At 38.0% G+C, this 288358-nt stretch overlaps 7 protein-coding genes across 22 annotated transcripts in view; 1 reads left to right on the plus strand and 6 right to left on the minus strand.

Annotated features, from left to right (window-relative positions):
• Nucleotides 1-993: 993 nt before the first annotated feature.
• Nucleotides 994-10391, minus strand: LOC311080105 (E3 ubiquitin/ISG15 ligase TRIM25-like). The gene is made up of 6 exons (XM_084109871.1): nt 9800-10391; nt 7218-7313; nt 6668-6898; nt 5608-5761; nt 5093-5152; nt 994-4942 (listed from the first exon to the last, which is right to left on the minus strand). Exons 1-6 carry the CDS (start codon nt 10382-10384, stop codon nt 4410-4412), a joined length of 1659 nt encoding a protein of 552 aa, XP_083965997.1. The 5' UTR covers nt 10385-10391; the 3' UTR covers nt 994-4409.
• A 6187-nt stretch (nt 10392-16578) lies between these two features.
• gramd2aa (GRAM domain containing 2Aa) lies at nt 16579-49995 on the minus strand. 2 transcript variants are annotated; one of them, XM_084109872.1, is made up of 12 exons: nt 49786-49995; nt 41787-41888; nt 35265-35322; nt 31148-31220; nt 29801-29904; nt 27985-28083; nt 23665-23736; nt 23511-23573; nt 22247-22424; nt 19889-19982; nt 17320-17427; nt 16579-17224 (listed from the first exon to the last, which is right to left on the minus strand). In XM_084109872.1, the coding sequence occupies exons 1-12, from the start codon at nt 49893-49895 to the stop codon at nt 17221-17223; spliced, it is 1065 nt and encodes a 354-aa protein (XP_083965998.1). In that variant the 5' UTR covers nt 49896-49995; the 3' UTR covers nt 16579-17220. The 2 variants fall into 2 exon arrangements, with proteins under 2 accessions (XP_083965998.1, XP_083965999.1); XM_084109873.1 differs by lacking the exon at nt 49786-49995 and adding an exon at nt 48950-49210.
• A 1241-nt stretch (nt 49996-51236) lies between these two features.
• znf609b (zinc finger protein 609b) lies at nt 51237-108890 on the minus strand. 3 transcript variants are annotated; one of them, XM_084107596.1, is made up of 9 exons: nt 108444-108890; nt 98917-99785; nt 69747-69972; nt 61923-62010; nt 59022-61332; nt 56894-57218; nt 55989-56363; nt 54117-54195; nt 51237-53616 (listed from the first exon to the last, which is right to left on the minus strand). In XM_084107596.1, the coding sequence occupies exons 2-8, from the start codon at nt 99658-99660 to the stop codon at nt 54122-54124; spliced, it is 4143 nt and encodes a 1380-aa protein (XP_083963722.1). In that variant the 5' UTR covers nt 99661-99785; nt 108444-108890; the 3' UTR covers nt 51237-53616; nt 54117-54121. The 3 variants fall into 3 exon arrangements, with proteins under 3 accessions (XP_083963722.1, XP_083963723.1, XP_083963721.1); XM_084107595.1 differs by having other exon boundaries at nt 53473-53616; nt 54126-54195; XM_084107597.1 differs by lacking the exon at nt 54117-54195 and having other exon boundaries at nt 53195-53616.
• Nucleotides 108891-113770: 4880 nt separating this feature from the next.
• Nucleotides 113771-204274, minus strand: trip4 (thyroid hormone receptor interactor 4). The gene is made up of 13 exons (XM_084107599.1): nt 204110-204274; nt 203319-203494; nt 199467-199594; nt 199161-199379; nt 195933-196011; nt 195733-195838; nt 192698-192913; nt 190962-191088; nt 189573-189757; nt 185572-185696; nt 184532-184623; nt 148827-148929; nt 113771-113997 (listed from the first exon to the last, which is right to left on the minus strand). The coding sequence occupies exons 1-13, from the start codon at nt 204187-204189 to the stop codon at nt 113939-113941; spliced, it is 1695 nt and encodes a 564-aa protein (XP_083963725.1). The 5' UTR covers nt 204190-204274; the 3' UTR covers nt 113771-113938.
• A 587-nt stretch (nt 204275-204861) lies between these two features.
• On the minus strand, nt 204862-212233 carry LOC311079109 (NLR family CARD domain-containing protein 3-like). Its single transcript, XM_084108305.1, has 6 exons — nt 211504-212233; nt 208071-210149; nt 207156-207329; nt 206756-206929; nt 206291-206337; nt 204862-206118 (listed from the first exon to the last, which is right to left on the minus strand). The coding sequence occupies exons 1-6, from the start codon at nt 211650-211652 to the stop codon at nt 205571-205573; spliced, it is 3171 nt and encodes a 1056-aa protein (XP_083964431.1). The 5' UTR covers nt 211653-212233; the 3' UTR covers nt 204862-205570.
• A 10511-nt stretch (nt 212234-222744) lies between these two features.
• senp8 (SUMO peptidase family member, NEDD8 specific) lies at nt 222745-226724 on the minus strand. Its single transcript, XM_084108635.1, has 2 exons — nt 226600-226724; nt 222745-224662 (listed from the first exon to the last, which is right to left on the minus strand). Exon 2 carries the CDS (start codon nt 224640-224642, stop codon nt 224010-224012), a length of 633 nt encoding a protein of 210 aa, XP_083964761.1. The 5' UTR covers nt 224643-224662; nt 226600-226724; the 3' UTR covers nt 222745-224009.
• Nucleotides 226725-226853: 129 nt separating this feature from the next.
• Nucleotides 226854-288358, plus strand: part of myo9aa (myosin IXAa) — a 174418-nt gene continuing 112913 nt past the window's right edge. For all 13 annotated transcript variants that reach the window (XM_084108435.1, XM_084108437.1, XM_084108430.1 and 10 more), the window contains exons 1-2: nt 226854-227210; nt 266302-267219. In XM_084108435.1, the coding sequence (XP_083964561.1) occupies nt 266377-267219 (843 nt within the window). In that variant the 5' untranslated portion in view covers nt 226854-227210; nt 266302-266376. The remainder of the gene's footprint in view (nt 227211-266301; nt 267220-288358) is intronic.

Below are 288358 nucleotides of genomic sequence, written 5' to 3' on the forward strand. Positions count from 1 at the left end.
CTCTCAGGATCATTGTGAAGCTATCAAGCTACGCCCTAGCAACCATTTAGAGCACCATAGCAACACAATATATGATATTTGTGAATCATTTCAGGCAAAAAGGCTTTGGCAATAGATGCCTGTTGACATAGCGCTGTTTGTCAATTATGTAACATATAAGAATAAAGTGACTAGGCTAATTTCTAAACATCCTATTGTGACATAGGCCACTTAAAAACGGAATAAAACTTCTCTTTAATAACATAGTGCAAACTGAAAACTGAAATCAGTGTTAGCTAAATTAAACAAATAACAGTCAGGCCCAAGTAAAACAATGATGAGGCATGCCCATCTGCTCACTTCTCAAGATTATCCCCAGTGAGAATGTAGGTCTAGGTGGTCTGGATCTGGCACAACTTAACCCAGGCCCTTTGGCACAAATCACCCCGGACCCACAAGTTTGAAAAACTAGCATGATCCAGCAGTTAAGAGCTAACATCATGCTAACTGTATAGACTCATTGTGTAGCCTACTAAAGCACTAAAACATGTGTGAAATGTTTTCAAACTTGTCTATAATTGTTCAGACACTACAATCAAAAAACCTTAATCATAGAAATTTTACTTTGAAAGGGAAAAAACAGTTTTTTGCACTAAAATATGCTTAACTCTCATGCCATGTGTCTCTCTTCTTTGGAGGACGAGTAAAAGTGATTGCTTTTCAAAATGATGTGGTCACATGACCAATTTCTTCTATGGTTTTCCAGAAACAAGGGTGGAACTACTTCCCCCCCCCCTTGCACAAATCACCCCACTCTCCCCTATAGCGAACATTCACATATATCACAAGTCATATCGACATCGCAATATTAAACAATGTTATCGCACATCGCAGCTTTTCCTCATATCGTGCAGCCCTAGTTACTGCCCAAAGGTCTCACTCTCAACTGCTGCCAGAAATCGTCGACATGCTTATATTCTTGAAAAAGAACATGACCATAATATTAGTCTGTTCTGTGTAGTTAATTTATCTCTTTTTCATGCTTGAAGAAATTTTTTTTTTCTGTTTGAACTTGTAGTTTTGAGAGAGCAGTAGGCTACTTTGATTATGGATACACACTTACTGTTTGCATTTAAAGTGTTATTTCAGTTATTTATATTAATTTTATTTATACTGTCTTATTTTTTTTTATGTTCGATTTGTGGAAAGGAGTTAGATTTCTCATGTGAAATCGTACAGGGGAGAAGCCAGACGGTAGAGTTTATAGCAAAACATTTTGCAGTGTTTGCATGTCCTTTACTGCATAGAATTCATTCAAATAGAAGTAAAATAACATTCATTACAAGTTGATTTCAAAATGCACCTAAATTGTTTTGCATTTTGTGATTTTCAGTTGAATAAAAGACTATTTTCCATTCATACATTTCATCATTGAGGATTTCTTAAAAATTGTGTAAAAATCTCGTCTTGTCTCGTTCTCGTGAACCCAATCTCGTGTCTCGTCTCGTCTCGTGGAGTAAGCGTCTCGTCACACCCATAGTAAATTCCATTACAAGTCATTTACAATTGATTAGTAAATGATTAACTAATTATTTACAAAACATGACTATGCATTTCATAAATGATTAATAAGTGATATGTTCATTATTTTATGTATGTTTTGTAGATTCGGTTATAAGTCATTTACAATTGATTAGTTAATGATTAACTAATCATTTACAAAACATGACTATGCGTTTCATAAATGTTTAATACTTTTTTTTTAATGTTTTGCTCACTTCAGGTGCACAGTGGTTAGACTCCATGTGTTTCAGAGAAGACAGCTGTCTATACCCTCACCAGTCAGCACTTACACTGCAGTACACACTACACACTACACTACACTACACTACACTACACACTACAGTGTTCAACACCTGATATAGATGTGTAAACGCATGAATAAATCATTTACAACACTTTCTGCATCCCCTAATCTAACGTGTAAACTATTCTTCACTTGTAAATGTGTTACACATCATTTGTAGATACGATTCGTTGATCTTAAGTGGTAATCTATGAATGATGTGTAACACATTTACAAGTGATGAATAGTTTACACTTTAGATTAGGGGATGCAGAAAGTGTTGTAAATGATTTATTCATGCATTTACACATCATTGTGTTGAACACAAATTATCTGTACGTGTATAGAAGGCATTTACAACACTTTCTGCACCCTCTAATTGCTACATACATACAAAAAAAAACATAATTTATTAAACATTTATGAACTGCATATTCATGTTTTGTAAATGATATGTTAATCATTAACTAATCAATTGTAAATGACTTACAACTGAATATACAAAACATACATACAATAATGAACATAACACTTATTAATCATTTATGAATGTATAGTCATGTTTCGTAAATAATTAGTTCATCATTTACTAACCACTTATAAATGACTTACAACTGAACGTTATTATAAAGTGTTACCGAGGTTCTTATTGAGAATTAACAAAGATTTTAATGTGGATGTTTTATTGAAAATAGTACACTGTAAAAAGTGAACATGTGCAGTTGTTGTTTTAACCATAGATATCATATATAAAGGCTAGATGTCTTGTGCGCGCTGCTGGCCAATGGAGGTCGACGTCCGCACGTGGCGGCCATCTTGCCACAGTGTGCTCGCTCACTCGTAACATGGTGCATGTACTTTTAAATAACCATAACTTGCTAAATTTTCTACTGATTTTCAAACGGTTTGGATTGTTATAAACGTCAGAGATGTAGTTATGACACTGCATACATACACTGCATACATATGAATAATTATAACATACATGTTCAAGCATTCGGAATAATAGCCACGTTAATAACGTTTGTAAGAAACCAAACCGTTTGTAAATCCGTCAAGATTTCAGCGAGATAAGAGGATTTGTGTGCGTGCTGATCATTCACCTTAATTCACAGCTTCACTGTGACAAGATGGCCGAACGGTGATGCCGGAAGTGACTGCGCCATAAGACATCTAGCGTTTATATATGATATCTATGGTTTTAACACTCTACCGCATGGTGTGGCCATATGGCAATATTTTCTGCACAATTTTTGACAGACTGCCGTCTCTTGTCGGTAGTTGCTGAAAGCAAACTAAAACGTCAGTAACAAACAAGCACCAGCCCATATCACATACACAAAAAAAATGGAAACATCACCTCAAAAACCATATAAATGTTAATCCTGCAAGAAAAGGAAATCCACTCAACCACTGACTAAAACTGAGTTGGCCCAACATAAAAAATATTGAAATTGTTGTATATATTCACACATCACAATTAAAATAAAAAATAAAAAAATCACACATCACAACCCTAAATTTAAACAAAAGGAGTAATGATTATAGTTTAGTTTTGAACTCAAAAGAATTTAGAATTCTTATATTAGAATTCTTATGATTAGGACAGTAACTTTAACACAGCCGTTCAAATCACTGTTGAAAATATTCGAAAAGTGAATATAAAGTGACTAACGGATATTTAATAGGCTTTTAAGTTTACTTAAAACTGCAGTCCGCAGCTTTTTCTCTTTGTCGCCATCTCTGTTCGAAATCTGCAATTGCAGTTATTCGCGGAATTATCAACGTTACGTGCGTTGTGCCTCGGCATGGCAAAGCGCGGATGAATCCAATGTTTTGAAGAGAATGTGCGGCTGTCAGTCGCCGCCGGTGTGGATACTGTCAAGTAACATCCACTTTTGTTCTGACAAACTAAGGGGAAAAAAGCATTGCAGTAAATCGCGCTGATTAAATCTAACAATCGCTTATCATATCACGTCAAACCGTGCAAATTATACTTTGTTCTCAAATTGTTAATGCTAACAACATCAGCATTGCGTGACTACATTTAATGCCCTTCCAATATTTTTCCTTGTTTTCGCATGGGCCGGTTGCAGTCTCTTTTTTTCTCTGAAGTCCGAAGTTTTACAACGGGTGAATCTCCAGTTGTCACTGGTGACTGTCGTTTGAAGCTTTCTGGATCCGCCATCAAATTGATAAGTTTAATTATATCAAGTGCTGTGAGAAAAGGCTATAAATCTCCACCTCCAACATCCTCACACTCATAGCCGACTAGCCGAGACTCTTCTTTATGTGGACAGATGTGACGTAATGACGCAAAGACATGCTCGAATTATCCACCAGTACCACTGGAATTAAAAACATTATTACAAGCCTACCGTTTTGAATCGAGCTAAGGCAAGCAGAGAGTTTTGAACACTGGCTGGTTATGTACTTGCTCAAAAATTTATTTTGGATAATTTTTAACCCCTGCAGTTTTAAATGTAGATAGGCCTACATTTTTCTACAATCTTTTGGTTAGATGCTTTGTCTTTTGAGTAAAACGAAGTACCTGTGCTTTAACCCAACGACGATATCTCCATATCTACACCCCTGATATTTGTAGATCACACAGTTTCACTGATCCATTAATAACCCTGAACCCAGGATAGAGAGGCTCAGTGAATGTGGTCTGTTCTCTGTGAATGAGGGTCATTTGGTCAGAGACATTGTAGAAGGACAGAGTTCCTGCACTGTGATCCACATACACTCCTATACAGGAGCTGGACACCCGAGGCAGTTTGGTCTCTCTGTTATTGTGCAAGAATGAACACCTCCAGGGAGTAAAGGACAGTGTCCAGGACTGACCATTACATCCAAGCAAACAATCATCAGCTTTTCCTTTTCTGCTAATGCTCTTATATGCCACTGATACAACCACACTCCTGCTCCACTCAACCTCCCAGTAACAGCGTCCACACACACTCTCTCTACACAAAACCTGCTCACAATGATCAAATCTGTCTGGATGATCAGGATACTGATTGGATATCTTAGTGTAAGTAGCCATTCTGTTCCCCTCAGACAGGCAGAGTTTTTTGTTCACTGTGTTTGGATCCAGAGTCAAGTGACTGCGATCTAATAAAGGTAGAAAAATAGGATGCTTTAGGGAAAAGATTGACCATTCTGTCTCACCGATATTGATGATATCAGAATGAATGTGTGTTTGTTATTTGCCACAGTTGCTATTAGTTCTTTCTGTGTTTGTATATTTTCATATTGACTTACACTGGAGGAACTCTTCCCTGGTCTTGGGTTCAGGACCGGGGATGATCTGGATGCAATTCACTAAGAAAAACAGTAAACAGTAGACATTAGTGTGAAGAAAAAAAAATCGAAATGAATTTTATATCAATTGCATTGTGTTTTTACATATTGATTATATTTTATAGTTTCTGTCACAACAATCACAATCTTATGACTAATTATCCTTAATAAACAGACATCAAGCAATACCTTGTAAACCTATGGAACATATGAATGTTCTGGCGGCTTATTCATTATACACATATCTCATTAGATTTTGATAATAAAACTAAAGAGAAAATCCAACAAATTCAGCATTTCATGCAGCCAATTTTCTTGTGATATCAGTTTTTTTAAATAATAATTTTGCCTGCATTTTCCAAAGGAATTGTAAGTCCAAGTAGATCAATACACTTATACAATACACTTTGTAATTTCGCCTTTGTATTTGCACATTGACCAATTTCTGAGAGTGAATACATCATCCAGTACTTTACCTCTACCAGATATCAGTGTTATCTCCTCTTGGCAGAAATCCTCAAGTTTCTTTCTCAGATGAGAGACAGATTTTTGTACATTATCAAAGGAAAAGGAAGAACTATGAACGATGTTGGGTGAGTCCATAAGCAGGACAGAGAGAGACTGGAAACTCTACAGACACACAAACAACAGAACGTTTTCACATGGAACAAATCTTAAAATGTTAAGACAACAAAACAAGTCAAGATTAAGTACAACGCATTTAGATGTCATTGCGTTTGGTCATGCAGGTGTTATTCTGGTTGATGCTGTGTCGTGGAGATTATAGGTAAGGGAGAATGAGTTGCATCTGACATTTCCTCATTTTCATGTTTTGATTTATGAACTCTCTCTTTGAGATAATTACAAAGTGATATCACAACACCCCTCACAACACGATCACAACAGAACTATTATATAACTATTATAACACAACATACAATATTATAGTTTCTGTAAAGCTTCTTTAAAGGGATACTTAACCGATTAGCATTTAGCTTTGTATCAGTAGAAACCCGGTAGTATTTTGGAATGACCGTGCTTCCCTCCCTCATGTCCCCCTGAGATGAGAGATTTCTGTATTGTGTGTCTGGAAAAAAAAACTCTTTTTTGGGCTTTTCTGCCCAGAGGCGAGAGACTCCAGCCAGTAGGAGGAGCTCGTCCCGCATGTCTTCAACCCGCCCATAGGGAGATCTCACCATAAAATGCCGTCTTTTCAGTTTCGAGTCGACTAGTAGCCTAGTTGTATCATTTCTCCCGATAATGCCCTCTGTAACCGGTAGGCGGGGCTTGGGAGTGTCCTCGTAGGGCAGCGAAGCAAGTGCATTCTGGGAGTTGTTGTCTTTCATCCACATGAGCCAAAAATACATTTTCTGTTTTTTCTCAGTCTAGAAAGCTCCAAATTCTAAAATAATTTCACATTTCTACTGCATAAATGACCTAATTTAAATACACATTCATCTTTCCAGCGGTGAAATATGCCTTTAATCATAAAACATGAATTACATTGTTACCCCTGATTTTCGGAGCTCTTGTTACCTGGATGAACTGGATGTCCTCTGCATGTGAAATCTCCTGCAGCTCGGCTTCTCTCCTCCTCAGATCAGTGATTTCCTTCTCCACTTGCTTCAAGAATTCTTCAGCTCGACTCACGGCAGCCTTTTCCTGATCTTTTATCAGCTGTGTCACTTCAGAGCGGCTTCTCTCAATCGAGCGGATCAGCTCAGTAAAGATCCTCTCACTTTCCTCCACTGCGGTCTGAGCAGAGCACTGTTAGAAGACACGTCACAATCAGTTCATTATACCTCAGCTCTTACTGGGTTAAACTGGTTTTCAGTGGTCCTGAAAGTGGTCCAGGCTCTTCACTGACTGATTAGAGGACAGTTCGAACTGGGTCTGAACATATAGCAAACGTATAATAATTTTCAACCAGTAAATAGAAAAAAATAGAGAAATAAAAAAATAAAATAAGAGTTATAAATATCATCCTAACTATATTTACATATGTTTACATACTAACTGTAATTAGTCATTGTTGCACATGAAACGGCTCTTCCATCTGCCAGCAGTTGTTCTTCTCAAAACTTGCCTTATAAGACTCCACAGCATTTCTCAACTCATGAAGATTTTTCTCCTTCTCCTGGATTCTCTGCTGGCATTTTCTCAGTGTCTCTTTAAAGTGTTTCTGCAGGACAAAAGAAAGAAGGAAAGCCAAAAATTTACCATCACTCACTATGTACCACAGTCAAACCAAAAATTATTTAATTATTATTTTTTTACTAGTGGGTGCAGGACACTACAGTTCATTTATGTAAGTGTGGATAGCAAAATAAAGTAAACTGTGACATATTATACCCAAATATTCTTCATACAGTGACGACCAGTAAAAATTGATAAACATCTGGGACCAAAAATCATTCAGACACTTTGACCTGACCATGTTTTGCTGAAGTGTTTTTTTTTAAATTGCTAATGCAACCTTTTTACACCACAGACTGAACAAAATGAAGCATTGCTTGGTAATTTGCTGACCTAAAATGGTATTATCTAATTGTGTAGTTAAATTTAACAGCTGAAAGATCCATCCATCCATCTTCTTCCGCTTATCCTGGGCCGGGTCGCGGGGGCAGCAGTCTAAGCAGGGATGCCCAGGCCTCCCTCTGCCTGGACACTTCCTCCAGCTCTTCCAGGGGGACACTGAGGCGTTCCAAGGCCAGCCGGGAGACATAGTCCCTCCAGCGTTTCCTAGGTCTTCCCCGGGGTCTCCTCCCGGTGGGACATGCCCGGAACACCTTCCCGGGAAGGCGACCAGGAGGCATCCGGAAAAGATGCCCGAGCCACCTCAGCTGGCCCCTCTCGATGTGGAGGAGCAGCGGCTCTACTCTGAGCTCCTCCCGAGTGACCGAGCTTCTCACCCTATCTCTAAGGGATCGCCCAGCCACCCTGCAGAGAAAGCTCATTTTGGCCGCCTGTATCCAGGATCTTGTCCTTTCTGTCATGACCCACAGCTCATGACCATAGGTGAGATTAGGAACGTAGATTGACCAGTAAATCGAGAGCTTCGCCTTGCGGCTCAGCTCTTTCTTCACCACGACAGACCGGTACATCGACCGCATTACTGCAGAAGCTGCACCGATCCGTCTGTCAATCTCCCGTTCCATCCTTCCCTCACTCGTGAACAAGACCCCAAGATACCTGAACTCCTCCACTTGAGGCAGGAACTCTCCACCAACCTGAAGTGGGCAAGCCACCCTTTTCCGACTGAGAACCATGGCCTCGGATTTGGAGGCGCTGATTCTCATCCCAGCCGCTTCACACTCGGCTGCAAACCGTCCCAGTGCATGCTGAAGGTCCTGGTCTGATGGAGCCAGCATGACAACATCATCCGCAAAGAGCAGAGATGAGATCATGTGTTCCCCAAACCTGACACCCTCCGGCCCCTGGCTGCACCTAGAATTTCTGTCCATAAAAATTATGAACAGAACCGGCGACGAAGGGAAGCCCTGCCGGAGTCCAACATGCACCGGGAACAAGTCTGACTTACTGCCAGCAATGCGAACCAGGCTCCTGCTCCGGTCGTACAGAGAGGGGTGCCCTTAGCAAAGGGCCCCGGACCCCATACTCCCAGAGCACCCTCCACAGGGTGCCGCGAGGGACACAGTCGAATGCCTTCTCCAAATCCACAAAGCACATGTGACAAGCACAAACTCCCATGAACCCTCCAGCACCCTGGAGAGGGTATAGAGCTGGTCCAGTGTTCCACGAACAGGACGAAAACCGCACTGTTCCTCCTGGATCCGAGGTTCTACTATCGGCTGTGTTCTCCTCTCCAGTACCCTGGCATAGACTTTCCCAGGGAGGCTGAGAAGTGTGATCCCCCTATAGTTGGAACACACCCTCCGGTCCCCCTTCTTGAAAAGAGGGACCACCACCCTGGTCTGCCATCCCAGAGGCACTGTCCCCGACCGCCACGCGATACTGCAGAGGCGTGTCAGCCAAGACAGCCCCACAACATCCAGAGACTTGAGGTACTCAGGGCGGATCTCATCCACCCCCGGTGCCTTGCCACCGAGGAGTTTCTTGACTCGGTGACTTCAGCTCGGGTGATGGACGAGTCCACCTCTGAGCCCTCAGCCTCTGCTTCCTCAATGGAAGACGTGACGGTGGGATTGACGAGATCCTCGAAATATTCCTTCCACCGTCCGATGACATCCCCAGTCGAGGTCAACAGCTGCCCACCTCCACTGAAAACAGCGTTGGTAGGGCACTGCTTCCCCCTCCTGAGGCGCCGGACAATTTTCCAGAATCTCTTAGAGGCCAGCCAATAGTCCTTCTCCATGGCCCTGCCGGAGGTGGAAGTTAAAGATCTCTCTGACTGAAGATCAGTGAAAGATATTCAACATAATTCACGTGAGAGACAGTCTAACAGAAGGATGGACAAAACCTGTGAAATATCAACTGATTTGATAACTCTGAGCTCTTGTCATATTTTATTACCATTTTCTAAACTATAGTGAATAAACTGTGATAATAAATTTTGTTTTGACTGTATATCAGCATTTAGTTGTTCTATTAGTTGTGATTGTGAATCCCTTTATAATAATCTTTGAAGATTAAGAATTAAGAATAAGTATCAGAATGAATACACCAATTCACAAAGTCATTTCATACCTCATTCTCTGTCCTCTGTGCTGCAACCGATACAGTGTTGTGATTTTTATGTTTATCCACCATACATAGCACACATATACACTGCTGATCTGTTTTACAATAAATCTCTAAAATCCTATCATGCTCATGACAGATCATCTCCTGGAGTTGTCCTGTGGCATCAGTTATTTTGTGTTGCTTTCCTGAACGAAATTCCTCATGACGTTCAAAATGACTTTGACAGTAAGACTCCAAACACACAAGACAGGACTTGACAGCTTTGCACTTTCTTCCGGTACAGACATCACACTCAATGTCTCCAGGTCCAGCATAACACTGAGCAGGAACCACAGTTTGAAGTTTTAGCTTAACTAGTTGATCTAACATTTCGGCAAGCACCACATTTTTTCCCAACACCGGTCTCGGAGTGAATGTCTGTTTGCACTGAGGGCAGCTGTAAACGTTCTTCTGTTCTTCCTGATCAAAGCAGCCTGTAATGCAGCTCATACAGTAACTGTGTCCACAGGAAAGAGTCACTGGATCCTTCAGGAGGTCCAGGCAGATTGAACAGTTGAACTGGTCATGAGAAAAAGTAGTATCCGCCATTTCTCTGCAAGTACACTCAGATGAAGAGCAACAAACAAAAGTTCAATAACACTTAAGTTTCGTTTTCTCTCAACTGATCACCTGATATATTATACGGCTTCTGTGTTGGAGAGACGTGTTGAAACCGTTGAAGCGGTTTGGAAATCAATCTGGTCACTTTCACTCTGTATGGAAGGATCTTCGGAAAGAAGATTTGACTAAAACAGGAAGGAAAGTTACTAAAACACACAAAAAAAGCTGCGTATGTAACAGTTACAGAAAGTGTACTGTTAAAACATATGTATTGGTTATTATAATTCAATGGTTTATTTTCATATATCTGGTCTACCTGCCTGAGTAATGAGCATTTTTCCCCTTTAATTGCTGTGATGTCATCATGAGCCTACATAATTTCTTGTTTTGTGTCCTCCTCTTCCTCTTGGCATTGTTAATGCACTGAAGAGGTGAGTTATTCTTGGCTCCTGTTAATCCTTATTAATCTTTATTTTAATTGTTGCTTTTATGCCTATATCTTCACTGCAATTTATGTGTATTGTTATTTTACTTACCTCTGTGGTTATTTTTGTTATTTTACCCTATTTAAGTTATATTTTTGTCTTTGGCCTATATATGTGATGAAAAGATGAAAGCACATGGTGATTAACTGTACATCACATTTGTTTTATAGAGCAATATAAGGGCGATTCACTCAGAGGCTGCTTTTATTTGTTTTGTATATCAGATAAAAAGATCCTGCAAAACTGCTGCCTGTTGTTCCGTGTCTGTCTTCTACAACGCTACACAACGCAGACAAGTGTTTTTATAACTAGTGTCGCGAGCCACCGGTTACACATACATGTAAAGGAAAAATTGCTCTCTCTGCGGGAACATGACTATGGCTGTGTTAAGGGAGGTGCAGTCCCCTCGCCTAACTATTCTGGTTCGTCCCCAGAATAAGTCCTCAGAATGGACGGCTATGCTCTCCCGGGCCGCCAAAAAGGCCGGGCTTGTGTGGAACCCTCCACTGTGTCCCGAACCTTCTAGGTTGGATGATTGGTGCCTTTCTTCCCGGAAGTGCACAAGGAGCTTACTAGGACGTAAACGGCACCTTATTCTGCCAGAGGCTGTTCTAGTGGCTCCTCCCTCCTCACCACACTCAATGGCGGGGCAGCTAAGGAGTATGTGGATATCCCGCTCATGGAATGGGCTGTCCACCATGGTGGTCCAGGAGCGCCGCCTTTGACTCAACCTGGCAGACATGAGGGAGGCCGATAAATATAGGTTCCTGTACTCCCTCATCTCCCAGGTTGGGTTATTTGGCGATGCAGTCAAGAGCTTCACAAGGCAAGTTTATTTATATAGCACATTTCATACACTATGGCAATTCAAAGTGCTTTACATAGAGAGGAATAAAAATAATCTCAAAATAAAAACAAGGAAAATTCAAACAGTTATTCAAAAGCTTTACATAGAAAGGAATTACATAATCACACTATAGCAATTCATAGAGCTTTGCATAGAAAATAGACACAAAATAAAAGCAGGGGAAATTAAAACACTTTTAAGGAATTAAAATAGATAAATTATGCAGTAATAAAAATTATTAGAGTAAAATGAATTAAAATAGTAAAAAGATGATACATAGAATAAACTTCTCATCTGGCAAAACACCAGTGTATCTTATTTTGACTGATTTCCCCATGACGGTCAGTATTCTTCTGTGGATTTTCATATACCGTGGATTATCTGAGCCCACCAAATTAGTAATCTGTACCAATCCAGACCGGTAATCTGTACTAGTCATCACAGTGTTCTCTTGATAATCCGTACCAGACTAGTAATGAGTCATGAGTCAATCCCTCTCAAACTCCACCACAGAAAGGTGAGCACTTGCTCACAAATTTGGTCATCAGGACCATCGGGGGTTTCCCCCACTACTACTAGTTCTGGGAACAGTTAGTCTAGTTCACCCAACAGTTCTCGGCTGCCCAGAAGCAGACGGAGGCCATCCGGCACATCCTGCCCATCTGCACCCTGACCCTCTGTCTGCTCGTCATCGAGGCTGTCCTCCTGTGGCGTCCTCCGCTCCCGCTAAGCCACAGCAGCAGCCTACACCCAGGCCTCAGCGACATGCAGATGCTCCTGGGAGAGTGGAGACTCCATCTCCAGGTGGTCCAGCTGATTTGGAGGCGCTTCGGGACCACACAGGTAGATCTGTTTGCTGCCCCGGACATGTCTCACTGCCAGTTGTTTTATTCCCTGACCAAGGGGACCCTCTGCACAGATGCACTGGCACACAACTGGCCCCGGGGCCTACGCAAGTGTGCGTTTCCCCCATTGGGCCTTCTCGCACAGACTCTGTGCAAAGTCAGGGAGGACGAGGAGCAGGTCTTGCTAGTTGTGCCTTACTGGCCCAACCGGACCTGGTTCCCAGAACTAGTGCTCCTCACGACAGCCCCTCCCTGGCCCATTCCCCTAAGGGACCTGCTTTTTCAGAGATGGGGCACCCTATGGCACCCACGTGCAGACCTCTGGAAACTCCATGTATGGTCCCTGGACGGGATGCAGAGGTTCTAGGTAACCTACCCCAAGCGGTGGTAGACACCATCACTTCCGTAGAGCCCCATCTACAAGGTGCCTCTATGCATTGAAGTGGAACCTGTTCTTTGAGTGGTGTTCTTCTCACCAGGAGAACCCCCGAACTGACTTGCTCGATCAGGGCAGTACTTTCCTTCCTGCAAGCTTGGTTGGAGCGAAGGCTGTCTCCCTCCACCCTTAAAGTGTATGTTGCTGCTATTGCCGCACATCATGATGCAGTCGAGGGTAAGTCACTGGGAAAGCACAACCTGATTGTCAGGTTCCTGAGAGAGGCAAGGAGACTGAATCCTCCTCGGCCTCACTCGATATCCTCTTGGGACTTGTCTCTGGTGCTTACCGCACTGCAGAGACCACCCTTTGCTCATCAGCAGAGTTAAAAATTCTGTCTTGGAAGACAGTTCTCCTGGTTGCATTGGCCTCTATCAAGAGGGTAGGGGACCTGCATGCATTTTCGGTAGACGGATCGTGCCTAGAATTCAGCCTGGCCAACTCTCATGTTATCCTGAGAGCCCGGTGCCCAAGGTTCCTAACCACTCCCTTCCAAGACCAGTTGGTGAACCTGCAAGCGCTTCCCCTGGAGGAGGCAGACCCAGCCCTGGCTTTTCTCTGTCCCATCCACGCTCTGCGCCTATACGTCGACGAGGGGTGGGGAAAAAAAATCTATTCTTAGATGCATCGCGATGCAGATTCACGAATAAATTTTCTAAATGTTTTTTTTTCTAATAAGGTAATACTAACGGAAACTCAAAAGGCGGAACTCTGAAGCGCAGCGCCCGGACAGTCTGTGGCGTGCGCATAACAGAGACGCAGGATGGCTGAGTGCGAAATCCGAACGGCACCCTCTTCGTTAAAAGCTAACGTATGGAAAATTGCCAATTTCATTGTGACCTATTTATTTTTATTTTTTTAGACCTGCTTTTCGGAATTGTTTAGTTTTCACATCAGTATGCTGTAAACAGATCTGTTATACGGACGCTATATGTAGGTTTACTACTGCCCTCCACAGTCACAGTGATGCCAGTCACCAAAAGTTACATTTTGACTGTGTTTTCTGCAGATGTTCATTTACTTTTGAACAATTTACTTTTATTGTGGTATACTGCAAAAATTTCAAGTCATAACTCTTCATGATTTAGTTTTGATTATGATTTTGTTACTAATTATTCAAAATACGCATAAGTCTACAAGCATTATTTTTGTATGAGAGCTGCTGGTACATAATTCTATATTTTTTAATTCAAAGCCGTTTGTGATTTTGCTGCAGCAAAATGTTTTTTTGTTTTTCTGTCTGAAGGATTATATTGCTCATTGCACATAACAGGAGGATGTTGTTTAGAAGTCTATTATTAAATGTTAGAGATTCAGAATATGCTGTTTGTTTGTATTCATTTACTACAAGTATGCTAGTACAGGCACATGTTTCTTTTCCTGTTGGTTCTTTACAAATGTGGGGAAATATGCTGGTGATTGCGGATTGTCTTGATACTCCAGATAATACCTGATGATGTTGAGGGTGGAGTCATCTTGAAGAGCAAGGTTGAAGTTCTGTCGGTCACACGACTTGGTGATGTTGAGCATAGCCTCATGAGTGAGCTGGACACCCGCCTCCTCAACAAAAAGCTCCAGCAGCAACCACTCCAGTGCTTCACAGATGGTCTTGAGGGCCTTGGAGCACAATCTTCAGGCAGCCACTTGTTACCAGCTGAGCCTCAAGATCACTTATGGTTAGTGATCATGCCGAGGTAGTTCAAAGGAGCCCTGGGAGGACTAGGTGCTTGTACTTCTCCCTGAACTTTTAGAACTTCATGCACACGCCCAGATTGAAGGTGTTGATATTTACATATGCATTTGGCAGATGCTTTTATCCAAAGCGAGGTTTGGATAACAAGCCATTTCAAGGTACACATTTTACATTCTTATCAGTTCTCAGTTCTTGCTTTCTCTGGGAAGTCTTTCTCTTTCTCACCCATGACCTTGGCGTTGCAAGGACCAACACTCTACTGTTTGAGCTACAGGAAAGCATAGGGTATACTTCTGACCGACCTAGCATTAGTCAAAGGAGCCAACCACCACGTCTCTACGATGTTCTAATGCAGAGATATAGGTCTTGCTAAATGGTTGCTAGGGTACTGTTTGGTTGCTAGAGAGTGGCTTGATAGCTGCCAATGATGATACTCCAAAGGTTGCTTGTCAGTATGAATGATATAAACCAACTGCAATCCTGACATTCGGATTTGAAGATATCCCCCTTTGGGTTTGTTTTGCTAGAGTGTTTGACAATGGTTGCTATGGCATGGGTAGGAAGTGTTGAAGATGATTCATGATTTGCTGTTTACTGCCCCGAGTCAAATGAGCCCACATTCATGTTTCTATGACACTTCTATCCAAAGATATCCCTTTGACCTCTTTCAATGGAAGTCTATGGAACTTGTTGCTAGGGTGTTCTAAATGGTTGCTAGGGCGTGGCTTGATTAGCTTCATGTTGATTCTGAGAGACCACCCGCTTTTTGACACTGTGATCCAGAGTTATGTTCAATCCAAAAGTCCTATGCAAATTACATGGTAGGATAAACACGTATGCGCAATCCTGTTTCATGGGCCGTCCCTTCACCATAGTGTGTCTATGGAGCAACTTTGCGGGATAATGCAAAAGTTTTACGAGGGAACACAAGGTTTCACAGGGGAGCGCAAAAGTTTTGAAAAATATATTTTTCTCCCATCCCATATTTCTTCCACCACCACGTCCCATTAGGGTTCCCGTATTGGTGCTGCAATGTGAGCAAGTGCAATTGTCTCACATGTTGACCACTAAATGACTGTTCAGTGTTCAGCATTTGTTTTGTGTCTGCCTCATTAATAGCTATTTGTAATCGTAAGGCAGTTTCCCACCGTGACCTTTTATCTGTAAATAAAATAATAAAACTACATCAGGTATCACAACAACCATGCTGGATCTTTGCTGGATCATGCTGCACGTGTTTGACCAGCAGATGTCCTCAGTGGGCATGTTCTGCACACTGGATTTGTTTTTACATTTGGTGTAATATAATAATGAATAATTTGTAGCAGATCTGAACACATAGACTCAAGTAAAAAAACATATAACAGGGCAGAATATGACAATGTGGGTGACGTAATATAACACTACTAAAGGTTGAAATTCACATCATAATATCGTAAATTAATCATATTAGTAATCCGGAAAATATGTGGTGTAAGAGCTGTTAGTTTGAGTTAAAATGAAAAAATATACTGTATATATTTTCTCTTTGTCAGCTGATATTTCTATTTTATGAAAGTAGTACAATCCATCACAATTTCATCATAGTTTTTGACAATATAAATATCAACAATCAACAATTCATATTTTTGTTTTTCTCCTCCTTGAGTGCCAGCCTGATAAAAACCTGATTTTTCAAAAATGATACTCAAAAAAAAAAAAGCACATTTTTGGTAACTTTTTTTAATATATATTTTGTCTAAAGTTCTAATAAACTGTTCCATTTCAAAAAATTAGATTTTTCGGACTATTATTTCATATGTCAGGCTTTACATGGTTAAGTATATAAAATCTGCACAATATGCTTTAGGAAACAACAACAACAACAGCACAATGATAACCTTAAGACAGTACATGAAACTATACATGCACTATTTTATTGTCCATGAATTCAACAGCTTCAAGATTTACTTGAGTAAACATTCATTATGCCATAAACATTCCGCCCAGGCGTGAACACGGTAAACCTTATTACACAACCTGATCAAACTGTACATGATAGAGATTTTCAGGTCAACTAAAATCCTATTGGAAGAGCTAGAACATGGCAAGTGGCTTGCATATCAATAAATAAAATAATCTTATCCAAATATACTGCATTCAAACCTGAGCTATACATATATTCACGAGATTTACAACCTATTGAAAGTCATGGTTCGATGTAAAGCGACTGATACATTAGGTGACGAGTGACCACAAACAGGGGAAGCAGAGCCCTTCATCATGTTAATAATGCACAAGTAGCGTAGGCTGGTCGGGTCCTTTCTTCTCGAGTTCAGTAACACACAAGGACTATTTGAGAACACTCGCAGTCTTCAGGCTCATTGTCAACGCAATCCGAGAAAGACTTTGCATAAATACGTGAGTTTGTTTGCATAGTTGCAAGGTGGCCACAGAGAGAGAGAGAGAGAGAGAGAGAGAGAGAGCGCCAGCGCCGGAAGACTTTCCTGTGGACATCTGCAGTGGAGACCGTCAGTAGTTACCTGTGTGTGGACAGACAGACGGACACACAGCGCTGGTGAACACAGTCTCTGGTAAGACTGGCGTGAATGACGTAAGAGAGTGTGGGATCACATACCTCTCTCTGAGAGTCAGTGCAGGGTTGTTGCTGAGGAAAGAGAGCTGCTGCTCCAGGCTACACACACGGAAGGCCAGGTAACACGACGACAGGATGAGCAGGATAATGCTGCGGGACAGAAGGCACATTTCAAAGGGAAACCCAAGACCAGAAGAACTACAGCTCGCTGTGAGCGATGAGAGCGACGAGTTAACGGAGAGCCGTATGAATGTTGAAAGGACACTAGATGGCAGCGTTGGTCACTCACATCTAATGGAAACACAACTATTGATATCTTGGTTGCTCAAATAAATTAAATAAAAACACTTCATTTAATTTTATATTCATAAATATTATTTCTAAAAAAAAGTAAGCTATACCTAAATATTATAATGCCAAAGAGATTGAGATTTGGAATTCTCAAATTAAAATGATTTTAATATATTATAATTTAATTGTATTGTTTTATTATTATTATTTTATAATATTTAATATATTATTATTGTTAGTTTAAGTAATAGTTTCAATTAGTTTTAATAATAATAATTTATTAAATATTATTAATTCTAAACTGAAGAGCATCAAAATGTTTTTGATTATTTTATCATATTATTATTTTTATTTTATAATAATGATAATTTATTAATTTATTATTATTCATTTATTAATATTATTTTAATATATTATTATTGTTATTTAATTTTATAAGTTTTTTATATTATTTTATATTATTTTATATATTATTATTAGTAGTAGTAGTAGTATTAATAATAATAAATTATATTATTCGCTTTTATTATTGATTTTTGTATTATATTTTTATTTATTTATTATTAGTATTTTTATATTGAATATGAGTTTTCATATATTTTCTTTAATTTTGTCGTTTATATAGTATAGGCATTAAAGGATAATTCTGGTATTTAGCACTTTGAGTCTCTTTTCTGGTTTGTTTTGGATGAACTAGAGTGGTGGACACAGAAATGTTGACGGTGTCTCGACTTTTTGACTCGTTTAGAATAGCCTTTGACTGCTTCAGAGAGGCTGGCTACCGGCATGCACGAACATGTCCTTAAAACAACCCTTAACATTCGTTTTCAAAACGAATATGAGTTTTCATATATTTTCTTTAATTTTGTCGTTTATATAGTATAGGCATTAAGCACAGAGGTAAATAGCTGAAATCTAATGTATTGTTTGAATAATAAAAGTTGTTCTGAAAACTTTTTTCAACTCCTAATGTATTTGTTGGGTGAATTTGTTGATTCACTCTAATTTGCGGTTCCTGAGATCCTTCATCTTATTCTGTTAAGTGTGTTGTTTCCACTCCTGGCGTGCGCATGTGGAGCCAGTTTCCACACGTGAGGTATTCCGGCCGCTCCACATTAATCAGGCTGGAGCCGACGGGGACGGATTACTGGAACAGGTGGACTGGCAAACACACACAAGTTTGAGTGACAAAGTAATGAGAAAATCTCCCCTGCCTCTTGATTTGATCTATTTATAAAGCCTAGAAGAAAAGTTGACTTAAAACGTATGATAATATGCATATATAGTTTTCCAAGTATGTGTCGATCTAGATAGTTTGATTTAATTAAATACGTTTGACACGATATTAAAACTGAAAAATGCTAAAGGTGTGTGTGTGTGTGTGTGTGTGTGTGAGAGAGAAAGTGTGTATGGGGTGTATGTCTGTGTGAGTGTGTGCATGTGTGTGTATGTCTGAGTGAGTGTGTGTGCGTGTGTGTGTGTGCTTGAGTGTGTGTGCATGTGTGTGTATGTCTGAGTGAGTGTGTGCGTGCGTGCGCGTGAGTATGTGTGTGTGTGAGTGCTAGTGTGTAAGAGTGTGTGTGTGTGTGTGTGTGTGTGCATGGGTGTGTATGTCTGAGTGAGTGTGTGCGTGTGCTTGAGTGTGTGTATGTCTGAGTGAGTGTGTGCATGTCTGAGTGAGTGTGCGTGTGTGCTTGAGTGTGTGTGTGCATGTTTGTGAGTTCTAGTGTATAAGAGTGTGTGTGTGTGTGTGCATGGGTGTGCATGTCTGAGTGAGTGTGCGCGTGTGCTTGAGTGTGTGTGTGCATGTTTGTGAGTGCTAGTGTATAAGAGTGTGTGTGTGTGTGCATGTCTGAGTGAGTGTGCGCGTGTGCTTGAGTGTGTGTGTGTGCTTGAGTGTGTGTGCATGTGTGTATGTCTGAGTGAGTGTGCGCATGCGTGTGAGTATGTGTGTGTGCATGTATGTGAGTGCTAGTGTGTAAGAGTGTGTGTGTGTGTGTGTGTGTGTGTGCATGGGTGTGTATGTCTGAGTGAGCGTGTGCGTGTGCGCTTGAGTGTGTGTGTATGTCTGAGTGAGTGTGTGTGTGCATGTGTGTGAGTGCTAGTGTGTAAGAGTGCTAGTGTGTGTGTGTGTGTGAAAATGATGATACAAGTGAATTAGGTGTCCTGAAACAATACACCGGTCTCTGTGATACCACACAAGCAAATTATTCGTTTAGCCAATCATTCGGTTTTTATATGGCCAATCATATAGTATTTCTAAAGCTAAGAGTAAGAATAAACGAATGGACACACAGCGAGGATGACCAGACAAACTCACAGCAGGATGAAGAACTTCAGGAGCTGGTACTCCATCTGACCCAGTTCTGGAATCGTCTCTGTCAGGAGGAACGTCTTGGTTTCCAGACCTTGATCTGAAGCGGATCACAGAATCACAGGATGAGGAACGTTCTGACTTACTCCAGTCTTTTCTTTCTTTAATAAATGAACACAGGTCTCATATTAAGGCCCTGATATACTCACAGCGAAGCTTTTTCATTCTTCGCTTAGAGGTAAAAAAGTTCAAAATACGTGAGCAGCGATATACTGTTAGCAAACATCCCGACGCCGTCCATACTGATGAGAGCAACGTTTAGATGTAAATGTAAATATGTGCTGCACACGCTCCTCTCAATAACAAAATAACCAACAGCGGTGAGAAAACAGCCATTCAGAAAGCATCTGATCGTAGCGATGTGGATGTTTAAACCAGCGCTTCAATCATGTCATGTTTATTTATATACAGTAGCTCTTTATACAATAATAGATTGATTTAAAGTAGCTTTCAGTACTAAAAATGTATTAAAAAGTCACTTTCAATTAGAATTACAATTTCAGTTTCTACTATAAAGAGACGATCCAGTGTGTTCATGTTTCACAGAAGATTTCCTTGTTGAAAAAGGCGGAGCCTCAGAGCCACACCCACCTATTACATCATCACCACGGACCAATGATAGTTCAAAGGCGTTTAGCAACCAGAGCAAAACGAACTTTGTTTTGGTCTGATTTTGTTTGAAATGACCGTTCACACCAGTTCGCTCTTCGATTTGGCTTGAAGTACTGTATACTGGGGCCTTTAGTTGAGAGACTGTATGTTGAAATAAAATACCCAAAGAACATGTGAACCATCCATAACGGCCAAACACAGCTTTTAACATTATCCAAACAAGCATTTAAAAGTATTACATCAATTAGTCTTAAGCAGAGGCTGATATTTTAATGTTTTATCTCCACATTTTTTAATCTCCTTCTGGGATTAATCCCGTATTGCATAATGGACCCGACTCCTGCCAGTCAACCAGCCACTCACAGCACAGGCAGAGATGTGACGTCAAAGTCAAGTGATCAGCTTGTTCCCGAATGAAACAAAATCATTTAATGGACATTTTTTCATTCCATCCCAGAAACATTAGATCAAATGGGGACATTAATTTCCAGTCTGGTCTGAGAAATTAATCCGCTCATAATGCGTTTCCAACGGCAGAGTTTTACCTGGCTTTACCCTCCTCAGAAGTTCAGCACAAAAACTGACAGATTCTCTCATCAGTCGGCAGTAATTTCATTACGTCACATGTTTATTTCAGAAAGGACCATCCAAATATTTATCTTGGAAATAAATATACTTATTAATACTTATATTGTTAAATTGCCATAATAAGTCAAGAAAGACATCAAGGTTGATATTGCTCGTCGCATTTCCAAGTTATAGTTAAAGTTTCACATTTTGTTAAATCCAATAGATCATGTAGGTATTTCAAGCATACTGTGCACAGTGTATACACATTACACATTCGTAAGTGTTAGTTATTTTAATTTATATTTTGTTTTAAAAGGTTATATTTATAGTACCAAAGAATTACTTTTCTTTGACCTTTCCGGATGTTCATGATTACTAGAGATTTTCTTTTAAATCACTTTATAGAGATTTCTGCAATCTTCTGAATGAATGGATTTAATGCACAATACAGGTCATCTGACATACATCATGCGGCTTTTGCTTGAACGTTCACAAAGAGCATTATCTATCTGAAATATTCTAGAGCAGATTTGTCTATTCAACTATTGACTTTTCAATGACTTCCAAAGATTGTACTTGTGTCCTTTTCCTGCACACTGTTAAAGTCCCTGTATGGTGTAAATTTAACAAGGAGTTACTTCGAAAATAATCTGATTACAGAACACACACAACACTGATAACGTGATATACGTAAAACATCCTTTGATCAATACTATTTAACTAAAGACCCACAACAAAATACAAAATCTTACAAAATTTGAATTTTACATGAAATCAATTAAAAAAATTAAATACAGAAATGTCAGCCCTCTGAAAAGTATAATCATGCATATGTATATAGTTATATATACTTAATATATTAGTTTCACCTTTTAATTTGAATTACTGAAATATACGAACTTTTGCACGATATTCAAATTTTTTGAGTTTCACCTGTACATCTGAAATATGCAATACTGACAATTTTTATAACTTCTAACCCATCGTTACCCCTTTCAAAAAAAGTTGTCAGATTCATACATACATGACATATACATGCTACTCCCAGGTACTTTACAGAATAGCACATACCATTGTCCATAGTATCAAATATGTAAGTAAGTTTTTTGGCGGGTCACTCACCCTCCAGAGGCTTGTCTGTCTGGAAAGGGGCGTCTACGGCACTCAGGCTGCTAGTGGAGTTTCCCAGTAAATCAGGAAGAGAAGAAGACACGGACACGACTGATGGCTTCCTCCTCCACTTCAGCACCGGAGGAAACTCGTCTGGGACAGGGAAAACTTCAGGGACGGGGAACTCATCCTACACCACCAAATGGAAGTACAGGACACACTAAGAATGAACTGCGCCCACTGAAAACGCATACATTTACAGTCTGCATTCGTCGGGCAGTAGTATTGCGAATGCCATTCTGTAATGAGACTAATTTGAGACTAAAGGCCCAGAGTTTGCAGCTAATTTACGTGCAAAGAGGCGTAAAACATTCATGTAATACTTCTAATAAACTGATATGTTCTCCTTTTCCTTCCCTGTTTCTACCTCGGGATGGAGTAACTACAGATCCCGTCATCTCCAGTTTGCATCCAATGTTTTCAGGCGACGCAGACAATTGTGAAGATTTCAGATGACGGGAACTCTGGAATCGGCATGCAAAGCTTTCAAATATCATCCTAATATTGTAATATTATCCTTATATTGTAATCAATACGAGCACAAGTTGTAATTGCACAAGTTTTTTGTCGGCTTGACTGAATACATATCTAGTTCAGTCATGAAACTCTAGGGGGCGCAGGCTGATCGGCCCTTTACATGCAATCTGCAAGCAATCACCAGCTGATTGGCCTCTTCTGATCCTGCAGCCAATGATATTGCTTGCTCAACACTTAAACATTTAAATAGTCTGTTTCAGTGTTTGCTGTAGGCTAGTCCTTTCAAAGCTCCTCTGAGACCCTCCACCTCCCCAGCTCCACCTGCCTAGATCTGTTACGGGATTTATTAGCAGTATTAGCACCCATACTTGCTCTGCAACATCTAGTTCACCAAGACCAAATACATTAACATTACCTTATTCAATAACATGCTAAAACTACTTTGAGAGTTTTCATGATTAAAATGACGTTAACCAACCACATAACATGTATTATTTTATAGCAGTATATGCACATTCCTTTGATACACTCATCTCTGGCTGATAACAGAATACTTGTAACATTGAAACAAGCATTTTTGTAAAGCTATTTTGAAACAATATGTATTGCATTGGTGTTTAAAGCCAATACAGTGCCATACAAATAAAATCACTATAATTAGCATGCGGATACTATGCACGAAAATGTAACATGCAAGATGTTCACCAGAAGCCAGATCAATCTAGACTCTGAAACGTACCAGAGATAAAGAGTTAGGCTCCTCCATGTACTGCTTGAGGCTGAGGATCTTCTTCCCATTGACCTGTACGACAGATAGCAATACAACACACTTGTTATTAGGCTAATGCTGTTTATATAACGATCCAGCCCATGGGTATAGAGTAAACTCTCACCTGTAGATGTGTGCAGATGCGTCTCAACACATCATAGACGCTGTCTCTGGACAGTAGAGACACAAACACGTACTGTGCATGGAGAGGACACAAACATATCAAAACATTACAATACATGGTGGATGTGGCATATCAACCAACATTCCTGCTGGAAAACCCAGTTAAAACCAGCTATTGGTTTTGAAACATGTTAGTTGGTTTCAAACTGGTCCACGCTGGTTAACAGTGGGGAAAACAATAGGGTCCAGTGCTGGTTGAAGGTCTTGAACCTTCAAAAAATAGCTACCGTTCTCCAAAACATGAAAGCTGGTGAACCATCTGGTTAACCATCTAAACCAGCTTGAAACACACTCTCTTATAAATAATGTTTTTACAGTGATGCCATGAACCATTTTTTTAGCTCCCCAAAGAACATTTCAGGGATCAGTTCTTAAAATAACCAATATTTTATTGGTGTGAAGAATATTAATAATCTAAAGAAACCTTTTCTACTTTAAAAAAGAACATTTAGTGCAATGGAAAGGTTCCATTGGTGTTAAAGGTTCTTAAAGGAACACTTCGACTTTTTGGGACTTTAGCTTATTCACCGTATCCCCAGAGTTAGATAAGTCCATAAATACCTTTTTCATCTCTGTGCGTGCCGTAACTGTCTGACGCACCCACCGCTAGCCTAGCTTAGCACAAAGACTGGATGTAAATGGCTACAGCTAGCATACTAATCCCAATAAGTGACAAAATAACGCCAACATTTTCCTATTTACATGTTGTGATTTGTATAGTCACAGTGTGTACAAATAACAAGGTCATATGAGACACAGCCATCTTTTAAACATTTAAATACTGGGAACTATTTTCTCAGAAGGCGAAGCACTGCTACTTGGGCGGAGTGATTAGCGCAGCACCCGAGAAGCGCTGTGGTGAGGAGCAGAGAGTTCGCTCAGAGTTGGAGTAATAGAGTCAGCAATTACTAGATAGTAAATGCAAAGTTTACAATCATGGGTGTTTGCTGTATTGTAAAGAGCTGCGACAATAAACAGGGAAGACCAGGTAATACCATGATGTTTCATAGAATTCCAACCAAAAACACTGACCTGAAGAACCAATGGCTACTTGTTCTGGATATAGATATTAGCTAGATGTAATGTAACCTTAGTGACACTATTACATGAATAGGATGCTCACTACTATTACAGTTGTTCCCGGGCTCCATGTATCCCCTGTAATGTTAGTATTGTGTTGTCAAAAACGCGCTCTATCGCCCCAGTAACAAATAAGAGGCGCTAAAGGTAACTTTCAGGACTGTAGCCTTCAACTTGCTAATGAATTGGATGGGCAGTTTTCATTTTTGAGAAACAGTGACCTTGTTTGTGAAATAGTAGGCTACACCCGTTCTGATTCTCCCCCCTGTTCGGCATCTTGTCTATCAGCTTCCAAAGTTTGTAACTCCTCGTCTGTGTATTCTGGCTCAAAATGATATGGTTCTGGATCTTGGTTTGATACCAAATAAAAATCCTCTGACAATTCCTCAAAGTCAGCCATGATCACGAATCACGTTCGCTACTAGCTAGTTAGTCACGTTGGTTTTGTTGACGGAAAGGCGCTTCTCGGGTGCTGCGCTAATCACTCCGCCCAAGTAGCAGTGCTTCGCCTTCTGAGAAAATAGTTCCCAGTATTTAAACGTTTAAAAAATGCCTGTGTCTCATGTGACCTTGTTATTTGTACACACTGTGACTATACAAATCACAACATGTAAATAGGAAAATGTTGGCGTTATTTTGTCACTTATTGGGAGCAGTATGCTAGCTGTAGCCATTTACATCCAGTCTTTGTGCTAAGCTAGGCTAGCGGTGGGTGCGTCAAACAGACTTACAGCACGCACGGAGATGAAAAAGGTATGTATGGACTTATCTAACTCTGGGGGATACGGTGAATAAGCTAAAGTCCCAAAAAGTCAAAGTGTTCCTTTAATGGAACCATATATGCCAATAAAGAACCTCTATTTTTCCATGTTCCAAGACACATTTACCACCTTAAACTGATTTTAGCTGGATTTTTTAGCAGAGATTAGAGATTGAGATTAAGACAAACCACTCTGGTTTAATTTCAAAAGGTAGCGACCATAATCTCACTACCAGGAAAAGGATCACTAAGAGTGTGTGAAAGCCGATCCCATGGATTAATTCAAAACAAATGCAACCTTCAAGTGGAGTGGGAAAAATATTGAAATTATGTGCACATGAATGACCAAATAAATTCTCAATGATACCCGACTTCAGAAGGTGCAAGTTAACCTGAAAAAATATCTGAAAATATGTTTGCAAACGACAGTGGATAAAAGTGGAAGTTATATTTCAATATGCTTCATGCAAATTAAAGTCACCATGAAATCAAAATTGACCTTTTTTTTTTATGGAATATTGCAGTATTTATTATTTTAAATGATTTATCCGTGCAAATCGTTAATTACAATAACTTCCCCTCCCTCTTGCAGTGACATGATGAGGGCGGGGCAACCTGTCACTCACATGAGATCGACCAATAGCAAATCACAACCATCAAATAAATTCCCTGCGGACAAAATCAAGTCCAGCCCTACATTTTGTTTGAGAAGCCGTTTAACTCGGATATACGTCACAATTTATTATTTGCGAGATGCCATCTATAAAAAAGAATATAGGTTGTGTAAAAGAGATGAAAGTGTATTCATATAGTGTATCTGTAAAACAGAAAAAAGAGAATTTGCCACCATTGAATTTTATGATTCAGTTGCTTCTGAATTTTGATTCCAACTTTAATTCATTGTAGATGCAATACCAACTGCCCATCTAAGATTTTACCAGGTGCAATTCAAGGCAGCAATACTCATTTTTCACAATGTCGTTTTGTTCTGCTTTTACTGAACAGGAAGTAAATTACTGCTTTTGAGAACTATAGAATTACAGACATTAATCGTCATAGCAATCTCCAATAAAACTGCTCTTAACACTCTTCAACACGAATACCGTGCTCATATCCGCTCTGACAAGTTCTACAGTAATATGAGCTGACTGAAGTTTTAACTGAAAAGAATCTGATGCCAAGTCCACTGAGCCTCCCAATGGAAAGAAAAATCACATGAGATGTCTGAGAATTTCCTCTAGAGTTGAATGAGTGTGTGAGTGTGTGCAAAAGACAGAAATCTTAATGACATATTTTTCATTAAATTCTTTCAAGACTAAATGACAGCTGTGTTTATAGCTGTATAATCTTGCTAGAGTATGTCAACAATTGTCTCTATTTGTATGTATTGATATGGAATTTTAGGAGAAACTTCTGAGACAATAAAAATCCAATCTCCTGAGCAATGATTATCCTCTGGTATCTGTATGTTTTCAACTTTTTATCGATAGCAATGGGATGGAAATTAGAGCAAATGTGACTTTTGCTTCTCCTGAGAAATAGACCCTACACTGTAAAAAGGATTTTTTACAATTAATGTGCAACATGCAAACAATAAAGTGTTACTTGTTTCCGTCACTGACTAAAAAATAAAAAAGGTAATTGCGACTTTTTAACTTGCAATTCTGACCTTTTTTCTCAGAATTGCGTAATATTAACTTTAATGAATTAAAAAAAGTCAGTCTTTTTACCTCAGAACTATACTTTATAACTCACATTTGGTGTTTATATCTCAAAATTCAGAGAAAAGTAGTCAGAATTGCGAGATATACTCGCAATTGCGGGGAAAAAACAACACAATTATATTTAAATTGTCTTTAAAAAAAATGTTTTAAATTGTTTTATTCCATGGCGGAAACAAGCTTCGATAGTTACTTGCCATTTCTTTGGAATTAATTATTTTGTGAAAATTGTTTCAAAGCCAATTTTTTCAGTGCAATAATCTCTCGTTTCTCCTCTAGAGATTCAAAAGAGCTATAAAATAATCATATTTGCCAAGATACCAAAGTCTGCAATCAAACCTCAGATATTTCAATAGGAACTCTGAGAAAGTTTCCCATGAAGACAAAATGATCTGAGCTACGATTTAACCTCTGATATACCATCTGATCATCCGTTCTTTGCACTGCTGAATAATAGGTTTACTTTCTAAACCAGTGTTACCTACTGTACATAACAAGAATTAAACAGTTCACTAAACAAAAAGGTATACAATGTGTGAGAAATGCTGACTAAATCCAAGTCAAGGATTCATACGGTGACCTGGAGTCTCAGTGTTGCATCCATTTGCATTTCCAGTGTTTTGCAACAGCGCAACATGTGCTGACTAAGCTTTGTATTTCAATCTGCCGGTCGGTGACCTGGAACCCAGTGGAAACGCACCTTCTGACTGCTGTCTGTGGTGATAGCCAAGCCATTGGGAACCAGACCTGCTGTCTTATGTTTCTTCACCATCCGCACAGACGCAACAGGAATGGCCACCTGAGAGGCAAGAGAAAGTTACGTGTTTCAAAGTGCATCTACGTTTACCAAAACATTTTCCCTCTCAAGGATGGAAACTGGACCAGTTTCATCTAATTACTAAATAACGCAGGTCACAAAGGAACGATATAACATTACGCTTAATTCAGCATAACAAACTGCAACATGGCAGCTGAAAGTGAACAAAACACCATTGATCTATATGATTATTTACAATCATCATCTACACAATATTTGAATTACTAATATCATACTTTTCACAGGTTTTATAATATTTGTCAATTATACAGTAACAGGATTTAGTACAAAGTACACTGGAATTGATACTACCAAAACATTCCCAGCTATTTACTGAATTTTATGAAATTAAGCTAATAAAAATGTAACTTGAGGGTTAAGGCTTGTTTACACCAAGAACTATAACTATAACGATAACTATAGCGATAACTATATTAGTGTCCACACCAGCGGATGATATCATTCTGTTTATTCCAAGCATCTGTTGCTTTAAATGCTCATGCACTTTAATGCAGGGTGGATTCTGATTGGCTGTCAGTGTTTTTATCGTTCATCAGCTGGAAAAAAAAAATGTATAAAGTGATTCCAATGGTATGGTTTCTCTGGTACTGTATCATTCTCATGGTATCATTATAACTATAATGATAACAGTAAAGATAAAGTTCTAAAAATCATTCTAAATATAAAAGAATAGTAGAGTTCACACCACAATAATAACGATAATGGCACAGAGAAACAATATCAATGAAATCACTTTCACAGTCATTTTTTTTTTCAGCTGATGCCCGATAAAAACAATGACAGCCAATCAGAATCCACCAGACTTTAAAGAGCTCAAGGTTTTAACGCTAGCCTGACTACGTCAGACTTCGTACTTCCACTCAATTTCAGTTCGCTTCTGTACTCAGTCTGAGATAGTGACCGTTTTCTCCGTTTTCCTCCGGCCTCAAAACAGCCGGCCAATCAACGAACAGAGGGCGGGCTGAGAGCCGTGACGTAGACGCTGATTGTACCGTGGATGCGTAGATTTACTTCACATAATCTGCAAAAGTCGTTCACAGCCATGTTCACTCCGATATTTCGCTCGATGGTTTTGTTTTCGCATCATACATGTGTTTACAATGGAAGTTAGATGTGGCTGAGCATGCGCGTAACACACGCCATAACCAAACGTTATATGATTGGCTTACGGGTAACCAATGATTTTAAACTTCAGACAAGCACCCCCCGCGAGAAAGAAAACGCTTTTCAATTATGCCATGCCAGACTCTGTCTACGAAGCAAAGCGAAGTAGCAGAGTTTGGTACTGTATTACCAGGCTATTTTAACGCGGCAGGCGACAAAACTTTAGTGCGGTTAGAATAAACAGAGCGATATCGTCCACTGGTGTGGGTGCTACTATAGTTATCGTCAATTTATCTTTATACAGTTATCAATCTTGGTGTGAACAGGTCTTAACTATAAAGAAAGTTAACCCAGGGTTTAGGAACGTACAGTGTGAAACGCTTACCCCGGGGTTTACAATGACCCATGGTTAATTAGTTTAAGCCCTATATTGTGGTAATAGGCTTTAGTTCTTTGGGTGCAGTGGGAAAATACAGCTTCATATAACGTTCAGTTTTCAAACATATGCCACCGTTTCCAGGGAATGAACCTTCTAGTCGTGTCCATAATCATAAGCTGAGGACGTGACGCTCACCTTGATGTCTTTACCAAAGAGGTTGGCGTAGAAGCACAGCCAGTTTCGAGAGATGTAGAGTCGGCCTTGCAGGAGTATGTCCCGCAGCAGGGCACAGGAGTACACTAAAGAAGAGGTCACAAGTGCACTTACTCAAGAGAACTGAAGTATGCTGATCAGATTCTGACGTCGTTTCACTTGAATGACGGCTCAAAGCGGTTAAAATACTGATAACAACATTATCAAACATCAAGATGAACAAGCAATACACTGGGGTCCAAACACTAAAAATCTGGGATTCCAAATATAATTTAATCCTTGAAGTAAAGTTTTAGGATTATAAAATATTTGGAATACAAAAAAGTTATGACTTGATGAAGATTTTGCATATTACTGGATAATATGATCATCAGGTTTTACATAAACTTGCGTTCGTGCAGCTCTAGGGACACACTAAGTTAATCAATTAAATTAATGTACGTTTATGTACATAAACTTCTCACGGCATGTTATGATGATTGTGAATTGTAAATAATATTATAAAATATGTAATATAACAATATGCACTACCGTTCAAAAGTTTTAGATTGGTAAGTTTTTTTATGTTTTTGACAGAAGTCGCTTCTGGTCACCAAGGTTGCGTTTATCAAAAACAGTAGCCTATAGTGTGTAATGTTAGACAAGCTTTATATTTCAGATAAATGCTGAGCATTTGAACTTTCTATTCATCAAAGAACCCTGACAAAAAATATATATATATCAACTGTTTTCATCATTGATAATAATCAGAAACGTTTCTTGAGTATCAAATCAGCATATTATTATGATTTCTGATGGATCATGTGACACTGAAGACTGGAATAATGAAGCTGGAAATTAAGCTTTGGATCACAGGAATAAATTACACTTTACAATATATTCACATAGAAAACAGTTATTTTAAATTGTAAAAACATTTCATAATATTACTGTTTTTACTGTAGCCTATTTTTGATCAAATAAACGCAGTTGGTGAGCAGAAGAGACTTCTCTTACCAATCTAAAACTTTTGAACAGTAGTGAATATTGTTTGGACTAAATATTTTCTTAAAAATAATAATGCATGTAAATTAAACTGAAACCTCAACTGTTTATTAAACTATAAAAATGCAATCATTTGGAAGCATTTTCACAAGTGGTTTCTGATCTTTGCCCCTTTCTGTATTTAATGGACAATTTTATTAACAATGCGCAAATTTCACATAAACCAAAACAAGCAATGCTATTGAGCTGCACTATTAAGAGAGTAATTTCACAAGGTCACTAGACAAGGAGATGCTAGATGCAGTAAAGTGAAACAGTATAGAAGGAGAATGACACGGAACGTACCCTTCATGAGAAGCTCGTCTTTGGGAACGCTCTGGAAAAGCTTGTGGAACTGCGCATTATACTTGCTGACGGTCTGTGAGGAAGCAGAGGACAGAGAAATCAGCTGTTTCGCACAGCTCTTCTGCAGCCTGGCTCTCTCTCGTAAGGGATGCGAGCTCTGCACCAAACTGAGCATGCTGACACGACACACACACTCCACACGAGCCGAGAGACAGCGTGTGTGCTGCAGTTACACTGTCCCGGGACCCGAGAGCCAGCTCAGCTTCAGCTCCGTCCTATTCCTGTGAGTGAAGTAAACAGCGTCTCTTCTTCCTTCACAAGCGTCTCTCTCTCTCTCTCTCTCTCTCTCTCTCTCTCCGCAGAAGCAACACCCACTGCACCTCGACGGAAAAACTTGTGGGCTTGTTTCTAGCGCATTTGTCTTCACTGGTGTGTGTGTGTGTGTGTGTCTCACTCTTGCTTCCTGCAGCTCAGAGCGTCTCACTGATGCATTTGGATGATGTTCATTAAGTAGATGGGCTGATCCAATCAGGAGTGCACCGTGAATGTCTAACCCTGAGTGCAGTGTTCATTATAAATGATTTATCAGTGCACATTATCTTTTTTATTTATTTTTTTATTCATGTGCCCTCGTAATCTTTAAAGGGATAGTTCACCCAAAAATGATCCCATGATTTACTCACCCTCAAGCCATCCTAGGTGTTTATGACTTTCTTCTTTCAGACGAATACAATGACGAGTTATATTCAGGCTCTTCCAAGCTTTATAATGGGAGATAATCCCATAAAAAAATAATCAATACCACTCAATGGGGTTAATAAATGCCTTCTAGAAAAATATCTTTATTAGCTATAATAACTAGCTTCCAGCAGAAGGCTGACTCCGGTTATCTCTGTATGTAACCTATATTTTTGTTTTATTTATCAGCAATAAAACAAAATATGTTATAAAACATCACTCTGCATCTTTTCATTTTCATTTAAAAAATCTTAAACATATTAATAGCCATACAAATGTGGTTCAGGCAACAAGTAGCCTACATTGATTATCTTCACTGCATGAATATTTATAACAAAACGATTTAAAACACAACCCTGCCTCTTTTAGTTTACATTTAAAAAATATTAAACATATTAATATGTGGTTCAGGCAATATGTGCATATGTATTCTGATTAGTTTCACAGTAATTGAATGAAATACTGTATGACGTAAAACACAACCCTGTCTCTTTTTGTTAAATGTCATTAATGATCAATTATAAAAGTATACGTAAAAGCTATACAATAAGAAATAAAGCAAACAATTCAGTCAAACGTGCAAAGTCAGCGCTCTAGTAGGCTACAACAGTAAAGTTAAATAAAAAAAAGATTTGCCAGGGGACAAATTATAGATTCATGAGACCAAAGGTTGCCTGTTAAATATACACAAGTCAAATTATATCTCTCGTTTAACGACTACAGAGACATCAGAGCCAGCGGCAAACGTCAGGAGGACTAGCCGAGGAAAACGCTGGTCCAGGCGGGGTTAATAAGCGCCCCGTGAATCTAGGCCTGTCACGATTATGAAATTTGGCTGACGATTAATTGTCTAAAAAATAATTGCGGTTATGCCGATTAATTGTCAGTTTTAGGGCTTTGACGATTAATTGTCTGTGTTAGGGCTTTGTGCTTCATTCATTAAATAATTGTGATGAATTTAATCCTTTGTAAGTTATCATTTTGCAGTGTAAGATTACAGTTAACACCTTTAAATATTAAATAAATATATTCAATATGACAATTTGTTTATTAAACTTAGTGAGTGTATAAATCAGCAGCAAAAAGTAATTTTTGAAAACATCTGCACAGTAATTTAATTAAATCTAAACATGTTAATAAAAACAAATGTGCACAAACCATGATAATATGATACGCTTCAAAACAGAGCGGAACAAAGCGCGTATGCGCATCGCGGGTGCAGAATGATGTGCTTAATGCAACATGGAGTCACAGTGCGCAGCGCTGCACAAGTGCGCATTTAAAAGTTCACAGCACAAAGCGAAGAAATGTCGAGGGAACAAATCCTAGTGTATATCAGTCCAACAGTTTATTGATCATTTGTTTCTTCACAGTTTTAAACTCCAGTTATTGTGCGTCTGATGCCAATTCATAGTCCTTGTGCTGTGTAGGCACACGGTAGCGAGCGAGTCATTTAGAAACAGCAAAAAACTCCAGCAAAATAAAGTCATTTTATGCAAATCCACAGCCCTTTATCTACAGATCAAGCATTATAACGTCAGTGTCACATTGGAGAAAGTTTTACCGTGTATCCTGTGGTAACCGGACGACGCACGCTGTTTGAATGCTGAACGGAATGATTGACAGCTGCAGAGTTTGAATGCTGAATGGAATGATTGACAGCTGCAGACGAGTTTGTGAACTTTAATTTAACAATGTAAATATACTACTGTCCCTCACATTAAGCTATGGAATGGCTTCAGATGACTTTGAATATATTGCTGGAAAACGTAATTAGTGCTTGTCTATTTATTTTGGTCCATAACTCCCCTTGTGCCGTAGGCCTATAAAAGAGCGCAATAATCGCGGTTGTCTGAAACAATCGCGGTTAGATCAAATAATCGCGATCAGACGGTTATTTAATTATCGCGACAGGCCTACGTGAATCACTGGATCACACAACTACAAAAACATTAATTTTCAAATAGGAGCAATCTTCGGTTACACTTTATTTTAAGGTGTCATTGTTACAGTGTAATTATGTAACAATTACATACTTACTATAGGTATATTAGTTACGGTAGGATTAGGATTTGGTGGAGGGTTAATTGCATGTAATTATGCATCATTTACTGTTATTACTATGATAAGTACATATGTAACAAGGACACAAAGTTACTATGGTAAGAACATATGGAACAAAGACACAACGTTACTATGGTAAGAACATATATGTAACAAAGACACTGTATAATAAAGTGTTACCCAATCTTGATAAATAAAGCACAGATTTGAGCTTTAAACCACTACATTCTCGCCTGAGAAACTCTTAAAACTACATTTCATGACACAATAACAGTAGTATTTTAAAATTACACGGCTTTTCTCCTCCACCATTGACGCTTGCTGATTGATGTGAGATGCATTCTGGGATACATGGCTGTCTCAAGTCAAGTAACAAGTCCCCTCTTGATGCAAGAACACGTCCAAGATTTTAACTGATCTTGAACTTTGAATCGGAACAGAACGTGCAGCGAATGATGATGTTTCACAAGAACACAAGAACAGACAAGAACGCGTATTGAGAAACGGCACTTGACTCAAACTTCCTGAGTAGCAAAGCTGTGGTCACAGAATCTACTCTGAAATCTAACAAATTAGCAAGGCGCCAAAATCATTTTTACAATCAGTGAGCCTTGGACACTTGAGACACAAGTAAAAGATAATAAGATATCAAAACAAATAGCATTTATTTTTTAGGAAATATAGCAGTCATTTTCTTGTGTCAGATGTCGGTGGAATGTGTTCATAATTATTATGGTTATGATTATTCTCCTGAGAGCACTTCATACATACACTATAGATCACTACGACACCCGATGGCTAAAATGATTTCAAAAATGCCGAGTCATTCCTTGAATGTGGTGCTTTTTCCACCTCATGATTTGTTGAACTAAATATCAGATTTTTGGAGGAGGATATTTTTATTGTTCAGAAGGATTTATTTATTTATCATATCTTATTCAAGAGACTTAAAATTGTATTGCCCTATTAGTCCCTGCTGTAACTAAAACACATCTTCCTCCATTGACAGCCATTCAAAAGTATCTGTGTATTCTGACAAACTTAGATTAATGTAAATGTCAATGGAAAGCTTTACAGATCTCCTTTCTTGGTTTATGACAGAATAATGTCGTTTATTATACAAACAGAATCTGGGGACATCGAAAAAACGTCTCATCTGATAGAAAATGCTTAGAAACACTGTATATATGTTCAAATATACTTTCATATTTTGACATTTTAAAATATGAAAAAGTGTCAAAATATTTTTCAGATCACTGTTATACAGGTTAGACATTACATAATGAAACTGAATTGTATGGCATCTGGTACTTACAGATCCACGGTAGCATTTCTTGAGGTCCTCAAATGACAGATCATCTATTAGATGCAACCTGTAATATATAGAGAAAAATATATAAGAGGTTCAACCCGGATAACCAACATGATTTCGTTTAAATTAGTAGCATAGACTCATGATAAAAGCACATATAAAGTGAACTTATTCATTTCCCCCTGTGATATGGAGTTCGGCATTTATTCTGTTAAGCTCTACAACAAAACTGAGCAAACATAGTCTTCTTAATCTCAGGGCGAACTCATGACAATTCATGATGACCCTCAGCCCTCTAAATGTGCTCATGCTCAGGCCCGAGGCAGAGAGCCGTCCCATTACATGAAGCTTATGACTGTTGCATATTCCAGACAAGAGCTTGAGGCATTCACGTGACATACGAAATAGATTTTATTTTGATGGTCCCTTTAGATATTCTGGTTATACCTACATGTCTAATAACTAGGTTAGGGGTAGTAGAATAAGTTGGCATGTACTTGTAAAGTTACAGTCAGCAGAATGTCTGTTGGGGAGCATAGCAGATATTTAGCAGACGGTCTACTAATACTGTAATGGATTAGTTGACATGTAGGTACAAGGTTATAAATAGTCAACAGAATGTCTAAAGGGGAGCATCAGAATATTACAGATTTTTTCACAGTTTGGTTTTTGTTAAGACATCAGGTGTTATGCAAACTTCTGTTATTATGGTAAGCAGGGTTTGAAATTAAAGATTTTTTTTCTATTGTTGTCAATGGAGGAGAGGCTTATGCGCTGAATTCAGTATGCTGAATAAAAAAATAAATAAAAAAATGTAGTAGCCAAATTGGCTGGTGAGTGAAAAGTTCATTTTAAACCCTGGGTACAAGTATTTGCGATGGTATAAGGCTCACTAACTAAAGTACTACAATGGGCATTCCTCAAGGGTCAGTTCTGGGACCGTTTTTTGTTTGTTTGCTTTTTTACATTTTACATGAATATTCCTGAATATTGTATAAATACTGCAGATAATACTGTTATTTATGCATCAGCAAATACTCCACAACAAATCAAATTATTCCATTGTCTCGTTGATGCAAAATAAATTGTCCGACACTATATGAAAAATGTTTCAACGTGTTCTCTATTAAAAATCAACAATTGCTGATTTTATAATTATGATCGATCAAAATCAAACAGAGAAAGTTTAGGTATAACATTGGAGTCTCAATTACAGTTTGATCAACATCTAAAAAAATGTGCAAAACTATTTTAACAAATTTGAATTTGATCTTATATACCTATTAAAGGCAGCAGCCAAGTTGTACAAATATGCAATTCATTTTTCACATCTTTTGTGTGACTACTTTGAGTCAGACTCTTTAATCCGTTACTATCCCAATAGCATCACTTATACCATTATACTATACCAATTTATCACCAGTATATAACCAGGCTTTTAAAAGAAGGCTTTGGATCAGAAATCAATTAATTCGATTTTTTTTTTTATTATTATTTTTTTTTTTTATATATATATATATAATTTAGTTCCTAAGGTTTTTGGTCAATTAATAATAAAACAAGAAGAAAAGGGAATTACTCATAGGGGTGCAAGAGGTCAAAATTGGGTAACACTTTTTTTCATCAGACTAACTGTAACTCTGCAACTACAAATGACATCAGAAATGAGATTATGACACCAACTCTCTTTATTCTACAGGCTCAAAGATAAAGAGCTGAGTTGGGAACACAGGCACATGGAGTCCTCTGGCACAATGGCACATGTTCCCCTGTCTCACTGTATACGGCTGCTGACAGGACAAATGCATCTGTTATGCTTTTATCATCATTCAACATAACAGGGAACCCCGCTACACCCACACTCGTGAACACAAACATGTTTCTTTTCACACATCATTGTTCCCGTGAAGATACAATTATGTCCCCTTAGGCCGCTATTGTTTCCACTGCACTATGCTGTTGAATCCAATAAAAATGAGCATCCATTATAGATGATTCTACTGTATATTCCTTTTGTTGCCACTTGAACACAGACACAATGCCTCAAGTAGTGCTGACTGAGTCACAAACATTGGCGTGCTTTAATGTAATAAAAACAAATAGAGAGTAGTGTGTGAGGCACAAGTGTGTGTTTTTCAGAGCAACATGTGATGTGGCTTCCTGTGTGGTGAGTGAGTCGAGAATGGCACTAAATGTCAACGAAATGTGGTATGCAAAGTGTACAGAAAATATGAATTATACATGGAAGACATAGGCAACTACATTTGTCTTTGACTTGGACTAAAAATATATATTTTGTTTGCAGGGCTGCATACTCATTTTTGTCCAGTAAAATGAGGATTTTCCTTCTCTTAATGCTACATAGAAAAACACAGGCTATGGTTGGATTTCCCATCATCCTCTGCACAAGAATGACAAAATAGATGAAACATCATTTACATTTACTCTTCATTATTGCATTCAAAATCAAATTGAGCTACGGTTGAACCATTGCATTTTGCTTTTTGGATTAATGTTAAATATGATTATTTTAATAAATGTTTTAATGCATTCTCTGTCTTTTGAACAAACTTATATGTCAATTAATGAAAGATTCAGCTGAGGTCATGTCTGTCCGCAAATCTGCATATTGTGTTCGGGATCAGTGGCCATTGGCTCTCGCACCTGAATATTTAAATAAGTGGGCCTTGCAAAGAAAGGAGGCTTTGGGGGACTTTTAAGTTATTGTAAAAAAATGTATAGGGGTCATAGTTGTATTAACAGTTCTCTTTAGTATTACATCTGTTTTGGGTTATATTGTATAGTGTATATGGTCACCATCATGGGGATTAGTGTTCCTTCTAACCAAGTCAAACTTGTTCACTAACATTATTTTTATGTGTTAAAAAATGTTCAATATAGCTTTATCAATGCTGGAGCAAAGAAATCTCAATTTTAAAAAATAAAAAATAAATAAAGTTTTGACAGTTTTCCAAACCAAAACTGTTTACTTGTAAGCTTGGTTGGATTTGCTCACTTAATTGAGGTCAAATATTAAATGCAACATCAAAACAGGGATGCACTGATATATTGGCAGATAAAAACTATTGACCATCGCTTTGTTAATAAACAAAGTCTCATCTTTCAAATTCTGTCCATTTTATCATGAAATTCAAACAATAAATGGCATTTTGACGCTCTTACATGTATCGCAACATAGCACCTCAGTTCAAGCAGCAGCACAAGTCTTTTCTTCCACTTTACTATAAGTTATAGCGCTATAAAACATGCATGAATATCAAAAGCTATGCTGAAAGATACAGTACAACTCACCGAAATGTATCACGTCTCACGTCTCATGTACTCATGTACTTTAAGTTATACTTCTTTCCACTCCCTTTCGAGCAACTAGTATTAGTGTAAATAATGTATGTGGATATGTGTATCAAAATTGTAATGTGTGTGTGTGTGTGTGTACAGGTACACGTGTATATGTATATGTGTGTATATATATGTGTATGTGTATAGTTATTATTTGTAATGTATATGTGTGTATGTGTATATATGTATATGTATGTATGTGTATATGTGTGCATATATATATATATATATATATATATATATGCATATGTATGTATATGGGAGATAAACTGTGCTATGTTTTTTTTATATTGTGTTAATATATATATAATGGACAATATTAATATGATAAATTAATATGATATGATTAATTAAATATGTTAATATGATAAAATGGACAGAATATATATATATATATATATATATATATATATATATATATATATATATATTCTTTTCTTTTTTATTGCTCGAAATAAACTTCAATCAATCAATCAAAATACTTGCCCAGTCAGTGTTTCAACCAATAAAACATCTTGTTAACAATGACACTTAACGTTGGGAAAAGTTATTAAATTTTCACAGTTCGTTAGCTAGCTATAAAAACACTAAAGAGGAGCTTATTTACTGTTCATCATATATGTATGCTTGAATACATTTGTAATGAAGACAAGTGCTAATGAAAACTACCTTATGTGTAACTGAGCTGTATGCAAACATTTCAGGTTTTTTGTGTAATTATTATATCGGAAAATAAATAGTAGTTGAATATAATAGCTAATTGTTAATTTTAACCTCTAATATTATAGTAAAGAGTAATGAGTTTCCCTTAAGAAAATGGAACTACCGGTATCGACAGATATCATTCTGAATAATTGTTCAACCCGCTTTAAATAGGTTTGGCTCTGGTATCTGGTATCATGGCATACACAGACTGAATTATGGACATCCATGTGACATGTCTCGCATTAATAACCATTCATTTCAGCTGCCACAAACTACTTTAAATAGATTAACTCGTTCCTCTATGATCTGTAAGCAACAAAAATGATCAGAAATCATCATCCGCTCGCAGATACCTTTAAAACGACAGTAAGATATAAACACAAATGCTGCTGTGTCTCCTGTGCAATGCAGACATGAGTCACGAGCTCTTATTCTGCTCACGGTGAGTTTCAGACTGGCAGCGCGTGTGTGTGTGTGTGTGTGTGTGTGTTTGCCCTTGGCTGAGCTTCTGCATAGACAGGCGGATTAACAGCCAGAACACATCTCGAGCCAGAAACAGAATATGTTCCTGTGTATGGTCAATAATTCATCTAGAAGCAAGTAAAAGGGGACAATTTTCAAACTTGGATTTTTACAGAGGAAACACAAAAGATGCGGAGCCGTTCAGTCATTCAGCGGATGATAGCGCTCAACTAAACCCCGTCTGGAAGCACATTACACTTACAAGAAGTGCACAAGTAACAGAATCTGCCACCATGTGAATTAGTTTAATTCATTCCTAACATTCCCAACATTTCCCAAGAGAAATGCACTTAATTGTCTTGAATGTGCACTTGTAGTGTACTTCAAATGTTAAAAGTATATTTAAAAAAAATAATATTATTCAAATAAAAAGGCTGTTTCACTGTACTTACTTACATGACTATGCACATTTAAGTACACTTTTAAAAACTGCACTTTATAATAATGTCAAAATAAAAGTTTTACTTCAAAATAAGAGTACTTCTTTAAAGCTGGAATATTTTAAAGTGTTGACTAACATACTAAAGCTCATGTAAAGTACTTGATTATAATTTTAACATTAGTGTGTTATTCAATTTTACAATTAAAGTTAATATTTTAGATGCAACTTCACTACAAAAGTCTAATTACAAATATATTTAAATAAATGACATGCATATTTCAATAAATATAATGGTAACACTTTAGTTTAGGGTCCAATTCTCACTATAACTGCTTATTATCATGCATCATGCATATTAGGCTGTTTATTAGTATTTATAATGCCTTATTCTGCATGACCATATTCTACATCTCTTAATCCTAAACTTAACAACTATACTAACTATTAATAAGCAGTAATTAGGAGTTTATTGAGGCAAAAGTCGCAGTTAATAGTGAGAATTAGACCCTAAAATAAAGTGTGACCGAAATTATATTAAAGTACATTTTGGTTTACCATAAATGCTTGTCAGCACATTAAGCAGGGCAACTGAAGTACTTTTGAAGTTTAACATGCAGTTCAGTTTCTGAAAAAGAAATTCATTTCACACTTAAGTATATTATTTTAATATATAGTATTTCTGTAATAATGCTGTATTTGAAAGTATGCCAGAGTGTTCTTCTTTTTCATAAGGGAAGTTCTTGAATATAAGAAGCTTAAGGGTCACATAAGGGGTATAGATTTCATAATAAAACATTTTAATACGTTTTTTATATTGCTAATTTTATTTGATTAATGATTTTGATCAGTGCATTTGTGTCAAGTTTGATGACTTTACCATTACTAATATAGTAATAGAGTAGTAAGGAGTGTGTTTAATTTTTTTATTGGTGCCACTATTGATTATTGATGCTCAGCTGTAACTGGGTAATCAGCTGAAAGACTCGAGTGTACTGTCATTTTTCATCACAGAGATTGTAATCAATTATTTGTGAGATAAAAATCATTATTCATCATGAGATGGTATTATAGAAGAGACCGTGTGATTGTACTAAACTAATATTTTACCTGAATATTGTGTTTGCAGTCTGAATTGTATGTGAATGGGATAAGAAAGACTGTTTAACAAAACATAATATGCAAATATTAAACGTCTTTCTGTTAAACCTGTTTTGTTTATTGAGGAAGGAAGCCAGAAAGTGAGAGTATGTCACTTCCTGATGAATATCTATTATGACTGCCTCATCTTAGCTAATATATTTTCCAGATCATGTCGGGTCACAGCTGGAGCCTCTCCCAGCGTCTCCTCCCACAGGAAAATCCCACAATAACACGAGGAGAACACGCAAACTCCACTCAGAAAGCTCAGCGGGACTCAAACCCTGGACCTTCTTGCTTCAACCACTCAAATACATTCAACTTATGACATGAAGCCATGGTGATATAAATATATTATTACTGTATGATAAACCCAGATGATATAAAGGCGACCGAAGCGGAGTCAAGTCCTAACTTGCCTGAAATGCATGTCCTCGTCCTTCGAGGGCTCCGACTGATCGTGAGGTGTTAGGAGCCCGATCTCTTCAGCCGGATCCTGATGATCACTCATGGTCCTAGGCCTGCAAAACACACACAACAATACGTCATACACACTTCTAATGAACATTTAGCCTTTTCCCATAGCAAAAGAGCACATGCTATTTCTGGGCTACAATTAGAGAGCTGTGATAAATGGACCAGTGCTGAGAACGCTGCTCTACTGCATGGCCTATTCTTCCCTTGTTATCTTTAATTGGGAAGCTTCATTAGGCATGAGTTTGAGTCATCTCTGTGTGCACTGACAGACCGGTTCCTGTTTTTGAAGGTCACATCATTTGATCCGCTGTTTAATGCACCCCAGAGACTGAACACACGCTGCTATGCGCCACACACACACACAGCTGGTGCACTGCTCCTCTAAAACGCTTAACTAGCAGTTCTCCTGCTGATGCCCCTCACAGGACAGCAATGAGAGGAGGGCAAAGAGCAACATATGCAGCCTACCGCGTTTAAAAGTACAAAGAGAAATACATAGACAAGGGGATTAAACAGCCAGCGCATGATTATAGTAATTAGATGATAGTTACTGAAGTTTTTATAAAGGGTCATGTCATACATATTTAATCATTAATATTTTTTCCAGCATAAATTACTTTTTTTTCACTCTCTCTCTCTCTGACCCTTAGAATGAAGAAGGGCATTTTGTGTTGCTGTGCCTTTAAGAAACGCGCCCTTCACATGGGAAGAAAAGCTCTTTGCTCCGCCTTCACACAAGCTCCTGCAGGTTTGATGTTATATATATATATATATATATATATATATATATATATATATATATATATACATACACATATACATATATACATACACATACATACATACTATATATATATATATATATATATACACACACACACTATATATATATATATATATATATATATATATATATATATACACACACACACAGTAACACACACATATATATATACCGTGTGTGTGTGTGTATATATATATATATATATATATATATGTGTGTATATACACACACACTTTAACACACACACACACACACACACATATACACACACTGTATATATGTGTGTGTGTGTGTATACTGTGTGTATATATACTGCAGCAAATGATATTCAATTACAATGTAACATCAAATAACACAAGATATTATCAAGTACTTTACAAGTAGTTTATACACTACTTCAAAATAAGTGTATTTTTTAAAGCACGACAAAAGATTATTAAAACATAACAATTTAAAATGCACTTTAAAGCAAAACATGTAATTTGACACAATTACAAAATGTACATTATTAAAAGTGTACTTAAGTGTGTTAAGAAACATAGTAATGAAAGCATACTCTTTAATTACACTTAAGTGGCCTTTATTTACACTTTATTTATTTAAGATTATATTACCTGCAAGTACAGTTTTTTATTTTTTTAAAGATTTAAAAAAATATATATTTTTTATTTATAATTAAGCACACTTCTTGGATGGCTTAAAATTATTTAAAGTAAGACAAAATTAGCAAATCAAGATGTGTAAAGATATTTCTTTCTTTTTACATTTGTTTACTCAAGAACTGTCATTTTTATGTAAGAAGGAGTGAACCTGGATATATGAGAGAATTCCTAAACTTGGAAAGGTCATGGGAATGAATAAAGTCATGAACATTTCTAAAATGAATATAAATGTTTCTAATTTTGTCAAGCTCAACAAATTTTTTTTTTTTTAAATCATCAGATAGAAATTGCAGAAATTTGCCATTTCTCAGTAAAAAATAATAATATTATCAAAAAAAAAAAAAAAAAAAACTGTATCCTGTGAAAAAAACACTGATGAACATCTCGCAGCAACATTTGTGAAGAACTTTTATGGGAAGCCGGGCTTTATGTGTCGTCACTGCTGGGTCGGGTCGTTGAGGTGTAAATGTGGACGATCGTGTGTCGATGTTCATCTCAGCAGCTCTTATGCATCCAGATTCTGAAAGTGTATAGTACTATGAACTGTTTATATCATGATATGACGCCTAGAGCTGTCCTAAATGTTAGAGGTTACTTAGTGCCCTCTTTGTTTCTCTCTATATTAATACGTATTTACGAGGCAGGATAACTGCTAATCCATTTAGCCAAATCAACATTAGCCTGCAGGCACAGAAGCCTCTCTTAAAGACACACCACCATTTTCTTTCTGGCACTGCTGACAAAATTGGCACATGCTGCAAGAGAACAGTTTCAGTGAACAGTGAACTTAAAATAACCCTTTTTTCTTAATGTGAAGAAAATTTTAACTATCTAAAGAACCTTTTCCACTATAAAGAACCTTTTATGCGATGGAAAAGTTCTTTATGGAAGCATGTTTGCTCTGAATACACATGATTTACAAGACCTTAAACAAACAACCTGTCAGCTTGTGGACGTACAGAAAAGCATGTCTACCAAATCAACTTAGGTAAATGAAAGTCTGTGTCTAAATGCGTCTAAACAACAGGCAGCATTTCAGTGATGTCCACAAAATCACCTCAGTTAACTAATAGCACCATTCAAACTTAAATAAATGTCTAAAACGAATGCATTCTGGAATAATCATTAGCCATATAACTGATATGACTAATATAGTAGTGTGCATATTTTACAACTATTCAAGTAAATATGCCGTAAGATACCGCAGTAGTAACTACAATATTAGAAGTAGTACTCTAATTTGTTAATGTTACTGGTTTAGAGCGGGCGACGATAGGAGGTTTCGCTGTATGAAGGGCCTTCAGGGCTTCACAGTAACAACAGCTGTACAACAGGGCTGTTCTCATGTACGTCTGCAGGCGGTCGACACACACACTGACGGACACTTAGTAAGCCATTCACACTGCATTATCCAAACTGTATTGTGAGGACATGCTAGTGAGCTTATTATGTTGGAAAACACCTGTGTGGTTTATGTCAGTCAGAGGCAGGTTTAAATGAGGACAACAACTGTTTCATTTTGACATTACTGGAACACTTCCTCTCCTAACTTTAGGGATGGGCGATATGACCAAAATCCAGATATGACCAGCTATGACTAATTTTATTTCACGATATGCATCACAATAGTTATTTTTGCTTTGAATAAGGTTATGATCTCAGAATGTTTGATACCATTGAAATTTCATAATTCTTCTCACCATTTTCAATGCCACAAAAAATTAAACAGAATAAGTAAAACACTGAACAAAAAACTAGGCTAGGAAAACAAACTAAAATAGAACAAAGACACAAATTAAATAGACCTAGAAAACTTCAAACACTAAAAAATAAGAAACGCTACATACATTTTATAAAGTAATCAAATGTATATTAAATATACATTTATTCTTATTAAAGTAACAAAAGTGATTCAGTCCAGAGCAGTTAATGATTTTCTCTTTATCTTTTGTTGTTTGATCAACACAGCAGGAATATTAGGCTGCTGTCACTTTAAGACCTAATGCACAGATCCAATACACTGATTCACATTTTTCTTTTGATTACTTTGATTACTGTGTTTCTAACACCGTGTCCAAACCAGACGCGATGCGATAAGATTCCAGCGGCAAATAATTTGTCTGTCCACACCAGAAGCGACGCGACTATGGGACGCGATAAAAATCACAGCCAATCAGAAGAGCGTATGGGCGGGCTCCCTCGGGAGGCTCGCTGCACTCGCAACGAATTGGATAAGTACATCAAATTCATGAATATTACACCATTTTAACATTATTAAAAATGCATAGGCAACTGAGTTACTGAAACAATTGTCATAGAATACACTTGTATGTTAACAATGAGTTGACAGTTTGAACGTTTTTGTTCACTTTTATTTATTTTGAAGATCTGAGGTGAATTGTTGTTTGTACGGCTACAAAAGACACACACAATGATATTCAAACTCACACAGACGATTTTAACATTAAAGCTGCAGTCCATAGTTTTTCCTCTTTGTCGCCATCTCTGTTCGAAATCTGCAATTGCAGTTATTCGTGGAATTATCAACTTTACGTGCGTTGTTCCTCGGCACGGCACAGCGCGGATGAATCCGATGTTTAGAGCAGAATGTGAGGCTGTCAATCACCGCGCCGGTGTGGATACTGGCATTCGCAATCACACATTATACTTTTTGGAAGTATGACCAACATAAGAATTTTCACCGGGAAATGTAATCTGAACAAGTAACATCCACTTTTGTTCTGACCAACTGAGGGGAAAAAAGCATTGCAGTAAATCGCGCTGATTAAATCTAACAATCGCTTATCATATCACGGCAAACCGTGCAAATTATACTTTGTCCTCAAATTGTTAATGTTAACAACATCAGCATTGCGTGACTACATTTAATGCCCTTCCGATATTTATCCTTGTTTTCACATGGGCCGGTTACAGACTCTTTTTTTCTCTGAAGTCTTTCGCGTTTTACAACGGGTGAATCTCCAGTTGTCACTGGTGATTGTCGTTTGAACCTTTCTGGATCCGCCATCAAATTGATAAGTTTAATTATATCAAGTGCTGTGAGAAAAGGCTATAAATCTCCACCTCCAACATCCTCACACTCATAGCCGACTAGCCGAGACTCTTCTTTATGTGGACAGATGTGACGTAATGACGCAAAGACATGCTCGAATTTCCCGTGGAAATCCACCAGTACCACTGGAATTAAAAACATTATTACAAGCTTACCGTTTTGAATAGAGCTAAGGCAAGCAGAGAGTGTTGAACACTGGCTGGTTATGTACTTGTTCAAAAATTTATTTTGGATAATTTTTAACCCAAAAAAGCTACGGACTGCAGCTTTAATTAAAGCACAGAAAAAGTACCTGAGATTATCATACTTTCTGATGTTGTTCCAGCCGCGACGTCGCAGAGATAGAAACCGTTTCTAAACTATTCAAGGGTTACTATTCAAACTGTTACTATTCAAGGGACAGTTATTGAGACTGTGGAGGAGTATAAGTATCTGGGCACTATTATTGATCACAAACTTACCTGGTCTGCTAACACATTAGCAAGATACTCGAAAGCACAGCAACGGTTTTATTTTTTAAGGAAACTGCGTAGTTTCAATGCAAACACAACAACTCTGGGGGGGGGGGGGGTTGTTGTTTGTTTTGTTTTACTTTTTTACTGTATCCTTTATGTTATCTGTGTTAATGTTAAATGTGGCTCCCTTGAGTGCAAAACAAATTCCCCTCGGGGCAATAAAGGTTTTCAATTCAATTAAATTTTTTTTCAATTCAAAATAGAATGATCGCGAGTCGCTGTCGTGGCTGGTTAGGACAAAAACTCTGATTAACATGGAAAAGATACCTTTATCGCATGTCGCGGCGTGTTTGGTTAGGACATGGTGTGAGGATACTTGCAAAGATGGGCATTTTGACACATAAGTGTATTGAACAGTTCAAGCCCAATTAGGCAGCAATAAGAACCATTTTTTTTCCATTGCGATTTATGAGCAGCGGCTGTGTGCTCTTAGACAGCGCGCGCATAGAGCAAAATGAGTTGTCTTTTGCTGCTATTAAAATCACTCGTTTTAAAACCGCAATGCTTAAAAAGACGGGCATATAATACGCTTTCTTGATCGCTCAGCACAGCAACGTCACATCAGCGTAACCACGATAGAGTCCTCGAGACTCCAAAATCTCTACCAGTTGATACATTTCTAGTTGGTTAATGGTGTCTACTGGTATACTGCCTACTAATGGTAATCATAATTTCTGCCAAAACACTCTAGTTTCTGCATTTATTGTTACTACTGTAAAACCATAATAAATTCATGAGAGGTGTTACCTTATTTTTGGAATAATGATTTGGAATTTTGGTAAAAACTATGGTTGTCGTGGTAAATTCTGGAAATGCTGAACTCTCATATACATCACATTGTTAAGAGTTAAGTGGACTCGCTGTAAGTGACCTATATAAACGTCTTAACTCAGTCTTAACTCCTCTTGGCCTGCTCCACTGCCCTCTCCATTTATAAACACACAGCAGTTTATATACAGTTTGTAGTGGATGCTGACTAGTTCAAATGTTTTGTATGATAAAAATATCCGGCACAATCTAAAGGAACAATTTGTGGTATTTAAGTGTGTATTAAACCTACTACAGTGACTATAGACTTTAATCAGGGTAGCTCCATCATTTTAGAGAGGAATGAAAACGAGGCTGTGAAGATACAGTGCGTTCAATGTTAACAACAATCCAATTGTTCAGCTGATAAAACATCTTTCCTAGAAAAACTTTCAATATAGCCTACAAAAACTCCATAAAACAGTTTTGAAAGTTGTGAATTGTGAAAAGTATGTGAACGGTTTGCGGTTTCCAAGCAATGTAGCAACTTTGCACAATAATTAAGTACAGCAGCCTATGGCAATTTATTTTACTGTATTCCCAGCTGATAAAAATACATTCCAAGGACGTTTTGTTACTGTTCCCACTCTGTTATAAAAAATGTTATTTCTGCATGTTGAAATTATTTAAAAACGTTTTTTCTTGGTTATACAAATGTTAAGGGAACATTCCATATTTTTTTTGTAAACATTATGGGAACATTAGGCTACTTTAGAATTTTCTCAATGTTCCGAAACAAGAAGTAACAAAAATCTTTAGACGAACATCCAACTAAAATTAAATCTGATCTATATTCTCAGAGTTAACAACAATTTAAACCTTTGCATGCACATTAGATATGTGAATTAAACAGTATGTCACTATGTTCGTGGGTTTCTCAGAAGCGCACGTCGTCATAGTTGGGTAAACTTATATAGCTGTGAATGGGGGACTAAATTATTTTTTTGTGCTCCCATTTGCTGAAATAGCAAAAGAATAGTGTTTTCACAACTTTTAAAAAGAGGGAAAAAATAGACAGAGACTGAAAATGGAAATCAGAAGAGAGAAAGATGTCAATTTGATCATCACTTCCACAGCTGAAACACCCTCACAGCGGTAGTTGTTTTGTAATTTGATGCAAATGTAATATAATACAAAGAATAGCGTTATAAATTTACATACATAAAAAATTAATTATAAAAAAACATTGCAGGATTTACGATGCTGATGACCGTAAAAACGCGTCATCACAGTCAGTGATAAAGATCCGTTGACAGACACTTACCTGAGGAAATATCCAAACCCTCGCTCGACGTGTCCCATAGAGGTGAGTCAGTGTTAAGACAACGACATCTTTACCGGCGTAACAATAGTCCGTGTTTATGAATGTAAAGTGTCATAAGTGTGATCGTGAGCGTTATGTAGTCAGTGTGAGGTCTTAAGAGAGCTGTGGCGTCAGCAGCATTAGCGACTCGCGGTGTTATTAGGAAGCTCCTGGAACTCCCGCTGGATTTACTCCAGCGCACACACACACATTACACACAATGACTGACACGCTGCAGAATCGGAATAACTACCCATTTGCTCGTTAAATCAATTATTTGTTTAGTCCAGACAGTTTTGATAACGACTGACAAAGTAAATGTCCATAGACGTCTATAAAAACGAATCTGTTGTCTTTGAAATGCTGCTTAGGCTACTATCATTAAGAAACCATTTCAAAATAATTTTGTTATTATTATTGTTAGCCTATTATTATTTTACTTCATGGCAGAAGCATTTTATATAGTAGGCTAGGCTACTTTACAACAGTTGTTGGTAATATTATATTTCTACCTTGATCTTAATTTGAAAACAAGATAACAAATAGTAGGCCTAAAGATTGTGCAAATTAAGTTAAACCAGATGTATACAAGAAAGCATATGAATGAAATCCAAAGTGAAAATGTAAAAGTAGGCCTATAGCCTAAAGCACACATAAACAGCCTGAAATTACTGGGGACATTCACATTTTGGCAATAAATCTCTGACAGTTGAGGTTTTTAACAGCTTAAAGTTCAGCATTAATAAAAGACACAGGTCAACAGTCAGTCCACACGCTATAATGCATCTGAGCCTCACCGGTCCCGGGTACGACAGGTCCTGTTGCTGTGACCATGGGGGCGTTTCTGTGCCTCAGGCCCCTCCGCTGAAGGAGCCTCAGATCTGGCTGCGTATATAGTGCATCCCATGAAATCCCAGATGTCCAATGCAGACTTGCTTAGCAGCAAGAGGAAAAGTGTACTTCCATGCCCTTGCAGGACATCAAAGGAAAAGTCATTGCCGCCGCATCTCCCTGTCTCCCTCCCTCCCTCCCCCCAGCGATAATCAGATTTTACATTCACAATCCACAAAATCATCCCGCATAATCTCCACTGCTGCATCACGTTGCACATTAAAAGCCCCTTTTGTCACAGACAAAGCACTTTACACAAGCTGAAAGGGCTTTATTGTGCAAATACTCAAATGATTCAAAACAATGACCCTTTCAGACATTTTATTGTTGTCATATGACTGTCTAACAGCATTAGTGCAATAAGGCAAGTGAATTAAAATGCTAGGGATTTGGAATTTCATGTATCCAAGGTTTTTAACGGTGAAGGATTTGAAATATTTCCAGCAATTTATTGAGCCTGTCAGTCTTATAAACATAACTAGTGCGCATGCGTGGTGAAAATGAACGATGCGCAGCAGAAAACGTGGAGGGAGGCGCTGTTGAGCATCAACATATTTGGCATTTTTGTGGACAGGGACACGTTTACTGACTGGAGAAGGATTTTTCTCCATCTAAAATATTATTTTATTTTATATGATAAGTGTGTTCATTCATTATTAGGGGTTGATCCGTACGGACCAGGCCCCACGGTTCAGCACACGTTATTCGTGGATTAACTGCTAAGTTTAACCAACATAGAGTGAAAGTTTATCATTTGGATGTGATTTGTCTTGCCAATTTACACATTCAAATGATTTTAAACATAGAAGGAGAGGTGAAAATCTGTCGTTTCTGCTCTGACAACCGCGAGATCACGCCGAACGCTGTGAGTGTGTGTTAGAAATCAGGAATGGTGAGAGGACATTGTGCTTGGTACGTTTTTCATCTTTAAACCAAACTTGGGTCTTCAGATGACAGTTTAAATCCCGTCTGGATAGCGCGCTTCCCATAATGTTCACGTATTAGATCAGTAGATGGAGAGAAGACGGTGTTTTGCGGCTGTTTGAACACATTCGACAACATGAATGTGTTTTCAACTCCCTCTGGAAGAGGTCGAAAGTAGACAAGCTCAAAACACCTTAGACTCCATTTACACCTGTATTCAGTGTCATCCACTTGTGACCCGATCGACCAAAACGCATCTTAATACCAGGTGTAAACAGGGCCTAAGATAACTTACCTGAAAACTATCTTCTGATTGAAGGATAAGAACATCCACCTTTATTGTAAAAGTACAAATGTAAAAGAAAATGTAAAAAAAAAAAAATTCTTTCAATGACTGTAAAACAGAACAGAGAGAGCCACACAAGGACAGATGTGATTGTCTCATAAAAAGATTTATTTTTTTTGCCTAAATGTACAAAGGCAAGTTACAGTATTGTATAAAAAAGAAACGTGGTAATGTACACTTTACATAAGAGAACAGTCCAAGAAAGAACAGGAGGAATTGGGTGATACAGCCAAAAAAAAAAAAAAAAATCAAAACAAAGCCATTAAAAAAAAAAAAAAAAAAAATGTAAACATTCTTTAAGTACCGGGGCCTGATACTTGGTGATAAGTTGTCTTTTGAGAAACACTTGGGATGAAGCGCAACAGGAAAAAGAGGTGTTAGTCCATCGTGGAAATGACGTAAAGCATGCAATAGTGCACTGCGTCCTCTTTCCAACAAATCACAGCGTGTCAACAGCACCATTTGAAATGAAATGCACGTGACAATTTTCATGTACTGAGAATCTTTCTTAACTGACAAAAAACACAAAGGTCAAAAATAATTGTTCAGGTTTGAAAGTCGTTGTTCTGTGCAGCACAAACATCCCAATGTACCTAATATCAAATTACATATTTGGATGTGTAACAGCCCATTTCTCTTAGTATTCTGTGTACCATGGTGCTTTACTGCTTTTTTTTCCATTGTGACTTTACACATGGGAGAGAGGGAATGAGTCAACGTAATCCTCCGAACACCTGTCAGTCGTCTCGTTCCAACAGAGCCTGTTAAAATCGACCTGCTCGTTTGAACATGTGACCCCAAAATCAGCATTTTCAGCAGAAAATGACCAGGAAACCGCCTGAGATCCACCATGAGCTATGACTGGTCCAGATTTTAGATTAAGAGACTCCCAAGACTTATTTGAGGGTTTCGAGGATCTACTGAACGTTTGGAAAAAAAAAACCCAGCAAGCCAAAACAAAGCCATGGCAGATAAAGCAGAGAGGACAGTACCGAACAGGAAAAGAAAAGCACACCCAAGAGACAGATTTAAAAACAAAACATCAAAGTAATCAGATGGTCGCTTGATTGCATTTTAAAACAGTCCCTCTGTACATCATATACAGACATCACATAGTGTGCGCAACCAAGAGAGTCGACAGCGTTTGGTGCGAAACCAAAGTTTGCTTTGCCTGAGGAGACACCGTTTAAAGTCACATTTCTAGTGCTATAGTACACCATGCTGGACGACACATGAAATACACAGAGCATGATGGGCTATGAAAGCATGTTCGGGTCAAACGCTCACTTGGTTTCATAAAACACGCTGGAGTTATCACAACACTTCCACAATAAGTGTTCAGGGATAGAGCGGCCCCATGCAAGAACGAAACTACTGGGCCTCTGGTGTCACGCACCCCATAATGCTGTAGCAGAACGGCCACCACGTAAGCGTCTCTCTAGAAGAACTTGCTATACCTCGTCACATTAACAAACATCCATTTTAAAAACCACAGCGATAAATCGGAAATTCTGTCCGCGATGAGGTAAGGTAGCCAAGGAGGATATTCGGATTCAAGTTGAAGGATAACCAAGTGAATTCCCTGGAGTAAACGGACCTCAGCCGCTGATGTTCTTCTGAAAGACTGTGGCGGAACAGTGCTCACTTAAATTATATTACGTGAATGAATCTGGAAGTGAAGTATCTCGGACGGACAGTCATGCTTTTTAAAAGTGGACGCTTACCACGAGAGGCTGGATGGTAGTGCTGAACACGTCCCAATAAAACAGCGTGACTGTCTCCTACACAGTTTAAGCAGAGTGCTAGAACTTACTGGTTGTTGGAGCTGAAGTTTTTTGTTACACGGAACCATGCTGATGATAGAGAAGCCAGGCATGGGAAAAAGAAAAAAAAATAAGAGCAGTCTTGAGGCATGTGGCGATGAGAACCGTTTAGGAACCAAGGGCAGAAAGACAGAGTTATGAGACAATGCTAGATATTATCCGCAGCGGTATCTAGAGAGCAATTCAAAAACCGTGGGTCAAACCGATTTTTTTTTTTTTTTTCAGTGAGGATGCCAACTAAAATAAAAAAGGAAACAACTTTAGTTATCTCAGTGTGATAAAACTATTTTCAGTCTTTGTGTTCTTATGTCCCCTCGAGTCCTCGCCTCAGTCTGGCCACAGCCCGCGTCGGGCGAGTACAATGACAGTCCTTGCTTTCTCAATCATTCCTCGCCAGTTCACAGGCAAGAGTTCAGTGGCCAGCTGGGCTTTGAGCAGGGCGGGATGGCTTTAAACCTGGTCTCAGTCTGTAGTGGAGTACGAGGTACGGATACTAGGAAAACATCAATCTGCCACACATTCCGGCAGAAAAACTAAAAATATAGAAACACCATTCAACTGATGTCTAAATGAACTCCATATACTTCCCCATGTGATCCAGTCACATGATTAATTGTAAAGAAGGGCGAGACAATCAGGTTTCCCTAAAGAAAGAAAGAAAGAAAACACAAGAAGCAACTGGTCAGAATACAACATATTTTTAATCTATGATTTGGCTTTCAAATGAAATCTATAAACAATGAATTAATTATCAATGTAAATTTAGCCTTTTTTAGATTTATTATTAAACGTGCCTAATACAATGGACTGACTGATGTTATTACATGTCTTTCCACCAGAGGTCAGCATAGGCTTCGTTTGTCGAAACGGTACAGGAGTGTTAGCAATGCTGCTATGCTAAAAACACTAGCCTCAATCTAGGAGTCTTTAAATAATCATGCTGCCATGAAACAGATGGGAGGTCTACAGAACCTTTAGTGTAAGCTTGGATATCAAAAACAAGCTTTTACATTACGCATGACATGAAAGCGGAAATGGGGAGACACGTGTTGCTGTCAAAACTGACTGATTTATGCGATTTACTCTCTGTTTGGACACAATCCATCACTTCTGCTGACTTTCCTTGATCTTTGTTTCCTCTTACCATTCTCACCTCCGTCCTGGTGGGTACAGGGAAGGGGCTGAGGCTTGCTGACTGGCAACAATTGCTGACGATGAAAGGCCTGCAATTAAGGAACATCCAGTAAAGATGTTGTTTACGCTCAGTTTCCTTGTGGAATTGGCACAGTTTTATGAGCAGCAATATTTTGTTGTTTTTCCCCCCTAAACACATCAGATGAGCCATTTGAAATCTCATTAAGAAATGCCTGGTTCATATTATATCCCCCTTCCCCCCATATCTTTAAAAAATTCTGAATAGTGTGGTACAGAAAGTAATTTATAACAATGTCATAATTAAACATAAGGTCACAATGCACAGTATAGTATAAATCAGTGGTGTATGGTGGTGCTCTCAAATAAAGCGGTTTATATATATATATATATATATATATATATATATATATATATATATATATATATATATATATATATATATAGTGCAATGCATAAGTGAATACACCCATGCTAAAGTTGACTAAAAAGAGGAATAAAAAATCATATTTTGGAAATTGAACTTAATGCCTTAATTTAAAAAATTAGGAAAAATCCAACCTTTAAGGACACCAATTTTCTTTGTGAATGAATAATGTATCGTAAATAAATAAATGTTCTTCCTTAAAATACATGGTGCATAACTGAGTACACCCCTATGTTAAATTCCCATAGAGGCAGGCAGATTTTTATTTTTAAGTATTTTTTTTAATTTTTTTTTAGGATACTATGCATCCTGATAAAGTTCCCTTGGCCTTTGGAATTAAAATAGCCCCACATCATCACATAGCCTTCACCATACCTAGAGATTGGCATGATTTTATTTCAGTTAGCCTAAAAGCTAGTTTGATTTGCATTGAGAGATGATCTTATGGAAAGTACCCCATGCCAATCTCTAGGTATGGTGAAGGCTATGTGATGATGTGGGGCTATTTTAATTCCAAAGGCCAAGGGAACTTTATCAGGATGCATAGTATCCTAAAAATTTTTTTTTTTAAATACTTAAAAATAAAAATCTGCCTGCCTCTATGGGAATTTAACATAGGGGTGTACTCACTTATGCACCATGTATTTTAAGGAAGAACATTTATTTATTTACGATACATTATTCATTCACAAAGAAAATTGGTGTCCTTAAAGGTTGGATTTTTCCTAATTTTTTTAATTAAGGCATTAAGTTCAATTTCCAAAATATGATTTTTTATTCCTCTTTTTAGTCAACTTTAGCATGGGTGTATTCACTTATGCATTGCACTGTATATATATATATATATATATATATATATATATATATATATACATACACACACACATACACACACAAGCTCGATAAACACTTCCCACAGTCTTCATGTTTTCAGTCTATTTCAAGTTTGATTTTGACGTGACAAAAGTGGTGGTATCTAAATGGCTTGTTTACTTACTTTTTAATTAGTCTTCCCATTAACACCATAATTTTGTTCATTCAGACCGTTTCGCGAACAAGCACGAAAACAAGAGGCGGGATTTATCGCACAAACCAATCATACACAATCATAGTGCAATGGAGGCATTCCTTCCTCTCACGTGACTTTTCCCCATTCATTATCAATTACCCCCCACTAAACCCACATTTTTGTAATATTTGCGTTGTTTTATTTTTCTAATATGGATTATTTTCTCATCCAATTTGTTGAAGAGGCACTGCCTCCCTTGCCTCCTCGGACGAAACTATATATATATATATTGTATTTTCAGTCAGATTTTGGAGTTCATTATGTTCTGGAGTCTGGACAGACTGTGTGAGCTTCATCCACAACCATCTCAAAATAATCAGAATATTCATATTTTATTTTACAAGTTAATGTAAAAAAGTATTGCTAACCTGTGGCGTAAGACAGATCGTACTGCCCAGCTACAAGGGGATAGCCTAGATGATGGTGGTGGTGGTGGGGTGGCATTAGGCGTTGGGAGGGAGATGATCGAGGCCTATCCATTTCTCTCTCCCTCTCTCGATCCCTCTCTCTTTCCCGCTCTCGGTCGCTTGCTCCTCGCTCCCTTTCATGGGAGGGCTTGTCGGCAACGGTGGGCGATTTGCTCTTGTACTGGTTGGCATGTTGGTGTAGTATGTCCAAGGCTTTGGACTCTGAAGCTGACTTGTTGCTGACTGTGGGGCTGGAGCGAGATTTCTCTGCTTCCTCTCCACCTCCCATTTTGCTGCCGTAAGGGGAGAAAGGGTATCCCGCTGGCAGATACGACCCTAAAGATTAGGAATCCATACTGAGTTTCTACTTCATGGAAGTGCATTTACGCACTTTTAACGCAGATAAAGACCCAAAACATACTTTATGCAAGTATATGAATGCCAATTATTCACCATGCCAAAGTTGATTTCACATGTCATTGTGCTATAAAATGTCAAAACCAATTTATAAAGCAGCTCAAGTATGTGTTGCATTCTCAACATTGTCACAAGGAGCACTATAGTGTGGATCAGGTCATCTACGAGAGGAGATTCTTGTTGAACCAGTTAAACTGTTGTCATGTCTAAAGCTAGCTACTTAAATGATAACGCATCTGATTTAAAAGCAGTGGTATTTGAAAGTAACTCAGTGGCCACCTTGAGTACTGAGGTTTGTTAAGGACATAATAAATGCAACGCAAGAAGACTGCACTCTCAAAATGTGTCTTCAAAGCAATCCTTTGCACCATTCTGTACTTGCATAGAGTATGATGTTGGCCAAACCAAACAAATCAATCGTTAAACTCAGATGTTATTATTCATCTTACCTGGGTAGTTCTGCATCATGACGGAGGACATGCCTCTGTATCCAGGATGGTTGGGATCGTAGCTTTGTCCAAAAGGATATCCATGCATGTAATGCAGGTAGGGTTGGTGCTGTGTCAAGGGGGAGCTGAAAGGTATGTGGGCATTGGGCCGGGGATCTTTCCCTCCGCTTCGATGGTCCTCAGTGTTGGGAGGACATGAACCATCAGTTCCATCTTTACTATCTTCTTTGGAGCTGCTGTCTTTCGGCCTGGTCCTCTCATCTTTGCCTTTTCTGTCTCGCTCCCTGTCTCGCTCCTCATCTGGCGGTCTCTGACTGTCAGGGTACTGGAAACAGAAAGAAGTTACAGTTAGGTTTTTTTGAAAGGTAATGAAATTAGTTCACCCAAATTAAAACTGTGATTTTATTATTTTGATTTCAATTCTCACAATAATACTCAAAAGGCCAGATCTTGCGTTTTGCATTAGAAGACTTTAATTGGGCTTGTTTTTGTCATTTTAAGACTCCCTGGTCTGAAATATATATAACCTAAATAACATGAAGGTGAGTAAAAGATGACTGATTTTTCATTTGTGGGTAAATTATCCCTCTAGGCCTAAAAAAAAAAAACGGTTTCGTTCCGGTTGGTTGTCAGTTGAGGTCATGGGTCGGTAGGGATTTTTTTTTTTTTTTTTTTTTTCAGTGGCAGCAAGAGATAGGTAGGAAATTATTATAATATTTTTTTATTTTACTTTACAGTACCGATGGATACTCTATTTTTTCATAACATAGCCTACCTATACTACATGTAGGCTACATGTACCTATACCACCTTGTGTGTCCCAGCATGTTACACACACACACACGCTGATTTTAAATGTGTGTACTTTTTTTCTACTCCAAAAAAACAGACATCTCAAGCAATGTTTCATCTAATACCTTTAATAGTATTAACCTCAATACAAACGGGGGAAACATGGGTCTAAACACGGGTTTAAAACAATCACATGCAAACGTAAAAATAAATGCATATTTTTAGGAACACATCTACAAAAATATGCCTGTATTTCAAGTTGATAAAATAATTTAAAATCCACATCAGTTTATTTGTGCCCACGCGCCACGCCCTCCCAGGACCTACAACGTTATCTAGGCTACTTTCACTTTTAAAAATTCATCATAACCGTGCGCGCGATCTGCTTGCAGTCGTCGAGATGGATGCTGAGGAGCTGAAGAAAAGAATAGCTAGTGGAGATTGTAAAGTTGTCGACAATACGTCATCAAAAATCAAGTCCAGTGTGTGGGAGAAATTTGGAGTTATCTGAAGAAAATATTGTGAACGGCTTATTTGCTGCATGCATTTTCGTGTTGGATAGCCGCAAATGTGGAACTTCATCGCCGAGGAAGCACGCAGATAACTGTTACTGTGGTAACAAACCAAGCAGTTCTGTCGAGCAGTATTTTTCAAATGTAACACTGTTAAGTATGTGTGGTGTGCAGGGCGTGTTTGAACCCAATATTGTCAGATGTAGGCTAGACGAAATTGCGTGGCAGATATAGTGTTGTAGCCACGTCTGTTCGATTGGTAAAATGTTACAAGGCTACTCAGTTTTGTGGTAATGTTAGCCATGTTCTTCATGTACCGGCCTTTTTACAGCTTCGGCTGAAGTTGTCCTTGTATTAATTGTCGTGTAATAACTTCTGTATGACCTGGCAATAAACATTTTTGTGTCTATAATGTGATTGGCTAAACTGATTTTATTTCGGGTGTCGGTTCTATTTTAAGCGGGTCGGGTGCGGATTTTAATTAGTGCTGCTGTCGGAAAACGGGTCGGATGCGGTTTTAAGCACTGCGGGTACGGGCGGGTGAGGATTTACAAAATCGGACCCGTGCAGGACTCTGTCTTGCATCGCAAGAGTGCTATACAAAAACGGTGCTGTACAAAAACGTAAATTATAGTTCGCCTCAAAGTTTTTTTATTTGTGTATTTATTTAATTTGTATTATTTTTTCCCCAAGCTCATAAAATAAATTTGGGTCGCACATAAATTGACAGGGTCGGTCGGAAACCGGAACCAAACAATTTTTTTTTTTAGGCCCTAGCTTGTAAACAGTGCTGTCGTTCAGTTCAAGAATCACGTTTGCCTCACCTGTCTGTACCACATGGCTTGCTCCATACCCAGCCTGGCAGACTCTACACTTGCCTTTGAGTCATCCTTTCCATGATGGCCAGCTTCACTAAGCTTCATTTTAAGCCCCTCAGCCTGCTGTGGCTGTAGCTTGACCTCCTCCCCTTTAGGGATGATGACTGACTTGACAGGTTCGGAGGAAGTGTCTCTCTGCTTGCCAGTGGCCTGTGGCTTTCCCAGGTCTGAAAGGCTGGGGGCTTTTGTTAAGCCTGGAGGAACAGGACCCTTCTGTTTCCAGTCCTCCTTCAGTGAGGTTTCCCTGTCCTTTACACCGAAATCAGGCTTTTTCTCAGCAGACCTGTGCTGCTCGGCCATAAGTCTCTGCCTCTCCTCATACTGCTGCCTGTAGGTTGGATTATTGTTCATGAGGTGGTTGTGATAAACCTGGTCTGGGTATCCATATGGTGGGACATAGTATTGGTTGTAGTAGAGTGGCTGCATGTACATATTGGAGCGCTGCTGAATGACCGAGGCTTGCTGCTGTTGGTGTGGGTGACTTGAAGCAACCTCAGCTTTGCGCTCATCCTGCACATCCACCTTCGCCTTCTCCTCTGGCAATTCTTGTTCATCTTCCTTCTTTAGTTTCACAGGTTGCCCGTCTGGTACAGGCCCACTAGCAGTGGAGCTACCGGGGCTAGGGTGGGTGTAACTTGGAGAATAGTAGTTGTCATAGCTAGCATAATATGAAGATTCCTTAGAGGATGCCTGAGAGGGAAAGAGAGCCTTTTTCGCACTATCCCTGCCTGACTGATCTTCCGCCTTGACTTTGACCCCTTCCGCTTTGCCTTCCCCATCCTCTCCGGCATCAGATATGTCAGAGTATGCAGGACTATTCGTCTTAACCGAGGAACTATCAGCCCCATTCTGGGTGACAACGTGAAGAGGAGTGAGAGGCTGTCCGCTGCTATCCACACGACTGGCCACCCCGATGGATGGACTGGGGGCATTATCAGTGAAGCTGTATATCTTATCTGCCTCAGCCTTCATGCTAGCAAGGCGGCTTTGATGAGGGTCCGACGAGCCATTGAGATGACCCTCACTTCTACTTCCTGGGTCAGAGGATTCAGAGTATGGACTTTTCCCCTCTTCAGTTTTCCCACTTTTTGCTGGGAGCTTGGGACTGTCTGCATCCTTAGCCAAATCTTTCTTTTTCTTGTCCTTTTTCTTTTTGTCCTTGGAGCTGCTTAAGGCTGGATTAATTGGCGACGAGTCCCCGGCTACACCTAACTTAGACTGCATGCCTTTCAGCTGGGGACTCTTGGGGATACCCTGCAACATGTTGGCCAACCCAGGGGGATGGTTGGGGCTCCCGCCACTGAATGGTGTTGGCTGCAGAGCGTACATCTGCTGAGAAGGGATGGATGGAGCCATGGACCTGGAAGATTTCATGTTCTTCTGGGACAGCTTGTCAGACTTGACAGTGCTGTTGGGTTTTTTGGACTTCCTGTCCTCTATGCCATCATTGCTAGCCTCGTCAGCAGTGACGCAAGGCCCATCCTCACAACCCTCCATTGGTGTGCCACAAACGTCTGCTTCAACATCACAATTTTTTTTCTTTGTCTTAGAGCCAAACTTTCCAGGAGAGGGAGATGGACTCTGAGCATCAAAGCCTCTTCCTTTAGGCGTGACAGACCGTGCTGGGGAGAGAGAGCCTTTCTGTGTAATTGAAGCTCCGTTGCAACTTCCTGGCTCCGGGTGGAGAGAGGATTCTTCTCCATACTCGCTGTCCCCATCCATATCTAACTTAATATCATCGTCATTATGTGCACGAGCCTGATGGTACTTCAAGCCATTGATGTGCTTGTACTTCTTGTTGCAGTTGGGATGTGGGCAGTCAATCAGTACAGGTGAGGGGCAGGTTCGGTCTAGTGGAGGAGGAAGGGACTCAGTTTTGATGATAGGAATTGGGAGTGCAGAAGAGGTCATTCCACCGTTTGAATTTGTGCGCATACGCTTATTGCCTTTAGAGTCCTCAGAGCTGGAGTTGGGCTCCATGTCTGATGTAGGCTTGCTCTTGCGCTTACTGGCTGAGGAGGGACTGGCTTTTATGTCCTCTGTGTTGCTGTTGGGCGGAGTCCTGCGCTCAGAGGAGTTTTGGCTTCCACGCCTACCCTTGCTGTTGGAACTTGCTCTTGTCTTGCTGTTGTTGCTGCCCTTATTATCAGACGAGTTGCTGTTCTCATTGACTGGGGTGTTGCTATTGGGTCGCATTCTTTTACCACGGCCACGCCCATTTCTCATTTCTAGGTCACTTGTGGGAGACTCGCAGAACCTTAAAGAAAAATGACATTATTTATTAGACCTTCACAATTAACTTAATAATAATTAGCCGTCATGACAATCACTAAATTAAATGCTGTCAATGGGTAAATTAGACCAAAATTGTAAAAAAAATATATATTGAATTTGGCCAAAAAAAACAAAAAAAAAACATTTAGACCTCTAAAACATGCTAGCAGTTAAAATACAAAATAGTATGACATTTAGAATTGTACTTTAAACATTTAATACAGCATGCACTTTACCGGTTAACACATTTAAATACTACTAAAAAGCTTTTCATAACAAAATCAACAAAAAAATAAAAAATGGATATTCAAAAAATAAAACTGATTTTTAAAAAAGCACACATTTAGATTCTTTCATTAAGCCAGAGGTTGGATAGTATTCTTATCAATTGATAAGCTTGGAGATGTGTGTGTTTTTAATAGTGTGCCTCACCCCTAAGGGTTATGGATGTGATACACCTGGCTTACTGCTAGCCTGGAGGGAGTAGGGCAAGTGAAGTGGGAGGAAGGGAGGGGGGCTCCTGGAGAACAACACTTGATTTCCTGATTTGAAAAGTTAAAACATTTCACGTACCTTGGAGGGGCCCAGTCATGACGTGTACAATCCAAAAGTGTTCCGACATATGTTTTGTTCCTCCAGGTAACGTTAACCACCAGCATACCTGTAAAAAATAAAGACGACCCTTAATATAATGTGAGAATATCTCTTATCTTAGAGGTTCAATGAGACAGTAATAGCATGGAGTTATAATTCTAATGCTCCTCCACCTCATTCACAATATTTCACGCGCAGTACTGGCAGAAGCCACAATTTAAATAGTTCAAATGGTATTTTGGAGACTCTCAAAGCAGCATGGTATTTTTTACTGTGTACTTCATGATTACACCAGCTAAAAGCTGTAAGGAGCAGAGTGTGTCATTTCTGGGAAGAAAATTGTTTGATGGTGTCCTCCATCTGACTTTGCAGTACTGTGAGCCGCCTCTGCAAATGGTTTAGCAATTGTATGAAAAGAGCTGAAGTAAATGAAAATGTTTGGGGCTGGCAGTGATTCAGAGGCTTTGCTACAGAAGCTTGGAAAGGTAAGTGCTGGATATTTCTGTGATTTTACACTACCATAAAAGCAGGCAAAATCAATATTAGATCCAATTAAATGCCCTTATTAGCTCATGAGAGGCAGTATAATGTTGTGTAACCTTGATATGGCTTCAGTCAGACTAATACAGATAAGCCTCTAGGATGTTCTGCATGCTATTACTCAAGGAGGAGTATCTTTTTACTCAAAACCTTGTCTTGTTTTCCTCCATCCCAAACATTATAGTATGGGCATCAGAATGTGAGAGCTGAATTCATGACCGTTCCTTTGAAAAATGTCAATGGAGGTCAGTCGAAGAGCACATTAGCGGGGCCCCTTCCTCTTTCACTTGCAGTCATTAGTGGTTCTCTGGAAACCTGTCTGAACCCAGACTAAATGAGGCTAAATGGCCGGCATTTCACCTCTGATGCTCTTCAGAAGCCAGAGTGGTACAAACAAAGTCTGGCATGTGCACTGCTGCACTCTTACACTTCATTAAAAACATCTCTGTCAAGATTTACTAGCGGGGATTTAAATCCATACATTGTGCACATGTAATATTTAACATGCAAAACACTGACTTTTAAAATAAAACAATACATAAAGAATTAAACAAAACAAAAGCTCTCACAAAAATAACACAAACAACAATAACAAAAATCTGGCTTAAAACAAAACAGCTTATTTAACTGGAACAGTTCTTATTTGTTCCCGCATCCTGGTCAAGCTGGTTTAGAAGGAAACCAGCTATGACCAGCAAACCATCTTAGGCTGGAATTAGTTTTTTTAAGTCATGATAAAACAATTGCAGAAATAACATGAGACATGATGAAAATATCTTTTTTTTAATCGTTCATTGTTACTTATTAAGCCTAGTGATATTTTAAAAATGGGGGAGTAGTCATCCAATATGTCCACCCAAACGTTTCATTTCACTAAGAAATACATGAGCACAGGAAAACAATTATTGATATTTAAGATGCATGCGCTTCATTGACCTCATGATGAAATCCAAGAAGTGACAAATATGCAAATGAAAACAGAAAAGGTAATGACACAATCAGCTATGTTTTGTTTAAACCAACAGTCAATTCTGGCAATAAAATAGCAATGGCTTATTGAGGTGGCCCTGGAAAGAGGGTTGAATCAGGATACTGGCACATGAGCCTTGCTGTTTGGCACAGTTGTGTTTGCTGGCACTGAGCCCTTCATAGTCTGTGGGTGAGGGCTTTCTGGGCTCTACTTCAAGAGCAATAAACTTTCAGAAGATTTAGGGCTGACATTTGGAGGCATCAGCATGCATGGCTTGTGAGAGTGGATGCCACACCAACACGACCCTGGTCTGCTTCCAACGTCCTGCAGCGGGGATTTGTGTCAGAGTGATGCCTAGAAATATTGCACCAATCTGCCTCTGACTGTTTCATCATGAACTGAGAGCTGTCTGCCCTTAACCTCCTGCCATTCTGGGATTCACGCACTGGGCTGAAACATGAGCAAGTCAATATGTCTGTCCACAAATAAAAGGTTGCAGTGCACTAGATAAGATTTCCACACTGGGCTTTGGCTGAAATAAAGCACGGCACTGTTGATTCGAGGAAGTCAAGAGAGGACACTGCGACTCAGCAACAACTTGATCTGCAATAAGTCATGGAAGATAGATGCTCTATTACAAAGCTCAGCGTGCTACCTAGGCAACATTTGTTGTTTTCCTAGTTACGTTCCTGACACAAATGCCAGTCTAAATTATGTTCCCCTACAAGATACCTTGTTTTTTGCTGAAATCTAAGGTAGCACTGCATGCATCCATAGTGTAACTAAGGGAGATCCAGCAAAAGTAGTGGACTGACAACCACTGTAAAGATGCCAATGAAGTCAGTTAAAAAGTATGTTTTATATAGTATAAATATGGGTAGTATGAATGAAATTCAACTGTACTTCATCAGCCACGTTGTTACTGTCACGTGACCAACGAGCGTCAGTTGCGTCACTTCTATTCATAAATCCCATCCAGTGGCCTCATGGGATGGTAAAGTGTCCATTGAATGCGATTCCATTGAATGGATTTTTCGTCTACTGTTTTTCGAATATTCGGACATACTACTCTTTTGGCGTACTGTTATTTTCAGACTATATATTAGGGAAGTATTCGATTTTGGATATAGCACAGGTCTTATGGCAGGGCTGGGCAAATCTGGGATGCATCCAAAATTGCCCCCTATTCCCTTAAATAGGGCACTATTTGAGGGGACAGCCATTTGTAGTGGTGTCCAAAACCGTAGTTTTCAAGTGCACCCATTCAATCCCACAATGCACCGCAATAACGAGTGTACAACCGATGTACGCTCAGCGGCTAGAGAATACCCATAATGCAATGAATTCCTGTGTTTCACCAGAAGATGGCGCCCGCAACGGAATCATCCATCCATCTTCCAAACCGCTGGTCCAATGTGGCTACAGCGTAATATCATACAGGTATAAATTCCTTTTAAACTGATTGTTAAATTGTTTAATTAATGTTTATACATAGTTTCCATGATAGAGTAGACCATGATAAATATTTTCATTAATACTGGAGCTGCCAGTTTGCTAAGTTTCAAATAGTTATTGCACAAACTAGGCAAAAGCGGCAGCCCTTCTGACGCACTCAGTGTCCGAATTCACTCACTTGCTTTCATTCACTCCCTCAAGTGAACTATATTAGTGGATTAATGTATGGAATAGTGAATGAGGGTATTGGGGGTGATTTCGGACACAGTCCTGACACCTTCAAGATCCACTTTCCTGCAGTTTAGCGCCAACCCTGATCAAACTCACCTGCCTGTAGCTTTCTAGTAATCCCGAAGACCTTGATTAGCTTGTTCAGGTGTGTTTGATTAGGGTTGGAGCTAAACTCAGCAGGAAAGTGGATCCTGAGTGCCAGAGTCATCACCAGAGGTATCTCATGCTGCGTTCAAGTAATGTCGGAAAGATCATATTTGAATGCACAAGAAAGTCACCACAAAGCCTTCATCACCAGGTGTGTTTAATCTAAACTCTGCGGCAAGGCACATCACTCCTGCATTAAAGATTCGAAACCAACATAAACGTATCACACTGTCAGTGTTACGACTTAGGAAGTTATCCTTATGAGAAGTGTGGGTGGACTGTCTGCAACGTCTTTAAGAGAGTGCAGCACAGCGGAAAGACATCTCAAAGTGTGTGAGAGATGTGTTCCCTGCCACGGGATCTTGCTGCTCTACTTTCCACCCACACAAAGTGTCACCACGATACAGATCTGCCCAACACCCTGAAGAGAAAAATAACACATCAAAAGAAGAGATGCACACCAGTGGAACCAGCTCTCGCATCCCAAAGAGAAAGAGAGAAAGTGTATAACACCAGCACAACAAAGAATGCCTCTCTAAAGTGAAAGAGCAGATGATTGGGACGCGTCCTGCAAAAACAGATCCGAGCTGATGTTGTGGAAGTGTGGCACTGGTTGGGAAGGGCTGTCAATGGACACACAAACGGACTTGTTTTTCTCTCCCTCTTGACCCTTCAACTGCGTTCTCTCTCCATGTCAAAGACACACACACACAAGAGTGGCCACAGAGGAGCAGGGTGAATCAGACACACTGTGCCCATTGCAAGAGGAATAGAAAACACTTAGACAGCCAATGCGCTGTGAATGTTGATGAAGCAGGCCTTTATGTGGCGGCACAGGGAGGATGGCAGAGTGTGGGCGGCACGTATTCCACTGCCTACCCATAGCCTAGATATGCTCTCATTTAGGGATTTGAAGGAAATTTTTCCTTTTCATTCTCAGCAATCAAGACTGAGGTTGGTGGAGAGCAGAACAAACTGACGTTTCTGCAGTGGGCTATGAATAGAAGGGATAAAAAAAAAAAAAAAATCAAACCTACAGAATCTGGACAAATCCAGTTAGAATAAATTAAATTGCAAGCGTCAGGTACTGTCCACTGCTCTGCCTAAAGAGCTAGTCAAAGAACGAAGGTCTGAAATCACTACGAGGCAGGTGTTTTCAAATAAGATATATATAGATGTACATTTATGCATTTGGCAGGCGCTTTTATCCAAAGCGACTTACATTGCATTTCAAGGTACACATTTACATTCTTATATCAGTTCTTGCTTTCCCTGGGAATCGAACCCATGACCTTGGTGTTGCAAGCACCAACGCTCTACTGTTTGAGTTACAGGAAAGCATGTACTTTATTGATCCCTGAGGAGAAATTCAGGAAGAGACTAATATGTAAATTAGGACAGGAGCAAATTATTATTTTGGTATGTGTGCACTGTAAGGAGTACTCTTATAATTACTCTAGAAATCTAACAGATCGAGCAACTTTTACAAGCTTATTTATTTAAGTAAAATTACAATAATAGATTTTTCATTTAAAAATGTAACAATTAATACTAATAACGACAGAATAAGACATATGCTTTTCTACACCTATATTTTCAAAAGGCATTTCAGCTCTTGTTTACATTTGAAGCATAAATGTTTGGGGAAAAACTCACGCTGTTCTGAGATACACCAGAAAGCATACGCACAAAGCCGGCTGTCACACAGTGCAAGCACTGAACTAAGTTCTCTTATTGAGCTTTAGCTGTCAAACACATACAAGGTTTATATAAACACAGTCGGTTATATCTTAAGTGAATGTAAACAGTTCGGATGTGTGTCAGTATATTTGATCCGTGCATGAGGTAAATTAATATTAATCAAACAACACAAGACAGAGAAAATCACTCACTGAATACCTTCAGTAACATTAATGTCTATTAAAAGAAGTCAATGCAGTTTTATTTGAATATTCAAAACAGACCTTGCTGAAAAAAATAAAGCACTGTTTATTTAATTTGTACCTTGTATTGAATTTATTCTATTATTTGCAATTTGCATCATTGCTCTTATTTTTAATAACGATAAAATAATGAAATAAAGTGAAAGAAGATTTTGTCCCACACCTACTTTGACCTGTCATTCGTTTATCTTTGTTACTTTGTAAAGCTAATTTTAAACAGGGAAATTAGTTTGGCTGTACTGCTCAGTGACATGCAAAATAGCCTTAAAAATCCAACATGAAAAAGTACTGTGATAAGATCGTGGATCATGACCCTGCCTGAAAAAAATCGTGATATGATATTTTTGCCATATCGCCCACCCCTAAATCAAAACATTATATTCCAAACACAGTGAATTGCTCTCTAGATTCTAAATTGTTTTTGTATCCCCCATGACTTAAAACTGGACCGTTTTTTATTAATCTCATACTGTTGTTCTGAAGTACCATTGTAACTCACTGCCAGTTTTTTGTCTTTTATCAGTAACAGTTGCTGGAGGCTGACAATAATATTTAAGCATCTACTTCTGTGAAAAGTATCTTGGCTCAGGATTCAACCAAGATTCACTTTTTTTATGTACTCTTAATTGGTTTCTTCTCTGCTTTCTTTTTTTTTTTAACAAATTGTTTTTATTAAATTAAGTTCACCAAGTTTATATGCATATAATCCAATGACCAATTAAAACTACACAGAAAATGAATGAATGAACCATTTATATAGCACATTAAATACTACTGTACAATCAAAGGCTCTGTTTACTCCTGGTATTAAGATGCATTTGGTCGATCAGATCACAAGTAGATGAGAGACACATTCCTGTTTACACCTGGTGTTTTAATCCGTCTCTTTTGTCCACCTTCAACCACTTCTGTCCTGATTTCTTCGAGGGTCTATGGGTGTGTAAATGTATGATTTTTTTTTTCAGATCTTTTGATCTAATGGACAAAATAAGCTCGCGCAATTTACGTATGAATACGACGGAAAAACACACAGAGAGCATCAGCTTTCATTTCTGCTCTGACAGCCGCAAGACCAGCCGAACACTGTGAGTGTGTGTTAGAAATCAGGAATGGAGAGAGAAATTGTGCTTGGTACGTTTTTCATCTTCAAACCAAACTTCGACCATCACACATTCGACCCCATGAGCGTCTACACTATGACAGCAATCCGGTCTAATGTGCTTTCCACTGCCTCTGGAAGTGGTTGAAAGTGGACGAGCTCAAAACGTTTTAGCCCCCGTTTACACCTGTATTTAGTGTCGTCCACTTGTGATCCGATCAACTAAAAACATCCTTAATACCAGGTGTAAACAGGGCCAAAGTGATTTAGAATGGGATCAGGGAAATCTTCTCAACCACCACCAGTTTTGTATGCATACAAAATATCATGATTGGCTTGTTTTTATCGTTCCACTTGGAAACAGAGATACTGCATTGATACAATGAGCTCTGAGGAACAACTAATCACTGGATTTCCCAAGTTAGCAACCAGAATCTTGTTGGAGTAAACTAGATACGCATGAGTAGCAGAACAGTATTTTGAGTTATCTCTCTGAAATAATCAGAAGCACAATCTACACAAATTTCCAAATTTTCTTTACAACCAATCACAGACACTATTTAAATAATCTTTTCCCCCTGTTGTTCAAATGATATAATCTATTTCAGATATTCTTGCCTTTAAGCTGCGTTCACACTGTCAGTCCAAATCCGATTATTTGTGTATCCGAATGGAATCTGATCTAAAATATTGATGTCCACACTGTGTATCGCAACTGTTCAGATCCGATTTGTGTGTCCATGCAACTCTTTCGTTTTCCAGAATATCTACATTGCTTTCTATGGCAGCGACGTAGGCCAAAAACAACAACAACAACATGGAGGGTTTGCAATTGTCTTATTTACATTTGACAACATGACAATGTATAGCCGCCGACTAGCCGGACTATATCTTCTGAGGCAGAACCGTATGATGCTGGTATGAGCGGCTTTTTTCCACACTGTCGCCTCCGCCGGTTTCAAAACACGTCTCCGTTATATTGTCATTTTCTTCTCGTCAGGCACTTTGGAAAAACGCAGCCTTGTTTTAGGCAGCGACTTTCAGCATGTTTCCTATTACAAACGTCTGACGTTTTCTACATTTTACATGGCGTGAGAAAGTCTCATAAACCACGTGAAATCCGATCCGAGCGGTCAGACTGAAACGGATTTCCAGAAATGCGATTTGAATAGGATTTCAAACCACATATGGATGTAGCTTGAAACAGAATTGTAAAAATCACATTTAATGTGATTTTTTTGCTGTTCACATTAGCTCATTCTTCAGATTAGCGGATTTCAATCGGATATGCACAAAAATCGGATTTGGACTTCTGAACGTAGCCTTTGTCACAAGTTCAACCAAAAAAGTCTGGCTCATCAAAACTTGCAACCTCATCTTATAATCACACATGGCCTTGCTACAGTGCGTTTTCTTACCGTCCTCGGTTTCTTGCCACACGATGCCCTCCAGGTTGACGCTGGTGCCCGGCTCACAGGGTCCCAGGCACTCCGGCTCTGTGGACAGGGACACATCTGACGTATTGACGGCCACCGAGCGCGTACGCACCATAAGCTGCTCACAAGGTGAGGCGATATCACTGTTTCCCATAGAGGAGAGGAGGTGAAGCGGTGGAGGAGCCGGGGTGGAGACCGGAGACTCCATCTGAAGAGAGAGAGAGAGAGACAAAACAAGGAAGATAAGTGCTGGTGGATCTCAGACAAGGAATTTCAAGGTGCTGTATGTAACTTTTTCACTCTACTAAAGCATAAAAGTACCATAATATGTTTGCATATATTGAGGTTACATGCAAAGTTCACATACTCGTTTCTGCAGGAGAAACAACGATCTCCGATATTTTGAATTTGGACTGCAGTACCTATTTCGACCACTCCCTAAAATAGGAATAAATCTAGCTTACACATTTACCCAAATTATTATACGCCTGTTTAACTGAAGCTAATTTGGGTGTGTTTCTCCATCCCCATACAATGTCACTTCTCTGTGTTTTACGGCCCTGACGAGAACGTCGGTCTCCTCGGCTGTGAACCACGCCTGGCAAATCCGCCGTTATAATAGCAATCCGCCATGGAACAAGCGTGCCTGCTTTTAAAGGGAATGTGTGATGTCGCTCTGATTGGTTTATTTCATGTTACGCCCAAACCACACCTATGAATAATGAAGCTACTTCAGACCAACACATTTTAGATTTGCGTCGGGCACAAGAGTCATTTATCCCGCCGGTATAATAGCAACAGCGCGAGATCCGCCCACAAAGTTACTTGCGTTTCGTGCTTGATACTTGCGTTTCAGATCGTTAAAATAGGGACCATGGAGAGTATCCGCACATGCCCTTCAGGTAGACAATTACATGAAGGCTGTTAACTTCAACTTATTTATTTCTATAGCACATTTAATAGCAACGTTGTTGCCTTCAACAGTGATTCACAGTTATAATTAAACCATACATATTTTATCCTCTGTTACAGAGAGGACCTGACCTGCACCCTGCTGGACAGTGGATCTCATTAACAGCCAGAGATGCTTTGAGTTTCTTACTCCTCACTCCAGGGGAACAGGCACACACAGCATGATCACTGACACCACATCATCTCACGGAGAGAGCACAGGCTCGTTTGTTCAATTAAGGAACAGTGGCTGTGTGTTCAGGCACTATAATTGACCCTACCTGCATTCAGGGCCATGATGGACACCAGCCAGGTGAACGGACAGAAATAGACCAGTATGAATACGGCATGCTGCTTCACAGTATTTTTCTGTGAGTGATCCATCTCCTGCGTCTACAGTCTCTGAGCTCATGCATTATTACAGGGTTCGTACAGACACTGTAAAAATGAAATTCCAGGACTTTTCAAGCACTACTTTTTGGTTTTCAAGGACTACAATCAGAGATCTCACTTATCAAACAATATCTTTATTATCTTTCAAATTCAAAAAAACTAATAAAACAAAATGGCAATGACTGTGGTAACTTTAACCATTAAACGGATACAATGATAAAGATAAAGATATCGATTTCCTTGTTCAAACTGATTTTTTCTCCCATGAATATATGATTGACCTGAAGAATGAAAGATGTATCATATTAAGCTGGTTCTGATCATACTTATCTGACCGCTACCATTTTGTCTATTTAAATGGAGAAAAATCGATCATAACTTCAGTAAACTATGGAGTGCCGCAGGGATCTGTGTTGGGCCCTCTATTATTCTCAATATATATGATGCCACTTGGAAATATTATAAGGAAACATGGAATTAGTTTCCATTGTTATGCTGATGACACTCAAATATATATTTCATCACGGCCAGATGAAAACGCTAAATTATCCAAATTGACAGAGTGTATTAAAGATATAAAAGATTGGATGACGCGTAATTTTCTTTTATTAAATCCAGACAAGACAGAGGTACTAATCATCGGTTCAAAAAAACGCCCACAAAACCTCTCACACTACAACTTTAACATAGTAGGATGTCCTGTTACTTTATCCTCTACAGTAAAAGACCTGGGTGTTATATTAGATTGCAACCTGTCTTTTGAAAATCCTATTTCATATGTTACAAGAACAGCCTTTTTCCACCTTAGAAACATTGCTAAGCTACGTAATATGCTATCAGTTTCTGATGCAGAAAAGTTAGTTCATGCATTCATGACCTCGAGACTAGATTACTGTAATGCTTTATTAGCCGGTTGTCCTGCATCCTCAATAAACAAGCTACAGTTAGTCCAAAATGCAGCCGCTAGAGTTCTTACTAGATCAAGAAAATATGATCATATAACACCGATTTTATCATCACTACATTGGCTACCTATAAAGTTCTGTATTAATTACAAGGTATTGCTACTGACTTATAAAGCCCTAAACGGCTTAGCTCCAGTCTATTTAACGGATCTTCTATCGCCCTATAATCCATTGCGCTCTTTAAGATCAATAAATTCAAGGCTTTTGGTCATACCTAGGATATCCAGATCCACCAAAGGAGGGAGAGCATTTTCACATTTAGCTCCAAAACTCTGGAATAGTCTTCCTGATACTGTTCGTTGCTCAGACTCGCTCGCCCAGTTTAAAACTAGATTAAAGACGCATCTTTTCGGCCAGGCATTCATATAATATTCTTAATCTTACAGTTCAAACTACAATCCGGCCTCTAGTTCATAAACGCCAGAGGAGAACTGGCCCCCGACTGAGCCTGGGTTCTCCCAAGGTTTTTTTTTTTCTCCATTAGGTCACCTGATGGAGTTTTTTCGGTTCCTTGCCACTGTTGCCTTTGGCTTGCTCAGTTGGGGATATTTTGGGAATATTTAATTTAATTTTATCAATCAATAAATTTCACTAGAAACAAACCTTGTTGTATTATTTTAATTTAATACTGTGAAGCTGCTTTGATACAATCTGTATTGTGAAAAGCGCTATACAAATATACTTGACTTGACTTGACTCATCTCATATACTTGGATATATGAGCATTATAAAGTAGTGAATATCAAAATGGCTCCACATCTATATCAGACAGGTTGCAGCGTTGATTTTGTGTGAAAAGACTGTTTTATCAAAAAAAAAATTAACACTAATTTTAAACATATTGTCTTTCAATAATTCAAGCATTTTGAGTGCCTTTTCATAAATAGGGCTGTTTTCAAGGGTTTTCCAGGACTTAAATTTCAAGCGTCAAATTCAAGTACTTCAAGCACTTTAAGCACCTTGTACGAACCCTGATATGTTTGGGAACAATCATTACTTTTGCAATTCTACTTGGTGCCACTAATGCCACTAAAATACCTTTAAAAGGAAGACAGAAAGGTCTTCCAATAATATTCAAGCTTTGATTTTATTATGCTTTTCCACTTTTTCAACTTTAGTTAGTGTATAATGTTGCTGTTTGAGCATAAAAAAAAGCTCTGCAAGGTTACAAAGCTCAAAGTCCACTCCAAAGGGAGAGATTTTATCTCCTTTTCAAGAACTACAACGAACGGCTCATTTGGACTACAATGCAATTTGTACAGATCTTATGAAGTTATAATGTATAAGAAAATTACAAACACATCACTCTGAAACGTCCTGTGAAATCCTTGCTAGCAAAGTCTATGCATGAAATCCGCTCAGCACAATCCTCTTGTTCGTTAACATTGTCAGGGTCTGAATCAGGCTCGAACTGGTTTGAAATTGAAACCATGCTTATTCATATTTACACTACAGAAGAACTCGTAGTTATTGATGGTCGGGACATTTCCCTAACTAAGCACTGCCAAACACAACACACTAGGCCAGCTAAACAATCACAGCACATATCGTATTTCGAAAGGAGGGGCTTCATCAAAATCAGCGTGTTTTAGCCAGACTGAGGAGAGAGGTTCAGTAATAAATGTAAAATATGTGAAAAATAATGCATTTCTGAACAATCAAGCATCAAAACATAGTCCACCCTAAAATCAAAATCAAGAATAAGTTATGACGAATCCAGCAACTGTAAACACTTACTTTCTGAACTCTTAATTGACGAGATTCAATACCCAATCATGACCAAAACAAAGGGGAAAATTAGAAATGTATTTTTTTTAACATGCCATACAGTTTAATTAGTCCTAAAAGCTATATTTTATAATATATTTCCTCCTAAAAAAAAATTCACTTTGGTGTGAAAAAAAAAAAAAAGGCAAAAGGCAAAAGGCAAAAGGAGAAAGAAAATATGACTAAATATATTAATCACCAGAAATCATCAATGCCAGGGCATGTGTCCCACCGCTGGCACGCGGAGGAGTAAACATTGGCACAAAATAGAGACAGGGGAATATTATATGATTATAATTATATTTAGTTGTTTACTTTAGAAACATTGAAGTCAAGGTCCAAAATTAACACTCGCTAAGCAGCAAATGAGAGGCTATCATGAGTAAATCTAACATTACATGTGAAATTGTTAATAAACATTATATGATTAAAGTCGAATTGTATACACACTGCCTACTAGAGAAAATATCTGCTGTCACATGTTTTCCTCCAGGACTCCATGTGGAATATTCCTCACATGAAGTCACCAAAATGAAAATTATAAACTAAAAACTGATCAGCACTGCAGTGGTAAATGTTCGTTTGGGAAATGCAGTCACACTCACACTTACAACATTTTTGCATTAGAGGTGATGGGGAAAGTATATTTAAAAGTTTGTTATATTTAAGAGTCAGTTGTTTGTTGTTTTTGAAAGAAATTGATAGTTTTATTCAGCAAGAACACGTTAAATTGAAAAGTGACAGAAAAAAACTTTAGTTAAATTTAGTTATAAAAATTAAAGGAGAAGTTCACTTTTAAAATGAAAATTCTGTCATCATATAATCACCCTCATGTTGTTTCAAACCTGTATGAATTTCTTTCTTCTGCTGAACAGAAAGGAAGATATTTAGAAGAATGTCAGTAACCAGACAGTTTTTGGGTCCCGTTGACTTCCATAGTATATTTTTTTCCTACTATGGAAGTCAACGGGACCCAAAAACTGTCTGGTTACTGATATTCTTCTAAATATCTTCCTTTCTGTTCAGCAGAAGAAAGAAATTCATACAGGTTTGAAACAACATGAGGGTGATTATATGATGACAGAATTTTCATTTTAAAAGTGAACTTCTCCTTTAATAAATGCTGTTCTTTTGAACTTTCTATTAACCAAATACTGTAAAAATAAAAAATAAAATAAAAAAGGTTAGAAGGTTAGTGTGACACTTATAGTGACATTTTCCATGCTGAAAATCAAGCTTTTAATGTTATGTGGTGTTTTTATGTTTATATGCTTTAAGACAAACCATGTGCAAATTCATCAGTCAACAGTATTGTTGAGTATTTTCTCCTTAAAACAGCAGACATTCTCAAAAAACACGGTTTCCTACCATCACAAACATGTAAACAATCCTGAAAATGTGAGGCCGGAGCTTTTCTCCACTGACTTTCAATGATGTTCAGAGTGTTTCTAAGGATGCTGATTATTAGAAGGGCAGCTGTCTGACTCTGATGGTGAACAGGAACATGGTCTGTGTAACATTAGCAACACATTATTAGCTGTTTGATAATGTAATCAAGCCAAAGGCTAGTCATATCAATTACCGTTATGTGTCTGACGTACATAAAACACACTACAATTCTGATACATCGACTTGTCCTCTATAATTCAATCTTCTTCTGAATCAGTTTCTGGTTCAAACACATATGGCCGAATTAAACCAATATTGTCTGTGTAGCGTTTACTACAGTAAAGCTGAGCGAGAGGATCAGGTAATCTGAGCAGCTGTGAGTGAGTGGAGGTGGGGCTAATTTGCATATTCATGAGCCCGTGTATACTAAATGAGGCAAGGGTGTCGAGTAACATTCAAGCTATTTTAAGGCAAGACAGGAAAAATGTTTAATTATGTCATTTTGGTGATCAAAGATGAGTTTTAAGGGATACAATTATTGACTACAGTAATGTAGTCTCAGAGTAATGATGCTGAAAATTCAGCTTTGTCATCGCAGGAATAAATTACATTTTAAAATTGTTTCACAAGTTTTTACAGTATTTTTGATCAAATAAACGCAGCCTTGATGTGAGCATGAAACCAAAAAAAGTCTTACTGACCGCAAACTTTTGAATGGTGGCGTATTTTTAAAATATAAGGCCTTATGTATGATTCAAAATCGAGTATAATACTTAGAAAAAGGGTGTGATTTTACTTCATGTTAAAAAGATTCCCAACTCCTGATCTAAACGATGAAACCTCACGACGAAGAGGAAGGTCATGCGGAAAAATAGTGAAGCACGTCTGAATTGAGGCCTGTTATCATTTGTGATTGAGATAATAACCGGTTCAGAAGCTCATGACTGTTTTTACCTCCTGCATGAAACATCACACCAGTGAGAGAAGCTCCTGTCATCTCGGCCGCCAGCTGATTTATGATAATGCGTGACTCGCCAGAGCGGTAGCTGGTGCGCTGACACACACAACAGACGAGCAAACATCCAGCTGTCAGCTCTCCCAGAAAACACACAGACATGCTCAAACACACGCCAGGCCCATCAAATATACTTACAGCCGTAATATACACCGTAACACATTCATCAGGCAATTACCTCACAGGATCTGGATGTACTCTGCTATACACACCAATGAGCACATTCAAGACTTTTAAAGTCCTCCCTGTGGTGAAAATCAAGCTTTTAATGTTGTTTATATGTCTATATGGTGTTTTTAATACGCTTTAAAACAAACCATGCGTAAATTCATAAGTCGACACCATTGCTGAGTATTTTCTCCTTAAAACTGCAGTGAATCAAAGACAGTCTCAAAAACACGCTTTGAAATCGCTGGTGTTTCTGACGTCACAAACTACCTTGTAACCAATCAGATCAACGTGTGATCGTCAACCAGTGGATATCTGAGCTGAGTGAGTGAGTGGAGGCGGGGCTCATTTGCATATTCATAGAACCGCGTATACTAAATGAGGCAAGGGTGTAGAGTTACATTCAAGTTATTTTAAGGCGTGAAGAAATTTTTTTCTAGGAAATAATGTCATTTTGATGATCAAAGATGAGTTAAGGGATAAAATTATTGAGTACAGGAGGAATTTAATAGTGACGAATAATGAGAGTGCATCTCCATCTGCCGATACTGACACGAGCCTTCAGAATGTAAATGGAAAAAACCTTCAAGTGGTTTTGATGCCAAGTGCCACAATCTAGCTGTATTGCCAGCAGACGCTTGGCAGCAAACAACTGTCAAACGCATACAAAGAAGGGTAGGAAAAAATGAAGGCCTTCAAATTAAATAACAAAATTCCAGTTCTTCAACCTAATCTTTTCCTGAGATGAGAACTCAATGTGATTTCTAAATCTTGCCCAAACATCAATCATCTATGTCTAAGCACAGATGCTTTTAATACTATTGCAAAACACCAACATAGCCTAAAACAAGATAGAAGAAATGAAAGAGACATGAAGAAAATCCCAGAAAAGAGCCTATTCTCAGCCTTAAGACGGCACACCCACGCTCAGTCCCATTGCATTTATGCTCAGAAAACCAGGAACCTACTTTCCCAATGTTATAAGATTTAATCTGACTGATAGTTAATGGAATTTAGTGTCTTTTATTAGTCCACTTGGAAACAGTCGCATTTACAAGGAGCGCTTCTGGATTTGACAAATTTAAGTAAATATCAATTAGGAAGGCATTAAATCTTTGAAGGATCATCCCTGAAAGAGTTTCATTAGGAGACACCTTTAACAAGTACAAGATCTCGGTTTCAAATAAATGTCTATTTCACGCTGCAAAACAAAGTGAACTGTGGCTGGTAGCTTTACGTTTTGGTCAAACAGTGTCTTAGTGTTAAAGTGGATGGTTGTTGACTAAAATAAACTGCGGTCTGAGGAAGGATTTATGCCGTTTAGTTAAATATCTGACTAGAGATCAGAACTTACTCTCTGCATATGCATTACCTGGACTCTGTAATAGGTAGGTAGTGGCTGACAGGGTATTACATATAAATACACATAATGATAAAATTACAGCAATTAAGATGGACGTTGACTTGAACTTCACTACAAAATATTTGGGGGGAATGCAGTACCAATAGTAACGTGGAAAGAATGAAGAGTTTAAGGAGTGTTTACCAGTATTTCCAAAATCTCCAAAGAGTGGCTGATTAATGGGCCTATAACGCTGGATACGGACTACTGAACGACTATAATACATGTATTACGGTTTAATAAGTCATGAAGCATAAATGGCTAATATTAAAATTCTATACTATTTTGTGTAAAAAAAAAAAAGTTTATGTTTTTAAAAGTGGATTTAGGCATTACAAAATTATGTTTGAAATCATGAAATGCAAATGTTTCAAAATCTGCCAAATAACATTTATTCAATGTAATTAAATTATTAGTGTTTTTAAAGCAGACTTTAAGTGAGCGTTAAATATAGGGCAAAAAATATGATCAGATTATTTTTTTCCATATTGATCGATATCAAAATTTGTTGAGGAGTATCCCGACAATGACTGAAGCCTGGAGAAACCAGAGGGTTCATTAATTACATTTTCGAATGTAATTTATTAACATTAATAAAATAACATAACATAAACTGTGCAAACGTGCTTTTTCTGCCTTAAAAACAATAGAAGTTAGGTTGCCTTGTAACGTATTAAATTAGTGGCAGCAAACATACCAAATATTTGAAGAGGTACAACCTATACAACAAAAGGTCACTGTTAGATAAAATAAAGTTCAAAAATATTAACTATGCACTGGTTTTACATCTAGAAATTTGAGTAAAAAGTGCAAAATGTAACCAGTCATTATGTACACTTAACATGCATTTTTAAGTATATGCATATGTTTTAAATCTAAAAACATACAGAAATGACAATGCATACTGAAATATCCAATGTTGTTTGATTTAGATTCTTTTAGTAACAGAAATATAGTATTATTGCAATAGTATGAGGAATAAAAGTGCATTGGCTCAATCTGGCTAACCATAACTCAAACGGTCATTTATCATACAAACCACCTTTTTCAGGAGGTTATCAGATGCTAAAAAACTCTTATAATGTGAGCAATAGTCCACTTTCACATATCAGAGGATGAACTGAGAGTCGGTTGCACAAGAGTGGAAGTACAACTCAGTCCTAAAGAATGCAGAAGCAAGCAGATGCATACTTAAGAGTTCAACTCCATTTCACTCGCAGAGAAACCAATAACTTCACTAAGCCAGGAAAAAGGCGAAGCGGCCACAGGAGATGAGGCGAATCTTCACAGCAGTTGCCAGATGAAACCGCTTAATCTTCAGCCGTCTGTGGAGATGCACCAAACAAACAGAGAATCTCGCCGACATCTTTACAAACAACGAGAAAAGATTATATCATCGGCCTTCCAAGGAAGAGAAAACAGTGTTTCTACATTCCCGTTTCTGGCTTAATAACCAGCACTGCTCCAGATTCAAAAGCAGGGAGCCGAAGTGCGTCAAAACCACAACAGCAGAGATTTATTACTGCCTAATTAAAAAACAATTATCAGCACTCTCCAGTCTCCAGTTCACTGATGCTTAGTCTTCCGTTAGAGCCGCATACAAGGAAGTGATTTTTATAAACGATAAAGACATTTTCCGCAGGCAGAGGAAGATATGCTACAGAAAGCTAAGAGGATTCTGCATTCCCCAGAAGACATCCGTAGAAAAACTAATAGAGGGGGTATAAAACAATTGCCTTTTATGACTCCAAATACAAAACAGCAAGAATCAATCTGAGAATGATAGCGGTGCCCGAGGGTGAGACGTCGAGATGGAATCGATGGAGCCTAATAAGCAGGCGATCAGCACACATGCATGATGGGCTCTGTGACGTCCTGGACCCATCAATCTCATCTGGAAAGCCTTCACAGAATATCTCCAGCTGCTTTCCCACCTTGCTTGATAACTTTGAAAATCCCCCTCAAAAAAAAAATCCATACAAAGAATTAAAGTTGCTCATCGAAGGCACACAATCAGATGTAGTATAAATGGGCAAATTACATAATCAACAGCGAGACAGGCCAGACTGTTTATAGCAGGGATGCACGATATATCGGCCACCATATCGCTATCATTTCTGATGTTATCGTTATCGGCCTGATAAGAAAATTAGGCCGATATATTAAAGACGATAAATAATGGATTGTTTTCTTTAAGCTGAGACGCTTCAGATGTGCACTGTTCAACATGATGTTTTTGAATACCTTGAAATATGATTGGAAACACTTCAAAAAAAGGAAAATACCGTAAAGTGCAAGTCTGTCATATCGGCTACATGAAATTATAATGAGAACATCATTATGATTGTGTGTTTGGGACGTGGCTTTTAATGGTGAGACTTGTTTTTGTAATCAGGCTCTCAAAAATTATAGAAAAATGTGGATTTAGATTTATCGGCCAATATATCGGTTATCGGCTTTCAAATATAAAGAATAACCGGTTATCAGTATCAGACACATTTTTCATATCGGTGCATCCCTAGTTTATACTTGAGTCAACAAGAACAATATCCTAGATAAGAAGCTTTTTTGATGCCCCTTAGGAAATCCTTCCTAAAATATAAAGTTAAGCTATATATTTTTATGAACAAACAACACCCATATATACCGCGATAAAAATATTGAGTATTATATTACAGAAAGACAAAAAAAAGTGTTAATTGTTTCCAAAATAACTGGCTTTGATATTGTCAGTAGAAATCAAATAATTAGGCTACAATTAATCTCATGATTTCTGACCAGTCTTTACAAAACAGTATGAAATAGTAATTTGTTGAATAATTCATTGTGAACTTAAATATATTTCATTTATATAATATGATCATTCATTTTATAATATAAATATATTGCAGTTAACACATGCTAACATTTCGTAAAAAAACAAAAACAAAAAAATCTTTCAATGTTTTGCGGTCACCTAGTTTGGATACCTCGGAAAACCGTTCCCTAGATCCCCATTTTCAGCTGGATCTGGTGCCCCTTGGTAGCAGTAAATGTGCTCTCCAGTAAGTTTCTGCAACATGAAGACCAGTGATTTCCAGAATAGATCCAATCAGGGCCGTCGCAGGAGGGGAGAAAAGTGGTGTTGATTCTAGGGACCCCCGGATTTCAACCGAGTGATGACACTACCTAGGGGTGTAATGGTACACGTATTCGCACCGAAAATACGCATGTGTAGCGAACGAATGTAGTGTTGTTTTAACCACCGCACGTGTGGAATGCCATTTCAAAAAGAGTTTTTCCCTACTCTGACGTTGTGAACACACCTGGAACTAAAATGGTAACACTTTACAATAAGGTTCATTAGTTAAAGCGATACTTCACCGATTAGCATTTAGCTTTGTATCAGTAGAAACCCGGTAGTATTTCTGAATGACCGTGCTTCAAATCTAAACATGATCATCTAAACATTACGCTAAACAGCTTTCACACATAGCAGAAACCCATGTCTGATATCAAACTAAACACACAAACCAAAGACGGTTAAAGCGAACGCCGGCTGAATTGCACTGCTCTGCTCTGATAGCAGCTGGACTGTGGCTCTGAGGCAGTAATCTGTCAGCTTTACTTAACTGCTTCTGCGCTTTCCAAGATAACAGATGACCTACGCTGATCAACTAAGCTTAGGCTTATTTCAAGCACTGAAAACATTATGTTGTCCATCGTATGCCTACATATGTCCTTTTTGTTGGACATATTTGATGGCAAGATAAAAGCTTTTAAACTTTAAGGCTGTTGGTTTAAAAACAGACACTGTTTGACGGTACTAAGGAAGTGATTATTATTACTTATTACTGATTATTATTACCTCTGTGTCACAATTATTCAAATTATCTCAGGAGCACTGGGATAATGTTTATAGTTCGAATATAAACACTGATGTCTATGGTAGAGATAAATAGAGTAAATCACCTTCTGAAAGGAACTTGACGCTTCAAACAATGATTGTATCGATTACATTGCTACGCCAACAAGCGCCAACAAGTGACTGTTATCATTCAAGAGAACTGTTCAAAATCACTCATTCATCCAGTAATGAAACAAGTGAAGTATTTATGAGTGAGTCATTGAATCATTCACTCAACCCGATTTGTTAAATAATTCATTCAGATTAAGCATTTTAAATAGAGTGCAGCAATTCAAATTTTGTCATAACCTCTAGTAAATGACATGTTATTTTCTTTAGTTGTCTGTTCAGAATCATGGGAGAATCGTGATCTCGATTTGAAGCAAACAATCGTGATTCTCAATTTATCCAGAATCATGCAAATTTTAAAATAGGGAAATACATTAGTCTGTAATGCTCAGTGATTGCAAAATAGTCTTAAAAACAAACATGAAAAATAATTGTGGTAAGATCATGGATCGTAAAAATCATGATATGATATTTTGTCGATCCCTATGACCAGATTGCACAGGAAATCAAGGTAGAATTAAACAAAGATACAGTTTTTCTCTTGTTAGCATATCTGTAAAAGATCAAACCTCCCTGCGAGGATCTTAAGGAGTGGGAGGTTTACCCGAAGGGAAAACACAACACAATAGAATTGAACGCGGTGATTTTAAAGTCAAGCCAAAATTCAATGCCAATGCTGCAACATGCGACACAACAGCCAACGTCATTTAACTGATGCATAAAAATGATCTGAATAAAACAAAATTATGCTCAAATAAAACAAGAACATCCGCAGTGAGCATTTGCTTGTGCACTTTGAAAATGCGTTGGTTGGTGGACTGGCTTCTGCACAGCAGGTGTTTTAAACGCCATTCTCTCAACATGGCTCGTCGTGTCTGACCATCCCCCAGTCCTGCCTCGCTTGGCCTCCTCCACGCAGCTGGTTAGCTTGGGCTCATGCCCAGTATTGTTTACGGGCCTGTGGGAGGCTGGAGGGGAAGAGGGAATGTCCCTGAGCTGAGCGAGAGTGGCGACCTGCATTCCTCAAAGCTGCTGCCCGAGAAAATGGACGCCTGAGAGCATTTATTGAAGCTGCGGGAAAAAAAGGATTTACACTGATGTGTAAAAAGCCACTTTTGGAATTTTAACTTCATTATTAAAACGTCTGTTTATTAAAAAAGAAAGATACAGATTTTTTGTGAACATGGCTCAAGGGATGTTCACACTGATTAAATCACCAGAGGTTAACGAGTCGCTATACGTTGTCTGTGTTCGTTTTGGCTGTCAATGGCGGCGTTTCAATTTACCCTCCAAATTTCACAAATTGAAAACACGCCTAATGAAAACACAAGAATTTCGCAAAAACTCCCATATACCAAAAGCATATTGTAAGTAATAGCCATTTTAAATTGATTAATTATCCTGCTTTATTGCACTCTACATCAAATGTCTCTTTCTGTTTTAATTACAATGATGAATCAGTGCATCTCATTTGCATTACATAGACTAATCTGTCCAGCCACAATTTCGTAATGAACCTAAAAGATCACTAACGTCTGCGCAATTGCTTTGGCAAATCATCTTGTCAATCGAACAATAAACTAATTTGCGATTTTGCATTTATGCATTTGGCAGACGCTTTTATCCAAAGCGACTTACATTGCATTTCAAGGTACACATTTACATTCTTATCAGTTCTTGCTTTCCCTGGAAATCGAACCCATGACCTTGGCGTTGCAAGCGCCAATGCTCTACCGTTTGAGTTACAGGAAAGCGATATAGTTTAGTGCGCTTATCACACGGCAAAGGCTATGATTTATTTAAATAGGTAAGCTATATAGCTTAGTTTTTTAGTGACGGGTTTCAAAAACGAGGCGTACTGTGTTCACATACGCAGCTCATGATTTGGGTTTCAGCAAATGCTGTGAGCTCCATCACTGCATGTGCTGTGAGTTTAATATACATTTTTGACTACTGTATGTCCATTTTTTTTGCATACATTTTGTTCTTGCAATGATGTTAAATTTATTGCAATTATGCACTTTTACTTTGACAGTCAGATTGAGATGTGAGCATTGTGTGTAGGCTATCTTCCAACTTAAAACGATAGATTACGCTTTGAAAACACAATTGTATTGCATTACGTTTGTTTTAAACCCAATTTTTTTTTTACTTAAAACATTGTTCATTAACAATTATTCAGTTATTTGTAATATGCAATTTCATTGTAAAGAAATAAAAGTAGTTTTAATGTAAATAGTTACTTTTTGATAGTAACTTGTAGTGTAGCTAACTACTTTTTCAGAAATGTAGCTTTACTGTATCTTAACTACTTAAACTTATGAGTAGCTTGTAGCTTGTCAAACTACAGTTTCAAAGTAGCTTGCCCAGCCTTAAACATACATAAATTTGTAAGCCGTTGCATCGATTCATCGTATAATTAGTCAATTGATCGATGTAATGATCCATATCCTACTTGTAACCAATTTATTATTTTACTCAACGACATATTTTCTTTTGCATCATTAAAATGTGATTTTTAGCAAGTGGCCAATCCTCATGACACCCTGAATAAACCCCTCTTTGCTAGTCCTGATCGCCCTGTCGGGGTTTATTCTGTGATAACAATCGGCTGGATCTACATTATCCCTTACTTAAACCTGGATCATTTCAGATGTACGTGTAAACAGCTTTAACCATATCACATTTTCTATTAACACCTCTGTTAAAAGTAACAGTTTCTGTTAAGATTTTCGGTCAACATCTCAGTTCATGTGCACTTATAGAGGAGCATGTGCATTGGCTGCAATCACCAATATAGCCAATCACGAAAGTCGACACTGCACAGCAACCATAGATGCATTTTGTTTTTTAGTGTGGAACTCGTATCACTTTTATAGGCTATTGAGTGAATAAAGTCCCACTTCAAATTTCACTTCCCTCATTTCCAACCCTGACTGAGAAAGGCAGGCAGGCAGTTTTACATTTTAACTTTGACAGTCCTAAAACACACACATTTTGCTTTTTTTTGCTTTTTTATATAGACCAGACCACTTTAACCCTCTTGTACCCTCTGCGGGTCTCTGGGCCCAGTTTGAAAACCTCTGATTTAGACTCATTTCTTCATTAACTGAACCATTTGAAAGATGCATTAACACATAAATAAATAACAAAGACGTGAAGAACAGTTGCTGAAAGCACTGCGGCTCATTCTAGTGGTTTGATGACGTGGTACCTTTCAGGACTGTTAGAATAACAGACATTACATATTCTTGAACGAGGAGCGTTCTTGTCGGCCAGTGAGAACGTTTTCAGCTTGTTTGTTCGAGACACAGGAGATCCAGCTAATTTCACGTTGCTTTGAGCGCTCTGTCAAACCACATCTTGCTTTCTTTAAATGCAAAAAGGATGGCTGGAAGACCAAAAAAAAAAAGATCCAGATGTCAAGCCAAGCACTAATAGTATGTAACAGATCAGAGAGTGAGAGTGATCAAGAGCAAAACAGATGTGGGGGAGGGGGGAGAAAAGCAAAGTCTTTCCCCTCCTCCATAATACCACCTCCTGGTGTGACTAGTCATTCACTAACAACAGTATCTATTACAATAATAATCCACATTCTTGTCAAGGTCACCCTCTCTGGAAAAGGCTGGGCTGAGAGGAAATCCAGATAAGCAGCTCAGAAGCACAGACTCTCCGGCACTCTGCTTCGTCATACGCCTTTTCACAACAAATGCACAAAAAAAAGAGCAACACGACTCGCTGCTTGATGCCAGAATAAACATCCAGCGTTCCAGCAACATGAACTAGAACTCTGGCCCACAATCCTGGAGAAAAACAAGTCTATTAATAAGACATTCTCCCAAATGTCCATTGTTATGATCTGTTTTTCTACTGTTTTATGCAGGTCACGTTAAATTGGCCTTATTACCACATCTTGGCTTGTTTTTAAATGCCTTATATTTTATTGTTTTACCCTTGTCCCAGAGGCAAATGTGTCAAAAAAATATGAATGACATTGCATGACATGTTTACAACTATGATAATTAAAAGATTTCCAGCATTTATAGTGAAAATCAAGTTTTCAAAATCTATGCCACAAACATTTCCACCAATTTTCCCACTAGTTTTGTAATGTTTGTGTACTTCAAGCTAAATCTGACAATATGATTATTGTGTGTTAGTTTCAATCAAGCTGTGATTTAATAATGCAATATGTTTAAGATGCATAAAAATGAGACAAAATACTCTCTAAAATGTTTAAAATGCCATTTTTCAAGAATGCTTTCAAACACCAAATTGAGAACTTATGATTTTCAGAAATGTTCATTTTCCGAGGTCAGATCAGCTGTGATGCGACTGAACAAAGAAAAGATTTAAGAATACTGCAATTATGTCATATGTTTATCTTACGTGTATATTTTAAAGTTCTGGTGTACAGTCGTACACAATGACAGAACCACAACAATGTTCTACATGCCCACTTACAAGACCAGTTGTTTTTCATGCTGCTAGATTTCCCTGGAGAACCACAAGCCAACTATTTATGGACAGAATGCATTCTGCCGCTTCCTCTAAACAGAGGAAAGACTCGATGTGGGTGGTACTCGGTCTAACAGATACAACTTATTTACAGAGCCAGGGGAAGAACAGCTTTTTCTCAATTCTCTGAACTCTGAGCTGAACTTCAGTCTAGTGATATGAACAAAAGACGTTGATTGGTGACCACAAGGGGAACAAACACCCATTCACGCGCAAACCTTCGTTCTGAATTGGCTCTCAAAACACGAATGTCAAGCAAAACAGCTGGAGTTGAAAAGATTAGTGTTTTACTACCACACATTTTGTACTCTTGGCATTGGCTTTCACATAATAGTTTGTTGAAAGGTGACTTGAAATACTACAGCTAAAACTATAAATCTTTATGATTATTCTTTGCTGTTGTGTATGACAGCCTATCCAATAATAACAGCATTGAGCAAACCAGAATTCAGCTTTTCGCCAGAGAATGTTTAGGGTTATCAGTTTAACACATTAATTTAGTAGTAATAGTGTAGTGTAGCGACAGAATGAAGCAGAATATAGGCTTTTCAACATGCATATTTAACTACTTTTTAACAAGACAAGATGAAACGGCTAAAAATGTTAGTCTGATACGCATGTAACATGGACCAACAATTTAAAATAAATGCATGGACAGAATACATTTGGTGTCTTCCTGTTTCCATCCACCTATTTTTATGCACATTTTGGCACGTTGCACAAAAAATAACAATGGTTGTGCATAAATTATAAAAATGTGCATAAAAAAACTTAAACGCTCAATTGAGGTTGATAGATTTTTTATCCAATAAGAAAACGTGTCCATAAACTATGCTGGAAACACATTTACTAAATAAAAAGTGTGAGTTTGCATAATGAGACGGCATGACTGCAGTTGTTTTGTTCATTGTGAAATGCCTGAGCCGAAGTCTGTCAAAGTGTTCAGTATAATTCCCTCCCAGGACTTTCTCACACGACTGCATTCTCAAACAACAGGCATCCTCCTCCGAAAGCAAGATAACACGACCGCGTTTATTGCGTCTGCATGTTCTGAGGCCGTTGTCTAAACAGTTGGCTTCTTTATGGGATTTCATTAATTAAACAGCACGTCATGTAATAAAGTCCATCAAAAAAAGTATTGATTGACAGATCTCTCGGCAAATAGATTGAAAAAAAAAAAAGCATGAATGTTTATCAGGCCTACAGGACAAAAACACGTGATGTTTGAAGAAACTGGTGAAACTGTAGATTTCATTGAATAAAACTACTAGGCTACACATTCTAGTGCATTTGCTACTGAAGTTTGGAGATAGATCGCATCACAGACACAGTGGCTAAAAAACAATGCCAAGATAATTTGAAAAACAATTTTGGTCTCCTAGTAATTATCAGTGAAATTTAGGGGTGCATGAAATATCAGCCACCATATCGGTATCGGCCGATATTAGGGGTGTAACGGTACACGCATTCGTATTGAACCGTTCGGTACGAGGCTTTCGGTTCGGTGTTCGGTACGCATTTTCAAACCGAACGGTTCGTTGGACCATTTTTTCTGCCGACCAAAATTTCGTTATTTCAAATGTAGGCGGGTCGCGCGTGGCAAGCGCGCTCATAAAGTAACAGTAAGAGACGCTGGCGCGACCACAACATTGTCCAACATCAAATGGCAAACGTAATGTAAGCGGAACGAAACTGAGCTACTAGTTATTGTGTGGTTGACGGACCGTTTATCAGTTTGGACCAAAGCAGCGCGAGCCGATCGTGATCAAGCGACACTGCGCTAAGAGATCCAGTAAAGAAATCATTTGAATTCGCTACTTAAGTAATAACATTGCGGCGAGATCAAGTGAGAAATATTCACATTTCTCCATTATTAACAGATCAAACAGCGCGTGGAAGCCAGGAAGAAACATTGTGCCATGAATGAACTATCCAGTGTCCACAGATCTGCAACATTCACCATGGATTTACTGTAGTAACACTAACTGCAACCATGGAAGTTTGGTAGGAAAAGTAGACTATAATGCTTTCAAGTAACATTACGTTGGTTTTATTTTGACATTATGAATAAAATTGCTGCCCTCAAATGTTAATCTGAACTAAAAATAGACCTTTGTTTATAACTACTACAATATTAGGCTACATTTCATTTTTTCCAAGGAGCTGTTTTGTTTTATATGCTCATAAGAAGAGTCAATTATAGCTCCATCATTGCTCAAAGTAGAAAAAAAAATACTTTATTATGTTAGTTTAAAAAATAAATAATTATCTGGCATTTCTTTCTTTTTGCTGTATCGAAAACATACCGAACCGTGACACGAGTGTATCGTATTGAACCGAACCGTGAATTTTGTGAACCATTACACCCCTAGCCGATATATGTTTATTTTTAATGTTATCGTTATCGGCCCGATAAGAACATTTGCCCGATATTGAAGCCGATAAATAATGGATTATTTCCTTCAGCTGAAACACTTCAGATGTGCACTTTTGTGTTTGTAATCAGGCTCTCAAAAATTATATTTAAAAAAAATTGGATTTAGATTTATTGGCCAATATGTTGGTTATCGCCTTTGAAATAAAGAAATTCGGTATCGGCCAAGATTTTAATATCGGTGCATCCCTAGTGAAAATCATTAACATTGGTCACTGTTATATTAGGATACGCATCCACTGAAAAAGTTAGGACAAGGTTTCCAAGGCTCTCCTGCAATAGATGCCATTCAAACGAGATGTAAGCTATAGACTGTACAGCCAAGTGACTGTCAGGTCAACAGCTTTATAAAACCACTTCGCAATATTTACAGTTTAAGCATCAAGCACTTCTACACTACTGGTTTATACAACCCTGAACGACTGATACAATGGTAAATTTGACAATGGAAGAAAAATGCTCCAATGTCATGCATTCAAGAGCATGTGGACTCCAGCAGAGAGTAACGGCACCTTCGGTCAGTGGGAAAGACTACAAGATTTGCTTAAAAAGCTGTGCTGTCAAATTGTTTAGATATGTCATTAAAACAAAAATGCCAGCTGTGGCGTCCTCCTCAGTTTCTGTTCAGAAAAGATGTAATGCACATGAAAACCAACATGTTTTGGGTACATTCAGAGCTTTCAGAAGCTGGAATCAGATTGACATGTAATGCTTCATACTGTTATTACTTGAGAAAATGTTTTGTTGCACTGTATATAAAAACTGGCTTTTCATAAAAGCTCTTTAAAATGGTTATTTTCAAAAATGACACTCAAAAGCATTAATCATTGCAATCATGTGGAAAATATGCACAAATGGTATCCAAGGAAATTCAAACCATCATATGGTGTAGTTACACCAAAATTACTAAACAATCAAAAAATAAATAGATCTTATGTTGAACATATGCGCATATATATATATAAATATAAAGACTGTACTACAGCCTAGCATATTGTAATGATGATAAGTAGCTAACTATCATTAGAAATCCCAATCTCAAAGCAAGCCATTCATGTCATCTCCCCTGATCAATAAGGGCAGTTATTGGCATGAGCTCAACAGTTCAACTATAATAAAGCACCAGACACATGTGCTAGATCAATATTCCTATCAGCATCATCTGTGCGATCATTGCTCTATTGGATCAAACCCTTTTAAGGGGCCCTATCTGGATGTGAAAGTCAATACACACAAGCGGATACATTTAAAGGGAAATATTTGATTATTTTTTACGCATATTTTTCTTCCATGGAACAAGGATATATTTTGCAGAATCTCTTCTATAACTGTTTTTGTTTTCCACTCAAAAACAAAGGGTTAAATAATGGTTAAGATAACTTAAACATCAATCATGATAGCACAAATGGCATCTGAGAAGGTCGCAGTAGGGGCATGCAATTAACGCTGTGCAGACTTACACTTTTAAAGACCAAGAGGAAGGGCAAGTGATTCATTAATAACTGCAGTATTCAGTGTAACCTTGAGTGCAGAAACTCACACAATCTCAGGAAAAACACACCGATGCTAGGCATGTTAAAACATCATCAATCGGCGGCAGTGAGGAACAACATTGAGTGATTTATATCTAATCAGTGTGTGTGTGTGTGTGTGTATCATTACAGTTCAGATACGGATGGACACCGCAGATAAAATGAATCAAAACTGGTTCTGGCCAGATGCTGTAAACGCAATTGGCATGTCCTCTAATTTCACCTCATTTGATTTGATATTTATTGAGTCTTATGATGAAGTCAAGCTCTCAGTTTTGGGTTTAAAGCCCACTAATGTTGTCGCTATACTGACAATCTTAACTTTGATACGATACATTAAAAAATATTCAATATATTTCGATACCACAGGGAAAAACTGCCATTTAGATCATTTTAATATTATCCCATTGTTTATGTCCATTCACTGACAATCTCATCAATCAATATTTCCCAACATCAACACATCATAACAGTAATCCATGTAAATCAAGCAGTTTAATCAAGTCTTCTGAAGAGACGCAATCACTTCATTTAGACGCTCATTCACATATAAACGCTGATCAGCTCTCTCACCTAAATGTTTGCTCACTCAATGTATTTAGGTCATTTTAATTCAATAGCTTACAGACAGCACAAGGAAGCTTGATTTCAAACTTTGAATATTTTAGTATCAAAAAGTCTATATTTTTGACAACATTAAAGTCTGAGTGGGAAAACCAACACACATACAAACATATCCAACAAACTCTGTTTTAGTCTCAAGCTCTTTACTAGACCATCATGTCATTTACTCGACTCGTGATGTTCAAAAGCTTTGTGTTTGCTTGTTTTTTCCTACTGCAAAATTCAGTGAATAGCAGTTTTTGGTGGTCAAGAAACCAAGATCTCCCTAGTTGCAATTGCTCAATTGAACACACTTCTTACAAATATTAACATATATATGAAGAAAAAAACCTAATTAAATTATCCACACAAACATAGCCTTCAAGTATTTCTCAGTAGAGAAGAGTTTTTACTCAAGTAAACAACAATTAGGAGTAGTGATGACATCTTTTTTTTGTCAAGATTGATGTTATTGATTGAATCACATGATTAATGATGACAGTGACGGATCGGATTAACAAGATTAAATATTTTGACAATTCAGATTTTTGTTTACATTAACGTAATATTGTATGTACATGCACACACACATTACATTGGAAAGTAGACTTACACCCGCCTCCTCTCACTCACTCGTCTCATTTGCTCCGGTTAAATAGTGCTTGCATTGTGCATACTTTTACTAATTCCTGTAGGTTTCATGCTCACAAGAGTGGCTTATTGCACTTAAACGGTCAAATACAAACAACATTGGGTCAAAATGTCCATCTTGGAGAGTATTCAATTACACACAGTCAGTTTTGGAACCTAGTAACTAGTTGAGAAAGAAAACACAAGTTGTGTATCAGTGTATTGGATCCGTGGATAAACTCTTAAAGTGACAGTAGCCTAATATTCCTGCTGCTCTCTCTGTCATGTTAATAAAAGAACAAAAGAAAGAAAAATCACTCACTGCTCTTGACTGAATAACTTTTGGAACTAATTGTAAGCATTAACAATTTAATGCTTACAATTACTAAGTAATTAAATTACTAATTTAATTACTGTATCTGTATTTTTACAATGAAGACTATCCAGTGTTATTTTACATTTGATTACTTTAATTTCTGTAGTATTTCTTACCTGAATATACTGTATTGCCCACCTGAAAAACTTAGAAAATACTGTTTGTTTATTTGTTTAATTGCTCTTATTTTATGATCTTTTTACTTGTATCTTTTTGCATTGAAGAAAAGTAGATTTTTGCTTGTATATGCTGTCAATTACAGTTCTTTGAAAGAAAATCAGAATCGGCAGATCACACTTACAAAAAATTGGAAATTGGAATCGGCCAAGAAAATTGCAATCAGTGCATCTCTATAGGAATGTGTCATGCTGGTACCAAATTACTACCAATATTATATTATATAAATACTGCTACTGGTGAAGTTACTTTTTTTTGTATCAACTTGGTACCCAAGTACCAGCAATTTCTACTTAAAGCGATACTTTACCGATTAGCATTAAGCTGTGTATCAGTAGAAATCCGGTAGTATTTTGGAATGACCGTGCTTCCCTCCCTCATGTCCCCCTGAGACCAGAGATTTCTGTATTGTGTGTCTGGAAAAAAACCCTCCGATGATGCAAAAATCGTCATTTAGCTCATCAGAGGCTTTTCTGTCCAGAGGCGAGAGACTCCAGCCAGTAGGAGGAGCTCGTCCCACATGTCTTCAACCCGCCCATAGGGGGATCTCACGATAAAATGCCGTCTTTTCAGTTTCGAGTAGTAGCCTAGGGGTGCTTCTCATTTCTTATTTGTGCATCCTCGTTTCCTTTCCTCGCTTCCTTTCCTCGCGTCTCAGCTCCGCCCCCTGTAGGATGCGAGGGAAGGCTGCAAGGAAAAGACGCGAGGATGGAGGATTCGAATGTAACTTTTTTTTATACATTGGAATACTTGATCACTCGAGCGTCACTTCATCGCATCATCAGCAGCGCTCAAAGGATCTGCCCTTATGTTGTTGAAGTTTGTTTATTTAAGAAATTCATAATAAATAATAATAAAGCAAGATACCCTGTTGAAATATGTGAGATGTGTGGTTTATATAAACTGCAAAGGTAAAGTATAAATTAAAATGATTGTGACCGATGTGAAGGGGGAGGATAATTTAGACGTGCGTCACGTTTAAGTCGATAAAACTCTTCCGCATAGGATACACCTGTGTATCCTCGCTCATGACTCCTCAGGAAGCCTCCTAACTCCTCGATCCTTGACTCCTCGCGGTGCAATTAGAGAATTGAGATGTCCTTCAAGATGGCTGAGCTCGATCGGTTTCCGGGTCATAGGATGGAGGACGGAGGAGCGAGGAGACAAGGAGGGATATTGAGAAGCACCCTAGTTGTCTCATTTCTTCTGATACTGTCCTCTGTAACCGGTAGGCGTGGCTTGGGAGTGGCCTCGTAGGGCAGCGAAGCAAGTGCATTCTGGGAGTTGTTGTCTTTCATCCACATGAGCCAAAAATACATTTTCTGGTCTTTCTCAGTCTAGAAGGCACCAATTTCTAAAATAATTTCACATTTCTACTACATAAATGACCCAATTCAAATACACATTCATCTTTCCAGCGGTGAAATATCCCTTTAATGCAAAGAACAGCCAGAACATTCTGCTAAATATCTCATTCTGTGTTCCATGCATGTAGGAAAGTTATATGTGTCTGGAATTAAATGAATACGAGACTATTTAAATGTTTTTAATCATTTAAAATATATATACACACTTAAAGCTATATTGTAAAACCCAACTCTCCAATAGCTATTAGGTGCACACAGTGATACAGTCTCTGCTCACAGGAGAGAACAGGGTGGCAGGTCATGGTCCCTGAGCTCAGGTCATGGCTGACATTTATTATGGAAACATGGGAGAATGGATGCATGAGCCTTTCATCTCACATGTGCACTTCGCACCCCTGAAGCAGCAAAACATATTGCACAGCACGTCCACTCGACATAAAACATCCATAGCATTACATGATGTAATGAGTAACTGAGACTGACTGTGCAAGCAAGGCAGCGTTAGTGTTGCTGAACTGCTCGATTCAGGGGCTCCCATGACCAGGGGGTGTGGAATAGTCAACAAACAGCAGATGAATGTGAGAAAGGGAAAGCATTTTAACAACAAATATTTTTGCAAATCTTTGAAGAAGATGTGTGTAAAAAAAAAATAAAAAAAAGTATATTGGTCTTTAATTTAGTTAGTTGATATGTAGTTTGTAGGGCCAGTGATATATAAGAGACTCCACAAAAAAGAAAAGAAAACCAAAAAAAGTTCCTAGAAATATACTTATGGTCATGTAGATGTAATTAGAGCTGGATAAAATTAGGATTTTTTGTTTAAAATACAGATCATGATTCTCCCACAATAGACAACTAAACCAAATAACATGCCATTTTCTAGAGGTTCTGACAAAATGTTAATTGCTGCAGTCTATTTAAAAAATATTTAATTAATTTGAATTAATAATTTTTTTTGAAATCGGGTTGAGTGAATGATTCAATGACACACTCATAAAGACTTGTTTTTGAACGAATCTCTTAAATGAATGATTTAATGACAAATAAATGTAACGTCATGTGTCGCCACCTACTGGTGTAACAATGTAATTAATACAATCTTTATTTGAAGCGTCAAGTTACTTTCAAAATGTTATTTTCTCTATTTTGATCGCTACCGTAGACATGAGTGTTTATATTCGAACAATAAACTTATATCTCAGTTCTTATGTGAAAATTTTAATTATTGCAAGACAAAAAATTAATGATCCTGTGAAGCGGTTTCAAACCTACATGACAACTGCTCTCTCTGGATCAGAACGCATTCAATAGTTCAATCGCTGTCATTTAGGAATAAGATCATGTGGGTGTTTGAATCAAGATCATCTTGTAAGCTCTAATTATCCCAAACTATACCATTACGATATCAAGATCACCCTGAAGTTTCTGAGACGCAACATTTTCATGCAGCATTCAATGCCAATACACATAGATTTGTAAACTGTGAACTAAAGTGGTGCTAGATGCTGCCTGGATTGTCTCCTACACAAAGAAATCCGACATCATTCTGTCGCTGAAATCTTTAACAATTCCCTCTAATCTTCTTAAAAGGATCTTTCCAGTGACACTAACCTCATTAGAGAGAGTAACTCGACACACAATGCCAGAGCACAAAGATGTTAAACACAGCATACGACTAACTAAGCATCCTTGAATGGCAGCTCTTTATACATTCGGCAGTACAAGAAAGAAGTATGAATGAGATCTTGTGATTTTCTTGATCAAACAATAATGTCCCACTTTTCACAGCGGCCTCAAGGGCTTAAAGTATTGTGCTTGTCAAATTGAAAGAACTGCCATTGTAAAGAGATTCATGATGGTCCCAATGGCCACCCCCACATTACTTTATACAACAGCTGTTTTTGCAAAAGTTGTAGGCTAAATAATTTTTAATTTCAGAAAAACAATGCGCTGCACATGCTACAGATTATGCAAAGTTTTCTAAAAAAATCACAGCTAATTGCTGCAAGTTACCACCCTCATTCTGTACCGTGAGAGAGAGAGAGAGCTGTTCAAATGATCAGACCACATGCCCTAAACTGACTACACCGCATCCCAATTCATAACATCCACCAACTGACCACCAACTGAGCTACAACTGACTCCCATAGTTCACAGCATTAGTTAAGAGATTTGTTCAAAGATTTGAAATTTGCCATGTATTGTACCTGATATCCAAAATAACCAATATTGAATCGAATCGGAATTGAAATCGAATCGAATCGCAAGCTTGTGAATCGAAATCGAATCGAATTGTGAAATTTGTGTCAATACCCAGCCCTAGTATTGATGTTGCTTAATGAACATGTGGATGCTCATTTCCACTCACTTTTAAAATGTCCGATAACTTTTGCCATCATCTACTCTAGCACTAAAAGGCATGGTGTTAGAAAATGGCAAAAGAAGAGTTGAGAGTTCACTTTTCTATTATGCTATTATGCTATTTCTTCTTTCCTGTAATAGATCTCAAAAAGTATTGTTATACATATTTCATATGATACATATCGGGTTAGTTCGCCCAAAAATATATATTTTTTATTTTTTAACAATATCTTTAGATTTCTTCAAAACATAAAAGGTCTCATTATTAAAAGTCCATGTAACAAAAAACCTTAACACAAGTTTGAGCTTTCATTTACCATCGTGCAATAGAGTTGCACACGTGATCTTATTCCTAAATGACAGCTTCAAATAAAGATTGTATCATTACAGCATTACACCAGTAGGTGGCGACAAATGATTATGAAAAATCATTGAATCATTCATTCAAGAGAATCGTTCAAAAAACCTGATTCATCCAGTAATGAAACAAGTGAAGTGTTTGTGAGTGAGTCATTGAATCATTCACTCAACCCGATTTTTATTTATTTAAATAATTAAATCAAATTACTTACATATTTTTAATAGACTGCAGCTATTAAAATTGTCAGAACTTCCAGAAAATGTTTCCTCAGAATTGCGGGGATATTGTGATCTCTATTTTAAACATTAATTTTTTTTTTTATCCAGAATCGTGCAGCTCTAATGTGCATTGATCAATTGTTTTTGAATAAAAGCCTAAATTAAATTTGTACATAATATAAAGTGATTGTGTTTCTTCAGAAGACATTTTTGAGTGAACTAACCCTTCAAATTAATTAAATTTACAAGCACCACAACATTGAGGAGGAAAAAAAACAACGTTGCTTATCATAGTGGAAGTGTGACCCAAATAATACTTTGTATTTTCAGTAGTGCAATTAAGTGAATTGTGACAAAGTCCTGATTTCTTCACCAGTTCTCTTTCGCCTCAGTGGAACTGGGAGTGCTGACAAGCTCCTTAGTGTGTAGGAAGTTAAAGACTTCATCCACTTACAAAGCAACCCCTCTCCCCCCCTTTCATTTAGCCAGATCATTTGTTCCCCCTTCTCTTTCCTATGGCCTTTTTTCTTCGGCAGATTCGAGCAGAGCACCTTCCAACCCCTCGCAAAGCTACACCCAGACTCCATCGCTGGCATTTAACACATGATCTCTCCAACCTCCGTTTGGAAGCACTGCGGCAACTTGAGGCATTCAACAGTCCTCTCTCATTTATTCATTCCTTCTCTCATTTATCGGTCTCTGTTTGTTTATCCCCCTCTGTTCTGCCCTCTAGCTTTCTCTCTGCTCACATTGAGAGGTGAAATGAGGCATGCTGGAAATTTGCTGGCTGACAATGGAGGACAGCTGCTCTCACTGCTCAAGCCTTTCATGAGCTGAATTAGCAGTGCTAGCTCGCTCGCGCGCTCGCTCCCTTCCCCCACCCTCACTGCTGGCTTTAACACCCATCCAGACATACTCGCAGTCGCCATGCACAAAGCTGAGGGAAACGCACCACGGAAAGGCTTTGTTTCATAAATCTGCCATTGCTCTAATTGCTGATTTTTTTGCCACCTTGTGTTTTACTGCATTCCTTCTCGCATGCTGCATCATAAGCTAAAATCATTTTAAACGGCATTAAAAAAAAACAGTGTTGCACCATCCAAAACTATCATCAATACTAAAATTTAGAGGTCAACCAGTTGGATTTTGCAGACACCAAAAACAAAGGAGGGGAAAAAGCAGATTATCTATTAATCAGTCAATAGTTTATAAAATATATATAGATATGCATCTATTCTTTGAAAAATAGGCCTACAGGAATTCAATTTCCATTAAATACCAATGCGCAATTAACCGTCACAACATAAACGGCAAAAATGGACCAATTTTTTGCACAAAGAAATCACTGCATTCTTACTTCAAGTTTGGAATCTTTTAATTGCATAATATCTACTTGACCCGAGAACCAAGTCATGTGAACAATCACAGAGAAGCAAACATCTCTTTTTGTACTGATGTTTCCAAGAAGATTGCACACTATAAAAATCTGGGAGAGTACAGGATTTGGCTTAGATTTACAACATTTGGGTCATCATCAATATCTGAAATTATGGTTACCTACCTAATCTACCACAGATTTATTTTGTCACACCATGCTACTGAAAAGACAAAAAAGCTTAGGGAGTGTCCTTAAAATGGGCTTTAAAACCATCTCCAGAAGACACATGGTAGGCTCTTTATGGTGACTGGAATTTCAATGTTGGCAAATCTACGCAACAAAGCACAACATTAGCAAACATAATCCTGTAATGAATATGACAATCCGCATTTGTTCTTTTAGTCGAACGGCATGCACTTGCAAAACGTTGGGCTACATAATTAAGTTTTTAACACGGTGGAAGCCACAACGGTTTCTTTCCACAGATAAAAGACCAATGTAAAAGCTACAAACAAACACTGTCATCACTTATCTGCTTAAGACCTGAAACTGGATTTGAAGCTTTAATTGGAATTTCCTTCCTAATTTTAATGATTCCCAGAATCACAGTTGTTGTTCTGTTCAGATTAAAAGCTTGTGTAGATGCAGATAAATGACCTTCTTCCAACCCTTCCCCCACAGCAAGTTTAGGCCAGTGGGTTCGAGGGGTCTGAGGTTTTTTCCTCCCCTCCCCCCCAAACACATCTTTGGCTCCTGGGATTAACAGCCAAACCAGTCCGAAACTTCCCTCTATTCAAAGACCGGAACGACAGGGGGGAAAAACAAGCCAAACTAATTTGTAATGTAATAATGTTAGCATAATACTGTAAATACGTTTTTATACACACTGTGATGATTTTTTTTTTTTGGAACAATATCTTTTTTTTTAAATGACAGATCCATGACCTAACAGTTGAAACACCATGATTACCTTATTTGGGTAATGCGAGTTTAAATCTGGTCCTCTCTCTACTTTCTGATCAAAAGATTTCCGTCACAAAGCACACACGATGTCAGAAACAGGAGGAAACAACTCACTTGCATTCAGGAGGATTAGGTCGTTAATATTGACTCAAGTTATCAATACGTCAATAACACAATTTGCAGTAGCTGCTAAATGGCTGGAATACACAAGCGGGCAATCCGCGCTTACCTTTTCATTTTTCATCTTCTTCAGAACTCTGCATTCCCCATCAAGCTCCTCCGGCTCGGATTTAATAGCTAACGGAGAGACAATTCCAACAGTTTCCAGAGCGTTATTCCCAAGTTGCTCTGTCACAGCAATGTCTGCGTTCTGCGTATTGTCAAAGGGCGTGTTGCGTGTGCTTCCAAACGCCTGAGCGTTCACAACTATCTCCTTCTCAATTGCCACGACTGCAACTGGTGCGCTTTCGCTTTTTTCTTTCTTGTTTTTCCCACTCGATACTTCCTTTTCCTTTTTGCTGTTTGGCACACCGCGTGAGGCCTTGGCGCCCTTCTCGGCACCTTTGCCCGTAGCGGAGTTGCCGCCTCCTGAACTACCTGTCGCACCGGTAACCTCCCCTTGGGTCCGTCCCTGATGCTCCTTTTTTGCTCCATCTGCAGCTGGAGACTTGCTGCTATTGTCTTTAGAATTTTTGTTGCGTTTGGATTTGGATTTGCTCTCTTTGCCCTGAGGGGCACTAACTGGGCTAACGAACTTGATATTGTCTGGCAGAGCCGCTACTGCGCTGGGTGGAGCTGCCATTCCCCCTCCGTCCTTGGTGCCAGACATCTCGAGTTTGTCCTTCTCTAGGTCAGCGTCAAGGTCGATAATCAGATTTCCAACCCCGATATCCCACTCATCACCGCTGTCGTAAGTGTCCACCGCATTCGAGTCCACACCTTTCCCGCCTGCAGTGCCACCACTTAGGGACATTTTAGTGCCAGCGGCCCAGGTTTGTCACAGTAACGTCTGATTTCTCAGACTGCCAGGGTGTGGGGAGAAGGAGAACAGTGGCCTCAACGTATTGATGTCAACTTCCCAGTCGCCCACATTTTGCCCTAGAGGAGACACACACAAAGAGGGATTATCTGTCTTGAAATTGTACTCTGAAAATGAAGCGGTAAGTGATGAATATGCAGCACTAAATAAGGACGTGGCTTACCAACACAAGAGCAAATACACAAAACGCGAGCGATAACTTTGAAAAGCAGGAGAGTTATAGTGTCCCAAACAGATGCAATCAATCTTTTCCATGTTAATTTGAGAAACTCAACAGAAAGGCATGTTTTCTTGTCATTATTTTCAGGTACACATTTTTATCTCATCGCAATCGATTCAAATTTCAGTAGCACTTTATTTTACAGTACTGTTATTTTCAAGTACTTTTGGTTACACTTTATTTTAAGGTGTCGTTGTTACAGTGTAATTATATATTTAAGCACTGAGTAATAATAATTAACTACATGCACTTACTATAGGGTTAGGGTAGGATTAGGGTTTGGTTGAGGTTTAGTTGCATGTAATTATGCATAATTTACTGTTATTACTATGGTAAGTACATGTAACATATGTAACATGGACACTGTAAAATAAAGTGTTACCGTACTTTTTATAGTAATAACTGAGTAATAACTACATACAAACCATAATCCTAACCTCAACCCATGTTAAGTCCATGTAAGTATGGCTGTTCGATTATGGCAAAAAACAATAAAGCTAATTTTGGTCAATATTGAAATGATATGATATGAAACGATATGATCAAAGTCTTATTTCATTATACGAGTAATTTCCAATATCAGTAAAATTTCACAATTATCGACAGGCTACTTCAGCAAAAACTAATACTAGGTTAACTAATGTAGACAATGTTACAGAAGACAAGTAAACAGAGAGCAATACATTAAGAACAAAGAAACGAATCAAACAAAATGGACAAAAAATATAGCTAATGGCCTACAACAGAAACTGAATGTAAATGTAAAAACACTGCATAGTCTTCACTGTATACATTAAATATAGATTAATCCTTATCAAAGCTACAAAAGTTATTAATTCAAGAGCAGTGAGTGATTTTATCTTTGTCTTTTGTTGTTTGATGAACATTAATGTCAGACTGAAGCAGGAATATTAGGCTGCTGTCACTTTAGGAGCTAATGCACGGATCCAACATACTGTTACACACACATGCGTTTTCTTTCTCAAAGACATAATCAACTGTGTTTATGAGGATACTTCCCAAAACGCAATTTTAAAATGTTAAAATGTAGGCGATTCAACAGTTTAGGCGAACCCCACAGTATTCTCTGCTAATGAAAGCACAGAAAGACGCCTGGGGAACAGTGTCTCTTTTGCGGCTTAATGCGCTTTTAATAACAGTGTTTAATATCAAACAAACATGTCCCATAGTTTGGCAACAGTAGACTATATTTTACAACACACACTTATTTGGCTGATTTGGATGTTAGGTTTGGCGCAGTGAGGAATGCACCGTTTATGTGGCAGCAGTAAATAATAGTTGAACTCGATTATCTTTAACTCGATTATGTTTTCATAAACGTTGGAAGCCAAAATCCAAAATCAATTACGATTAATTGCACAGCCCAACCATGTAGTTACCTTTTATTACTCCGTTCTTTCTTGGGTCGGAACACCGTAAATGCATGCACTGTTAAATTAAGTGCAACCAACATTCCATAACTTATTAAATCATTTCTGCAACTGTGGCATTTGACGATTCAGCGATGGCAAAACAAAGGAAACACTTGCATAAGAGTCTAGAAAGAACATTTTACCAGTTCTACTATTCATCCAGATACAAGTGCAGTTAGTAAAGATATATAAAGTTATACACTACAACATTCACGGACATCAAAATGGATGATGATTTGGTTGTTGTGATGATGGTTAACTTTAAACACAAAAAATAAAAAAAAATAAAAAATATATATATATTCATTAGTCTAGTGAAAGAGATTGGCCAGGACAATTAATCATTCATTCAATTATCATTTATCAATATTTGGCCATTTTACAGCCGTTTACACCCGGTGTTTTAATGCGTCTCTTTTGTCCACTTTCCACCACTTCTGTCCTGATTTCTTCGAGGGGAGGGTCTATGGGCGGGTAAATGTTTGGGCTTTTTCAGATCTTTCAATCTAATGGACAAAATAAGCTCACGCAATTTAAATATGAACGTGACCGGAGACGACGGAACACACGGAGAGCATCAGCTTTAGTTTCTGCTGTGACAGACTCAAGATCAGCCGAACGCTGTGAGTGTGTGTTAGAAAACATTGTGTTTGGTACGTTTTTCATCTTCAAACCAAACTTGGGTCTTCAGTCGACAAAGTTTAAATCCCGTCTGGCTAGAGCTCTTCCCATAATGTTAATAAAGAGAAGATGGTGTTTTGTGGCTGTTTGAACACATTCGATCACATGAGCGTCTACACTACGAAAGCAATCTGGTCGAATGTGTTTTCAACTAGCTCTGGAAGAGGTCAAACTCGAAACGTTTTAGACCCCGTTTACACCTGTGTTTAGTGTCGTCCACCTGTGACCCGATCGACCAAAACGCATCTTAATACCAGGTGTGAACAGAGCCAAATATCATTGAGTGAAATTTCCTTCTTTTGCCAGTTCCAAAATCTGCCAACAGTCATAAAAACAGATAATAAACAGTTTTATGTTGCGTATGGCAGCTCTGCTCTTTAGATACAGGCCGTTAAAAAATATATTATCACTTGACCACTGTTCAGTTGTTAAAAGTATATATCTTGCAAAAAAGATTAACAGAGTTACACTGAACAACGAGCAAAGATTAGATAACAATGGCAACATTTTTGCAAAGACATTCACTTCTAAATAGAAAACAGACCTGTGAAATTGTGAGCATTTTGACCTATATTATGTGCCAAAGTATTTGGTTAAGAACATGTGTCTGCTGAAATTGGGCTGCTTTCAAAGCCTGATGTTTGATGTCTAATTAAAGCAGCCATTCTTTAACACAGGTCATCTCTGCTTAGCCGGGGTACGGCCAAATAAGCCAACACAAGTCAAAGGAGCACGCACTTTGACCTCTGACAGCGTAAATAATTAACACTCAAGTCTGCAGCATTTGTCTTGCAATGCCAATGAGCTCAGAGCTGGAAAATAACTCAAGAACCCGCTCACGCTAGATCTGTAAGCATCTGATAAACTCTTGTTACTCTATCCATATTTGAAATGCTTCACCAAGCTTAACTGCAGATCAGTGCAGCGAGCGGATGGCTTTGTTCATTAAGCTGGAGCTTATATTAGCCTTTCATTTACTTCCATATACATTTCACAAGTCTCTGATCATCACAAAAGCCTAATAGCGGCATTGAATGTGAGCGATATCATTTCAGACTCTAATTCCCTAATCAAGCATCTCGCATGAATCAATAATAGTGCTTCTACTTCTGAAATACAAACTTAGAACAATGATGTTTTATTTCAATGGTCAATCCTCAAATAAAATGTATACCAGTGTTTATTTCATTCCTTTAAAAAATTAGATACATGTATGCATGTATGATACTTCTTAGAAGTGTGTTAACAGGAAAACATTTTTGTACTTTGTTGTTATAAATTATATATCGAATTTTTGGGTTATTAAATAAAGAATTATTAATACAATGCTTAATGTCTAAAATTAGCCAAAAGACATATTTAAAAAGAAAACTGTACATCTTGTGCTTGAACGGACATGTATTCACATGAAAAACGCTGGTCTCAACGAATATAGTAAACATAATATGTTAGGCTGTATCTTAAGTGAACAAACAGTTGAGAAATAAAATGCATGACGTGTGCATTCGTTCTTAAAGTGACAGTAGCCTAATAAACCTGCTGACATCTGTGTCATTACTGTTCATCAAACAACATAAGATAAAGAGAAATCACTCACTGCTCTGGACTGAATAACTTTTGTAGCTTTAATAAGGTTTAATCTACATTTTATTTATACAGTGAAGACTATGCATGCAGTGCAATTTTATATTTGATTATTAATTTTCTCTACCTGAAAAAGACAGCTTTACTTGTCTTTAACAACATTTGAAATGTATATTATTCAGGCAAGTAGTTTTTGGTGTCACAGCCTTATTTATTATTTATTTATTTATTTTTTGTTTTTGTGGTGGGACAAGTGAAAATTTTAGATACCATATTTTAGATACCAAAATATAGATACCATATTCATACTAAATCATAAAAGCTTTTTGAATCTAGTCTTACAGAAACTTCCTAAATCCTAGATTTGAAAAATGGTTACTGTTACTAAACATTCATGATAGGATTCTAAGTTAGGATGATAATTGGGTTGCCATTTAAATAAAGATTTGTTTTCCACCATAACCGAGCCATTGGATTCCCTGTAACTATGCCTCGTAAATGCCGATAGCCCACCAAGAACACGACGCAAAAGCTCGTGTTGATCGCAGGCCCCTTCATTGACTAGCAGAATCCCAGATGGTCATTGGTACGTCTAAAGACTGCAGCTGTTCTGCTGGAACAAACAGTCGAAGAGGTCAAAGTCAGTGTACAACATCTGCAGCTAACCTGTCTGTGTATGTGGACTCATGTTTGATCCCTCAAAGTCCAGGAGACGCACAGCTTATTCAATCCGCTGCTTTTTAAACATGGCATTTACAGAATGAGTGTTTTGGGATCATGAATCCCGATATTTTTCAGCCTTTTGAAAATGTATGATATGCATCTTGATATTTATCTGCTGTAAAATGACTAAAAGTGGCTAAGGGAACTATTATATTGAGCAAAGAGCTGGTGTTGCCAAGTACATTTAAGAGGCTAAACTCAAGATCTGAAATACAGTGAAAATCTAAGGCATGCTTTTCACAGTTTTTCACTATATATATATATATATATGATCATTTCTTTTTATGTTCACCAATGTAATAGTGATAAATAGGTATATTTCACTAAAACATTTTAAGCATCTAAAATGACGCTTGAAGAACATTTCTGATAACGGTGATGAATTGTTGAATCTGTGTTTGGAAACATTATAACAGTTAAGCGAAATTGATTCTAGAAAGAATAATCTCATACTAATGAAATGAGACATGCTGTCTTTAGGAAACTTAATGCCAAATAAACAATAAAATCATCACAATATTCACAATGTTTACATTGTCAATGTAATAATATCAAATAATCAGCCCTATTGACACCATAATGTAACAAGGCTTCAAATCTGCATTAGAAAGATAAAGCACAATCGCACCGAAGTGCATAACAGAGCACTTGTAACGTGCAATAAAGATCGAACGCTGAACTGAATGATGTGCATAGCTTGAGCGGTGACAACTGTAAATTCATAATGAGTGTATGGATCTTTCTAAGCATTCACAAACATTACAGCGAGAGCTACAGCAATGCATCTCTATTCCACCGGCTCGGACATATTGATTTCCCTGGACTATCCCGACACAGGATCAGAGAACGTTCAATATCAAAGCTTGGGGCGCTACACTATATATATACATGGGCTGAAAAACATTTTACAAAAACATCTGTCTAGACCAAAGCTGAGCAAAAGTTTTCCAGTGTAAAGTATGGAGAGTAAACAACATCTAGCTCTGGCCTGCAGACAAAACTCAACTCAACAGCTCATAAAGAGAGAAAACAATGTGTCTGAGATCCAGGAAATAGATTCGCCCTCGGGCTGACTGCCAACTCATCTCCACATGAGCACTCTACAACATTATTACTGATAAAAGCCAATCGTATTGAAAGCAGATGATGTAAAATGTCACATATTTGCCTGTATTTGGTGTCAAGCCTCCATTCATAATATTGCAATTTTTTGGGACATAGTGTCACAAACCAGTACCGTCTAATAGACGTCAAAACCCGCCGGTGGTTCCCTCCACATTTCCCTATGGGTTTTTATAATGCGGTTTGAGTAAAATAAGCTCTGTGTTAAACGTAATTTGACGATACTTGGATGTTTTGTTCCACAACGCAAATTTCACACACCCCAAACGTACACACACTCCATTTCGCACCCCAAACGTTCTCATCAAGTTACTTATTAGAAACATACAAACATTTTTTTAAATAAACATAACAGCTTCAAAATTCTCATTTTTTATACGGGCGTGTGTAATTTATGTTGCAGAATAAAACGTCCAAGTATCGTCAACTTATGTTTAACACAGACTAGAGCGGCATGATTCTGGATAAACTGAGAATCATGATCTTTCCGTTTCAAACAGAGATCACTAAACTAAACTAAATATCATGCAGGCCTAATTTACTAGAGGCTTTGACACAATTTAATTGCAACAGTCTATTTAAAATGTTTAATTAATCTGAATAAATTATTAAAAAAAACAAAAAAAAACAGGTTAAATGAATGATTCAATGACACACTCATCGTTTTTGAACGCATCTCTTGAATGATGAATTCAGTGACATATACATGTTTAACAGTACCTTGTCGCCACCTACTGGTGTAACGATGTAATGATATAATCTTTATTTGAAGCGTCAAGTACTTTCAGGAGGTGATTTGCTCTATTTTGATCGTTACCGTACCAGACATCAGTGTTGATATCCGAACTATAAACTTTTATCCCAATTCTTCTGCAAAATGAATATTTGTAACACAGAAATAACAAAACTGTGTGTTGATTCAAACCTATACGTGACATTTGCTCTCTCTGGGTCAGCGGCAGCACGACGCAGGTTTGAATGTTCCAGCGTGATTTAATTCCATAGACAGACGAATCGTTGTCATTTGGGAATGAGATTGCCATCTTTTAACGATTAATCACACAGCTGTACCACAGACCTTATTTTTCTCATAAATAGAAAAAAAAAAAACCATTATAAAATCCTTTAGAAAAATTTGTCTTCCGGGATCAATGGAGTTCTATATAACATTCTTGACTCAATTTTAAAGAACCCTGTATGCCAAAAACGAGAGGATATAGGGATAAAAGAGAAATGTTTTAAATGATTGCATAATCCTTTTATGTTTAACAGGTTATTCCAATTTTTTCCAAGACAAATATTTTTACGAGCCGTTTCATTCATAAAATTGAATCACAATAACAAATTAATGAAAACTAAATCCATTGAATGATCCCATGCTGTGAACCCATAGAAGATTCTATATAAGAAGCACCTGACAGAAGCTTCTATATAGAACCAGATGATGACGTGTGGCCAATAGAAACGAGCCATATAATTGTGCTTCACTGACTGTATTAACATACTCTGTTTAAATTGTAAACAAAACACTTAATGTGAGACCCAAGTTCAGACTAATTAAATGATTTTCTGAACAAACATCTTCGACTTATCTTGAGGATGTCAGCAGGTGTCTGCTCCAACTCTTCAAATAGCCCATTTTATAACATCTCTTTCTAAGACCACATAAAGTCTGGGGTTTCTTCTGAAAGCTGATTATTTCCATATGCTATTTATTATGGTTTCCCTGCTTGTCTTTATTTGAGGCTACTTGATATCTGTGCTAATTCTTTAAACAATACAATAGGGCAAATGCATCTCAGTTCCATTCACACACATACTGAATAGTGCACAATAGGTTCCCCTAGCTAGTAGTGCAGTCCATGGACTGAATAAATCTAGATTATATTAACACACCAAGGTATTTACATGGACGAGGTATGTCAAATAATACCATGGTGTTAATATGGTACCAACATCTGAATACCATCAGAAAATGGTACAAAATGGACAATGACAGGAAAACATACATTTTTTGTTTGCGTTCAGAGCCAAAATAAAGACTTTTATGAAATTAAAAGGAGAAAATGAAACGTGTTTCCCTATAGCCAGCAGTAAAACAAAAAAACACCAACAATATGAAAGATACTAAAATTAGGTTTTGACATAGCATCCCATTATAAATAGCCCATGAATGAGTGTAAGATTAGTTGAAGAGCTAATAATCCCCATCATAATGCTAACAACACTGGTAAAACTTGTGGAATTGCTACGATTATTTAGAATCAGTGGGAAAACCAAGCAAGCAGATGAGACAGAAATATGGCATCAAATGTTAATAACACAGTACTTACATAAACCATGTAATTTACATTGTAATCGAATATACTTGAAAGAAAACCACTTGGTACTATCATGGTTCGCGTCCAAAAACCATGATATAATCATGATACCATATCTAAAACCTTTTGTTAGTGCATAAGCACTGCTCTGAAGACGTGTGACTGTTGTTGAAGGTTGTATTATCTGGAGTGAGTTCTGTGTTTGAGCAGTGATTCACTGCGAATATTCTGATACTCGCACACATCCTTTGACATTCATAACAGACTCGAGCTCTTCCACAGAGAACTGCAACTCCAGCATAAACAAACCACAGTCGTTTTAAGCACTGTCGGGGTGTTTATGGACTCGCAACCCGTTTATTTGTGCTCGTAATCGAGTAAACTGGGACTCGTTGTTCGATTCGCCGCACCTAACGCGCTGTTCGAGCGCATTGGTCCGCGACGCGTTGCTCTTAAGGAAATGACTCTTTAAGATGGTCAAAGCATGTGTGAGCCATGACAACCGAGCTAAGCTAACGGGCTAAAGCACCTCCAGTCTCCATCTGCACCAATAAAACACCACCCCCTACCCACACACACACACACACACACACACACACACAAAAGAAATGCATTAATCCCAGCGTCACTTACCCCACACGCGAACCCCTATCCAGAGAATACTTATGTACATTCCATAGAGGAAGGTGGAAAGGCCTCTGGATTTGCGCACGGAATTCCAAAAATGATCCCAAAGCAGTGCACTTCCCAACACATCCAGCAACTAGAGAAAAGGAAGGCCAGCAGCCATCACACTCCTAAAGATCCCGTTCAGAAATGCAAACACTGCCCTGGAACTGGCATCGCAGGATCGAAATCTCACAGCTTTCTTCAAATACGTCTTTCTTAAACTCCAAGACGATAAATCCAACATCTCGGCACGTCCATTTTCACGTATATTCATTCATTTTTTTCCCTTGAGTTGAGTCCTAGATCCCTCGCTCCTTTCAGTAAGGGGGATACAATGTAACTAAAGGGCAGGAGGAGGAAGCGCCATGAAATCCAGGAGAATGATCCGGATGGATTGAACCCTGCGCGCGCAGTGCGCGGTAAGACGCGGAAACTGGATCAGTCGATATTCTTCCTGGAATTTCCAGCATGTGTTTGTGTGTTTATGAGTCCAGCACATTTAAAAAGCCTTCTTTTCTGCCTTAACTTGTTTTCCTCTTCCTGATCTTGTTTTAACATATTTCTTAATGTTGTTTTTTTATATGAAATGACAAATTGATTTTACAAATTCAATTCACATTTATTTGTATAGCGCTTTCCACAATACACACCGTTTCAAAGCAGCTTTACAGAAAATGCATGAGTCCACATTACAATTTAGAGTGATCTGTTATCAGAGGAACTGTTATGCATTTCAGAAATGTACATATACAAATCACACAGTAAGCTAAACATGTATTAATACAAACAATGTAATAATTTAAGGCAGAAACAATGAGCTCGCTGAGGTAATGAATACATGATTGTTAACAAATGATTATGACATATAGTAGCACTGGTGCATGTTGATTCAGAGTTTGCATCAAATTCAAACTAAATTTAGTAAAAAGCAAAAGCACCAAAAAAAAATTCAATTATTCAATTTGGCTTCATTAACTTCTTTGAATGACCATTAATTAGTTCTTCAGTGACTAAATATTATTTAGATGATTCTGTAGACTTGCAATGAATGGCATTAACATTCTTCAGTTTTGGATAATAAAAAGGACTCGTTCGTTACTGTCATACTGAATAATCAAATCACAATTTAGTTATCCTGCCTACATGAAAACTCTTATTAAATGTTATTCCAAACCCATTTGACTTTTTCCTCCATGAACTTTAGCGGATTAGCATACACTGAGAGTGGGAAGTGAGCAGCAGCTGCCGAGCCTAAAAGAGACACACACAAAGGGACCATAAAAGGGATCTGTATACTATTTTGCAAACCTTTTAAAGAAATACAATCTTTTTTTCTTTAGCCAGAGATTATATGGTGCAAATATGGTATGAAGATACGCATCACTAGCTGTGTTTCCATCCAAAGTTGCGAATTTAACTGATGCGCAAAATAGGAATATGGCATTAAACATTTGTGAATAAAGCAGCGTTTCCATCCCATGTGTTCAAGAGAACAAAATAGTCCCTTCCTGGGAAATTGCAGTAATAAAATGAATAAATCAGTGATACAAAATGGAAGTTGCTGCAATCAGGGAAGAAACTGTGGCTCTTTTTTTTCATCATAATTGAGTTGCGTTTACACAACAAACGCTGTCATGTTCTGTTGCGTTCAAATGCTAGTGTTCAGGAACGCAATCTTGTGACACTTATTATAATTATACCCAACTATTGTGATGACAAACTTCGTCTCAGAAACTTCAGAAGGACAAAACCGACATTTGAGATGCAATTGGTCCGCCGGTAAGTGCAGTTATCCAATCACATCGTCTGTTGAGGCAGTCACATGTTTTTTATTGAGCATTGAGGGATTTATTCGGTAAATGTGTTTTCATCTTTGTTTATGCGCATATCCTCTTAAAAGATAAAAAAATCCACCTTAACTGAGCGTGTTTTTATGCACCATACGTTTCCATCCAAATGTTTTTATGTGATATCCCAAAATTTGCTTAAAAATAGGTGAATGGAAACAGCGGATGCCACATGTATTAGGAAATGAGCAGCACTGACATTGTGCTAAACATCCTTCATGTTTGAAATGACATGAGGTAGTTAGCAAGATAGTTAAGCCAGAATTTACATTTTGGGGGAACTATCCCTTTAAAAGAGGAGGAGTTAAATGATTAAACGCTTGACATGTGGTGCTACAGTAACATTGCTGGTGAGAACATGATTGATCTGTAATGATTTTGATTTCAGTTGCTACATGATGACTGACAGCATTGCTTTGCTTTTGAAGTATGACTAAGCCAGACATACCAGTTTATGTGTTAATATTTGTTGATGTGCATGTAGGCGTATTACTCTTTGACTTCTTGCATAGCTCAGTGAACGCTGGAAAGCTCCCCCAAACAATGCTAGATAACAAACCGGCATCATCAGGAACTCTGCCGTGGGGAGACACTTGTCACATGATTTCTGGTTCCTGGGTGGCAGCGTCGTGTCTGTAGCCACAGGTACACTCATTTGCACTTTCTTTCATCCGGGGTTAACAGAGTGAGGCCTGTCAAACAGTGGCGAGAGAAGGAAACGCCTGCGAGGAAAGGGCTGACGGAGAACAGGAAGACCTGCTGCTGACATTCCTTCTACAACCTAAGCCTCTTTTAAAATGCCCCCTCATTCACATGCAAAAACATGAGCTTTTCATAAGATAATTAGCTCCTTCACACTTGAGTCGTGCTTTTAATAGCTCATACTGTGTGTTTAAACAAACGCAGGAAATTTGTTTGAATGCTCCATAATAATGTTGTTTTATTGAGAAACATTTTGATTTATAAATCCCACGCATCGGCCGGTGCATCCAATCCCACCCAAGATCAAATCTCTGTGAAAAACTGAATTTAGGAAGGTCTTCCGCACTTCCCGAGAAAACGTCTTTTGTACTTCGGCACAAAGGAGCGTCCCAGCACCCGTAGCTGGAGGAGATGTGTGCGTTTGATTAGCGGCTCTCTGGCTTTAGGCGACGCAGGGTTTCCAAAAGGTTCAATCTGACACTCAAACCCCATTAGTATTTTGGACAATTAGTCGCACATTACTATATGAACACATATGAACACTTTCACGGTCACATTTCAGCTCGGATAAATATAAACAGGGCTTGAAGTTAACTTCTTCGCTCCCCAGTCACTGTGGCTATAGTGGTTTTCCAAAGTTACTACTCATTTTTGATTTTTGACATCGATACCATGGGGGAAAACTGCCATATAGATATTTTTTAATATTATATCATAATTTGGCAGCAGGTATTTTAGGCTGCTGTCACTTTAAGACATGACGCACGGATCCATTATACTGTTTTCTCTTCATAAAACTCTAGTTTTCCTGTAGCTCAAACAATAAAGCATTGGCGCTTGCAACACCAAGGTCATGGGTTTGATTCCCAGGGAAAGCAAGAACTGATAAGAATGTAAAATGTGTACTTTGAAATACAATGTAAGTCGCTTTCAGAGGTGGACAGTAACAAAGTACATTTACTTGAGTACTGTACTTAAGTACACTTTTTGAGTATCTGTACTTTACTTGAGTATAATTTTTCCTGGAAACGTTTTACTTTAACTTCACTACATTTGAAAGACAAATATTGTACTTTTTACTCCACTACAATTCTGTCAAGGTCCTTGAGTAGAAAGTAACATCAGTCAGTGCATGATTTTGGTTGCAGGGGTTGCATTTTGGTTGGAAATGAAAGTTGGGTTGACGTCAGAACCCTGCATCTGATTGACATCAGAACCCGACATCAGATTGACGTTAGATATTGATTGAAAATAAAAGTCGGGTTGACGTCAGAACCCGACTGATGTTGGTTTCTGACGTCAACCCGATTTTCATTTTCAGCCACAATACAACGTCTGTCCAACGTTGGAGATCAACGTCAATCTGACATTGGATTCTGACATAAACCTGATTTTCATTTTCAACGTTGGATTTGGTCTTCTAAATGCGACTTTTGTCACTTTTTTGGAGCACACTATCTTATAGATAACAGTAAGGCTAACATATTCATACTAAAAGCCAAAAAAACCATTGTGTCCGAAACCATTGTGGACGTTATTGAGTGCACTTATTCAATCTCACATTCAATCTCACATTCAATCCCACTACTGGAACTGTGTTCTAGAAATAAATTTGATAAATGGATATGAGGGTAGGAAGGCAGGCGTAGATTCAGAGGCATACAGTACTGTAAGTATTACATACAACAATGCAACAATAATAAAACCATGCATTGACATTTACTTTTTACTTTTGATACTTAAGTATTTTTAAAAACGAGTACTTCTGTACTTTTACTTAAGTAAAAATAGGTCTTTACAACTTTTACTTGTAACGGAGTAATATTTGACCAGTAGTATCTGTACTTTCACTCAAGTAAGGAAGTTGTGTACTTCGTCCACCTCTGGTCGCTTTGGATAAAAGCGTCTGCCAAATGTACACGTGCGTTTTCTTAAAATATACACCACATATTTATTTAAACATTATCTTTATGACAATTAAGCGCATTTTCTCCTTTCCCAATTGTTAGTAGTGTGCTGTAAATGTGAAATATAAAATAAGTATAATTTGCATTTCTGTAATACAAAATATAACCAATTTATTTTAAATAATTTTATTATTTTAATTAGAAGAAACACATTTTTAAAACTCATGGTCAATCACATCTTTTTTCGCATTACAGGAATTTGGCATGAAATGGACTTTTTTAAAATGTATTATTAATTTGAGAGAATTACTCAAAATGATTCACACATGATGTTCAAAAAAAAAGTGAAGCAATCCCAGAACAGACTCTCTATTCACCAGACCGCAGATGCTAGCTAACCACTTATCATGCTGATGTATTTCCCCATGTTGAACGTCCCGTTTTGCACAAGAAGAGGGAAATATATGCTCCATGGCCACTTTAATGCAGTTCCCATCATGCAATCTCCCGTTAATGGAGCCAGTCATTTGCTCTTTCTGCTGCAGAGATGCCTGTGTCACAAAGAGGCCACTCAATCACTCTGAGAGCAGCAGGCCCAAAAACCTGAGAGGCTTTGTGGCCCAAATAACAAGAGCAGCTCCAATACGAGCTCTCCAGCACAATTGCCTCTTTAGTAAGCAGAAAATTCCTTGCTCAGCCAAGCGGTTCTGGTTCAGACCGTCGGCTTTACGAGCTGGAAATCCAATTGAGATTAAAAGGGAGCTGGTTAATTATATGGCAAAAAAGACTGGATTATAACGAATATATTATTAGTATTAAAGACCAGATACACAAGTAGTCTTCAGCCTTTTATTGCAGAAAAAGCAATTAGGGAATGATTCTGGTTTAGTTATCCATTGACGGTCACCATATGCGTCCATGTGACACGGTGATTCCCACTGTCTGACACGGCCGACGACTCTCTGTTCCTCGTCTCTTGACCACCACACGGCTTTGTTTCGGGTCACGCCGGCTGCATTAAACACTTCTTGGCACTTTGATGGCTCTGGCTCTCCAGTTTCCCTGTGTGAGAGAATGGGGAGGGGTGAGGTTAATGGTGATTCAAGTCCCGGTGACCTTTTCAAAGCTCCCTGTCAAACAACCAAAAGCTGCCCTGCTGAGCCGAGGGCTGGGATCAGGAAGAGGGAATTTATGAATCCGTTTACACACACATTCACACTTACAACACCTTTTTCACACTTTCTCATCGCACATATAGGGATTGCAGTGCTGTAAAAGTCACACTGATACATCATTACTCAGGGACAGGTTTAAATCTAGATATTGCATTCACAGAATAGTTCATTTGTTTAGTGTAAATCGGAAAGAATTCTGAGAATACGGATTCACAATCAACTAGCATTCAGAGAGATTAAATGTTCTTCCTAGAATGATGTACAACTTTCCATTGCATGTGATTTGTTATTAAAATGACACAGAATAAAAGTTCTGTAGGGATGTCAATAGATTAAAGTATTGCATTGATGACTAATCTAATGTGTTTTATTATTTAGCTCTTAGAATGATTAATAACTTTAAATTTGCTAAAAATCTCTATGAAGTCTAAATGCATTCTTTTTCTTTCCAAATGCCTTTCTTAAATAAAAGTGTTGAAGATGAAGTGATCTTCTGGTATCTTCTTTATAACTTCTTTATGTGGTATTGCACATTTGTTGAGCTTCTGTAAATACATTTGACCATAAAGACTGCAAATGACTACTTTTGTTAAAAGTCCAACTTGGATTGGGTTTTGTCATTAGGAAGGCCATCCTTGCTTTGCTAGAGGAAAACAGAATGAAGCGATTTTGTCAAATTAAGTCCAAGTGTTCCCTGCATCTAAAAAACAAATAATATCAAATATTTAATTGTTCTCAATTATCCTGAATAACAGTAGTTTTTTTGAACATATCAAGTATTCCAGTGTCAGAATTAATCTTCAAGAACTGCAAATGCTCAAGGAATCTCATTTTCAGGCTAATATTTTAGGCTAGTGTCAGTTGTTCTGTCAGATTCTTCAGGGGTGAGATTCTGTGATTCCTAATGCTGCATTACTGTAGCTAAGAGCCGCCAGTACGAGGCTATCAGCAGTCTTCAGTTCTGAAACTGGAGCCACTCGATCGATAGCAAATGAGATGATGCTGATCTGGCTGGCATCAGCATCTCTATTCTGTGGGAAAGCAAAGACTCTCAATTCCACCCCTTGATCTTCGCTGGCCGCTTTTTCAGATCAGTTGGCAGCATTCGGCACAAGATGTACAGCGCTAGCATCTGTCAACCTGCAACGCCTGCAAAGTCTGGCTCTCTTCAAACAGCTCATGCTGATGAAATCTGTTACCTGACCAAAATTTGAGTCACGGAACACGACATACACTAAAGCCAGCTTATCAGATGCTGTCTTTTTGTTTGTCTCGCACTATTAAACCAGCGGCTCCCGGAAGGCAAAAACCTGTAAACAATTGTTCAGAGCATGCATCTGAATGCTATTTCAAAGCACACTGTCACAAAGCCGTAAGAAGAGAATTTCACGCTACCAATAGATGAATGAACAGATCAGTTAGGTCAACAAAGAGAAAGAGATTTTCTTTCTTTGATATACTTTTTCGAAACAAAGTGAGCAATAGATGCACATCTGAAATCAGCTAAGACTATTCCAAAAATCAATTTTAAATCAAAACCTTAATTTAAGAGAGATCTAAACATAACTACAAAGAAACATCACAGCACAAACACAATCTAATAGAGATGCATTTCTCCAGCCAATGGCTGCGTAGAGCTGCTGAGTCCCAGTATTCTGCATTGGCTGGTGAGGCAACTTTGAGAGCCCAGACATCGACCTGGCAAGATAATTTCTCATTGATTGTTTGGGGGCTGTTGTGAAGCAGTTTATTACCCATACTGCAGCAAGGGAGCCAGCCCAACAATAGATGCAGAGCATTGCTGGAACTCCATCATCTAGCACATCTGGCTTTTCTCCAACTACCTACGCTCAGATCAAATACTGAACTCCAGAACTTATGCAATCTTCCCATCTAACAGGACTGCATATAGTCTAAAACAAAACAAAACAAAACAAAACAAAACACGTAGAACTACCCAGGGCTCATTCGAAGAACTGTAACTGTTTGTTGGAAACTTAAGGGTAGATTTATTTTATTTTTTCAAGTAAAATGTAACAGGGAACTTTACTGGAACTTAAAACAATATTCTCAGCCCCGAGTCATCTAGTAGAATATCCAATCTTATTGTTCTTTTCCATTTAACAGAAACTTAAAAAAGGACAAAACAATGCCATAAAAGTGGTCTGTAAAACTTATATTGTGCACTATATTCTAATTTCTATTTAAATACATATAATAGTTTCACGTGAGAAACTTGTTATTCACTGATAATCAATGTACTGTAAGTTAGGTATGGAGTGCCACAGGGATCCGTCACTGGCCCTTTGTTATTCTCCTTGTACACACTCCCTTTAGATGATATTATGAGAAAACATGGCATTAGCTTTTACTTTGATGCTGATAAAACTACCCAAAAAACTAAAAGTTGTATAACTTCTCTAGCCACATGAAATATCAGTTAGCTGAGTGCATTAATAAATGTAATTCCTAGACGACCGATAATTTCTTTCTAGTAGACAGGATTTTCATTTTCTGGTAGACTATCTCTTTAAATCTCATTAAAGTCTTTAATTACATTTATAATGTTTCACATTTCCCCATAGAAGACTACAAATGCCAGAAATCCAATAGTATTGTAAATGTACAGGATGGATTTTATTGTTGGAGTATTTCTCGTGACGCAGGCTCCGTGTTAGATGTTTGTTTTGATTGTTTTATATCAAGTGTTTTGTAGTTTTCATTTATTATTTATATATGAGACGGCTAACTTCTGGGCAATTCTGGGCCTTCTGGTGTTCATTTCTCAACCAATATTGGCTCTGTGGACAACGCCGACAACGCAGACTGGAGCATGTATATCAACCGTGACAAGTCTGGTTTATTCACATGGACTATTGCTGGATTTGCGCCCGCTTGCTGTTCTGCCGACAATGGATTCAACACTTGTCCCAAAAATGTCCCAAAATGTCTTTTGGTTGGCATCAGTTGGAAAAAGCCTAAAGCGAAACGGAGGAAAAGGGGTTCGAGAGGAGGAATACTCAAAAGGCTACGGAGAAGAGGTAGTAGACTGCCCTTACCTGCTATCACCTTGTCAAATGTTAGATCCCTGAGAAATAAAATTGATGAGCTGTCTGCGTTGATCAAATATGATGGGGATTATCGTCACACAAGCCTTTTCTGTTTTACTGAGACATGGCTCTCCCAGGAAACAGCGGATTTACCTTGATGGATTTACTTTGACTTGATACCAGAAGCAACACAATATCCAGTGCCTTGATTCTGCCTGCTTTGCTACCGAACTGAATCAATTTTATGCTCGTTTTAATAATAGCTATTCAGATGAGCACTGGACTCCTACAGAGCATCCTGACCTTTACCCCATACTAATTGAGGAACAGATTGTGGAAAAGGTTTTAATGCAAGTCAAACCCCAAAAGACATCGGGGCCAGATGGAATAAAGGGCAAGGTACTGAGGGAATGTGCATCTCAGCTGAAGGGTGTGTTGACATAACTTTTTCAGCTGTCTCTTGACTTTAATGTTGTACCACAAGCCTGGAAGGAAAGTACCATCATCCCATTACCAAAAAAGGCTCATGCTAAGGTGCTTGAGGACTGTAGACCAGTGGCTTTAACATCTGTGCTCTGCAAGTGTATGGAGAGAGTGGTTTGTCAGCAACTCTCCCATAGCCTGGAAATCCAGACCTAAATCTGAAAGATTAATGGTCTGGCGTCGACTAATGAAAATCGGCCAGCTTGAGGGGCGGCACCAAGCATGCATTTGAAAATCTCACTGCACGCAATTGGATAACACTACGACCAATCACAACAAGTTATCGCTTAGCTACCAGCGGAGCTAACTGGTAGATTAGACTCTTACTGTATCCGGTCGGCAAAACAGCAAAAACGTCCTTCTTGCAAAGGAACGATTCGAGCGCCGTCTTCTATTCATCTTTTAGATAAAAAGCCAAGTCTAACTCGTTCATTGTAGCGGCCAAAGGCGTCTCAAACAACTGGTGTTCATCCATAGCCATCTTGCAATGTTTACTAATGACTTCGACGTCACAGCGCTGTCGTCTTCTGTTTACCTCGCCTCTGGCCCGCCTATATCAGATAACCCGATGTGATTGGTGCAGCTCAGATCGAGGGGCATATTTAATGAGCATCATTACTCGACGCCAGAGTAACTCGCTGAGCAAATTCAACTTGTGCTCTCGCGAGAACTCTGGATTACCAGGGTAACTCTCCCAGGCAATGACTGGTAAACTCGACCCTTTGCAATTTGCTAGTTGAAGATGCCACCCTCACTATGCTGGATAGGGCTGTAAAGCATTTGGACTTGGCAAATTAATGCGTTAGGATTTTAATTATGGACTTTTCTTCTGCCTTTAATACTGTGAATATAAACACACTTCTGAGGCGTCTGGAGGAGCTACAGGTGCATCAAACCTTGATTTTATGGATTAATAGTTTTTTACAACATGTGCTGGTAAATGGCAAAAAGTCAGAGAATGTGGTTTTAAAATCTGGTCTCCCAGAGGGATGTGTTTAATCCCCAATTCTTTTCTCTATTTATACAAATGAGATAACCTGTAATAACGATAAAGGCTTATCAATGTCTAGGCTTACTGAAGAAATTGAGGAGTTTTAATATTGAAAAGGACATTCTGATAGTTGTGTATAAATCACTCATTGAATCTGTGCTCACTTTCATCATTTTATCCTGGTACAACTCTCTTTCTGTTAAATGCAAAAAACAGACTTTTAAGGATTACAAACATGGCTGGTAAAATTATTGGTGAGAAACAAGTAACTCTGTCTGATCTTTACACTGTGGAAGTAAAAAGGAAAGCCTCCGTTATTGTGACGAATTCTTCCCATCCCCTGTATAGTTCATTTCACGTACTTCCGTCTGGTAGACGATATAAAAGTACCTTTGGTGAAAAAGGCCAAGTATAAGACGACTTTTATTCCAACTGCCATTGATATTTTAAATAGGAAATGGGGGTGTATCTTAAATTGTTGTTGTGTGGTTGTCTCTTGTATTGATAATTTTCTACCCCTGTGGGGATAGACAATAATGCTTTTTTTTAAATTGAATTGAATTTGAGACCCCCAAAGGAACCCTACAGTAGAAAGTATTCCCTTGTTTTTGTTGTGTTCAATCATATCGGTTCCTGAAAAGGCTGTTTGTCTTGTAGCCATGGGCAGTGAAGGGTGGGAGGAGGGACATCAACACATGCACTCAGTAAGGGTAATAAACACAGACAGCTGGAGCGTTGTGATCTTGCTCTAAAGGTATTGTCCATGTTAATGAGTTAAGATGAGCTTGGATATATGACTAGAAATAATAATTTCAAAGAAAGTCTTTGCTTTGATGTTTCACATGATAGTGAGTCAAGTCAAAGCCTATAAAACAAATCACTGTTCACTGCAGGATCTGACAAACTCTGAGGGTCTCAATCATGGATAACGCACAGAAGTGCCAAGGGAGAATCACATCACATCACAGTCTGGGGAGATCCAGCTCGTTTTTCCAATCTAACTCTAAGTACCTTAATGATTAGAGCATGTCATGAATGCTCACAGACACTTACAGCTCCCTCACTGCAGTGAATTCAATGCACACAAGTCTCCGGAAGGAAGAGACTCTCAGCTGGTTTAATCGTATGGAATTTACTCAACTACTTATCTTGCTGCAGAATTGGAGTAAAATGAAAATTTTGAATAGGTCCACATGGAATCTGTGCACTTATTTCATCTAGCATGTTAAAAGAGAGCTTAGAGTGCAACACTTTTATTATCAGAAAAAAGGTATAAACACATTACCCAAATTATCTACCAAACAAACAAGCAAGAGGCGAGGAAAAAGCAGCACTTTATGAATGAAGGCAGCCAGAATTCTGTGGAAATCTAAACATCTTTCTGCTGAATATACTTAAATATGGTAAAATGTGTTTGTCCATTATTAAAAAAGCTTTCCTTTCAACAACAAAATAAACCAAAAAATAACAGCGTTGAGAAAACAGCAGAGCATCTGATAATAGCGATGTGGATATGTTTGCACAAGATCACTTCACAGGTATTTATATGGCACGTTATACAATAGATTGTTTTAAAGCAAGCAGCTTTACAGTATTAAACATGATTAAAAAAAAACAAAAAAAACATTCAATCTCTATCAATTACAGTTACAACTTCAGTTTCTACTATGAAACATCTCTCCAGTTTGTTCCTGTTTTACTTGCGTCTGACCTCGACAGACTGAACAGAAGAAATAACCTGAAGATGATGTTCACAAAGAAGGTAGAGCCACAGAGCCACACCTAACTATTTCGTAATTGCTACCGACCAATGGAAGTTTGAAGGTGTTTACCAGCCGGAGCAAACTTTTCTGATAAGTTCACTTTGGCAAGCTGTTTCCAACTCCAGAAATGAACTTATTTTGGCCAAATTTTGTTTGAAATTATGTCACACAAGTTTGTTCTTCAAAGTATACTGGAGCCTTAAGGCCCCACAATTGCCCCCTTAAATAGACTGTTCATGAATGGGTCATTGAATCAATGAACCGATTTAAAACCTAATTTAAAGTTCAACATGAGGTTAACTACAAAACAAGAGATTCATTGTTTATAATCATTTTAGTCTATTGGCAGCCTTCAGCTACATTTGAAAACATAATATTGCATACAGAAGCATGTTGTTTTGCACATTATTCTCTCTAGATATTAGTCAATTTAACTGTAATGAACAGGTTAGCTTACATACCTTTCCTTTTTGAAGTAGAGAAAGTTCAAGGTTGTGTTGGTCGTGGCACTGCAAATTGTGCATACAGCAAATCTCTTTTAATGAATATGGTCCATTTTGAAGTGTTTATATCTAAAAGCAAAGATCTTGGGAGATTGTCTTCTACCTTCTCTATTTGGTGCCCTGCGATTTTCTTTCTGACTCTGTTGTGTCGGTGGTTCTGTGGCTTGCAATTTGTTTATCAGTAGATGTTGCATCATTTAAAAAACATAATTTAATAACAGTTGTTAAAAAGTAATTGTCAAGTCGAGTCGAGTCTCGAGTCATTGGTTCTCAAGTCAAAGTCAAGTCTAATAATTTTCTTCATTTAGTCAAGCATGTCACAACTCCTTGAATTTGCAACTCAAATCAGACTCGAGTCAAGTCATGTAGCTCGAGTCCCCGAACCTCTGCTAATGGAGGCCTGGGTATGAGGCTTGTAGCCAAGAGTTGAACATGTTCCATAAAAAACCAATGCATTTTCCCACTTTAGATGCAAACCCACACACAGACCAGGACAGGTATGCTGAGAAATCGCAGTGCTTGGACCGTTAAAACAGGGACACACTGTGTTTACGGCCCTTTCCCTAATATGCTGTGACATTAATCAATTCCACCTGCCTCACAGAGTTTGGAGTTTGCCGAAACAGCCAGCCGAGGATGGGAATTTTTCAGACACATGAAGAGAAAGACAAAGAAAAAAAGACTGATGAAAAGAAAGACACAACTCAGTCCTACTAGCTGCCAGGGAGCTCCAGAAAAATCTTCCAGCCACCAGGGTCGCCCATACTAATGGGCCAACCAGAGAAAACAGATTAATCCTGCAGCCATTAATAATTCCTGCAACTGTTCCCTCCAAGGCAATTAATCACCTTCCCTCTCTGTCAGCACAAGAGCCTGGGGCTAAGCACAGATCCAGGGCTTCTGCTGGAGCCATGACTAAACTCATTCTAAATCACAACCATGCTCACTCCGCTCCTTACAGCAGTGTAGAGATCATTAGAAGAATCTACCCAGATAATATACAAAACATCCATCCTTATTATTAATATACATGATATTAGGAAACATATTTGTGTTTTTGGATGGTATAGGTATGGTATTATGATAGCATGTCCACAATATATATGATATTACCATGGTACCACTGTTAGACTCTCAGCAAGCAAGAAACATGCCATTAACACAATACCATATTTAAAAAAACATATTACCATGTCCATAAATCTCATGCAATTACTGCAACACCAAGTCGAAAGAAATCGTACATGTCCATAAAACAATGGTACCATGTTAGCCATCACCTTACATTTTACTCTGTGTCATGCTAACCGATCAAATAATTAAGCACAAGTAGTGTTTCAGCCTTATTTTATGTTGACATCACAGAAAAACATGCAAGTGAAGTATGGAGTTCAACAAGGTTCTGTCTTAGGCCCTTTGTTGTTATTGTACATGCTTCGCTTTTAAAGTGATATAATCAAGAAACATTGGTGTTTTTTGAATGGGACTTATCAACGTATCAAAGAATGCCATGCTATTGCCATGATACCACATCTACAATATATATGATATCACCATGGTACCATTATCAGAAAGATTATAATTAGGCATATGTAATTATTCAGCCTTACAATGTAACACACAATGGTAGCAGTAGCTTGTTAAAAAAAAAAAAGGCATTAACAATGTCCACAATGACCAAACACGTCCAAAACCATGAAAGTACCATAGCAGACTGGTTTTTGAACAAGCTACAGCTACCACTGAAATACAGCCAGCTGGTCTCTGTATACAACAATCAAACAAAACAGCGAGTCAGAACTAAATCCAGGTGAGAAAATCCTCACATATATGTTGACGGTGACTCACTAAAGCCTTTGGAAGAGAGATCAAGCAGATCCTCCCAACAAACAGTGTAGCACAATTAGTCACAGAGCTCTTTACATGAGATATGATGGCTCCATTATCATTCATTAATGAGAAACACTTGAGTACATGACCGCTCCCCCACACTCAAACACTGCTGAGCTCTCTGTTCCACTTCTCTCCTGCGAGGGGGAGGCAGGGCAAGAAAATCTTCATTAGTAGAGCAGCGGCAAAAGAAAGCGGATGAGAGAAAGGAGGAGAGAGAAACAGAAGGGGGGAATAAATTGAGGCTGATCTGGTGCTCTGTTTTTGAGGCACTGAGATTTGCATATATGTGCAGCAGTGCAGAGGGAGAAATGTGTCAGTACTGACAGCTCCCTGAGAATTTTTAAGCTCGATGTTGGCGCCTCTCTTTCTCTCCCTGAGACCGCAGGAGCCCTGCTAACAGCCGCTCGGGGGTCAGGACCAGTGCCTTTGTGCTCAGCCCTCCTATGGCAACCCAGCAAAGCATGTTTAACGGTCAGCTCAAGTGCAAATCTGCTCTCTGGGGGGAGGGCGAGTTGAACCTTCCCTGCTGCAAGGGCAAATGGAGATGTGTATGTGTGTGTGGGCTGGTACAGAGCTAGACTAAAAGAGGACAATTAATACTCTAAGACACGTACAAAACCATACACTGTACATACTTTCCGACGTACCTTAGAGAGGATAGATTAATATTTAATTTGAGGTTGTGAGATAGACGTTCAATAAGTTGGTCTATGTTATCCTGAGATTGTTTTCCTCTTTTGGAAAAACATACTGATTGACTTCAAGGTACACACCAGCATGACTTATAGAACGACTGTACTGTACTATGCCTTACAGCTTTGGTGCTTAAAATCAAACATGGCCTCCATCCAGAATAAGGTCGATAGTGTGCAGGAAATGAAGCAAGGGTTTACCCTGTTGAAAAGACGAGCTTAGACAAGTATTAATTTCCATGCTGGTCCTGGTTGGTTTATTCTGGTTTGGTGGTGATGAACCAACATAACCATGCTATTCACCTCCAAAACTTTGCTGGTAAAGCTGTTCAACCAGAGCAGATAGCATAGAAGCTGGTTAACTGGATATTTAGGGGGTTAAGCTAGTTAAGAAACTGGGACACCAACCATGTCTGGCTACAGCTAATATACGTAAGGACCCTTTAGGATGGGTCATGCAGTTGTTGGGGGCTGGTGATCAGCTATGCTGGTCTTTTCAGCAGGGAAGGGATACAAACCTTTCCCCAACATCATCGTGAGAGTAGTCAAGCTCAGCGAACACACACACACTTTACTTAGCTATCTAAAAGGGGTGATTCCATAGACGTAATGGTTTTTATACTGTGTAAACTTATTCTCTCCCCTTACACTAACCCTACCCCCAAACCTACCCATCACACAACACTTTCTGCATTTAAAAAAATAAATATTTTTATACCAGATTTACAAATGAGGGCACCCCTAAAGGGAGGTTTTTGGAGATTTTGGTCACTGCTGGGTACAAATTTGTTCCCAAAAATTAGTTAAGTAGAGACACACACACACACACACACACACACACACACACACACATCCTTGTACATCTATCTTTATGAGGACATTCACTGACACAGTGCAATCTCTAGCCACTTACCCTAACCTTACCCATCACAACTAAGTGCCTAACCCGAACCCTTACCTAATTATAATCGTATCCCTAAAACCAAGTCTTGACCCTCAAACAGGCCTTTAAAGGGCTCTCAGAAAGTGGGGACCGGCCAAAATGTCCTCACTTTACTCTCTTTATCCTCACTCCAATGGTCTAAAACTCAAACTGGTCCTCACAAAGATAGTTGTACAAGCACACACACACAACCTCTGAAAAACACATGGATCTAAATCCATCGTTATGCATGCAAATTGTTCTGTTTGAGACTTCAGAATGAATGGCTCTCTGGGAGAAACCATCCCCACTAACTACCAGGGGTCCTCTTCTTGTTGGCGTAAGTGAGTCACAAATCAAAAACCAGCAGGAGAGGTTTTCCGAACACTTCTCCAACTGTTCATCTTCCTGCAGTAATTTCTGTTAAGAATGAAAAACGACAGTAAAAGAAAGCAGAATAACTTCCCAGATTTTGCACGTGAAGTTACTAAACTAGATTCTTATATTAACACGAGTAGTGTTTGATCATGAAACACACAGCATTACGGTGTAGTGGGTGGTTTTTAACAGTCGCATAGCAGCGTGTTAAATTAGTTTTGACCTCATAATTTTTAATCAAATTGTCATAACTCGATCTTCCGGTGACGTATACTGGACTTCTCCAATAATTTAGTCCACTTAAACCCTGCCCCTTTTTTTTTTTTTTTTTTTTTACAATCGACTGCAATCTTGCATTCAGATCTGCCTCCGCCCAATAAACGACGATGTACTGAAGCAAGTCCCCTCCTTCATTTTGTTTCACTTGGATGTGCATCGCAACAGGGAAGCAAAGATCTTTAGTTTCTTCTATTTCTTTGCGACTTTAATGTGTTCCAATGCATTTGATAGGGTGGTTTTTAGCACACTGCTATTTGGTTCCTTGACTATTCTGGGAAGTTTATACTGCGTTTTCACTTTTTATAATGTCTAGTCAATGCTTTACTTGTCTGCCACAATAACGTCTTTGAACTATCTTCAATTTGGGAGCTTTTCTCAGCAAAAATCATTCATGTCCGTACCACAAACACAATTAGTTTATACAACGAAGTTTAATACTCATATTTAGGGATTTGAACAAACCCCTAATCCTGAGCAATAGCAATAGTGTTGCTTGTCTTAAAAAAAAAAACGCCATTAATTAAGTTAACAGCAAGCACTTGAACAATCAATTACCTGCAGTGTAATGGCAAGAAATTGCATTGTAGTGCCTGTTAAGGAGTATTGCTCCTTTAATAAGACCTTGAGAAAGGTAACATAATCAGTATTTATAGCTGTTCCTTGTGGGCTGAGCACAGGACAGGGGTTGGATAGGAAGCAGTTAATGGTTTGCTTGTGCTGTGGCTCTTTGGCATGCTGGAGGGAGAGTGACATTGATCCACCAGCTCCCGTCCATCCGTCTCCCTGACAGAGGTAACAGGATTGTTAATAAAAATGGAAATTGAGCTGCACTACCCCCTCACACACACACACACACACACACACACACACACTCTGACCGTATCCAGGGCTTGCGTTCAGCTGGCTGGCTTTGCTTGACATCTCCCTGCAGAGGCTAAGCACTGGTTGCACTCGCAGCCATGGTTGTGCTTCTATTTAGACAGAGTGAACACACACACACACACCATTACCTGGCTGTGGGGGAGGAACACTGATAAACGGTTGGTTGTCACGACATATATTACAACATTTAAGGTGAACAATTCAATCCAGTAGGAAATGACTCGCACAATGCGGTTAGTTTTTACTACCACTGAGACATTTAGGGTTAAAATTAGTCGACAGAAAAGGGTTTTTTTTTGTGGGTTTTTTTACAGCCTATGATGAAATGATTAGTGTAGTGCCGATAAACGCTGGGTCCAAAATACAAAACCACCGGTGACACTGCTTCTGTTCTGCCATTTATCTATATATGGTTTGGTAGAAAGTAGAAAGTAATGGGCTTAAAAGCTTCACAAAATCTTGTTAAGCAGCATTTTTGCATGTGAATGCCTGTCTTTCAGGTGTGTGTTTGAGAAGGCAGTAATTTGGCACTTTTTAATAAGATAGACAGACCAAACTAAACACAGTGCAAAACTGAAAGTGATGGATGATTTTATACATAGATATAAAGTATGATAATTTTGCACAAAAAAAAGAAAAAAGAAGAATACAATGATTAGGGATGCACACTATTAAAAGAAATCAACCATATTAAAAGGTTAATCTTTTCGACAACTAACATTGAAATGTATTATTGCACAGACCAAACAGCAACATTGAGCTTTTGGTTTCTAATGTCTCAAAATCTTCTAGTTTCTAAACCCTCAGTCTTCTAAATTTCAGTTTAATGCACAGATGGCACGTGAAAAACAGACACACAAATACAATACAAACTCCTAAAGATGTCTGTTTGCTTGTGTACACATACGAACTGTCTAGTAAGCGTTTTATTTGTCTGCCACAATAATGTCTTTGAACTATCTTCAAATGGGGGCTTTTCTCAGCAAATATATTCAATTATTTTTAATTAAATATGTAATATGCCAATGAATGAATCAATTAAAAAACAATGGGCAGATCTAGCAAGTGTTTTTAAACATTGCATAGTTTTGTAAATGGTTTTCAAGGACGAGAAGATGCAAAACTGTTTATCTTGGGATCTGTCAAGGGACAAATGAATTAGCGTCGAAATGGTCTTTTAAGTCAACAACAAAAGATATTAGAAGCATTCTCTCTGCCCTTTTAAAAGATAAGCATTTTTTTGCTACCCTAACTATGCATGACTACACGATTATTTGCATTTAGCTTACCTGCAATGTGTGACCCTATAGAAACAGACTGTTGGGTCTCGTTCCACCAGGTGAGAATCACTATATTAGCATTTCAATTAATGGACATAACTGCAATGTACAAAGCATATCAATTAATGGCTATAAGATAATGAGTAATCAGTATTGGTCACACACACACACAAAGCACAATAGTCATGTTTGTGCTTTAAAAAGCACTCAAGGGACAGGAAAGCAGCAATGGATGATTTATATCGGCAGTTTTGTTTATGAGGGCGAGATCAAGGATAGATGATTTTAGCCCACGGAGCCAGTCTAAATGTAGATTCACACAGAAACTGGGTCAGTTTGGCTCCCCAAAGGCTTGTGCGCACAGACAGTGGAATTAAATGCTCTTGGTAATCATCAAAATGGGTTCTCGGGTGGGAAGGTTATGCGTTGGGTGTTGAGGACTAGACTGGCACGGTATCGGTACGGAGTAAAAAAGCTGATGGAGTTTATTCCCGAAGCTCAGCTGGTTTGCTGGAGTGCAGGGGAGAATAAACAGAGTGACGTGAGGCAGAAAGAGCTCAGCAGACTGAGTGCTGCCTCATTGAGCAGCCCTGGAAACCTGCCAGTCCAACGCCACAAAGCATTAACACACGCAGAGTCCGTCAGAGGAGTGTATCGCACACCTCCACACGGCCACTGCTTTTACAAGTAAACGTGTCAGGAGCACTTATGAGTGCACTCTGTGACATATGGTTTCTTTTTAGACACACAGAGCCATGGAAGCACTGCAAAAAATCAACTCCTTAAGCAGGATTTTGCCTTGTTTTCCAGTAAAAAAATATCTAAATAGCCTTAAAACAATACGCACTTAATCTAGAAGCAAGAGATAACGAGAGTTGTTATTAGAAAACATACAATGAATCTGAATTGAATTTATTTTTCTTAAAGTCCCCCTGTGGGGAAAATCAAGCTTTTAATGTTGTTTATATGTCAATGTGGTGTTTTTAATATGCTTTAAGGCAAACCATGTGTAAATTCATAATTCGACAGCATTGCTGAGTATTTTCTGCTTAAAATTGCAGTGAATCAAAGACAGTCTCAAAAACAAGGTTTGAAATCGCTGGTGTTTCTGACGTCACAAACTACCTTGTAACCAATCAGATCAACGTGTGATCGTCAACCAGTGGATCTCTGAGCTGAGTGAGTGAGTGGAGGCGGGGCTCATTTGCATATTCATAGAACTGCGTATAATAAATGAGGCAAGGGTGTCGAGTTACATTCAAGCTATTTTAAGACATGAAGAATTCTTTTTTCAAGGAAAAAAAACGTTTAAATATGTCATTTTGGTGATCAAAGATGAGTTTTAAGGGATATAAAATACTCAGCAATGGTGTTGACTTATGAATTTACATATGGTTTATATTAAAAACCCCACATAGACACATAAACAACATTAAAAGCTGGATTTTCACCACAGGGGGGCTTTAAGAATCAAGGTCATTTTTATATATTCAGCTATTACTTAGTCTTTGTCTATATGCAAACATCCGTTTAGTGAAATGGCTCATTCACGATATACACAGATGTGGGTGTAAATGTGAAATTTTGCAACCAAGCCAACCTAGAAAACATGAAGATTCAAAGAAGGTTTTTCTAAACACTTTTTCCACTATTTCCTTGCCACTCATACCCTTTCACAAAGATATATTAGAGACATTAGGGAAATAAAATGGGCAGTGAATGCCATTTCACATCGACTTAGATAATTCATAAAGGTAAAATGGGCTTAGAAATCTAAAAATACTGCATATTTTCTTTCCGACACATTATGTGAAGCAACACAAAGGCAATAGAGATGCTACCTCTTCAATCTTCAAAAAATTAAAAATTCCACGAGGGACGTTTCAAAGTGTGAATCTTATAGCCGGCGAACACAAAGCCTGTAGGGACTCAGTATAAACACAAGCACTCAGGGCCTCTTCAGCTCTCAGAGAACTAGCCCATACATGGGGAGACGAGAGCGAGGATTCCTCCCCCACTCGCTGAACGCCACAAAGACGGCAGAACTGGCTGCTATGTAGGGGGTGAGCAGATCAGACTGAGATTATCCTGCTGAGAGAGGTCTGGCTCAGCCGAGGTGGCTACAGACAGCTCTCCGAGTGTAAATACACTTCTTTCAAAAGCACAACAATAAGCTCAACAAGAGCTATGGAGATTAAAACAAGCTCAGCACAAAGCCGGGGCTAGCTGTGGGAAGCACTGAAATGTAAAACAAAGAGTCATTCTAAGCGCTGTGTGATTTTGCCATGGTTTTTATCAGCACACTTTCAAGGGCACTGGGACTAAATATTGCAGATAAGATAAAGATCTGATAATTACCATGGGGAAGTGTGTGTTTGTGTGTAGCCTTGTCCCTGTAGAGCGAACTGGAGAACATCAATAGGAAATGACTCTAATTATCAAATCAAATCTTTCTCTAATTGTGAAACCGTCGTGAGGAAAAAGTAGGTAGTAAATTGTAAATGACCAATCGTGGGGAAATTTTTTCAAATTTTCACTGAAAAACCACAAAAAATATTTTGATGTCTGTAAAAACAAAACAAAAAATGACATTCCAGTATTGAAGTCCACAATCAAATGTAAATTTGCAAGGATTGTTACTAGTTATTTTGTCCATAAAACGGTGTCACGGTTTTTTGGTAGCACTTTACAATCAGGTTCATTAGTTAACACATGAACTAATAATGAACAATATTTCTTCAGCATTTATTAATCTTAGTTAACAGTGTTTTGTTATGAGGCTGGTAAGTGTTCCTATAACAATTTTTACAGTTATTAGAGGTTGAGCCAAAAACCTAGGACGAGTTCACGAAAGAGGGTTTTTGAAATAATCTCCAATATTTAATGAACAGTTCGATTGACAGTGGTGCTAGAGGCAAAGTTGCTCAGAATGAGGAGTTCTACCCTATAGTATGAATGTCGTGGCTGTGTGCGAAAAATCTAGTAATATCCAATCCTTCACGCACGTGAAAAACGTGAAGGCGCCCCCCCGGTCAAACAGGCCCAGCGAGTTTTGTTTCGATCGGCCTCCGTTAACCTTGTCTGACAGCCGCTGGAACTTCATTGGCTGACAGTTTTTTGAGATACGCCAATGTAGACACTTGGACAAAGACACCGCATGCCAGTTTTCAAGTCAGTCGGGGGGAAAAAATGTTGCCTAGCTATAGCAGTTTTCGTGTTGTTGTTTTTTTCCACATTTTTGTGTGTTTTTTTAATTTCATAGCGCCACCAAGTGGCCACTCGCCACATTATTTTTCACGTGACCACAGACCGAGCCCATACACATGTGTACCAAGTTTGGTGAAATGATCTCATTCCGTTCAAGAGGAATAGCCATTTTAGTAAAAGTGGCCATGATCCCTTTGAACGTTTTGGCGTCCCGTCGCAGAAGTCAATCGAAACTGACTTTTTGTTGATAATTATTGACAATCAGACTCGAGAAAGTCTTTCTGCACTGGTTTGGATCCGATCGGGCGAAAAAAACTAGGACTAGTTTGCCGAAAAATCCAATAACCCGAGACGTGTGTGTGTTCGTCTCGAGTCAAGCATTCCAACGATATAAGACACTTGACTTTGAAAGCCACAGTGGTAACAAACAACCGAAGCGAAATGAGAATGTGTTTGAGGCCAGGAAAAATTTGTGTCACTGCCTGAACGGCTTAATAGTTTACGGGTGACAGTCGTTGGATGATTTTGGGCAATGATCCGCTTCCTTTTGTCGTTTTGCTCTGATGTTATAGGTCTTAATGCGTTTAAAACAGAAAATCCAGCTTGAAGGTGAACAGCTGATGCACTGCAGTAGAGAAGCAGTGGCTTTTCCCTCCAGAGACAAGCATGAGTGTGCTTCCAAATATAACCAAAAAAGCTCTCTAATTACTGCAGTCACGATCTAGGGCTGAATCTTCCGTTCAAAACACTGTTTGATTGCTTAACAAGGGCATCTTTTCTGTCGTCTTCTTTGCCACGCTTCAATTATGAGTCTGATTCAAATGGAAAACCATGTCCAGTTGCTTTCAAGTACTGGAGAGATTCTACCAGACAGTTTTTAAAAAAAAGAAGGATTTCTCTTTGATTGCGAAAGACCATTTAGAGGAAGGGAATGCCTGCCATGCCGGTCTTGTTTGCGCCAGCCTTTTGGGGAAATTCCAGCCATATCTCAAGGCTTTCAAAGCAACACATTCCTCTTTCAGATCAGGCAGTGGCTGCTGTCCAGGTAAAAGAGAGATAGTAAACATTAAATATGACTAACACCAGTGCTGACTCTTTTTCAAGCTCCCCAAATGATGCCGAAATGGTTTCAACAGTGACAACCGTGACATTCAGTGAGGTTTAGAAATCAGCTATGCAGCCAGAAAAGGGGACAATTATGTCCTAACCAGGCATGATGTGACAGTTTTTAGTGGGAAAAACTCATTTCTCCATTTACACTTAGAGAGAAAAACTGCATGAAGCATCGAATTCACAGCCATGCAGAAAATGTTTGCGGTTTAATATATAGCTATGTGAGAGACCAATGAGACCCAGTATGCGACGGACATAGAAATCAAAATGCTGTGGATTGCATTGGTAGGTTATAACTAAAACAATTTCTTTTACATGAAAGATTTAATTGCTTTCCCAATCAGTTATCATCATAATTTGTACAATATTGGGAAATCGTAAGAAAACAAAAATGTAAGATCCACTACAGTAATATGAAAAAAGAGCACATTAAGTCATATTTTTCTTGTACTAAATGTACAAAAAGGAGAAATTTGGAATCATGAAATGGATGATTTTATTTTATGTTCCTGGAGGTTTACTTATGTTAAAGTTTTTTGCGCAAAAAAAACATGCAGAGAAATTGCATTTCCAATCAGTTCTTGTCAAATTTTGTACAATATGGGGACATCCTAAGAAACTAACAAAACTGAACCTTACCATTACAGTAATATGAAAAAACGAGCACATTAAGTCATATTTTTCTTGTACAAATGTACACAAAAGGAGAAATTTATGAAATTAATGATTTTATTTTATTATTTTAATATATGTTCCTGGAGGTTTACTTATAATGTTAAAGGAGACATATCATGCTTTTAAATCGTTCCTTTTTACATGTAAATCATACATTTGTAGTCTATATAAAGCGGAACTGCAATGTTTGGGTCTGAATTCCTCATTATTATAGCTCCACAGGCCCCTTTTCTACCCCTTTTCTGATGTGCGTCTGAGAGCAACTTGTTTTGGTGCGGTCTCTTTAAATACAATTGAGACACTTCATTCCCCGCCCCCTCTCCAGGTTGTAGCGGTGACACTCGGTTCAACTCCACCCCGTTCGGCCATTTTTGTAGTTTGATAGCAGAGATACGATTATTTAGCGGCACAGAAACGTTTTATTCACACGTTATTAACAAAATGTCAACAACGGAAGACTTGTCCAGCCAGCCTTACATGTTCGAGCCAGAGTCGGAGCCGGAGCGAGATGAAAATGAAGACGACGAACCTGCAGAACAACGTCTTCATATGGATGTATCGCAATGGTGTGTTACTGTATTTATTTACACATGAAACTTTGGTCTTCCGACCTTTTACCATCGTGTCGATTTATTTTGATTAATATGTGCGAGGGAGAGAGAGCAAGACAGCGTCTAGTTTGGAGACGGTGAAGTCTTGTTTACACTTTCGCCTGGCTCTGAAGAGAGAGAGTGAGCGCGACCGGGTCTCTCTCTCTGCTCGTTCTTTCAGTTAAACATGCGCCCTGTCACAAGCGCAGCAGTTCATCTACATTAGACGGTGTAATGAAGCGTGTGGGTTACTACATCCAACAACCGACTATTTTAACTTACCCTCTCGTAACTTCTGCATCCTTTAGCTTGGACTACAAAATTGCAGCGAGAAATAAAAATGGCGGATTTCTCGAAGTGTTGGGCCGGAAGTCAATGTCCTTATTTGGCAGTTCTGCTGCAAATACTGTGACGTAATAGTTCAAAAAACGTCAAAGAGAACAGAAAAATCGGAACAGGTGGAAAAATATGACCAAAACAGAATATAAAGATATCAACGAAGCACCTAAAGAGAATAATTTCAAATTTTCTGTACTTCTAAACACTCCAGATATACAACAAAATGCATTTAAGGGCTAAAAAAGTGGATTTAGCATGATATGTCCCCTTTAATAAAGCTTTTTGCGCAAAAAAACATGCAGAGAAATGATCATACTCTCCATTACACTGCCTCATTTACAAAACAATCTACAGTCAAATACTCCGAACAAACATATCCTGAATAAACAAGTCTGTACAAAGACGCAAATGAGCTCTTTAAACGCGACGCCTCAAAGCAAACGTTCTTATTCAAGCACGTGGTCGCATTTTCAAAACAATAACAAAGGCGAAGCTTGATGACGCTATGAAGGAAAGTGGAACGATGGGAGATGTCGTTTTCACAATCCAGAGATGTGTGGAATTCACTAATCACGTTCACGGAAGAGAAAATTAGTTATTGTATTACTTGTACGTTGTGAATGAATTAGCTGCAAGGAACGTGAAATGTAATGCTATATTAGCCTGTTACTGATATGTGACTATATGTCAAATGATTTGGTGGGTTAATGCTGCGCAGTTTTACACGTTTAAAACAAACGTACTAAAAGTAAATTTGAACGAACCCACAGTATTTGTAAGTAATGGCTAAATATTTTTGTGCAACACATACTGTATTTAATTTCACTGCCATAGACTTGGTCACCAGACTTGATAAAAAGCATTACTGAAGTACAAACAAAGTGCAATATAACTGTATTTGTACAATAAATAATATACATTTGCTTACCTGTCTATTAAAACACATGCAAGAGCTGTGTCTCTCAATCTCATAAACGCCACGCCGATACTGATCCTCGTTTTATTTCTCCGTTTGTCCCAAAGCCTGCTTGTCTTAGTTGATCTATGTTAAAGTTTTTGGGGATTTTCTGTACTCGCCAAATCAATAATCGTGATCCATGATGACTGAACGACACAACGGCATGCTAGATACTGTATCATAGATGTATATACATAGATTCCTTGTTAGCTGCTTACGTATAGTGGCTCATTGAGGAATAATGAGGAATCTATGTATACTGTGTATAATCTATGCGGAAACAGTACTTAATTTCACAACAAAACAGTTGATTAATGTGTATGATAGGCCTGTTTAATTACATTTTATAACATTGTTTTAATGCATCGATGCAGAATTGATCACGTCAGCATCATGGTGCATCGTAAAAATGCATCTCTACAGACAACAATTTCAATCATCAGCAGAAAAGGAGCAAAACACTTCCAACAAAAACAGACTCTGCAGATGCAAAATGAATGTCAACATAATGTAGTGAAATCCACTCCCCTCATTTACAGTCCCATACCCTAGACGGCCACATCCCTGGGGTCAAAGCCCTGGCTAGATCTGCTTTGAGATTCATGAGCACATATAAGACACGAAAATCGATCCCAACATGGTAACGTCATTGAGATCATCAATCAGGCCAACTGGACTCTTTGGAAATCCCATTCAGAAAAGGTATGAGGATTCTTTACTGGAATATTTGGCACAAAAAGTCAAACTTAAATCATATTATTCAGAAGGAAGCAGACAAGCATTTTTATTTATATCAGGTTTCAAAGAGTGTTTAACTGTACACTAGGTGCCCACCCAAAGGCAAATCTAAATATTCTACTCATTTCTATGTTGGAGCTTGTGGACAAAACTAAGAGTATGTTTACTGTACACAATACAGAGCGGCTGCTGTTGGCAGGTCAATGCAAGGCAGCGACTCTCACTGCATACTAAGGCACACTTGCAGCAGTAGCCAGGGCGTCTCGGCTACATATGGTGGGGAATGTGTTAATGCAATATTCATGGTGTGCATGAGAGCGGAGCACAACACAGCTTTGAGGACTCTCTGAAGTCCCTTCACACTCAACAGAACAGAAACATAGCGTGAAGGAAAGCAATGTGTGATGCACCAATGCTCTGGCCTTTCACACAAAACACAAGCAAGCTTTATTACAGTTGTGACCTCTGACCGCTAAGCGAATATGTAACTATTTGACACTGTATTTCATGTAGACTTTTGGTATTAAGATAAGAACCGCAGTTAATTGACAGCTAAGTCATACCAACAGGAAGCATAAATATACACATACCATTAAAGATTCAAAGCAATCCTGTTAGTTTTACACAAATCTGCCTAGACACGTCAATTATTTTCTTCTTCACCGTCTACAACCGTGTACGTCAAGCTGTGTTGATGTATAGTATTGTACCTCTCCGGTTAGATTTGCACAAAGCGTAAATAGTCACAGGATAACCCTGTCTTTGTTTTTAAGCCACTTAAGGAGTAATGCAGCATGAAGAGGGAAACACCTACTCATTTGAAGTGGTTACAACAAAGCTTTGATTTAAGGTGTTGTGCTTGGCAACCTAGAATGTGAGAGTCTGATGTTGTGATAGGGCTGTGGAGAGCAAGGAAAAACTATATAAAACAGTTGTATATAATATAGCAAAAGATATTAGGGCAATCCCAGAAAAGACAAATTGCAAATCATGCACTCAACCTTGAAAGCCATTAACAAAATGACTTAATTTTAAAGGGAAATATGACCTACACTTTACCTGCAACACGGAAAAAATCGAATTTAAGCCTACTACACCTGCACTTATTTGAAACTCAAGAGCTATTTAGAAACCAAAAGTGTCAATTTTCCCATTCAACCAATGCAGTTACTTGTATTATTAGTATTAAAAACACTTTTTGAGAACAAAACTATTTAAGAACAATTGTGGTAGAATATAGATCATAGTTTGAATAGAATAGTCCAATTTTCAAGTCAACAAACAAACATAAATAAATAAATAAATTATATGGCAACTGAAGGAAAAACAAGGAAAGAATGTTTCTGCATCAAAGATAGTCACACTGTAAGATTTTTGGGATAAAGTCCCATTGCAAGACATTCCCATTTGCTTGTCACATAGATCCACATAATGCATGTTTTAACTATTTGATTTTTCTTTTCTTTGTAAAGAGAAAGGCATCTGTCAAACTCAAAATAGATGAAGATGCAAGGTGCAAATGAGCAACAACTGTAACCAGAGACCAGCAACTCGACTTTCATCCATGCACACAGTCTTTCCATTTACTCCCACCATCTTCCTCTCTCTCGCTCATGCATTAATTTTTCAAGAGCTTAAATGGCCATCTTGGCAGAAGTCAAGGGTTCCTACTTCCAGCAACAAAGTGGTAGATGTATTTGTCGACAGATGAGCCTGTAAAAACACGCTTGACAACACCAAACCGAGACCTTGTAATCTTTGTCATCATATGGTGTGGGACTCCAGTACTCCCACACTGTTGCTAGTGCTCTATTGCATTTGGCTGTTGTGTAAATTAGGATTAAATTAAGATAAAGAAGAGGGCTCGTTGCCTCGTATCATTATTCATACGTGCTGCAGTGGGCAAATTAAACCTCAGACAGCATGAGAAACATGGGAGCAGCTGGCAGCCCACACATAGATGCAATCTCCATCGCTCTACTCTGAGGACTTGGGCTCTTTAGGCAGAGCGGTCATTACTGAAAACAAATGGAGGGCAACATCATGCCAGATCACCACATTTCTGCAACTCAGGACCACAGAACTACGGCCATTTTGTGGAGGGACACATTCAAGTTTCCCCAATGTTGAAACACTTTCCCAGCGCAATGATGGAAGACAACTATAAGTAAGCCATTTGTAGACTGTGGTGCTTTCCTGGTTGTTTTTGAGGGGTCCGACACATCAAGGCGTGAGTTTGACAACCAGTTTCTATGAACAATGGAAGGTGGGGGATGGGCTGAAAAGGCAATATGAGTGTTTGAAAAACATTATTTGTGCAATACCACTTGGTGCCACTAGGAGTTTAATTTACTCTTTATTAGGGATGTGCCGATGCATCCCTAATTCTCCATTTAGCATTAGCATTGGTTATGACAGTCAACAGGGTAAAACTCTTTCCACAATGTTACAATGTTTCCAATTATTATGCACAATCTGATCATAATGGTCGTTTAAAACGACTGTATTTTGCTAGTTTATTGGTGAATGTGAGTGGTGTTGTACTTGATATTGGGTGTCTGTTAGATGAGAGCACTGGAGTGCAGGACTGAATGAAACTCGTCATTCACACGCACAGTAACTAGAATTGAAAACCCTGATGAAAAAGGCTCAGTAACCGGTTGAATGGATAAAATATACTAGGTGATTCATACACATACTCTCTTCTCTTTTTGCTTTCTTTTCATTGCTTTCGAAGCTTTAAAAGAACATCATCATGTACCAGGAATGCCAGTGCTTTTTCTATATTAGAGCCTTTCATCCTGTTTTTAGCTTATATATATATATATTTTGTATACTGTGCCATACATTCCAAGGAAACACTGTTTGTAGTATGCATATATTTATGTAGTAATAACAAATCTATTGTCGAATGCAACGTAACAGGGAGGAGAGTAAAGATGGAAAGCTCCTAAAGCTTAGTTCAATATAAATTCACGGATAATTTGTTGTTTTGTTGTTAGTGAAAATCAATATTGACCTAGTATTTGAAAAAGTATCCTCATATAAAAAACAATACTAAAGTCTGTTCATTCGCATTCAGAGATATTTTTGACTGACAAAATGCCGGCGGCCAGAAACAACAACAGCTACAGTGAGTTGTTCAAAATCTTTCTGTGTTTCTTTTCTTTCTATGTGTAGAGCCCCTGCTGATACTTCCAGCGAAGTTTCATGTTGTGTCGGGCCTTCTTAGTGTTTTAAAAATAGCGATTTTGATGTTATCATAGTTGTGCCCCAAGCACTCCCATTCAAAAGGCAATTTGACCGAAAACGAAAATACGGTCAATCTTAAAAGTGGCGTTTCCATTCTAATTATGCTTTTTAACGAAAGTTTGCCTCGGGTAGATTCCCAAAAAGACCCTAGGTTGCATTTTGGCGAGAGTTACGCTTTAATTGAAATGTAGAAAACTGGCAGCTTCAATCATAATGAAAATGTGGAAACTAGCATGCATAAATTAAACAATTTAATAAATCGCGGTTTGGAAAATGGATGGATGATTTGATTCAGTTGTGAGCGCCATCTTCTGGCGGGACGCTGGAATTCATTCAGTGCGTGACTCTCACAGTAAATTATTGGTATTCTTTAGCCATTGAGCGTACATCAGTTGTACACTCGTTGTTGTGGTGCATTGTGGGATTGAACGAGTGCGCTCAATAACATCCACTACGGTTTCGGACACATCTACAAATGACTGTCCCCTTAAATAGTGCCTTATTTAAGGGTATGGGGGGCGATTTCAGACACAGCCTAAGTTTAAAGGCCATGCCACACCAAGTCAAGTCGGCTGCGTCTCGGACAAAAGCCTGAGTTGAACACACACAAAAAGACTAGTCTTTTACAAAAACTAGCCCAGCAGATGCTCACAAACATTGACTTGTCTGTCATGGTCTTAAAGAACAGGAAGAAAGGTCTAACTGTGTTATTTATTTACATTTCATGCTAGGCTGACCTGTGCTTGAAATGACAATTATGTCTATTTCGACTTATAGCAAAATACCAACCACGTTCTTGGAGAGTTGCTTGAATGCACAGGACCTTCAAAGGCTTGCTTGTTTTCTTTTCTGGCAGTGTCGAACAGTCTCCCTCCAATTCTCTTTTCACGTACACATATCTTTTATGTGTTTATGTAGCACTCAGTTTAAAAGCTAGCAAGTCTTCTTAGCACTGAAGGGTTGTATCAAGGAGACAGATATACAAGCGTGTCAAAACCGCTTGTTGATATTTTGATCACACACCACGATACGAGTGAACAACTCTGTGTGGGAGCTTGGAAAAGTAGCCAGCAATTACACTCTTAAACTTTATTCCACATGGCCTCCAGGACACCTCTCAAAGTAGACTAAATTTGTTTTCAGTTACTAAGAAACATTAACAGATCTTTTTCAGGATAAACACCACATTTAAAAGTTACACGGATGAAAACAAGGCAGCGAGGGATAGAAGTAGAGCCCAATCAATGAGTTATACTGTTTTAAACTTGTCATTAAGTGATAACAGTTTACAGTCTTTCTCTTGAAATGTTCCTTTTCCTGCGTCCAATCAGCAAGCAGTAAATCATGGTTCAGGACTGCAACTATTCTTTCAATATATCCCACAGAAACTTCCTAGTTCAATAGGAAATATATCAACACATAATTCATTTTTTTGGTCCACTGAAATACAGTGCGAACATTTTGCACTAGGAAACTGAACAGCACAACCTATTGCTAATAAGTGGCAAAAAAATGCAATTAAAGTCCGGTGTGGGCTCATAAATATAAAATTCTATAACTCCAAAACAAAACGAGATAATTTCACCAAATTTGACACGCTTATGTATGGGGGCACTCTGAGGACACATACAAAAACCGGTGGAACTGCGCCACTTGGTGGTGCTATAATTGAACAAAACATGGAATTGGCTCTAACTACAGTACCGTTGGTCTGATTGACTTCTAAATTGACATACAATGTCTTTGCAATGATTTGCTATCATAGTCCATTATGAAATTGGTCTACCTTGAAAAACATGGCCGTTGTTTAAATTAGAAAATGACAAAAATATCCAAAGCTGTAACTGCAATGGTTTTGCAAATATCAGAGCCTCGATTTAATTTTTTAAAGTAAAAACTCAACCCAATAGTTTCTCAAAAACACGGGTTCTCTCCGAACATGAAAATGTTACATAATCTCTTATGCTCACCCACCTGTAAAAGGGGGTGTTGGTGTGGAGGAGTGAGTACGGGAAGGTTGCCGGCTCGAGCCTTGTAAGGAACGAGCTTTAAACCGACATCACTGTTTAAGGCACTTAACCCAAGGTTTATCCAGGGGAATTGACCCTGTAATAATGTACGGACACCATGATTGTGCCAAGTAGGACAAATTCCTGGAAAAACATTAGGTTGGGGAGTGGAAATTCAACAAGCTTCTCCATCCCTCCTCCACTTCCTAAGAATTTGACACGCTGACCTATATATATATTTAGGCTGTGTACTCATTTTCCTGTTCTTTTCCAATTTATGAATTTGTAATTTAAGAGCAGAAAACAAGGCATATGCTAGATACTAGTTTATAAGATTAGTTTACGTCAATGTTAGGTCTATATTCTTTGAAAGGAATATTCTTTCAGGACTTGCAAAAGTTGTTGAGGAACATATCTTACTTGGCAAAAATCACAATGACTAGTACAGGGCCAACATGAACTCTGCAGATCTGCCATTTGCATGTTTGCGGAATATACATATTTTGTTTTTCAGCTCCATTAAAGTCCCCCTGTGATGAAAATCAAGTTTTTAATGTTGTTTATATGACTATGTGGTGTCTTTAATATGCTTTAAGACAAACCATGAGCAAATTCATAAGTCAACACCATTGTTTTTTTCTCATTAAAACCAAAGACAGTTCCAAAAACCAAAGAGATCGTCAACGAGTGGATCTCTGAGCTGCTGAGTCGGGGCTAATGTGCATATTCGCATATACTAAATGAGGCAAGGGTTTAGAGTTTTGTTTTTTCAAAGAAAAAACATTTAAATGTTTTGATCCCCGAATTAATGGGGATCGTTTTGACAATGGTGTCGTCTGTACGTGGAAAACTAAAAGGAAAAACTTCTCCGTTTTCTCCGAGTCGGGGCTAATGTGCATATTCATAGAGTCGCATATACTAAATGAGGCAAGGGTTTAGAGTTTTGTTTTTTCAAAGAAAAAACATTTAAATATGTCATTTTGGTGATCAAAGATGAGTTAAGGGATAAAATGATAGACTACAGGGGGACTTTTAAACACAATTTAAAAAAGGTCTGCTGTAGTGATCACTTGACTACTAGCATGCAGTTTTATAACTTCTGTGCAATGTCTGAAAATTCCACCCAAAATCAGCAAAGTAAATGCCAAAAAATCCCTCTGAGCCTGCCAGTAATGTCTGCTGTAACTTGTTTTGGATAAACTCATCCCTGCTCACTACTCACCCACTCATCCAGTGTTATAACACCTGTGCAATGTTTGAAAACTGTGATTTCCGGTAACATTCGTTCACCTTTTGCCTGTTTGTTTGATATCACAATCAATGCTTTGAGTTTAAAGGGCAAATAGGGGGAGGAAGCCCTTCTCTGAGCACTAAAGTCCTCTTGTTCATTGCACGCTTCTCCTTCACATTAGTGAAGCAGCCAGTTCCCGGCTGCCCATTAGCTGTGTGACAGATCTGTAATAAACACAGCCTGTCACCTCTGAAGCCTGCTGCACATTTCCTGGGTAATACATAACCACCCCCAATACACATTCCCTTCCCCCACCGCAAGGCTCAATAGACATGAAACCCGATTTCTGTCGAGCATCCCAGCAGCCGCTGAAGCAAGAAATTCCACCGCACCCAGATAGCCCTGGAAAATACATGAATATAAAAAAGGAGTCCATGAATAAATCAAAACCTCTCTTTTTACTTACCCTATGGAAGAGAATGAAAAAAGGTTGTGGTGAAATGAAAGGGAAAAAAAAAGTGTAGAAACAAGGGCACTGCAGGGAGAAAAAGAAAAGGCGCTAACAGTAGAAGTTGAAGTCGATAATCACATGGCCTCAGGCTACTATAGCCCCTTGGTAAGGTAGCTGGTGGGTGTGAGGTAACTGGTGGGTGATTTTACACACTTTTCTGCAACGATTGTGTGGGACAATCTGGCAGAATTCTGCGAATGGATTTAAATATGGTTAAAAAAAAAAAGTGTTAAAGGAGTTGAGCGTGTGTCATTGAGTCCATGTGCAGAACAGTATATCTCACTTTGTTTTTAGAGTCTGTGAAATAGTCCACGAGTTCCCAAATTGGTTAAACCGGTATTTTTAAATGATTAATTGAAAACACGAACACGCTAAAGTCATTTGCTTGTCAATTATACTACACTGGTTGCACTGTATTGCACACCTACTAACAAACTTATTAATTGAATTTGAGAACTAAGGGGCTGTTTAAACGACAACAATTTCAACTAAAAACGTAAAACTTTTTATGCGTTTTGGCCGTTCGTTTACATGACAACGGCGTTTTGGGTGCCTAAAAACGCAAAGTTTTGAAAACGGGTTTTAAAGTGCACGTTTTTGAAAACGGTCTCCGTGTAAACAATAAAAACGCGAATCTCTGAAGACGATGACGTCATGCACATGTGTATTACGCGTTTAGTCTATAGTGTTTCATCGCCATCTGATGAATACAGAATACAGAATGTTTTTAGTCGTTTTTGCGGATCCGAATGAATGGGGATCATTTGACAATGGTGTCGTCTGTACGTGGAAAACTAAAAGGAAAAACTTCTCCGTTTTAAGGATATCGTCGTCGTGTAAACGTACAAAGTTTTTATTTTGCCCTTAAACAATATAGAAAAATTAAACAAACTGTGGCTAGTCGCTGTACATTTTGGTCGGAAAATCTCTTCCTGATCTATGTGGATCGTTCTTGGCCAGAATAAGTTGCCAAGTGAAGCAGACATTCAGAAGCCTGTTTATTACCAGTTGGTTAAAACAAACAAAATTGGTTTCCTTTCAAGAAATAAATAGATCATCTAACTTTAAATCCATCCTTCAGCAAAGCAGTTCAACACAGCATTCTAGAAGCTGGGCTGCATATTATTAATGCATGCAGCTTCCAAGGCACACTTGTTTGGATATTGAAGCCATATTGATTCGAATAAAGCAAGAAGAGAGAGACAACCTTTAGCCTTTAAAAGGCTGGCATGTAACAGAATCACTGATGTGAACTTGCAATATTCACACATGGCTGATGCCACTCATCAGGATATCTCTGTTAGCTCGGTGCAGCGAGGGTGACCTTCAGTGAGGAGATGAAATGACAGAATAAAAGATTCAGAAACCTCAGCACCCACAGCTTTTAATACAGTTGTTTTAATCAGCGAACGGACATTTTGTCCAAAGAGAGTCCAAATTTGCCACATCTAAATGTCAGCAATTCCAGCAACAATGAGTGGTGGATGGATGGTTTTCTATTATGCAAGTCAGTTTTCTGTAATAGCTTTTTGTAATGGCAATCTTATTTGATTGCTAATCCATATACCCCATCCGGTTTTTGGAACAACGTGAAAAAGACAAAGTTGTTTGGTCTTCATGTGCAGGACAAGAAGGGTGACACATTGACCCTAATGTTGGATAAACCTCGAAAGACATGGAAGAAGTAAAGGGCAGGACATCTCTGTGGTGACTTCTTACTCTTAACTGCCCTCCCAGCTTATCAGTCCATATCGCCTCCCCCATTCACCCAATGAGGAGTTCATGGAGGTCGACTCTCTTGAGAGCTCTGGCAGCTTAGGAGAGAATGAAAATGAATGGGAAACGGTGGATAGACACAAGGTCAAAACGGATATAAAATTCTCCATTACGATATGAAAAGCTGGTGGAGAAAGAAGAGCGCATTGAATGTCAGAAGGACGGATCGCTTTTGAGGGCCTGGCTTTGTGCTTCCTTTATGCGAAAACAAAAGAATCCGAACACTGAGTCGCCAGTGCTCTTGTAAAAGCAATCCCCCATGCTTGTCAGAGACGCTTTCCACCCCGAGAATTCACAAATTCAGTTGTATAATTAATTGACCATTTTTTATCTGAGAAAGCTAAGCAGGTTGAACAGAAGAATGTGCACATGTGATTAAGGAGGAACTGCACGCAGATACTATCCAAGTGTGAAATGCTTCCAGTCTGTACTGTGAAATAACACCATTGTTGACAGTTGAGCTGCTGTGAAGAATGACTGGGAAAAATGACACCAAACAACTTCCGTTAAGAGTGGAGATTTTCTACAAACAAGACTGTAGATAGAAACAATGTATTCCTATAGAACTATTCGTACTTCTCCGTTTCTGTCATCATATGTGACCCTGCCTGGACAACAAAACCAGTCACAAGGGTAATTTTTTTAAATTGAGATTTATATATCATATGAAAGCTGGGTTACACTTTAATTTAAGGTGTCTTTGTTACAGTGCAATTATACATTTAAGTACTGAGTAATATTAATTAACAACATGTACTTACTCTAGGGTTAGGGTAGGATTAGGATTTGGTTGAGGGTTAGTAGCATGTAATTATGAATAATTAACTGTTATTACTATGGTAAGTACATGTAACATATGTAGCAAGGTTACCAAAAGCTGAATAAATAAGCTTTCCATTGATGTATGGTTTGTTAGGATAGGACAATATTTGGCCGAGATACTATTTGAAAATCTGGAATCTGAGGGTGAAAAAAAAAATATATATATTGAGAAAATCGCCTTTAAAGTTGTCCAAATGAAGTTCTCGATGTTGCAAAAATATTTTTTTTTTATATATGTACAATAGGACATTTACAAAATATCTTCATGGAACATGATCTTTACTTAATATCCTAATGATTTTTGGCATAAAATAAAAATCGATCATTTTGACCCATACAATGTATTGTTGGCTATACAAATATACCCGTGCGACTTATGACTGGTTTTGTGTTCCAGGGTCACATATAGGTTTTTTTCATGATGTCTGGTGACAAAACGTGGGTCATGTGGCTGGAACAAGAGGTTCTATCATTCCCAGAAAAAAAGCTTAACATTCATCAGTTAGCATTCCCATTCATCTCAATGGCAGCTACTCAGCTGGCGTAGGACCTCCCAGAAGTACACTGCCATGAGGTGTTTTTGCCCGATCACCAGAGCCGTAAATGCCATGTGACCTATCACTCTGACTGATGGGACCACAAGAACATGCACAGACCCAAACCCTTCATTAGTGACTATCCTGAGCTGTGGAAAACCCAGGAAACGTCAAGGGGAAAGGAACAGCTGGAGTGCATTTGTCTTTTGTTCAGACCGACAATTGTTTGTTTCACTTTGTTTGAATATTTTTACATTAATCACTGTCTTTTGATCTCCATAGCCACTACAAATTTTTTTTCAAACGATTGACTATCAAATGGTAGGCCACTGACATATACTCTGGTACAATCTCCACAATATCACCATTGGTTTTCCAATGGATATTTTATGGTAATTGAATGGTTTTTAAACTCATGCAAATCAAATATGCTACCAATAATATTGGAAATGCCTAAAGATGTGATTATCTAGACATCCACGATGTGAAAATCAAATTAACAAACACCTTGATCATAACCAAAGGGAACCAAAGCTAGATGATAGTGAAGACAACAATAAGCATGAACTGATAAGATATACCAGTCCAATATATGAAAAGAAGCAGCTTGTGTTTTCAAGGAAAATTTCACCATATGACATATTGCATGAAAAGAGTGGTGAAGTAATTATGAAAATTGGTGTGTAAAATCATAGCGCTGTTGTAAAACTGCCTCAATGTCTACTGTGTAAATGGGCTAAAATAGCTTTCCTCACTGGACACTCAAAAATGATATCGGGCTTTTGCATTAGCAAGCTAATTATACGACACTCAAATCACAAAAACATAATACAAGATTATTTTTTAAATCAACACTGCCTTTGCTTCATCTAACAAGAACTTTACTATTTTTTTTTTTTTTACCAAGCTTGGTGCAATATTCCATGTGATTGCCTTCTCTGTGAAGGATATACAGTACAGTGCATAAGATGCTTCTCAAAAACATTTGCTTTACGATTTTTATTTTTATTTTTTGCTTTAGTGTGCCATTTTACATTTCCAAACATTAGTTTTGCAAATATTGTATACTATATAGGGGTGTAACAATACATGTATTCACATGCAACGAATACAGTCAGTCACAGGCGACCCACACTCCTATCCAGAAGGGGGCGCGCACGGCAATGCAACGCTGTTTGCTACCAGTAAAAAGCGAAGAAGGAGAGGAAGATGAACGGTATCTTCAACCAGTGTTATCAATAAAACAGCTTGAGAATAATATAATAATATCTCACATAGCATTACATTAACCTCGGGCATTTAGTGACGACAGCAGGTTAGTTCGCTGGAGAAATTAACTCCAGAGAGAAGCATTTCATATATGCACTATATTAGCCTATTCATTATATTTACTTAACCTATTAGTAATGTCTTGATTATTTAATGTATGTTTAAATAAATTTGTCATGAAAACAAGTTATGACAGCCACTGTGTAAATTATAATATTTCAAAAATTTATAATTTTTACTCTTTATAATACTCTTTATAATTAGATTTAGAAGTTAATGCAAAACCTGTCTTATGTGCAATTTACAGTACGTTTTTATTATTTTATTATGAGTGTTGACTATTATATCTAAAAATAAATAGCAACTGAATTTAATAATTTGGGCTCTGTTGTTAATTGTAACCTTTAATATTATAGTAATACAGTGAGGAAAATAAGTATTTGAACACCCTGCTATTTTGCAAGTTCTCCCACTTGGAAATCATGGAGGGGTCTGAAATTGTCATCGTAGGTGCATGTCCACTGTGAGAGACATAATCTAAAAAAAAAAATCCAGAATATATCACAATATATGATTTTTTAACTATTTATTTGTATGATACAGCTGCAAATACGTATTTGAACACCTGTCTATCAGCTAGAATTCTGACCCTCAAAGACCTGTTAGTCTGCCTTTAAAATGTCCACCTCCACTCCATTTATTATCCTAAATTAGATGCACCTGTTTGAGGTCGTTAGCTGCATAAAGACACCTGTCCACCCCATACAATCAGTAAGAATCCAACTACTAACATGGCCAAGACCAAAGAGCTGTCCAAAGACACTAGAGACAAAATTGTACACCTCCACAAGGCTGGAAAGGGCTACGGGGAAATTGCCAAGCAGCTTGGTGAAAAAAGGTCCACTGTTGGAGCAATCATTAGAAAATGGAAGAAGCTAAACATGACTGTCAATCTCCCTCGGACTGGGGCTCCATGCAAGATCTCACCTTGTGGGGTCTCAATGATCCTAAGAAAGGTGAGAAATCAGCCCAGAACTACACGGGAGGAGCTGGTCAATGACCTGAAAAGAGCTGGGACCACCGTTTCCAAGGTTACTGTTGGTAATACACTAAGACGTCATGGTTTGAAATCATGCATGGCACGGAAGGTTCCCCTGCTTAAACCATCACATGTCAAGGCCCGTCTTAAGTTTGCCAATGACCATTTGGATGATCCAGAGGAGTCATGGGAGAAAGTCATGTGGTCAGATGAGACCAAAATAGAACTTTTTGGTCATAATTCCACTAAACGTGTTTGGAGGAAGAAGAATGATGAGTACCATCCCAAGAACACCATCCCTACTGTGAAGCATGGGGGTGGTAGCATCATGCTTTGGGGGTGTTTTTCTGCACATGGGACAGGGCGACTGCATTGTATTAAGGAGAGGATGACCGGAGCCATGTATTGTGAGATTTTGGGGAACAACCTCCTTCCCTCAGTTAGAGCATTGAAGATGGGTCGAGGCTGGGTCTTCCAACATGACAATGACCCGAAGCACACAGCCAGGATAACCAAGGAGTGGCTCTGTAAGAAGCATATCAAGGTTCTGCCGTGGCCTAGTCAGTCTCCAGACCTAAACCCAATAGAGAATCTTTGGAGGGAGCTCAAACTCCGTGTTTCTCAGCGACAGCCCAGAAACCTGACTGATCTAGAGAAGATCTGTGTGGAGGAGTGGGCCAAAATCCCTCCTGCAGTGTGTGCAAACCTGGTGAAAAACTACAAGAAACGGATCATTGTCATGTTGGAAGACCCAGCTCTGTAATTGCAAACAAAGGCTACTGTACCAAATATTAACATCGATTTTCTCAGGTGTTCAAATACTTATTTGCAGCTGTATCATACAAATAAATAGTTAAAAAAATCATACATTGTGATTTCTGGATTTTTTTTTTAGATTATGTCTCTCACAGTGGACATGCACCTACGATGACAATTTCAGACCCCTCCATGATTTCTAAGTGGGAGAACTTGCAAAATAGCAGGGTGTTCAAATACTTATTTTCCTCACTGTATGTAAGTAAGGGTTTCCCATATAGTTTACAGCATTAGCCAAGATAGATTTTTTTATCCTTAAGAAAATTCTAATTATAATAGAATTTATTTAAACACATTTACACATTTGGTAAAAAAAAAAAGTTTACATTTTAAAAAAAAAAAGAAAAGAAAAAAGAAGCAATTTTGTGTTTAGTTTTCTCACTCCTGCTGTACCGAACCGTGACTTCAATACCGAGGTACGTACCGAACCGTCAAGTTTGTGTGCCGTTACACCCCTAATACTATAGATAATTGGATATATGTTTTTGTGAAACATCTAAAGACTTCTGCACAGTACAGAATGCGATGTCTTGGTTAAAAAGTATCTTACTGGGGCAGCATAATGAATTTGCCTGCGTTCATGTGTAAAGTGGCCTATATGATGCTTAAAACCGCTGTCTCCATAGACTGCTCATTAGACATGCATGTGTTTAAATGAGAGAGTGTAGAAAGGCTGAACGACTAGAGCCGGCACATGAAAAGAGGCAGGCGGGACTTACAAATCTTGTGTTTCCCTTTCATGGGAAATTTCACCACCAACTCCTGGGGGTTGGAGCAAATGAAGACAAATGGAGAAGTCGACTCCTCACTGATCCTGGGATACTGAAAAGAGAGAGAGGAAACAATGAGCTGTGTTCAGCCACTTGGTTACCACGCACAGAAAGCAGGGCTGCTTTGAAAGGCTTCTCTTCCCCGTAATTGATAGGCAACACACAGGAGAGGCGAAATTGACTGACACTTTCATAAGAAAGGTGACATCTATCTAATCTGTCGAGGGAAGGCACAGGTCATCTTATTTCCTCCAGACCATCAGAGAGTCGTATGATTGCATCACGGCATTTAAGAAGCGCAAGCTTTTCACAACACTATTTCTCCACCCCCCACCCCCACACTAAAAGCGGCAAAGAGAGCTTGACACAATCAGGGCTTTTAGAAGTGCTGCAGATATGAGGTCCCTCTGCATACTTGAGTCGTCTCGCAGGAGATGTGGATCAATTCAGACACTGCCAGATTTACCAACACTCGTGTGGTGATACGGTCACATATCTGATTGAAATGTTTGTGGGGAAATGTTGCGTCGAGATCAGAAGATGAGAGGTTGACAAATAACATGGAGAAATAACAGTAACATTAAAGTATATAAGGTCAACTTGCTCAATTTAGGGTGCATACCTTACATTAAATATTTGTACCATTTTAATAACCAGTTTTGCATTCTAGAACAATGAAAGGACAAATATACCCTTTTGTAGTTCATGTCAAAGGATATGCATCAAATAAAACTCAACGCATCTATCAACAAAACAGAAGCTGCCAAATTCTCTAGATGCCATCATGGACGGTTTGTGTAACATGCTCACATCATCATCAAAAACCCATGAACAAGACAAAAATTATATACATATATAAAAAGAAATGTTGTATCAAGATCAGCAGATGAAAGGTTGACAAATAACACTAACATTAAAGTATATAAGGTCAATTTGCTCAAATTAAGAGTGCATACCTTACATTAAATATTTTTAGCATTTTAAAAACCTTTAAAACAAATATACCCTTTTGTAGTTCATGTCAAACGATATGCGTCCAATAAAACGCATCTCTCAACAAAACAGAAGCTGCCAAATTCTCTAGATGCCATCATGGACGGTTTGTGTAACATGCTCACATCATCATCAAAAACCCATGAACAAGACAAAAATTATATACATATAAAAAACTAAATGTTGCGTCAAGATCAGCAGATGAAAGGTTGACAAAAAACACTAACATTAAAGTATATAAGGTCAACTTGCTCAAATTTAGAGTGCATACCTTAACATTAAATATTTGTACCATTTTAATAACCAGTTTTGCATTCTAGACAAATGAAAGGACAAATATACCCTTTTGTAGTTAATGTCAAAGGATATGCATCAAATAAAACTCAACGCATCTGTCAACAAAACAGAAGCTGCCAAATTCTCTAGATGCCATCATGGACGGTGTGTGTAACATGCTCACATCATCGTCAAAAACCCATGAACAAAAATTACACCAGAAAAAATATATATACATACTGAATAAAAAACTATTTTTATATTTTAGGATACTTGGGATTCCATATGGGTGTTAAAAAAACATCTGTGTAAAATCTGGGTCCTTAAAGGGACTGTGTGTAGGAATTTCTCCCATCTAGTGGTGAAATTGTATTTTGCATTCAAACGAATAATGCTCTCCAGCGCCTCACGGCGCTGATCCACTTGTCCGTGCGACACTTCTGTCGCGCCGCTCTCCACTATATTCCTATGGGTGACGTCAAGCGACTTTGTCGCGCCCGCAAAGCATTCCGGGAAGGCGGCGCTTCATTTGAAAAAATGCTGCGCGTCAAAAAGCTGGCCGTTGCCCATCTTTATGCAAATGAATTCCGTTGAACGCGACGCGGCTAGCCAATAGAAGTAGAGCCTATGGAGACGGAGGGAAGTCTCTCGAAGGTCCTCTGTTCTAATACGCTACATTTCCCGCTCGGTCAAAACCACGCCCATAGCGGTAAACGCCCATCAATGTACCAATGTGGGGAGGCGTCGCGACAACACGCGACAGTCGTGTCGGACAAGTGGATCAGCACCGTCACTTTTTCAAATGCGCGTTGCATCTACGGTAGCCGTTATGTACCAAAAAGCTATGACAGGATGTCTTATAATAGCACTTCGAGTTTTTCTTCGGGTGAACAGGTTTGTTATTTAAAGGGGCTATATGCAACTGTTTCCCCAAAATAAACGTAACAATAGCCTTTTTATTTGACCGTGTAGGACTCAAACATCTCCTGATGAGCATACTGACACCTTGTCAGCTCACAGTGGGTGCACCTATAAGCCTGTATCCTATTTTTCCTATTTTCTGTCGGGTCGGATTTTTCGCGCGTTGTCTGCGGATGTGACGTCAAGCGCGTTCATGTTAAACGTTTCAGATCACTCTGCCACCACCGCTAGTCAGCAAACAAACTTAGTTTCTCAAACAATATATGTATTTGACTGTTCTTACCTCTGTAAACATAATGTTGACTTCTTTGCAGCGGATGACTTGTGAAGTGTGCACGTACGAGAGCGAGCAGAAAGGAAGAGCAGTTCCGTTTTTTGGCCACAGGTGTCAGTCGCGAGTTTAAATTTCAGAAAAAAGCATATAGCCCCTTTAAAACAAAGTGAAACTTGAAACAACGAAAAAAAGAATGCTACAGTATGAATTACTGACTGTGAAAAACATTAACTATGGTAATTAGTAGTAATGCCTTCTTTACTCGTTATATTTTTTGAAGTACGTGCATTGTTAGATATCATCATTATCAGCGCATTCTTAAGCAAAACCATTATATACATTATATACATAAAAAAATAGTGACAGCGATCATAAATAGGTGTCCAAAATTTCCATCAAGACTCAAAAGTCAAGAAACAAAAGTCTTCATTTACAAAACAATAAATGTGGATTCACTGATCATTGTGGGTAACTAGTGTCTCAAGTAGCAAAAGCTGTTTGTTTCTACATTTCTCATTAGCAATCTCATAGAGTTGCTATTTTTGAAGCTTCTCAGTAGCAAAGCTATTTTATTGATTAGCGCTCACATTGATCTCACATTATAATTTAATGATGTGCCTCTTTTGGAGATTTCTTTGTTTGCTAAATAACATATTAAAACTAATTAGAACGCACAGAACCAGCTGACTCATTATTCAATGAAGGAAAACAAATACTGGGACTTGATTTGATCTATGTGGAAGAGATTGAATTGTGAAAACAGGGTTCTTCATACCAGAATAAAGCAGGGCCGGATTAAGTATCTGTTTGGCTACAAGTTAACATCATCCAATAGCCTGCATGGCCTAAATGACATTAGCAGAAACAGAAAGTAGTGTAAATTGACTGAGACTTTGTTATATATGGAGGAATGTTAATAAATCCACATAGCTCAACACAGTTATTGACACGCTAGAGTGATAAAGAAACATGCATAAATGCACAGTAAATAAATATCAACAAAATTGTTATGCATGTGTCATTTACTACCTCTAGATAGTGTGATATCATATATATATGGGCGACCCCTGCTGTACATGGGTATCAGCCATCAAAAAATTATAAAAAAAAATACACATTGCTCAACCAATTATTGAACGTAACAATTGGGAAAGAAATCAGATGTGTGTAAATATATTGGATCTGTGCATTCAGTCTTAAAGTGACAGAAGCCTAATATAACAACTGCTGTCTATATCTTTAATGTTAATCAAACAACAAAAGAAAAAGAGAAAATCAATCACTGCCCAGTTATTCAGTTATTATGACTGAATAACTTTTGTAGCTTTACTAAGAATCTGTCTATATGTAAATCATACAGTGAACACTATGCAGTGTTTTAGTTTTTCTACGTTAAAAACTGATGGCATTATTTAATTTATATCTCTTTTTTGTCCTATTGTTTATTTAGTTATTTGTTCTTATTTTCAGAACCAAAAATAAAAATAACTATTGTCATATATATATCATTATCGTGAAATAAAACAACTCATTGTGAAATATGATTTTGGTCATATCGCTCACCCCACAGAAAGTTGTTTCAGAAGTTATTACACTTGATATTAAAAATGTTTTTAACATTTTTTTTTACAGTTTTTTTCTTGTTTTCTTTGGGGAAAATGTGCACTGATAAATACTGCAAAATAAGACCTGGGACATTTATTAAGAAAGTAAATAGCTTCAATTTTGATTTCATGTTGAAAAGTCTCACAAAAACATGTTTTTAAAAAAGCATTTTAATGGAAGATATGACTGCAGAGTTCAAAGATTAAGTGTGTGGGCTAAGACTCATTTAAAAGGATGACAGATTGCATGATGGGCCGGTGGGAGGACTACCGAACAAAAGACTAACCGTACTATTCCTTAATAGCTTCCTTGAATGCGCCGCCTCTGTCTTCTTATGTGTTAGACAACCTTCATAAAGCCTCTATATGAATCTCAAATTAAAACAGTGAATAAAAGCAAGAGAAGAGGGAATGTGTTTGATATAAAGGAACTAATCTCAAATTCAAGCCAATGGCCTCAACAAAAAGAAGCCTATACACACACAATGGAGCGGATATATATGGATAATGTTCAGAATATAATCTTGATCAAAGAATGAACTCAAAAACGTTTCCCTTTCATCCCTCCATGGCTAATTAGGATTTAATGCTGGTGAACTGCACCGGCCAGTTCTCCCTTCCCCCGCGTGACAGTTTCAATACCTGACTAATTGAAAAGGCATGTCAAATTCATATCCATCTACAGAATAAAGGCTTACATTCACAAGCTTCAGTCGTATCGCTGAGATAAGATACAATCTGAACATCAGCCATTAAAGGAATACGGTGGATTAAAATATAACATTGAAGCCATGTGCTTCCCATTGCTACAGAAAAATAATGTTGGATTGTTCTGTTCATCAGTTTGTAATGAAGATCAGAAAATGCACATTTCCATTTTGGATGTCTATAGGTTTCAAAGCAGAAATGTGAAGCATTTATTTTTATTGTTCAGTAAAATGATGAAAAAATGTTGAAACTGTTTTAGGGGATGAACCTAATGTAAACTTCTAACTGAGCCAATTGCATACGTTTGTGGCTGATGAAATATGACAAATGGTGACAAAACCTGTTTGGGTTGGAAACAGTCTTTATATTTGCAATTACAACATAACTCAACAGTTATTAACCCCAAAAATGACAATTCGGACATCATTCACCAACCATTGTGAGTCTGTAATCCATGGGCATCAGTTTTGGTTTGAAATGTGCTGGGTACAATGACGCATTCATTTTTTTTCCTCTTTCGCCTCAGGTCATGTTTTGAAAGACGATGTCCTGTAGCTTACTAATGTAAATAAATAAAAATGTTTAATAAAAAAGCGTTGCTAACACAATGCTAAATCATAAATCAGATGGATGGACATCGATTTTAATGGTACATTGGGTTCAATTTGTCGTTAGTCGTTAGATCCGACAATTTTAAGCGTTGATTTAAATGGTCCAGTGGCAGGACACCAAGCGTGTCAGAGGTTCTGGGTTATAATCCGCACTCGTATAGGTTTTTTTTTTTTTTTCATCAAAACTGATTATGTTTATCAGTGGTTGTATATCAGGCAGGGACACGTTTGTGTGCATTTTGTTTTGTAATTTTACCGGAACGAATAGAGAGTATCCGCAACGGATTGAAGCGCGCGTCCGAGTGAAGACTGTGCGCGAGCCACAAGAGAACACAGTATCCGCGCCACTGATCGCACAGCACTTTGATCAGTTGATTTCAAAAACAACACATTTCAGCGCTAGATCGCCTCTTATTTAACAAACGAATGAAATGAATGCTCTGCTAGTTAACTGGAGATGTTTTATTTATTTGTATTGGTACATTCGTGCCGCAAGATGTTTCAAAAGTGGTGGGGACAATATCGACCTTAGCAAAAAGTGGTGGGGACATGTCCCACCCGCCCCACCTGCAAATTACGCCTATGCTGTAATCACGAGTCAATATTAGCCTTCTGGTGCTATATGATAGCTTTCTGTCAGGAACAGACCGAAATTTAAAGTTATTATTCATTGAAAATCTCTACATCCAAATCTGTGTTCTTTGGAGCAATCTTGACCTTCGTAGCGTCCGAGTCGATTAAGGAATCATAATTTAAAAGGTTAATCTGGTCCATGAAACCAGCATGAATGATTCATTCACAAATCTGACAGATCTATTTCTCTGGTTTCTCAACTCACTGACTAGATTATCCGGATGCAGTGATGTACAGCGCACTGGATTGGACCATTTTTTAGAGAAAAATGACTTAAATTATGGTCTGTTCATCACACAAAGCTAATGTAGCTTCAGAAGATCTGGAGCATAGTGCACAAGTCATGTTGGCTACAATCATAATACTTTAATAATGCTTTTTAATAAAGGAAGCTCCAATCATTATCATTACATAAAAGAGTGACTAGTGGAATCTTCAAACATTCTTTCGTGCTTCACAAAAGAAAGAAAGTCACACAGGTTTGGAGCGACACAAAGGTGAATAAACAATAACAATTTTCATTTTGGTGACCTGATAAAGTGTTATGGTTATGTATTCAAAACAGTGTGATAGTAGCTAATTTTATGCTTTTTGGTTCAGGATGATTGGCTGCTTAGCTTCCACTGTAAGTATCACTGGAAACACATTTTCTCTGTTTTTAAAGTCCCCCTGTGGGGAAAATCAAGCTTTTAATGTTGTTTATATGTCCATGTGGTGTTTTTAATATGCTTTAAGACAAACCATTAGGGGTGTCGAAATGAATTTTCGGTTCAGTAATAGACCATAACCGATTATAATGTACTGGCGCTTTTCTGACGCCATTTGTCGCGTATGTGCTTTGTCGCGGTCACATACAATGGCAGAGGGAGGTGAGACGCGAGTGCGAGAAAATTAAAAATGCTCCAACTACTTTAAAAGCCTACATCTGGGCACATTTCAGCTTTTATGAACAACCTGGTAAGCACGACCTGGAGAAGACATACGCTGTGTGTAAATCATGTCACGCACAAATAAAATATGCAGGGGGTAATACCACTAACTTGAGAAACCACGTCAGCCGTTGTCACCCCGAGCTGTTAGCTCCTGGCAGAGATACGGTCTCATGTCATGGATGAATGGTAGCGATCACTTATGGTATGTTCAAAATGCTCCTGTTGTCTTCTGTGCCCAGACTTGAGTTTTGTTTGACACGATTGTATACATGTGAAGTAAAATTGAAAATTGAGGATGCAGTGCATCGTGATATCGAATTGAACTGAATCGATGACGTGATAATCGTAATCAAACCGAACTGAGAGACCAGTGTAGGTTCACACCCCTACAAACCATGTGTAAATTCATAAGTCGACACCATTGCTGAGTATTTTCTCCTTAAAACTGCAGTGAACCAAAGACAGTCTCAAAAACACGCTTAGAAATCGCTGGTGTTTCTGACGTCACAAACTACCTTGTAACCAATCAGATCAACGCGTGATCGTCATCTCTGAGCTGAGTGAGTGAGTGGAGGTGGGGCTCATTTGCATATTCATAGAACCACGCATACTAAATGAGGCAAGGGTGTCGAGTTACATTCAAGCTATTTTAAGGCATGAAAAAAAAAAAAATCAAGGAAAAAATGTCATTTTGGTGATCAAAGATGAGTTTTAAGGGATAAAATGATTGACTACAGGGGTACTTTAAATATTGAGGACTGAGTCAATATTACCTTCTTGCGGTAACTGACAGAATGCCACAATGCTGTCGACTGAGCTCAAATTGTATTTAACCGGCCAAATTTCTTCAAACCAGAACGCATGATGCAAAAGCCAATTTAATTTCACACAGCTCACGCCATGTACGCATGTATTCCAAAACACTACGCTAGCGCAGTGCAAAATGTGTGCGCAGCCACAAATATCTGCTGACAGGGTGCCAGATAAGTGGAAAGTATTTTCTTTTCTCTCTAGGCTGAGACTCTGCCAGTGTGTCCCAGCTATAAGCACTGTGATGAGAGATTCATATTGTCCAGAGCAGAGGAGGGCAGCAAAGGGTGAGCAGACCTTGCCAGGGAACATTATAAGATTAGTGAACAGACAGAGCACACCATAGCTTATAAGCCTCCCCATGTCGCCAAACAAAGACAGCCTGGTGCTTTAACTAGCCAATGGAGCAATGAATCTGAGACTGGCTGTCTGCTCACCACTGCAGAGAAACAGGCTTTCAGCTGATGTACGCAATTAGATGACAGAGGCAGGCAATCTCCTGCACTGTGGCGCAGTGGTAATAGGGCCGGCCCGCTTGGCTGCACTCAATCTCGGACAAATAAAAAGGCTTCATTGGCACCGACGCCCTGACACAGGAGAAGCACTAAGGAAGAGGTCTTTCAAAGAGAAAGGGAATAGGAGGAAAATGCATGCTGTCAGGATCACTGCTTTCATGCATTTTCAGCTGTGTGTCACTAGCATAAGACCAACCCTCAAATGGAAAATAAAAAGCTCAGCAGCCTTTTCAAAAAACAAAACAAGAGCCTGTAAACCCCTGCAAGTCAAAGACCATCTGGGAGCTGTAGTGTGAAATGCCTGAGCAGCATCCTAGCTTCATGACGGGTAACAGTGAATAAACCATGAATAGATGAGAAGAATGAGCAGTTTTCTGAGCTCTTGCTACTATTATACATCAATAATACTGATTAACAGACAAATTTAGCCAATTAATGGAAGTGTTATCTCTTGTGTGACAGCTTCTCAACTGATAGTATTTCTTTTCTTTTCAGATGTTTGAAGTGAATTTTGAGCAAATATTGTTTTAAATACGTTTTGATTAATGAATGAGGTTTTCATGACTGTTCATAACCACAAGCTGTCAAACTCCAAAAAGAAGAGGAAAAATGACCACACTTAAAATAAAAAAAGACCAAAATTTAAGTCATTATTCACAACTGTTTTTTTTTAAACAATTATTAATTGTTTGACCTTATGATGTTTGGTTATGAGACACTCAGAACAAATGACCCTTGGTTATTAATGAATTATCATTATTAGTGAATCAAAATTTGTGATTTGGCAGACAAGTCAAAGATTTTTGTCCTTTTTTTTGGAGCATTCTCACTTTATTTATATGGAAAATACAATACTAAAGTGATTTTTTTGGAAAAGAAATAAATAATGTTTGGAAAAAACTAACAGTCTTCAGGTTTGGAATAAAATTAGGTTGAGTAAATTTTCATTTTTGGCTAAACTACTCCTTTACTAGGCCGACGATGTGTGAGGTCATATAAAAGAGTTCTGTGCAATTTATTTGCATTTTGACATCAAGACCAGTGTTATGAAAAATCATATTCCCTCTTTCCTCAATGCCTTTTCAAAAATGGAGAATGTTATTATGATATCTTGTTCTAGCTAATCAGATAAATAAACATTTACAGACACACTGACACACTGAAAACAGACACACTGAAAACACAATGAAAGGAAATTGTTAAATTAGAAATTGATTAGCTTTGGTATTATAATGTGATTATGTAATTTAAAAGACATTACTTACATCGCATTCGCAAAATGTCGGTACATTTTTGCTGGGAAAAAAGGGTCATTGTCTATCGTCAACCGCAAGTTATAATGCACAGCTCACACAGAAGTGACTTATAAACCTTTCTGTTGGTCAATGCGGCGAATGCGTAGCCTGGAAATCCAGACCTAAATCTGAAAGATTAATGGTCTGGCGTCGACTAATGAAAATCGGCCAGCTCGAGGGGCGGCACCAAGCATGCATCTGAAAATCTCACTGCATGCAATTGGATAACACTACGACCAATCACAACAAGTTATCGCTTAGCTACCAGCGGAGCTAACTGGTAGATTAGACTCTTGCGTATCCGGTCGGCAAAACAGCAAAAACACCCTTCTTGCAAAGGAACGATTCAAGCACCGTCTGTTCCTCTTTTAGATAAAAAGCCAAGTCTAACTCGTTCATTGAGGCGGCCAAAGGCGTTTCAAACAACTGGTGTTCATCCATAGCCATCTTGCAATGTTTACTAATGACTTCGACGTCACAGCGCTGTCGTCTTCCGTTTACCTCGCCTCTGGCCCGCCTATATCAGATAACCCGATGTGATTGGTGCAGCTCAGATACAAGGGCATATTTAATGAGCATCATTACTCGACGCCAGAGTAACTCGCTGAGCAAATTCAACTTGTGCTCTCGTGAGAACTCTGGATTACCAGGGTAGCGAATGCGAGTGTCCAACTTGAAATCTGCGTGGGGAAATCTTTTTTTTTCCATTTTTTTTTTTTTTTTATAATTTGTAAGCCATTTGTATAATTTGTAAATGGATTACCACTTGCACAACATTGGAAAAACCCCTGCCGGTATCAAAATGTGAATGTGTTTTTCTCATGTTGTCAGGTTTTAATAAAAGAGATTTTTATGTTTTGTTGTAAATGCAGATGATTTGGCTCAAAATTATAAATGCTGGAACCACAGCAATCCCAGACAAACAATAATATACAAGTTATTTATATCTATGGCAGGCAGAGCTGTTCTCTCTCCAGTAGGAGAGTTCTGCAGTGATTAATATTTAAACACACTCCTTCATCCACAAACACAACTGGTGTCAAGTTGGAGCGCAAATTAATTATACAGCACTGTCCAACACTGCCACTAGTGTTTGTACATAATTTATGTCTCAGCCACAAGAAAATTCATGTCCGGCTATTACCGCTTCACAAGCTGCCACTGTGTCAATCAAGCTGATGGTAAACGCTCACCTTAATGCATACTGAACAAGTAATGTACCTCTCAGAGGCAAAAGCACAAAACTTCTAGGAGCAGCTGGGCAACGGCCCGCGGGGGGGGAACAAATGCTGTAATGCATTGATTGGCCTCGTTTAAAAAGAGTCAGTGATTCAGGCTCCTGCTGAAAATGCATAAGCAAAATGAAACACTAGCAGGGCTTCCAATGTAGCCAGAACTGGCTGAATTGCAGGTTCTACATTAGCATTTCGACAGACCTCCACTTACTGAAAATCATGGCTTAGAGAATGGGAAAAAATGCAGTTTCACAAGATGATGATAGATTTTGTGAGGTCACTTATTTTGGTGGTAAGATTTATTGCAGCCCAAACGTTTTGCTCAGTTCCAGGTCCCTGAGTTTTGCCTATGACCTCAGCTTTGAGAGCAAACCACGAGACACGAGAAAACAAGGTCGCCTAAGAATCGACCAGACGCCGAGTTAAACAAAACCACACTATGTTAACATTTTTGAACAGATTTCTTCCACGGATCATATTAAAGTGGAGCTCAATAAAGCTCAAAATAGGAAATTAATATTAATATTAATATTAAAAATGAAACTTCTGTCAGTAATTACTCTCCCTCATGTTGTTCCAACCCCGTAAGACTTTCGTTCATCTTCAAAACACAAATTAAGATATTTTTGATGAAATCTGAGAGCTGTCTCACTCCTCCATAGGCTTCTCTGTAATCGATATCTGCCATCCCAGAAAGTTAGTAAAGACATCGTTAAAATAGTCCAAGTGACTACAGTGGCTCAACCATAAGTTTATCAAGAGACGAGAATACTTTTTGTGCAAAAAAATAAAATAAAAAAAATAACAACTTTATTCAACTATACATTTTCTTCTGTATGTTTCTCTGAGTGAGTTCACGTAGTGTAACAGCGCAGCGCTTCTGGGTTGTACGTCAGAACGTAGGCTCACTATTGGCCAGCATCACACACATGACCAGCGTCGACCAATAGTGAGCCTACGTGTTTTCCTGGCATTTCGTTGACGAATGTTTTATAAACAAGGCCCAGTTCAACGCTGGATTTGCAGATCGTTTGAAACTGAAAGATGGAGCTGTTCCCAGCAATAAAAGATCCCGGTCATGAGTCGGAATTGCGAATATGAAAAAAATATGTATGGTAGTCAATGGCGAGAGACAACTTATCTTTTTATTCCATCTGAACTGTGCCCTGAATTACACATATGATGTTTGCCAATTTAAAAGATAATTATGAAAGTCGAGAAAGTCGCAGTTTGTCATAAAACAGAAGAGTAACATTTAGTTTTATGTGAAAATTGTCAATGAACTACATCTGTCGTCTCGCACTATGTACGTCACAAGATCCGTTGCTCGTGTGTGTGCAGTCTGGTACAAAACACTCAGGCATGACGGCGTAACGTTACGATTATAACGTAAGACTATAGAAACAGACAGACGTTAGCTTCAGTAAAGTTAGCTTCATTCATTGAGAGAAAAGGTGTGACGTCACACGTGCGCCTTTTGGGTTTGTAGTCTCTGTAATTACGTATTTTCACAGTCTTATACCTCAACAGTTTTACATCAAACTGCGACTTTCTTGACTTTAAAATGTATCTTTTAAATTGACAAACATCATATGTGTAATTCAGGGCACAATTCAAACGAGATCAAAATATTTGTTGTCTCGCGCCATTGACTACCATACAATATTTTTCCGAAGTAAGGTCCCATGGTGTTCCACCGGAAGGACTTAGGCTCTCTATAGACTGTCAACAATAGCAAACTGTTTTAACATCTGTTTTAATGGCACAGACATTTGATGGTTAAAATCGCTTCCTTGAGTACAGAGGCTTCAGTTTGCCGTTTTAACCCTTCATCTTGTTGAGTGCCAAGAACAGGGTCCATGTGGACTGTGTGGATGCAGCGACATTTTAGACTTCCAACGTAGACAGTTAAGAATAGTTAAAGTTACAATCAAATGCCATATTGCACGTAAAAATAGTAGAACTCTATCTTTCTATCAAGGCAAGATAGCTGCTAAACTGGAAACATAGCAAACCTCAAGCCTCTGAGAGGGTTTAACATCGAAACCCAATAAAAATCACAACTTGGTTTTTCTCAAGAGTGTTATTAAAGGATAGGCTTTCCTTCTGGATCAAAGCTCAGCAGGAAATCATGCAGTTAAACTCAATGCATTTTAGGAATAAATCTTATCAGCTCCACAAATCTCACCTTGTCTGTCAGCTTAGACCATGTCAACAAGTATTGGGCAACTGTTTCCTCACCCAGAGGTCTTGACGTGAAATAAGAGATACGTTTATGAGTTTGTCGGTAGGTAGACATGAATGTTTGCTTTGATTGAGGTTTTGGAAACCAGCCCATCTATGTCTGCTGGAAGCCGTTGCCCCAAGGTGAAATACCAGTTGTTCCCGCAAAGTCCCATTAGAGGGAGACTAACTGGCCATGAGAGCATGCCTTTCATCCAGATCCCCTGTGGATCTACCAACACCTCATTAAACAGACCTGGAGAAATGGCAGGGAAAGAGAGGGGAGGATTCAGCCATAACATGATCAGCTGAACAGGGAAATGTTTAGGGGTGCAACGGATCGCAGTTAAACTGCTAAATTTAACCGTCATAGAGTGAAAGTTTATAATTTGGATGTGTTTTGTCTTGCCAATTTACACATTCAAACAATATTAAATGCGGAAGAAGAGGCGAAAATCGGGCCTGTGTTTCAGACAGCACTCAAACAACGAATTGATTCCTCTTTCGTGTTTCCTTGCCCTTGTACAGACACATACATACAAAATTATGTCAAAATATCCGTCTATATATACCCGTCTCTGCAAGTATTCTCACGGTTATGTCATTAGTGAACAATTGAGAAAGAAACCGGATGTTTGTCAGTTTTTTCAGTCTTAAAGTGACAGCAGCCTAATATTCCTGCTGTTGTCCGTGTCATTAAATGTTAACAAAACAAAAAAATACAGCTTTAGCAAAGATGAAACTATATTTGATTTCTATAGTGAACAAATAGTGTAATTTTACATTCAGGCATAACTATTAATTTCTGTACTGGAATACTACTGTTAAACTGTTTAACTTTGTTATTTAGTATTCATCTCTGCTTGTAATTTGTGTATTTGTTCTTGTTTTATTACTGACTATTCACTTGTTTTTAATAATGTTTGAACTTTATCAGTTAGGCTGGTAGTTTTTGATGGGGTATCGAAGAACTTCAAGTGAGCTTTAAGTAATAAATGAAAAGCAAAGTTTTTTTTTTCACAGTATGTCTGTATATATCGATCATATATTATATATATATATATATATATATATATACACACACACACACACACACACACACATACACACACATTATATATTACATATATATACACATACAGTATATACATATATTACATACATATATATATATACATATATCAGATATTTTTTTGGATCAGCAAGTAAGTGAGTAAGTAAACAAACAAACAAACAAACAAACAAACAAACAAATAAATAAATACAATTTTGCTGATCCGAAAAATCATCTGATCCGTTGCTCAAAAACCGTAAATGATACGAACCGTGAGTTGTAATCCGTTGCACCACTAGAAATGGTAGAACAAGTACCAGTTCATTAGGGAAGGAGAGGAAGGTGTTTTTCGAAGAACAGTGCTTAACAGGTAAAAGGCGAGGCCCGGCGAGTAACAGGATGAAGGATGAAAGCAGCACCGCGTCTTTGATCCATCAGGGTGGGGTTGGCTTAGAGGGACATGCGAACCTAGAATAACACAGTCGAGTTTGTCCATTCTGACCCACGACACCCTCAGCGGGTCTTTCAGCTCTGCTTGTCATGAAGACGGATGCCTATGGAGAGTGTATGGCTGACGAGTTGCCTGTGTCTTTCTCTGACTGACAGCTTCTGGCTTCCAGGAATAAGGGAGGAGAATGTCAGACGCATTAACACCACGACACCTGCCACTAGTGTTGGGTGGGGGATCAGGCCGTAGCTCTTTAACAGACCCAGCTGAGCATCTGCTGGACTCCATTCATGACGGCAAGTGAAACACGACCCCTCACTGACCATAACAATGATCTTTAAGGACAAATCATTTGGTCAACTGAAACAACATTGATGCAGGACAAATCGGCATCAATTGTGGTTAACACTGATCTAACTTAAAGTCCCCCGTGGAGAAAATTAAGCTTTTGATTTTGTTTATACTGTATGTCAATGTGGTGTTTTTAATATCGTTTAAGACAAACCATGTGTAAATTCATAAGTCGACACCATTGCTGAGTATTTTCTCCTTAAAACTGCAGTGAACCAAAGACAGTCTCAAAAACACGCTTTGAAATCGCTGGTGTTTCTGACGTCACAAACTACCTTGTAACCAATCAGATCAACGTGTGATCGTTAACGAGTGGATCTCTGAGCTGAGTGAGTGAGTGGAGGCGGGGCTCATTTGCATATCCATAGAACCGCGTATACTAAATGAGGCAAGGGTGTCGAGTTACATTCAAGCTATTTTAAGGCATGATGAATTTTTTTCAAGAAAAAAATCATTTAAATATGTAATTTTGGTGATCAAAGATGAGCTGACTACTTTCGATATCCAATTATTCTCTTTTCAACCCATTATACTACGGCATTTACTCGTTTAAAAACACCATCCTTATCAAATGTTTACGCATATAGTCATGACAAGCTAATGTGTTTTTTTTCCAACTCTGTTATGACAAACTACAAATATATTTATAGTAAATAATGTGGTGCAGAGCAATAATATGTGCTAGCTACAGTCATCATTATCCATTTTTCATTTAACTTTTCTGAACCTTCAATCCCAAATTTTATGGCATGGAAATTTGAATGGTAGAGTGATTATTGTAGCATTATTATTTATTTTTGAAGTATTAATTTAATGAAATTTTAAAGGTGAATTTATAATTTCTATGGCAATGGCACAAAATATATATCCTACAAACCGAACAGAATTGGAAGAATTTTTCAAACTAATGGTTTTCAAATGAACCAATTTCTAAATATCTTGATTTGTATGACAAATAAAAAAACTTGTAAATAACATGAGTGTAAATGCCCTTTTTAGTGTAAATACAGTTTTAACTAGCAAATTGCCGGTAAAATAGATAATATGTGACCCTGGACCACAAAACCAGTCACAAGTCGCACGGGTATATTTGTGGCAATAGCCAACAATACATTGTATGGGTCAAAATTATAAATTTTTCTTTTATGCCAAAAATCATTAGGATATTAAGTAATGATCATGATCCATGAAGATATTTTGTAAATTTCCTACCGTAAATATATAAAACATTTATTTTTGTGAGTGGATGCAGCACAATCGTGAACATAAATGGACAACTTTAAAGGAGATTTTCTCAATATTTAGATTTTTTCTAATAGTTGTATCTCGACCAAATATCGTCTTATCCTAACAAACCATACATCAATGGAAAGCTTATTTTTTCAGCTTTCATATGATGTATACATCTCAATTAAAAAAAAATTGACCCATAAGACTGGTTTTGTGGTCCAGGGTCACATATGTGAACACAGACATAAGAAGTTTGTTTTGGACCAATCATAAAGCTCTGTCGGAGATGTTTTGAGTAAGTTCTGCTGCTTTTAACTGTTTTTCTATGTAACCATGCGCTAGTCTGCGGTCTGACCGTTGCGCCGGTTCTCATGCTCAAGACCCTGTCGTCTTTTCAGTTCATCAGCACTGCGGCTCTGCAGTAATTGTGTATTAAAGTAACTGCAATACTATAGTATGTAACTATTATGCGCCCCGTGTTTTTAAGAGCAAAACCACACTCTGTGTAATCTTCCCCTTATGCCCGAAAAAATCCACTAAAATGAAACTAAAGCGCTTCTCATTCAGGTGGAAGAAAACAGCTCAGCCTTTAAAGGTATTTTCCGATGGCTGACATCACAGAGTTTACCGGTAATTTGGTAATGATGTGTGAATGTTATCTTATCGGTGAAAAGTCTTTCTGGTAATTTTACGGTAATCTACCAGGATTGCTGTGTGAAAGGGGCAAATTATGGCAATTTTAATTTTTGGGTAAACTATTTCTTTGAGAACTTTTAATTTCCAATTATTTAGATCAATACAATCAAACTGAACAAAGTGTGAGATTTGGGAATGAATGGCTACCAAGTAGAGCAAGTAGAGAATTTTTTGTTTAAAATCGAGATCACAATTCTCCCAAAATTCTGAATAGACAAACTAAACAAAATAACACATAATTTACTAAAGGTTCTGACAAAATGCTAATTGCTGCAATCTATTAAAAAAAATAAAAAATATTGGTTACACTTTATTTTAAGGTGTCTTTGTTATTGTTAAACTGTAATTATACATTTAAGTACTGAGTGATATTAAGTAGCTACATGTACTTACTATAGTGTTAGGATTAGTGTTTGGTTTGGTTTAGTTGCATGTAATTATGCATAATTTATATTTATTACTATAGTAACTACATGTAACATATGTAATAGTGACAATGTAAAATAAAGTGTTACCAAAATATTAAATTAATTTTAATTAATTTCCTTTTTTTTTTTAAATCGGGTTGAGTGAATGATTCAATGACTCACTCAAAGACTTCACTTGTTTCATTACAGCGTTTTTGAACAAATCTCTTGAATGAATGATTTAATGACCAATTCATTTTTAACAGTCACTTGTCGCCACCTACTGGTGTAACAATGTAAATGATACGAACTTTACTTGAAGCGTCAAGTTACTTTCAAAAGGTTATTTACTCTATTTTTGATTTGCCTCACTTCACCGCCGCTCGCCATGTTAAAGTGTGGAATGATGGTTAAGCGCCCCCTAAATTTAGAGCATAGTGATTGAATATTTACTCACGGGGAATTTCCTTATCAGCTTGTAGACTTACAGGCACACACAAACAGTCAATTTGGAGAGAAATAAAACGTATATAAATTATTTAAACGTAAAACCGAAAAAAACGCAATTCACAAGCGCGTATTGAACCGTGGATGTCGTACCGAACGGTTAAATATTATATTGAGAATTGTGGCATCCCTAATTGACCTATGGCTAAGCCACGCCCCCAAACGCGACGAGCCAATCACAGTGCGCATAGCTAACCCATACACTCGGACATTCTCTGCTTCCACGTCCATTGAAATGCATTGCAGTTAGTCAGTTTTCATTCGTTTTTATATGTTTTTTCTTGTCATTTTAAGTTTAAAATGGTCAAACGGTGTGCATGGGGTACATTCAACTCCGACACTAGGTATCCTGAGAGGCTGGGCGACGGTGTGTATTTTTTACCCTTTCCCAAGCCACATTTCAACCGAGATAAGTGTCTGCTCTGGATTAAGTTATGCGGTAGACCACAACACCAACTAAACGCAATTAAACAAGGATGTCTACATCTGTTCTAAGGTAAGTCAACAACGTATTTGAACGTTATCTTTAACATCTCTAACATAACGTTAGCCTAGCTTCTAGCTGCGTTGTAGCTGCGTAGCCAGACACAATGTTGTGTTTTACACAAATATAAGTAGGCTAAACACTTTGCAGTTGTAATGATGTCCTGTATGAACAAAATGGAGTATGTTTTTATGTTTCCACTGTTCGATCGCGCCCGCGCCTCTCTCTCTCTCTCTGATACACACACTCATCCAGCATTGCAATCTTGACATCGCAGCCTGTTCATTATGCTGCGTTCACACCAAACGCAAATAGAGCGTCAAATTCGACGCTTGAACATTTTGAATCCATTCACGCGTCCAAAGCGAATAGGACGCGCGTATAAAGCGAGCGTTTGAAGCGAAATAGCACCAAACTATAACGTGTAAGTTACACTGTGACCTGTAAATCTTTGTCTGGAGCTGAAGCTTTTCATCGACCTTCTCAACAATGAAATTATTAATATAACCCTCCAATGTATAGTTAAGGCCCTTTTGGTGACTTCGAGATGATATATAATCTTTCTGTCTCCAAAAATCATCAATTGCCTCCTGTGAAATGTCTCCTACTGTGACAGCTACCGCTATAGCGCCTGTTACCGAATGTTGACTGTTTGTCCGAGTGAGTGGAGGGGGCGTGGCTTAGCCATAGGTCAATTGCTACTGTAAACATCAGTGATTATATTCAAACTATAAACTTAAATCGCAGTACTTCTGTGATGATTTGAATTATTGTAAGACATAAATAATTTATAATATAATTAATTATTAATTATTTCTTCCATGAAGGTAATTTTAAAGATAACGATTTTTTTTTATATAATTATTCTAATATGTATATATTTTTTATATAATTAACCTTTAATCGCAGTACGTACTTGATGATTTGAAGACATAAATCATTTATAATATAATTAATTATTAATTATTTCTTCCATGAAGGTACTAGAATTGTTAAGAGAAATCAGAACGAGGATCATTAGTTTTCATCTCAATTCTCTATAATTCAACAATTCTGGGTAACACTTTATTTTACAGTGTCCTTGTTACATATGTTACATGTACTTGCCAAAATAATAACAGTAAATTATGCATAATTACATGCAACTAACCCTCAAACAAATCCTAATCCTACCCTAACCCTATAGTAAGTACATGTAGTTGCTTAATATTACTCAAAACTTACATATGCAATTACACTGTAACAGTGACACCTTAAAATAAAGTGTAACCAAGTTCTGTATGTCATGAGTCTGTCCGAGCTTGTCGTTTAGTGTGTCCAGACCCGAACGGCAAAACGCCCGGCACAGAGAGGGAGGGGGCTTAAAAGCATCTTTCCACACAGCAGATAATGAAGGCAGCTACTGGAGAAATTGAATTCCTAACAACCACATCCTTACACACTACACTGACAGGGAAAAACAATGTCTGTGGGGGGAGGATAGGAAGAGAGAGAATAAGATAGCGTGAAAGCGAAAAAGGGCTGTCTCGGTTTGGCTCAGATTCAGAGTCTCTCCCACCGGAAGAGGGCTTTTCAGCATATAAATATCACATTACCACACAAGGAAACACAGGCCTCAGCTGGCCTCCTAACCTGCACTAACGAGGGCTTCTGCCCCCTGCCAACACGCCACTGTCTTCTCATAGCAGGCAGCTTAGCGGTTTTGTTCTGCAACTCAGTTAGGACAAAGCGCCTTTTCTAAATAACAACCAGGGCTAATAGATTAAAATAATCCCAATTTTCTGATTGGGATCTTAAAACAATTCATGATTTTCTGCAGTTAACACGATTAACCTCTCATTTTGAATTTTGCTCGTAATGCAGTGCACTCAGTTTTATTGCATCGTGATAAAATCTGACGACTGAATTTTGCTTCTTTAGCTCAAATCACAGCTAGTGCATCAAAAGAAAAAGAAAAACTGGTGACGCCTTTATCAAAATGACAACTGGCTTCTTGTTAGGTAGGACAGCCCACAGAACAGAATTAATAGTTACTTACTCTATGTAGTGGGAAAATATCTACAGTGATTTTTTTTTTTTTTTTTAATTCTGGTTTTCAAACCTCTTAGATTTAAAACACTAAAGATTGGTCAATTCTTTTCCTTCTTTTTTTTTTTTTTTACAACCAATTTGATTATTTTTGCTTTTAAGTGTCATATAAACAATATGGAGAATGCATAATTAATAATCCTTTTGTTGTTTTCTTTTGTAAAACTGTATCTAAATAATCATTACACAATAAATCACATATAGTAAAATGTTAAGTATACGAAATGTTTATACCTTTGCATTATTATTAAACTCTACAAAATATGGCAAAATTTCAGTGCCTTGTTACATATATTATGCTATTTAAAATGCTACAGTGACAATAAGAAAAATGGATAATTACAAATAAATGTTTCCAAAAAACCTTTGTAACATTAATTTATGGTGTAATCATATTATGCATCATTGTCAAACACACGCATATACATATATATACACACACACACACACACACACACACATATATATATATGCAGCATATACAGCTGATATTCAACCTATTAAATCAATGAATAACCAAGCCCTTACATACACACAGAGACTGCAAATGATGGAGTACTACAACAATAGCACCGTTTCTCTATGGCAGGACAGCCTGGCCATGCTCAGTCAATACAGATCAATACAGCACTCGGCTACTGTGGAGGGGAAATTGGTTCTTTTTTTCCCTGTTCATATCGGGCTGACTAAAAAAGTGCCATGTTGACAGTCAAATGGAGGCGTCTGAAATCACCCTGACAGGGCAGCCTACAAAACAGCACTGGACTGACAGAGATATTAAGGGCTCTGTTCAATGTTTAGATCAATACAATCAAAATATGAGATATAGGAATGAAATGGCTACCAAATAGAGCTGCACGATTCTGGATAAATTGAGAATCACAATTTTTTTTGTTTAAAATAGAGTTGACAACTAAACAAAATAACGTGATTTATTAGAGGTTCTGACAAAATGTTAATTGCTGCAATTTATTTGAAAAATATTAAATTTAAATTATTAAATTAAATAATTTTTTTTATTGGGTTGAATGAATGATTCAATGACTCACTCATAAACACTTGTTTCATTACTGGATGAATCAGCGTTTTTTTAAATGAATGATTAAATGACAAATACATTTTAACAGTCACTTGTCGCCACTTACTGGTGTAACAATGTAATTGATGCAATTGTGATTTGAAGCATAGCTACTTAACAAAAGGTGATTTACTACTTTTTAATCAGTGATTATGTCCCAACTATAAACGTTTAATTGCAGTACTTCTGTGATTTTAATTATTGTAAGACAGAAATAATGATACTGTGTGCTTGAAAAGGCTGTTTTTATACCTATACATGACAACTGCACCAAGGGTTGAATCGCAATAGAATAGCAAACCATTTTAAGAGATACAAAATATGTACTAAATGAAAGCTCAAAACTGTGGTGGGATATTCTTGGCATTAAGCAAACAAAACGAAAATCTAACAAACAAAAATGGCATGTCTCAACCAGTGTTGTTTTGCTGAGACTGGCTAATGTATGATTACAAATGGCACGGAGGTTTGCGCTCTACACCACAAATATGCTTGGAAAAAAAACAGCTAGACAATTCATTTGCCCCAGGAACAACATTATGAAACATGCAAAATGCTTTGCTTTGGCTGGAAAGAAATCTCTATGGCTGGTAAATTTCCAATTGTATACACTCTCAGAAAAAAGGTACAAAAGCTGTCACTGGGGTGGTACCCTTTTAAAAGGTACATATTGGTACCAAAAGAGTGCATATTAGTACCTCAAAGGTAAATATTGGTACTACCAAATAAGTACATCAAAAGGTACATATTCGAACCAAAAGAGTGCATATTAATACCTCAAAGGTACATATTGGTACCAAAAGAGTGCATATTGGTACCAAAAGTGTGTATATTAGTACCAAAAGAATGTATATTAGTACCTCAAAAGGTACCAAAAGAGTGCATATTGGTACCTAAAGTGTGTATATTAGTACCAAAAGAGTGTATATTAGTACCAAAAGAGTGCATATTGGTACCAAAAGTGTATATATTAGTCCCTAAATGGCACATATTAGAACCTTTTGAAAGGGTACCGTGCCAGTGACAGCTTTTGTACCTATTTTCTCTGAGTGTGTATTACGGCCAGTAAATTTTCGGCAAAACGTTTTACATTTTGAAACCTGTCTGTAGACGCATGACATTTGAACTGTTACATTAAATGCCTAGAAAGGTGTCTAAATGAAATCTGCGACATAATTTATGTCTTAATCTCCAAAATAACGCAGGAGGGGCGATATGACAGATGACCGTGCCTTCCCAGTAATTCTGAGAGTGGGGGGTCGTTGATCAATATCTCAATGCACTAATACTGCAAGACTGTTATAATGCCTCCAAACAGATGGGCCATGGTGTGTGTGTCTGTGAAAACCAATGCCCTTCTCTCTTTTCCCTCCCTCCCTCCCTCCAAAAGCCAGGCGAGCCTTTTTTCTTTGAGTAGGAGGGGGAACAAACTCCAACAGGAGAAGCCATATAGCCTGTGCTAATTCTCTTTCAGAGGGGGGTGGAGGAGGACAGCATGGAGGGATACACACTTCTCGTTCAGGCTTTTATGGCCAGCTTTATTTACGCCCAGTCTCTCTCTCTCTTTCTCTCTCTCGCTCGCTCAACCCCCAATCCACCCCCTCCTGTTTCCCAGACTGGATTTATGGTTGGCCTCCGAGCTGTGAGCACTCAAACAGAGGATGAAAAGCCGCTCACACTGCCTGTACCTCAAACACAGGCTTTTATGATCAGCGCTGAAAAGCCAGAGAAAACAGCCAGTGAGCAAATAAGACGAACACAGGAAAGGCAGATTCCTCTAGCGCTGTTATTGCCACAGTTATAAGCCCGAGGCCTGGAAAAGCAGTCGGGAAGCGACTCGGTAAGAACTGTCCAACGACTGGGGAGAAGTCTCTCTCCATAATCACCCTCTGAGTGATCTAAAGGAGAGCAATTACATTTCATCAGTGCTATTTATACATCAGCGGAAAACGAGTGTGCATAATTTAGACACCAGTGTCTGTGTCAATATCTCATTAAAGCTAATGAGACTAAGAGGGTGTGGGAAACGCTGGCGGTGGCAGTCACAGATGTTTGCACTGTCAATTTCGTCTTCAAATAAAACCGCAAGACAAAAGAGGGGCTCTCCAGTTTGTGCTTGGAGATTAATGCTGTCATACAATCCATAAGACCTACAAACAATGAAACTGTAACCATGCAGCACTATCGAATGTTGAATGAATGAATTTATCCAACAAACTCGCTAGCCTTGAGTAGCTGGACTATTAGCATACAGTCTGGTCCACTATTTAGTTTGGTCCGCCTGTACACTTGGCTATAGGGGTAGGTAGTGTTAATCTTGTTAATAGCTAATTAATAGCTAAAATGGTTGTTGAAGTCCCCCTGTAGTCAATCATTTTATCCCTTAAAACTCATCTTTTATCACCAAAATGACATATTTAAGCGTTATTTCCTTGAAAAAAAAAAAAATCCATGACTTAAAATAGCTTGAATGTAACTCGACACCCTTGCCTCATTTAGTATACGCGGTTCTATGAATATGCAAATGAGCCCCGCCTCCACTCACTCACATCAGCTCAGAGATCCACTCGTTGAGGATCACACGTTGATCTGATTGGATACAAGGTAGTTTGTGACGTCAGAAACACCAGCGATTTCAAAGCGTGTTTTTGAGACTGTCTTTGGTTCCCTGCAGTTTTAGGAGAAAATACTCAGTAATGGTGTCGACTGATGAATTTGCACATGGTTTGTCTTAAAGCATATTAAAAAACCCACATAGACATATAAACAATATTAAAACCTTGATTTTCACTACAGGGGGAGTCCCATTGCACTGATGCTCTGAACCAGAACAATATTGCCAAACTTATTAAATTAAACCAAATTTAACAATTACATCACTCACTGGGAAACTCAAACACAACATCAGAGTAAAATGCAATGCTATTTGGCCATAAAGAGAGAATACACCATGGCAGACTATCTGTACACGGTCACCATAACTTTGCCAAGACGCACATGATCCTGGATCAACATATTGTGTCTGAAAATTGTTCTAACCATATCCCAACCCTTAAACCTAACACTACCCATGAGTTATCCCTAAAACCAGAGGGATATTATAGGCGGAAAACACTGATGAAGAAGCACAAACTCCTGGTATTAAGCTGTAAACATACAAATCCCTCAAATCTGATTAGTTGATTAAAATGTTGTTCCAGGATCAACAAAGGTGTCGATCCAGGGACATGTTAGACTTGATGAAATCCAGTCACCATCTGTACGGTCACCCTGATTTTGCCAAGTAAGGCATGTTCATATTTTGTTGATCCTGGAATAACATTCCTGTCCCAAAATATAGTCCTTACCCTCTATCCCAACCCCTAAACCTAACCCTTAACTAAAATCAGAGGGAAATGATAGGTGAATAACACTGATGTTGAAGCACCTCACCCCGATTCTAAGCCTAAACTTGACATAAACTGTAAACTTGTCCCTCAAATCTGATTGGTTGATTGGAAAGCTGTTCCAGGATCAACAAAGATGATGATCCAGGAACATGTGGTACTTGGTGAAATCACGTTCACCCCATCTGTACACAGAGACTGACAAAAAAAAAAAAACTGAGAGACACATTGACCAGATTCAGACTCGGCGGACACAAGCTCACAATAGAGCCGGGCAAACACAGGAAAACATGGCAAACACAGGAAGAGAGGTTTCTGTCCACACTGCAATCTAAACCACATCGAGACAGAGAAGCACTTTCTAACACAATGCACAAAATACCAAGATATTTGCACAGTGCTCTATCAAAAAATAAAGTGCATACACCACACATTTGAAACACTATCAAACAATGGAAAAATGTCCTTCCTGTTAGAAGAACACAAGGACACAATATGTGTCTGTCTGCCACAATATTAAAGAGACAGTGAATGATCCGCCCTGACTTAATGTTTCCCTCATGTGTAGCTAAACTGCATAACATATAGTATTACTTCTTTATTCTGTTATTTAATTTTGTTAATATTTTAAATTCTCTTTGTTTCTCTTTGTTTAAAGGGGGGGTATAATGCCCTATTCACAAGATTGAATAGGAGTGTGTAGAGTGTGTATTCCCAGAGTGTGTATGTGAAGTTTTGGCTCAAAATACCCCACAGATATTTTTATATAACATGTTAAAATTGTCACTTTTTGAGGGTGAGCAAAAATGCACCGTTTTTGTGTCTGTTCCTTTAAATGCAAATGAGCTGCTGCTCCCGGCACAGGGGGCGGAGCTTCAACACCTTGTGTCCTTTTACCTCACACACACATGCACTGAAAATTTCAAAAACTTTTAGCCTTTTATTTTCAAACCGGAGTCAGACAATGATGGAGAGACTCAACGTTTCTGAATGGTTAGTTGGTGAATTCACTGATTAGCATATTCTGTCTTGATAATCTATAAATCATGTTCTGGGGGCGGGGTTTATGTAAATTTTAGGGTTGGTGATGTCACTAACCCAGGAGGAATGTCGTGTAGTCCCGACCAGCAGTTTGTTGTAGTCCTTAAAAAGCGATTTCTTTAAAAGCAAATATCTCCCTTTGCTTTGAACTTTGAGCGTTGTAACTTTGCAGATGTTGTTTAAGCTCAAACAGCAACATTACACACTAACTAAAGTTAGAAAAGTGAAATCATAATAAACCACCCCTTTAATTTTGCATAACTTTGTCTTTGTAAACATTATGTATTTGCACTAATGTTATTGTACTTTACATTGCACACACATTGCTTTGGCGATACAAATGTGTTTTTCATGCCAATAAAGCACAATTAAAATTGAAACCCATAACCAAGTTGAGACCACAAATGTGCACTGATTATGATTTTAATTAAAACATACCACTGCTAATAAATTATGGGAAAAAATAACAATGCAAGATTGTGGACTGTTTCTGATAATTCAACCGCAGTAAATTAAACCACTTTGCTTTATTAACTCACCAAAAGATCCTTCTAAACTAAAACATACCAGATTAATTGGAAATATCCACTATTAAATAAATCCTGTCATTTGTTTTTTAAAAATAAAAGAATCTGGCAGCTGTGTTTGCCAGAATAATTCTGTAAAAATACAGTAAAATGTAAACATATTTACAGATCAACCTGTAAATTTGACCGTTTCAACACTGTAATTTACAACAACAACAAAAATTACATTTTAAACCCATTTCTGCTGAATTAGCAAAGCCACACTGGTACTAAAATCTGTTTTGAAACTTTAACATATACTGACAGCCATCATAATAACACAGGGGGTAAAGAGAGAAGCCACATGATGAATCATAATTCATCACAAGTAGCTTTTCCACAAGCTGAAGTAAATACTAATGTATAGAAGGTGCATGCAGTGTCATGCTAACAATACACACACGACACTAAAATAATGCAAAGGACATTTAATTTAACAACATAAGATGTAACATTATTATAAACTAGGGGTGTAACGATGCCCTCATGTCACGATGCGATACATATCACGATTTTAAACTCATGATACGATATTATTGCGATACTCCAAGACATATGGTAAAAGGTTAACAAAAAATTACTGTAGATTAAAATGCTAAATCTGGTATTACATTGGTGTGTTAATCAGGGTTCCTGCAGGTTTCAGTTAGTCAAATTTAAGACCTTTTTAAGACATTTTAAGACCATAAAGATTGAAATTTAAGACCTACACGACACATTGCCAAAAAATATTCAAATCAAAGAATTCATTTTATTTCAATGAATTCAGTAATTGAAAAAGCATTAACTTAATTTACAGATAAAGCAATCACATTAGTAACCTTCCAGACCCAACAACGCGTCAGAGAAAAGAACAGAATCAGATAAAAAATTTTATAGAAAATTGTACTTTGCATATTATAGGCCTACTGTAAAAAACACATAATTAGTTGATTTTAGTTGATCATAGTTGATCATAACTAGAGATGAAATGGCATGAACATTTCATTTAATTATTATAGTGCCAAAAATTATCACTTATCACAGAATCCTGTTCAAAAAGTACTAATACTACACAATGAAATCAATTCACCAAGTTTTATGTCGAAAAACAGCAAATAACAAATAAAATTTGCATCAATACGCACTAACATAAACATTAAAATAATACGATTAAAAATGATAGCCAGATTTTAAAAGTGTCTTGCAACATGTTATATACTAACATGTACAAGTTCAAATAAAGTTGACAAAAAAGGTTTTTATAAAAAGATAAACCTCACATATTTCAGACTTTAATTTATATTTTTTGACTCATTCTTTTTATAAAAAATGATTTAGTGACATTTACAATACACTTTAGCTTATCTTTTATTATTAATAGTAAAATTCGGTCCGATTTTCCCGTGGCGTCTGTCGTTGCTATGCAACTCCACAATGACAAAAAAGTTTTAGTGGCTAATGGATTTCCACCGCCGAAAAACGCTTGCTGTAGCTCTGCTACAAGATTTATTTACGGAGAAGAGAAAAACACCCGTAGTGTTTGGGTGCACCCGCATCCTTCATGTCTTTTTTCATGTTGCTGCGCCTGGAAAAAAAACGAGCGCGTCGCTTCAATTATAAGTGCGCTTACCGCGCGCCTACATTTGAATGAACTTGAGCGCGAAAAAGACGCGATATGTGAACTGCCTCTTGGCGAGCGACTTCGATACTTTTTTGCTACTTTGTAATAACTTAATGCGGCCAGCGTTTCTGGAAATGAACGAGGGTAAAATCTTTTTTAAGACCTGACTAAATGAAATTTAAGACCGCGGATGAAAATATGGCTGTTTTTAAGACGTTTTAAGGCCTTAAATTTAAAGTTCAGAATTTAAGACATTTTAAGACTTTTTAAGTCCCCGCGGGAACCCTGGTTAATGAATATTATTGGACTTGGTGCTGGAAACCCAAAGCACAGGACAATAGAGACACCAGAATAACAATATTCATGATTCTGAAGCTGAAAATACAGAATTATTTTAGACGAACATGCTTGAACTCTTTCACTGACTAGATATATTTAAAATAATGTACTGTAGGCCACTTTATACTGTAACATCAGACATTTGGCATTATCAGCACCCACAAATATTCCCCCATTGCATTATTCTATATTATATTCAACATTATATATAGTAGTTTAATGTAGTATTGACACTAAAACTCTGTAAACGTGAATTTTTTTCTCACACAGAAATGTTAATTTTGGGTGAACTATCCACAATACATATTGATGCAATATATTGTTACACCCCTATTACAACCATTTTGAACGTTTGGTCGGCAGAATTCTGCTCGTATCGATGATTTTAAACGCAGAATATTAATCCGAAGCATCTGCAGTCAGACCAGAGGCATCAGACAGAAGCCTTCTCCTCTCTGAGCAAATTCATTCTGTGCATGGTTTGTCAAGAGGTGTTAGGTTTATGAAAAGCACTCAGGTAGACAGACTCGCTCAGGTTAAAGCAGACAGTGTGTTTGAGGCGCACCAACATTTACACTGGATGAAAGAGAAAAGATTAGAGCCCTCTGAGCTGCAACAGACTTCATTGATTTATAATTAATCAAGGACAGAGCCGGGTTGCGATATTGCACCTGGACATAATCCTTTTAAATCCTCTGCTTGACATCATAGAAACTAGGAGAATAGATGCTCGCTTCAAACATACAACTATGAATAGTGGAAGAGTGCAATATGAAAGTAATTGCATGCATGACATGAATCAGTATGAAAGGATTCTGAGGCTTTGCTTCAGTCAAAATGGCAGTAATGTGGAGTTTGAGGAGCTGATGATGCACTGCGCCCCCTGCAGGCTGAGCTGAGGATATAACACTGCAAAAACAATTAAAGGCTATTACATCAAAATTGTTTTGTGGCTTTTAGTCCATGTCTGTTAGCTTTGAGGCACTCGGTATGCAAGCACAGTCCTAAAAATTACTAAAATAAAATTTGATCTACACAAATCTACATTTTAAATCTTTACGTTAAGGAAAAAAAAAAACATATGCATGACTAATCTTGACATGCACAATTATCACCCACTCAAATGCTCACTAGAATAAGAAAGAATTATTATCTCCCTCTAATAACTTAGCTAATATATATTATATATGCACATACATGCATACACACAAACATACACGCATACATACACACATACATACATACACACACACATATACACACATACATACATACACACACACATATACATACACACAAACAAACATACACACACAAACATACACACACATATATACATACATACATACATACACATATATATATATATATATATATTATATTATAATTAAATAATATAACATTAAATATATTATATTAGAGATGCACCAATACTATATACACTGATGCCAATAATAATGCTGTAAACTATACAGGGAAACCATCTCATTTGTAACATTACTATAATATTAGAGGTTAAAATTAACAACAAAGCCCAAACTATCATATTATTCAACTGCTATTTATTTTCAGATATAATAATTACACTCAAATAAAAGCTGAAATGTTTGTATACAACTCAGTTGCACATAAGGTAGTTTTCATTAGCACTTGTCTTCTTGATAATTGTATTCAAACATACATATATAATTAACAGTAAATAAGCTCATCTTTAGTGTTTTTATAGCTAACTAATGAACTGTGAACACTGAATAACTTTCCTGAGATAAACCCAACGTTAAGTGTCATTGTTCACAAGCTGTTTTATTGAAGTCTTTCTGCTGTTGAAACACTGATGGAGCGATTACATGACTGTATCTTTCAACATGACTTTTGATGTTAATGCATGTTTTTTAATGCTATAACTTGTATTAAAGTGGAAGAAAAGACTCTTGAGCTGAGGCACTACAGCGATCCGTCATGTCACATTTAAGAGCGTCAAAACACCATTTATTGTTTGAATTTCACAATAATATGACAGAATTTGAAAGATGAGACATTGTTTCAAAGCTCTTTGCGATTATTCGATGGAATACAAATAATGTTTGGTGTAGGAAAAACTGCACACCTGGCAACCCTGGCTTGAACTACGGGTGATTCATAGGGTCAAAATCGACCATATGCCGACTAGTCGAACTTTGACCCCTTCGTTTTTCTAGGCTGTGAAGTGAGCTAAAAGGCACTTCGTCATTCGATATGTCCTATCTAAACTTCCTGTGACAAAGGGTAAAATGTCTACACCAGAAAGAAAGTTACATCTTAACTCCATGCTAGTTTTTATGGCTATATTCATGGTGAGAGCCAGCTTTAGTTATTAAAAAACTTTAAAAAAAAACTAAATAAGAGGTTTAAGATTCAGAGGCCTTAAGACTAAATTTGGATTTACTTGGTTAAAAACCTTTTCAAAAGCATCAATGGTTTATGTGCGAGTTTTGAGTGTCCAATCCGGCATCATGTGAAAATATATATATATTTTTTTTAACGTTTTTTTTGTTTTTGTTTTTTGTTTAATCAATGATCCCATTCCAACTGCTTTTTATTTTTTGGTGTATGTATTTAATGTTGGTTTCTGTGAAAGGTATAGAGCATTTTAAAGTTGTATGCACTGTCTCCTTGTCCATTAGCAGAGAAAATTTGATTCAAGTGATTACAAATTTTCACTGTATTCAAACTAACACCAAATTTTCTTTCAGGAAAAAAACATAAATCTGTAAAACGTCTTGCATGTTTTTTCTGAGCAGTCAAAAATAACTTTGACAACACATTGTTCACGTCCCTGTAAGCATCCAGTTATGAAGGGAAATGTCCTTAAAGTAGTAGTTCACTTTAAAAATGAAAATTAGCCCATGATTTACTCACCCTCAAGCCATCCTAGGTGTATATGACTTTCTTCTTTCAGACGAACACAATCAGAGTTATATTAATAAATGTCCTGGCTCTTCCAAGCTTTATAATGGGTTGAGGGTGAGTAAATTATGGGGTAATTTTCATTTTAAAGTGAACTACTCCTTTAATAGTCATTAAAGAATGTCACACAATACAAAAATCTTTATGGCCCTAAAAATGGGTTTAATTTTCTCACGGTACAAGATTTTATTTCTTGTTTTACCTTCTGATTTTGTGGTGAAATATGACCCTGACATGGTGAAATGAAGCACAGCAGAGGAGAGCACAGCACTCATCTATCAATTACACCTCTATTACAGGGAGTCTGCCATGCAGGGAGAACAGGAAGTGAGGCAGGAAGAGAGGCAGGAAGTGAGGCAGGAAGTAGGAAGAGAGGCAGAAAGTGAGGCAGGAAGTGAGAACAGAAAGAGAGGCAGGAAGTGAGGCAGGAAGAGAGGCAGGAAGTGAGGCAGGAAGAGAGGCAAGAAGTGAGGCAGGAAGAGAGGCAGGAAGTGAGGCAGGAAGAGAGGCAGAAAGTGAGGCAGGAAGTGAGAACAGAAAGAGAGGCAGGAAGTGAGGCAGGAAGAGAGAACAGAAAGAGAGGCAGGAAGTGAGGCAGGAAGTGAGAACAGAAAGAGAGGCAGGAAGTGAGGCAGGAAGTGAGAACAGAAAGTGAGGCAGGAAGTGAGAACAGAAAGAGAGGCAGGAAGTGAGGCAGGAAGTGAGGCAGGAAGTGAGGCAGGAAGAGAGGCAGAAAGTGAGAACATAAAGAGAGGCAGGAAGAGAGGCAGGAAGAGTGGCAGAAAGTGAGAACATGAAGAGAGGCAGGAAGACAGAACAGGAAGTGAGAACATGAAGAGAGGCAGGAAGAGAGAACAGGAAGAGAGGCAGGAAGAGAGGCAGAAAGTGAGGCAGGAAGTGAGAACAGAAAGAGAGGCAGGAAGTGAGGCAGGAAGAGAGGCAGGAAGAGAGAACAGGAAGAGAGAACAGGAAGTGAGAACATGAAGAGAGGCAGGAAGAGAGAACAGGAAGAGAGGCAGGAAGAGAGAACAGGAAGTGAGAACATGAAGAGAGGCAGGAAGAGAGAACAGGAAGAGAGGCAGGAAGAGAGAACAGGAAGTGAGAACATGAAGAGAGGCAGGAAGAGAGAACAGGAAGAGAGGCAGGAAGAGAGGCAGAAAGTGAGGCAGGAAGTGAGAACAGAAAGAGAGGCAGGAAGTGAGGCAGGAAGAGAGGCAGGAAGTGAGGCAGGAAGTGAGAACAGGAAGAGCTTTAGGGAATGTGTTTGTACGCCAGAACACTGCTCAGATCAAGTGCACTGTGGGTGAGCACTGATTTTTGTGGGAGGGAGGGAGGGAGGGAGAGAGAGAGAGAGAGAGAGAGAGAGAGAGAGAGAGAGAGAGAGAGAGAGATCGAAGAGTGAGGTTCTGTTTACACCTGGTATTAAGACGTGTTTTGGTTGATCGGATCACGTGGATGACGCTAAATACAGGTGTAAACGGGATCTGAAACATTCTGAGCTCATCCACTTTCGACCACTTCCAGAGGTTGTGGAAAACACATTCGACCGGATTGCTTTCATAGTGTAAACGCTCATGTGGTCTTCTTTTGAAAGATAAAGCTTCGATATTTGACCACTGTTTATAATAAAACTAGGTTGCAGTGACATTCATTTCTTAATTTATGTCAGGAGTGCAAAATAATTAATCTGTAATGTTCGTTATTTTGAACAGAATGTCATCACTGTGACGCAGTCAGTCACATCTTCTCCGGTTTATTTGTGTTCACATACATGCACTACACATACACTGCGTTTTTGTTGATCGGATCCCAAGTGTACGACGCTAAATACAGGTGTAAACGGGGTCTAAAATGTTTTGAGCTTGTCCACTTTCGACCACTTCCAGAGGTAATGGAAAACACATTCATGTTAAAACACCAGGTGTAAACAGGAATGTGTCTTCCTCGTCTACTTGTGATCCGATCGACCAAAATACATCTTAATACAAGGTGTAAACAGTGCCTTTGATACATTTAAGAGGACCGATTAAGCCCTTTTACAATGTCTTGATGTTGTTTTTAGGCTCTACTAGAATAGGTTTTCATGCTTGAATGTTCATAAAACACTTTATTTTTCCCCATATTCTCCATTGTTGCAGCTCCTCTCTTCCCAGTCTGTCAGTAACGCTCTGTTTAGTTCCTGTCTGTGTTGTGTGTTGTGATTGGTCGAGCGCTTCGAGAGTGTTTGGGAAATGTCACACCTCTTACCATAACCGCCAGTTTAACGCACTACTAACTCAACCAGGCCCCGCCCCTTTATTCTGCGTATGAATTATTTAAATGAGGAATACTGTGACGTGTTTGTTCCTGGGAGAAACTCAAGACTCTAAAATATAGGTCTTTAGCATTCACTATTTAATTAATAGTATCAAACTGTTTTTCTTACCTGTGAAGATAGCTCTTTTTATTCCTTTTGCAAAGAAATTTTAATTTTTAAATAAGCAGGAAAAATTTCCGACTTTAAACAAATACCCATTTAAATACTTCAGATGTTTGCGTTGTAAGAATGTACAGGGAGACTTTAGATTTAAAAACGGTGTCTCGTTAGGCGTGTGTTTTCTCAGTCAAATCATAAAATTTCCTATTGATTCAATAGAACGCATGAGCTCACTAGGGAATACCAATATGGCGGCGCGGTGGCTTCACTGTTTGTGACGGCATGAGCTATCCAGTCGTTCTATAGATCAGTGTTCTCAACTGATTTTAGCCCGGGTTTTTTTTTTCAGGCACCCAAATTTTATATTGGATTTCATGCGGTGACCCAAAAAAGTACCCGAATAAAACTGAAGTGCGGTCGCAGGTGTGGGTATATCGGCTACTCAACAGCTTTGAGTGCAACTCATCCAATTTAAACTGTTTTTAATGGTTTTTAAATCATGTTGCTTCCTAAGGGGTTGTACACACACAGGAGATGTTATTAAATTCAAAATGAGCTAGACAGAGCGCAGTGAAATGGAACAGAATCCACAGACGCAAACTGTTTGTAACTTGATGATGCATCAAGACCTCCATCTGATGCACATATACAGTGGTCCTAAATTATATTTGGACATTAAAGTCACAATCATTTCTGAATGTCACTGATACAACATGCATATCAAACCAAGTGCCAACTGCAGTCAACTGATGCAAGACCTTTTCTCAGATTCTTAGAAATACTTCACTTTTTATGAGCAATTAAATTGTATAGTTTTTCTTTTTAAACCTACTAGTGAATGCATGAAGTTCACTTACCCATGTAACCACACGTGCAGTTCAACACATTAACTGTGAACATGATCCACGAACATTTCATTTCAGCATTTTCCCCATTTTAACAGTACATCTATTGCTTTATAACCTCTTTTTGTGAAATGTTTTGGTTGGTTATGTGATATTTTGTTATATGATTTTTACTCCAGTGAATATTTCTCAGGGTTTCAATTTCTCTATGGATACCCAACATAAAGTCTTGGCCCAAAAGTAGGCAATGTTGCTGTGGGGTAAGGGATGGAAAACACTATTACCTTTGCACCGATTCGGAAATTTGTCGTGTTCGGAAGGTGAAAGTGTGTGATCTTTTTAGAGTCCTTAAGTGTATGATGCCCAGTATTTCTCTGTAAGCATTTGCTAAATGGGTAAGTGCATGAAAAATGTTGTCTATGAAAAGTGTATAAAGAGGGTAGAATGCCTTAAAACAAAACAATAAAAAAGGCAACCTTGACAAAAAGCAGTCTTTGAGAATGTCTAAATATATATTAAAATCCACAACCTTAAATTTAAAAAAAAAAGCAAATATGTCCAAAAACAACTAGGGAATTCACAAGCCTCTCTAAAGAGAGCTCTACAGGCATCTAGTGGTTACACCATAATATTAGGCTTTCTTTCTTTACTCTCACCAGATTGTGCTAATCTGCCTTTAAAAAACTGGATTTTAAAGGCCTAGTCTCTATTTAAACCTGAAATACTGCATTAAATGAAAAATTATTATTTATTTTTTTAGAACAATGGGGAAAAAATTGATCATAATTATTGGATAAATATGAATTAGTACCATAAAATTATCTCAAAATAAAAAAATAAAAAAATATTATTAAACAAAAATATATTAATAATTGAAAGATAATGACAAATATTAGGAATTATTATTTTCAATGGGACAAAAATTGATAAAGGTGTCAAAAGAGGGACAGAAAGCTCTCTGATTTAATCAAAAACATCTTCATTTGTGTTCTGAAGATGAACGAAACTCTTACGGGTTTGGAACGACATGAGGGAGAGTGATAATGACAGAATGTTCATTTTTGGGTGAACTAACCCTTTAATGTAAACAGAATGTTTTGTATGGATGAATATCAGCAAGAACACCAAAAGCCACTGACCTGTTCCCTGAACTGCTCCTGAGAGAGACAATCTGTGACGTTCACGCAGCCCAACAGACAGCCTGTGGGATACTCCGTAGGGAACTGGGGCTCTGGACAGCAAAATAACTAACTTAGGTGAAATGGTAACACTTTACAATAAGGTTCATTAGTTAAAATTAGTTAAATACCTTAGTTAACATGAACTAAAAATAATTCTACAGCATTTATTAATCTTAGTTAATATTAATTCCAACATTTACTAATACAACCCCATTTCCAGAAAAGTTGGGACATTTTGTCAAAATGCAATAAAATTCACAATCTGTGATTTGTTAATTCTCTCAAACCTTTTTTTTAACTGACAAAAGTACCAAGAAAAGTTTTTCCAATGTTTTCACTGACCAACATAATTGTATTTTGTAAATATAAACAAATTTTGGTATTGTTGGCTGCAACACACTCCAAAAAAGTTGGGAGTGAGGCAAAATAAAAGTGCAAAACTGCAACAATTAGTATCCTCAATTCCCAAATGATTAAAAAGTGTGAATAAAAGGAAAGGTGTTGTGACACAGTGGTAAACGTCATGCATCTGTTCCAACTTTTTTTGGAGTGTGTTGCAGCCATCAAAATCAAAAGTTGTTAACATTTACAAAATAAAATTAAGTTGGTCAGTGAAAACACTGGAAATATTTTCTTTGTACACTTGACAGTTAAATAAAGGTTCAAGAGAATTAACAAAAATCAAAGATTCTTGATTTTATTGCATTTCACAAAATGTCCCAACTTTTCTGGAAATGGGGTTGTACATTATTAAAATTAGTTAACATTAGTTAATGCACCATGAACTAACATGAACAAACAGTGAACAGCTGGATTTTTATTAACTAACATTAACAAAGATTATGTATTGCTCATTGTTAGTTCATGTTACTCAATACATTAACTAATGAACCTTATTGTAAAGCATTACCGGTGAAATTACAAAGACACTACATTCTACAGGCATGCCTGAAAGCATATTTAGGTTTAGTATTACTGTCATAAATCTGCAAACACACCATCTGTGTAAATCTGTCGGTACATGGCCTCCACCCCTGCGATCTCTTGAGGAGTCGCTCGGTTAGCAGCAGCAGCGATCCACAGGCGCCCTCTATGGGACGTGTACCATGTTCTGCCTTCAACCCTACACAAACACAACAAATGGAGAGAAAATTAGAAATGTTCAGATGAGCTACACACAAAAGCTCTACATATCAGTGATGAAAAGATGGATCACATTAAGTGGTTTGACACAAGGAATTTTCTTCCCCATGTTATGTATATAAATGAACAGGAAAAGGGAATGGGGCATCTCAAAGTGCTTAAGTTTTTCTTCAGTCTAAATCCTTTATTTCACATTAGAAATGCACAATATTTGGTGCCACATCCAGTTATCGGCCCATATAAGTGATATATAAAAGGTAAAATATGTACGATTTTTTTTTATGTTAAATACATTCTCTTAACCTGTTCATACCCAGGTAATATGCCATTCATGGGTTCATCTCTCTCAAAAGTGTAAAGATTTTGAGTAAATGGAAGATTGAGTAAATGGAAGATTGAGTAAATGGAAGATTGACTAAATGGAAGATTGACTAAATGGAAGATTGAGTCTTCCAGGCACCATAAAAACATTGAGAGAGGTCCACACAGATCCGTCAACCCCGGAGGATTTGGGGCGTGGCTAATGTAGCAGGAGGACGGTTTGGGGCGTAGCTAATGTAGCAGGAGGAGGGTTTTGGGCGTGGCTAATGTAGCAGGAGGACGGTTTGGGGCGTAGCTAATGTAGCAGGATGAGGGTTTGGGGCGTAGCTACTGTAGCAGGAGGAGGGTTTTGGGCGTGGCTAATGTAGCAGGAGGACGGTTTGGGGCGTAGCTAATGTAGCAGGATGAGGGTTTTGGGCGTGGCTAATGTAGCAGGAGGACGGTTTGGGGCGTAGCTAATGTAGCAGGAGGACGGTTTGGGGCGTGGCTACTGTAGCAGGAGGAGGGTTTTGGGCGTGGCTAATGTAGCAGGAGGACGGTTTGGGGCGTAGCTAATGTAGCAGGATGAGGGTTTGGGGCATGGCTAACGTAGCAGGAGGAGGGTTTGGGGCGTGGCTAATGTAGCAGGAGGAGGATTTGGGGCGTAGCTAATGTAGCAGGAGGAGGGTTTGGGGTGTGGCTAATGTAGAAGGAGGAGGGTTTGGGGCATGGCTAATGTAGCAGGAGGAGGGTTTGGGCGTGGCTAATGTAGCAGGAGGAGGGTTTGGGCGTGGCTAATGTAACAGGAGGACGGTTTGGGGCGTAGCTAATGTAGCAGGAGGAGGGTTTGGGGCATGGCTAATGTAGCAGGAGGAGGGTTTTGGGCATGGCTAATGTAGCAGGAGGAGGATTTGGGGCGTAGCTAATGTAGCAGGAGGAGGGTTTGGGGCATGGCTAACGTAGCAGGAGGAGGGTTTGGGGCGTGGCTAATGTAGCAGGAGGAGGATTTGGGGCGTAGCTAATGTAGCAGGAGGAGGGTTTGGGGCGTGGCTAATGTAAAAGGAGGAGGGTTTGGGGCGTGGCTAATGTAAAAGGAGGAGGGTTTGGGGCGTGGCTAATGTAGCAGGAGGACGGTTTGGGGCGTAGCTAATGTAGCAGGATGAGGGTTTTGGGCGTGGCTAATGTAGCAGGAGGACGGTTTGGGGCGTAGCTAATGTAGCAGGAGGAGGGTTTGGGGCGTGGCTACTGTAGCAGGAGGAGGGTTTTGGGCGTGGCTAATGTAGCAGGAGGACGGTTTGGGGCGTAGCTAATGTAGCAGGATGAGGGTTTGGGGCATGGCTAACGTAGCAGGAGGAGGGTTTGGGGCGTGGCTAATGTAGCAGGAGGAGGATTTGGGGCGTAGCTAATGTAGCAGGAGGAGGGTTTGGGGTGTGGCTAATGTAGAAGGAGGAGGGTTTGGGGCATGGCTAATGTAGCAGGAGGAGGGTTTGGGCGTGGCTAATGTAGCAGGAGGAGGGTTTGGGCGTGGCTAATGTAACAGGAGGACGGTTTGGGGCGTAGCTAATGTAGCAGGAGGAGGGTTTGGGGCATGGCTAATGTAGCAGGAGGAGGGTTTTGGGCATGGCTAATGTAGCAGGAGGAGGATTTGGGGCGTAGCTAATGTAGCAGGAGGAGGGTTTGGGGCATGGCTAACGTAGCAGGAGGAGGGTTTGGGGCGTGGCTAATGTAGCAGGAGGAGGATTTGGGGCGTAGCTAATGTAGCAGGAGGAGGGTTTGGGGCGTGGCTAATGTAAAAGGAGGAGGGTTTGGGGCGTGGCTAATGTAAAAGGAGGAGGGTTTGGGGCATGGCTAATGTAGCAGGAGGAGGGTTTGGGCGTGGCTAATGTAGCAGGAGGAGGGTTTGGGCGTGGCTAATGTAACAGGAGGACGGTTTGGGGCGTAGCTAATGTAGCAGGAGGAGGGTTTGGGGCATGGCTAATGTAGCAGGAGGAGGGTTTTGGGCATGGCTAATGTAGCAGGAGGAGGATTTGGGGCGTAGCTAATGTAGCAGGAGGAGGGTTTGGGGCGTGGCTAATGTAGAAGGAGGAGGGTTTGGGGCATGGCTAATGTAGCAGGAGGAGGGTTTGGGGCGTAGCTAATGTAGCAGGAGGAGGGTTTGGGGCGTGGCTAATGTAACAGGAGGACGGTTTGGGGCGTAGCTAATGTAGCAGGAGGAGGGTTTGGGGCATGGCTAATGTAGCAGGAGGAGGGTTTTGGGCATGGCTAATGTAGCAGGAGGAGGATTTGGGGCGTAGCTAATGTAGCAGGAGGAGGGTTTGGGGCGTGGCTAATGTAGAAGGAGGAGGGTTTGGGGCATGGCTAATGTAGCAGGAGGAGGGTTTGGGCGTGGCTAATGTAGCAGGAGGAGGGTTTGGGCGTGGCTAATGTAGCAGGAAGAGGATTTGGGGCGTAGCTAATGTAGCAGGAGGAGGGTTTGGGGCGTGGCTAATGTAGCAGGAGGAGGGTTTGGGGTGTGGCTACTGTAGCAGGAGGAGGGTTTGGGGCGTGGCTAATGTAGCAGGAGAAGAGCTTTGGGTGAGGCTACAGTACGATGAACATGTCAAAGTAAACAAGGCTTTGCAATGCAATTTGCATGGACACTTCGATACCATACAGAATCACCATGCACCCGTTCAGAAAGACAAATTACCAGTTTATAATGTTTACTTTGACATGTCCAGTATAGACAGACTCAAACAGTTGTGACGCAGCATGCCCTAAGCAGAAACATTGGATAAGTTTGTTATATGCGAGACGCTCACATTCATTTTAGACCGCTAATATAGTATTCCTAATATGTTTGGACCTTTTACTGACAGTAGCCTTCTTTTACCTGTTAATACATGCCTTCACAAGTACCCATAAGAGCTGTGTTTGTGATGCTTGAGTTGGAAAAGGTGCAAGGCACAAAAGTGCCGTTTGCAGGGTTGTTTGACAATATGCTTTATTTTTGTAACTCCGCTAGGTGACACTAGTTTTGCAGAAACTAAATACTTTATCTTTAATTTTTTCGAGTCGGTCGTACAACTTTTTTTGATATACATAAAATTAGTGTACACAAAATAGTACAGCCATAATGTGAAAATTATTATTGAAATATTGGGTTACACTTTATTTTAAGGTGTCATTGTTACAGTGTAATTATATATTTAAGTACCGAGTAATATTAATTAACTACATGTACTTACTATAGGGTTAGGGTAGGATTAGGATTTGGTTGAGGGTTAGTTGCATGTAATTATCCATAATTTACTGTTATTAATATGGTAAGTACATGTAACATATGTAACAAGGACAAAATAAAGTGTTACCAAATACTGATATTAGTTTTAATATTGGTGCATCCTAAGTTTACATAACATGTCAAAACTATTTACTTCTCGCTATTGCTAGACAGACGCAGGTGGTATTTATAATTTAGGGGCAAGAATATTCTCATTTTAGACCATTGTATGCACCCCCCTGAGCAGGGAGTAATGTAATTTATGATTTAATGGCGTCTTCAAGTGAACTGTACCTTTTTATGCCCTTAATCAGCAGTGAAGCCCATGGCTGATGCATGCTGAGGCACCAGCCTCCATCTGACATCTCCTGAAGCTCTTTGTCCTGCAGTCTGAGCCGGCTGCGCTCACTTTTCTGTGTATTGCTCACAGCCTTTGATGAAGACTTGCGCGAGGAGTCGCTACAGGCCACGTCAACCCACTGACACAACACAAACACACGTGAATAAATAGACATGTACACAGATGCAACTCATATACAACTGGCATTAAAGGGGTTAGTTCACCCAAAAATTTAAATTAGCCCATGATTTACTCACCCTCAAGCGATCCTAGGTGTAAATGACATTCTTCTTTCAGACGAATACAGTCTGAGTTAAATTAATAAATGTCCTGGCTCTTCCAAGCTTTATAATGGCAGGGAATTGCTGTTTTTGTTTTGAAGTCCATAAAAGTGCATCTATCCATCATAAAAGTGCATCTATTCATCATTAAAGTGCATCTATCCATCATAAAAGTGAATCTATACATTATAAAAGAGCATCTATCCATCATAAAAGCGCATCTATCCATGATAAAAGTGCATCTATCCATGATAAAGTGCATCTGTCCATCATAAAAGTGCATCTATCATCATAAAAGTGCATCTATCCATGATAAAAGTGCATCTATCCAACATAAAAGTGCATCTATCCATCATAAAAGTGCATCTATCCATGATAAAAGTGCATCTGTCCATGATAAAAGTGCATCTGTCCATCATAAAAGTGCATCTATCCATCATAAAAGTGCATCTATCATCATAAAAGTGCATCTATCCATGATAAAAGTGCATCTATCCATCATAAAAGTGCATCTATCCATCATAAAAGTGCATCTATCATCATAAAAGTGCATCTGTCCATCATAAAAGTGCATCTATCATCATAAAAGTGCATCTGTCCATCATAAAAGTGCATCTATCATCATAAAAGTGCATCTATCCATGATAAAAGTGCATCTATCCATGATAAAAGTGCATCTGTCCATCATAAAAGTGCATCTGTCCATCATAAAAGTGCATCTATCCACTAAGTGCTCCACACGGCTCTGGCGGGTTAATAAAGGCCTTCTGAAGCGAATCGATGCGTTTGTGTAAGAAAAATATTCATATTTAAAACTTTATAAAGTAAAATAACTAGCTTCTGGCCAATTATACTGCCATTATAAAGCGTGGAAGAGCCAGGACATTTGTATTCCGATGTAACTCCGATTGTATTCGTCTGAAAAAAGAATATCATATACACCTAGGATGGCTTGAGGGTGAGTAAATCATGGGCTAATTTTCATTTCTGGGTGAACTAAATGAAATAAATATATTTGTGATATAAATATAAGCTCTTCAGAAGCAGATTGTTTGCACCCACCTCTGGCGCGGCCTGTACTATATTGGGGTTGACAAGCTCTCTGAGCTGCTGTCGATCTGTGGAAACTGAATGTTTTGATGTCCGACCAAAAGAACCAGTGTGGATGTCCTTGACTGAATCGTCAAACCTTTTGCAACCAAAAAAAATTATATTCATATTATACCTTGCCAATCATGCATTGCAATTAATGCTGCCTTCAAGTCACGTCGAATTGATTGTATTTATGAAATGAACATAGTTTGAATGAATGAACGAACAAACGAATATAGCGCTTTTTTACTATGTACTACTGTACACCCAAAGCGCTTTGCAATCTTATCGGGGCATCCAGTTAAACAGCATCCAAATATTTAATTAATCTTGACTCTGAGCCTTGAGCTGGAGACGTGTCAGTTAAAATATCATGGCAGAAAACATTTTATTTATTGTTTAAAAAAAAAAGAAAAAAAAAGAAATTGACCAATGCGTCTATTTATCCCAACCAAAAATCGCTTGAACACACCTCACGTCATAATAATGACTTCTGAATTATTAAGTAGGAACCTCCCACGAGGACTTAAAGATAGCATAATACTTCTAAAAAATATGCTAACATGCTCTGTGAAAGCTTTATGCCAGGTTCAGACTACATGATATTTTTGTCTGTTACAATAATCAGATTATGCAATTTTGATTCCTGAATTATAAAACATGAAACATGTCTGACCGCATTTTGCACATCGCTTGCCGTATTTAATGACGTGTGTGATGTCAGAGAGAGACTTTAACTAGCAACTCATTTACGGAAACAAGAGCGTAAACTAATAATGGTAACACTAGCCTAATGCTAACGCCTCCGCTAACATTCGCTAATTTTCTTTTTTAACTCTGTTGTTGTCGTCACTCGAGGAAACCTCATAAAGGCAGGAGTATTGTTGCCATCGCTCCAAGAACCTTTCCTCTATTGCGTAATTACACCTAGCAGCACCAATATCATCGTCTCTTTTTCGTTTCATCATGTTTGAAAGATGTGTGTACGGAAGAGCTTCTGTGCTCCTATTGGTCAACATCACAGAGGTATCGAAGCTTGTTTCCGCCACAGAAACATTTTAAAAGATAATTGTGACTTTTTTTCCTCGCAATATCGAGTTAACATTCAGATTATCTCAGAATTGCGAGATATAAAGTCAGAATTGCATGTTATCAAGTCAGAATTGCTAGATATAAACTCACAATTCTGACTTTTTTTCCTCACAATTTTTCTTGCAATTATAACACGCAATTGCGACTTTATATCTCGCAATTCTGACATGTTTTCTCATATTTGTGAGATATTAACTAGAATTGAAGTCCAATTCTAAGGGAAAAAAAGAATTTTCCTCAGAATTGCGAGTTTCTCTCAGAATTCTGACTTTATAACACGCAATTGCGACTTTATATCACGCAATTCTGAGATAAAAAGTCAGAATTGTGAGATAAAAAGTCACAGTTACCTTTTTTATTTTTAATTCTGTGGCGGAAACAAGCTTCCATACACATGTGACGAAAACCATTTTGGAGGTCCGAAAAAAGGTCTTTTTGTCGATAGATAAAACGATAGATTCTTGCATCCTGACGTCCATCATCATTTACGAATCACCACGAAACCATGCATCAGACAGATGACGCCAAAATCGGGTTGATATAGTCTGAACCCGGCATAAGATTCATCAAAAATGAAATAACTGAAACAACTAATTATGAATCTGGCTTCTTACTTCTGGTAGTACGGAGTCAGATTCTCCCCTTCATTCAGCACTCGTCTACCCGCAAAGTCGAGTGTGATCTTGCGGTCTTTGCGGGAGGCGTGTCGAAGCTCCCGGAGCTCCTCGTCTCGCTTGCGTAAGGCCTCCCTCTCACCTGGAGAAAGCCACTGGTTCGAGTCCGTTGCAAAATAATCGGATTCATCATCCAAGACTTGTGTCCTCTTAACACTAAAAGAAAGTGGAAGAGGTCACATTGTTGAAAGGGTCATGAAACCCCAAAACACATTTTTTGAGATAGAGGCTACACATCACTGAAAATACTAAAAGCACTCATATATTTGATAAAAAAGTGGAAATTGGCGTTTTTCTGAGCAATTTCGTTCTTCCAGGAACTCTAGTTCTCTAAACATGAACCAGCATAGTGTAGGGTTCCCATCCCACACCTTGGTTAACTTCAAACTCAAGGATTTTCCAGGTCTAATACCCTCAAATTCAAGGACTTAATTTGGGGACTTAATTCAAGGACTCAAAAACTTGCTTTTAAGTTTTTCTTGCCTCATGGGTTTACATTATCTTAAAGCAAAGCAATTAAACATTACATTAAATGCGTGTAACTAACGTGAAACAAGCAAGCTAGTACGCATAGGCCACGTAATGTTGGTGAAATAACACATTAGCGGACCGGAGGGAATAATATGGATTTTTTTCCAGAAAACTTCTTGCAGAAAATAAATTCAAGCACTTTCAATTGTTTCAATCAGAATTTTTTTGTTCAGATTCACAAACTTTCAAGGATTTCAAGGACCCGTGGGAACCCTGAGAGAGTATGCACACATATCTTCTTAGAATTAAATATATGTGCAAATAAAGGACACTGATACAGCCATACGTGTAATCATGAACGCAATGATGGGAGGGATTATTCTGATACACAGAAGACAATGATGTAGACCGACAAATCAAAGAACAATGGACAAAAATATAATATGCCTTTATTCTTTCTGTTAATCTGACGCGTGTCATTTGTTCAGACTGCAGTGCTCGTGAATGTAATGAATATATTATTATTTAGACCTTTCAAATGTTCTTCCTCTTTCTCGTGAGTGTGTTAAATAGGGTTCAATTTGTAAAATGCATCAAGGTGCCGTCAAATCTGTTTTTTGTTTTTGTTTTTTCCCTCTCCGTGGTCATATTTAATGTTCATGTGTCTGTATAATGAGGTCTGTGTTTTATTGGTTGTTGTCTCCACTCTTCCCACAACTTTACATGCCCATTTCATGAGACTCTTTGAACTCTGAGGTGTGAACGATCAGTGCTAAAACAGGGAGATTTCATGACACTTTAAAAGTCTAAAGCCCGGGACACACCAAACCGACGCCAAATTAGCGCTGATGAAAGCCGACTGTGTTGTCGCCTGCGTCGGGGGGAAAGCTGCACTTGAACACACCGAGAGAACTACAGCCGACTGTGTGTTCTGCGCCTGCGTGTAAATGAGACAACTCATTTATTTCTGCAGATATATTCATCTATATTTGCCATTCAAAAAGGGAAAAACGCTGCAGATACACAAGCCATAAACAAAGCAGTGCTTAGCGTTTTGAATATCAATCCTGCTAAACACTTTCTTTATTCCACTCCGCTCATGTTATTGAAATATTCGCCAAGGAACACTCATGTAAGATAACGTAACATTAGAACAGCGTCTATCTGTGTCGTTTGACTTCTTTGCTGCTGTTTTGCTATTATTCCCGTGCACTGACTCATTCACTAAGCTGAACAGCCAATCAGAGTTCCCTCCTTCACCGACGGCCCGACGCCGATTCAACATGTCGAATCGGCCGAAAAAAAGGACCAATTTCAGCTGACGGTGCGGAACACACTGAGAAAACTTAGTCGGCTTGGGCTTAAAGGGATACTTCAGGATTTAGCATTAAGCCTTGTATTAGTAGAAAACCTGTAGTATTTTCGAATTACCGTGCTTTCCACCCTCATATCCCCCTGAGACGAGAGATTTATGTATGTTTTGTCTGGAAAAAGTCCTCAGATGACGCAAAAATCTTCATTTTGCATCATCGGAGGATTTTTTGGCCAGAGGCGAGAGACTACAGCCAGTAGTAGGGACTGTCCCGCATGTGTTCAACCCGCCCATAGAGGGAGGGATCTCACTCACAGAATGTACACATAGTGTCAGCCATCTTTCTTTGGAAGCTAAGCTAGCAGGCTCTTGTTCTGTGGAGAAAGCTGAGTAGTAGGGGTTACCATCCTCTTTTTCCCGGACATGTCCGGCCGTCGAGATCGTCCAAAATGTCCGGGATTCGGCTTTTGCTTTCTGCAGTCGTCATTTTTACATGCACACCTTTTGTTTCAATCTAACTGAATTCATTCTGATTGGTGAATCTGAATGTAGTGTTTACATGAACGCTAAACAAGTGATCGTTTGATGTGCGTTTTAACATTACTAAGAAAATTCCCGCTCCTCCGTGAGAGATACGAGTCCGGTGTGTCTCACAGGTGCCGCTCATCAGTAATCACACCACCGGCCTCGCGCCGTTCTGCCACGGCCCTCAGTCTTGTCCTGCTCGCCACAGTAAACATAATGAATGGCGACTGTAGAACGCAAAAGCCGAATCCCGGACATTTTGGGCGATCTCAAAATCCCGGGCAGACTCGAGTCGTCACAGGACTCACTAGTAGCCTAGTCTTGTTGTTTAACTGCTGCACGCTCTTACCGGTAGGCGTGGCTTGGGAGTGGCCTCCTAGGGCAGCGAAGCAAGTGCATTCTGGGAGTTGTAGTCTTTCATCCACATAAGCCAAAAATAAATTTTCTGGCTTTTCTCAGTCTAGAAAGCTCCAAATTCAAAAATAATTTCAAATTTTTTCTACATAAATGACCCATTTTAAATACACATTCATCTTTCCAGAGGTGAAGTATCCCTTTAAGCTTTGTGAGTGCATTGCACTTTAGATGATCAGTGGGCAATTCCGAGGTTGAAATTAATCTAACCCCGGCAATCTCGCACCGCAACAGTGTATTTGGACAGGCAGACCTGTTCTTGTCAAACTCCAGAAGTTTGTCTTTGTGCTTTACGGCTTTTTCCAGACCAGTCTTCATCCTGGCCTCTTGGTGGGGCAGATAGTCCCGTTCAGTTCCCTCTGGGTCCACACGGAAAAACAAAAGGCTGTCAGTGTCATGCAAATGCTACAAGTCAAAGGAAAACACATACTGTACAATCACTTCATGTCTCACCTCCCATGAGTTTTTTACGGAGCTTTTGACTTTTGTTGGAGTCTCGCTGCAGTATCTCTTGCTCCTCGTTTGTACAGACCTGAATTATGTGTGAAAAATGTTAAACGGTGATAATGAAGGCTTCTTAAACAGTTGTTCATCACTATCATAATCAAATTGGCAAGGTCCGTAAGATTAGACAAGATACAGAATAGTAGTTGACCGGTATGAGCTTTTCCATGGCCAGTGAAAATATCTATAGTCAATATTTATACTATGATTGAAAAGTTTGGGATCTGAAAGATTTTTTTATGTTTTTCAAAGAAGAGTCTAACGTTCACCAAAGCTTAATTTTACTTGATCAAAAAAATACAGTTAAAACTACAAACGAACTCAAAAGTAAAAGATTTGAATGGTAATGAGAATGTTTTCATGATCATTCGAATCCAATTAAAGTCAAAAGTTGAATGAGTCTTTCATTTACTTTGTGCAAAATATAATTTCTTATTTATTTATTTTTTATGGGTGGAGATGAGACCCATACATGTTTTCATGAGATTCACCCCTACTCAATTCACACACACATACACAGAAAACACACACACACACACACACACACACGAAAATACAAAGCAGTTTTCCAATAATATGATAGATTATCAGTATTTCATTTCAGACAATCAATTCTCTTAATGCAAACATCTTAAAAATGGCCAAATTAATTGGCTAGGCTGACATATAAACTCAGCAAAGAAAGAAATGTGCCTTTTTTTAGGATCCTGCATCTTAAATATAATTTTATAAAACCCAAATAAGCAATTTCTGCACTTGCAAGAAATGAACACACAAGCTTGTATATTGACAGAAAACTACAATTTCTGTGAGAACAGGTTTACAAATGTGTCCCATTACAAATCAAGTGAAATGCTGTAATCATCTTCCCACAATAATGTTGGAAATAGTACAAATGTGAATATATGAATGTGTAAGTGGTGCCCGCTACGTTGCCAAATGCACACTAAACTAAACTAAAGTTCTGAGTTGTGGAAAACACCGGATCACAAGCTGATCGCGTGAGCAATGTCTGCACTTCACTTTGAAACACGCAGCGCAAACCAGCTATACACTTATTCAATTAAATCGCAGTCTTTTGCGATTAGATACGGGCACAAAGCTATCCCGCGCTTTCCATTTTAGTTCGTTTGACAGATACTTTTCCAAAGCAATGGTGCAAAACAACGTTAGAGAATGTTTATGATATAACGAGACGTTTTAAAATATTTTTGGTTCATTCTGAAACTGTGGCGGCACAGATTAGACCATGGCGAGAGTCTAGGTAATTAATTGGAAACGCTGACTGCTACTTTTGATATTGACCCCTCCTTAGTTCAGAGTCTAGTTATTCTATTTCTCTTTGTCAGATATCTGTGACGTGTTCAGTTTATGTCTCAGTTGTCGAATCGTTTTATGTTCATACAAATATTTAAACATGTTAAGAAATTTTCTAGACAAAAAGCAGTTGTAAGAGGACGTTCTGAGTTTAGGTCTATAGCTATATATCTATATATTTAGGTCTAATTTCCGCCAAAATTACCCGGAACAATTTGTCCCAGGAACTTCTCCAAGTTCCCGCTGGATTTCGTCCTCAGCTTATTAGCTTAATAAAGCCTGAACCTCGTCATCGGTCCATCTGCCATATTTTTTAAAAATCCATTGTTGATTCGATTAGCAAACAACTGTTTCTGCAAGCACATAGACCGTATATAAAATGGACACAGCGACCCCATAGGTTTCAACGGAGAAAAGTGAAGCAAATTAGAAGCACTCACTTCCTGATGGCTGAGCGACTGCGCAGACTCAAACTGAGCTTGACGACGTGGATGTGACGTGAACAGCCTGTCTGACAGCTGTAAGTCTTCTAGTAGCTGTGCCAAGCGAAATCTGAATCATTCCCTTCCGAAACTTGCAGAGACGGAGAGTGTGAGTAGCAGCTGTCCATGAGCTAGGAGCAGGAGCAACTTTATGATTCTCTATGGGCTTCTCCTTTGACTTTATCGGACTTTATGCCTCCACGTCCCCCCGATTGACTGCGAGCTTCTCCTCCTGTCTATACGGTAATTTCCAGAGAGTCGCATGGTTATGACGCAATCGTTAGCCTATTTTTACAAAAACTGTTTCTACGGGGCCATAACGTAAGATACAAGGTAATGGAGCCTTTTATACATTGTCGTGTTTCTTTAGAAATAAACAGTGGACAAATGGAGTCTTTAAACGCCTCAGATGTAAAGTTATTCGCTGTCAAAGTCATGCCAAAATGAATGGGAGTCAATGGAATGCTAACAGCAGGTGATGGCTTGTTAGCCAATGGCGGCCCCCGGGGGTGGTACGCTATTCGAGAGCTCGATTGCCCCCCTGGTTTCTGCACGCACCGCAGCAGAATAAAAAAAAATTGTGGTTGAAATGAAATGCTGCGTGGAGTCAACCAATCAAAATGTGGCATGAACTCGACCAATCAGCATGTTCAGCGCACAAGTCCCACCCCTTAAAGTTCCTGAACTTTGAAAAAGTACTCCCTCGTGAGCAGGGACTTTCTGAGGGGGAAACATTGACCCGGAACTTCATTTAGACCCTGATTCCTGCGGTGTGTATTAGGGCTGCACAATATATCGAAATTATCGAAATATCGCAAATGTATATATCATGATATGCATATCGCAATTGCAATAACTGGGGTCATGAACTAAAGACAAAGAGAAAAATCACTCGCTGCTCTCGGCTGAATAACTTTTGTAGCTTCAATAGGAATCAGGATATATTTAATTCATACAGTGAAAACTAAGCAGTGTTTTATTATTACATTTGATTATTCAGTTTGTGTTGTTGAATAACCCTAATGTAGGATAACCTGAACCCCGTGGTTTACACTGATGTTAAAATAACACTTCTTACACTACAGTAAAACACTGATGCTCAGTTTCAGAAGCTGTAGGGATGTTTTCTTGTCACAAAAAGAATGTGAAACACGTATGTAGGTTATATACGGTAATTTTAAAGATAATGTAAGTTTATTTTACACACTTTGAGCATTATCGTATTGCATTATTTAATGAGTTATCGCATATCGCATTTTTCTTCAATATCGTGCAGCCCTAGTGTAAACACACACAGTACCACCCCAAAGTTCCTGCGGTGGAAACGCGGATTATAACTAACACACACTGCACTGATGAGTAAGAGGACCAAGCTCACCAGACTGCCGCAGAACAAACAGGGCCCGGATCCCTCTTGCTCACACACTATCCGTCCGCAGCTCAGACAGTTGTTGACGAGTCTGTGTTTCTGAGCCAAACACTCGCAGGACTGACGGCCCGGCAGCAGAACCGCCAGCTTATCTCCGCCCTCTTTAGCATACAGATTCACAAACTTGTTCTTCTTCTTCACTGAGCCGGAGCCGCTGTTCTCCTGAGCCTGATAACAGCAAGTAAATCCCTCTGTAAGTCTTTCCAGTTCAACTTCACATATAAGAGTTTACGATATTTAAATAAAGTGACATACCTTCATCAAGTCAATGGGAGTTCTCACAGGCTCCGGCTCTGCCTGACAGACGGTCGCAATCTCTTGCTTGTTTCTTCCCTTTCGCTTGGTCTTCTTCTGGTTGTCTTTGGGAGTTGTGTCTAGACCCTCTGGGGCAGATATTTCATACAATATTACTTTATTGACACTCAACAGATATATTTCCGTAGCAATTACAATATTATTGGCAGGGGATGCAGAGATCAAGCAATATAGACGTGCTGTTTTAGTACTTTTTAAAGTTGCGATAAAATTGACATAGCGACAAATCTTTTTTTTTTTCTGTATTGTGAAAAAAAAGAAGTAGATTGGGGACTTGGTTCTATCAGAGAATGTCTAATAAGGGGAGATCTTCCACTCTCAGTAAACTTCCGGCTTCTGAACTGGTTGCAGTTCCACTCTGGTTCCATATGAGGGCGCTCACAGGACGAGTGCAGAATGAATGGAGGTCTATGGCGCTATACCCCTCAAAATCCACTTTTCTCAGGATATCATTTTTTGTCTAGTAATTTGAATGTTGTATTTGAAAGGAGATGCAAAGAAATGACACATTGCTGGGTGATTTTTTTAGAGTCACTTATTTGCTTTAAAAAGTCTTTTAAAATGTCAATGACGTCATACACATCGTACGACCAGAGATGCTTTACGGCAATCCTTCAGTCACTTTGGTGCTTTCGCGCTCTGCACTTTCTTTTCTCTCGAGGCATCGACAACACAGCTGACACAGGTAAACACACGTGCTAGAAGAGTTTTTGTTTTGTTTGTTTCTGGTCCCGCTTCGGATGCCACGATGCCATCAAGCGGCATCTCTGGTCGTAATCAGTCCTTCACTGACCAATCAGCGTTCATTAGCAGAATGCTAGCGTGTTATGGGCAACAACAACTCAACCTGTAAGAAATCGAAAGGACATAAGTACTCGTTCATTCAACTTTCGACCTATAACCCATGTTGAACTTGCAAAACCTACAATCAAATCTGAGATTTCTCAACGGCAATCGGGTGAAAGAGACAAATTTAGCCGTCTAGCCCCATAGACTCCCATTCATTCTGCACTCATGGGCGATCGCCCCCAGTGGAACTCTGGTGGAACTACAACCAAAATTCGGGAACTTAATAGGGAGTGGCCAGGCTCTCCGTAGGCGGGCTCTGGTTCTATTCATTGGTTGTTAATTGACCCTGCAGGGAGTTTGATTGACAGGTGATCTGACCAATCATAATCCGCCATTTTTGTCCGACAAAGCAGTCAGTAGATTAACGTTGGAGGATTTGAACTTGAAAAACGGTGTGTACTGACGTCTTTCCGCGGTTAAAACAATATTCCTTCTTATGTTCATTCATGTTCATTTGATGCTATAAATTAACTAGAGATGATCGGTTCACGACCAGCTTTAACTGAGCGATCTGTCGGACACATTAAAGAGCCACAAAACGATATTTATTGTTTAAATTTCTTTACAAAATTACAAAATTTGAAAAGTGATACTTTTTTTCATATAAAAAATAACCTGGTCTGTCCTGTCTGTCAGCGCTTTGTCAGTGTCCTCTCTGCTCCGCCATGTGTGTTTCACTGCGTGAGAACATGGTGTGTGTGGCATGAGAGCGGCGTGGCTTGTCGGACATAGCAACAGTAACTAAAGGAGGCGGGTCTTTACGAACAGTCAATTGACATAGCGACAAATCTTTTTTTCTGTATTGTGACCTATTGAAGATAAAAAAGTAGATTGGGGACTTAGTTCTATTCATTGGTTGTTAATTGGATTTTGAGGTTTGATGTTGCATGCAAAATGAAGGCAGATAAACAGCAGCTTGAAGAGGGAGGGTTTAAGACAAATATTTGGGGAGTTAAAAACATTTATTTGAATGAACATTAACATTTGCATGCTGTCAATGCAACAGATTTGTTTACGGCGAGGTGTTGGAATCTCTTTTCCATCGCACTGCGAATAAAATACATAATACACGCATACGTGTAACTATGACAAATATCAGTCACGGCAAATCAAATACTGGGACAAACATAACCTAATGATAAGAAAAAATATTAAATATAAATAGGGTATTTCAGCATCTTGATAAGCAAATAGCATATTATACCACTGTATCTCTGCTTTTTTTTAGTCCAAGTGACTACAGTGGCTCAACCATAAGTTTATCAAGTGACGAGAATACTTTTTGTGCACAAAAATAACGACTTTATTCAACTCTTCATTTTCTTCTGTGTTTCTCTGAGTGAGTTCACGTAGTGTAACAGCGCAGCGCTTCTGGGTTGTACGTCAGAACGTAGGCTCACTATTGGCCGACGCTGGTCATGTGTGTGATGCTGGCCAAAAGTGAGCCAACGTTCTGACATACAACCAATAAAGTACAATAAAGTCGTTATTTTTGTTTTGTTTTGCACACAAAAAGTATTCTCGTCGCTTGATAAACTTAAGGTTGAGCCACTGTAGTCACTTGGACTATTTTAAACATTGTCTTTACTAACTTTCTGGGCCGGCAAGTTTTCAATAACAGAGAAGCCTATGGAGGTGTGAGACAGCTCTCAGATTTAATCAAAAATATCTTAATTTGTGTTCCAAAGATGAACGAAAGTCTTACGGGATTGGAACAACATGAGGGTGAGTAATTACTGACAGAATTTTTGAGTGAACTAACCCTTTAAAGGGACACTTCACCCATTTGCATTAAGCTTTGCATTGTTAGAAACCCAGTCATACTATTGAATGGTCGTGCAACACTCTCTCATTTTCCCCTGATACGGGAGAAATCCGTTATTTACCTCTTACACTTCCTCCTACAATGACGCAAAAATCGTCATTTTGCGTCATTGTAGGAGGAAGTGTAAGAGGGGGGGATTTCTGTTGAGACTACAGACACGTTCCTCATCTTTCCCAGGGGGCGGGAACCGCTCACGCTACAGACCTATTACAGATCAGTGGGTGGGACTTTACTCTCTGAAACTGAAAGCAATATCCTCCATCTTGTTTGAAGCTAAGCTAACAGGCGCTGTGGAGACAGATGTAAAGTTATGACAATAGCGGAGGAGAGTGCTCAATATGATATAGAGGAAGAGGATTTCGGAAGTCTGATGCTTGAATCAGGTGTTTGTGGCTACCTTTACAAGCCGCATTATAGCGAAGAGCTGCCGAGGCAGAAGACCTGCCTGCCGCGGACGAGGAGCCCGGACTGGCTCGAGTTAGGGCGGACTGGTGGCGCCGGTGATCTCACTATGCAACTACGAACCGCTACGAACACAGAGATAGAGTCCGTCTGCGGCAAAGAATTTCAACGATGACAATTTCTCCTGGACGAAATCTCTGAATCAGACGAGGACACGGACGTTTGTGTTGAGAACTATCCTAGTTTCGCACCGCATATGTTCTGACTGAACATTCAGGTACCATGCAATAATTCACCTTTTCGAAAGAAATACAAACGAGGAGTAATGCACTAATGAGTTCGCCAACTAACTAGACATTTTGTGTGAATGTGAAATGAATTTCAAGCTCTGGTGGTAGCTAGCCTTGTAGACGGAAGAGTGATTTCTCTTATAGGCAGATATGCGCTTTCTGGATTAGTGGGAGTGGCTTGCGGAGCTGTGCAATGTGGTGCATTGTGGGAGTTGTTGTCTTTCATACAAATGCGTCCTGAAGTTATTTTTTGTCTTTTCTCGGTCACAAAGGCACCAAATTCAAAATTTATTTTACATTTCGACTACATATATGACCCACTTTAAATAAAAAACAATGTTCAAATGGGTGAAATGCCCCTTTAAGTTAAATTCTGAATTCTCAATTATGTATTGACATGGAAAACATCAGTGTGTCTGTATTTACCCATGACTGGCTCTATCCTGAAGACGCCTCCCAGACCATCAGGCGATTGCGTGCGACACCTCTGCCATCTCCGCACTAGCTCATCCACAAACTCCTGCTTCTTCCCCTCGGTTCCTTGTAAGAGATCTCCAACATACTCCACAATTTCATCAGCATTGTCAATGGAAAGGATGTACCTGAAAAACAAAACAAAAAAACAGGCATTTTACTGACTTACACCCCAGACAGCAACATAGTGTCGGCCCAGATCCGGCCTAGATCCGGCCCACATCCGAGCCGTGTGGAATCCATGTGTACCCGACACACTATGTTTCTTCTCACTTATTTCCACAAAGAAGACTGGATACTGGATGCCCAAACATACCCATCACAAACTATAAAGAATCTACTGTCTGCCATGTGTTTATTAGTCACCACATAGATTTCACATAACATTAATATATCTTTCACTTATGGTTATTATAAACATTTATGTAGCGGTATGGGACTAAATGACATAATCATGTACCAAGGTGTTTCCATGTAACGTTACTTTTGTCGTGCCATCGTATTATTTAAAGTACGATGTCAAAAAACATGGTAAGTTATTATTTTGCACAAGAGAGTGCGGCCCACCAAGTTATCTCTGCTCGTTATTATACATGAAATGACTTACATATAGACAAATTTGTACACATTGTCAGTTCTGTCATTTATATTTTACAGCAATTAGCTGCTATACAATTGGCATTAGACAGACTCGCGCACAATTCATTCTCCAGAGACATAAACATCTACTAAAATGTACTTACTGTACAATGTCGTCGCTTGCCTCTAATCCAAAACCATGATTTAACTTATCAACAGTCCAGCGAAGCAAAGAATCGGTCATGATGAAGTTAGTAAACTGTGAGACACTGCTGTACTTTAACTCAGAGCTGTCAGGGTTTCTCTCAGAGACTGTAATGGCTTCCGGGAGACGTGTTTCAAAATAAAAGTCTCAATCACTCTTTCAAGTCTAGTGTGATGGGTTAAAAACAATAATTATATTAACTATTTACTGTATATTTTACAGTATTATATTTTTAGGATATTAAAGTTTGTCGGTGCTTTTCATCAAATGTAATTTTCTATCCCGATCGCTGCTTAAATTTATGAACATCGTATCATATGAGGCTTTTTACTTTTCTCAGCGCTAGACAGGATGAACCAATCACAATTCTTTATAATTACTTGAAGAACTTTTATTAGTATTATTATAATTTAAAGCATTTTACAGAATTTTTAAGGCCTATTTAAATGTCAGATAAGAATCCATACACCTGAAATACTACATATTATATTTTGGCACTAATATGCCGAAGTTAGATTTTCACAATTTCATTTTCAACATGAGCTATAAATTCTTGGTTTCTTAAAAGTATGGCAATGTTTCTTTAAAAAAAACAATGTAAAGATCATAGCAGATGCAGCATGCTGGTGGTCTGGCATGTGTTATAAATGTTTTTTTATTATAAACTTCAAAAGAGAGAAATAAGAAGAACACATGATTTTTTTATATATATATATATAGGACACCATATATCTTAATGATTTTGTAGATCTTTAGACATTGTTAAAGGAAAAGACATTAAAGTGGGTTGTACGTGTAACTAGCCCATATAAATGTTTTTAACCTAGATCCACAGTGCAACACATGATCAAGGACAGACACTGTCTACGTCATGTTCTTATAGTTTATATTCAAAACGGTGATCGGGAAAAAAACTTTACTATGACATTTATTTTCTCTTTAAATTTAAGACACTTCTAACTAACAGTTGTAATTCAATGATATTATATGTAACCTCCAACAAGAAATAGTTAACATTATTGCACTGCCTTTTATCTGTTATGCTTTGTCTGTTTGACATAAATATATAAAATAATGTTTAACAGACTTAGGATGCAAAATAGAAATACAAGCACAAAGTTATTTATATGCACTTATTTCCAAATAAGAATATAACAGTCAAATGTAAGTTATGCACTGGTAGAAAACACTTCTGAAGCATTGAACTCTCTCTGAAATGACCGATTTATAATAATATAAATAATGTGACGTCACTGACCAGAGTTTCTTTGTGCATGGCACACAGATTAAATATCACACTAACATAATAAATAAATAATTTAAGCATATTTTACCACAAATGTTGCGTAATTTAAAAAAAAAAAAAAAATTCTACACAGACTGTATTTGGCCTGTGGTCTGAATGTTTGACACACCTGCCTTACATCTTCTGCATTTCACATAAACACACTGAAGAGCCGCTGTCAACCCCAACACCAAATCCTGCATAGAGGGGCTCAGTGAATGTGCAGTGGAAGGTGTAAATGTGGATCATTTTACCTGTTTCAGTGGAAACACTGTAAAAAGACAAAGAGCCAGCTGGCTGATCTAGGTACACTCCTATAATGTGAGAACATGACGAGGGCGCGGGTACGTCAGTTCTTGCATTATTATGCCTGGCATAGTAATTTTTACCAGAGCAGACCAGACTCCAGGACTTTTCGTTGAGTCCAAACCTGCAGTCACTCCCTCCTTTCCTGTTGATACCTCGATATGTGACTGCTATATGACTCCAGCCACTCCATTCAGCCTCCCAGTAACAGCGTCCAGTCAGACTCTCTACACACAGAACCTGCTCGTAGTGCTCAAATCTTTCTGGATAATCAGGATATGGCTGCTCCTCTTCAAAATATGTTGCCTTTTTGTTGTTCTCAGACAGAATGAGATGAGTGTTCACTGTGTTTTGATCGAATGTGAGATGACAGGAATCTGAAGAGAGATTAAAACATCAGTGATATCACTAAAGATCCTTGATTTTGTCATCTTTGTCTTTGCCGCTATTCTATGACTGCTTTTGGATCATCTGCATTATAAAAGCACAATAATATTGAATTGAAAAAAACTGAATGTGCATGAAGTGTGTGTCAGAGCGAGAACCTACATTTCCGCAGTCCTGGTGTGATCCTGAAGGACTCTCCGTGGTCCAAACTAAACAACACAGAAGAACGCATGTAAAAATGGTCTTCACCATCACGACAAACCATCACCTTCTATCACTTGTCCAGAGTTTGCATGTTGACTGTTAATATTGCTTTTTCCCCCTCTGTTTTTCTATATTAAAAAACTAAAGTGTATTTTTTGTTGTGGATGTCCCAATGATTTGAACATTTCAGTTAAATGTTCATGTTATGTGTTTTGGTTGCATTTGTAAGTTAATAAAAATTCAAAAAACTGATGGTGTAAAATAGGCACATAATATCGTATTATCGATATATTGATCAATATATCCCTGAATCTAATTGAATCGTAATCCAATCGTGGCATGTGTTGTGGTATCTGCAAAAATTGCATCATTTAGTGTGATATACACCCCTAATGTACACTACACAATTTCAGGTCTACATACTTGAGTATCTCCAGTGTGCAGTTTGGGTGGTTCAGTCGATCCGAGAGCATCTTGACTCCGGAGTGTCCTGGGCAATTGTAGCTCAGATCCAACTCTCTCAGGTGTGATGGGTTTAAACTCAGAGCTGAGGCCAGACAACAACAGCCTTTCTCTGTCACCATACAGCCAGATAATCTAAACATGCATATCAAAAGTCAGATAATCTTCAAACACACACACACACACTGTTTTTAGAACAGTTTAAGACAGTTTTTTAGAACTGTTGTACATGTGGTAATTTACACATGGTATTAGACCAGATATTAAAAGTGACTGTGTCTGGAACCATATGGGCAGCTTGCATGTAACTTTAACACAGAATTGTATTTTTTTAATTTAACTGTAAAAAACTCTTAGAAACCTCAGTTTCTCTAGTTGACAGTTTGGACTCTTCAGTCCATCAGAGAGAAGCTTCACTCCTGAATCCTGCAGGTCATTGTTACTCAGGTCCAGCTCTCTCAGTACAGAGTTTGATGACTGTAGAGCTGAGGCCACAATCTCACAAGATTTATCAGTGAGATTACAGTCAGCAAGACTATAAGAGAACAAAACACATTTCAAATTCATCACCTATTTAACTTTTGAAGGTTAAAATTTTGAAGGTTGAAATTTTGGCTTGCACTTTTGTAACCGAAGCTGAATGTCTTTTCCCATGTAACGTGTCAATAATGGTCCTACACAAGCTAAACACGGCTTAAGACCGCCTGCTACAGTAGCAACGCCCCAAACTCTCACCTGCTACAGTAGCCACGCCCCAAACTCTCCATCTACTACAGTAGCCACGCCCAAAACTATCTGCCTGCTACAGTAGCCACACCCCCAAATTCTCAGCCTACTATAGTAGCCACACCCCCAAACTCTCAGCCTACTACAGTAGCCACACCCAAACTCTCCATCTACTACAGTAGCCACACCCCAAACTCTCAGTCTGCTACCACTCTCAATGTTTTGATGGTGCTTTTTGGGGGAGATAAACTCATGAATGACATAATAGTAGTAGTCAATGAACAATAAACTGGGTTAAGAAAATGTATTTTATATAACATATCTTACATACTTCATCTTTATGCCTGCATCTCACAAGCCCACTCAAAACAACTTGATAACTTTCAAGACTGTCATGCCTACTGACTGTTTAGTCGGATTTTGCCAGATACTTAAGTCTTAGCAGAGCTTAATAAGGGAAAATTTGCGCAGTTGTAAAAACTTAAATTTATGCAAATTATTTTAAAAAGCACCATTCAGTTCTTAAGTAATATGAGAATTTAACACTCACAGAGCTTTTCTGCAGTTCTTCACAGCTGGTAAGAGTTTTCTTCGACCTTCTTCTGATGTATTAAATGTCTTGGGATTAAGCTCCTCCAGCACTTCATCTGACATCTGAAACATGTAGGCGATTGTTGAGCAAAGTGCAGAAGAGAGCTTCTTCTCTGAGTATTTGTCTGATTTCAGAAACTCCTGGATCTCTCTGTACAGAGTCTGATCTTTCATTTCAAAGAGACAAAGATAAAGATTGATGGATCTATCAGCTGAAAGATTATGTCCATGTTTAATTTTGTCTTTAATACAAGCAGTTGTTTTCTCAATGCTCCTTGAACAGCTGTGAGTGTTAGTCAGTAGATCCTTTAAGAGTTTCTGATTGGACTTCAGTGAGATGCCTAGCAGGAACCGGAGGAAAAGATCCAGGTGTCCATTCTCGCTTTCTAAGGCTTTATCTACAGCTCCTCTGAGCAAATTATGCAGGGAATCAAAAAACCTTAGTGCCTCCACAGTGTTAATTACATAACAATGAAACACATAAACAGCTGCCAGAAACTCCTGAAAGCTCAAATGCACGAAGCAAAAGACTTTCCTCTGATGAATCACAGACTCTTCTTTAAATATCTCGATGCAAATCCCAGAATACACCGAGGCGTCAATGACATCTATCCCGCATTCCCTCAGATCCTCCTCATAGAACATGATGTTGCCCTTCTTCAGTTGTTTGAAAGCAAGTTCCGCAAGTTTCAAAATCACTTCCCTGTTGAATTGCAGGAGTCTTCCCGGAACTCTCTCATCATACTTCTGATTCCTGATGTTTATCTGAATGATCAGGAAGTGGATGTACATTTCAGTCAGAGTTTGAGGGATTTCTGAACTGTCGTCTTGTTTCAGGATGTTCTGAAGCACAGTGGATGAGATCCAGCAGAAGACAGGTATGTGGCACATGATGTGGAGGCTTCTTGATCTTCTGATGTGTGAGATAATTCTGCTGGCTTGATGCTGATCGCTGATCCTCTTCCGGAAATATTCCTCCTTCTGAGGGTCATTGAATCCCTGAATTTCTGTCACCCGGTTAATGCATTCTGAAGGGATCTGATTGGCCGCTGCTGGTCTGGAGGTGATCCAGATGAGAGCAGAAGAAAGCAGCTCTCCTCTAATTAGATTTGACATCAACACACCCACTGATGAAGACTCATTCACATCAGAAACTTTCTGTCCATCTGAAAACATCATTGTAATTCGGCTTTCATCCAGACCATCAAAGATGAACACCATTTTACATTCATCATAAATCTTTGAGTCCACATCATGAAGTTCAGGAAGAAAGTCGAGCAGAAGTTTGCGAATACAGTACTGATGATCTTTAATCAAGTTCAACTCTCGAAATGGAAGCACAAACATGAAATCAACATCCTGATTAGCTTTTCCTTCAGCCCAGTCCAGAATGAATTTCTGGACAGAGACTGTTTTTCCAATTCCAGCGATGCCTTTAGTAAGAACCGTCTTTATTGTGTCATTCCCCTCTCTTCTCTTCCCCTCACATCCTAGTTCAGTTAAGGATTTAAAGATGTCATTGCAGTGGATTTGAGTGTCTTGTGAATGTTGTGTCCTGGGTGTTTTCTCCATCTGTAACACTTCATGTTCTTCATTCACCCCCTCACTCTCTCCCTCTATGATATAGAGTTGTGTGTAGATCCTGTTCAGGAGGGTTTGATTCTCCTGTTGTCTGATTCCCTCAAATAAGTTCTCATACTTGTTTCTCATGCTGGTTTTGTGTCTCTCTTTGACTCTCTGCAGGACATCATCCACCACCGGCTCCAGGTTTTTAGACTCCTCCAGCCGGGCTGATTTTGTGTAACAAAGAGCAGAACCAGCAGATCTGGATCCTCCCGAGACTTCATCTGTTTGTAGAATGGGCCGTGTTCTAGATCTCTTCCTGCACTGAGGACAGTCAAAGTCTTCTGATGGATTGGACTTAGTCCAGTAGCAGCTGATACACTGTTTGCAGAAACTATGTCTACAGGAAATAGACACTGGATCTCTCAGAACCTGCTCACACACTCCACATGTGGAACGAACCTGGAGCAAATCCCTGCAGAGAGACTTTAGATGTGTTATCTGGTAACATCGTTAGCACTGCATGCACTTAAAAAAAAAGTGTGAGCTAATCATATTTGCATACTTGCCTTACATGCACACCTTTTGTTTCAATCGGACTGAAATCATTCCGATTGATGAATCCGAACGTAGTGTTTACATGAACACTAAATAAAGTGATCATAGCTGAAGTTGATGTGCGCGTTTATGGCACAAGCTTTTAAATTGGAATTGATTTTGACATGCGCACACTGCACGAATATACAGAGTTTCCCGCTGATTGTGAATAATAATGATTCTCCTACATTGGTTTTAAACAGCAGACTTCATATCCGTCTCTGGTCATAATTTGGAGACAATGAGCATAAGAACCTTTTTGCCATGCTGCTTGTATTTATCACTCAGTAAAAATGCCCCTCCCCACACCCAAAACCAGTAGCCTGGTCCTACCAGACTCTCGTACATTTCATTTGTACAGAGATTCTCGCCACTCTCCATTGACAAGCGTTAACTTCCTTGAAGGCGGGTACTCTGTTGAAGTTTAAAACTATTGGATCTGCCCAGAGCCACTCTGGATCTGCCATAACCAATCGCTAACGTTTGGTCGTGACATAACCCTACAACTCAAACTAGCGCACCTCAACGTCATCGTTCTCAACCACTCCCTCTGTTCGCTGATTGGACTGGTAAAAATTTGGCCGGAGAAAACCCAAGAATATACCAAACCCAGACGGAGTACTGAAGGAAAATGAAAATTGAGCGGAAGTACGTAGGAGGGCGGAGCCAGGCTACAAAACCAGTCGGTTGTGGATGAGAATCCGAAACAAGGACTGGTGGGACATTGTCCTGCTCCACTTCACAGAAGCAGTGAAAGGAGAATTTTAGAATGACAGGACCTCATTTATAAGACACTTTATTCAACAGGAGAAACAGCTCGTTCGCAACGTCATACGTCATTACGCTATTGCACATGCGCAGTCCTTTCCGTTTCGGTTTTTAATCTTGTGTTTACATGTTCTCTCGATCGGATTAGAAAAGGAATAAACCACCCCTTTCAATCCCATCGAAATTTCATTTGGATCAAGCTCAATCGGATCGATTAAGGTTTTTACATGAAGGCTTTTCAGTCCAACTGAGCCGTCAATCCGATTACTAACGGATTATTTGGTTGCATGTAATCGTTGTCAATGTTGTATGAGGTTTTTCATTGGACTGTCACTTTTCATTAATACACAGCCACATGCAAAAGCTTTGTGAATATGCTTACAGATAAGACCATGGAAAGGAAGTATGCCTATGTTTATCCGTCTGTACTGTATAAATTATTATGATTTAATCTTGTTTCTCACTTGAGGTCAGAGGTCGCTGCTTCACCACTGAATTCAGGTGGTATGCCCATAGATACGTCACTCTTCATAGACACACAGCTGGGTCCTGGAGTTCCTGCACTTTTAGCCTGAACAGAAACTCCCTCCTCGCTCTTTTCATGGAAACTCATTTTAGAGGCCCTGCTGCTCCTCAGAAGTGGCTGGCATTAGGTCTGAAAATACATATACATCTTAAAATGGGGCAAAAAGTCAAGGTTATACAACTGTCCTAAATGCTGATCTATAAATGCTGATAATGCAATATACATAGCACTCCTGGGCAAAATTATTGCCCGGCAAGGAATTATGGCGAGGAAATAAGGAAATTTTAGCAAATTTGTTGCATTTTTGGCAGAATATGGGAAGCTGTGTGTGGACTGATGAATCACAATGAAACACGAGTTGCATGGTGATGCACCAGATCAGTATCTTCGAAAATCTACTGAGAAATAATAATAATAAATGCATCTCTACCACAGTGAATCATGGAGGAAGAGGAGGCTTTTTAGCTGCTGGTATTGGTGAGCTACTTCATTGTGAAAAGTAATTTAATGCTTTGAGGTACAGGAGAATATTGCAGAATGGCTTGCTTCTCACAAATTAAATATTTTTATCTAAAGAGGAATGATCAGATGTTATTTTTCAACAAGATGATGCTGCTGCCCAAACTGCAAAGACAACCAAGAACTGGCTTGAGAACAAGTCCATCAGGCTCATGTTTTGGCCTTGGTCAGAGTCCAGATTTGAACCCTTTAGTGAATATTTGGTCTCATATTGAACTCAAATGAACTAGCAGACATTTTTCAACTACTCATGAAAAGTTTGAAGCCATTAACATTAAGTGGAACAACACTGACTCCAGCAAAAAGCTGTCTGTAATTTGGGAAAGGCTATTCCGTTGTAAAGTTACTTTACAGTATTTGTGCAATTCTTGCTAATTTCCTGACCAGTGGTTTGTGGTTAAAAATATATTTTCCCATTTTTGGGTTGGCCCATTTTTATTTATTTTTTTGCCAAGGACTGCACACACACACACACACACAGAGAGAGAGAGAGAGAGAGAGAGAGAGAGAGAGAGAGAGAGAGAGAGAGAGAGAGAGAGAGAGAGACAGACAGACAGACAGATAGATAGATAGATAGATAGATAGATAGATAGATAGATTTTTAAAAACACATACCAACATGAATACAAAGAGATGAATAATCCTTAATCGTGGATGCACATATTTGTCATTATATCAGAAAGGCGTTCTGATTTTAGTTTGAAAAGTATCTATGAACTTCTATGAACCCCAAAACAGCTGTTTCCTCTTAAAACTTGCATGAATGGAAATCCTGTTTTTCTAAGAAACATTAAGGGATTTTTTTTAACCTGACATATTTTCCTTTAGAATAGTGTTAAATCAAGTAAATTAATGCACAAACTAATATACTAGTCTAATATACCACATATATTAGCATTCTCGTTCACTTCAATGGCGGTTATGGTTCATTTTAGATATCTGAAACTAAACACTCTAGTCAAAACCGTTTGTAATGCTGGTGGATATCTGTCTAGCCTACATATCGAATCTGAATAGGCTAATGTCCTTAAAATGTTTGTCACTGCCACATACCATTAATTATCAAAAATCAAGTTATGGAAACTTACCCCTCTCTCTCTCTCTCTCTCTCTCTCTCTCTCTCTCTCTCTCTCTCTCTCTCTCTCTCTCTCTCAAAAAAGAAAAGAAAAAAAAGAAAAAAAAAAGACAGGGTTCACACGCAGACAATTGTAAATAAAGTTGAGCCCTATGTTCCTGTCTGTCGAATCAGGTGGTCGCACTTCTTTCGTCTGAAGTCCAAACACACACAGCTCACCCGTGGAGTTTCTTCTGCTTTCTCACACTTCTTGTGTGCCTTTGTTGCGACAAAAACACCCCAAAAAACTTCCAGATTTCACCATGCTGTAAGGAATGACTCAGTAGGCTATTTGTTGAACTTTCTGTTGTAGTAGCCTGTGTAGTTACATTTTTACACAATAGGCCTATGTCTCTCCCCAGCCAAGCCAACTGATAGTTGTTCGGGTAAAGTGTCAAGCATCGGTGACTGTCGAGTTAGTAGTGCTGACCATACTGTCGGTCACGCATATAGTTGAAGGGTCATGTTTTTTGGTTTCAGATCCTCCAAGTTTCTGTGAAAATATTAGCTCAAGTTGGACATCCATGACTAATGGTGGAGATGAATAAGAGTGAATGGTGACAACAACAAAAAACTTTGTTGGCCTACTAAAGTTTCGACAAACGAAGCGTATTTTTTATCATTAGAAACACAATACCAACAAATATAATGACAAATCAAATACGTTTTGATAAAGCTGTTGTTTTTTAATGTTCAGTGAATTGATAAATGGCGCCATCCAGTGGGTCTTTAACACCGTCTATGATCTTTAAATGACAAGTGTGTCATGATACATCTTTTTCATTTCCTTTTTTATGGTGATATGAAGTAATCACATTTCATGAATCATTTAATTCATAATTCATACCTGACTCTCCTGCCGTGGATAATCAACCAATACATTTTTGTTTAAATGTTGTGGGGTTGTCCGTGTGTGTAGCCTTAGACTTAATTTAACAAAACAGTAACTTCAGGGATTGCAAGATATGGTCTAATGTTTTATTTATTTTTCCTTCCATGCATTATAATGAAGGCTTTGTGAAACTGCACAGCTCTTCCAGTTCATATAGCTACTGTAGATTTGAACAAAATACATGGTCCTACACCGACTACGACCACATTTTCTATCATGAAGTCCCTTCTCACTCAGACACTGATCTATATCTAAATAAATGTATAAAGATAAGTGTTCTCACTGCATAGCCTACATAACATGACGCTGATATCCGTGCTTTAGACACTTTACCAAATCAGTAATGGCAAACATTTCAAGCAAAGTGCCTCTTCCACTGTATTTTCTTTAGAGAACGTACAGTACACATCTCATTCAAACACACTAATTATACATATACAGTATTGTATCAGTATTGTATTAGAATTTATATATAAATATACAATACAATTTATTTAAATATCAGCATACAGTATTGTATGTATTAGGTTTTTATATAGCCTATTTAAATGAAGTAGTCTATGTTAATGTCCCATCTGTGTTAATATCATTATCAAAATCATGGTTCTAATCCAAAACGCATACTAATTATACTAATTATACTAATAAAAACGCATACTAGTTATACTAATTAATAACTACTAGTTATTAATTCAACAAAGTTAGCATCACCCTGGATTCATTGACAAAATTCAAGTGGGATTTTCCCAATTATTTCAGAAAATAAACACTGTGATTCCCTGTAATTTGAATAGCATCCGATTCTGTACAATACAGTTCTCATCTGAACACCAGGTGGAGACAAATATCCATAAACATAAATCAGTCATTATCATTTTAAAGGGATCGTTCACCCAAAAATGCAAAATTCTGTCATCATTTACTCTGAATGAGTTTCTTTCTTCTGCCGAACACAAAATATGATATTTTAAAGAATGTTAGTAACCAGACAATTGACGACACCCATTGACTTCCAGTAGGGAAAAAAAACAATGGAAGTCAATGGCTGCGTCAGCTGTGTTTTGTGTTCAACAGAAGAAAGAAACTCATATGTTTTGGAACAATTTGAGGGTGAGTAAATAAGGACATAATTTTCATTTTTGGGTGAATGTAACATCTTAACTCGCCAGGCCTTTAGTTTGCTAATACATCATCCTGAATGTGACGTCTGACTGTCACACTTCACACATTTTTCATTGCTAGTGCTTTGGGGGAAAAAGCGAATAAGCTCACAGGTTCAAAGTGGTCATGACCTCACATTATCATGAAATTACCTGTCCTACACTACCTGATGTCTCTGGAAAGGCACATACTAGTATCATTATTTACATACAGATGGGGTAAATGTTAATAGAAAAGTTTAAAAACCTTGCTGTATTTTTATGTAGTTAATTAACCCTTGTATGGTGTTCGGGTCTGGTGGACCCGTTTTCATTTTTTATCAAAAGAAAAATGATACAATTAATTATTTTTTCAAACTGAGACTCATTTACCTTGGCTCATTTTCTGTGAGGAATATATATCAGAACACATTTTCAATGAAAACACACTGTACACCCCCCCTACACATTTGTATTACACACAGGATGTTGATGAATAAAAGTGTGGAAATTGTAGGTCCTGTGTACCTTTACTCTGTCCTCCTCCTGTCAGGGCCTGCTGTAAGTGTGTGTATGTTATTGTATATGGTTTATGAGGACACAAATGTGTATAATGACATGGGTATTACAACGTAAACATGGTTTATGACGACATCTGTGTCCTCATACTAAAACATACTAAATGGTGTTTTTTGAAATTCAAAAAATGCCAAAAGTTTTCTGTGATTGGTAGGTTTAGGGGTAGGGTTAGTGTAGGGAGATAGATTATACAGTTTGTACATTAGAAGAACCATTACGCCTATGGAGAGTGACCGTACACCACATATCCAAGTGTGTGTGTGTGAGTGTGTGTGCGCGTGTGTGGGTGTGTGTGGGTGTGTGTTTTGTGTGTGTCTGTGTGTGTGTTGTGGGTGTGTGTGTTGTGTTGTGGGGGTGTGTATGTGTGTGCATGAGTGTGTGTGTGCATGAGTGTGTGTGTGTGTGTGTGCGTGCATGTGAGAGAGAGATTGTGTGTAAGTGTGAAAGAGTGCAAGAGTGAGTTTTGTGTTTCTACTCCTGCCATTCCCACACGAGGTTGCAATTCTTAAATGTGATCTAACAAAGGTAAAGAGAAAATATTAACCATATATGCTGTTTATATTGCTTGTAATTGGGATGAAGTAAACATCTGTTGAGAATTTTAACATAACATTTTTGATTGTGTTGAATTAAAAACCCAAAAATGCAGCGGGTCCACCAGACCCACGAACACTGGCTGAGTAACAAAAATATGAACACCACACAAGGGTTAAAGGGAAAGTACACGCCATCTTGCTCCGACGAAAGTGACTTGAACACAGCTGGCGTTGTAAACACTTCAACTCATAAATACAAACTTGAATGTTTATTTTTGAAAGTCAACTTCTGTACAGACACATGAATTATTTATGTTGTCCCAAGATAAAGATCATTTAAAGTCCCCCTGTGGTGAAAAATGTTTATAGGCCTATGTCTATGTGGTATTTTTAATATGCTTTAAGACAAACCATGTACAAATTCATTGCTGAGTTTTTCTCTTTCACTTTTCTCTTTAAAACTGCAGTGAATCAAAGACAGTCTCAAAAACACGCTTTGAAATCGCTGGTGTTTCTGACGTCACAAACTACCTTGTAACCAATCAGATCAACGTGTGATCGTCAACGAGTGGATCTCTGAGCTGAGTGAGTGAGTGAGTGAGTGGAGGCGGGGCTCATTTGCATATTCATAGAACCGTGTATACTAAATGAGGCAAGGGTGTAGAGTTACATTCAAGCTATTTTAAGGCATGAAGACATTTTTTTTTCAAGAAAATCCATTTAAATATGTAATTTTGGTGATCAAAGATGAGTTTTAAGGGATAAAAATATTTAATCTTTAGTGCATTTCTCAGTTTGTGTGTAAAAACCATGAACGAGTGTTTTATGCAAGTGGACTTTTAGGTCAAAACCTGTGATATAGAATGATATTAAACACATTCAATTGTTGGCCTCAGATTTAGTTGACTGGAAAGAGAGAAATGAGATATAAAAGAACTCAATTCCTAAAAAGTGCGTCTCTAAAAGGTTATTTTTGTCATCATCTCTCATGTCTTCATGCTCAGCGGACTGTAGCCGTCCTTTCCACATCCAGTGACCTTCACATCTCCTGTCTTCATGATCATAAATCCATATAGTTTTGTTTCTGGCTGAGGAATTTCTCTTAAAGGAAGTTACTGTTTATAGAAACCTGTCTGGTGGCTTTGTCATGAAATGTTTTTAGTTGTTGTTGTTGCGGTATCTGAAAGACTTCTCTTTAAGCCTTTCTATAATTATCACCAGAACTCAACACACAACTCTCTGAGGAAATTCTAGCTGAAATGAACAAACAAGGTCAAAGGTCATTTACCATTTGGTGCTAAATTTACTGCAGCCATGTTAACATCTCACTGGCAAGTGTTTATAAGAGCGCAGAGATCTCACTCAAACATTCCCAAACGACATATACTTTTACACACGTCAATCTAATCTGCTTTCTGACTCTCTCTGTGTCTTTGTGTGCGCTTGATAATAAAGTTGAGATCGGTTACAGACCTTTTGGAGAACGTGCAGAAGGCTATTCATGTTCACTGCATGATCTCAAGTTACAAACCTCATACTGTAACACACAGTGTTTCGATTCAGGGCCCAAAATGGGTGTGTGAGATCAATAACACACTCTTCACATCACACTCGACATTCCTTCGTCATCTATTGTCAGAATACAATGACTCTCAAAATGTCATGTGTGGCCAGTAAAAAGATTTTTCTTACACTTCAAACACATGCGAGTGTATTCATCTTAAAGTTTTCCCAAAAATATTCACTTTTTTTTTTTTCTGCAAATATCACAATTATAAGTTCATAAATATCTACTCTCTTTCCTCCTGAACTAACTTTACTTTGACATAAAAAGGATCATTTATCTGATATATTTTAGAGTACTTCACACAGTCTTATGTGTCTCTGCGATATCCTGTTTTATTTTATTTTATTGGTAACACTTTACAATAGTTAATTAGTTAACATTAGTTAATGTATTAACTAACATGAACTAACCATGAGCAATACATTTGTTACATTATTTATCAATCTTTGTTAATGTTAGTTAATAATAATACAGCTGTTCATGTTAGTTCACAGTGCATTAACTAATGTTAAAAAAAAAAAACCTTTGATTTTAATAACGTATTAGTAAATGTTGAAATTAATATTAACTAGGATTAATAAATGCTGAAGAAGTATTGTTCATTCTTAGTTCATGTTAACTAATGTAGATAACTAATGTTAACTAATGAACCTTATTGTACAGTGTTATCATTGTACTTTATGGGTGTTTTTGCATGCTGGTCACACCACATAACTTTGAGTTAATGAACAAATAATTATAAGCAGTTGTGTTAAAATATTTTTGGGTACACTTTTGTTTGTGGCGATGTTGTTACAGTGTAGGCTACTTACTATAAGGTTAGGGTTTGGTTTAGGGTTAGTTACTTAAGGTATAATTTACAGTTATTACTATAACTGCATGTAACGTGTGGCAATGTCACTGTAAAATAGTTACCATATACCTATACCTATACCTATACTTAAGGTTTTCTTTTCAATAATGCATTTCTTTAAAACTTGCGGGTAAATATCATATTATTTATATAGTATTTTTAAAAGCACAAAGTACTTTAAGGACACAATCATTATGAATACATCAATTATGAGCTATACACAATATAAGAACACGAAAATGTAATATAAACAGAAAATATCAAATTATTATTAAAGCACGTCTATGCAAAACAACATTTAAAAACAGACACATTCAGCAGATCTAATATCCACTCGCAAACTATTCCATAACTTTGGAGCCTTTACTACAAATGCTTTATTCTCCTTAAGATTTATATTTGGTTCTCGGAACAGTCTCTTCATTATGACTATACCGTGACATTTTTGCATGCATGTATGCATATGCTATTTAACCCAACAGTCGGGTTATTTCTAGAAATTACCCAACTATTTTAAAAATGACCCAATATTTTTTTTGTAAAATAACCCAGCATATTGACCCAATATGTGTAACCCAACGGTTGGGTTAAACAAATAACCCAACGTTTTTTACTGTGGTATGAATTGCATTTTAATGCATTGAAATATGAATAGATCCTTACAAAAAAAATCAAGTTTGCATAAAGTCCTTGACATATTCTCACCCACAGCAAGTTAAATCCCAGCAGGCCGGTTAGCCAGAGCGCTGGATTCGAGCTTTTGAAGCGCTGTGAAGGAGGGCCTGAAATGTGTTTACACTTCTGTGGAGATCTGCAGGACATTACAGGGCAGTTTAAGAGGACGTGGATGAGGTGTGCAGTCCCAGAGCTGAGATCATGAAGGTCAGGACCCCCTCAGAGAGATAATGTGAAACACCTGAAGCCCTCGAGGAGCTCCGAGAGCTTTGTACTGTTGGAAAAAACCTGGAAATGTGAGACCCACCGCGATCAACACCGATAACCGCTGCATTATGGACTGAGAGTTTCATGCCAAATGGGTCGTTTGCTGCATATAGACAAAAATGACAGTTGAGTTTTTGACTAATAATTAATTAGAATGTTAAGAATTTGAATGCTATATAGTTTTTGACTTTAAGATAAAAAAAACAGTTTCTGTAAATTGAATTTATTTGAAGTCCCCCTGTGGTGAAAATCAAGCTTTCAATATTGTTTATATGTCTATGTGGTGTTTTTAATATGCTTTAAGACAAATCATGTGTAAATTCATAAGTCGACACCATTGCTGAGTATTTTCTGCTTAAAACTGCAGTGAACCAAAGACTCAAAAACACAGTTTGAAATCGCTGGCGTTTCTGACGTCACAAACTACCTTGTAACCAATCAGATCAACGAGTGATCGTCAACCAGTGGATCTCTGAGCTGAGTGAGTGAGTGGAGGTGGGGCTCATTTGCATATTCATAGAACCACGTATACTAAATGAGGCAAGGGTGTTGAGTTACATTCAAGCTATTTTAAGGCATTAAGAAACATTTTTTCAAGGAAAAAAACATTTAAATATGTAATTTTGGTGATCAAAGATGAGTTTTAAAGGGGGACTTTAATGTTCTTCAAGGTTTACACTCGTTTTGACCAAATTTAAATCCTGAATGACTGGATAAGGATTTTTTGTTCACACTGTCAACATGATAAAACAGAAAAATTCATTACAAAAAGTGGAGATTTTTATTCGCATGACTTCCCAGGTTTAGAAATCACACTTTTAAAATTAGGCTACCTCATATATCCATGTTTTCTAAAAAAAAAAAAAAGAAAAAAAAAAGAAAAAAAAGATTTGTTTTATTTTATTTTTATGCTTGGCTGTGTTTAACTCCACTTTTAGGCTCTGTCCCAAATTGCACACTTCCTCCGAGTCCACGCTTTCGTGACGTATAATGCTTCGACTGTTGGCTAGAAATCTGCTCCAGATCAGATCCATAGCCCACAATGCAACATGTTTGTGACGTCACAACAGCAACTCCAGCTTGATTTATCTGCAAGTGATCCACTCAAAGGGTCCCGCCGGTAGAGGACACTCGTCCAATGTAAGAAATGAACGAGTGAACGAGAGGGAGGGAATTTAGCGAAAGAATGGCATACATTTTTTATTTAAACACAATCCTTGTTTTGTCTTATTTTAAATCATCCTGCGATCACGCCGAGGCCCCGGTCCCGATTTACAACCACTGGTCTATGTAATTTACACTGTAGGGCTGCACAATATTGAAGAATAATGCGATATTAAATAATGAGATATTCGATATGCTTAAAGTGTGTAAAATAAACATAAATTATCTTAAAAATATATTTAAAATTATATAACCTACATATGTGTTTCACATTCTTTTTGTGACAAGAAAACATCCCTACAGCTTCTGCCAGTGAACATCAGTGTTTTACTGTCACATAAGAAGTGTTATTTTAACATCAGTGTAAACCACGGGGTTCAGGTTATCCTACAATAGGGTTATTTAACAACAGAAACACTGCTTAGTTTTCACTGTATGAATTAAATATATCCTGATTCTTATTAAAGCTACAAAAGTTATTCAGCCGAGAGCAGCGAGTGATTTTCTCTTCGTCTTTTGTTCATGAGCCCAGTTATTGCAATTGCGATATTTCGATAAATTGTGCAGCCCTATTACACGTGGATTTAAAAACAGTAGCACTACTTTTAAAATACTTAAAAATATATATATTTGCAATATCATATTACAATAAAAGTTATGCTTCTAAAAAAAAGTGAGTCAATAAACAGGATGTTCCGAATGTGTTTTTTTCCCTAAGCTATAATGTTGACAATGTTCAATAGCTTTTCTTGTACTAAAGATTTTACTGTAAACCCTAACGCTCAAAATAATTAATTGGTTTGAGTAGGACTAACTTAAACTAATTAGTTCAGTCAAATGAACTTTTATGAGTATTTAGCACTTTCTTTTTCTTTCAAGTTCACAGAACTGATATATTTTAAGTAAACTGAACGGTTTCATTGTTTTGAGTTTTATGACATTATTTCTTTTAATTTAGACAAAATTAAGTTTAACTGACACGGCAGGGATGTCTATTTCCCAGCATGCTTTGCCGATGGCACTCGAAAGGGAGAGTAAATGCTAAAATTAAGTGTAATATAATGTTCTTGTTGTGCAAGATTTATGTTAAGTGGGAGATTTAGTAGCGATTCATGTTTTGTTATGCTAATTTAGAAGAATTTCTGTTAATGTTGGTTTTAGGATAGTTACCGTCATGATGACAATGATTTGAGAGCAAATAAAACCTTTATATTGCTGCACTCATACAGCAAGTGCTACTGTATAACATACTATTGTTAACAAATTTGTATGTTAGCAAACTAGCTAGCTAAGTTTATACCAACAAAAGTGTTCACATTGAGATTATATGAAAGTTTTAAGTTAAATGTATGAATTAGTGTACTCAAACATTTCAAGTTAAGAACAATTAAAATGTATAAGTAAAAAATAAAAATCCACCAGTTCTGCTTACTTAAACTTTGAATTTCTTAACTTAAAAAATTTGAGGCAACTGATCGCCTTAATTTTTTTGAGTTTTGCCAACTTATTCGGGTTTAAACTGGACCCTGAGAAATATCCACTGGAGTAAACAGACTGACAACTTGCCCCGGTCTCCACCACTTAAACCCAAACGATTTTTATTTTTATTTTGAATAAGATATTTCTTAACAATGTCAGTAATTCAATAACATTAGAGATCTGATCTAGGATTTGAATAGGTTGCTGCATGTGTTCATGCATATAGTCTTGATGTAGATTAGCAGCACAATCGTCTTTTATGCAAATAAATAAGACAAAGGTTACAACACCAACACATGACAGAGAGAAAATAATGACGTAATGCCTCACACTCAATGGTTTAACTATAATACTGGTATAGTAAAGTGACCTGCACTGCAATAGACACGTGTGTGTGTGTGTGTGTCTTTTATTGGGATGAAACAATGTGCTCATTCTCATCTGCTTCATTCAGTTCATATACAGCTGAAGAATAAACTCTTATACAATCATGCATTTGAGGTTATGAAGCATCTTTTCAGCTCAGAGTAAGAAGATGAACTTGGTCAACTAAAACAGACAGTGACGACACAGATCACATTCTCTGTCTTTTCTCAAAATAAGCCCTGAGCAAAAGGTCTTGTAAACAAGCATCACATTCACTTACTCGCTTCATGCTACTAATCAGCAACAATACGTTCTCAATCTACCGACTTGTGTTGATAACTGATTAGTTACACCGATCACAAGCCTCTTCTCGGATGAAAGATCATAGATGTGTTCTTAAAGGAACAGCGCATCCAGAAAATTACTCATCGTTTACTTGATTTTATTTCCTTAAATGTAAGACAAAATGAGATTTTTTTTTGCAGAAACAACAGTGAAAGTTAATGGGGACTGATGATATCAAGCTCGAATGAAGTTGTTCATATGACTTGTGAAATCTTCTGAAGCCTCATGATAGATGTGTGACAAGAAATGTGTCCACAAATTCAAAGTTAGAGCAAAACGATTGGTTAAGAAGACGTGTCTTCATGCGCCATCATTGAATATATGCAAATAAAAATATGATTTGAGGGAAAAAACTTCTTAAATTTCTGCTTTTACTTCGCACAAAGCCAGAAGACTAAGAATATAGCGCATGATTCATATGAACTACTTTTTATACTTTAATGGCGTCACTGTTGGAGCTTGACCGACCGGTCCACATTTACATTCATTATATGAACAAAACAGTGTAAAGATTGAGGATCTCACTTCTGGTTTCGGGTTTGGAGTGACATGAAGGCGGGTAACGGCGCACTTTTGGTGTTTTCCATTTCTTAAAGAGTTTTTTAACAATCTTTTAAGAGGCGCATGCTGTTTCATCCATGCAGGATTGAGTATGATAGATATGTGCGTTCACTGTTTGTGTTTACAGAATATATGTGTGTGTACTGTGTATAATTATTTTCTATATATAAATACACACGCATGCATGTATATATTTAAGAAATATTTGCATTTATATTACATATAAATATTTTATATATAAATAACATTTTTTCCTAAATGTATGCATGCATGTGTGTATTTATATATAGAAAATGATTACATAATTTATTTTGGCAATTGCACAGCCCATGTTCACTGGCTAATAGAGTTCATGCAAACATAACGGGGCTTTTGCGAGCTCAACTAGTCATTCCTTGGCGAGTCTCTGTATTAGCGAATACCACTCTGTCCGTTTGCGTGTGATGTATGTGGGTGTTATGATCTGAGCGGGCAGGAGCGGACAGCCTTCGACTCTCACACTCTCACACAGAGCCTCGGCGTTACAGATCACGTACATGCCACAGTCAAAGCTGTTCTGCTGCGAGGGGCTTTGCTCCTCTACAAAAGGCACTTTCTCTCCTAGAAAAGCTTCCAGTTTTGCTGCGATACGTCGTGCGTGCAATGAGTTTCCTCCATTTTGAGAGTCGAAGTGTGTGAACTGACTGGTGTCTCGTTGATAGAGAAGCAAACTCCAATGGGAGCCGCCGGCCGTCTGATTGGCGTTATCATTGACCGGCAGAAAAAGCCACTGTCGAGTCGCGAGACTCAGCGGCTCCAGGAACACGACGAGCTCCTCTTGACTCGAAGCGTACTTGATGAACTGAGCGACTTCAGGGCTGATGAAGCACACCTTCTCGCTCAGACTCTTGAAGCGCTCCGCTGCGAAGTACTCGAAGGCGAAACCGATGACCTGGTCGTTGAGCCAGTGCGGTCCGTTTAACAGTGCCACATCTGAGCGCCGCAGAAGACTGTCCTGGAAGCTCAACACCACTGGATCCATCCTCAACGCAACACGGCTTACTGTGGGCATGAGAATTCAGAGATTTTACTCATTTACCTATGTAGTACCACATTAAAGGGGTCATCATCGGATGCCCATTTTCCACAAGCTGGTATGATTCTTTAGGGTCTTCATGTAAAGTTTGTAACATACTTTGGTTAAAATTCCTCAATGGTTGTGTAAAACAACACCCTTTTTACCTCCTTAAAAACAACCCATTTCGGTGCATGTCTCTTTAAATGATAATGAGCAACTGCTACCCACCCCCCACCCTCTCTTCCATGGGGCAAGTCGACACAAGACACGTAAAGCGTTGGTTTACTTTACACGTAAAGTGTGCCTTGGCGGACAATATACAAATAGCTGAGGGTGGAAATATGCTAATACGGGAAATATGCTAATAATAGTGGGCGGAGCATGAGCAATATGACATCACATTGATCCGAGAATCCAAACGGCTTGATTATTGAGAGTGTTTAGGCTTTTTGAGGATTAAACAAAAGGAGTGAATGGATTTTTTTCATTGTATGGTGGTTGAGTCCACACACTGCAAAGACACATTTATATGCAAACACCATATAAAAGTGAATTTTGCATCCGATGACCCCTTTAATACCATGTTATATGAATCTATTTGTCATTAACAGTGGTATCCAAATGGCAGACCGGGTTTCATACGGACCGAGGAACATAATTGCGCCATTTTACTGTCAAAGTGCATCAAAAACAATGGAGCGGTTCACACCACAAGTGCTCAGGGTCATTTACGGTAATGATCTTTCGGAGCTACATTAGTTTTCAAAAGTTTGGGATCTGTAAGATTTTTTATGTTTTTTAAAATAAGTCTCTTCTGCTCACCAAGACTGCATTTATTTGATTAAAAATATTTTTTAAAAACTGTAATATTGTGAAATATTATTACAATTTAAAATAACTTTTCTATTTTAATATATTTTAAACTGTAATTTATTCCTGTGATGGTAACGCTGAATTTTCAGCATCATTACTCCAGTCTTCAGAGTCACATGATCATTCAGAAATCATTCTAATGATGATTTGCTGCTCAAGAAACATTCATTATTATTGAAAACAGTTGTGTACAATTTTTTTTTTTCCAGGATTCTTTGATGAATAGAAAGTTCAAAAGAACAGCATTTATTTTAAATATAATCTTTTGTAACATTATAAATGTATTTACTGACACTTTACTGTTAAATTTAACGCATCCTTGCTGAATAAAAGTATTAATTTATTTCATTTCTTTTCGAAAAAAAAAATATTACTGACCCAAAACTTTTGAACGGTAGTGTTTAATGTTACAATAACTTTCTATTTCAGATAAATGCTGTTCTTTTGAACTTTCTATTCATCAAAGAATCCTGGAAAAAAAATAGTTTACACAACTGTTTACAAGAGACCTGCAACTGTGGTTTGCTATTGGTGGATCTCATGTGAGTGACAGGTTGCCCCGCCCTCGCGCCAGTAAACACGTCATTAGAGAAGAGAAGTCGTTGCAAGAGGGAGGGAAGTTATTTTGATTCAAGATTGCGAGACACATGAATTAAAAACTATAATAATGTGCACGAACTAAATATTCCATTAAAAAAAACAATAGTCTATTTTTATTTCATGCTGACTTTAACCATCTATCTTTTATTCTACAAACACTTTTTTTAGAACACTTCTATTTTTCTCACCACTCTATTGCAATTACTTTACTTCTAGTACATCCTCTGACTCCCTGTATTTTATGTAGGTAACTTTAAAATAATAGAATTAAACTCTTATTTATTTTAAATGTGGTCACCATAACTTTAAGTTGTCTTATTTGTCTCATTGCACAATCACTAGTAAGTTACTGCACTGCGCAATGATACAGGCCAAACAAACACGATCTCAAAGCTCTCTGCATTCTTCATCTGTTTGAAAATCACATCGACAACATATTGCTTGTTACCTTGCAAAAGAAACAGTCCCAAAAGTAAGCCTTCATAACGTCCACCTTCCTCTACCACAAGCGCGATGAGGTGCCGTAAACCGCTTCTGTTGTCATAGAAAATGTCGTGCTTCTACACTTTTTTGCGACAGTATTGAGGGGCAGGGCACGTACACGCCTTTTTCCAATGCCAAGCGGTGATTGGCTTACCGTAGCGTGACGTAACTAGTACGTACTGCCTGTCTGAAAGGCAGCCACCGCCCATCGCCGCAACTGACTCCGCCAATTCCGCAGCGAGTACGCGCAGCGCGCGTCTGGACGCTGATGAGAAGCAGCACTGATTAAGCAGAAAAAAAACAGAGAGGAGTTTCAGCGAGCGACTCCCACGAGAAAAGAAACGCCGCACTGTTCGGAAATTTCAATGGGAAGAAGATTGTAGTCATTTTTTGAATCAAAATGGCAGAGTGGCACGTATGTTCGGGCACGGGAAAGTTGCAACGGATAATTTGAAAGAGAGAGAGACAATTCTGGGATATTAGTGGACTCGAGCTGCGCTGGATTTGATCCGTCCTTAAAGGAGAAGCGCAGCAAACACTGGATTTTTTTTTTTTTTTTACACTGAACTCATAGAGGTGAGATTTGATGTGTTGAAATTATTTTCACCTATGCTTTCGGCGAATTACACAAACTAACTTATCCTGACTCGAAGTTTCCCTGCATCTCCTTCTTTATGTCTATGGTTACTGCGCGCGCTAACTCGTGGCACACGATACGTGCAAAACAATATTGTGGTATTTCTTTTGATTCATTGTCAACAGACATCAGCATAACTAGTGAATGGTGCTACTGGTTTAAATGTGTTAGGATAACTTTAAGCTGGCATTTATAAACAACCTTATTTAAGGTGTGACAGATGTCATGGGTGGAGGTGATGAGGATGATGATGATGAGGATGATGATGATGATGGTTCATTTATTATTGAAGACTCACTTCAGTCCAAGTACTGCAGTAATCATGGGCCAAATCTGCACAGTCATCCGGACCCAGTCACAATGTTTCATTCTCTCTCTCTCTCTCTCTCTCTCTCTCTCTCTCTCTCTCTCTCTCTCTCTCTCTCTCTCTCTGTTGTTCTAAAAGTGTGTGGCCGCTTTAAGTCAAGAGTTAAAGGTGTGTGAATGTCATTGCATTTAAATGGCAAAATATCAAACCAAGTGGTTTCTGCAAACAAACGATGCTACAGATTTCTCAGAACTAACTTCACTTTTCTGAACCGTTTATCGTGACTTTTAACCTGGAATCTGGGATTTTTAGTGGATAAGTCAGTTCACCTCAAGTTCACTCAGGTGTCACCACAGGTGTAGTTCATCACATTAACTTATCAACATGTTCCAGTTACATTTGACTATCACAAAGTGTCCAAATCAAATCGTTTTTAAAGTCCCCATGAAATAAATAGTTTTTAGCTTTTAGAAAAAAAAAAGATTTTTGGCTTTTAGTATGGATATGTTAGTCTTACTGTTATCTATAAGCTAGTGTGCTCCAAAACCATGTCAAAAATTCGCATTAAAAAAGATATAGTCTAAGCATTAGGCTCACTTCCGCCAATATGGATCAATGATTTTGATGACATCACTTTGCACTTGAGCTTCTCATCAGATTTTCTGTCCAATCAAATGCTCTCTAGAATCTGAAGCTCCGCCCCCTACATTATAAACGTAGTTTTTGAAGCTGAAATTGGTCACTTTTCACACATTTATTTTTTCTACATGGTGAATGGCACATAGTGCACTATATAGGGGATAGTGAATGATTCAGACAGTGTAAATTGAATTCTGCACAGAATGCTGTATTTTAAAGCGATATGGAGGAGATTATGAGGAGAAACGGTTAGAGATTTGTGAGAAAACTGTGGCTTTATCGAGCTCAACTGGCCGAGCTGAGATATATAAACGAAACGCTATTGGCTATTTAAAAAAAGGGGCGGAGCTGTTGGATATGCCCCGCCCCTTCTTCCTGTTTCAGTGGAAATTACATCAACACATTGAATGCTGTGCGTTTCAGGCACTTCAGTGGGCGTTTAAACATCAATATATCTGTTGTTTATCACTTGAAACCTAATACACTTTTGTTTTGCATGCTCTTGAAAATCAATACCACTTGGTTTGATACTTTATTTATTTGAATGCAGTTCATTTATTGTTCCTTAAATGTCCAAATGCTGTTTGGGATCACTTCTCATTTTATTACTGAGTTAACTGAGGAGAGTTTGCTCTTGTTGGTGACAGTGTTGTTTCCCAGCACAGGTGATGTGAGGAATGTGAAGGGTTTGTCTCAGCTGTTGGAGATTGTGCCAAGACATGACTTTACTCTGACAACTGGCCTTGTATATGACACCCCAGATATGAGCTAGTGTGGTCTGCATGCATGCTTTTGAGCCAGATTCATAAGTTAACACTGTTACTGTCCTAAATGCATGCGCTTAAAAGAAAGCACTGTGCCAGTGGTGAAATCATAGTCCTGAGTTATTGTATTCATGTATTAACATGACACTTATTTCAAGCATGTACCATGTTTGCTGTCATTTCATGTAAAACGAGAAAACAAAAACGAACAAACATAGCACTACTACGACCTTTTGTTCAAATTCAGAAGATTCTTGAGATGTCTTTATAGAGAGGCTTTCAGTCTGAAACCAAATCACATCACAGGTTTAAAATTCCTAGTTATTAAATATTAACACTGAGCAGAAATAGAAGTTGCATCATAGAGCCTGGAGGGAAAGGTAAAGCCGGATGAGAATCACTCAAACACGCATTTTAGTGACTATCGTTTTCATTTTTCTGCATTCTGTTATAGTTGTTAAGTTAAATTTTATTAAACAAAAAGCATGTCTAATTAATTGAAATCATGAAGCTTACACAGTTTAACAATAATTTATTCAAAGTTTAGGCTAACCCTATGAAATGTGTTTTATTCCGTTTTATGGTTTAATTAGATTTTAATAATCATTTAATTAATTCTTAAAACTTTAACAATTTATTAATTTATTAAAAAGGGCCCTATGCATTTTCCACCCCATAAATGTTTGTGTTGTCTTTTAATTTTTCAGGATTTATGATTTAATACGAAAATGTATCATCAAAAACTGTGGTAATCAAATGAAGGCATAAAACATTGCTAATTTAATTAATATCTTACATGTAATCAAAGGAAAAGGCAACAATTTATTTAATCTTTTAGCAAAGCACAGCAAAGGTTACCTGTTGAAATTAAGAAAATTAAAAATTAAGAAAAATGATCAAATTCCTTTAAAAATCAAGTTTTAATGATTTTATTATTATTCTAATTAGTATTACTACTACTACTTTGAGCAGTACAGCCTAATGTATGATAGTAATATATTTCTGTCAACATTTCTTCAAGTTAGACCTTTTATTTGACAGGTTGTCGTGAACACCTTTGAGTTTCTTTTTGTATATAATTTTTATTAAATGAAATGTGACTGAAGTTTGTCCTCATATAGTGAGACTATAAAATATAGCAATATTTAGTGGATATCACGATTTGATTGAGTGTTTTGGCCTCAGTTTGAGACATTCCTCCAAAATTTGCCAAATTTTTTGCTATAAATGACAGTTTTACTGTAAATTCCTTTTTTTACGACTGGATTCCAGTCCGCCCACGTTTTCCGCCTGCCGGAAATCATTGGGTACTGTAGATGAGTCTAGCTTGTAGGAGAAATCTGAAGCATTTTTGGACCACAACAATAAGAGGAAACTGCCATAGGAAGTAGTGAAACTCACGGCCATCAAGTTGCCTGGATTTGACTTTGAATGGGACGCGGTAATCCATAATTCAGGCCCTGACGCACAGAAACACTGCGTTCAATGATCTGACGAAACCTTGAAGTCCCCCTGTGGTGAAAATCCAGCTTTTAATGTTGTTTTTAATATGCTTCAAAACAAACCATGTGTAAATTCATAAGTCGATTGCTGAGTATTTTCTCCTTAAAACTGCAGTGAACCAAAGACAGTCTCAAAAACACGCTTTGAAATCGCTGGTGTTTCTGACGTCACAAACTACCTTGTAACCAATCAGATCAACGTGTGATCGTCAACGAGTGGATCTCTGAGCTGAGTGAGTGAGTGGAGGCGGGGCTCATTTGCATATTCATAGAACTGCGTATACTAAATGAGGCAAGGGTGTCGAGTTACATTCAAGCTATTTTAAGGTATTAAGAATCTTTTTTTCAAGGAAAAAGTGTTTAAATATGTCGTTTTGGATGAGTTTTAAGGGATAAAATTATTGTTGCATCTAAACCAACCAAGCATAAGCTGTTTTATCATCACATTTATGTCTTAAATATTTCTCTCTTGAATATGTCAGCTGTACTTCAGACAGTAAGTTATTTAGCTGAATTGCAAATTGCAGACGGACAGCTGAAAGGGAGTATGGCTCAGATTCCCGCCTGTAAATAACTGGAAACAACAGTAATTATTACTTTTACCATTTGTCTGAAGCCGTTCTGTATCTCAGACACGGGCTAATGCGCGTTGACAGGTCATTGTTCGGTTACCAGCCAAGCCAATTTTTGTATAAAGACGTTCATGCGATTGCCGTCTTATTTTGCTTACTTTGTGCATTTTGACTTCAGAAATATGTGTATTGGCTTTCCAAATTGACCACAATATGTGCCAGTCCTAAATTATCATTGAGCAATAAATCATCGTGGATTTAAGGATCTTACAGGCTGTAATTTTTCTTGGAGCTTGTTTTTGAGATGATCTGAAATTCAAAGCTTGGTGTTATGTTTGTCCAATCCAAACAAATATTTGGAGTGGATTTGGATGTTATTCAGGTCCATGTGTTGTTTAATTCCAGAACTTACATTTTCAAATGACCTTTAAGCCTCTTTAAACTCCCAGCAAAATCATTCACTGAGAACATTATTTATGTTACGATGGTTTTTTCCTCATAGATCGTGACATTCACGCAAAATTGAAAACTCTGTCATCCGTTATTCACCCTCATGTCGTTCCAAACGCATTAGTCTTTCGTTCATCACTTGAAACGCATATGAAAATGTGTTTAATGAGAGATTTCTAGCCCTCCGCTGAAGGTTCATTCACTTTGATACACCAAAAAAAAGTTCATAAAAACATTGTAAAAGCAATGCATATGAAGTTAATTCTAGTCTTCTGAAGAGACACAAAGCTTTATGCTTTTATTCACATATACACATTGATCAGCGTTGAACCTTGAGCTTCTGCTTAACATATGTGATGTGCTTTATGTTTCTGCGTTGGTCAGTGTTTATGTGAATGAAAGCCTAAATTAAATCTGTTCATATTTTTGTTCAAGACTTTCTTTTACTTTTTTCTATCTCTTTCTGAACTTTTGGAAAACTTTTGAAGTTTTGGGTGATTGGACTTTCAGTGGAGGGACACAATCATCTCAAATTTTTTGTTTCGAAGATGAACAAAAGTCGTATATCGGGTTTGAAACGACATGAGAAAATAATGACAGAATTTAATATTTGGGGAAAACTAACCCTTTAAATATAATAGTCTTTATATAGTGTATGATAACTTTAATTTATGATAAACCATTCTCTTGCGTATTGATTAAAACTCTAGATGTACAACAAGTGACTTCCTAATGCTTCACATTAAAGATTTAGATGATATTTTGATAAAAGTTTTACTCCTTTAAGGTGTATAAAAAAATATTTTTTTTTTGTTTAAAATCAAGTACATTCACATGAGATGATGGTATATCATTCTTAAGAAAAATATTTTGTTTTCTAAACTGTTATTTTCTAATTTAAAACTTAAGAATAGATACTTTTTTGCTTAAGGTTGTTAAAGGGATACTCCACTTTTTTTGGAAATAGGCTCATTTTACAACTCCCCCAGAGTTAAACAGTTGAGTCTTACCGTTTTCGAATCCAATCAGCCGAACTCCGGGTCTGGCGGTACCACTTTTAGCATAGCTTAGCATAGATCATTGAATCGGACAGGACCATTAGCATATCTCTCAAAAAAATGACCAAAGAGTTTCGATATTTTTCCTATTTAAAACTTGACTCTTCTGTAGTTACATCGTGTACTAAGACCGACGGAAAATGAAAAGTTGCGATTTTCTAGGCTGATATGGCTAGGAACTATACTCTCATTCCTGCGTAATAATCAAGAAACTTTGCTGCCGTACCATGAGTCCAGCAGGCGTAATGATATGACGCAGCGCCTGAAAATACTCCCCAGCTCAGTAACTTCCAGCATGACCGGGACTGAGTTTGTCTAACCTATTAGACCTATTTTCAGGCGCTGCGTCATATCATTACGAAAAATATCGAAACTCGAAACTCTTTGGTCATTTTTTTGTGAGAGATGCTAATGGTCCTGTCCGATTCAATGATCTATGCTAAGCTATGCTAAAAGTTGTACCGCCAGACCCAGAGATCGGCTGAATGGATTCGAAAACGGTAAGACTCAACTGTTTAATTCTGGGGGAGTTGTAAAATGAGCCTATTTCCAAAAAAAGTGGAGTATCCCTTTAAGACAAAACATAAGAAGAATTCAAATTCTTGAAAATTCTCCTAGTTAGGATAACCTCCAACTTCTCAAAATCCCAAAAGAAAAGATGTTTAATGAACTTATTGGGCTGCTTAAAATATTAATACTAGCAACATTAGGTACTATTAGGGGTGTGCCTGAGTAATCTGTGTGATGCAACCTTTATTTTTTGCTAAATTCGAAATTGAGACTTCAAAAACAAGTCAAATAGGGACCTTTTCCTAGTTTTATAATGACATAATTTTTGGCACGATTCAGCACATATGAGAGCGACATATGTCTTGTAATTTATATTAAGAAATTTCTTAACCTCGTGATTTTTCGGGAATCCAGCCTTTGAGTCTTAGAAAAAGGCTTGGGTCTCGTTTTCTTCATCCATTTTACTGTCTTCGAGGTGAAAATAGCAAGTCCAGTCATTTAGAAAAGTAGAAATATTTCCTCTACAAACAGTGCGATTCAAGGCATTATTCATGTTTGTAGCATTTCAGGTTTTGTTCAAACTCCTAAACTTGATTATGATCAATAGTGATGTTTTGAAATAGTTTGGATGTGATAGTAAGCCAGCTTAAGGAGGTAAAGTAGGTGGCTGTCTGCTCTTGATGAATGTGCCGCAGCAATAACCTCTTAAAGTGAGGATAACCTCCAACTTCTCAAAATCCCAAAAGATAAGATGTTTAATGAACTTATTGGGCTGCTTAAAATATTAACACTAGCTACATTAGGTACTATTATTAGGGATGTGCCTGAGTAATCTGTGTGATGCGACCTTTATTTTTTGCTGAATTCGAAATTGAGACTTCAAAAACAAGTCAAATAGGGACATTTTTCTGTTTTTTTATTTATTTGTTTTTAAAAAAATATTTCTAAAATATTATTTTAGAAAAGTAGAAATATTTCCTCTACAAACAGTGTGATTCAAGTCATTATTCATGTTTGTAGCATTTCAGGTTTTGTTCAAACTTTTCCCTGAACTGTTAAACATATTTTATTAGATTGTCCTTAATGCAAGTAGAATGCGCTTTTATGAAGTTACCTCACTTAAGGACTTATTAATATGACTTGCTGTTTCTGTTTGTTTGGTTTTTATTGTATTTATATGATATTTGTACTTTTGTAATTGAATTTTTGCCATGAAAATAGCTTTGAATGCTCAAAACAATCTGAATCTGAACCTTTGTTCAAACTCCTGAACTTGATTATGATCAATAGTGATGTTTTGAAATAGTTTGGATGTAATAGTAAGCCAGCTTAAGTAGGTAAGTAGGTGGCTGTCTGCTCTTGATGAATGTGCCGCAGCAGAACAGGTGTTGACAAGCCACTTTTTGTAGTCTGAGGCCCCAGTAAAGGGGCCACTAAAACTGGGCCGTTTCTCTAAAGTACAGGATCGTAAGGGAAAAGTGGGGCAGCTCTGACCTTCTTATCACAGTGAGAAGAGACCGCACCTGATCTAGTTGAGTTAAATGGTCAGTCTTCACCAGTCCTGCTCAATATCTCTCTTTCAGTGTTTGACAGGCTGCAGAAAAATATCAGAAACTGCTGTTTGAAGGGTGGGAAAGATGGCTTATCGTGTCTCAAATCTTGGATACCATCTTAACTTGAGCACTCAAAGGCAACAAAAACAGGGAAAGGCTGTAAATATACATTTAATTTTTAGTGTAACCAGTAAATTAGTTGTGGCGAACCTCCTGTTCTAACATCATGTTCTGACGTTCTTCTGACCCCTAGTTATTTTCTTTCTTTTATTTCATGCAACAAAAGTGGATGGTGATTATACTGTCAAGCTTCAAAAAGGACAATAAAGCAACATTAAAGCTCCATAAAACTGTGGCCTAACCATGCATGATGCAACAACATTCCAGCTGCGATTTATCTGTCCACACTGAGCACTTTTCCTTGTGGATCTTGGGAGATTTATCATATAATAAGTTTTCTAAAACTCCCACAATGAATTTCGTCTCGTCCATGTGTAAAGTTTAATACTCGCATCTTTATAATTTAGTTGTATAGTACGAGACAGAGAAAAACATGAAAGGAAAGAGAAAAACATGAAAGGAAAGGAACAAAACATAAACAGTAGGGCTGGGTAAAAAAATATTGATTTCTTGATTTTAATCAATTCTCATTTGTACGACCCGATATTGATTCCCAAGAATTGATTAGTCGTCCTGTTCTCAGTTGATGAATGAATGTAACATTGTAGCGCGCATCGCATCCAATAAATCGCAGTAATCTTTGTGCTGTGTTATTATTGATATGAAACAAAGTCTCAGATTTCAAATTACGTCCATTTTCTTACGAAATTCAAAAACATAATTACCGTGTTGGCGCTGTGGCATGAGATCGCTCTGGCTCAGCTTAAGAGAAGCACGTGATCTTCTCTTCCGGCTTAATAACACCAGTTACAGTGAGAAATAAACATGAATGAGCATGAATGTGTGTTAAAAGATAAAGTACAACTTATCGAAGTCCGTATCATGTGACATGGAATCGCTCAATCAGTGTTTCAACCGTGGAAAGACGTCAGTAAAACAGCTTGTAAACAATGTCATGTAACGCCACATTTACCTCAGAAAAACCATATCCAGTGACCATAAACTCGTTAGTCAGCTAGAAAAATGAACTCTAGAGAGGAGCATTTTGCTAAATATATGCACCATATTACATATTCATTATCATTTTTAATGTTGTTCAATATTTAATGCATGTTTGAATAAATCTGGCAGGTTTTTATGACAGCCACCATTTAAATGTTTATATTTCATATAACTTTATTATAAAAATAAATAAAAGTGTAATTTAAGTGTTTGTATACAAATCAGTTAATTTTTACCTTCAATATTATAGTAGGCTAATGAAGCCCATAGTTTACAGCATTAGTTAAGAGATTTGTTTTCCTTGAGAAAATTTGCCATGTATTGTACCTGATATCCAAAATAATCAATACCGAATCGGAATCGAAATCGAATCGAATTGTGAAATTTGTGTCAATACCCAGCCCTAATAAACGGCTTTGCTGTTAAGCAGCATTTTCAGTATAGTTCACAAACGTTCATGCATTCACACCAGTAGGTGTCAGCAGGGCATTAACTTGTTTGCTCATTAGTCACTGTGGCTAGTGGCTTCCCAAAGTTACTAGCCATTCAATTTTGGCATAAATACCATGGGGAAAAACTGCCATATAGATTTTTTTAATATTATCTCATAATTTTGCAGCAGGTTTATTAGGCTGCTGTCACTTTAAGTCCTGACGCACAGATCCATTATACTGTTACACATGCGTTTTCTTTCTCAACTGATTACGTTCACTTAAAACATAAGTGAATGTGTTTGTGAATACTCACCCAGACCGCCAATTTTACAATTATTTTGTGTGTATTTGACTGTTTAAGCGCAATAAGCAGCAAAAAAGAACTCAATTTAGTCCTGAGAAGCGGCTTTATGTGCGCACACTTTGGGTGTTTGAGCACAAAATCTGCAGGAATGAGTCAAATAATGCGCAATACATGCCATTCCACGCTGAAGTTCAAGCCCTGTTGCACCAACAAATGAAATGAGCAAATGAAAGGAGTGAGTGAGGAGAGGCGGGTTTGTGTTGAGAGAGAAAGCGCTGCTGGTATCATGTATCTATTCTGTGGGAAATGAGTATTGGAAGCATTTCAGATATTTGAGTGTATTGAAAAATCTCTATTTTTGACAACACTACATTGCACTTAGTTTATTAATTCAGATGCCTTTTTAAAAGACTACAATTGAAACGTGTAGGTTATATATTATATATAAAGTTCAGCCCGCCAAAGTGGCTATAGTAACTGTGTTACACGCCACTGTTGAAATACACCTGCATTTGGCGGGTTGGCGGATGCTAATGTCAAGCCCTGGGTGTCAGTATTAAGTCCATTAAGACCATTGCTGTTGGAACAAACAGAAACTAAACTGCTAAACTAAACCTTAGACATCAAGAAATCAAAAAGGACAAAATGGATTCTTATTTTTCTCCTGAATGTTGCAGTGATTATTACAAATTATTTATCCATGCACATGTAAAAAAAAAAAAATCACATGCCCCCATAGTCTTTAATTAAAAACATAAATGGATATGTTTTTCTAACTGGATAATAATCAGTCACCTCCACCAACTTCTAACTTGAATGAGATTGCTGCAGTTATCAAACGTCAATGATCCGATCAACGGACAAAATCAAGTCCCAGCCTATATCTATCAGGTAGTTTCCTTATACTGGTGTAGGCTATTTTCTACATTCATTAAAGTTAATTTAACCAGTAAAGTACATAGCTTTAGTGTGTAGTAGAATTATGAGAATTGGGACACAGTCCAAGACTTGAAACACGTCAAACCAGTGGTGTAACTGAATCTCATTTAATCTTTCTGTTACTTTTAGGCCTTTGTTTGGATTCTCTTTTTTCATTTGTAGAGTTTGGCTGTAATGGAAACAGGAAATTATAGGCCTTATCGTGACTGACATGAAGTTGGAGCGACCATATTTTCATTTAGTGAAGTTTAACCATTGTTACATCTTAAATTGCACCTTTAAATAACTCTTGGACCATTCATTTGTGTGAGGAGGGTCCAGAATTAACTTAACTAATGCTTTAAACTATACAGGGAACCCCAGTTGGTACATCACTATAATATTAAAGGTTAAAATGAACTGATTTGGAGGCTGTTTACATTTAAGTTATAATAATACTTGAAAAATAGTTTCTACTCATTTTTTAAATATAAATATTTAAACAGTGGCTTTCATAAAAACATCAAGGATTTATTCAAACACATTTATTATCGATGTGAAAATACAATGAATATGCAATATAGTGCATATATTTAGCAAAATACTCCTTTCAAAGCTCATATTTCTAGCTGACTAACAGGTTTTTGGACATTGAAAGGGTTTTCTAAGGTAACATTACGTGACATTGTTTACAAGCTGTTTTATTGACGTCTTTCCGCAGTTGAAACACTGATTGAGAGATTACATGTGAACAGAGGTGTAGTGGTAAAAAAAGAGGTGGGTAAACTATAAATTCTGGTGGACCACGACGTGGTCACCCGGTAAGGTGGGCCACTGCCCACCGGTGTATGTGTATCCTGATGACATCGCTATAGGCTATCATTTGATGGTACTACCAAGGGTATCACTGGTTGTTCCCTCATCATAGGTCACACAATCACTATTCAATTCATACATTAATCTAAGTTCTTGCTTACCTGTTTTCCTCCTCTTTCCTCGTCTCATCTCTCTATCTCTCTCTCCTCTCTATATCTCCTCTCTCTGTGCTCTCTGCATAATTGTCTGTCTCACCTCTGTAAAATTAAGTTAAAATGGAGAAAAGACAGCTTAGCACACCACATCCTGTCAAGTAGCTGGTTATAAGGCCACCTTATTTTCGAACGCGGAACTAAACATGGGTCCAATTTCCGGTTTTTGTGCGGCACTTCCGTTTCCTCGCTTCCCTGGGCTAACTAATGATATCGATCGCGAAGGATTATGCAGAGTTGACAGAAAAATGTTACACATGCCGTATCAGATGAATACAACAAAGAGCTAAAGCCCCGCCTCACCCAGTTCGGGTACCGGACCTGGTTGAAACACCCATGCATCTAGCTGGCAGACTGCCAAAACTTCGCCGGCGCCTTCAGCCCCGCCCTAAACACGGTCGAGCCAACGCTGGACTAATATATCTATGGAGGTATTTTGTCACGTCAAATGTATTAATAATGCCATCAGAATGCAACCAAAGCACAGGATAGCAATAAGTAGATGGCTGGTTATAAATAATTGTAAATCATACAAAATAAATGCCATGATCATGCCATGATGACTAGATTTTATACAGGGGTTAATGATTTTGTTTCTCCTTGGAGTTTTTATTGAGACTTCGTAGCCCAGCCACTTTTCTGGGATCGGGTGGTCTTCTGTAGGTCTTGTGTTCACGCAGAGGTGGACAGTAACAAAGTACATTTACTTGAGTACTGTACTTAAGTACACTTTTTGAGTATCTGTACTTTACTTGAGTATTATCTTTTCTGGAAACTTTTTACTTCAACTTCACTACATTTGAAAGACAAATATCATACTTTTTACTCCACTACAATTCTGTCAAGGTCCTTGAGTAGAAAGTAGTAACGTCAGTCAGGGGATGATTTTGGTTTGGAAATTAAAGTCAGGAAAACCCGACGTCAGATTTATGTCAGAACCCGACGTCGGAGAGACGTTGAATTTTGGTTGGAAATGAAAGTCGGGTTGACGTCAAAGCCAAAAAACTAAGCCAAGGGCACTATTTGAGGGAACAGCCATTTGGGTGCCCTAAACCATTGTAGACGTTATTGAGTGACTTATTCAATCTCATATTCAATCCCACTACTGGAACTGTGCTCTAGAAATAAATGTGATACTGATATGAGGGCAGGCTTAGATTCAGAGGCATAAGGTACTGTAAGTATTACATTCAACAATGCAACAATAATAAAACAATGCACTGACATTTACTTTTTATTTTTGATACTTAAGTACTTTTAAAAACGAGTACTTCTGTACTTTTACTTAAGTAAGAATCGGTCTTTACAACTTTTACTTGTAACGGAGTAATATTTGACCAGTAGTATCTGTACTTTCACTCAAGTAAGGAAGTTGTGTACTTTGTCCACCTCTGTGTTCACGAAATGAAAAGAACAAACATACGGTCGTTTCGGTGGTTTCTTCAAATGTAAAGCTTTTAACCACAGGCGAAGATTCCTCAGGCCGGCGACACACTGGCTGCGTGCGTGTCCGTTTTTATTTCGGCTCCCATGTTATTAATGTTAACAGGTTAGTTGTTAGGAACACTTGTTTGATTAACCGCTACGGTGAAAAGTGAGTTAGCTCGCCAGTGACCGGAAGTGCCTGACCGGAAGTCTCGCACAAAATACCGTCAACTGGCTGCGTCCGTATTTCCGTTAAAAATAAGGTGAATAGACTAACCCTTTCAGACAATCCATTAAAATGAATCATTTAGTATGCATTCAATGTTTAGGTATCCAGTCTGAATGCTATAGCAAAACAAAAGCAACAAATATTAAGAATATATTTATTAAATGTATAAAATATTTTTTTGAATGTCAACTTATAACCACAACTAAAGTGTAGCTACAAGTGTGGTCATGCTTCATTTCAAATCTGAGGATGATATCTCTAAAATTATGCATTTTATGAAGCCTATTGTAAGACCATATCATGGGAGGCTTTGGAGAAGTTTTAGAAAAGGCTGATAAGATGCTTTCAGATATTTTATTGCCCTGTAAACACTCCTTTACAGTCTTTGACTAATGTCTGGTGCGGAGAAATGGCCCATTCATGTAAATCGACGAACATTTAACACATTTGCAAGAGAGAGACTTATTCTTCATTATTCTTTTATGCTTATTCTTTTGTTTGAATTCACCCATTATAGCCTGTATTCCTGTATTCTTTGATTGACCATTCAAAATCTCTGTCATTCCACTATACAAGAGTAATCCATCTATTATCTTAAGTCTTGTTAGAAAACCAACAAAAAAATAACTGTTCTTAAAAACTCTTTAAAAAAAATATTGTATGTAACGTTAATAGGAAGCTCCTGCAGCAGGTGCATTAGCTCAACAGGTAGCCTCAAGCTACATGACACAATATAATTCGCACTTTAAAACACTTTAAACACCATCAAGTATTTGTATCATATTCCGGTCGCGGTTTAAAATGGTTTCAAGTCAAAAAAAGATTTAGAAATATGTTATATTTAACGTTAGCATTTTATAAGCTATGGGCTTTACTAGCATGCATACTGTAAACATTCTTTGTTCCTATAAAATAACCAAAATCGAACAGAAATGACACACACAAACCAGATATACTTGAATCCTGCATTTATTAGCTTCCTGAATCAGATAAAGAGATGTTTAGTTTTGTTTGTCTCGCAGCTAAGAATGAGGAAGTATAACTTACACAGACAGCGTCATTGCAGAAGGACAGCCTTATGGTCACGTGGTTCACGTGAGATGATTGACAGCTTTACAAACTAATGATATCGCACTGACAGTAATGCAGTGCAATATGACCTATGAAACTAATAATGAACAATATGAAACTAAAACGACATAAGCTTAATTTAAAATGGCTTAGGAACGATAGGCTATTTAGAGGTGGATAAACGCAATTTAGAGGTGGATAAACGCACTTTGGAGGTGGGTAAACGCTATTTCCGAATTTTGGGAGGTGCGTAAACGGCGTTTACGTGCGTTTAGCCTCCACTACATCCCTGCATGTGAATTGATACGGATTTCGGTAAGTTGTGCTGTATCTTTAAACATACCGTCTGATGTTCATTCATATTCATGTTGTGTTGTAACTAGTTGTAAAGCTGTAGAGATGATCGGTATACTTCACTTCGCTTGAACTGTCACATTTAAGAGTGCTAAAATGGCACTCAAAATTGTTTGAATTTCGTAATAAAATTGACAGAATTTAAAAGCTGAGACTTTGTTTCATATCAAAAGTAACAAAGCACAGAGTTTACGGAGCTTTACTGGATGGGAGGCGCAATACAAAGTTTTGTTCATTCATCAACTGAAAACAGAAAAAGACGGAAAAAACGATTCTTGAAATGTAAGAATCAAGATCTGTAATAGGAAGTTTACAAAGGAAAACTAATATTTATTTTGTGTGCAAAGATGTTACCAAACAGTGTAGTCTTAAAGGAGACACACCCCTCTTAAATGGAGTGTTTAAAGGGGTGGTTGATTATTATTTCACTTTTCTAACTAGTGCGTAATGTTGCTTTTTGAGCATAAACAACATCTGCAAAGTTACAACGCTCAAAGATCAAAGCAAAGGGAGATATTTGCTTTTACAGAAATTGCTTTTTAAGGACTGCAACAAACGGCTGGTCGGGACTACATGACATTCATCCTGGGTTAGTGACATCATAAACCCTAAAATTTACATAAACCCCGCCCGCGGGGAACACTATTTATTGATTATCATGACAGATTTTGCTAATCAATGACTAGAAGATAGTTAACTCCACATCAGCTACTTAAATTCATCAACTAACCATTCAGAAATGTCCTGTTGCTTCTACATGTTGTCACTTCTTCTTGAGTCTCTACATCATTGTCTGACTCCGGTTTGAACATAAAAGGCTAAAAGTTTTTGAAATTTTCAGTGCATGTGTGTGTGAGGTAAAAGGAGCTGTTGTAGCTCCGCCCCCTGTGCCGGGAGCAGCAGCTCATTTGCATTTAAAGGAACAGACACTGTGTTTTTGCTCACCCTCAAAAAGTGAAAATTTTAACATGCTATATAAAAATATCTGTGGGGTATTTTGAGCTAAAACTTCTCATACACACTCTGGGGACATCGAAGACTTATTTTGCATCTTGTGAAAAGGGCATTATACCACCCCTTTAAATCAGAGGCCAATAATTGGTGTAGAAAATGGCCCTTTATTTATTAAATTATGGCATTTTTTTATGTAAAAATCCTACAATCATTATAAATGCACCAAAAAAAATAAAAAATGCTATTCATGACCATTTAAAACAAACAAACAAACAAGTAATTGTAATGGACTGAATTAGCATGCAATTCATGGAATAACCCTCTGAATGTGTGTGATTGTATTTGTTCCTTCGGGGGTTAATAATATCAGTGAAGTCCAGCTATCTGGTGTGTGTTTGTTCATCCTTCTGCTGGGCTTCTTGTGCCCTCAGGCCTCGTTCTGCTCAGTCTCGCTGTTTGTCCTGAAGCAGAGCTTTCTAAAGGGGAAATGGTGTGTGCATAATCCTTGTTACTGATATATCCAGCCTCAAAACATCTCATTATCTACCCGTAATCCTCATTCAACTCGCAACGTGTCTTAACCGGGGTATAAGTATGCAAAAAATACTCACAGCTATTCTGGAGGTGTTTGATTTTGAGATTTTGGACCAATGAGATTTCATTGTGGGCGGAGCTATCCAGCATAATGTGTGTTTTTTTGGTTGTTTTTTGTTTTTTACACAGACCGTGATCACTTTCTGTATTGTTAAAGGGTTAGTTCACCCACAAATGAAACTTCTGTCATTAATCACTCGCCCTCATGTTGTTCCAAACACTTAAGACTTATGTTCATCTTCTGAACACAAATGAAGATGTTTTTGATGAGATCTGAGAGATTTCTGCACCTCCATTGACAGTCTACGCAACTACCGCTTCAAAAAGTTCATAAAGAGATTGTAAAAGTAATCCATATTTTCTAAAGAGACACGATCGCTTTATACGATAAAATATTGAATTTAGGCTTCATGAATTTAACAGGATGGATTTTGATTGGCTGTCAATATTTTTATCGCTCATCAGCTGGAAAAATTGTTTTCCAACAATTTTGTTTCTCTGTGCCGTTATTGTTGCTATTCTTTTACATTTAGGAAGATTTTTAAATCTATATCTTTGCCGTTATAATTATTGCTCTTGGTGTGAATGCCTTTATGAATTTAGAATTTAACAGGATGGATTTTGATTGGCTGTCAATATTTTTATCTCTCCTCAGTTGGAAAAATAGCTTTCCAACAATATTGTTTCTCTGTGCCGTTATTGTTGCTATTCTTTTACATTTAGAATGATTTTTACAACTGTATCTTTGCCATTATAAAGTTATAATGCCATTTTATTGCTCTTGGTGTGAATGTCCCTTTAGAGTCACAGTGCAACACCAAATGTGTTGCTTCCCTGTTTTGTTTCCTATCAGAATCTTGCTGGAATAAGGTGGGAGCTAATTATGACTTTAGGGAAGGCGGTTTACTGCATCTGTTTTCATTCGGTACACGAAAAAGCGTAGTGTGTTAAAGGTGCGGCATGCTCATTAAAGTCAATATATGAGCACAATAATGTCATGTTTTGGTTTTGGATCTGACTCACTCTTCCTGTGCCGCCCATGTTGGGGTCTTTGTCCCGGGAACGGGCGCCATGGAGAGGACGGGAAAAGTACCATTGCCATGGTTGCTTACATGCCAGGCCTCCACCTCTCTGTACTCGCTCACTGATTTCTCTCTTGCTCATGATTATTATTATTATTATTAAAGGTTTATTTCACCCAAAAGTGCTGTCATCATTTACTCATGTCGCTCCAGACCCATTTCATTCATAAAACACAAATGAAGATTTTTTTTAATGAAATCTGAGATCTGCATTGACAGCTACGCAACTTCCACTTTGACGCTTCAAAAAATTCGTAAAGAGATCGTAAAACTAATCCATATGAATTGAGCGGTTTAGTTCAAGTTCAAACGCGATCGCTTTATATGATGAACAGATTGAATTTTAGGCTGTCATTCATATAAAAGCATTGATCAGCGAACATAAACACAAGCTCAACCTCACTTGCAAGAACAAACCTCATTGGTTCTTGCTGAAGCTCAAACACGTGCTGCGTAACACGAAAACGAACCCTATTGGTTCTCGCACATCAAGCAAGCATGCTTGATCTTCCGTTTACCATAATTGATGTGTGCGTTTATGAATGTTTAAGTCAATTTTTATTTACAATTTAATTTAAGCACCAGTAACGCTACTATGAGAATCTCTATATTGCCAGTTCCTTGAGCTTTCTTGGCCTCTCATTAGCATGCTAAAACTACCGATTTTGTTGACGGTCTTCATCAGCTGTTGTTGTGCTGAGGTAAAGCTGAGGTAAAGCTGAGGTAAAGCTGAGGTAAAGCTGCTGTGCTGAGGTAGTTGTTGCTATGCTGTATACGATAAAGTCAAGATCTATGAATTTTTAAATATGCTTGGGTCAACACTGCAGTGAACATGTGGCCTGCGCTCTCCTGCTGAATAACAAAACCCAGAGGATCCAGTAAGCATGCGTAAAGCCTTGCGTTGCAGTAGATGTCAACACCGGCTCTGAACGCACCTGTCAGCGTCTAGTGTTACTCATGCATGACTGTGGGACGCTGGGTAAACAAAGCACAAGTGCAGCTTCAGAAAGGCTTTGTGTGCTGTCTCTTTAATTCCAGTGAAGATTGTGACGTGGGCTTGAGCACATGTGCCGAGGTCCGCAGACACACTGGAGTGTCGCTCAGCACCGATCACATGTCTGTATGCAGGACTGCCATTGGCTAACGACTCCAACTTATGACGGCACGGGTCAGAAGTCGCCAGATGCAGGGTCATTGTTGTGTCATTCCCTGAAGGCGTCCATGGAGATTATATAGCCTATAAAACATGGAATTTTCTTATACAATCATGACATTTTTGACAATCTACTAATTTTTACGGAGTATCTTTAAAGAGTTCCTATTAGGGTTTTTTTTTTTTTTTTTTTACTTTAATGCCAGGTACACACTGCCCCGATTTCCACTTGCCGACAGTTTCTGGAAATTTGAGACAAATGTCCAAAATTGGAGTCAAAAACAGGTACACGTTCTGAAATGTGTGTTGACTGATGATCTACAGCCAATGAGAGCTGCAACACATCCGTTTTTGTTGTTGTTTGTTTTCTGCTGCAAATTGGCGCACAGACAACTTGGATCACTAGCTTCTTGCATGCATCATTTTAACAAGAAGAAATCCAGTATCGACAGCTCCTGCCTCATGCATGATCTTTTGCAATTTCCTGCAACAGTTCTCGAGTATTTTGTTGTGAAACACAGTTTGAGTGGTCGCCGTTTCTTCCTATTGAAATGTTGTGTAACGTGTGACCACCTGCAGTGTTTACCACTAGATTTTGTGAAACTGTAGTGTGAACTTGTGTACATTTGAGTTAAATTCATCAATCTGGTGCACTTTGAGAGTTCAAAATGAAAAGATCCAACCCTTATTCAGTGTGCAAATTGAGCACAGAAACAAGTCAGTGCATTGACTTGTGCCTGAAGTGGACTCAAACCTCTTTTTAGTTGTAATAGGCAACACTTTATTTTACAGTGTCCTTGTTACACGTTATATGTACTTACCATAGTAATAACAGTAAATTATGCAAAATAACCCTCAACCAAATCCTAATCCTAACCCTATAGTTAATTATTATTACTCAGCACTTAAATATATAATTACACTGTAACAATGACACCTTAAAATAAAGTGTAACCAAAAATATAATAATGATAATAATGTTATAATATTATTATCATTATGACAGTAATAGCCATATATTGTAAAACAAATGCACTTAAAAATAAATGAAACTTTCGTAATTTGTTTTGTCGTCATTTCTATACTTGAAAGTGCTAGGCTAAACACGTGAGCTTTTATTCCGGCGGAAAACAAGTTTACAAACGCGTCTCATTACAAATCTAGTGAAATGCTGTAATAGTCAACTATGCAGATGTGAAAATAAAACGTAACTGCATTGCCACTGCATTGCCAAAATGCACAAACTGCATTCAATCATTGTGAACTGAGACGTGGAGCTGATCGCGTGAGTGTAGTGAGACAGTCTTCTGGACACAAAGCCTTATCGCGCTTTCGATTTTAGTTTGTTTGACGGTAATGCCTCAAAACACAACATTAAAGACTTTTATGTTATTATGAGAAGTTTAAATGTATTTTCGGGCTGCACAATGAATGGGAAGCACTGAAATCTATTTGTGGCGGTCAATGTTGATGTTGTGACGCCTCCGTTGTAGTCTTGAGTTTTCTTCCGGGAACAAACACGTTTATTCCTCATTTAAATAATTCCCGCCCAAGGCATATATGCAAATGAAAGGGGCGGGGCCTGATTGAGTTAGTTAGTAGTGTGTTGAAACTCGCGGTTATGGTAAGAGGTGAGACATTTCCCAAACACGCTCAAAGCGCTCGACCAATTACAACATTCTGCTCCAGCCGACCAATCAGAGCACAGTGTGCTTTTCAGAAGGAGGGGCTTCATAGAGACAGGAACTAAACAGAGCATTACTGACAGACTGGGAAAAGAGGAGCTGCAACAATGGAGAATATGGGGAAAATAATGTTTTCTGAACACTCAAGCATGAAAACCTAGGCTATTCCTCAGATCAAGCACGTGAACAGTGAATTGCCCGATAAAGTATTGAGAATGTGAATTGATTTTTTTTTTTATCTCTAGGCATAGTCTGTTGATTCGATTAGAAACATTGATGCATGTGTGAGTAATAGTGTAAGTAGGAGTTTCCTTAATGAACTCATGATGTTCAGTTCTCCTGTACGAGAGGTCAGACCAAGATTTATAGCTCTGTGATATGACTCATTCACTCCTTGGTGAAGGTTTCCACAAATTATCATTGCAAAGACTCTCCAGACCACCGTGCATGTTCCTGATTCACATCCCTCTTGTGTAGCTCGAATGAAGATGACTGCACTACTACACAAAAAATGACATTCAACATATGTTTTTAAATTGCTTAACTTATTTTGATGAGTTAAAGCAATTTTCAACTTAATTTATACAAGACTTAACTCAATTTAAGTCAGTTTAATCTAATATAAGTTGAAATGACTTAAACATCCAAGTTGATTGTACTTAAATTCAAGGCAGCAATTTGTTTTTTTAACTGTAGCGTCGGGCCATCATGATCGCTCGCCACAGTTGACTATCTATTACCCTCATCACTGGCCTGTCTAAATGCACCGTACTTATTGTTTACCCACAATCCTCATTTCTGATTCAGAGCCTGATCGATAGTAATGATGCATTACTCTGCATCTCTCTGTGCACCCTGGGGCATTTTTACTGGATTGATGAATAGACAGATCAAAGTTTCAGATACTTTGCTGGTAAAACCCTTGTGGACTAACTGTTCTTTAAGATCACATTATTATTTTAGTGGCCAATGGATTGAAAATGATGTACACAAATGCAGATGTGTTGCTTTAAACAGCGTCCTAACCATGAGTGATTGATCGACAAGCAATGCATTTAATCATTTAACTACGACCAGGTCATTTTGAATTTCTCTTGTTTTCTTTTTCTTTCACAGTAGGCGCGTTTCCATTACAGATTTGCGCAAAACTTTAGCGATTTTTTTTTTTCTTCTTTTTTTTCTTTTCTTTTTTTTTCTAAATGTCGACAAAAAACTATTGCGAAATGACGGCGTTTCCATTAACCGATGTTATGCGACTAAAACTTCATTTTTTCCTCTCGCAATAAGTAAAAAATCATGGCAATGGACGTTGGTAGGTTTATGTACTATATCCCAGCCACTGCACTAGCCATTATTATTAATCAAAGGAGATGCATGTGTGTTATCCAATCATTAATGGCAAGGAAAGACCCTTATAGGCTACTTGAGTGGCACATATGAGGTGTTTCTGAGTGTTTTTCACTCATTTCTGTTTCAAGCTCTTGATTGTGGCATTTATTTGAGGTTTAGAATCCATTATTCCTGTAATTCTTCTGTCTTATATGAATTTAACTGTTTCCATTGCAGTTTTGCAAAATATTTCTTTGCGGGAATTGCCTGAAAAACCATCATGCGAGCGTAAAAACATTTTTGCGATAAATGGGAGTTTTTTTATATATAGATAGATAGATAGATAGATAGATAGATAGATAGATAGATAGATAGATAGATAGATAGAGAAATGAGATATATATATAATACTGACAAAATGTTTGAACAGAAAAGAGCAGTGTTGGGGAACATTGCATTTAAAAGTATCATGTGTTACAGAAAGCTACTTATTACATTACATTGTTACTTTTTGCAGAAGCTTTTACATTATTGTTCTCAAAGAATGTCTCCTCCAGAATGATACCACTATGCCTGTCAACAACAATTGAAAAGAAAAAGAAACCTTGCATATATATCTTTTTGTTCTGCTTCCAACAATACAATGGGAGTCTAGTTTTGTTTATATCTTTTTGTTCACTTGCATTGATCATGTGACTGTTAAGGGGAAATTTTCAGTTTGTGTTTGTCTAATACAGTGGTTCCCAATTCCAGTCCTCGTGACCCACTGCTCTGCACATTTTGTATTTTGTGTCTCCCTTATTTAACACACCTGAACCAGATCATCAGCTCATTAGGAGAGACTCCATGAACTGAACTGAGTGTGTCAGATAAGAGAGACATACAAAATGTGCAGAGCAGTGGGTCACGAGGACTGGAATTGGGAACCACTGGTCTAAAAAATAGAGAAGCAACTAATCTGAAAAAATAAATAAAAATACTTCTGTATTCTGGTAAAAGATAATAATGTTTTGCTTCACTCACTACTTTCAAACATCTTTGTAACACGCAAAACTGGTAGACTAACAGCTCCAACTTGAAATGCTTTCTTTTCCTAATAAAGTGTTCTTTCTTTTTTAAGACAATGTTGATAGCGTTGTGTCCAAATGTTGACACAAACTGAAGGACATGCTGTTTCTCTACAGTTTTTGGCTCGTATGCCTGCATGTTTCCGTCTCCAGAGTCCCTTCAGGCTGATACGAGCTTGAACTGAGCTCTGTGGGGTCAGCCAGTCTGATTTGTCTCTTTTGCTTCCAGTTCTAACATAAATATTTCAGTGTTGTCTTCCTGACTATGATGAAACTGTTTAAACGTTTCATTTTGGCTTCAGTTATCCTACACAATGTAGTCAAGTGACAGAATCAACCTGCTTGTTATATAACGCATGGAAATTCCCCGTCTTGTTGTCTGAGGATTGAACCGTTTTCCAATGGCTTTAATCCTGGGAGAACAGCAGGGTCGCGTATATATCCAGATGCTTTTCATAGTAGTTCGTAACGGTCTGAGCGTACCCAAAGCCTGTGATGCATTTGCTGTGCAAATCCAGAGGTTTAGTCTGTGCTGGGATGGGGACTGACGTCATTCCCCCTGTGTTTCTGTGAAATGGGAGACTGTGACTCCCTGACAAGCTGCTGAATGACTGAGACGGAGACGAGAAATCATCCCAACCCTTTTTACCATCTACTTCTCTTTCTCTCAGTTCTGGAAAGTGCTCTGGAAAAAGTGTTCAGCTCACTTATACTTAAATGGGTCATGGTTTTTGTTTTTGTTTAATTATGATCTCTTAGGTGCAATTATAGTATTACTATAGTTTTTTTGGACAAAAACCTTTAAATTTTAGTGACTTATGACCGTTTCCCACCGTTTCTCATCCTCTGATTCAAACTGTCTGTTTTGGGGGTGTTTCCCCTTTAAGAGTTCAGTGTTAACGCCCACTGTTATGATTGGCTAACGTCATTGGCTAAAAGTAGTTTTAAGATGAAACGCATCTGAACACCTGTGGGCGTGATAGGGATGCGAAATGAGGCGTAGTTGTCTTGCGCTGGAGGCGGTCATATGCAAACGACTGGTACGTCACTTCGTACCGGGACGTCACTTCTTACCATGGATCCCCAACGAGCTGTAATTAGAGCTTGATTAAATAAATGCTTCATTTATAATGGGGAGAATGTCTTAAGTTATGAAACTTGCAGGAAGTTTTAATGGTACAAAGACCTCTTATATACCAAAAGACCAAGGCAAATTTGGTTTCTCATGTCATGACCCCTTTAAAAACATTAAGTAAATAAACTTATAACTTAATTTTTTCAATTAAGCATTGTGAACTAGACGTCTACACCGAGCACCCGAGGTCCCGGGCCCTATGCATAGGCAGTCCTGATGTCATTTAAATGGTAGAGTTCTCCTTGCTTTGTCATACAATAGCCGCGTTTCCATTACAGACTTGCGCAAAACTTTTGCGATATTTTCTAAATGTCGATAAACTATTGACGGCATTTCCATTAATCAATGTTATGCAACTAAAACATTTAGCGATAAGTCATTCCAAAAATGATGGCAATGGATGTTGGTAGGTTTATGTATCGCAGCCGCCACACTAGACATTATTATTATTATAATTATTATTATTATTATTATTATTATTATTAATGGAAGGAGACATAGGCGTGTTATCCAAACATTAATGGCAAGGAAAGACCCTTATACTTGAGAGCGGCACGTGTGAGTTGTTTCTGGGTGTTTCTCCCTCATTTCTGCTTCAAGGGTTGATCAAGTGGCATTTATTTGTGGTTTAGAATCCAGTATTCTCGTAATTCTTTTGTCTTTAATGAGTTTAATAAAGAACGGATTTGTTTTCTGCCCAAACATCCCGCGCCATCTTGGCTTGGTGAACCTGTAAATGTGCAAAAACTGTTTCCATTTTTGAATTGCCTGAAAAACCACTTCATGCGAGCCTAAAAACGTTTTTTTTTGTGCAAAATTGATGTGTTTCCATTGGGCGTATTTTCAATTCGCAATTTCAATTTGCGCAATTTGAAGGGTAATGGAAACGCGGCCACTGACCAACTTAGTTGGTCTTAGTTTTGTCTCTGCATTTCGTTTCATTGTTGACTGCTATTTGTATTTTTACATCAAATTAAGTGAGATGCATAATAATTAAGGCTTTTGCTATTTATTTATTTATTTATTTATAGTATGTCTCTGTCTGTATATTGACGTACTGTCAAAGCTATATACATCAGTGAAGTACATGTTTGTAATGTAGTAGTTTGTGAATAGTAGAGTAGTCCTACTTTCCCTTTGAAGAGACTTCAGGAAATGACAGTCCAGCGGCCTCATATCCAGTGAGAGAGGGAAAGTAAAGGACAGGGAGGGACGAGACCGGAAACAGAAGAGATCGGCATGCAGACGAACTGCTGTGACGCTGCAGTGAGTGGAAACGGGGGGGAATCTCTCTTTTTAAACAGGCTTGTGTGTTTCTGGCTCGCTCTGAAGAGTGGCTTTTGTAGATAAGGTCTCTAGAGTGAAATGTCACAAGCCAACAACGGATATTGTGTCCGAGCGGGAGAGAGTGAGAGGAGGGATTGTCTGTCTGTGCTTTAAACACTCGGATTACTGTCATCCTCTTCAACGGCTCTGACACCCGTCCACATGGAGAGGCTTTACACACCCAGACGCAACGATATGCTGGGCTGTAAATATCGCCATCATTTATTCATCCTTAATTGCTCAACATTCTTTTCTTGCATATTGAATGGAGCTCCTGAAATGACATAATTGCGCCATAAATGCATTGTAAAAATTCTATAAAACATTTTCATCTTTTGTGAACCTTCCAGTAAAATATCTAACCTTAAAGGCCCCCTGAAATCAAAATTTACGTTTTTTAGCTTTTAGTTATGAATATGTTAGCTTTAAGGTTATGAATAAGCTGGTGTGTTCCAAAACAATGGCAAAATTCGCATTTAGGAGATATAAGGATTTAAAACTCAGTCTCTCACTTCTGCTTAAAATTAATCACAAATTTTTATGACATCATCGTGGACTTCAGCGTCTCATCACATCTTCTGTCCAATCAAATGCTCTCTAGAATCTAAAGCTCCGCCCCCTATACTATAAACACCACCTGACCAAAGTGACCATTGATGCGTCACGAAGCAATATGGGTTGGAGTGTGTGTTTAGTTGCTCAAACGCTCGGGTTTTATTCCGTTTTCCAACTGTACGTTTGTTAAGAATGAAATGAATGAATCCTCTACTATTGAATCCAACGTATCATCAGCGCTCGGATTCACTTCCATGATGCTGTCAGTCTGTGAGGTAAACTAAACGCTATTGGCTATTTGAAAAGGGGGAGGAGCCATTCAATATGTCCCGCCTTAGCTTCCCGTTTCAGTGCAAATTACGTCACCCATCATCATACAAAGACGTGCCTTCAGTGGGCCTTTAAAAACAACCACCTTTACAGTGCAAGGGAATGTTTATGTGATGCTCGGATCTTTATCCATCGCTCCATCTGTGGAAAATAAAGTCTTATCTGCTGGACTACTTTCAGGACACCGGCAGCATCTCTGGGCAAAATCTTGATTTCTGCTCGACTGCTTTTCATGTACAGGAATTCAAAACAAAACCCCCCAAAATCTTCATCATAAACAAACCCCCTGTATCATATTCACAGTCTGAAGCAGGCTTTTGAGATCAACATCTAGCTTGTTTTCCCCCCCGGCCCATATTGAGATTGTACCTCTGATGTGAAAAGGTTATTTTTTTGACATCCTAAAAGTAAGTGTTATGGGTAGTATGTGGAAATGGATCTTGTTTTTCATTTTCAGCTCAGGAAGCCTCTAGTTCCCCTTAATTAATGACCATTTGCCCAGAGGCCTGCGGAAATGTTGTACTATCTGCAGTTTATAAACACAAGTAAGAGCCTGTAGGCAGGTTACAGTGTTACACACACACACACACACGACTCTGCTCTTTCATGCACTCGGATTCTTATCAGTACAGCTGCTCTACTCTTTTAATGCCGAAAGCATTGAGCTTGGTATAGCAACATTTGTGTTTAATTGGTGTCGATATCTAGTGAAGCAGATCTGGTATATCTGATGATTCAGTGATCATCTGATTTTTTTTTTTTACAGTTCAAACTGTAGCCTATAGATTTAAAATACTTTTTTTTCTTATATTCCATTTTTAAGTGTTTAAGTGTTTTATTTGGCCATTGGTTTTTAAAGAGAGCATCATTAGACTAGTTTTGTGAGTCCCTCCTTGTCTCATGACTTGAAATTAGTTTGATTTTATTTCTGTGAGTCAGTTTAAATTGTTTTTATGTTGGTAAATGTTGTTTATTACTATAAATTATATGTGATCCTGGATCACAAAACCAGTCACGTCGCACGGGTATATTTGTGGCAATAGCCAACAATACATTGTATGGGTGAAAATTATCAATTTTTTATTTATACCAAAAATCATTAGGATATTAAAGTAAAGATCATGTTCCATTAAGATCATTTGTAAATTTCTTACCGTAAATATATAAAACATTTATTTTTGTGAGTGAATGCTGCACAATCGTGAACATAAATGGACTTTAAAGGCGATTTTCTCAATGTTTCGATTTGTTGCATCCTCAGATTCCAGATTTTCAAATAGTCATATCTCGGCCAAATATTGTCATATCCTAACAAACCATACATTAATAAAAAACTTATTTATTCAGCTTTCAGATGATGTATAGACTCACTTTCAGAAAATGGACCCATGTGACTGGTTTTGTGGTCCAGGGTCACATATTATATATTGTTTTGATTAGTGTTATTATAGAGACGGCAGCAGATATATTAGGCTGCTGTCACTTTAAGAGCTGCACGATATACTGTTGCTCATGTGATGCAGTTTGCGACTCGTGTCGCGCTTGAATGGTTTAAAGTCATATTAAAATGCACAAAAAGGAATCGATAAGAGGAATCGAAATTTTAATTTTTATAACAATTATCCGATTCCTGACCAAGTATTCATTTTCGATTCCCAACCACATATATACATATACATTTTTTATTTTTTTTGGCTCAAGCTTGCTTAAAATCTGAGTTATATAAGCACAATTTTAAAGTACTAGCGGACAAGTCCACTTATACTAGCTGTCAATTGCATCTGTGGTCATTTGGCCACCAGTGTCCTTTACTCTAAAGCAAACAGACATGAATGCTCTTCAGAAATTGTCCTGACAAGGTCATTGCCGCCTCTTAGTGTGAGTGGCTGTAGGCGAGGGCTCTCGTCTCTGAACATGTGTGGCTGTTTGACTGCAGGACTGGCCTGTAATTACACATGTGTGAGGGGAGTGTGTCCATGGGGCGAGTTGGTGCCTGAACCGGTATGCCCTCCCAGGCCTCTTTTACCCCTCTACCCCTGTCATAAATCAAAGGGCCAGCTGCCAGCGGCTCATTATCTGTGTAATTATCTCATCCTGCAGTCCTGCTTTATCTCCAAGACAGCCTGGGCCTCAGTGCCTTCACCCGTCCTTTCCCAGACAGACCCTGCGTGAGCCGGTCCTCTGATCCTGCGCCCCGTCTTCAACACTGATATGTATAATCACGTTTTTTAATTGGTATTTGAATGAGCTTCTGGCATGACCACTGTTAGTGAAGGGATACATTTATTTCAACATGGAAATTCGTCTTTAGTGAAGAAAAGTCGTACAAATATATACATTTATACTTCAATATTTGATCGTAGAAACTTCATCAGGTATTAAAATAAATATTTGGAACTAGGGGTGTAACGATACCCTCATGTCACGATTTGATACATATCACGATACCAAACTCACGATACGATATTATTGCGATACTCCAAGACATATGGTAAAAGATTAACAAAAAATGTACTGTAGATTAAAATGCTAAATTTGGTATTACATTGGTGTGTTAATGAATAGGATTGGGTTTGGTGCTGAAACCCAAAGCACAGGACAATAGAGACACCAGAATAACAATATTCATGATTCTGAAGCTGAAAATACAGAATTATTTTAGTCGAACATGCTTGCACTCTTTCACTGACTAGATATATTTAAAATAATGTAGGCACTTTATACTGGTAACATCAGACATTTGGCATTATCAGCACCCACAAATATTCCCCCTTTGCATTATTATACATTATATTCAGCATTATATAGTAGTTTAATGTTGTACTGACACTAAAACTCTGTAAACATTGAATTTTCATTTTGGGTGAATTATACACAATACATATTGTCACTATCTATGATACATATTGATGCATTTTTGCGTTGCGATATATTGTTACACCCCTATGTGGAACACACGGGAGTTATTTATCCAGGCTGCTCTTTTGCATACAGTGAAAGTGGATGGTGACCAAACATGCCAAGCTCGAAATGTCCCATTAAAAAAAAACTTAATAAAAATGGTGCTTTAAATGATGTATGGTTGCTTTATGTGATTAACTGATTGATAGTGAAGACATTGTTCACTGTAAAATGTACTTCCTCCTTTTGAAACAATTCACAATACTCCTTTTTTTGCATACAGTTGAGAATACGGCTCTGTATGCAAAGTCCTCGGTTCTTGCAGGAATCGTATCGGGACACCCTAGGTTTGAACATGCAAAACGAGAGCAGGATTTGAGAGCTTGACTACTATTAAATCTGGGGGAAAAATCACTGAACTCAAATAAAGTGCAGCAGGGGTGGTGTGTTTTTGTAAGCCAAAACGCAGACATTTTAGCACTTCCAGTTTCATCATTAAAATAAGTGGTTCACACAAAAGTGACACACTAAAGATATCTTCACATTTTATTCTACGACATGAAATGCATCATCCTGTAATAGCGGCTTGTGATTTGTGAAAAGACTGTTGCTAACAAGTGGATAAAATAACTGCAAACTCAAACTTCACAGAATTTTTTTTTCTCTCTTTTAATATTAAAGACTAAAAGAGTTTAGCTTTCAAGTGTTACTCTTTTGCCGTAAATCGATGCGTACGGCCGTCTGCCGGAAGCTAGTTATTTTAGTTGATAAAGTTTTAAATATGGATATTTTTCTTACACCAACGCATCACTTCACTTCAGAAGGCCTTTATTAAACCGACAGAGCCGTTTGGGACACTTTTATGATGAATAGATGCACTTTCATGATGAATAGATGCATTTTTATCATGGATAGATGCTCTTTTATGATGGACAGATGCACTTTTATGATGGACAGATGCACTTTTATGTTGGATAGATGCACTTTTATGATGGACAGATGCACTTATGATGAATAGATGCACTTTTATGATGGATAGATGCATTTTTATCATGGATAGATGCTCTTATGATGGATAGATGCGCTTTTATGATGGATAGATGCACTTTTATGATGGATAGATGCGCTTTTATGATGGATAGATGCACTTATGATGATAGATGCGCTTTTATGATGGATAGATGCACTTTTATAATGGATAGATGCATTTTTATCATGGATAGATGCTCTTATGATGGATAGATGCGCTTTTATGATGGATAGATGCGCTTTTATCATGGATAGATACACTTTTATGATGAATAGATGCACTTTCATGATGAATAGATGCATTTTTATCATGGATAGATGCTCTTTTATGATGGACAGATGCACTTTTATGATGGACAGATGCACTTATGATGAATAGATGCACTTTTATGATGGATAGATGCATTTTTATCATGGATAGATGCTCTTATGATGGATAGATGCGCTTTTATGATGGATAGATGCACTTTTATGATGGATAGATGCGCTTTTATGATGGATAGATGCACTTATGATGATAGATGCGCTTTTATGATGGATAGATGCACTTTTATAATGGATAGATGCATTTTTATCATGGATAGATGCTCTTATGATGGATAGATGCGCTTTTATGATGGATAGATGCGCTTTTATCATGGATAGATACACTTTTATGATGGATAGATGCATTTTTATCATGGATAGATGCTCTTATGATGGATAGATGCGCTTTTATGATGGATAGATGCGCTTTTATGATGGATAGATGTGCTTTTATGATGGATAGATGTGCTTTTATGATGGATAGATGCGCTTTTATGATGGATAGATGTGCTTTTATGATGGATAGATGCACTTTTATGATGGATAGATGCACTTTTATGATGAATAGATGCATTTTTATGATGAATAGATGCATTTTTATCATGGATAGATGCTCTTTTATGATGGACAGATGCACTTTTATCATGGATAGATGCACTTATGATGAATAGATGCACTTATGATGAATAGATGCATTTTTATCATGGATAGATGCTCTTATGATGGATAGATGCGCTTTTATGATGGATAGATGCACTTTTATGATGGATAGATGCGCTTTTATGATGGATAGATGCACTTATGATGATAGATGCGCTTTTATGATGGATAGATACACTTTTATGATGGATAGATGCATTTTTATCATGGATAGATGCTCTTATGATGGATAGATGCGCTTTTATGATGGATAGATGTGCTTTTATGATGGATAGATGTGCTTTTATGATGGATAGATGTACTTTTATGATGGATAGATGTGCTTTTATGATGGATAGATGCGCTTTTATGATGGATAGATGTGCTTTTATGATGGATAGATGTACTTTTATCATGGATAGATGCACTTTTATCATGGATAGATGCACTTTTATGATGGATAGATGCACTTTTATGATGGATAGATGCACTTTTATGATGGATAGTCATGATAAACTAAATGTGTAAGAATCATAAACTTTTGTTGGTCACAGACCCCATTTTCTGCAATAACCCAAAAGCCAATGTAAAACATCTTATTGGGTTTTTGTCGAGGGTAAAGCGAACTTCCAGGTTGGCCTACAAAAATACGCCATCACTGCAGCATTGTTGCGTCGGCAATGACATAGACATTAAAGAGCGAACAAGATTACCCCAAATATTCAGATTATTCATATTTCAATGAATTTATTTCACTGTTAAATATTTGATTACATTCTTGGAATTTTCCATTTTTTCCCAGTTAAACTATTCCTTCAAAGATTTCTATGTTGTCTTGGATGTTGTATAAGAGGTTCTCTAAAGTAATGCATGTTTTCCCTTACTTTATGTTCAGAATATTTTCCCTTGTGTCTTTTATTTTTGGCCGCAGTCCTATAAAACAGTCCCCTTCCTTTACTTTGAAACATGTTTGTTTTGCAACAGTATATCTTTGCTTATTACCAGCAATAATAAACCCAAGCCCAGAGGCAGTGAACATAGTGAGATTATGGATGTTTGTCCTCTGCATTTTTTTGAGGATTCTTCCCAGTAATGTTTTTGTGTGTTTAAAAGTGTGATTTCCTCTTTCCTGCTCTCTCGGAGCATTATTGACTCATACAGTGACTTCCAAGTGCTTGTAAAAGCAGCAGAACGTAAGGCAGGAACGCCTGGTTCTCCATGCCTCGTTAAACCCTGTTTCAACTGCATACATACTTCGGTCACAGTGCTCTCCTCTGATTGGCCAGTGCTCAGATCATATGCTCTTATTGTATAGGCATTCTTGTCTCCATAATCAGGGATAGCCGCTCCAGGAACTGTTACAGTGCAAAAGATCTCGAGCAGCGTTGGGTTTTGAAACAAAGGACCCGTTTGACTAATTGACTTGCAGTGCCATAGACGTGGCAGCGCTGTTTGAATGGATCTCTGTTTTGGGGTTGAGAGGGTTTGGAGTTTCCTCTGGGTTCACCGCACAGTGTCAGGAATTTAACTTGGCCTATGCAGAATTATCTTTTGGTGAATCTCATAATAAGTCCTCCTGTAGACAAGAATTTTATCCATTAAAACGCATCTTTGATCAACCAAATGACACATTTAAATGTTTTTTTCCTTGCAAAAAAAATTCGTCATGCCTTAAAATAGCTTGAATGTAACTCGACACCCTTGCCTCATTTAGTATACGCGGTTCTATGAATATGCAAATGAGCCCTGCCTCCACTCAATCAGCTCAAAGATCCACTGGTTGACGATCACGCGTTGATCTGATTGGTTACAAGGTAGTTTGTGACGTCAGAAACACCAGCGATTTCAAACCGTGTCTCTGAGACTGTCTTTGGTTCACTGCAGTTTTAAGGAGAAAATACTCAGCAATGGAGTCGACTTATGAATTTGCACATGGTTTGTCTAAAAGCATATTAAAAACACCACATAGACACATAAACAACATTTAAAAGCTTGTTTTTCACCACAGGGGGACTTTAAAGGGCTAGTTCACCCTAAAAGGAAAATTAAGTCATCATTTACTCACCCTGGTGTTGTTTCAATGGTGCGAGTGAGTGGAGGCGGGGCTAATTTGCATATTAATAGAACCGCGTATACTAAATGAGGCAAGGGTGTAGAGTTACATTCAAGCTATTTTAAGGCATGAAGAATTTTTCTTCAAGGAAAAAGTTTAATTATGTCAATTTGGTGATCAGAGATGAGTTTTAAGAGATACAATTATTGACCACAGGGGGACTTTAGCCTAAATATTTTGTCTAATTAGCTTTTAAGCTCGTAGGAGATGATGCATGTGTTCAATTTGTTTAAATGCAGGCCGTTCATATTTCTACAGAACTCTAGAGAGTTTCTTTGGTTCCTGCTTTACCAGCCACACTCGTCCACAACAACTACATCACCTCTTATGCATTCACAAGAACGTGCTACAGAAAGCCCTCAGTGTTTCACATGTGATAAAGATTGTTACAAGAGAGTGCAAATTCCTTCTGAAAGATTCACACTCTTGATCACAAGCCGAAACCATGTTGTTTTTTTTGTTCAAGAATGCCCTGCTGATGCTAAAGGTAGATTTCAGAACAACTTTGCCAGGTTTTGTCAGCCTCGTAATGTCTGGTACGTCTACAATGTGACCCAACCTGTATTTGTATGGAAAAAAAAAAGAATATCCTTTTCTTTCTGGAAAATTCTCAAATATGTGGTTTCTTTTTGACTGTTTCAAGTTTTGTAAAGTGTGAAGTTCCTGATGTCCTCAGGCTATAGCCATTATAGTTGATTTGAGCTGATATGGTAAATAAGGTGCAGTATGGACCAAGGAGAAGAATCTTCCTCTAAATCTGTTGCTATCCTTTAAGTAGTTTTCTGACCATCTGGTCCCCAAATCCTCCGAGAGCTCAGCAAAGTGCACCTCTAATACTCTCCTTATGGCTCCCTATGCAATCTGGTTAGGCGTTACAGAGTGCACTGAGGTCGATATGACTGTTTCTGTATGCATTTTGTGATCCAAAAATCACAAAGTAGGATTTGGTCTTTGGATATGAACGTGCTACAACCATGTATGATATATAATACTATGTTAATTACCGTATTATTATATTAAAATTAATAATATTTACTATTTTATATGGCATACTGTTTTTATTAGAATGCACTGATAAATAATAGCCAATATTACAATTCTAATTCTATGCTATATTCTCTAAACAAATAAAAATGAAATTAATAGATTTAAAGTCCCACTATAGTCATTAATTTTATCCCTTAAAACTCATATTTGATCATCAAAATGACATATTTAAATGTTTTTTTCCTTGTAAAAAATTCTTCATGCCTTAAAATATCTTGAATGTAACCCGACACACTTGCCTCATTTAGTATTCATGGTTCTATGAATATGCAAATGAGCTCTGCCTCCACTCACTCACAGAGGCTCAGAGATCCACTGGTTGACGATCACACGTTGATCTGATTGGTTACAAGGTAGTTTGTGACGTCAGAAACATCAACATCAGTAAATGAAGGTATCACAACATGATTAGCAGCATGAAGGATGGATTTTGTTTTTAGATGTATTTTAGTAGTGTTATTAACCCTTGTGTGTGCTTAAGGACATTTTTATCTTATAATTTTTTTTGGGGGGGGGGGATAATTTTGCCTGTTAGTGCCATGTGTGTATTTTTATATTTCACCCTGATTTCCTTTCATAAATCTATTTTACACCAACTACACAAAATAGTTACTCTCAGGACCTTAAGGACAAAAATGTCCCCGTTAAAACTGCAATTTTTAATCCCAGGGCCATTTAACTGTAAAATGATGCATTCTTTAGCGGCTTTCCACTGTCGGGCCGAATGGCTCTGAGAACGGTAAGGAACGGTTCTTGCTGTTTCCACTTGAGCCTGTTACGATTACAAACCGTTCCTGGCCTGTTCCTGGACTTCTCGGCCCAGTTGGCTAACCGTACCGAACCATGCTGGAAAAGCGGCTTTTGTTAATAGGCTTTCATTCTGTTGGCAACAGTGTTGGGTAAGTTACTCTAAAAAAGTAATTAATTACTAGCACTAACTTCAACAGTGTAATTAGATTACTGTACTAATTACTCTCTTAAAAATACTGTTAGTTAAAATTACTTATTAGTAATTACCTTCTAAATCCCATATCAATCTCAACCAGTTGAACAAAACAATGATAGACAAGAAACTGCTCTTTTAATTCTTTAAAAAAAAAAATATATAAAATTGCATACATTTTTCTTGAACTGAACAAAGTATTTAAAGAGAGAAAGTTAGGTTACACTTTATTTTGATCCACTCTACTAACTATAAGTAACTTTGCAACTACACGTCAACTTACTGTCATTAGAGTATTAGTAGACTGTTATGCTTAGGTTAGTAAAATAAGTTGAAATGTAGTTGCAAAGTTACTTATAGTTAGTATAATGTCTAAAGTGGACCATCGAAATAGTGTTACCGGAGGTCAACCCTCTGGTGCTCCTCTGTCATTTTTGACAGAATTTTATTTTTATTTTTAGAATTTGTTACTTCATAAGAATGGTTCGAAAACTTGGTAGAGATTTTGGCCCTTGCTATGTGAGCACACACACGCACATGATTTGAAAATGTTAAATGGTCCTGAAAAAATTGTCATGTATGAATGAAAAAATGTATGTATTGGAAATGAATGGGAGACGAATTTCATCTAGTGGAAACTTTTGGTACTGCGGCCAAACAAAATCTTACTGAAAGCTCATGTTTTAAGATATAAAGCAAAAATAATTCGTTTTTCTCCTAGTTTTAGCATAAAACGTATTTTGGAAAATAAATATACTAAATAAACTATAAACATAAAATTCTATAACTTTAAGTTTTTTTTTACTTCAGCAATAATCTGCCAAGTGTCGTCTTTAAAAAGAGACCAAACTTAAGTCTGTGCTCCAAAGCATTCAATATTTACTCCAGTTTAAGTTGGAAAGGTCTATGCTCAAAAGTGAAAAATGGATTATATCCACTGCATAAATATAATTTAGTACCATTAAATCTGTTAAAAGTACAAAATAAAATGCATTATCAAAGTAAAATATAGTACATTAATTTAATTTAAATAAAAAAATAAAAAAATCTTTTTTGACTGCTACGCGAAAAGCACCAGAGGAATAAAAACACACATTTTAACATTAGATGGTAAATTTGGATGTGTATTTATATCTGTGTGCATATGAAATATGATACCAACATATCATGCATCCCTTGAAATCAACATTTGATATTTAACATCTTGAAAACAGGATTACAAATGCCAAGTAATAGGATTTACGTGCTGGATGATGATGGCTGGAGTCACTTCTCACTGAATTAAACATGCAATGTAATGAGGCTAAGTGACAAGATGTTACTGTTTGAAACGTTTGCATTTTGCATGCCGTTTTACATACACTTTAAAGAATATGCATGATTATATATACTAATACAGCACAGTTTGCAAAATGTTGCATGCTGATGTTCATAAATAGACGGCTACAGGATGATAGGATCTGTTCGTTTTGACACTCTTTGTCTGGTATTCATTTTCTTAACAGCTATTTTTCCACAAATGGTCTCCAAAAATTCTACTTGAACAAGTCTTGGACAGCAGTTAAGCTCTAAAACAATCCTGATGTTTAAAAGATGTCTAAATACCAGCCCCTCGCTGCAAATGTTCCCGTGTAGATGAATGTGTCTGTTGTATCAGTAACATTGCTATACAGGACCTCAGTGAGACCCGTCTCTGCACCTGAGAGCGCTGGCTTGACTCCACATATCAGACGCACAAGAGGAGGTCTCATTAACTCCTGATGAGAGACGGGCACCAGTGGACAAGGGCCACATTGACCTCACAAGCACAAATAAATAAAGCCCTGCTCCTGAACGGGCTCCTGTATTGAAACCCCCGAATGCTGTTACTCTTTGAGTTGTTGTTTCAAAGATAGCCTGTGCCCTCAGATTGTGTGAAGACTGAACGTAGAGTCTTGGTTTGTTTAGCTTCAAACAAATGCAGGTCTGTGGGTGTAGATTAAAGGGGTGGTATAATACCCTTTTCACAAGATGTAAAATAAGTCTCTGATCTCCCCTAGAGTGTGTATGTGAAGTTTTAGCTCAAAATACCCCCCAGATATTTTTATATAACATATTAAAATTGCCACTTTTTGAGGGTGAGCAAAAACGCACCGTTTTTGTGTCTGTCCCTTTAAATGCAAATGAGCTGCTGCTCCCGGCACAGGGGGTGGAGCTACAACAGCTTGTGTGCTTTTACCTCACACAGACACTGAAAATTTCAAAAACTTTTAGCCTTTTATGTTCAAACCGGATTCAGACAATGATGGAGAGACTCAAGAAGAAGTGACAACATGTAGAAGCAACAGGACATTTCTGAATGGTTAGTTGATGTATTTATGTAGCTGATGTGTAGTTATCTTCTAGTAATTGATTAGCATATTCTGTCTTGATAATCTATAAATCGTGTTCTGGGGGCGGGGTTTATGTAAATTTTAGGGTTGGTGATGTCACTAACCTGGGAGGAATGTGGTGTAGTCCCGACCAGCCGTTTGTTGTAGTCCTTAAAAAGCAATTTCTTTAAAAGCAAATATCTCCCTTTGCTTTGAACTTTGAGCGTTGTAACTTTGCAGATGTTGTTTAAGCTCAAACAGCAACATTACACACTAACTAAAGTTAGAAAAGTGAAATCATAATCAACCACCCCTTTAACTTGTTTGTTGGGCAGGTGTTTTATGTTAAACGTCGACATTTATGTAACGTTTACAGCAATTTAACAAAGTAATTGGTGTGTTTTTTCTTTGCCTCAGTACACACAGTGCTTCTGTGATGAATAGCAACCCTTGGAGGCATTATTAAGTGGATGGTTGTGAATCAAGTTATTGTGTGTCTGTTGGAGAAGGTGGCAGCTGGTGATTTTGGCAGCGGGCTGGTTTTCTGTGCTCTGTTTGAGAGCAGATAGTGACCCAGTGTGTCCCGAGACACGGATCTGTCCATTCTTCATAGTCAATCAGTCTGTTTTAATCTCTTAAAACAGCAGTTAATCATTTAACTGTTGGTTTGTTCATTTATGTGAAATAATAAGTTGGTTTAGTAACTTAATTAGTATACTACTGCTAAAAGAAAATGTCTATGAATTCACAATATCTGCATATCCAGACATTGAAATGTGTTCAGCAGTAGCAATAATATTCATCTTTTTGTTTTATTTTGATTGATAACCAGTTTGTTGGAGATTTAAATGATCATTAGACTATAAATGTGTTTATTATTATTAGTCGTGTTTTAGTAGTAGTTATGCTATTTATGCAAAGTTTGAGAAATCTGTTTCTCACTTGAGAATGCATGGCCGTTATGAAAGTTGATCATTTAAATATCCCTGAAATGCTGTTATATCTTGTTGAACACAGTGTTGTAATAGTGCTGCTCTTCAGAGATCCACCAAATTATGCCAGTTTATACGCAGACCTGACATTAAAGAACCAGTCATTAAGTAGAAAAATATGATTCAGAAAAAAATAAATTCTGAATATCTTTGTAAAAAAAAAAATTGGTAAACTGATCTCAAATGCTAATACTGGCCGATACCAGTATAGTTACAGATACAGCAGTGTTAGTTACAAAGTTTACGGACCGCTTTGTCAATGGATGTCAAACATGATTTCAAGAGTAAATGTCTTGTACAATTACTGTTCATCTACTTTTCAAAATGTTGTCTCATGTAATATGCAAATTCAGACCATATCCACCTTCTCAAAACATTGGTATCAACCACTGAAAACCCCAGTTGAACACTAATAACCAGTCACATGGGTCATTTTTTTGGAAAAATCTAAAAAATTGCCCATTAATGGAAAAGTTGATTTCTGACTCTAGACCTAAACCACTGCGACATGTGACTAGACATTTTGTTGGTTGCTTGGTTGCTATTCCAGTCACGCTTGGTATTTGTATATTTAACAGTAAATGTGTTCTGATTGGTTGTGACTTTGGGTCTCCATGCAACATTTTCAGTTTCAGAATGAACAGTCTTTGGATCCTGAGGCATGACGTGTGAGGTCTGATGGTCATCCGCTCTTTGAAATGCTCAACATCACACCTTCAATAGACCAAGTTTTTGTGTGCAATTGTCACATTCTTTGATATGCTTCGAGTTTCGTGTGCTTTGTGATCTAGATAAGCCTTTGAGCGATGATAAAAGCCTTTGTGACTGGTTATTAGTGTTCAACTGTGGTTTTCAGGTGTTTTGAGAAGGTGGATGAGGTCTGAATTTGCATATTACATGAGACAACATTTTGAAAAGTAGATGAACAGTAATTGTACAAGATATTTACTCTTGAAATCATGTTTGATATCCATTGACAAAGCGGTCCGTAAACTTTGAGAGAATTTCCTTTAAAGTTGTCCATTTTTGTTCGCGATTGTGCTGCATTCACTCACAAAAATAAATGTTTTATATATCTACGGTAGGAGATTTACAAAATATCTTCATGGAACATGATCTTTACTTTAATATCCTAATGATTTTTGGCATTAAAAAGAAAAATCGATAATTTTGACCCATACAATGTATTGTTGGCTATTTCCACAAATATACCAGTGCGACTTAAGGTTTATTTACTTTTAATTTTCTTTTTCTTGCAGTTGTAATGTCTTGACGCAGTATCGGGCCCTTTTGAAGGATCTACAGTGAGTGCTGATGGAAACTGCGCCTCCAATATGAGTGTTCATGATGTTGGCGGGAGACGACGCTTTGAGGACTCCGAGTTCACGCTGCGCATCTACCCAGGGGTCATCGCCGAGGGCACCATCTACTGCCCCGTCACCGCCCGCAAGATCACTTCAGCCGCGGAGGTCATCGAGCAGATCATCGACCGGCTGCAGCTAGATCGGACGAAATGCTACGTCCTAGCGGAAGTCAAGGAGTTCGGTGGGGAAGAATGGATCCTCAACCCCACCGACTGTCCCGTCCAGCGCATGATGCTGTGGCCGCGCATGGCTTTGGAGAACCGTTTCAGCAGCGAGGACTACCGCTTCTTGCTTCGGGAGAAGAACCTCGACGGCTCGATCCACTACGGGAACTTGCAGATGTGGTTGCAGGTCACGGAAGAGCGGCGGCGCATGGTTGAGCGGGGCTTTCTGCCGCAGCCCTTGCCGAAGGACTTCGATGACCTCTGCAACCTGCCGAATCTCAACGAGAAAACCCTGTTGGACAACCTGCGCAGTCGCTTCAAACAGGAGAAGATTTACACGTATGTGGGAAGCATCCTCATAGTCATCAACCCCTTCAAGTTCCTGCCTATCTATAATCCCAAATACGTTAAGATGTACGATAATCACCAGCTGGGCAAGCTGGAGCCGCACATCTATGCGGTGGCGGACGTGGCCTATCATGCAATGCTGCAAAGCAAGCAGAATCAATGCATTGTTATTTCTGGGGAGAGTGGATCGGGAAAGACCCAAAGCACCAACTTCTTGATCCACCACCTCACGGCTCTCAGTCAGAAAGGCTTTGCTAGCGGAGTGGAGCAGATCATCCTGGGTGCCGGACCAGTGCTGGAGGTAAGAGCTGATTATATTAATTAACAATATCACAAGGTTGTTGTTGGTTTATAGGTCAAGGTTTATAGGTTTGTGCTTAGAGCTGATCTTTAATAAGCCTTACATTCTGTTCTTAACCAGGGTTGGAAATTTAATAGAGGGACAACACAAGCCGCGTTTCCATTACCCTTTAAATTGAAAATGCGAATTGAAAATACGCCCAATGGAAACACGTAAATTTTGCAAAAGGTTTGAGGTGGTTTTTCAGGCAATTCAAATAAGGAATATTCCATTGCAGGACAATTTACAGGTCACCTGACGTACGCATAAAGTCAATCATTCTTTAAAGAAGGCATGGTGTGTTTGGACAGAAGATGAGACTGAGTTCTGTAATAAAATCATAAAAGACAAAAGGTATCACGGCAATACTGGATTCTAAACAACAAAGAAATTCCACAATTTGAAGCAGAAATGAGGGAGAAACACCTCATATGTTAGCCTGGCAACTCACCATTGGCACGGCTCAATCCGAGGGGCGGGATAAACGGCTGTCTCTCAAAATCCCTCTGGATGCAATAGGATAGCGCTGCAACCAATCAGAGCAATGAAGAAGGCTAGTTGGTATATTAAACTTTTGCCGTATCCAGTCGGCAAAACTCCGAACACATCTTCCTTTTTTTAAAATGACTTAAGTGCCGTTCTTTGCTCTTTTCTCAAAGAAAAGAAAATGCTGTTCGCCAGCAGCAGCAGCCATTCTTTGTTTTCAAGTAGCAGGGAACCGTTGCAACTCTGTCGTCATTATGTTAAGCCCGCCCCGCCTACTCTATACACGATGTGATTGGCCTGACCTGAGTTTGGTTTTTCCAGCTCGAAAGTCAACAGAGAGTTGCTAGACCACACTGGCTGCAAAATAAATTTAGCTGCCGCTAGGGTGTGTCTAGATTTCTAGGCTACTCGTATTTGCCACTCTCAAGTATAAGGGTCTTTCCTTGCCATTAATGTTTGGATAAAACGCCTACGGCTCCTTTGATTTAAAAATAATGTCTAGTGATTTAAAAGTAATGTCTAGTCTACTGCGATACATAAACCTACCAACATCCATTGCCATGATTTTTTGGAATGACTTATCGCAAGAGGAAAAAATTACGCTTTAGTCGCATAACATCAGTCAATGGAAACGGCGTCATTTCGCAATCGTTTTTTATTGACATTTAGAAAATATTGCAAAAGTTTTGCGCAGATCTGTAATGGAAACACGGCCACAGATACATTTAATAAGGTAATTCTAAAAATCGCCCTAACGAAGGTGCCTGGAAATCAATTCCATGGCACAAATATTGGCCATTAATGGAAAAAGTTGATTTCTGACTCTGGACCTAAATCACTGCGACATGTGACTAGACATTTTGATGGTTGCTTGGTTGCTATTCCAGTCACGCTTGGTATTTGTATATTTAACAGTAAATGTGTTCTGATTGGTTGTGACTTTGGGTCTCCATGCAGCATTTTCAGTTTCAGAATGAACAGTCTTTGGATCCTGAGGCATGACGTGTGAGGTCTGATGGTCATCCGCTCTTTGAAATGCTCAACATCACACCTTCAATAGACCAAGTTATTGTGTGCAATTGTCACATTCTTTGATATGCTTCGAGTTTCGTGTGTTTTGTGATCTAGATAAGCCTTTGAGCGATGATAGTTTAGAAAGGCATACGCTCGGTCATGCGATACAATGTTACGGTCATAATGTGGGCGAAAGAACGTGTTTTAAAGCTTCTAGATTCCAGTGATGCCAGTAATTCCACTCAGCTTTTGTCACCAAGAAGCACATGATCTTGTTTTACAAACATTATCAAAGTTACTGTGGTTAGACTAGTTCTTTTCTGTGTGTAGTTTACCGGAAGGGTATTTTGTCACTGGAGTTTTTAAAGCCGTTTGCATGCATTTATTAAAGCTTACCCGCACCATAAAAGGCCATGATAAAGTCAATGCAACTTGCCACTCGTGATCTATTGTTTTTTGAAGCTTAATTTTTTTCTATTGATCTTATGGTTTTGTGTTGCCAGCATTTTGAGACACTAATGTGCAATGAATAAGTATATTTGAAGACTTCAGATGCAAAAGCCTCTAAGTCCGTCTAAAGTTTTTGTTTCTACCCAAGTACCGACATTTCTGAATGGGTTGAGACTGGGATTTAGTGATTTAGTTTGATGGGCGTATACTATATGCCGAGAGCATTCACTCAATATTATTATCTAATTTTTGGAGAACAAACAATTCTGTTATTAAAAAGGTTGAAATAAAAACTGCCTTATGTGCAATTTAAACATTTGTACTAAACTCGATTTTTGCTATTTGAGTGTTGAATATTAAACAAGTTTGATTCATTTGTTATTAATTTATTTAGATTCGGCCCAGAATTTTCATTTTCGATTCATCCCCTGGTTACAATTAATGTCCCACTGAAGTTTACTCACAAGACTGTATATTGTGTCTAACACATTGTATAAAAAAAAAATTATCATTTTATTATATGAAATTATATCATGTCATCAATATTCAATATTCTTCTGTGGAACGTACAAGAAAATGTTTAGCAGAATGTCAGAGGTTTTGTTTACATATTGAGTGACTAGTAAAAAAAACACCATAACATTCCAGACAACTCATGTTTTCTATTCCAAGACTTCTGAAGCTATATGATAGTTTTGCGTGTCATATATTGCCACCAGTCCATTAAAAGAGTGATTCTCAGTTGATTCCTTCAGGCAGGCCTTCCTATACGCAATATCTCCCATATTTAACTCGCCTATTTTAGCCTTGTTAGTGTAGAGTGCGATGAACTAAACTGGTTGTGCCAGATTAGCGAGACGCCTACAATGTGCAGAAACTTCTAGTATGGATTCTTTTCTTATTTCAAACTAATAATCCCAGTATAATCTCTGACTTTTTGAATTACAAAAAGGCTAATGTTTAAGCACATGGGTTAATGTCCAACCATCTGGCACAATTGAATGGCTCTTGAGTGTAGAGGACGGGCTTTAATTGTTTGCAGAGTGAGATTGTGTATCTGCTCATTACTGATTAATGCGGAGCGTGTGGAGTGGCCGAGCACACAGACGTCTCTTCCTCTTTACTCGCATGGAGGTGACACATCTGTCACAGTTTATACACACACACACTTTGTGCTCAAAGCTCTTTAAGGCCAAGTGAGTTAAGCCTGGTGTACAAATGTGTAGCATTAATGAGAATTTGCCCTTAGTGCTGGATTAGTTTGAGGTGTCTAACTTTTGTCCAACAAAAAACATGCGACTTGTTAAGGAGATGTATTACTGTTTTAAGGGGAAAAAAACTACAACCCCCCCCCCCCCCCCCCCATCATTAAGACAAATATCTTTTGTATTACAAGTTTTTTGAATATGCATGTTTAAATATGCAAATTAGGTATTATCTCATTAAATATGTGCTAATTTGCATATATTTCCAGAAGATAAATCTGAACATTGGATAAAGCCAGATTCAAAATTACGGTTTCATTTTGTTGACACATTAGAGTCAAAGGTTTTTACAGAAGGGATTTTATCACTCCATTAATCATAAAAAACTGTCAACAGCCATTCAAAAATCCATTTTCGCCCCATTTTTAGGTATAAAATGTTGTATAAATCAGAATCTGAATGATATATGAACAAACCCCTCTGTAAAAACTTTAAGAATATAGATAGGAATACAACTGTAAAGTTTGGTGTATGTAAAAGTGCTTCTGAAGTGGAGATTTCTGGCTCAGAGTAAAAAAACAAAAAACAAAAACAGTTTGAGAAAACGACCTTTAAAGATTTGTATTGTAAAAATTCATACTTTTTTAGTGGAAACAACTATTTACAGACACAATATCTTATCAAATCATTAGCAACGACAATACAAACCACTTATAACACAGCATTTATGGCCTTCAACTGAACAGAACCCCAGTCAAAAACACACACAAATAGACGATCGAGATCAGCCAATGAGATTTCGCTTTTAGAGTTAAATGCCCCATTGTACTTTCATGATTGGTTGCTGATAATAAAAAAGGAAATGACCATATTTGGATCCGACAGCATTGTACAGGAGAGAGAGAGCTTTCCAACGGTGTATGTGAGACAGCGATCGCGGAGCGGCATGTTGATTTACAACGCCAACTTTTGTTGAATTTAGGAGAAATCTACAGATGCAAATAGACAAAGTGTAGTAAAATAAAGACCTCAAGTCTGAAAGAAGACATGTTATTGAAGACAAATAGCCCAAAATCTCAAAATGTTTTTGCCTGTCGTGTCTCCCCTTAAGCTACCAGGCTTTTTTTTTCCCCAAAATCCCATAGATTTATACTGAAGGAGGAGAACCTGAGCCATATCTTAAGGCGAGATTACCTTAAAAACCTAAAACGCCCAAGCAACCGCATGGCAACACCCTGGCAACCACCCAGAACACTAACTTCATGACGGAAACTGTTGCATGGCCAAACACCACAAAAACAGTCTATATCTGGATGTTTGATTGAACTGTACATTGATTTTGAAGCTTAATTTTTTACAAATGTTAAAGGGGACCTGTTTGAAAGTCTTGATTTTGTAGGATAGGATAGGTTTTCATGCTTGAATGTTCAAAAAAACATTTAATTTTTCTCATATTTGACAATGTTGCTGTACCTCTCTTCCCAGTCTGTTAGTAACATGCTGTTTAGTTCCTGTCTCTATGAAGCCCCTCCTTCTGAAAAGCACACTGTGTTCTGATTGGTCGACTGGAGCGGGGTGTTGCGACTGGTCAAGCTATTTCAGCGTGTTTGGGAAATGTCCTGCCCCGTGTCATAACCACAAGTTTTAAAACTCTAATTACTAACTCAACCAGGCCATGCCCCTTTAATTTGCATATGCTTTGGGGGGGAATTATTTAAATGAGGAATATTATTAACATTCCTTCAAGCGGATTGATGTGATACAAACTGTTCTTAAAGGAGTCATGAGCTGGCTTATTTTTATTTTTTATTATATTGTTGTTTGAGGTCAACTTATGACGTTAGCTTGGTTTTTACATTCAAAAACATCAAAATGAATAAGTAATAGGCTATTTTCTACCCTTGTTTTGAGCATAGCTCCTGAAACGCTCGGTTTTTATGGGCGTGCCGCATTTAAGACTTGGAAGGAAACGCCCACTGCTATGATTGGATTGGAACAGTTTTGCATATTATAATGAGTTTCATGTAATATGCGAATCGGTGGGCGGGGCTAAACAGGCAGTGTTGAAGTAGGCGTTGATCATCTTCTGCGGAGGCGGGGTTTGATACCCTTTGACCGTCATAAATCCCCACTTTGAAAAGCCTGTCGTTCACTGTGCCTGGTGTCAATAACAGCTTTTATTGGACTAACAAGGAAGTTTTCAGTTCTGAAACTTACAGGATATTCTTTATAGTATGATGACCTCTAATATGTCTAAAGCTCAAGGAAAATTTTATTTCTCAGTTCATCACCCCTTTAAAAACCTACAACAGAAGTTCTGGAAGAAGTTTGGAAATGGCAGTGAACTGTAGCCTGGTGGTTCAAGGCATGAGCTTTAACATGTAGGCCTACACAACTTTTTTTTTCTTGCAGGCTTTTGTATTGGTATAATCTTCTCTGAAGCTTAAAGTTTCTGCTCGAGTGAGAATATCAGTTTCAAAGGTTCATCTCATGCTGGATTTCTGCCAGAGCAGTAGCGTTGATAGTTGGGAGTCTGTGTTATGAGTTGGCTTAATATGTGGTGAGGATTATTCATCCAATAAACCTTCTGCTGTCATATTTAAAGGCTTGTTGACTCAGTGCTTGGGTTGTGTGCGCTGCTGGTATCTTTAGTCATAGCAGTGATACGGTGTAAATCATCAAACGGTTAACAAAGACTTTAGTCTCATTATCCAAAAATGTTAAGTTGTAGCCACACAATGGGCCTCTGTTGGTCCTTTATGAGGCACTCTATATCCGCTGTTGTGTTTGACATTGACATTTTGCACAACTTTAGCAAGGGCAGTTTGATTCCAGAATTTTTGTGTCGCCTGTAATGTTTTTCGATTCCAAGAGTCGATTCCAAGAGTCGATTCCAAGAGTCGATTCCAAGAGTCGATTCCAAGAGTCGATTCCAAGAGTCGATTCCAAGAGTCGATTCCAAGAGTCGATTCCAAGAGTCGATTCCAAGAGTCGATTCCAAGAGTCGATTCCAAGAGTAGATTCCAAGAGTCGATTCCAAGAGTCGATGAAAAAGAGTCGATTCCAAGAGTCGATTCCAAGAGTCGATGAAAAAAGGGAGGTGAAGTGAGAGAAACAGAGCAATTATAATGCACAATATATCGGCCACCATATCGGTATAGGCCGATATATTTTAATTTTAAGTTATCGTAATAGACCCAATAAGAGAATTTTCTATGAATATAATAATATTTTATTTATTTGTAAGGCAAAAGATTTTCATTTATTTTAAAACTTACACTGGTTCAAACTAGGCTACTGTCCTGTACCTTTGATTTATGTTTAAGTGCTTGACTGCTTTTAATGGTGACACTTTTGTTTTTGTAATCAGGCTCTCAAAAGTTATATAAAAATGTATTTATCGGCCAATATATCGGTGATCAGCTTCGGCCAAATTGTTCATATCATCCCTAATAAAGTATGTTGTGATTTAATTAAATGGATGTTATTGAAAGCTGCTGTATCTGTATTTTAAGTTACTGCTGTCATTGTGTTTTGTTTTAGATTTTGAATAAATATTTTGGGAGAATGGAAAAAAAATATTCATAACACTCTAAGATTAACTTGTTGCCACCTACTGGTAGGGCTGGGCGATAAAACGATAATGATAATTATCGCGATATAATTTTTCTCGATAAAACGATATCAAGAGTTCGATAAATGTTCGATAATGTTTATGCGGCAAAAGCGGAACAAAACTCATTTGAACCGCGCGCCACACGGACCATTTATCCGCTCGGCTCAAAGTCCAAACCAGGCGGGAAGGAAGTCGACCGGAAGTTGAAGCCGGCCGCGTGCCACCATCTTGTAGCAGAACTTCACCTGCAGTTAGCATCCCATTGACTCCCATTCATTTTGGCGTCACTTTGACAGCGAATAACTTTACATCTGAGGCGTTTGAAGACTCCATTTGTCCATTATTTATTTCTAAAGAAACACGACAATGTATAAAATGCTCCATTACCTTGTAGCTTATGTTATGGCCCCGTAGAAGCAGTTTTTGTAAAAGTAGGCTAACGATTGCGTCATAACCACGCGACTCTCTGTCGCACAGTAGAGAGATTACCGTATGGACGGGAGGAGAAGCTCGCGGGCAATCGGGGGGATGTGGAGGCAAAATGACAATATAATTAATCAGAATACCTAGCAAAAGTTGCTCCTGCTCCAAGATCATGTACAGCTCCTACTCACACTCCGTCTCTGCAAGATTCGGAAGGGAATGATTCAGATTTCTCTTGGCAAAGCTACTAGAAGACAGACGGGTTGCTCACGTGGTCCGTGTAACGCTTTGCTCGGTTTGAGTCTGCGCGTCAGGAAAGGAAGTGCTAAGAAATCGCTAAAAATGGGCTTCACTTGTCTCAATTGAGATCCAATGATATGGCTCTGTCCACTTCTTATACTGTCTATGGTCCAAACGGCAGCGCGAGCACGAGCTCACTAGAGCAGATGCATTTACTCTGATCGGTCTCAGTCACGAGATCCTGTGAGAAGCGCTTGAGTTCAGCGAGGAACACAAATGTCTCAGTGATTTAAACCAGTTTAAAGGCAGATGAAACAGCGCTGACAAACAGGAGAAACACTGTCCGCAGCGATACAGTCTGAAGGCTTTTCCGTCTACAGATTCCCATCATTTACCATGGATTTACTGTAACGTTAGCCTAGTAATATTAACTGCACCATGAAATGTGGGATATACATATTGAATTGTATTATATTATTAATGTAGACAATGTATTAAAGGACTAATGGAATATAATTACAGTATGTTATAATGTATTTAGGCTGCTGTTTTTCATACAAATACCATAGAAACCATAAAGTTACATTTTGCCATGATAGTGAGGTTCTGTAGACTATGCCTGGTTTCATCTGTGGTTATCATGATCTAAATGCATGATACTGGATGACCAATTGTTAATTTTAATAAAACTCAAACAGTCAGAATATTACATTTTACCAAATAAAAATTAGCACATGCAGAAACTAAGAAATTAATTGTCCAATAAAGATATTTATTTTGTTAAGGAAAAATGACAAATGTTTGAATGTTCTACCTCAGATTTGTGAAATGTTCTCCTGTTTGGCAAGAGTTTTTGTCATGATATGTTCTGACAATAAAGAGTAGTTTAAAACCACAATTAACGCTCTGGTTTCTACAACTTTCACTTAGGAGCAAAAATCTGCCTTTAAACTTTATCGTGATAATTATCGATATCGACTGATATGAAAAAAAATTTTTTTGGGCCATATCGCCCAGCCCGTGTCTACTGGTGTAATGATGTACCCTACAGAATGATTCAGCGAATGAATCTGAACGATCTTTTTTGTGAAGCAAATCATAATATTTGAGTTAACTGCCTGAATCAATTCAAGCACCAACAGTTCGAAATCAAAACAATCGTACAAAATATGTTTGAAAGCGCCTGAAAGACTTGATGGGTTTCTTTTCAGATTTCACAATAGTACATTTTTGAAAAGGGTTCCTCAGTTATTTGTTCAAAAGCAGTTAAAATGTTTCTTTTGTCGTCATTTCCTTCGGTCAAGTGTTCACAATCTCAGAAATCTTGGCACAGTGCTCAGCTCTGTAGTTTATTTCAGCGATTCGGTGGTTTTGAAGGTATTCGTGTGATGGTGTGTGTGAGGTAAGGGTCTCTGGGAGTTTGGCAGGTTGATTGGGTTCGTTTCCAGGCCTAAGTGAGGCTTGGTGTTTTTCAGTCCAACAGAAACATTCCAGCTAGAGCCATATGAGAGTCAGCCCAGGTCACAGCATGGCCGTTCCTCCTCAGCACACTATAATGAATCTTTAATGCCCACTGTCATTAGTCTTAATGCGCTACTGGGATTATTGTGAATTACTGCTAGCACTGGGTGGGGCGGCAGAGTTTGGGGGATTTACTGTATGTTAGTATTTATTATTCCTGACAGAGATGTTCTGGAACGTTTTAAAGCCAACGGCATCTTGATCATTTCGTTTTTATGTAAAAAGTCAATGTTGTGTGAACTTCATAAAGCTGTATGATTAGGGGAGTAAAGTTGAGGCCCACTGGATTTATGTCCAGTGTTATCTTTAATCGAGGAAAAAAAAGAAAAATAGTGCTATTTCTGCTCCCATAAAAGTATATATTACAATGTCACCCCTGAAAATAAGCAGATCATTCGAAAACGTATGAATGAGGTCGTATGAATGTTAGCCATTAAATTCGCCAAAATGTAAAATAGTTATTATTGCTATGAGATTCTCAATGAAACTCAATGCTTTTTATTTGCAAATCCAAGTGTGTGAAGTATGTTAGCTAAGGCACTGACATAAAAATATATATTTTTTATGTATGACAATACATCCACATTATGACAAATGTCTTTTTTACACAAAGGATTCACTAAAGATCCATGTGCATGAATCATGTCTCCCTGTTTTTGTAGTGTCTTGCGTCATTAATATTGGATTTTTAACTATAAAAATAGGATGATTTAACTATATTTTTTAAAAAAAGGAAAGAAATGTGTGTTGACAATCTTCTATTCCTTTTCAGTGCGCTCTGTATTGCTGTTTATGAGCACAAAAACGAATAAGGCACGTGTGTGCATATTAATTTGATCATCTTGATGCCGTGCTCTCAGCTAAGTGCTCTCGTTATGAGAGTATATGTACGTTTTATACAATAATTGGTGCTTTATTAGCATATTCCCCCATTCATGCTTTTGTTCTTTTATATTTTTATTTATGTACACATTTTCAACTAAAAGAAAACCTTAAGATGTAACGTAAGCTTGATTTGTATATTGCTTAATTGTAAGCTTGTTCAGAAATGGTGACAACTTGATGAATTAAAAATATATATTTTTCGTTAAAAGTCATTTAAATAAACGAAAATTCGATTTTTATGAGCCCAAATATTTGAATACAATGCCCGTCCCTATACCGAACACTGACCTTTGTAACGTGAGTTGCTCGTAGTAGGTCTGACAAAGATTACCAATCATTAAGCTCGTTCGCTGTTGGCATGGTTTATTGTTGTAAAAGGCCTGACTGTTGACTGACTTCAGCCTAGATGTTCAGACCAGTGCATGAATTGCATTGCTGAACGTTACACAGTTAAACACACTGTCCATGTCAATGAATGGCTTTCTTTTCCTTACAGCTGTGCCTTATTTAAACAAATCAATCAAGCTCTTTACACCATGTCTTGTAGTGAAGACAGCATGACTAATAGTATAGATATTGTTGAAGGCTGGTATGGAACTAGTTTTCTTAATATTGGTCGTATAGATATAAATCTCCAAGTGTTGATGATAAAAGATTGAAAAAATGTCTCATTTTCAGCTGTTTTGTAGCCACAGGAACTTGTAAATTATACTCATGCCATTTAGGGAGGTCACATCCACATTCCAGCCTTTTCAACATGTCGAAATTAAAAGTTACGACACAAATGTTTGCATATAGCTATAGTTTGAGAAGTCTGTACGGTACGGTTTCTGTAATTTAGCTGGTGATGTGTGTTAGTGGGAAGGGTTTTGGGTCCGGCACAGATGTTCTTCTCGTCCGTTCGCACATAATGCATGTTGTTTGTGAAGGTTATGCACTCGCATTATTCCTCCACACAGAACAGCTGCCTTAAAGGGATACTCCACCCGAAAATGGAAAAATCTCCTAGCATTTCCTCACTCTCATGCCATCCCAGATGTGTATGACTTTCGTCAGATAAACACAACAAAGATTTAGGAAAATGTTTATAAATGTCGTGCAACATGAATAAAAATTTAGCCAAAAAATACTCTGTGCCGCATCAATTTGATCAATTAATTTGGCAATTTTGCTTAAATCTCATTATGCATGTAATCCTAGTCAATGTCTTGTGAAGAAATAAGTGTGTGAAATAAAAATACTAATATTTTAAGTATGTTTCCCCTGTGGTGAAAATCCAGTTTTTAATGTTGTTTATGATCTATGTGGTGTTTTTAATATGCTTTTAAGACAAACCATGTGCAAAATCATAATTTCATCATTTTTTTTTTTCAAGTTGGAAGTTTTGACATCAAGTTAAATTATATTGCAACATTTTCCAAGTAGGAAAATCAGATTTTCCAAGATAAGTGGAAATGGAAACGACCACTACAGTACATACATGGCATTTTTGCTTTCATTGAGGACAGAAAAATGTCTTGTCTGCTTAGGACTTGCTTTAAGATTCTAAAAAAATAAAAATAAATGCTGTTTCGATAATATGCATGTCACCTTTAACCAGCTCTTGTGTGACACGTGTCACGTGACTTCCTGTGTATTTATGGCTCTGACTATATGGAGCACACTGTTAGTAAGAGGATCAGCATTACCGTCCTGCTAAGAATAAAGCTCTTGTCACTGAGGAATGTTGCCTGCGGTGTAACTGGTGTGACTTCTGAACTGTCCACAACTGTCATTAAAGAGACTGCAATGGCTTTGTGTTGGTCAGAAACTTGTCTAGTGAGTTATGGCTTACATTTCATGGGTATTTTACTCCTACTTCAGGTTGTTTTGATGTTCAACAGTCTAAAGCAGCGGTCAGCAAATGCAGATCCATTCCAGACCGAAGACTGAATCCACCCAAAGCGTGAATCATTTCATGTACAGTTTCCATATTCCACCATAAAACATATAAAACATGTTCAGTAGTTTAGTATGTTTTACATAAATAAATAAAAAAATACAAAAAAAATAAGATTCTGTATTGGAGGGCAATAAAATACTTTTCATTTTACTCATAATTCACCTCAAAACTAAAATAAAAAAGTTAATATTTATAAAAATTTGCATAATCTTACATCAGATCTTACATAAAATTAAGCCTGTTTTGGGACCATTACTATTTTTGCATTGTCACTTTAATAGTTTTGTTCAGCAAGGATGCATTAAGTTGTTTAAAAGTGACAGTAAAGGCATTTATATTGTAACAAAAAAAAACATATATTTCAAATAAATGCTATTCTTTTGAACACGGAATCCTGATTAACATGCATCACAGTTTCCACAAAAATATTAAGCCAGTCAGCAAACTAAAACATGCTCAGTAGTTTAGTATGTCTTGCATTAAAAAATAAAATGAATTTAAGATTCTGAATTCAGAGAGCAATGAAATACTTTTCATTTTACTCATAATTCACGTTAAAAAAAAGAAAAGAATATTAAATCAAATTTTGCATAATCTTACAGCCGGTTTTGGGACCATAAGGATTTTTGCCTTGTCACTTTAAATAATTTTAATGCATCACGTTGTTCAAAAGTTACAGTAAAGACTTCTACAATGAAAACAGTTGCGCGTTGTTTTTACAGTTGTTACAAAGTTGATCAAGCGAGGACTGGAGAAATGATGCTGAAAATTCAGCAGTAAATGCAGTTGTCAACATTTGAAGTGGATCAAAAAAGTTAATCAAAGTTGTCCTAAGACAAGAACGGGTATTGTTCAAAATTCATGTATAACTTTGATGAAATGTTTTGATCCACTTCAAATGTCAACTACTGTATTTTAAAATACATTTAAAATAGAAAACCATTATTTTAAATCGCAGTCTTGGTGAGCATTAAAGACTTTAAACAATTTCTGTCCCTAGATTCTTTACCAGTGACTTGTAGTGATGCTTCATCGTCATGTTTGAAGAATTTTTACAGTGCTAAATATTTGCGTATTGCTTTGTTTGCATTGGTGGTTGCTGTCAGATGTTTCCATCCTGGTCACAGAGTTCAGATACCTGTACTTCTCAGCAGGACTCCGGAGGGAATCCCTGTGTTTGTCTCTCTGTCACAGCTAATCAGATTGCCCACATTTCTCAGAGCTCAATGGGATGCTTTACTAAAGTATGTGGGCTTCTTTCCCTCCCCGTGTGATTACTGTGGGCTGTGTTTCTGGTCACCACCTGTTTCTCAGCAAGCAATAGCGCAGAACTGCAATGCAGCCCTAAAGCTAAATGTACAGTTTCAGACCGTGTCATGCCATGGGTGGGCGACCACATTTATAGTCATTACAGTTATTAAATCAAAATGGGCTCTTTTTTTTTGGAATATTGCAGCATTATAAATTATTTATCTGTGCACATCTTTTAAGTTCATGCACCTCGTAATCTTTAATCAAAATAACTTCCAGACTATCGCAAAGACTATCACAACTTCCGTTGTAATGCTGACTTTAAAGGAACACTCCACTGTTTTTTGAAATAGGGCTTATTCACATTCTTTCATACATTTAGATAGGTGGGTAAATGCATTTTTGTCTCAGTGCATGCATTTTTTTAGTTTGACAGGGTCGCCGCTAGCTTAGCTTAGCACAATGAATGGAATCCTTTGTTGCCAGCTAGCATGTCCTGCGTAAAAGTGATCAAAAAACAAACAAACACATAATTACTTTTTGTGGCCTGCGTATTCACAACGAGTACAAATAGCAATTTCATGTGTTGTGTGATATCTCTGCGCCCAAGTAGCAGTGCTTCGCCTAAGTAGCAGTGTTTCGCCTGTGCTTCCCCCTAATATAGTCCCAAGTCAATATCTGCCTAGGAAATCGCCTAGTGTTAATCTGCATTGCTATTTGTACTTGTTGTGAATACGCAGGCCACAAGAAGTAATTACGTGTTTTTTTTTTTTTTTTTATCACTTTTACGCAGGACATGCTAGCTGGCAACAAAGGATTCCATTCATTGTGCTAAGCTAAGCTAGCGCCGACCCTGTCAAACTAAAACAATGCATGCACTGAGACAAAAATGCATTTACCCACCTATCTAAATGTATGAAAGAATGTGAATAAGCCCTATTTCAAAAAACGGTGGAGTGTTCCTTTAAGGCATAAAACGGTTTTCTGACCCTAATGTTGTTCCATTGCCATATATTTTGCTACTGAAAATAAGCAAAAGCTCATTGATGTTTATTGTGTGGAACAGAGCAGCTGTGAAATTCTACAAAATAACTTGTTTATGTTCCACAGAAGCAAGAAAAACATGGGTTTCATGACATGAATGTTTAAATAATGACACAATTTTCATTTTATAGGAATAAAAAAAAAAATCTGTCATTATTTGCTCACCCTTATTTCATTCTTCTTCTTTTTCTCTTTATGATTATGTCCGTACACTGAAAGCCAGAGTTGTTTTGGACTCCATTGACGATTATTTAATAGGGGGAAACCAGTCGAATCAATCTTCAAAATATCAAACCTAAACTTCCCACAAAAGGCCACTATGAATTTGAAATAAAAGTATATATTTGTAGAAATAACTTAATATTCTTTTTTTTCTTTTTTTTTTTTGAGGTCGTATCATGTTATTCAAATGTGGTAACTACAAACCAGCCAATAAAAAGGTTATTTCTTCCTGGGCAAATTGGTATATGATGCAACTTTTTAATGGATTTCAACATGAAAGTCCCAAAGTGGTAGATTCTTGACGATTGCACCACATGATTTTTCATAAAATACAACATTTGTTTGTATATTGTGATGGAAATATAAATACAAATGCTTTGCCATTTTGTACAGGATTACAAAACACTTTTGGAAATCATGCCAAGTAGTGCAGAAATAACTTTTAGAGGAATTTCAAATACGTTTCCAAAACAGCAGTTATGGTCGGACGGTCACACCACATGATACTTTCACGCTTTAAATAACAGAAAAATTACAAATAACTAATGGTTTTTTGAAAAGTTAAAGTGGGAGAGGTAATACATGGTATCTTTTCATGCATTTAAACCCATTTTTAACTAAAAAGAAAATGCAATCGGACTGAAAATGTAGGCGTCACGTCATTGACCCATGCACTCTTTACTCTTTAATAGTTTAATACGACTTTGTGCACCTCACTGGATTGAATTATGAAGATAGGCTTTTCTGGGTAAATTGTAGGGCTGGGTAAAAAAAAATCGATTTCACGATTTTAATCGATTCTCATTTTTACGAACCGATATCGATTCTTAAATCCCAAGAATCGATTAGTCGTCCTGTTCTCAGTTGATGAATGATTGGAACATTGTAGCGCGCATCCCATCCAATAAATCGCAATAATCTTTGTGCTGTGTTATTATTGATATGAAACAAAGTCTCAGATTTCAAATTACGTCCATTTTCTTACGAAATTCAAAAACATAAATGCCGTGTTGGCGCTGTGGCGTGAGATCGCTCTGGCTCAGCTCAAGAGAAGCACGTGATCTTCTCTTCCGGCTTAATAACACCAGTTACAGTGAGAAATAAACATGAATGAGCATCTGAAAGTGTGTTAAAAGATAGAGTACAACTTATCGAAGTCCGTATCATGTGACATGGAGTCACTCAATCAGTGTTTCAACCGTGGAAAGACGTTAGTAAAACAGACAATGTCATGTAACGTCACATTTACCTCAGAAAAACCATATCCAGTGACCATAAACTCGTTAGTCAGCTAGAAAAATGAACTCTAGAGAGGAGCATTTTGCTAAATATATGCACCATATTACATATTCATTATAATTTTTAATATTCTTCAATATGTAATGCATGTTTGAAAAAATCTAGCAAGTTTTTATGACAGCCACCATTTAAATGTTTACATTTCATATAACTTTATTATTATAAAAATAAATAAAAGTGTAATTTAAGTTTATACAAATCAGATTTTACCTTCGATATTATAGTAGGCTAATGAAGCCTATAGGCTACAACTAGTCTCAGCCTCAGACGTCACGCCCACGGAACGTTGGCTAAACGTCTGATGCATATGGTACACTTAACTGGAAACACTTCAGGAATGTCGAAGTCGTCATCTGATTGGTTGAATTTTATCGGATTTCCGGGGGGCGCGAGTGTCGCGTTTATTTTCGGTCCGCCTGGAAACAAAGCGCAGACGTGTAATTACGTTTCCTACTGATTTACTCGGTGTTTTGATCAGATGTGGTAATGCAGACGCAATTGTTGTTATACGTGCACAAACAGATCAATGACTTACTGCTTGTTTTCTTCTCCTTCTTTGATTTTCTATGCTGACTGACTTGTTGCAGTCTATGGTTGCACGCCGATCTGTTGTTGTGGGGACATTTCCACGCAACGAAACGTGACACTGAACGAAACGAACTGTAATTGGTTGTTTGACATGTCGGTCAAACGGCCTTATGGGCGGGCCTTGGCCAAAGAAAGCTGCTATGAATTCCAGACCTTCAGCCGTCAGTCTGAAGGTCTGGCTACGCGAGACTAGTGAAATTGCGTCTTGGGCAGTAGCAGAGAAAGTTTTAAAATGATTGATTTGATTTTATAATCTGTGTGGATTCATTTAGGCTACTCATACAATCTACATGCTAAAGTGAATCAATGTTTGCGGGGGAATTCCCCGCATTATAAGTGGTGGACCTGCGGGAATTATTAAAATACTCATTGAAGTATTATCTGCTATTTATTTTAATATTTCAAAAAGTACAATCAATGTTCAAATTTCGATTTTTTTTAAGAATTGTTGAAAGGTGTCTTCGGTAACACTTTACAATAAGGTTCATTAATTAGCATTAACTACCTTTGTTGAGATTAACTAATAATGAACAATACTTCTACAGCATTTACTAATCTTAGTTAATATTAATTTCACCATTTACTAATACGTTATTAAAATGAAAGGTTGTATTTGTTAACATTAGTTAATGCACTGTAAACTAACATGAACAAACAATGAACAGCTGTATTTTATTAACTAGCATTAAAAAAGATTAATAAATACTGTAACAAATGTATTTCTCATTGTTAGTTCATGTTAGTTAATACATTAACTAATGTTAACTAATTAACATTATTGTAAAGTGTTACTGTGTCTTTTTAATAAATGCAACACGTTCCCAAAGTCATGTGAAATAATCGTGTTACATAATCGTGATTTCAATACTGACCAAAATAATCGTGATTATGATTTTTTCCATAATCGAGCAGCCCTAGTACCTGATATCCAAAATAATCAACATTGAATCGAATCGGAATTGAAATCGAATCGAATTGCAAGCTTGTGAATCGAAATCAAATCGAATTGTGAAATTTGTGTCAATACCCAGCCCTAGTAAATTGTGTTTCTGTTTTGGGAAATACTCCAAACTAAATCAACTGTAGAGTAGAGCAGAAGATTGTGGACGTGATCCAGCCCTGCCCTGTCGAGTCTGATAACACGGCTTCTTTGGATTTTTAAGATATTTAAGGCTTTATAGGGATTCAGTAGCTGTCCTCTTTATACTTTACGCCACATTGAAGATTAAGTTGTATCTGATAAAGAATAAATCTTGCTAATTTTGTCAAATTCAGCTGATTAATCATGGGGGAATTATTAGACTGAGACAGTTTTACCCGTTTGGTGTCTCAATGGAAAATCTCATGATTTTCAAGATCAAGTTATGAAGACCAGTTTGGTCTTGCGTAGACAGACTTTTGACTGTCGGGGTTTTAAGTCTGGTCCACATTGCAGTTAATTTTGGCACAAAGTGTTTGCTTTACACAGATAACACCCTTCACTGTGGGAAAGCAGTCCGTTTCCTGATATCACTCATTCCATAAAAGATACAACCATAAAAGATTCCCTGTTTTTGTACCTCAGCCTTGGTTCATTCCCTGCTGTTGACGAGCTCTGTCCTAAATCCCAGTGTGCTGGCTTGCTGTCTAGTGTCTACTACCTATATAAGGCAACATGCAGACTTAAACAATCTTCATAAATAAATTAATTTTAACATCATGGGCTCATTAGAAAAACATGCCTCTACCAATGTTTTTGCTAAACATACACTAAACACAATTCACTGCATTTTCCAGTTGAAATGAACACTTGTGACCGTAAAAAACAACAACTTTTATTCCTTTTCAGATGAATTATGATGACAGGGGTTAGGGGTGTAACGATACACGTATTCGTATTGAACCGTTCGGTACAAGGCTTTATATATAAGTATAGCTCCATCATTGCTCAAAGTAAAAAATGACCATACTTTTATGTTAGTTTTAGTTAAAAAAAAAATTAAATCATGGAAATTTCTCTGGCATTTATTTCTTTTCGCTGTATCGGAAACGTACCGAACCGTGTCACCAGTGTATTGTATCGAACCGAACCGTGAATTTTGTGAACCGTTACACCTCTAACAGGGATAGTTTTTTTTTTTTTTTTTTTTTTTTTTTTTTTTCTGTTGCGGTTACTTATACATTACTGTGTTATGTCCTCAAAACACTTTTATCATAGTGCATGATTTGTAAAGTAATCCATTTTGACGTTTGTATCCCATAACCAATGTAGTAAACTTGCTTACTACCTCACCTGGTACAGTATTGCAGTTGTCTTTTGAAACACGAGTCACAACGTTCAATATAAAATCTTACAAACTTGTACAAGTAAGCTAAAATGGAGCTGTGTATTTTTATCTCATGTTTGATTTTAACACTATCGGTTAGATTTGGTGTTGGTGGTACGTTATTTTAAAACACAAAATAAAATAAACCTATTTCTCCCAGTCTTCAGACATTTCATTTCAAAACTGATGCGATGTGTACAACAACCAACTTAATAAAATGTTGCCACATTTACATTAATCTGTTTCAGAGAGAACTGACAGTGCTTTTAGCGTCGCTTTGAACATGCAAAACATTGAGGAAATGATGTAATATAATTTTGCAGAAATGTCGCCACAGACATGTTTTTCCAGTGAGCCTGGGTTTAATTTTAATGTGTTATATAGGCAGCAACTTATAGCATGTCACAAAAATACTCCTCACATGAATCACCCTGGAAACATGACTGTCAGCTGATCTTTAGTAAGCCAAGCATGTTGCCAAGCTAAAGGCTTTACAATCTAACAAGGCACACATTCTGGCCAAAACAGATCATTTGTTACTTAGAATGAACCTTTTAAAAAACGTTTTGGGTATTGTAAGAAACCATTTCTGTCAGTTCATCCGCCAATTTGTCTCTGAGCTCATTACAATGTATTATGGGATTCTCTGCTCTACTTAAAGTCCCCCTGTTTTGAAAATCAAGCTTTTAATGTTGTTTATATGTCTATGTGGTGTGTTTAATATGCTTTAAGACAAACCATGTGCAAATTCATAAGTCGACACCATTGCTGAGTATCTTAAAAAAAAAAAGCAGTCTGTTCTGTTTTTCCTCTTCATGTTCCCTGTCAGCATCCTTAGGTCTTGGCTACGGCTATCGTTTAAACGGGCGTGTGCAGTTTAAGATCGTTGCCATCAACGGAAGAGCTCTTTCTTGCTTAATGTGCTGCTGACTAATAGATGAGCAATGGAACGGAGAGCTTTAAAACGCATTTACACTCACCAACAGAGTATTAACAACACACCCAGCTCTCATTTACCATCACACCCACACACACTTACACAGGGTGGGAATGGCATACAGTTATGGCTAGCATGGACATATCTCAATTCTTCTGAACGGTCTACCTATGTGTTTGACGCTGCCATTTTAACACTGTCACTTCAAGGGTAATTCACTAAACAAATTAAATTGTGATTTAATCACCTTCATGTTGTTTCAAACCTGTATGGCATTGGACCCCATTGACTTTCATTGTATGGACAAAAAAAAAAATATATATATTTTCACTCAGAAATTGCTAGTAAATTTCATAATTAATAGCAAAGAAATGGCAAATAAAAAAAGAAAGAAATTTATCAGCATTTTATTGTTGAAATATCCCCCCCCCCCCCCCCCCCCCCAAGTTATTTAAATTTAGATTTTCATTTAAAGTTGGTTTTGGATCGATATGACTAGGTCTGGTGTGTGGTAACTTGTATTTACACAACTTTGTGTATGTGTGTGATGAAAGGGTTGTTATCTGTTTACTCCGAGATAGGCCTGATTATGAAGAGGAAAATGTACCTAACACTTGCCAAAAGCTTGAATCTAAGGTGACCCAGAACTCCGCTTGTTTAGATTGATCGGCGTTGAGTCTGAACGTTTACATTTGGCCACATAAATCTGACTCCAGAAAACAAATATGAATAAGATTTCCGAGCTACATGCAAATATATGATCTTTTTTACCCATTTGGTCATCCATGATCACCCATGCATTGATTGCAGGGCTCCCAAATGTTGATTAAGTCCTGATTGGGAGTAAAGCCTACATATGTGGCCTGATCAATCAGATGATCATACTGACATGACCTGTTGTTATTGAAGTTCAAACTTGAATTTTAGAGATTTTATGGATTCTGGTCATTCCCTGTTTAAAGGACAATACCAGTGAAAAATGAACCTAGGGGTATTTAACACATGGTTACCGAGTCGATCGTTCCCTGCGATGCGTTTTCATCGAAAATCGAAACTAACACGGTAACATAATGAGGGTCCTTACATACAAACCAAAGCATTGATAACTTTGTAAGTGTACAGACAGTTTAATAAGAAGATACTTTATAAAGACAGTACATTACGCGTTTACATCCAGGATCCATCTTGGAAAACAGTCTCGACTAATCGAGCCACGAACGCCGTGCTACGTTAGATTTCACAAACGTAACTCCTATCGACCAGCTATCCTATCGACGGCGTTCGTGGCTCGATTAGTCGAGACTGTTTTCCAAGATGGATCCTGGATGTAAACGCGTAATGTACTGTCTTTATAAAATATCTTCTTATTAAACTGTCTGTACACTTACACAGTTCTCAATGCTTCGGTTTGTATGTAAGGACCCTCATTATGTTACCGTGTTAGTGTGAGGCTATTTTGAGCCTTGTTAGTGGTATTAACTAGCGATTTAATTTTACTTACTCTATGCCCCATATACTACTGCTATGAGCTATACTGTTTTTAAAGATAAAACTCTATACATTCGATTTTCATTAAAACGCATCGCAGGGAACAATCGACTCGGTAACCATGTGTTAAATACCCCTAGGTTCATTTTTTACTGGAATTGTCCTTTAAGTATGCATTTACTT

The sequence above is a fragment of the Abramis brama genome (assembly GCF_963993115.1).
Source record: "Abramis brama genome assembly, chromosome: 3".
NCBI lineage: Eukaryota > Metazoa > Chordata > Actinopteri > Cypriniformes > Leuciscidae > Abramis > Abramis brama.

Coding starts and splice junctions, on each gene's coding strand:
- LOC311080105 (XM_084109871.1), bottom strand. CDS start 10,384: ATGGCGGATACTACTTTTTCTCATGACCAGTTCAACTGTTCAATCTGC. Junction 6,899..7,217: donor ATGCTGTGGAGTCTTATAAG/GCAAGTTTTGAG, acceptor GTCTTCTAACAG/TGCTCTGCTCAGACCGCAGT. Junction 5,762..6,667: donor AGGACATCCAGTTCATCCAG/GTAACAAGAGCT, acceptor GTGTGTCTGTAG/AGTTTCCAGTCTCTCTCTGT.
- gramd2aa (XM_084109872.1), bottom strand. CDS start 49,895: ATGGGATGCACTATATACGCAGCCAGATCTGAGGCTCCTTCAGCGGAG. Junction 19,983..22,246: donor GACAGACAAGCCTCTGGAGG/GTGAGTGACCCG, acceptor GATCCGCTTCAG/ATCAAGGTCTGGAAACCAAG. Junction 17,428..19,888: donor CTGAAGTTCTTCATCCTGCT/GTGAGTTTGTCT, acceptor TCTGTCCCGCAG/CATTATCCTGCTCATCCTGT.
- znf609b (XM_084107595.1), bottom strand. CDS start 99,660: ATGTCCCTAAGTGGTGGCACTGCAGGCGGGAAAGGTGTGGACTCGAAT. Junction 62,011..69,746: donor GTGGCAAGAAACCGAGGACG/GTAAGAAAACGC, acceptor TATTTTTTACAG/GTATGCTGGTGGTTAACGTT. Junction 56,364..56,893: donor CATGATGCAGAACTACCCAG/GTAAGATGAATA, acceptor CCTAATCTTTAG/GGTCGTATCTGCCAGCGGGA.
- trip4 (XM_084107599.1), bottom strand. CDS start 204,189: ATGACCGATTCTTTGCTTCGCTGGACTGTTGATAAGTTAAATCATGGT. Junction 199,595..203,318: donor CAGGATAGAGCCAGTCATGG/GTAAATACAGAC, acceptor TATCTGCCCCAG/AGGGTCTAGACACAACTCCC. Junction 191,089..192,697: donor CTGACTCCGTACTACCAGAA/GTAAGAAGCCAG, acceptor TGGTTGCAAAAG/GTTTGACGATTCAGTCAAGG.
- LOC311079109 (XM_084108305.1), bottom strand. CDS start 211,652: ATGAGTTTCCATGAAAAGAGCGAGGAGGGAGTTTCTGTTCAGGCTAAA. Junction 206,338..206,755: donor TGCACACTGGAGATACTCAA/GTATGTAGACCT, acceptor TGTGTTGTTTAG/TTTGGACCACGGAGAGTCCT. Junction 206,119..206,290: donor CACACCAGGACTGCGGAAAT/GTAGGTTCTCGC, acceptor ATCTCTCTTCAG/ATTCCTGTCATCTCACATTC.
- senp8 (XM_084108635.1), bottom strand. CDS start 224,642: ATGGATCCAGTGGTGTTGAGCTTCCAGGACAGTCTTCTGCGGCGCTCA.